The sequence below is a fragment of the Melospiza melodia genome, chromosome 4, assembly GCF_035770615.1.
Source record: "Melospiza melodia melodia isolate bMelMel2 chromosome 4, bMelMel2.pri, whole genome shotgun sequence".
Classification (NCBI taxonomy): Eukaryota; Metazoa; Chordata; class Aves; order Passeriformes; family Passerellidae; genus Melospiza; species Melospiza melodia.
This window is the reverse complement of record NC_086197.1, coordinates 20,314,674-20,603,031: the sequence shown is the minus strand read 5'-3', so window position 1 is coordinate 20,603,031 and position 288,358 is coordinate 20,314,674. Positions and strand designations below refer to the sequence as shown.

Below are 288,358 nucleotides of genomic sequence, written 5' to 3'. Positions count from 1 at the left end.
TCTTCTGTAGTTCTCTCCTTGAGGATCCATTGATGCCTGCAAGTGAAGGTTGGGCTTAGCTCCACATGCTGGCCCTGGGGTCAGGATGCAGGACTGGGCCAAGCAGCAAGAGGCAGTGAATTCTGCCATGCTGTGTCTCTGGACTCAGAGCACCAATAGGCAGTCAGAGTCAAATGCTCAATATTGAACCTTTCATGGCACAGGGGAAGAGCCAAAGGCTGCTCTTCTCCTTTTCAGCAATCTAAAATTGTTATACTCCTGCGGCTTGTTTGGCTTGTGTCAAGCATCCATGTAGACTCTGAAACAAAACTATTTTCCAGGTTTTTTTTTTAAAGTAGCACATGCAAGGGAAGGTAGAGGGGCTGGTGGGAAATCTTGACTGCATGTGGTCTTAATGTTTAACTCCTAAAACATGTAGACCAAGCATTGGAAACAGCAGGAGTCAACTTGGGTCAAGTATGTAACTGCCTGTATTAAAAGGCCAGGACTGACTTAATCCTAAATTTGCTTGCCAAAAAGTTAAGAACCAAGTTGTTCTTAGATGGGTGTTTGTCTTCCTCCTGTAACCAATGCTGCTGGAACAACCTATTCTAACTTAAAATTCCTGGAGCTTTCTTTATCTTTTTATTAGTCATTGGAATGATAAATGTGCAAGTCATTTCACAGACACCTGTTGTAGTGTAAGAAAATAATTTCATTCTCTGTGGGTTTTTCCCTTTGTCTGTAGCGGGTGCTTAAATGCTCAGAGAGTTCAAGGAGATGTTTGTCCTTGGAGTCTGTAGTCTGGTGAGGATATCCTCTGGAGGAGGTAGCTGAGGATGTTGTCCTCCTTGTTTGGATGCATAAAATGCTTAAAGTGAGGCTGTGCAAAACCTGCCTTCTGTTTAAAAGTGGGTTAAAACCCTAATGAATGTAATTTAAAGGATACCTTTTATCTTGGTCCAGACAAGATCAAAGCCAAATTACATTAGTATTTGTGGAACAAATGAGGTTATGTTTGTTTCTTTGGAGGCAATAATGGAACTGAAAAACAGCTTTTGAGCCTATTGGACTAAAATTTTCTGCTCAGGGTATTGAGTCCCACACGAATAGTGCTGTGCTGCACATGTTGGAATTTTGTAGAGTAAGGTAGAAATAAAGAGGGTGATCATTAAACATCTTTATTTTAAACTAAGATCTGTCTGGCAACCCAGAAAAATGTGGTCAGGTAAATGGCAAAAGGATGGTAACAATTTCCTTGACCTTGGTGTAAGCTTACTGCACCTGTTTGTTAAATAATAAAAAAATCCTCCTTCATCAAAAATGCCTGAAGTACTCCCAGTACCTAAAAATGTTTGTGTGCTTTTTAAAAAATGCATTTTCAATAGTAATGTGATGTTTGCACAGTCATAGGGTTTTGGCTGCCTGTGTTTACAAGCACAGCCCTTTAGCAGTGAGGCTTCACTCTCAGTTCAGGACAAGCTGCACCCTGGATCCCATCAAGCCTGATGTCATTGTGCTTGTTGCATAGCTGGGAAGTGGGACCTCCACTACTGAGAAATGTTAAATGTTCCAACTAGAGTAGGTCAGAGGGCAGGAGAACAATCTGAGCTCCCTCCATCCTGAGGGTGATGCTGAGGCACACCTGTTTCCTGAGTTTTTGCTAGCAACCCCAGAAATAACAGGCAGATCTCTGCTGCTCAGCTTGGATGGAGCAGTAGCTTATTAAAAGACAGATGTGCTCATCAAAGGGTCATGTGGAGGCTATTGAGAAAAGTATCAAGACAAAGGACTAATTTCCACTAGTTTTCTGTGTGGGGCCTTCAACTTAAGGGATGAATGTTCAGAGAACTGTGATACCAGTAGTGTTTGCAAATTTGTGTGCTTGGTGTTTTCAAGGATGGCTCTGCTCTCCTTTGGTAGGGAATATTTTGTTTTCCTGTAAGTAGAGCAGTACTTTGTCTCAGGAGCTGCTGTTTGATTGAACAAACATGGAATGGTTTGGGTTGGAAGGAACCCTAAAGATCATCCAGATCCAACCCCCTGCCATGGGCAGGAATACCTTCCACTATCCCAGCTTGCTCAGAGCCCGGTCTGGCCTTGGACACTGCCAGGGATCCAGGGATAGACACAGCTGCTCTGGGCACCCTGTGCCAGGGCCTCACTGCCCTCACAGGGAACAATTTCTTCCTAATATCCAATCTAAACCTACCCTGTGTTGCTTTGAGCTATTCCCACTCGTCCTGTCACTCCAGGCCCTTGTCAAGAGTCTCTCTCCATCTTTCCTGTGGGCTCCCTTCAGGCACTGCAAGGTCACAGTGAGGTCACCCCAAAGGCTTCTCTTCTCCAGGCTGAACAATCCCAATTCTCTCAGTTCCCAGTTCTCTCTTCTTCCCCATCTTTCCTCACAATAGAGGTGTATGAAGAACAGATACAGAAGCAGTTTCTTGTGGAAGGACAGCAAACTCTCAATTTCAAAGACCTTCAAACTCAGACTTGGAAAAATATCTGCCTGGTAAACACTGTACCACTGTCAGAAACACCCCTCAGAGAGTTTGTGGTCAGACAGTGGCACCTCTGGGGTAATCTTTCCATTTGGAGGAGAAATTGGAGAAAACTTTATTCTTGCTCTGCAAATCTGCAAATTCCTGCTTCCAGGGGCAAGGAAAGGAAGTGGATCCTGAGAAATCCATCTGAGCCTTGTCCTGGAGCCTGTGGGTGTTGATGATTTTTGGCTCAGGAGATGAGGAGCCACCTCCCCAGGGGATGTTTGTTAGCACAGCAAAAAAAGAGCTGCGAGAAAGACACGGTGAGCAGGGAGAAGGGCTCTGGGGCTCTTAGGTAATGTCTGTTTAAGGCAAAATAAATAAGACTTGTAGGAGACTTGAAAAACTGCACTGACAAGTTTTTCCAGTGATTAGAGAATTTTTAGCTAAATTATACTGTGAAGAGTAAGTTCATAAAAAGAGGAAGTGAGATTTGCCCAGATACTCTCAAAAGTTAACTTTGAGTCTTCTGATTGCATCTTAACTTGATTCAGTAAGTGATATAACCCCATGCTTGAGATTCTCTGAAAATAATATTTTCAACTCTGAGAAGCAAGAGATTGCTAAAATAATTAAATCTAAATGATGTTTTAATGAATATATAATGGAATCAGGGAAAATAATTTTATGAAGCAGTGTTTAGAGCAGAACTGCCCAAACAATCCAGCAATGACTTAAAAAGCAAGGGTAAGAATGTTCTAAGTCAGCATAGCAGAAGTTAGACTATTTTTGAGTTAGGATAAAGACTGTTCTCATGGGTAAAGAATTGTGCTAGGTCAGAATACTGTGCAGTGTGTGGTGAAATACCCCAAAGATGCTCTGATATCACGGTGTGCTCCATCACCTGGGTCAGTTTTTGGCTAAAAATGTGTTGTAGGCATCACAGTAGGTGCATGTATCTTGATGTATGGCAAGCAAGCCCATCAGCTCTCTTGAATGAATTTCTTCTTCCTCTAGATTTTGCCTCTGGAGACAACCACATTTTATAAAGTTCTGGCAAAAACACAAGGCTTCTAAAACAAAAGACCATTTGATGGTTTAATGTAAATATTGAAATAATAACTTAGGTGTTTGTAGCTGGGAAAAGTTTGTGTTTTTTTTTTTAACTGGAGTTTCATCTCCTTTGTAGCTGGGGGATTTTTTTTAACACGCATTTCACCTCCTTACTTAATGAAGAAGCATGAAATCCCAGTAAAACTTCTGAAACGATTCTGACTCCGTAAAGTCGGGGAAATACAAAAGCAGCCTTTCTCAGGGTATCCTGTTACTCTAATCAGCCAGAAGAGGACTGGCTATTTCATGAGTAAAAGCAGGTTGTAAGACTTAAATCCCAGGCTGGTTTTGGATCTTTGTTTCTATTGTAGCTGAGCTCATTTGCCCTTACTAAATATAAGCTAATATAGGTGGTGCTAAAACTTTTCTGGGTGCATTTGTGACATTTTGAAGTTTATTTCCTCTTAAATCTGTATTTTGGAGACTGAAGTCAAACAGTCCTCACAATTGCCATAAACTTTCCTTTAGGACATGGACACTTGGTAGACCTTATCTGCACTGCTCTGGTGGGCTTGGTGTGTGTGAGATCTCCTTGCTGCTCTGCATTTTTTTCCCTGCCCTAGGTTTGGTTCTTGGTGGCAGACAGCCACAGTTGTTTTGTGGTCTGACAGCTCCATGTATGTGAGGAGTTGATGTCTGATGTGAATTTGTTTTGTGAATTGTCTGTGTACACTTTTACTCTTCTGTGGCACCATTCTGTGTGTGCATTTTTGCATCTTCGTGTAAAGCCTTTGTGAGCCCCATAGAGCAGCAGAGTCACCCTAGTGAGACCAAAGGTGCTGGCAGCTCCTGCAGGCTCTGCCAGAGGCACTTGCAGCGGATGGTTTGCATTTGGTGTGAATAGACCTGCACCAGGATGAGGATGGGGGACAAAGCAGGCTCACTGTTGCACCAGAGTTCCCAGGAGCAGAAGGAAAAAGCAGTAGCACCCCTAAGAGAAGCTCCTCTTCAGGAGTGCCCAGGGCTTTACCAAGGAATAATCTCTTCTTCTTCGAGGACTGTCCTGGAGATTTTAGCCAGGCAAGCCACTGGCAGGCAGTGCAGTCGCCATGGATCTGGTTTGTGAGCGCTGGGATGCTGTGGAATGCACAGAGGCAAGAATGGGTGCACAGCCATTGCTGATGGTTGTGTCATGGTAGTGTAGATTCAGTCAAGAAATGATTTGCAATTGCTTTGTTCCATTTGGCACACTGTAACTTGGGTGTTACCTCTTGGCTTTTCAAGGTAAGCTCCTACCCCACCTCATCTGACCTTTCCTGAATGCTGAACTGTCTCTGAAAATTATTACTAGTGTGCCGTAACTACATCAGGTTCTTAATTATTGTTATAGGCAGGATTTGCCCACCCCTTTGAACACTTGCAAGGGTGCTCTGGCCTCCTCCCTCTCCAGGGCTGTGATATTATATATTAATAATGACAAAGCAGGAGCAAGCCTCAGATGCAGATGTTCTCCTGTATCTTAGCAGGACTGCTTCCTGTACCTGCCACTCCAAATAAAGACCAGGCTCAAATGATGCTCTAGGAATGAGGCACAGCAGCAAGGAAACCTGCAGCATAAAACTCTGAGTAGCTGGCAGAACGAGTGAAATGCACAGCACATGTCCTGTGTGTCATGGGATGACAAATGCAATCCTCTTCAGGGCTAAACAAGAGGATGCATGTCATGGAAATGCAGTGGCTGTGTCTTGCTGTGGGTTTCTTTTCCAGAAGCAAAATGTTTTGCAATAACCCAGCAATTTAGCCTGAGTTACAAAAACTTTTTTTTTTTTTTTGGGTGCTGATTTGCTTCTAAGTTGTGCTTAGGAACTGAGTTCTTCTGCTGTGATTGCAGTGAGTGGTAGAAATGGGACATCACTGGTGTGAGATGCTGCAGTGTGCTAAGAAGCGATGAAGGAGAGACCTCACAGTAGAGTTTGGATTGCAGAGCAAGTCAATACATCCATCTGTGTTCATAGCAATTTTACTAGTGAGGAACTGAAAATTCCAGGGGCCTAACTTTACCTTGTGAAAATTTAGCAGCTTGATCTCTTTGTGGCTTGCATGTCTGTCTTACTGGCAGACACAAATGCTTGGATGGAATATTGGAACTACTCTGAATTAACAAGAAAATCTTTCAGGAAGGGATCAGACCACAGCCTCAGGAATACCATTTTTTTTCCTGTGTCTCTTTCCTCTGCAGGGGCTGTTGGTGTAGCCTTGATTTCCTTTATCTGCTACAGAGTTGAGCTAATTTGTTGCAGGTCAAGACCAATAAGTCTCTCTGTTTCTCTGCTCTTCTCTCTGTGGACAAGAGAGATGGGAGGACAGCTTGGGGGAAGCTTGGTTACACCCTGCTTCTTGATCAGGGCATGCGGTGAAAGTCTTTATGAAAGGAGGTAATGATTTTTATCTCTTTCGGAATGGATGGGAAAAAGAAGAAAGACAAATCACTGTGATTCTGCTAAGCCACGAGCAATAGACAAGGCAGGAGTTTCTTCCATTTGTCTTTTTGAGCAATGATATGAATAAAGCAAGAAGTCAGTAGCTTCTTCAGCAATGGTCTGCCCATCCCTGTTCACACTCCCCCACCTCTGCTGCCTAATATCACTTGTATTTCCCATACTTCTGCAGTGAGTGATGTCTCAAAGGCCTGCTCAGAGCTCAAGAGCTTAATTTTCAAATGCTCTGCTCCATGGGTGGTGTTCCTGTCTGGCTCTGCCAGCCCCCAGAATATGTGACACCCATTGCTGCAGCTGTGACCTTTTTCTTCAGTGGACCAGTGACACTATGATTGTTATTTCTGCCTGACTAAGGGATTTGGATTTTAAAATAATATCATGGGAGGAATCCCAGTTAGCTAAATGCATTTCATTGACACTGATTATCTGGGACTAGGTCTGTGGTGATAAATTTGCCATGGAAGTTGCTCCTGGGTTAGTGGAGCCCATGAGACATTGCTGTGTGCAGGCTCCCAGCACTTCATGTTCCTTTTCTGTATTGGAGGGCAAATTTTAGGGGAGGTGCAAAGAGTGATGAGACCTGCCAAGAATTTTTTAATAAAGTTTTTTGGCAAAAGATGGGGTCCTGCCAAGATATGTTTTTTGTTTGCAGCACATTACTTTGAGGCTGCTGACAGCATTTCCACTTCCAGAACTGATGGAGAGTGTTCAATTTAGAGAAAAATCTGATTTTCTGATGAATTAGAAGTGCCTGCCTGCATGTACATGCACATGCATGTTCTTGTGTGTAAAAGCTGCATTTCCCAGCTGTAATGAATGCAGTTCTTGTCTGTTTGGTTGTGTGGAATCCTTTTTAGTGATACCTGTACTCTCCCTCTTCTGTAATAAAATCTGTAGCTCTGAGAAGGGCACCTGAAGAAATACAGGTTTATATTTCTAGGATACTGCTCAAAATGCTCCTTCTAACAAAACTTCTGACTTCAAGTCATCTAGTGTATCTAGATTTGGAAAGACAGGTCTGCTAAAGAAGGCAGGAGCCTCCCCTGAAATGGCAAATGTAAACCCTCTCCCTCCCAACTGCCATAAATTTGAAATTAAGGGGGGCTCTCAGGCAAAAATATGGGAGCAGGAATAACAGATCTTTATTAGGGAAGAAAATGAAATAAATGATGCAGTAAACTAAAACAACACTGACAGAGTCAGAACACAACCTGACACCCTGTGGGTCAGGGTGTTGGTAGCAGTCCAGCTGGAATTGTGGCTACAGCCCTCCTAGAGTATCAGATATGGTTCTGTTGGAGCAGGGATCCTGTAGAAGGGTGGAATCTTCCTCTGAAACTCCAGTGGAACAGGCAGCTGCTCCTCTGGGAAATCCAGTGGAGAAGCTGTACTGGTGTTCCAGAATCTCAAGATTATATCCAGTTGGGAATGCTTGGCTCTTCCCTCTGGGTGGAGCATCTCACAATGGGATGCTGTAGTTCTTACCAGTCATGCAGTGACATTCAAAAGCCTGTTATCAGCAGGTGTCTCTCCAGAGGGAGAAGTGGTTGTGGAAGAGATAAGGAAAACTGCCCACTTAACAGAAGACAACTGCCATACGGATTGCAAATAGAATACAATTTGCTTGGCAATCCAGGACACAGTGGCAGTGCTTGTTGCTGAGAAAGATGACCTCAGATAAGAGAGGGGAGATAAACATGAGTTGAAAAGCAATATTTGTGATACTGTTGGGAAGTTTGTAATATGATTTCTGAATTCAGTGGCTGCCAAATATTTTAAAGTGCCTTTCATTAATTTATAAAGCATTACTTTCTACTCTGAAGAACTGAACAAGTAAGAAGTCAGGGACTTCAAATCAGAGACTTCTGCTTGGAAGGGAAATATTTACCTGGAATTGGAATGATTGTGGCTACTACAGTCCTGGGATTTGTTAGCTGTGGTGTGCTCCAGCCCCTTTGGAATATGCTGTTCTCACCTTTATTTGTGCTGAGTAAGGTGGTTTAATCTCAGCAAGGTTTGCTGCTGCAGACCTTGCATGACAATTACAGAATTAAGCTCCCTCTCTAGCATGCACATACTCAAGGATATTCTTCTGCCTTTGGGTTGAATAATTGCTCACTTTAAATGTTATATATGCATTTGTGGTGAGTGTGTACATATGGGGGTGGGAGGGAAGAATGGGCAGGCAAAAGATGTAATTATTCAACTGAAGACTTAGCCTTGCATTATAAATATGGATCATGACTTAAGGAGCCTGAGGACATAATGTATTCATCTTCTGCTTGAATATCTACTTTTAATCATAAATTTGCCTGAAAGTCCTCATGAAAGATGTGCACTGACATTTAAGATCCTTGTGACGTGTGCTGTCCATGTGCAGAGGCAGTGGGCTCTTGCAGCAAAGGGGCTGTGAGAGGAGCAGGGGATGCGGAGTTGGAACAAGGCCAGTCTCCCTTTTCCAAAGAGGAAAACTTTGTGTACCAGAAAATGCCTACAGGTAAGGCAAGCACATTTTTAGCATAAATGTCAAATCATCCCATTGAAAGGAGGCAATTTCTGGAGGCATCAGTGTGAGCACTGGGGAGTGGGCTGGGGGATTGTGTCCACATCCCCAGCCTTGGGTGGAATATTTAACCTCTTCCCACCCAGCTCCTCTGCTGCCTGCCAGCCTCGGGAGCTCCCCCAAAGAGCAGCTGTGGAAGGCAGGAGAAATGCAGGGGGTTCAGCAGCCCTGAGCCTCCTACGCGGCAATGAAGTAGGTGTGAACTACGTGTGAAGAAGAGGCATTCAAATGGCCTCCTGTCCCCATTGCTGCAGAGGCAGAACTCCCGGAACACAGCCTGTGATTATCCAGAGTCTGCATAGTAAGGATTTGATATTAGCCTTAAGGCTGTCCTATAATTAAAGCTGAGTGCTGGGCAAAATTAATCAACTGTTTTGCAGATCATACACCTCTCTGTTGCATCCTTGTGATAGGCAACCACAGGAGTCTTACTCTGCTTTAAAAAAAAGTTATTTTCTCCTATTTATGGTTTTGAATTTAATGGTAAAGAGATTTCTGCAATACAATGCCTGCAAAATACCAGAGATAACTTGCTGTGATATCTAATTAGACATTGTGCTACATGTTGTAGCTTGATGCCTTGTACACAGTTATTCCCATAGCTCAACACTTGAGTAATTTTACTATTTAGCCCAGCTTGTGGTGCTGCATTGAAGTGGAGCACCTGAGTGTGGCTATTTGTGGAATGAGTGCTTATCTTTGCTCTGTGAGTGCTGGGCTCTTTGCTGACATGAGGCTCTGGCAGAGATGTGCAGGAACTCCAAATTCTCTCTCTCTGGAAAGACATAAAGGATGGTGAGGGGTGTGCTGTTGTGGTTGCTCAGCTCATGAGTAAACCTCTTTTCTCTTTTGGTTTGGTTGCAGCCACTGTGGAGTAGGTGAGTGCAGGTGGTGATGTGTCAGGGAGAAGAGCAAGTTATGGAGCCAGAGGCCCAATAAATAAAATCAACAATTTGATATCAAGAGATTTTGTCTGTAAATGATGAGTTTTGTTAACCAATATATCATCCAAACCTTTCCCTGTGCTGTGAGAGAAACATGACAAGTGCCAGTAGTGTCATTGCACATGTGTTGTCTTCAGTCTTTCTGGTGTTTGTCATACATTTCAATGGCAAGTGATGCATGATAAGGGTTTCTTATTGTTTGGGTTACTCAGGATTTCTTCAGAGCAAACTAGAGACTGTCCCCTGAAGAAGCTCCTAAAATTTATAGCATAATTACTCAGTAATGTTGCAGAAGCCAAAGCTTGAAATGATCGAGGAACAATTAGAAATTTCCTTGCGGCAGCAGGCATACTATTAAGGCATGAAATTTGATGAGACAACTGACCTTTACTTGTTCCCAAGAAAAGAATGAGATTTTATTTTATTCCCTCCCCCTTTCCCCCTGGCCCCCCATAGCTTGTGGGGTCAGGCAACACAGCTACAAATGTGAGTGTGATACATTTAGTAAATTATTGCTTCAACACTTCACTTCTAGAAGATGCAACAGTGCAAGGCTCTGTTTGGAAATACAAGGAGCCTCCTGAAGGAGCCCTTTTCAAGGAGCTCCATGCTGGGATGTCCTGCTGCTGACAAACTCCTGGCCAGCCTGGAGGGCTGCCATGAGCATGTTACCTGTGTTCAGCCTCCTGACAGGATGGGAGGGCAGTGCCAAGCCTGCTGCCTTCCAGCAGCACCTGCAAGCTGTCCTGCCAGCCAACAGAACCCAGGGGACCAAGAGGCCAGAGCATTTTTGGCTTTATTTCAGTACTCCTTGAAAGTTCTGTGCCAAGTCCTGTAGGCAAGGAGAACCAGCATAGCTTGTGCAGAAACACATGCATGTGGTTCTCTCCTACAAAAAGAAATTACAGTTCCAGCAGGAGGGATAACTGTGTGCTTTGTTCATTCAGTTCTGTTTGAAACCTCACCTTTTGTCCTACTTTAATGGATTTAAATAAGGAGCATTAAACCAGTTGATCTGAAAGGGAGAACAAAAGCCAGAGGTACAGGTTTTATCTTCTTGAGGGTTTTAGCACTGGAAAGAATTCTCTTCCTGCCTTGTAAAGCAGATGCTGAAGCAGTGACTAAAATGCAGACAACTTTTGCCCTGCTATGGACAGAGTCCTGCTTTCTTAGCAAAGTTTCTTCTGCAGCATGCAAGCCTTTCTGTGTTGTGTGTCTTGATAGCTCAGGATTAGTTTGGAGACAGTTCCTCCATGAGCTTGTCTGTCCTGAGCATCTGTAGAACAGAGATAAAGAAGAGACACGTGTAAGCAAAACACAGGGCCAAGGGGAAGGTGCCAAATTTGGGGTTTTTTCCTTTGGTAGAGCCTCTATACACACACTAATAAATGTTCCTGTGCCTACCTTCAGTAAGTGAGAGATGAAGAGGATGGTGATGTCTGGTTGTTGGATGAGAGTTGGGATGTCTGAGGTATAATCTCAGGCATTCCCCTGGCCTGTGCCTCAGTAACTGTGTCTGGGATAGCTCAGTAACTGGGAAGGTTTTGTGCACTTTGGGATCTACAGGTGCCTCATCATACAGGAAAATGGTGCTGCTGAATGTCGCTAGGAGTTTGGGAATGTGCCAACTGATCCACTAAAACAAACACCTCTTCCTGCAGGCACACTGGCAGCTGAGGGTGTGCTTGGTGTTCCAGGTGTGCCCTTTATTGAGGGATAGGAAGCTCCTGGACACAGCTGTACTGTACTAACTGTCCGTGTGGTGACTGACCCCTTGGCCCAAAGCAAGGTGATGGGCACTGCGGAGTGCCAGGAGGGGCTGATGAGTGGTTTGGAGGATGAGTGTTTTGGAGGCTTTCCTGTGAGTCTGGCTGGACAGTGTGCAGTGGACAGGTCCTAAAATGTATTGTGGCCCCAAAGCTGCTGACATGTCTGGTCATGCTGGGGTTTTTCCTGTTGTGGCCAGGTGCTGGTATGTGAGGAAGCAAGTCAGCACTGTGCTGCAAGCAGTCATCTGCTGTTGGCTTGTGGAATGGAGAGTTGCTGTCAGAGGGGTTATCCAAAATAGCATCAAGAGTTTGATAGGAAATGGGACTGGCTTTTATCCTGAGCTATGTTAATCCCAGCAGCATTTCTCTATGCCTTCTGTTAGTATCCAGGCTACTGTCCACACAGTTGTGTGTTGTTTGTGCAGCACCATGGGGATGCCTTTGATAAGGACTGAGCCCAGAGCAGCCCACGGGCTCCAGTGTCACAGGGAATTTTCCACAGATTATTTTGGTGGAGCTTTCTTCAAGCTCTCGATCAGTGTTCCTGTACCAGTGCTACAGAACCTTGTCAGGAGACTGTGAGAGAAAACTGCACTCAGAATTAGAGTCGGAGAATGATTTGGATTGGAAGAGACCTTAAAGATTATCCAGTTTCAACTGTTCTCTATTCATTGTGTAATACAGATGTGTGTATCATGAATTCATGAATGAAAAGTTTATGGATACCCAGAGACCAATTCCTACATTTTGATGGGTAAAAACCAGTTCTTGGGCAGGTATCTGTGGGTGAGGTAGTTGCTGAGTTAGTATGGAATGGAAAAAGTGTCCATTGGGCCAGGCGGGGAAAGGTTGGCGAGCTTAAGGCTGGCACTGGCTTCTGAATTTTAACATTGAGCCAGAAAGGTGTGAGTAGTCCCACTAAGCAGTCAGTGGTTTGTGTGTGACACCAGTTGTAATTTGTCACCTTGCCTGATGATCAGTTTTGTAGAGCAGTGTGTCTGCAGCACTGGAGTTCTCATTCTGAGCTCTCTGCTGCTTCTCTCAAAATCAAATGTGTGTCAGGAGCTGACTGAGTTTCAGAGACTCCACATAACTCTACTATGCACATAATGGGAAAAGAGAATATCTTCAAGTTCAGAACAAAATACTTCTGCGCTTAAATCTGCTAAATTGAAAAGGTATTCCCTTTATATCCATATTCCCTTTTTCCTCCCCTCTTGCCAGATGTCACGAAAGTACAACCTCAAAGTGATGTTTTGTGGGACAGCAAATATGTTTTCTAATTGGACTTTGAAACATGAAATCCAAGCCCTCTCAGCACTGGGTAGAGTGGAAGGTTCAGGTTTGGATCTAACTTTGAAATCCAGACCTGGTATTAATGAAATAATTCTAATCCTTTCAAGGTTTTAGCTCAATTTTTGCTCTCAACTCTTGTTCAAATGAGGGATTTTCATATTGCCAAAGGCTGTGAGGTATTCCTGCCAACTCCTTCTGTGACACAGACAATAAACAGCTTCCTGGCATGTGGGCAAGGTGCACAGAATGCTCAAGTGTGGGAGTGAGGCATCTCTGGAGATACTCATGGTCTCTTATCTTCCTGTGACATGCTGTTATCAGCAGCCTCTGCTGCTCTGTACCTGAGCTCTCAGCTTGTCACAAGTGGTTTCCTAGGATTCTGCACTCCAGTGAAGCACTGGGATGAGTATTATAGGAGCTTTCTGCCTTTCCTAATTTCCACTAGAAGGTTAAATACATACACAGCTAGGGAGATTGCACTTGGGTATAAACTGCTGAGCAATCTGTTGTCCTTTTTGCCTGCCAGTTACTGATGAGATCCCACAAGAACATCCTAGGTTTCCAGCCTAGTTCCCAGTTGGTTTGTGCTGATGCTGTATCACAGGGTGGCTGTTTCCTCCTCATCCTCTTTGGCCCTCCTGAAATCCCTCTGGATTTGTTTTAATGCAACTCCATCATAACAGATAGCTTATATTTTTATTATTTATTATAACAATAGATACTTTACTATTTATTTACTATTTATTATAATAATAGATAGGTATTATAATAATAGATAATTTATTATAGTATTAGATAGCTCTTTTTTATTATTTATTATAAGGGATAAGGTGGAAAAAAAGGATTTTTTTTTCCAGGTGGGTGACTCTGCTCTGGCACTTCTTGCCACTACTGTAGGGCAAAAAAAAAATCTACACTTTAATTCTCATAGACTTAAACTGCAGAGAACTTGTGTATTTTGTAACTTTTCTGTTTTACGTGTTATTCTTTAGCTCTGAGAGGAACTAAAAATGAAGTGATCACAGAATAGACTGAGCTGGGAAGGGACCCACAAAGATCATTCATGTCCAGCTGCTGAGGATATTTCCTTTGCATGCAAGCACCCATTATATAGATGTGCATTACAATAATGTGGTTTCTTTGAGAATATATGATTTATAAAACAGCATTGCATACCTGGTGCTGTCCCTGACATATTTCAGTAAACTATAGGAGAAACAGACACTTCAAGGATGACTGTGCTGCTTTCCCTTTCCACCTACATTGCAGCCTACTCATTCCTACTCTTTCTTTTCACTGCTTCTATATTTAGCTACAGATCTATCTTGGATCATGCTGCTGAAACTGATGTAGGAATTTGGCCACTTAGGTGGCAGCTATGCCTATATTTAGAAAATACTTCTGATGACTCCAGTGCCCCACTGAATTCTACTTTCTTTACAGTGATGCTTATTTAAAGAGTGGAATATTAATGAGCACCAGGATTTGATATCCATACCTCAATTAAAATAATTGATTAATTAAGAGGATAATTTAATGCTTACTAACAACACTTGCTGTGCAAAATAAGACTTATTTTCACCTCACTGGTGTAGGCCTAGGCCCAGGCTCTGCACCTGAATATGTGCTAAGTATCAAATTCTCTTTTTTTTTTCTAAAAGTTATTATCAAGAAAACTAAGGGCCAAAAAGTTTGTGAGCCATATGCCAGCTGTTTGCCATGGTTGTGTATAGTAACCAAACAAATTCTTCCAGCCTTTACTAACTTTATATTCTTATTTAAAATGAGACAAGAAGTAATGACGAATGAGCTGAGCATTATCTTCACTAATGCCTTGGAACTGGATCTGCTGCATGTTGCTCTAGAAGAATTTAGCAGTGACACATTTTTTAATAAATTATGAAAGGAGACTTTCATAATTGTGAAATGGACTTTTTCATCTTTCTCTATATGGAAGTTTCTTAGCTGCATGTTCTCTTTGAGATAATAAAATAGAACACCATGTTGTTCTTCTAAACAGATCTGGATTTTATTTTTCCTGTCTCCAGCAGATTTTTTATCATTGCATGATATTTTGCCCTGTTTAGTCATGTGCTATAATCTCCTTTATTGCCACATAGGTGAAAATTACTGGGGAGCATAGTTTGCTGGCTTGCTTAGAATGTAAGAATTGACATCACATGAGGTGTTTTAGCTTTCCACTACCAAAGGATGTTTCATTCTTTGTCTTTCTCTGAGGCTGTGGTGACTCTGCCAGTCCAAATCATTATCTTGAAGGTGACCTTTCCCTTGGTGTCTGTCCCTCCTTTCTCATTAAGCTATTTTTACCTATTATCTTTGGGGAATTGCATAAACATATTAGGACTTCCTCTTTATGAAGAGGTAGTGCTGTAATTTTCTGCAAGTTTCTGTAATTTTATTCTAACATCACAAGTCCACAACAGATGAAGGATGTAAGTAGTGATTTTTGATAACCTATTGTTCCAAAAGAGCCTCTAAAAATGAAGTTATTCTCTATTAAGCATAAGGATGCAGGTGCCTGTATGTAGATTGCATGTATGGCAGCTTTTGGGATTGTTTTCAGTTCTGTTCTGGGCATCCCCTTGAAGAGTGAGGGGATGAGTGTTTAAGGAGACATGGTGAAAATGTCAGAATTAGGTTTGATCACTCAGTAGGTGGAAGCTCTGCCTGAAGCTGGCACTGAACCAGTGCAACCACATGATTTTGGCCAAGGTCTGGCTTTTTAAAGCTACCTCTGTTTGCTTGGATTAACTTAATAGGGACTCACATGGGTGCAGAGATCGTTTATATGGCCCATCTTTAGCTGACCTTCAAGGAACCCCCTCATCAAGGCCACCCTTATCACACACTTGATTAGCTACACTTAACTGTGAAACTGTACAAGTGCACAATCCTATTTTTAAAATGAATATGGAAGGAGAGGAGGGATGAAATTAATGGTAAGGAGAAGAAAGACACAACCAAAGAACTCCCTAAATCAGACATTTTCCCCCAGTGCATTTTGTCCTTGAAGGAAAAACAAGGATTCAAACCCAAGGGGGATTTGACTTTGCAGTGCCTGAGGCAGAGTAGGAGTCAGAGTGACCCTCTGTCATGGCTCAGGAGTAGTTATTCTCCAATTCAGTGCTTCCATCCTTCACAGCAAGCTGCTGCAACTTGAGGAGCAGCCTGGTAAGTGTCCAGAGAGCCCATGGAAAGGGTTAATATGGATGGATGCGAGGAAAACCTCCTGGGCTCAGCTTGCCTGGGCAAGTACCAAAACACTGGTCCATCCCTTTGCCCCCATCTCATTCTTGTGGCTCCTGCATATCTGTGTCCTTACTTACTGCCTCCTCAGTGATCCCTCAGCTTTCTTTGTAATTTGGATGTCACGCCTTGGCTACTTTCTCCTGGATGGAAAAGTGCTGAGCAGCGTGGCTGCTTTGTTATAAATCCCCTTTTGGTTTTGTAACTCTGACTTCCAACTTCAAAAACAATTTCCCCTCATTGACTTGAGCAAATATAATAAATACAAGCAGTTGAGTCATCCTGAAAGGGCATTTGCTGGGATTTTTTTTGATGAATCATTTTAATTGGCTTCTTTGAAAACTGCGATTTTTTGAGTATTAAAAATTAATTAAGCGAGAGGAGAGAACACTTATGAGCAGTGTGTCTTTATGAGATTAACTGATATTTGAGAAGCAGAATTAAATATCATATGGAGCCAGGTAAAATGCTTCCTTCATAAAAATATTCTCAAGTGGAGAGTATAAAGAGACTAGATCAGAAACTTTGATTGATTAAAGAGCTTATAACGTGGCACAAAGCTTCTCTAAATGTACAACTGTGTTCTGGGTAGAGAAGTATGAAAATCTGAACCCTGAGTGGCATAAATAAGCCCACATCTACCGAAGTCTAGAAGCTGTTTTCTATGGAGGCAGGGGAAAGATGAAAATCTGCAATGTATAGTGTATATCCCCGTGTAGTGCTTTTCAGTTTTTCCAGAAATGTGAATAAACATGTGTAGACCAAGCAACTCCAAAAGCTGAAGAGAGTGGGTGACCTTAGTCTTCAAATATCCCCCAGTGGCCTGAAGCTCCTTCAGTCAAAGACTTGCTTTAAATTTCGTTCTTTGAGTTTGCAATGTTTCCAACGCCTGCCTGTGTTTACAAGAAGTGGATTAAATGAAAACCCTTCCCAAGCATTTGTTGTGATTTGACAGCCTGCTGAGTAATGCTCATTGCACAAGTTTTTATTTTGTGGCACAGCTCTTCCCCACAGGTTTGTGCACTTTTCTGGACAGAGACTGAACTGTGAGGCAGCTGGTCTGATTATAGACCAACTCTGTTAGTTCATCTGCAGGAGAAGCAGGCTGTACTTGGAGCTGTAGAATTACATATGGTTTAGTTCAGTGTTAGAGGAGGAAATATGTGAGGTTTTACACAATCCTGGCTGGCTAATATTTAACAAGGCTTATTATGGAGTGCCTGAAGGCAGAGCTGCTTCTGCATTGTGATTTGGGAGAGTTGTTCCCTTTGGTGGGAGCTCTGGAATTCTGTGCAGGTTTTACCTCTAAGAGATGAAACATTGTTTAAGCTTGCAGGTGGGGGGATTAAGACAGTGATGTCTGTCCAAAAGGAAATTTAATTAGTCTCATTTAATTCAGATAACTGTGGCTCAGCTTTTGTTTGCTAGGATTAAATGGGGGGGATGTATCATCATCCCTCCCAACAAAAATATTCATAAGGGTTTTTAAATTTTTATTTTCATTAGAAGCCAGCTGGACTTCTAAAAACTCTTCCACACACACCAAGCTTCTTATTTTTATAATATTTTCCTTTTCCCACCACTCAATTTTTTGCTGGTTCAGTTTGAGAAATGCAAGGGGGAAAAAAAGCCTTTAGGAGAGGGAAATGAAGAAATCCAGGGTTTATTTTCTGCTTAAGCTGATAGTACTTCAAAACTTTATATGAAATTGTATCAGACAAGCACTTCATGCAGCACTCTGCTTTGGACTGGCTTTAAATATAATGTATGAGTACAAATTGCCCTTTGAAGGGATGTGACAGGAGTTTTGGGGTGGCTCTTAGAAGCAAGTCTGACACTTCTTACCTCTGGGAAACAGACACCAAGGAGTGAACATCTTGGGCTACTTTGGGTGCCAAATATTTCTCTTTTCCCCACTGCTTGATAATCTTTCTTGTGATCAAAAAACAAAAAAGAGTTAATTTCAATATAGGTTAAAATATTACATTTGTGGCTATCAGATTAACTTGATATAAAAAATGAGAGGGAGGGAAAGAGAGTGCAGTTTTAAAGCATCCTTCAATTTTTCTGACTCTTTCTGGTTGGCCAGGGCTGACTTGCTCCTTGGTGCAACTTGAGAAAGGAACTCTCTGGGATGAGGATGCAGTGTCAGAATTGGCTGGTTGGAGGGGAAAATTTCTAATAACTAATCCTTTTAAAAATATATATTTAGCCATAGAGAGCAGAATCTGATTTTTTTTTCAAAATATAAATTATGCATTGTTATTAAACAGTAATCAAATGACTCAAATGTGATTTAATTTTTAAATTAAATAATTTAAAACATGTTTTTTTACAGCACTGGGCCTCAATGAAATGCTGCTTTCTGCTGCTCTTTCATCAAGAACTTTATTCACAATGCTGAATATTTTATGGTGCCAGGGGACATTGCATTATCTCTTCTGATATTGCCAAGATGATAAAATAATAAAGAAAAAATCTCTGCTGTAATTTCTTTACTCATTGTGATGAGAAGCTATCTGGTAATTCATTAAATAGGGATGTATTGCTTTGAAAATGCAAAGGAATAAAGTAACACTGGCATTAAAAAATAGCAGCCAAGGAATTATCTGATCTCATAAATGATTTGCACCTAATTCAATCATTTAGGAATCTTGTTTCCTTACTGGTGGATTGGAATCTGTGCTCTGGGGGCTGATGAGTGCTGTGGCACTGGGCTCCAGCAGGGCTGGCACCCCCAGATTGGCCCTGGGGGTCTCAGTTTAGCTGCTGAAGGGGTTGGGCTGTTTGTGGTGGTGAATATTGCCCTCAGTGAAATCCTTTGTGGCTGTGAGTAGGGAACCCCAAACTAGGTGCTGTGCCTCAGGCAGTGCCCATCTGTGTGTATGAGCAGGGTCAGGGGTTTTAGGGAAGCTCTGCAAGGGTGGTTGCAGCAGGGACCACCTCAGTAAAGCCACACAGGGGTCTGTGGTGCTGTCTGACCCAGCTGTAGAACCCTGGAATGGTTTGGGTTGGAAGGGACTTTAAAGCCCATCCAGTTCCTTGAGCAGGGACACCTTCCACTGTCCCAGGTTGCTCCAGGCCCTGCCAAACCTGGCCTTGGACACTGCCAGGGATGGGGCAGCCACAGCTTCTCTGGGCAGCCTGTGCCGGGGCCTCACCACCCTCATAGTCAAGAATTTTTCCTAATATCCAACCTAAGCCTGCTCTCTGTCTGTGTGAAGTCATTTCTCACTGTCCCATCACTCCAGGTGCTTTCCAGCTGTCTCTCTCCATCTTTCTTGGAGTCTCCCTTCTTTTTTTGCCTTACTTTGGAGCTATTAGCAGAGCTAGGTCTTCCCTTACTGCAATGTTTCTGGGTGAGGTGGCACATGCCTGCTTCAGGATGGGGACACAGTCCCATTTAATGTGAGAATCCTTTGGGAGCAGGCAGCTCCCTGCAGGCTGAGGCAGGATGCAACCAGGATCCAGGCAAGGCTGATCTGTGCAGCCATTCTTTGTATTTTTTAGCCCAGTGCAGCCATGAGGTAATAAAAGAACACTCGTGCCATGTGAGCAGCTGGAATATAAAGCTGGGAGGAGGAAATAACAGGCACGAAATTCTGCTTAGGTTGCAGCAGCAGCAGCTTATTGCTGCAGTAGTTCTCAGGTAGCCTCAGGGAAGGGAGGAAGATGTTTGCTTTCTGGCTCTGCTGGTCCCGGTGCTTTTCTTCAGGGGATAAGTCTTTGGGAAAATGTAAACTAATAGCATGATCCATGATCATCTAGTCCTCTTAAAAATTAAGTCTGTGGTTGACACCTTTTATATGGAGATTGCTGTGGAAGGGCTGAGTGTTGGCAGTGAGCATTTTAAGTCCATAAACTCTGACATTACATCCTCATTTCCCAACACTTTATAAAGGTTGCTACCTCAGATGCTGTTGTTGCCAATTTCCTGATGCTTGCTGTTTCCAGCCGCTCACATCTTCATCTTGTCATCTGCTTTTGGTTGCTTGGGCACCTTCTTATTCAATATTACAAAATAAATAGCTGATGTTGCTGCCAGCAGCACTGAGATTTTTGTTCAGGTCTTGCCTTATTTCAGAGGACATGGAAATTTCCCTTACTGATTGCATGTCCTGGTTCTCTCTGGGCACAAAGAAATAGCCAGCCTAATATAAATTCTGTGAGTAATAATCACTTAATAGTTAATTCCATCCCTGCCAGCCCAGTGGTTCTGTGACAATGACAGTTTTTGTATTTCAGACTTATCCCAAGATACTTCTCTTTTAATGTGTCTTTCTTGTTGAACAAGCTACACTTTCTAGGGAATCCAGGCTACACATTTCAGAATTGTTACGAATACTTCTGATTATGGGTCCAGCCCAACAGTGATTTTTTTTTCCTTAGGTGGGGATGGAAGAATTGATTAATAGGCAAAAAAAAAATCATTGAAGGATTTTTAAAAGTGAAACATTTTTGTGTGAAAAAACCCACACTTTTTTTTAAATTGAAACTGGGCAAAAAGTTTTGAGAACATGAAACTGAAATGCAACTTCTGGTTTCAGACTGAAACAAAAGTTTTTAGCCAACAAGGAAGCCCCCCCAAACACACTTTATTGATTCTGCTATTGAGACATTCTTTCCCCCATCCTTCCCATTGCCTCTCTCTCCTCCAATCTGAATTTTGTTTCTCCCTTAAAACAAAGTGATGATAAAGTAGACCCAGTGTATTTCTGGATGGTCAGTGTAACTCATTAATATATTTTGCATTTTGTTACACCATTTGGACAATGTGAAACAGCTACTGCATTGAATCTGGTCCATGCAACTGAATTGGAAATCCTTCCAGGCCATAACGGTCAGAAAACCCCAATATTTTCTGAGGATGTAACAGAGAAAAACCCAAATCCTGTATGGAATTGCTCCTTTTGAGCATTTGTGGGTATTGCTTTTTCCTTGGCACTCCTGAGAGGCAGAGTGTGAGATTTTTCAGATAAAGCCTCGCAGAGATAAATATTCCATTTTTGCCTGACTGGCATCTGCTGCACAGGGAACAGATCAATGAGATGTGGGAGCAGCAGCAGGGCAAAAGGTGCTTAGAGACCAGCAAAAGCTTCCTTCAGCTCCCTTCCATGTTGGAGGATGCTGAAAAGGGGGAATCTCCCAGTGAACAGTAAAGAAGAAAAGGGAGAGTGTACCCCTGCAGCTGCATTTTTGGTTTGTTTTTCTTCCCCCTAGTAAACTCTTCTTTTTGTGCTTTCGTTGAGGACTTCCATCACTCTTTTCCCACTTACAAACATAGGTCAGAAACTTAGGGTGCTTGGGTTAGAAAATGGACTTTGTGATACCATCAAATGCTTCAATCCCTTTAGCATCAACTTGGTTTGTAGAGTACCTGATTTACAAGGAAGGGACTGCCCATAACATTTTCCCCAGGAGCAGCAGCATCTCTCTGATTCATCTCCTGGCAGTTCAGCTTCAGACAGTTTTTCAATTTAACTACTTCCATGTAGAATAACTTGTCTCTCTCCTGATCCCAGAGCTGACCAATATGTTGAAAATGACAGTAAAATTATGTTTTAGAGAAGGTGAGGGGAAAACATGGCTGTAAATCCCAGAGTGTGTTTAAAGTGCTGAGGGCATCGCCCCACTGTTGAAAATAAAATAAAATTAAGATGACAATAAGTGTAATGAAAATTAGCATGGTCATCATTAAACAAGGTAAGTATGACAACAATTGGGTTTACTTTAAAAAAAGTATAAATTAGTTTAAAGAAGTAATATTAGGCACTATTTTTGTTGCTGCTTTATCAGCAGGAAGGAAACCAACAGCTTCAAATAGTTAATTTGGGGTAAGGATCTAATATATATGATAAAAATCCAACTGTCTCTATGGCCTAGAAATGAGGCTGTATCAGACACTGATAGCCAGGAGTGCAAACCTCTTCCACCAGAGGAGAGGACACAGGAATAGAAACCAAACGGTTTTGAGCATTGACTTGAGCCCTGTTACTTGGTGAAGCTTCTGAATGGTTTTTATATGTGTCAAGTCATTTGTTTTAATGATTATATCCTTTTACATTAATATGTCTCTTATTTCCCTTTCCTCCTTGTGTTGTGGTGGGTATTGCTTTATTTTTCCTAGGATTTTCTTTTATTTTTAGGAAATTCAGAGATTAAATTCAGTGGTGTTATGGTTTGAAAGACAGGTGTCTGCTAAGGAAGGCAGGAGCTTCTTTTGGAACTGAAAATGTAAACCCACTCATTCTGAATTATTTTAATTTTGAAATTAAGGTGCTCTCAGGCAAAGACTATTATAGGAATAACAGTTCTTTATTCGGAAAAATAAAATAAAAAATGCAGTAATACAAAACAACACTGACAGAGTCAGAATAAAACCTGACACCCTGTGGGTCAGGGTATTGGTATTAGTCCCATTAAATAGTGGTTGCAGTGCTCCTGGAGTGATAGATGTGGTTCTGTTGGAGCAGGGATCCTGTAGAAGGGTGTTGTTTTCCTCTGAAGGTCCAATGGTGGTGTAGATGGGCCTGGTCTTCCTCTGAAAATCCAGTGGAAAAAAAATCTGCTTCTCTGGGAAGCCAGTGGAAAAGGCTGGCTGTTGTGTTCTAAGTCAGATTATATCCAGTTAGGAATGCTTGGCTCCTCCCTCTGGGTGGAGCATCTCCCAATGGGATGCTGTAGTTCTTACCAGTCGTGCAGTGACACTCAATGGCCCATTAACAGAAGATATCTCCCTGGAGGGAGGATGGGTTGTGGAAGAGATAAAGAAAAACTGCCCCACCTGGTTTTAGCAGGTGGCCCAACTAACAGCAGATAACTGCCTCACTTCTAGCAGATGCCAATAGAATGCACACCCCCAGCCACATCCTGCATTTGCAACCTAAGACAAGTAATAATCACTCATGTGATCTGGGAAACAATGTAATGTATATTTTGTTGCTAGAGAAGTCAGAGAAGTAGCAATCACAGCAAAATTCAGTGTAATGTCTCAGCAAGCTTAACATGCACTGAAAGTGTGCCTGAGTTTTTGGGAAGTTTTCCCTTTGCCTGCCTAGAAGCTTTTCTACCTGAAGGCATCTATGCGGAGACCTCCTGGCTAACCAGAGGCCTTAGTCTTGGTTTAGGGTTGCCCTTATGCCTCCCCTTTACACCACTGTTGCTTTTGTGACTAATTTCTGAAAGTTGTTTGTATAGATAGAATTGTCTCCAGAGAACCTCTTCACTTTTCCTGGGATGACATGGTCACAAGGAAAAGTTGGAGTGAGGCTTCAGCTCCTTGCTTTCAGGTTTTGTTTGCTTAGAAGTGCCCAGAGGAGATGGGAGGGCTCATGGCTGTGTGTTGAAAACTCCTTTTCTCCATACAGTGAGATCTCCTTGGTCCCCTACTTACAACATTTCTCCAAGATGCTGACTCCTTGAGTTGTAAAAAGGGTGGCACATGAGAGGGAGAAAGGCTGATGGAATGCTGAAATATGTGCATTGTGGATTCCAATGAAGAATTTCTTTCCTTAAACAACACCTATTTTAAATAGCAGTAACATTGCCATACTGTTTTGTAGCTGTGATGCATGAGTAATACAATGGTTGACTCTCACAATTAAAAGGCAAATATCATGTATATAAGTTAAGAGGAGTTTTATAGATTTTTAGCTATGTTTTACCCCCTTGTGTTATCAGGGGCTGACCTGGGTAGTCAGGACATTTGGGAGGACTGGCTTGTAACTCTGGCAGCACCTGACCTCTAGTCAGGATGCAAGGAAGTAAACTCCACCGCTGGACAGTGAAGAGGGACTCGATGGACAGAACTTTGGAAGGGGCTAAAGGGTTAAAAGGTGAAACCTCTATTGTGTGGATGAGCACAAGCACTTTGCTCTGGTGCTGTTATATTTTCTCTATTCAGTTTTCTGTTGTTGACTTTCGATAAGGTTTTAATAAACCTTTTAAATGTTTGAAGTGAGCATAATTTCTCACATATCTAACACTTCCTCAGCGTGTCTCTGCACCTGTGAGTTCCACCCAAAAGTACCTGTCCCTTGTAGGGGCCCCAGTCACCAGGTGGTGGGACAATTATTAAATCTTGTGCTGACATCAGGAGGTGAACCTGTAGGAAGAGCTTGCAGCAAGCTGCTGAAACCTGATGCCATGGAGTGTGGCTGTAGGAAGGAATTTGTGTCATCAGTTGGATTTCCTTCCTGTATACACTGCCAATATGATGCTGGTTCAGCAAAATCCCAGTGGTGAAACTGAGAGGAGTTTAATCCCTCACACAGTTCATAGGCAGCCCAAGTGGGAGGTGTCACAGTGCTGAGGAACACCCCCAGTATCCTGAGAGGAGCTCACCTCTGGCTGCAGCGGGATACAAGTCCTGGATGGGATCCTTGTGCACTGCAGAATGCACTGTACAGCAACTTCCAGGATGGTGGGGAGGTAACTTGGTGTGAATGAGCCCTTCATTTCAAAATGAAGCACAGACAGCATAAAAGGTGCTTTGCAAAGCCCTGTTCTGTTCCTGTCCAAGTGCACGGGCAGAAATACAGATGAATTTAGCCACTGGGCGAATTTTCAAGGCTTTGGCTGTGATGGTTGGAGTAAGTGATTATCCTGTCTCCTTTAGTGCAGAGCACTTCAATGTGAAGCGCAGGACATGTGATTTTCCTGTTCACAGAGCACAAAGCAGACACCTCACTTGCAGAAAAGTGTTTAGTCTGGGTGAGAACTGCTCTTTGTGCGCACGCATGTGATTTATTTATAATGGATAATTCCCCCCAGCCAGATGATTTCTCCCAGCTCCCTTTCAGCCAGAGCCAGGGCAGTCTTTGTCAGTTATGTAAGGTCTGGTAAGTGTGGTGCATAAGCAGTAGCCTTTAATTTTCATCCCCATTGGAAACTGAGATGAGCTATCCCACTTACCCCAAGAAATAATAGGGCTATGTTTGGAAAGGCTGCTGCCCAGCTGGGAGGACAAAGCACTGCACACCCTGTGAGGGTGGAAGTGTGAGGGAAATCGTGGTGCTTGAGCAGAGCCATCTACAAAAGACACAGAGCCAAGCAGGTCCCAGAAAGGAGAGAGCTGCCCTTTCAAATTAGCTTTCCTCCCTTATGTGGTGTTCTGCCTTTGTGCTCATCTTCAAAGGCAGAATGGGCAGAAAATTCAGGAGGTTCTCCAGAAAAGGGGCAGTTTCCAGGCTATGGGAGGTAGATGTGCAGGGGCAGAGTCCCACCTAGGGGTGTTTGAATTCCAATTTACCTACTATATTTCAAGCATGTGCTTAGTAAAACGGTGTGTTTCTACAAATAGGATAGAATGGTAAATCTGACTCTAAAGGGCCTCTGAAAATTAGGATTGAAAATGAGATTCTAGCAGAGATTATGATACCATTTCTGCACTTTCCCAATGAAGACGGGCTGAGAAAATTGGGGCTGTTCACTTTTGAGAAGAAATGTTTTTGTGGAGACCTCATAGCAACCTTCTAGTATCTGAAGGGGCTCTTCATCAGGAAGTGGACTGAGGGGATGGGGAGTAATGGGCTCAAAGTGAAAGAGGGGAAATTTAGATTAGATATATGGAAGAATTTCTTCCCTGTGAGGGTGGTGGCACAGGGGCACAGAGCAGCTGTGGCTGCCCCTGGATCCCTGGCAGTGTCCAAGGCCAGGCTGGATGGGGCACTGAGCAGCCTGGGATAGTGGGAGATGTTCCTGCCCATGGCAGGGGGATGGAATGATCCTTAAGGTCCCTTAAACCCAACTGTTCTATGATTAAATAGCATAATTGCATAAAATCTTAACTTTTCTAAAAACTAGGCATTTGAAATTTATCTTCAATCTAAATTGAGGTTTTACCTCCTAAGGTCTGTATAGACATTTCTCTGTCAAAGAAATGGTAGCACTTTACTCCTTGTTTTTATTCATCCTGTCCATAGCAATTTAAGTGACAGATCCAAGCTGAGGAAGAGTTTGGAGTGGATCAGATTGGAGGGGAGGGTGTAGGTGGAGAACTTCTCTAGCACATTTTTCACAGTGGCCCTGAGGTACTGTGCCAATTGCTCATACTCTCCCTCAGGCAGGCAGCTGGAGCTGAGGGTAAATTACATAACCTTAAACCTGTGTTGTCTTTGCACAGGCATTTATGATTTACATCCTCTTGGCCATGTCTCATTTTTCAATGACTTGTGCATTTTGCAGCCTTTCATGTAAATTATTATTACCTGTATTCAGGACATTAGCAAGGAAGTCAAATAGTTATAATGATTCTTATCCTTTATGGCACTTGCTGTGTTTAGTTTGCAAAGGGCTGTAAAAGGAGGGTCTGTGTTACTTTCCTAAGGAGAGGTCAGAGGTGAGAAGAGGCTGAAGTGGTTTGGACTAAGGCTGGTACAGGGGCTTTCAACTGGCAACTTTTTCTTTAAACAGTTTACCATCCTTGCCCATGAATTGCGAACAGAGAGATGTTGTGCTGTAACAAATACAGCCTTGCATTCCCCTCAGATTTCAATAGGCTTTGTGCAGAATTAGCTGGAAATAAGGCAGATTTAGGAGACTGTGGAGCACATCTTGTCCCTGTGCTGTTGTGACAGAGCAAAGCAACTGCTCCCCACATGGCTCTGAGGCATGGCCCCTTCTCTGCTCTCCTGAGCTGCATCAAGCTTTGTTTAGACTTTACCAGAGAGGAGGATGTGTTTGGATGTTACAGCTGCAATCTTCAGTAAGCCTGTTTCATGTGAGATCATAAACTCCACAGCGTGGCTGCTCCAGCTGTGAGTCCTCTCTCTCCCCTGCCCCCAGTCAAGGGGAAAGGTTTTATGTAAGAAGAGAAGGAAGAAAAGAATATTTAAGTATAATCTGACTCTGGAAAGTCATGTTCTATTTAAAACTTCACTGCACCCAAAGAGCCCAGCCTGGCAAGCGGTGCAATCTGACAGCAGAACTGGTTCAGCACATGCTGAGCATCCCAGTGGCTTTTGCAGCTTCCACTGGACCCCAGAGACCCCTGGATCTGTCTCCACCTCCCTCTCTCCCATATCAAATTCTCCATCACCTCTGCAGGGTGATGTGCAGTGATGTGCTTATGAAGCATTTGATGAAAATGTTGGTGCTAGACTCGCTCACTCTGGTTTAAACATGGATTTGCTCTTGTTTTCTCTGGCTATTACATTAACTGTTTCCTTGAGTCTTCCCCTCTCACATTATTTTCTACTTTTTTTAAGCCAAAGATGATTGTCTGTTTGTCCTCTGTCTCCTAAAACACTCTCCTATGCTTTGTCTCCCTAACAAGTACTGAGTGAGGACCTTGACTGATCAGGATATTGGCTTGCACTTGATTTCCCCCACCCATGGAGCAGAAATTTAGTGAGAGAACTCTTTTTTTAGTTCCACTACAGCTGATACTGAGGGCTCCTATCCTGGTTTTCCTTTCCTGAAGGGAAGGTGGGGATAGTGAGGAGCAGGATTTGTGTTTCCATTTTCCATTGCAGAAATTCTTGAAGAAGATTGGGAAATTGGTCTGACTTCTGTTTTCCAGCCCTGTTCCCCAGCATTGCCACCTAGAAGCATCCACACTCAGCAGGCTGGTGGGAGGCAGCAGATTCTTGTGGAGCCCTGTGCTGTCCTAGGAGGGGATGTCATCTTTCCTGTCCCTTCAATCCCAAAATGCATTTTTTTCTGTGCAATTAGGAAAATAGTGACAGTAATGGACTTTCCCTGGGGATGTTTGTTTTATTTACAATTATAATTAGCAGCACTGATATGTTTACTCTTTCTGATAATGTATGGAAAGGCACTTTGATTTTGTGGATTTTCCTTTGTAAGTCTCTATACTGTCAGAACTGAAAAGCACTCACACTCTGTGCTGTCTCTTGTCACACCAGCTCCCCTTTGAAATGCAGCTTGCTCCATTTCTGTTGTCAGTGAATACCATGGCCCCTTTTTGTCCAAAGCCTGTTGTTCTGTCAGTCTAGGTCTTGTTCCTTTTTTCCCATTGTGAAGAGAAGTTGATGGTCAGGATCTCTATTGTAAATAAACAAAGGTGGATAAAAAACATAAGCTGTCTTTCACTGAAGCAGGCAAGAGACTGTTTCTGCAGAGACAGGTTTGGATTTACAAAGCAAGTACTGGAAAATGTCAGAATTGTTGGCAAGGAACAAATCTTGGTATTCCCCCCCATGCCAGATCCCAGCTGAGCCTCAGAGGGGCTGCCTGCCCTCAGGAGCATGCTGGACTTTGGGCTCTGGAGAGATTAAAAAGGTGGAGCCTTTGTTCTTGGACTCCAAAACTTGCTGGTGGTGCTGTACATGAGAGGTGTTCTCGTGCCCTCCTGCTGCTTCTTGGTACCTGTGCTCCTCCCTGGCCCTGAGCATCCCATGGCTCCTGCACTTTTGTCCCTCTGATGCTCACTAAGAGCTGACCATAGCCTCCATCAGGGTAAGACCAGCCTGTGTTGGCTCTGAATTCTTCCTCCAGTCCAGCCTCAGGCTTGGCATGTGCCAGAGTGTGCAGCTGCCTTTCACCTGGGCCAGAGCTCAATGTTTTTGGCAGTGGTTTCCATTTTTACCTGGGTCACAGTGACAATCCACAGGAACCCTTCCCACTTGTGCAAATATGGTAGATGCGTCCTGCAATTTGGTGGTGCTTTTTGTTTTGATTTCTTTTAGAGTAGTTATAAATCTCTCTTTCACTAACAAGTGGGTTTACTTGGTACATGAAGTCTCTCATGGTCTAATTTTCTTTCATTCTTCATCTATGAAAAATAAAGCTTTGTAAAGTTAATGCTATGGACTTAGAATTCAACATTTTTCTGTAGCCAAGTTTCTGCTCCAAGTGACTCCTTGAGAATGTCCCAATTACCTATTGATTTGTATCAGCCACGTTTCACCACTTCTCCTCTGAGAATGTTGATTTGCCAAGAACTAGAACCACAATGTGCCTGAAATGTCTCTGACAGTTACCTTTACCAACCTCTCTCAGCTTTTGGCACTCCCACCACATGCTGTTTGTCTTTAATGTGTGCAGATATATGCTGCTGGACCAGAGGTATGACTGAGCATGCAAAGCATCCATTATAAGCAGGTTCTGATTTTCTCTGTTCATGTGCTAGTTAAGCTATCACAGTTCCTACTGCCAGGAAATTTTCCCTTTTATGCTCCTTACATAAATACAGCAATTGCCCACATCTCTATACTTACATTAAAATGAGTTTTTTTTTTTTTTCCTTTGAGTAATATCAGTTCTACTGGGCCTAATCCTGGGATATGTCAAAGTCTCTAATCTTACACATTTTTCTGAAAACTGAGTGATTAACCTCTTGGCAAAGCTATTTGGAATATCAGGGGAGATTAAGCTGTTGAAATAGGGCTATGGACAGGCCTTTTGGGTCCTTGACTGGATCCCTAGCTGAGCCTTTTCCTACATGCCATGCTAAATGAACTCAGTATTGCTCATTGACTTGGCTTTTCTACAGAGGTTTGACAATCTGGTGGCACAGTGTGTCCTTTCCCAAAAATATGTGCTCAGACTCCACCCCCCATTTGTTCAAATGGCCTTTCCAGGTTACATTTCTCTTTCCAGAGGGTCAGACAAACCATATCCACAGGTCTGCCTGCAGTTAGTTATCCATGACTGGAGTACAGCTCAATAACTCTTTTTTCCTCCTTCTTTAACACTAGTTCATCCCCTTCCCCCCTACAGTAGGAAGTGGGGAAAAGAAAAATTCCCAGGGCTCAGAGCAAAGTTAATCCAATAATTGTGGTAATTTATGAGTTGATGGTTGATAGCAGAAGATGTAATTATTCTTTTCCAGCCTTAGCTAGCTCGGTGTGATCAAATATGATTATATGTTATTGTTCAATGAATCATATGCTGAGCACAATGCACTGACCTGATGGCTGATGGCACCGTGCTCCTTGGCAGCATTGCATTATGAATTAGATCAGTTCCTTATCTTGATTATCTGAGGCCCTAATCCCACAAATGCTTGTGAATATTTTAAAACTTACTGGCAGAATAAATCCATGTCTGATGTTTTGTGATGCAGCCCAAGATGAAAGGATTTGGGGAGTTTTCAGTCCCTACAGGTACTTGTGTTTGCTGGTTTCATCCTGGCTCGTGTTTATATTCGTCATCTTCGTACTTTGATTTTAGCCCAACTTTTTTCCAACCCAAACTGCCTTTAGACAAAGCCTGTGAGTGATGTGACCTTTGCTTGTCAGCACAGGAGAGGGTGTAAATTAATTCACAGGCTTATTTGGTACAGGAGGTTCTGGCCTAGGTGCTTTTATTGGAGCATCCTTAACGTCAATAGCTAAATAAGTCCAGGCTGGATGAATCCTCTGTGTCCTTGCACAACCCCTGTGCAATCCAGGCTACACAGAACCAATATTACACACTCACAATCAGCTTCTTGGCATCAGACCTGCTGCCTGATTTATACCCAGTGCATGTTTATTGGTGTGTGCATATTTACGCATCTGTATATCTTCATTTCAGGTTGGATGTCCCCTTAAATCAATATTTGATTCATGCTATTAGAACAAACCTAGAAAATGCAATGCCATGGGGAAAAACTCAACCAGGCAATTTCACCAGGGACCTAGTTACCTTTTGATGTGACTACAGTAAAAAAACACAATAGTAGAAGCAGTTCTAATTTGCCTTTGTAAGATCTGTCTTAAGGTTAATGGGAGAAACCAACCCAAAATCTGGCTGGGCCATAGAGCTTAGAAACCTGAGGAAAAGCATCCTCCAGCTTCAGGAAAAAGTGATATATGCATAAATCTGCCTGAATCTTCCCCACTGCCCACAGTCCTGTAAGGCAGGCTGCCAAGCAGAGGTGGTCTGGTTTTTAAGGCAGAGGTGGAAGAGCAAGAAGAGAGTGCTCTGGGAGTCATCCCAAGGAAAGGGAATGTGTCCCTTGGTGGGAAGAGACTGTGTGAATTGCCCACTGAGAGCCTGTGCAAGCAAGACCTACCAAGAAGGGAAAGGGAGAGAACAATCTGGGAAACAGGGAAAATGCAGGTGGTGCAGCAAGGACAACCTGTGGACTGGGAGACAAAGAGACATGAAGTTAACCCATTTCTGACCTCAGCCAGGTTCTGTTTCTGCTCTCAGCATCAGAGCTGATGCCAGCACCCACAGACTGCTCTCTGGAATATGTGCTGGTGTTGTGTCCTGCAGAGCTCTGCTTCAGTGACTGGCTGCACTGCCTAACACCTCCCAGAGTGGAGCAGATAAATTCACGATGCCTCCACTCAACTACGTGGTCGCTTGTGAAAAAACAAGTAGATGTGTTTTGACAATTTGCTCTGTGGTTGGGCTGATTTGCCTGCTTCCCCTCTGTCCCATGGAGAGCTTTTGTGTGTGTCTGTGCTCAGAAACACCACATCATTTGTTTGCTGTCAGCCAGAGTCCCTGCTGTGCTTCTGAAGTGCTGTTCTAGGTACAATTTCCTCTGCTAATGAATTGCTTAGGTTTTGATACATATTAGTGTGCAAGTCACTCAGAGAGAAGGAAGGGTCAAGCTGTTGGTTTGTAGGTGTTGATGTAGTGTCAAGTGTCTTCTTAATCCCAATATAACCCAAAGATTTGTTTGGGGGTTGCTGCAGTGTTCGGTTTCTCAGGGCAGCCCAGCAATGATCAAGTGTAGTCCTGTTTTCACCCCTCAGGCTTTTCTGCTCCAAGCCATGTGCTTCTAGATGCTGCTAGAGCAGTGATGCCTTAACTCTGCTTCTGATTGAAGGAGAATTAGTAATCCCCACCCTTTTCCTTCCAGATATCATGCAAAGCAAACCCCCAGCACAACAACACTGCTGCTGCTGCAGTGGCAGATGGACACGGGGTGATCTGGCCTCCACCCTTGCTGCTGCACTTCCCACAACACTCCTGCCACAGGTGGGGTGTGAGGAGTCTCCTTTCACCATGAGGCTTTTGGGCAGGGGTCAATGAGAAACCAGAGCCACAGTGAGATATTCAGGATGAATTTGAATCCAAGGGCATGGGTTAACTGGGCTCTGAGGAGCCATGCTGTGAGGTGTGGTGTGACCTGGGTTCTTCCCCTTCAGTCTGAACCAGGGTGTTTTAGAAAATGTAGAGTTACAGCTCAAGTTTTTAAAGACTGCACTGTGGGCTTGGGGAGATGGTTCTGCTGCCACTGTGGCAGAGGGTGACCTGTGCTCCCCAGGAGCAGCTCCCACCAGTCAGTTTGCTGTCCCTGAAAAAGGTGGTAAAAGTATTTTCTTGTCTCCACCATGACCAGGTGGTGTCTGAGTAGGGCAGCTGATGGGAGATAAGCTTGCACTTGCTCTTAGAAGCCTACTTCAAAGAGTATAAATGCTTGCAGAGCTAGGCCAAAGTCTTGGATGTGTAAGCAGGTGTTTTAGTGTATCCAGAGTGTTTTCCAACATTCCAGCCCCATCCCTATTGGGTCTTCCTGAGAGCTTCCTAAATGCTGTTCCAGCAGCAAAGGGCAGGGCCTGGAATCCCCAGTTGTGTTTGGCTTTCTGCACACATGGGCTGCTGCACACACAGCTCATGTGCCTCTGTGTGTGGGTATTAGAAATAAACCACTGCATTTTGTCAGTGTGTCTAAATCCTCCTGTTCTCTTTGTCTCACACCTTGGGAACAGAAGGGGAGCTTGAGGCTTCAGGGCTGATTTTTACATGGTCTGTAGGTCTGGTGAACTCATTCTACTCTGTGATGCCGGGGGATCTTGGTTCTGGTTTGGAAAGAATGCTCACAAGGGTTGCTTGGTTTACATAAATAGTTTGCCCTCTGTGCTGGCAAGGAGACACAGTTTAACCACTTGGGGTCCTGAAGAAGCTTCTGATGTTGGCACCTGTGCTGTAAAAACAGGTCCCAAACTACCTCCTGCTGTGGCTTTTGAGATACCTGGAGGTCACTTTGATGATGTCTAGATAAAGACATATTTTGATTAAGATAGCACTTTGCCTGTTATTAGGCTTTGATCTGTACAAAAATGCGTGGATTCCTCCAGTGTATTCTGTGCAAGTTATGTAGGAACTAACACAGCTCTGAGAATTGTGCTCTACTGCCTTCTCTTGTAGGCAGCAGGGTATGCTACTGTTGCATGTGACCTGTGTAAAGGAGAAGAGTATATTGATTGAAATATATAGATATTGATTATATTGTCATCTATTAACACAGCAGACACTTGCAAACACACCCCTGGCCAGGGCAGATTGCAGCATTGGGAGCTCATGCAGGAATCTGGGATGAATTTGCATCTGAACTTCTGTAGGATGCTGCTGGGAGTGTTTCCTTATTTTCACAGGCACTTAAAAACCGGGAAAAGTCCTTTCCATCTACCACTGTGGTTTATATTGCATTATTGAAATACAGTTAACTACAGTAAGCATAATAATTTATTCAGTGCTGGCACCTCAGCCAGGCCAGTTATTGATCAGTACATGTTCACACCAAAGGCTGTACGAGAAGCACACAGGGAGGGAAGTCTGCACAACTGTGCTCTTTCAAAAGCCTGTCATAAGTTCCCATCCAAACATCACATTGGAGACCAAATTGAATTGGCACAGCCAAATTAATTCAATTTATCCTATATATACTATATTTATTTTTTTATCACCAGCTTTCTTTAATTTGTGTAATGTGGTGTAATTTTAGTATTTGCTCATGAGAGAGGCAAATACCACCTGAACTCTTGAGTCTGCAAATGCCAAAGCATGTTTGGGTTTACCAGACAGTACCAAGTACCTTCCCAAGGAGCTCTCTTATTTTTGGGGAGTGTTTCTTCAGCCTCACTGTCCCAGTTATCTTCTTGAACACATAATTGTGTTTAAGTGGCTTTTGTTTAAGGCTGGCTTTCGTCAGGCACTTTTCTGTCAGCAGGAAGGGACAATCTGCTGATGCAGATAAGCAAAACTGGCTCAGCCTTTGCCACCTTATGCAAATAGCAGATTTGTGGAGTTGCCCCAAGGAAGATTATTTGTATTTAATTGCGCAGTCTCTAATGTCTGTATTCCAGAAAGATTTGACCTCAAACGCACTGAAGTTGGTGGAGGGACCTCCCTGTGTTTTGAAAAGTCAGATCCAGTCTCCAGTGGTGCTGATCTTGGATTTCTGGGAGCAAACACAGCTTTATGCTTTTGTCCTCCTCTAACCCCTTAATATTTTGTTCAACAATCCAATCCAGCCTGTGTGAGAGATCAAATAAAGCAAATATAGGAGCAGGATTTATACAGTTTCCACTTATGCTGGCAAAATGAATTCTCAGTTTTCTTATGTGTTTCTAAATACCAGTTTTCCCACTTCCCAAACAGTTTGACCTTGTCCAGTTAAGGAAAAAAACTCACCCAGTGGCAGCTTTAAGCAATCCCAACAAACAATGGAGTCATCCTAGTTCTGCGAATCAAACCCTCACATCACTTGTTTCACAAGAATCTACATCCCAAGATGTGTCTGAATTGGTAAAAATGGAAAAATAACTTCAAATAGTGACATTGAAATTTCTCACTGTGACCATTGAGTAGCTAAAACGAAATTTTGTATTTATTGACAAATATATTTGTTCTTACTGTGCAGGCAACAATCACAGCCTCTGATAATTTGTTTGTTCTGTTTATTTTACTGTGCTTAGAAGACAACAGCAATTTGCATTCATTTGCATCTCATTTTAAGGGACAGTGATAATAAGAAAAGTTGTGGGGGGATGTGTGCATATATGAGTTTTATATATACATATATAAACAAAATTCTTTGTTTTCCTATCACATTTTAGAGGAGATAATTGCTGCTGGGATTTTAGTTTTCACATTCTGCTGCTCTCCCTTGTACTCTTCTTTCTGTTTTGCATGCTTAAAGTTTCAGAACCCTGCACAGATCCTATTTATGTAGGACAAAAATAATTCTAAAGGGCAACAGACTATTAAAAAACCACTCAATGAAACGAATTGAGGCCAACATTTTAACACACACTGCTTATTGCACAGTTCTTTATCAGACCCGTTGAGCAGGCAAGCTCCTGGAAAAAAAGAATCCCCAGTTTTTGTTTTTTCCAATTAGACCAACATTTTTGGTTACTGTGTGGGGAAAAAAAAGGTACTTTTTTTAGACCAGGAGCAAAAAATAAAATGTTTTTTTAACAAAAAGTGGACTGGCGTGGGTTGATAGATGTCCTAAATGAGTGGATTTAACAAGTGATTTTATTTTATTAGACTTTTTCTGTAGTGTGTGTTTGGTTATTAATAGTCAATGGCACACATAAGCCAAAGACAAATAGGTTTGTGTGGACCAGTTTGTCTGAGTCAGAAATGTTGGCTTGCTCATGCAATATTCATGTTTAATTTATAGATGTTTAATTTACTTACCAAATGTATGAGTAAAAAGGATGGGTAGGCATACACAGCAGTCACCACTCTTGCTGATGCTTGCCAAGAGAGACTCTCCCTGTTTTGAGAGGCAGGGGAGTGGCTGAGCGGGGTGGTGTTTGCAGGGGTCCCAGGACGAGGGAAGAGATGAGAATCTTGACTCCATGTTTCAGAAGGCTGATTTATTATTTCATGATATATACTATATTAAAAGAAAATGATATAATAAAACTATACTGAAGAATAGAAGAAAGGATTTCATCAGAAGGCTAGAAAGGAAAGGAATGGAATGGTAATAAAATCTTGTGACTGCTCAGAGTCCCAACACAGCTGGACCTGTGATTGGTCATCAAGTAGAAACAACTCACATGGGCCAATCACAGATGCACCTGTTGCATTCCACAGCAGCAGATAATTATTGTTTTTCTTTTCCTCTGAGGCTTCTAAGTTTCTCAGGAGAAAAAATCCTGGCAAAAGGATTTTTTAGAAAATATGTCTGTGACAGCTGAGATACCCAGGATGCCACTCCATGATAGAAGAGAAAAGAGGAAAGCTCTCCTTTGAAGCAGTAAACTCTGCTGAGCAGCAATTTCAGCAATAAAATGTGTTTCTTAGGCTCCTAGGCCATATATTTGTATTAGGTTTTGATTTAGTGGTGTGGATCTGTGTGCTGACATTGGTTAAAACACTCAGCACAGGTGAGATGCTAAAACCACATCCAGGTGTGCACCCTGTATGTGGCTGTGACTGAGCATCAGGGCTGGGCTGGTCAATATGGAATATGGGCTGGTTGAGTGGTATAAACAGGGGTTTAGTATGGAATATGGGATGGGTGAGGGTATAAACAGGGGTAGGATAAGGCTGGCAGTCCAAGTACCACAGATTTGCTCCTTGTGAAATGATCCAAGTGACAAGGCCTGGGTAGTGTGTGGGATCAAGTTTGGCATCTGGCAGCACCCCCTTAGGTGCCCCTTTAGCTCCTCTCTGCACACAAAAAGAACATGAAACTGTTCTTTTTTGCTCTGACATAATGGCTGGGATAGGAAGTGTGAATGGCTGTTTGTTAATGATCCCTCTCTGGAAGGGCTCCGTGCCTCCCTGACCTGCTGTGAGCTGTTAGTCAGCTGTGACTCAGTTTTCTGAGCCCACTCACGCCAATATCCTCCTGGAAATCACCGTGACTCAGGCTCAGTTGAGTGTGTCCCAGTGAGGCCATGAAAGTGGGACGAATTTATTCACAGTATTTTTAGTGCTGTGAGTTTCTCTAGGCCTAAGAAAAGACTTGTACCCTGCAACAGTTCCAGTGTCTTCCCAGAAAAATTTCTTCAGGCTGTCATACAGCTGTTCCTAGGAATGTCATATCTGTATCACTAGGCCATCTCTTATGCCTCATTTCAGGAGGGGTTTATGTAGAAATCCTGTTTCTGAAAGATGTACTTGAGCTGAGTATTTAAGCTGCTTGAACAGATTTTATTGCAGCAGTAATTTTAAGTATTGAACGAACTATGGTGGCAAACAACCAGTACAAGCAGTGAAAAACACCATGATGCTTACAGGGGCTCATACAAAGTCACAGGGAGTTCAGGGTAGGCTGCCTTGGCCAGTGTTTTGCTTTGGAGCCAATTTTTTCATACTTTTATTGGAGTTTTCCTTCATAGTCCCATGGAGGGGAGGGACAGCCTTGTCCCTGAATGCATGGAGCATTAGATCTATCCCTGCAGCAGCACCCTGGGTGTTCCTGCTTGCTCAGAGGAGAAGCAGAAGGTCTGCAGAAGGTCTGTGGTATCTGCCAGCTTCTGTGTTACACCACCAGGTAGCTGCCTTTTGTCTGGGAGATTTATTTCTGTGCACATAACTGAATTTATAGACGCACATGTGTATCCCTTAGGGGAAGCATGCTTGCATTCCTATCCTCTGTGAGAACCAGCAGAGCACTGAGTCCTCCACAGCTAAACTGCTCATTCTCTGGGCCACTGCCTGTCCATCTTTCTGTGTTTCTACATACTTGCTTGGTGCATTTTGGCTAATAGAAAAAATTACTTTGATTTATGTACTTGTATTTTTGGAATATCCTGGAGCCTGGCTCATTAGGCAAGACACCGAGCTGAACAACACTTGAGTCTGTGCTGTGCCCCAAGGATCTCCTCATTTTAGCAGTTCAAATTATAGCATGGATTGATAGATGTAAATATAGTGGAAAATAACTCAGTTTGGTGGTATGAAAGGAGAGCAACACTGAAAAAAAAATATTTTCCCCACATTCAACAGGAATGAATCCCACAGCTCTCCGGACCCCTGATGTTATCTCTGAACATGGTCCAGCTGCAGCCAGCAAATTATGAGGTGTGTGCTTTTAGCAGAGACATTTCAGAAAAAAAATTCATCTGGGAGAAAAAAAAATTGTAATCCTGGCCCCTGTTTGCTCTGCTTCAAAGCTGTCCCACACAAGACCATTCCCCCACAGCCCCCTTTGGAAAGCAGCAGTCCCACAGCTTTCCAGGGATAAAAGAAAGAGAATTGCTCAGAGCTAACACTGATAAGGGGAGGTTGAGCTAATTACACAGAGCTCTGCAGCATTTACTGTTAGCACCTGAAAAGAAACAAACAAACCTAGGTGTGCATTAAGCCAAGTGTCAAATCCCCTCTTTGTCAGATGTTTGAATGTGTGAACCATTTTTTTGGTTTTATTAAGGGCACACCAGTCTTTGTCCCTGATTTGTGTATTAATTAGGAGAGGAAGATGTTGGAAAGTGGAAAAGTAAAAAGGGCTGATCTCTCTGCTTGGCATAATAAAAGCAATGCATTTGACAAGAAGCTAAGTTACTTTTATAAGTGTATTTAATAAAGTAAGAAAAGAATACTGGGGGAAAAGTTATATAAAGAAGGAAAAAGTTGGCCAATATCTGCAGCACTGTATTGTGTTTCTGCCTTCCCAAAAGGAATGATTCATGTTGTTTCTGGATAACCTACTGATTTACTGCCAGTCACAAAAGCTTGTGCATAAGTAATGGAGTAACACAGCAGGTTTATTCACGCTGATGGGGACAGGAGGTGACAGCACAAATGGGACTACACAGGAAATCCACTTGCACAAGGGAAAAATATAATAATGATAATCCAGTGTCTCTTTGCAAAGCCTCATCTGATCCTCTCTGCCTCACAGAGCTCTCTGCCCAAAGTGTAGATGCACACTACAAAAGAGAGGAAAACCTCAGGTCTGTTCCTGTGATTTTACCAACGGCAAAGTTGTCATGTGGTTCTGGTTCAGGGAAAGCATCTGGAGGAGTACCAACAACAGAAAATGCTGTGGGAGGATATTTTATAAAAGATACTTAAATCCTGTTTTGTTCTTAGGTTCCTCAAGTGTGTACCATGGGAGTAGTTTCCTATCTTTGGACAAAAAGGGATTTCTTTTCCCAAAAAGACTCCTCCCAAACACTTTAGAACTTCTAACATCATCATTAGCTTTTAAGGAAACACAAAGCTCCCAGTCAAGCATTCCTTGCACAGATGACTCAGGTCTCTGGAGAGGAGTTGGTTTCACTTTTGTTCTGTGTTTGGTGCTCATGAACCAGAGAATTTGATGTGACTTCCTGTGTGGAGCACTGACCTGGTCTGTGCTTATTTCAGTGTTGGGATTCCCCGTCCCACATACAGAACAAGTGTTACCTACAGAAGCTGTAGGTGTTGTGCTGGGAGAGAAGAGGAATGTTTGGGAATGTTACAAAAATTAAAACAACAACCCCAACCCACTCTGCTGCCTCTCTGATTTAAGAATTGAGCATCTGTACTTCAAAGAATAGAGTGCAACTTGTGTTTGTAAAGTCCAGGGCTACAAGAAATGAAACTTCCAAATTATATATCCAAGATTGGAGTTTCAATGTCATTTGTAAAACACTCAAAATGTCGAGCAGCCCCTGTGTGCCCAGCCAGGCTGTGACACTATCCTGGAATTCTTGCTGAAGAGAGGGGAAAGCTCAGTTAAAATATGAGCACAGCCTGAACTTCAGTGCTTTTGGATGTTGCTGTGCTTAGTCATGCAATCTAATGTTCTGAGGGAGCCTTTGTGGTTTTATTATTATTTTATAAGTCACTCTATGTACAAAGATATTGTGCATATTAATCTTCTATTGTAAAAAAAAAAAAAAAAAGAAAGAAAATAAGAATCTAAAGGTAATTCTCAAACAATGAATATAGAAGAATATTTTGATTTTAGCAATTTATGGATTAGACAATTTGAAAAATCCCAATCCCCATGTTTGGATTAGGGTTTCTTTTGAAGACTAAGTGAATTTCTGCTTCCATATAATGTCAAACTGTTACAGGAGGCAGAAGCCAATAATTTCTTCTTTTCTTTGGCTGCACCTGGTAAATGCTGCAGCTGAATATATCTGCAGCTATGAATTTCAGATAAAACTGCTCAGATATAATCAGCTTAAGAGGAACTATTTTCTGAAGTAAAATGTATGTAATTGATACAGTTTTAATGAGATAAAAATATAATCACTAATCTTTTGTTTATAGCTTTAAGCGTTCTTTAGAAAGTATTTAAACTATGTAATTTAGGATTTAGTTAAGGTTGTGAATATGTTTTGGGGTGCCTTTTTTTTTTGTTGTATGCTGGTGTTTTTCTTTTTTTTTCCCCCAGAAAAAGCCACAGCTCTCAAGCCTGGGCTCTTGTGCTTCCTCTCTCATATTTGAAAGCTTTAGGTCAGTGTAATTTTATATGATATCCCTTTGCCTTCCTCCTCCTCTCCCATTCAGATCCTTCTCAGAAGGTGGAATAGCTGTAAGATTGGTTTTGCTTTGATGTGAGACATCCCACACATTCCTGGCATCCTGGAGGTCGGCTGTGAGGCAGGAGATGGAGCTGGCAATTTCCTTTTGTTGTGTGACAACAATCTTTATTTCATTTGCTTGTGTTTAAACACTGGTAAAGGCACTTAGCCCAGGTAAAATATTCCCTGCCAGTTTGGGAATTGTGCATGGGGAATTTTCCTGGGGACACAGCTGCAAGGACATCTTCCCATCCATGCAGACTGAGGAGATGCTGGCAGCTCCTTTCTATTCTTCATGTGTCCTCTGCTTTGGGCACATCAGGTTGCTGGTGTTGGGACAACATTCAGGCCTGCACACACACATGGTTTGCTGGATTTGGTGTAAAATATCCATGGCAAGGAAGCCAGACTGTCAGAGCAGAGCTATACTCGGTTTTATTCTTTCCTGCCTCCATACTTTAGTATTTCTGAGGTGCTTTTAAGCATTGCAAGTGTTCCCAGCTGTTTTCAGGTCCTGACAAAGCAGCACAGCTGGAGTCCAGGTGTGCTGTCCCATTCAGTGCCTCCTCCTTCCTGGGAGCCCAGGGAAGGCACAGCAGGAGCACAGAGCTCCTCAGTGATGCAGGCAGGTTGGGCTGTGGGAAAACTGCCCCAGGAATATTTTTGGATGGAGAAAGGATTATAGCTGAACTTGAAATATTTTGTGAAATTATGCCAGTGGTGCAGAAAATCAGTTATAGAGGGAAAATCCTCTGCTTATCTCATCTTGATGTATTCTACTCACACATTTTCAGGATGAAATATTCCTCCTTCAAGAAAAAGTCTTTGAAAGTGTTTCTTTCTATCATCTGCAAACATCAGTCCATATAGGGTCAAGAAAAAATCTCTCAGGGGACCATGTCTCCCCCTTTCCAACTGAAACAATCTCATCTTTAATATCTCAAAATCTCCTTTCTGGGTGCAATTCCCAGCCTTTTCCCATCTCCTGGAGCTGTGAACACCCCTAGGGTGTGAACTCCAGGTACTGCAAGACAAATGTCGGTGACAATGGTGGAGTTTCATCTGCAAGAACACTTGCTAAATCAACAAATTTCAGCACTAATAAAACCTAGGTAATTTTAAGCTTCAGTATCTTTTTGCAGCAGGGTTTTGTATACAAGGTAAAACGTTTGTGATTGTTCATTTTGGGTTGGCAGGAGTTGCCCACTCTGTCTTGCACCTGTATTCACCAGGAACAAGACAGGGCAGCTGCATTTTTTTCCATGAGTGAGAATATTAATAAAGTCTCCATCCTTTACCTGACTGTTACTTTGGGGAAAATTATAAGCTTTTAGTTCATTTTTGGGACTTGTAATCCCCTTTCAGATGCACTTATTCTGAGTAAAAGCCTTAGAAGTTACTGGCAGCTAAGAGAGACTAAAACTGGGATTAATTTTAGTCCTACACTAGTTAAAAGTCATAGTTTTTGGTGGTTTTTTTTTTTTTTTTTTTAATCTCATCCATTATTTAGATTAGGTTTTGCATAAATGAATGCCGTGTTGAAGAGCTTTTCTATGTATTTTACATCAAGGCTGAAGGTGTAAAACACATCTATTCAAAAAGGAAAGGGAACACAAAAGAAAAAGTATCTTGAATGCTTCTGTTATTAGTGAGTCTCCAGGCAACTCCTGGCTGAGGGCAAAGCTAAATTAAATGATTGCAGTAGCAGACTGATACATATATAATACATATTTACACACACACCCCCCTCAGGAGCTATTTTTAACACATGTGCACCTACCATACCTTTCATCTGACAGCTTTATTTGAATCCAGGCTATTCATTGGGAATAAGCAGCTAATTAATTTATCACATGAATATCAAATATGCAATTAGTCCCAGAGCACTCAGTATTCCAGCCATGGCCACCGTGGTAGCCTCCACACTGCCAACAACGACTCCCAGGAACGAGTCCCATTCAGTGCCTGACCTGCTGTAGAAGGACATAAATGGGTTTGCCATATGCTGCTTGATATTGTACTTATAATTCTTCCTTTCTCCTTGTGTTCATGCATGTGTGCAGTCAGCTAATGGGTTCTCCTCAATCACAGCAGTGTGAAGGAAGGAAAGGAGTGTTTAGGAGATTAGAGGATGCTGTAGTCACAAAGCCCTGAGATGAAAATTTCTGCGTAAAGACAATTCTAAAGGAGCACACTTGAATGTGTTTCCCTTGGTAAGGCAACAGGGAACAGCTGAAACTGCAGACAGCAAGGTCAGAGTGAGGTGTTGGGTGGAAATTAAAGGGCTAATGAAGGTTATGACAAGGGGAGATGGCATTGCCCCTGTCACTTGCTGGGGAGTGAGGTGACCAGCACCTGGAGAACACTCAGGCACAGCTGACAGTGTCCTGGAGGGGACAATGGCAGCTCCAAACTCTCAGGCTCCTCTGGACCACCCTGTGACTGTGCTTCTTCAAAAGCCTCATCCCACTTGGCAGCAGCACTGCCTTCCTCAACAGCAGGCTCAGGGATCAGACAAGCTCCTAAGCTGATCAGATGGAGCTGAAGCATGTTTATTTACTGTAAAGTAAACATCATTACTGCTGCCCTTGAGATATTTTGTAATTAAGTACAATTTCCCATGCTGGCAAACCTAGTGCCATTTATAGAAATGCTAATTTCTGAAGGTTTAACCTTGGAGAAGATCCTGGGTGTTGAACAGTTTTAAAGATCAGTAAATGTTACTGTGCTTGTAGAAAAGCCTTGCAAGATGATGTCCAGCTCCATTCTTTGCAGCTCTTTGGCAGTATTTTACAGCATGGCAATTAGAAATGGTTTCTGTCAGAGTGGAACATTAGAGGACATTGTTATACAGCACTGGAGCATTTGGTCATAAATATTTCAATTTGTGGTAGAATCTAAACTAATAAAGCATTAAAAACAAGGCAAAGAAATTTCAGTACTTTTTCAAACGCTTCATCTTAGTCTAAGGACATGGTTTTACAGGGGTGATGTGAGGTTTAATGAGGAGTGGGGATCTATCAGTACTTTTGTTTTTATCAAGTTGTATTTTATTTCTTAATTTTGTTTAATGTCTGTGGCTTTTGATGGATATTTTATAAGTTGCTAAACTAATAGCTCATAAATAAAGCACAACATCCATTCTTTGGGTTTCAAAATGTAGGCCATTGTGTTCCCAGCATCAAGCTCCTAGTTTAAATGCTAGTATGGAAATCAGTCCTTTGGATTAATCACCAAATAAAGCAGAGGATGAAATAGTGGGGTTTGGCTGAATGAAAGTCTGTGATGGTTGTGGGGGAAGGAGTTTGTTAATAGCCAACATGAAATCCTTGTTTTATAAAAAGTGCCATGTGGACATGCTGTAGCATCCTGAAACAATGACTTTTGCATTCACTCATAGTGGACCTATCAGCCAGCCTCAATGGGAGTTTAACAGCAACTTTTTTGTAGCTGTAATAACAGACCTGAAAGCCAGCCCTAATCTCTTAGGGTGTTAGTTGTAAACAAATGCCATCCTCCATAAAAATGCCTTTCCTGTATATTTTTTTCTCCAAAGATTGAAGGAAATGCTTTATAAAAACAATTCCCCTCAAGCACTTAAGGGACACTAATTGCTTTTAATTTCAGTGTGCGATGGTCCTTATCCAAGGGAAGTATGCTGCATGGGCTATAAAGCATTTTTATATCATGTAGGGTTTAACAGAGCATGCCTGGAGTTAGCTGAGCTGCCTGCCTGGTTCCCTGCTCTCTATTATCCTTCACCATGATTAAACACACAGTGTTTCACTGCCTGATGGTGAAGGGCATCCAGCAAAGATCACTGAGCTCCTCTCTGCTGCCTGCCTCTGAGCAGAGATGTGTTTCTGTTTGCTCAGCCACCTCTGGGGCAGAGCACTGCTGTGTCACAGGGTGATCACAGCCATTGCAAAATTGACCCTCTGCTATTCTTTTCATGTCCCCACAGCAGAAAGATCAGCTCCAGCGACAGGCAGGGCCTGTGCCTCTGGAACTTTCTTTTTAAGTGCCTTATGAAGCTGATATGAAAGTCTTTCCTGCTCTCAGAAGCAGCAGAGGCAAATATCCTCTCTAGAAAGAGATGACAGTGATTGTTTCCCCACCATCCCTTTGGTCTTGGTTTGTGTGCAGCACTGGATTGACAGCAGTCTGTGCATCCACGTCCACCTTCCACAGAGCAGTGCTTGGGACTGTGCTGCCTTTGCTCAGAGCTTATCTCGTGTAATTCAAGGTCAGCCCAGTCATCTCAGCCCTGTCTGGAAGGCCAGTCCATGTCCGCATTCTTGCTCCCTTTGCTCCCTGTCCTGACTCTGCCTCATGGGCACCCCAAAGCAGCATCTCAGGATGCCCATCTCCGTGGGAAATGAGCAGGCAGGTGTCCACGGTTAGGTGAAAAACTGGCAGCAGGTTTATTCAAGCCTGAAATAAAACCAACTCTCAAACCCTTTTCTGTGTTGACATTGGAGCAGCCTCTCACAGTGCCTGCACTGCTAGAAAGCTGCTGCTGGCAGCTTTTCAACACTTGGCCACAGCATCCTTTCCATCTTCAGTGTTTCCTGTTCAGGCCACAGGCTGCTCCTCCTCCTCTGTTTGGAAATCTCTTAAGATACCAGATATTGCCAGAAATCAATAATTATGTTCTTGAGATACTTGCTAGGCACCTTTGGGGGTGTTGAAGTGCAATGCTCCTGGAGATGTTTTAAATCTGCTTGCAAGGGGCTTTGGAAACCAGCACAGGGTTTAATTGTGGAGCTCTAGGTGATGGCTTGTCCCTCCTGTCCTCAGGCAAACCTGCTGCTGGGAAAGCATCTCTCTAAAGCATCTGATTCCCTCTGTGGAAAGGATGGACCTGGTGCCTGATCCATCAGAAATCCACAAGGATAATTTTAAAGCTTCCAGGGCTAGTTCTGGTCCTGACCAGAAATCAGTAGACTGAAATACATATACACACTTGGCAGTTTTGTGTAGGAAAATGGATTGTTGATGTCTTTTTACAAATAGATGGAAAGTGTAAAGTGATTGTGCATTTATCTTAAACTGCATGAGATTTTTAACATCACTGAGCCATGACCCCATCCTGAAAACATAATTTTCTTTTTCCTCCAGTCTGATTTAAGTGGTTTAAATACCCTTTGTCTTCTCCTGTTACATAACCAACTTGACACATGTGATTACTATAATGAAAATACATTATCTACCCTGATAACATGTATATAGGTCTGAGGAAGGATAACCAGTTCTACTTGTGGCCAAGGATATGAATTCTGTTTTCCTTTACAATGTCTGTGATTAAATGATTACTATTTGAAAGAAAGATTTATATTCCATCAGTAGAATGACTTTTAAAAAACCAAACCTTTCCAAAATATATAGTAGAATTGACCCCTGCTATTCTTTTCAGTGAACTCCAATCTCATTCATAACCTCAGCACAAAATATTCTGTTAAAATTTGCAGAGACCCAAAGTATTTTTCTCACAGTAACATTTTCCAGTTGTGCTTCAGCCTGAGTAGGATCTGAAGCAGTGACCAGAAAGTCTCTCTGCCATTTTCAATGCCCTGAGCCATCTCACCATTTTCTACATTTACTTTTCAGAAATTAATTTTTAAAAAAGCAATCGTTTCTGCAAACAGCTCTTTGAATTCCATCCCATTGGCACTTTAGAGCATTATTGCAAATTATTCAATTTATATGCATAGTCAAGCCTACATCATTATCCCCATATTCTGCTAAGGCAGGAAGAGACCAAAAAAAAAAAACCCCAAACCCAACTCAAAACAACCAACACTCAGGAAAAAAAAAAGACAAGAAAAACAAAGGCAGAAAGCTGACCACTATTCCAGGAAAATATTTTTCACTAGGCTGGAAAAAATCCCTAAGCCCCCTTCATCAAGGTGATCTTTTTTAGAAAGTCAATGTAAGGAAAGATTCAAATGACTGCAGTAAAACTCTAAAGATATACTGTAATATGAGCACTAATTAATGCAAATATTAATGGTTTTGGCTTCAGATGAGATGATCCAGCATTCTTAAAAATTAATAAAAATTATTACAGAGACTTACTGTATATCTGAACATGTTCCAACTTAGCAGCTCATCATTATGCACAGAATAATTGTCTGCTCATTTGCATCCTGTGAATTTTAAGGCCTTTTAGCTGCACGTGTTACTTTCCCATACAAGTTTTTGTGCACTCCAAGCTTGTGTTGGGAAAGATGGAGGAACAAGGAATGGTTAGCCCTGGAGAGAGTGTGAGGAGTGGCACTATTCCTCCAGTTTGGTGGGTTCAGTGTCCACACACTGCTGGAAAAAACAAGTGAGAAGGTGATGGTAGAGCTGAGTCCCCAGCCTGCAAGGCCTGGAGACAAACACTCAAAACACAGGGCACACTTATCAGTGCCAACAGATGTGCAAGGATTAATGGCATCTTTTTTTCAAATGGAATCAATTAGAGAAACAAATGAGTTTTCTCCAGCCCTGTGCCAAATCCACTGTATGGACAAACTCCTTTGTAGAAGGGGAAGTTGGATGCTTTTGGCTTGAAGTATTTGAGCTTGCTGAGACCTGTGAAGAGACAGAACAAAAAACCACAGGACAGGAGGATTGGAGGAGGAGAAAATAATGGAATCATAGAATATCCTGATTTGGAAGGAACCTGCAGGGATTGTCAAGTCCAACTCCCTGAACTACAGAGCCCCAGGAGTCCCACCAGTCAATGCTTGTTGAATTCTGGCAGGTTTGGGGCAGTGACCTCTGTCCTGAGGAGATCCTCAGCCCTGCCCACAGAGAGTGATTTTAGCAAGGTGCTTCCTTTACAGCTTTCCTGTTTGCAGTGTGTCCATAAAGAGGGGCTTTCTCCTCAGGAAAGGGAACCCAGGAATGGATCTGCTCCTCTCAGCTGTAAAGGAAGGCAGAAGGGAAGGTTTCTGAGGTATCTGTGCTCCTGCCTGTGCTGGCTCTGCTCCTGGACAGTGAGTAAGAAAGGCCACACAATTCAGACTTTTGGAGGTGGAAGAGCTGCTAAATATTTGCATCTCCTCAGAATGGGTTGAGCCATTTCTGTGCAGGTTTTGTGGATGTCCTGTGGTCTGTGAAAGCCCAGCAGAAGGAGCAGGGATGGCGGCCTGGTGCTTACTCGTAGTCAAAGGGACCCAGCTGTAAATTGCTCTCTCTGCACCCTGCCCTGCTTTGCAGCTTAGGCTCTTTCCCAGGAGGCACTTCTGAATTGCTTTCTGTTGGCTTTCTGATTTGGTTTACTTAGAGAAGCTATTAATTACAAGTTGGTAAGGTCTCAAATGAGGTCTAGACCAGCTGCTCTGAAGACACAGATAAGCTGCTGGGTGATGATGGCTCTTGGCTGCTCCTGACCTGGCTTGCATTTGGGCAGCTGCTTTGTTCTGTAATGAGCAATCCCACAAGCTATCCAGTCTCCAAAAACAGGCTTTTTAAAAATTAGAGTGTACTTCTAAGACTTAGCTCACACTGTTTATAGAGCTGATTGCCCTCGAGTTCACCTTGGGCCTAATTGGCTTACTGGCTTAATTAACAAAGTGCTTATTAATGTCTAGTGGTAATTAATTTTCAAGGGATTATTTTCTATTAAGATCATGAGTACAGTATTAACACTGTACAGCTGTGATTCTGGAGAACCAACAAGTAGAGGGTTGTGGGAGGTTTTCTTTTATGTATTCAGCAAAATTTATTTATTTGGTCATATTGTGCTGATTTGCCCTGCAGTTATAATAATTAGCATCTGTATAAGACTGAGAGCTGCATACTGAGATTAGGGCTTGCTTGGAACAATGGAATGATAGTTTTTATTGGACTTAAAAAAATATATGATGGGTTGATGAGCAAACAAATTATGTTTGTCAGAGAACATGGTATTGGAATGGTGATGAGCCTGCATTTTGCAAATTCAAGTGAGCTGCTTGGTGTTTTAATATTTATAGGTGCATGAAAGCTGGAATATAGGCACCAGAGCCTGAGACCTAGCTATAACCCACGGGCTCATTTCATAACATGATATTTAATTAATGTGGGTTCTAATGGCACAGTCTTACTGCCATGTGAAGCTGGGAAAGGGTAAGGATCTCTCCTGCCCAGCATCAGTAATAGTTGCTTAGAGAAAACATGGAAACCCAGGGCATGTAAAGACAAACCACTCTGAGCACAATCTCATTGCTTTTGGCGGTCTCTGGCTTTTGGCATTTTCTGGAGAAGCAGAGCCTTTGATGGTTATTAGTCATTGACAGGCTTTTCTTTTGTGAGTCTGTCTTTTTGGAACCTGTTTATGCTGTTTGGTGTATCTGCATGTCCTGTGGCACTGAGTTCCCCAGTCTGTGCATGGCTTGAAAATTCACTGCCTTTCCTTTCTCATAAAACATGTATGTGCTGTTTTTTCAAGTGTTCCCTACTTCTTGCATTCTAAGAAACAGTGAGTGATTAATCATCCCTTGTTTATCTCCATCCTACCTGAGACTGTATAGACCTCTCTGCCAGCAGCCCACAGGGCAGTTTTTTTCTTTCTTACTTGAAGAATCCCTGTTGCTTCATCCTCACACTCTGCATACTTTTCTTCATCCTTGTTGCTTTCATTTTGGAGAAAAGGTGACTAGGATATATGATGAAGGTATGTAAAACTGAGGAGATGCAGATGAAAGTTTAGTTTAGAGAATCCCTACATCACACTTTGCCAGGACCTGAGAAGAAATGCACTAGTCCTTCTTTTAGCCTGTTTTTCACATTACCAAATACTGATCACTTGCAGACAGAACCCTCAGCTGGATTGTGGGATTGTGGACTGCTTCTAATGTACCAGTTTCATATTTTTCTCTATTTCTTCATCTAGTGGTTCTCTAGATTGCCTTTCACATTCCTTATTCCTAGTATGCTTGGAAATATTTATATCAGCTTTTGTGTCTTTATTCAATGGTTCTTTAAGATTATCTTTTTACCCAAAAGCCATACATATTATCATTGTATGACTTGCTTCTGTTCTCTTGTTTGTGCAAGACTTCTGTGTTTTCACATGTAATGTTTTACTACTGATACCTTCTTTATTCTGTGTTTTACTGTGACAGCTTTTATTGGGGGGGAGGTGTTTTAATGTTGTTTGGGTTTGGTTTTTTTCTGGTGTATACTTGGAGTGTGTTAATTCATGGTTTGCCAAAGATTTGAAAGATCTGTCTGACACTCAGCAAAGAGCAGGTTCTTCACCCCTGTTTTGCAAGAGTGAAAACCCCCAAATCTTCCTCTTCTCGTGCACTATCTGTGTGGCATTTTGGGAACAGAAATTAGAAGGTGAGAATTCACCCCTCCTCAGAGTCACCAGCACATTTGAGCTGTGTAAGACCCACTGGTGCTCTGCAGAGCTGGTGGGAGGGAGGCTGACACCCTGCTCAGGCTCTGTGCTGTCATTCTGCCACCAGGAGAGTTTCACCTGGGGTATCTCCTTTAAAAAATTCTGTGGCCAAGTCACAGGGTGTTGCTGTAGCTGTGTCTGCCTCCCCGTGGCACTTGTACCTGCAGCAAATAAAACTGAGGAACCATTCTTTATTCTATGTTCTGGCACTGAGGCATCCCCCAAAATAATAACAATAATATCATCAGCAATTACATGTCAGTGATAAAAAGTGGCACCTCTAAGTTAACATGAAGAATGTTCATCATCTCTCTAGAGCAGGCATTCACATTTAGTTTTGTTTTACAGTTTTGTAATAAAACCTTTGTTTTTTTCCCCTTGCCCCTATAACATGCTATAAAATGACCAAAAGCAATCAACCAAGTGTGAATGCAATAAAGAGCTCCATTCAGATTTATTATGCAAACATGAAAGGGAAAGTTTAATATACACTATAGTGAAATAAGACAAATGTATTCAGCCAACATGTAATTGTGTCTGAATTTTATAACCTGACTGGTATTGTGAGGTACACCCTGACACCAAGTCACTGAATTTTATATATCATCCAATTAATAACCTCTATTTCTCTAATGTCTGAGATCCCAATTGGTCTCAGGCATTTAACTAGCTGTTACATGAAGTCAGGCTCATGGATTTAGTCAGTTTGGAGAGGGAGCAGGGGATTACAATCAGAGGTACGGCATGTTAATTTTATGCTAATTGTCCTCGTTGCCTCTGCACACAGCTGAAAACCACAGCTCTCACGAGTGTCTGTGAGAAACACAGACGTGCACATGTTCAGAAAAGAAACTCGTGTTCCAGCAGTCCTGGTGGAAAACCATCTTGCTGCTGGGTGAATCCTTTTAAATGTTATTGGGGTTTTTTTACTGAGCAGAGTAAACACAAAAAGGACAGTCTGTTCCTGTAACACACTTTCATTTTAAGGTTGCAAAAGCAACACTCACCACTTAGTTCCTAGGAAATGAAATACGTGAGGCGTAATATCAGTACCTTGGCTTCCTTCTATTCAAGTGCCTGCATCCAGAAATGATGGCAAAGGGTGAAGACAAAATGTCATTTTTAGTGCTGAATTAAGGTCTCCAGGACACAGACTGCCCCTTATTTCTAGCACAGAGGGCCTCAGCAGGAAGAAGCTCTGGCTTCTGTTTCAACAGAAATAAATCAGAGTAACCATATGCTGAGTGCCAGCAGCACTGCAATGAGCATTCTGTACGTCTGTAAGGGCTGAGGCTGCTTTTCCTTGGCCTGCAGACAGAGCAGCACGTGTGTGCAAACCCCTGAAAGGCACGGGGATGTGGCTGCTGTCCCTGGCTGGGCTGTGAAACGTGTGACAGCTGAAAAGCCTTTTGTCTGCCTGTCACACAGCAGCGAGGCTTGGCAGCGTGCTGGGGGCTGCAGAGGATGCAGCTGATTACTCCATTCCATCCTCTTCTCTGGAGTGCTTTCCCTCTCTTTTTATTTCTCTCCTTTTGCCTTGCTCCTCTCAATGGAGGCCAGTGATTGAGTGTGCTTGGGAGAGTGGCAATGGGAGCTCTCACACCACCAGCCAGGCCAGGAGTCACTGCAGCCACCCTCCCCAGCCTCTGCACAGTCAGGTCCTGATCCTTTCAATGGATTTATCCCCAGGGATGTGAACTAAATGATTCAAAATATTTGGTTGCCTTATGTGCAAATGCAGCCTCTGTGAAATCCTGGGAATGTCCCTATTTTTTGTGTGGTGCATTAAAGGACAAGTCAGGCACAGGGATGCAGCACTCACAGCTGATGCTCTTGATGCCCTCTCTGAAATGCAGGTTATCTCCTGGGTTGGAAACAATGACACAAGCTTGGCTGGTCCCTGATGGAGTTGTTCTGAAACAGAATAAGTAAATTCTTATTTTGGGTAAAATTGCCTTAGTACAGTACAGGCAAAGAGGATGACTAACGTGGATGACATGTGCCATGCTAACTGGGTCCAAATCTGGCTAATTGGGTTCAAATCTGTGACCATGCCCACCAGGAGCTGCAGAAGATGTTCTGTAACTAGCTGTGCCTTTGGACCTGGCCTCTGCTACTGGAGAAACCAGGAGTGCTTTACAGAGCAGACACAACCATGGCCTGACCACAGCTGCAAATTATGTTACTGCCCTTGGCTGGAAGAGCAAACAGTACATGAGAGAGGATTTTCCAGAAGCAAAGCCATAGAACAGTTTTCCCTTCACAGGAAAAAGTCCTGGTGGGTCAGTGTCAGGGGGAACATTTTTGCAACTGGTTCCCTGGGCATGACTGGTTTTTCTCCATGGATGAGAGATCTTTAGCGACAGACGTGGAGGGAATGGAGAGAGTATAAACCCAAAGCCTGTGTTCGATGGGCCAGGTTCTAGAAACTTCATGGGATTTAAAGAAACTCATTCTGTACCTAAAACAATCTCTGGATTTAGTTTTGGTTTCCCTGTGGTGATAAACATTGAAAAACTTCAATGGCTTTTAGAGAAACTTTGTCCGCCATCTTGGTAAGGAGAATACATCAAAAAGGGCTTTGTGGTTCAGCCCTTCATCTTTTTGTTTTGTCCAGTCCACAGTATCAGCAGCAGCTGCTGCTTTCCCAAGTATTTCTGTAAATCTACCAGCTATAACCAGGGAATTCAGGGAAACATTACAGCATCAGGAGTGGTTTTGGTTTTTGGTTTTTTGTTTGCTTGTAGGCTTTTTGGTTGGTTTTGTTTTGTTTTTTTTTTTTTTTTTTGTTTGTTTGTTTTTTTTTTTACAAAGACTGTTTTGATCTCTTTCAAAAAGTTGCATTTCTTTTCCCACCTCTTCCCACCTGAAGTAAGTCTCTAGCTTGGTTTTTCATTTTAATTTGCATGATTGCTTTTACTTACACCAAAGAAATTTAACCACTCTGGCAGAGACAGCCAACTATTTTGGCTGGCAGAATAGATGTAGTACCCAAAGAAGCACTTCTTGCTGCATGAGGACGGAGAATATTTGACAAATGTTAAAACACTGTACTTTACAGTAACCAGGAGAGAAAGCAGATGTTCTTCACATTTTACAGAGCAGGAGCTGAAATTAATGGTCATAAGAATATGTCCTCTTAAGACTAATGGATTTTTGTCTCAGCAACACTGAGTTTCAGCAAGTAGCTGAGGGTCTTTAGACTTCACTTTTAGATTTTGGTCTTTACTGGAGCTGAACTTGTGGTTTTTAGGTATCATAGAGCTTTAATCTTGCAGGTGTTCTGGCCTCACTTGCATGGAACATTACAAATACGTATCTGAAGCTGTGCAGCTGGTGAGCAGATCTTGATATGAAATCCAGACCTTTTGTGTGAACCTCCATTTCTGCAAAATTCACTTTGTTCTTTCTACAAGCTTAGCAGAGTGTTGTGCCCTTTAATTATGGTGCTGATCTGTCAAGCCAGACTTGGAAAAGGAGTGGTTTTTACAAGGCTGATGGATCCCTTTGGTCTGTTCCCACTGTCTTTTTTGTTTGGATGGGACATGCCCCTCAAAGTAATGTCTCTCCCTTCCCAAGTGTTAAGGGGTGAGAAATATGTGTGAGAAAATGGGAATATGCTCTGAAATGCTCTTTTCTCCTCACCACCACACCCTACCCCATCCCATTTCCTTCTTCTGGGCAAATCTACCTGGCAGGTGTTCAGCAGTCCCTGCCAGCTCTGTTAAAGATGCTGCAAGACGCCAAGAATATAATTCTAAAAACATCTTTGCTGCTGTCAGTGCTGGGGTTCCTCTCCTGCTGATAAAAGCTCCTGCCTGATGAAGTGTTGACTTGAGAGCTGTCACAGTATCAGCAGTTTGAGTGTAGTGGGAAGGGTGGCTCTGGCCATCAGGATAGGAGAGGATGGGTCAGCCAGGGGCTTGTACAGCAAATTAAGCCAGCCCTGGGCAGTGGGAGATCAAAAGGAAGAGAGGTGCAAGGGTAAAGAGAGCCAGAGGTGAAATTCCCCAGAGCACCCGAGATCGTTTTGCATGCCCCCAGTGGAGCAGAGGTTCTAAAACAAATAAAACTGCACGTGTTACCGAAGTGAGCTGCCAACATTTCTGGTGTCCTAGGAAAAGTGCTTCCTCAGTGCACACTAAGGGCAGTGCTCAGCCTCCAAATGCTGAATATTTTATTTGGGATTCGATTTACTTCTTAAGGAAGCAGACTAGAAAAGCTCCCAGTGTGTTGCCTCTAGTTACTAATTTAAATTGAGATTAGAGCAGGAGCATATCCAGCCCCATCAGCCGGCCTTAAAACTTTCTGCACCTGGCAGTGTCTCCTGGCTGGGGCTCTCTTCAAGCTGAGAAGAATGCCTGGGTGATTTTCTACATCTGGCACAGGAGTGAGGGTGAAGGTAACATCTCTGAGGTTATGGGGAGCCATTTGCCTCTCCTCCCTCTCCACAGCAGTTACAATTCCATGGATATAGGAGGGGCTCTAGAGGACTCCAGGAAGCTGCCCCAAAAACAGGTAGAGGGAGGAGATTCTGCTCCTCTGCTCTCAGCTTTGCTGAATTAAAATCCATGCAGGGGAAGGCTTAGAGAAGCATGTAAAGAAACCCACAGCAAGGTCTGAAAGACAAACTGCAGTACAGCATCACTCTCCCTAACTGCACAAAGAAGTACATTATTGAAAAATTATGCATTTTTTATCAGAGAAAAAAATCTGAACATAGCAAGGCTGCAGGGTAGTGAGCCAAAACAGAGCTAAACAACTATACAGAATCAGAAATGGAAAGAAAATGGTTGATCCTCAGAAATAACAAATAGCCACCATGTAAAAGACATGAAGCTTTTAAAAGCTCAAAGAACCAGCAAGATTACCTGGCCTGACACTACAGGCATCTGGCACATGAATCTTAGAAAACCATCAAGGCTTAGGAACCTCAGCCAAGTTGTTCTGAGTCTGTCCAGAGCAATGTCCTGGCTCATTAACTCACAAGCCAGTGCATTAGCATGTGCTTCATAGGTTTTAAGTGTTTATCAATTAAATAAACCTTGTGGATGGGCTTGTCAAGAGATGAGAGATTTTAACTTTGCTATTTCTGCTCTGCTACTTGGATGACCTTGAACTTGTCTTCTATTTAGGGTCCCTGGTGTCCTACTGGCATTTGTGGCTTTCCACTGCAGATGTGAACACCAGCTCAGGCTCATTGACAGCTGCTTCGTGTACAGGACCAACATATTGTCCTCACTGGGAACAAACATTCCTGTCTCTGGATTCACATCCTCCACGACACAAACCCCATTTGGTAGCTGATTTTTCCTTCCATAATTAGAAACATAAAAGTCTAAAAGTTCTATTTCTCTGGCCACCTGATTATTTCACTCTGCCTTGTTCTTTCTGTCTCCTTTGCACCTACTGAGAGGTCAGGGTTTATATCCAAGGACTTGCAGAAGGGAAAAGATTCTATTAAAGGCTTCTGACAATTATTTTTTCTCTTATTGCATTTACTTCCTAAAGTGATTGCTGTCTTTTTTTAATAAGATTTTATTTATTTATTTTTTATTATGTACATCCCAATAGCATCTTGATTTTCACAGTCCCTCTGTACCATGTAAGTAATATGTGATTTGATGATAGAGCATTATCATCCATTTTCTGTTACTTTAAAGTAGCAGAATTTTTCTCTGAACACTTTGATGCTTTTTCTGTGTTTCAACCCAATTTTTGTTTTCCTCAGTCTGTCCAACAGTATTAATTTAATCTTTTCTGTTCACAGTTTACCATACGAGTAGCCTGATTCTAAATAAATTATACCATCATTTAAAAACATGTGCTCAAACTTTATGCTGTGATTTTGATGGGAAATCAAATAGTAAAACAAAGGAAGTGAAAGTACAGACTGGTTCTAGAGTGGTTGGTAGTAAAATATTTCTCAATCTAGACCAATTATATTTTAGTTATCATCCTCTTTTCCTTTACAGTCAATGGGACAATTTAGTGATTGATTAATCTGAATTTTATTTTATTTCCTTTTCCCCTCCATTTAAAAAGAGAAGAACTGGGATTAGTATCAGGCCAGATTTTTCACTATTGTCCATGAAGGGGAATATGAATAGCTTCTTTTAGGATAGTTGATCAAAGTTAGGACATGCTCTGTGCTATAACATAGTTACATCATTTTTCTTTTGGATAAATGAGATTTACTGGCAGGACCTGGATCCTTCTGCAGAAATTCTAGTGGGAGATAGATGTGTATTGACATTGCTTAGAGCACTCAGTGTTTGACTTCACCCACCCTTACTCCTTCCTCAATAACCCAAAAAAGGTGATGCAGCTTTCCCGAATGTGCTTTGATCCCATTTCCAGCCTTCATGCCCAAAGATCTCTTATCTGCAGCTGAAGAAGTCAGAGCTTTCTTCAGTTCTGTCCTAAATTGCTTCCTCTATTGCCACTCTTGTCACCCAGGATTTTAATTTTTGTTCATCCTGGGGAGCACACTTCTCCCAGCCTCCTTGCTGCCCAAGTGGCCCTACAGCATGAGAGGGATGATCCTGCAGCAGTCCCAAAGCCCCAGGGGGAGAAATGGCCACAGGAGAGGGAGCCAGGGGCACTCAGAGCACAGGGAGTCAGGGAAAACCCAGCTGCTGGCCTGAAAGTGCTGAACCTTCCTTGAGGGAGGCCTCAGCTCAGCCAGAATTAATTCAGAACCCGGGAATGTTTTACAGGGGTAGCAAAGGACAAGTCCTGCCCACTTGAACCCAGCCTTTCAAATTTAATCTGCTCACTGCAGAGTGTGAAGGCACTTGTATGCTGTGAAGAGCAGTTATGAGAGCTCTTTTAAAACTGACAGTATGTCTTCATAAAGCTGTATCAAAAACTTGTCACTGCTCATGCTTTCAAAAAATCATATCCTGAAGCATTTTGGTGCTTCAGCACTTCCAGGTGATTGGCAAGGGCTGGGAGCACACAGCCTCACTGCTGGTCTTCTGAGGTGCCTTTCTGTCTGACTGGTTCTGTGTTTCTCTGAAAATGCTAAAATGTCTAGAATTCAAGACCAGCAAAACTGCAGAATGGATGTCCCACTCCAAAAGTACAAAAAAAAAAAGTTTTGATTTTACCCCTGATTTCCATGGAAAACATCTGAGTCTTTCTCATTTTCCAGTCATACATCAGACTGAATTTTGGCCACTCTTTGCTGTGGGGTTGTTCATATCCAAACCAGTTGGGCTGATCATGGTGTGCTGGGCTGGCAGAATGCTGGCTGTGTTACCAGGGGTGTTACCAGGGTATGTTCCAGGAGAGTGTGCCATGCCTTAGAGGAGTATTAAAAGACCTTATAACAGGCATGAAAAGGTTAAAAAAACAATGTCACCATCTGCACCTAAACCAAAAATTTTCCAGTTGACTTCTCACTTTTCTATTTTCCTCTGAAAAATCTGAGAAGCCCAGCTGATTTCCTAGATGCTATGAAAAGAGATTCTTGATACAGCCATATAAGTCTGCACTTGAATTACAGCTTAAAAATAAAAAATGACAGCCTTATCAGCTTGTTTGATGTGGCATTCAAAGTGAAAGCTACAGCTTCCTCTTCAAATGTTGATAGTGAATTGTTGGAGGGGGAGAAATCTCTGCACTCAGAGGGAGAGAAACTCATGTCAGTCATGCCAGAGCATCAGGAAATGTTATGGGATCTGGAGGAAACCTGCCAAAAGCTGCACACTATTGCTTTTTAAATACTCAGCTATTCCTTAGTGGTGTGGTCTGGAGATCTTTAAATTCTGACTTAATTAGAAAGAAAAAAAAAGCATAAACAAATGGTCTCAATGTGGCCACATTTTAGCAGAAAGGGTTATTTTAGTTGTCATGAAACATTAATTCCCCTTTTGTGCATTTTTATATTAAAACGCTAATGAATTTGTATGCCAAAACAAACTGCCCTTAATTATTCATGATATATAATTCATTAGGCCCCAGAGGGAAATGGGAGGTCACGTGGCCAGTGTGTGTCTCATTAACATGTGTGAAATGATAATGAAATTAGCAACGGATGGACAACAAATTGGGAGCAAGTTTCTTGTAACTGGAGGGAAAGAATTGCTGGAATTTTTTGCTGCCTAACGTATTTTTTGCTGAGCTTTACGGGCAGGACAACTGCAGCAAGTGTGGCAGGCTCCACGCTGTCCCCAGACAGGGCTGCTGGGACAGGAAAGTGCCACATCTGTGTCTGTCCTGCTCTGTAGCTGAGGAAGTGGCTGTGGAGCAGGTGCACAGCTTTCATTATGCAGAGGCTGGGAATGGCCCGTGGGGCTTCTTCAGTGGCAGTCTCAGAACATCCAGATCATTTCAAAACCATCCAAACTTGGAGCACATCAGATTTCTGGTCAACCTGTAGCAGAGCGCTGCAAGAATCAGAAGCTGTAGGATGATTCTGAAACCAACTTTCTGCAAATGTGCTTTTTCTGGTGATTATTCAACCCTTCAACCCTGGAGAGGCACTGGAATATTTGCACAGAATGTACAGCCTCTGTGGCTGGAGCTGAGTGAGATTTTAGGGTATTTTGTGTGCTGATCAAGTTATTACTTGATGATAATGTGGCCACACTCATTCCACTCTCACTGCACTAATGTCTTCATCTTGAAACATGTCAAGCATGAATTTAGGACAGGAAACATAAGGGCTGAATAAGGCTGGGAGGCTTTCTTATAGGGATAAAAAAAAAAGAAAATAGAACTCAGGAAAAGCAAGCAAACACTTACAAAATACAGACTGAGATCACATTTTAGTCCTGTTGTTACTGTGTAAAAGCAGAGGAAATATTTGTATTGATCAGGGGAGACTTTGGAGTGTGCTTGAGGGTTTTTCTTGTGGGCTCTTGTGCATCCAAAGCAGCAAAGGTACCCAGTTTTGCAGCACTGGGATTGAGGCTTTCTCCTTTCCTGTCCATCATCCCAGCAGCTGTCAATCCAGAGTGTAGTGTGCTCTTTCTGGGAATTTTCAATTGGGAGAGTCAGTTAAGATCATAACAAGGCCTTGTGACTGTCAGTCTCCTTTGGAATGAGATGCTACCCCTGAGTGCTGCCTTGTTTTCCTCTTTTTTCCTCCTGGGGTTTTGAGTCCAGGGGAATGTGGATACAACAATTCTGTGTATGTGCTGTGTGTTCTGCTCCCTGCCTGGGGCTGGCTAACCTCCCCCAACAAAGCCATCTTCTGCAGGAGTGCAACTCAAATTATGATTCAAATTATGATTGTGAATGAGCTTTCTTAATGCACAAGAGGCAGATTGTGTATGTTTTTATTACAGATAATTTTTCAGTTATGATAAAAGGAGGATCAATCATAGTTATAAAGGGAATATCACATTACCACGGTGTAATCCTCCTTTTATAATAGCAGAGAAAATTCATCTCGTGAAAACAGAGTTAGCATCTGCCCAGTATTTCAAATAGTTGATATAATCAAAATATCACAAGTATTCTTCTCTGAATTTAAAATTCCATAGAGACACGTTAGTCTGCTTGGGTTCTTCTCCCAAAATATTCCATGGTGCTGCATATCTTGGGCTCTTTTTCTGAAGTGGAGTGATTTTTCACATCACTTGAGAAGGTAAGAAATAAAATAAAGAAAAGGTTTTCAGCCATTTTTCCTGCCTAGTGTTACCGGCAGAGAGGGAATAAATATTTTACACTTTTTTCTTTCCATTCTCTTTTGTTCTAAACATGTATGCGTTTTTGAACACTAATTCTTTCTGATGCAATTTATTCTTCTGGTTCTTCGTGATGGGATGTAGCTACCCATCACTTAGAGGCTGTGCTGAATATACTGGCTGATGGCTGAAGAGCTCAGGTCATGAACAAAGTTCTTTGATCTCTCTTCAAGGCAGAGGCTCTTTTGGAAAGCAGAACATGACTCTGCAGTCATAAAAAGGGGTTTTGTTAGGCTGGATGTTATCAATGGAGTAATATCAACAGTAATGTCATTAGGAGAGAGGGATATTTATCTTTTAATGAAACCAATTATCTAGTCAGTGAATTCTCAGCTTTTTATGCATGTATTATCCATTCTTCAGGGTTTCTATTTCATCTTAGGACCTCTTTCATTTTCCTTAGAAGCTTCTAAATGTATATCTTTGGCATGATTTGCATCCCAGGTGTGACCAGGACTTGCCTGCGGGAGCTGGGAGGTGGAGAGCCAGGAAGATGGAGATGCTGATAATTCAGATGTGGTGGCCTAGGAAGGCTGATTTTTTTTTCTGACCACTTAAAATGTATTAATATTATAACTTTCTGCATTTTTCTTTATATTGAAAAGTGAGTGTTAAGATAAAACATTTTTTAAATGAATGGCGATATTTTTTTCCCAAATGTGTTTTAGAGGTAGCAGATTAGCCTGGGAGAATACAGGGTTTCACTCCTTGCTCCAGCATTGGGCAGCAGGACCAAGGCATCAAGTGCTGCAGAGATTGTGAGAGCATTTATCACACTCAATACGCTCCTCTAGCAGACCTGGTTTATCATTTATGGTTTATTATTTTCCACTACCCAATGAGCTCGTGCTTCCTGTAGACCAGAGGGTTTTACCTATAAGAGCCGAAATGAGAGATGCAGGATTCCAGGGGCTCTCCAAAATGCAGTTTATTCCATCCAAGATGTTCCAGCACTCCAGGGCCGTGGGCAACAGAGCCTGTGCCTACAGCTGTCAGCTCCCGCTGCAGGCAGGCTGGGAGACCCTTTGGTTTTGGTCACATTATATACTTTTCTTTGCTGAGCATCTTAATACAGTAGAACCAATCTATCCTTTAACTTTTACCTATAGCCTATCATAACTACTATAATTACCATATTCATATTACTATTCTCCAATCACTGAAAGTTAGTACATTACAGTTTAAGCTAGAAGTTGTTATTCAGTTTTCTTGCAGTGGAAAATTCTGAGACCTTTTTTCTACTTGCAACTTTGCTGACTTGTTGATATAATCAACAAGTGCTATATAATCAACCAATTGCCTCTGCTATCTTTCTGCTTGGTAAAAACATCTTGCTTGAGGTGGGTTTAGCCTTTGCTCTAAGCCATAAAAACCCTTCTAATTAACAAACCCTTTGCCTTCTTGGTTATCCAGTAAGACTGGCTCAGCAATTCTAAAACCCTTCTAATTAACAGACCCTTTGCCTTCTTGGTTATCCAGTAAGACTGGCTCAGCAATTCTTTTCTTCTATATCAAAACTTGCTTCCATCTCTATCCCTTCATCAGACTCTACATTTAAAAATCTTTCTGCTATGCATACAGATCTGTAAGACTTTCTTGTCAAACTTTCATCCTTCCCAACATTTATCTCTGGTACTCTCCAAGCCAGTCCCTTCCCTCTGGTCAAATTGTCTTTCTGAGATGCATCCAAGGTAACTCCTTCCTAGGACAAGTGTCCCACTGTTCCGTTCAGCTTACAGATATGTCATTTTCCACATGGGAAGGGGTTGGGATGGGTTGATTTTGCAGTCCTTGTGGAAAACTCTGCTGCACTACACTGTGTTTATAGTGTCCAGCCACACCTTTCTCTCCAGCTGAGTGAATGGATTTGGAGGGGAACTGAGCTGATTTTTAGGAAGTTTGTGAATTTGTACATGACCGTTTCTCAGGGTCTTGTAGCAAAACACCACAGACAGGTGGGCCCTCTTTTGTTTCATATTACTTGGGATACTATCCTATCATTTGGATTGTGTGTGCTGTGGAATCCTCTTGCATCCAGTGAGGGCCCTTTGCTCAGATGTAAACTTTACTATCCAAGCAGTTCTAAATTCACTTTAGAGGAATAGAAATGCCTTCCTGACCTACTATGAAGCACTAGGAAACCAGGGCTAGTGACGCCTTTGTCAATATTTTCATTTATTACAGGCAATTGACTAGACACCAGGTGGTAACTCCATAAAGATGTATCTAACAGCTCCACATAAGCTGTAGATCATGCTGGAACCTGAGATCCAGCAGAGTCCAATAAAGTGGATACTACAGAACTAAACCCTACTGCCTCACATGGAGCTCTAGATATGCATCCTACTCTGTTTTAGAGCTGTCAGCTTACAACACATCCTCTAATTTAAATTGAGCTACTTTTCCAGTCAGTCTCTCCTGTGTTTCCAAGGATGATAGCAGAAATTCGTGTCAGTTTTGTCTGTCTCCTGTCATTCTCTCACCACTCTTACTACACTTCCCACTTCTTTTACCTTCCAGAGAGCAGGAAGTCCTGGGGGAGAAAACAAAAAAAGGCATCACCAAAGAATAAAAGCCCCCACAAATCTAACTTACAAGCTCAGTTAAAAATACTCTGCCCCGATCTATGACTTTCCTTTGCAAGGATTGTACCTGCAACATCTCCTGCTTTTTAGAAGCGTTGAGCACAGCATCCCTTAGTGCTGTCCCTGCCTTTTTTACAGCATTATCTTTCCACTGAGCTGGCACTGGACATCACCCTCTCCTGGGTGTTTCCTGACCTCTCTGCCTCCAGACAGGCTGGAGATTAGTTTCTTGTCCTGATGGTTCCCATATCACCTGTCCAAACTTTACTCCTATCAGTAATTGAATACCTTAAACAGATCAGGAAGGTGGTTTTATACTGAGCTTTCTGATAATTCCTTTTCCAGCTGGTCAAGTCCTCATTTTGCCAGACAAGCATAAAACTGTGGGTGAAATATTTTTGAAGCTGTTATAAATAAAAACCCAAGTTATGTTTTGTAAATTATGTTGTTGTCTCAGTGGGCAAGGATTTTATCACACTGAGCTCAAATTAAATTCAGTGAAAAATTCAAGAGTGCAGCTATAAATCACAGCTTCTTTTCAGGGAAGGGACTGTTGTCTTTGCACAAGAATGCAGGTGCTTCAGCAAAGGGGATAATTTTACCCACAGAAGTTTTTTGGAGCTGCTGCTTCCTTGAAGGGAAAGGCTGGAAACAAAGGTGTCAGACCATGAGTACCTGTGATCATCCTCATCCTTAAGGCAGAAAATTGTGCTGCTTCCCATAAATCCTTGAGCCAGCTTTGCTTCTTCTGCATGTCCACAGATGATGAGGTGAGAGTGGCAGCTCCTGCTTCTTAATCTTTTATCCTTTTCCTTTCTCACAGGGCTTTCCTATACAAAGGTATACACAGTGGTACAGGGTACAGGGAAGTGAGAGAGGAGCAAAAAGGGGCTGCTCTCATGGGCAGTGGGCTCTGTGTGGAGACACAGGCAGAAATCCCCTCTGACAGAGGGAGTGAGAGGTGGACTGAGAGGTTTTTGGGTGAGAGAGGGAGAGATGGAAGTGAAGAGTGTGCACTTCTGGTATATCATCACCTGCCTGGAGATTTCTGTGAGAGGCAATCACAGCTACCATGTGAGAGAGGGAAGGCAGATAACACATTCAGAAATAATTGCAGAGTGTTTCATTAGCAGTTATTCAAATTATGTTATCTTAGCCTTTGTGCTTAATTATCTGACAGCTTCTGAACAATACCCAGAGAGCTGAGGGGGGAGATGCAGGGCCAGCTATGGGAGTAATTTACCATCTTACATTTAATTGGAGTGCTCTGTAGGTTTGTCCCTGAGAGGAGGGGAGCATTTCCCTTTCCCAGAGATCTGCAGGGGCTGTGACCTGAGCCAGCCTCAGACACCTCCCTGCCCTGCCAGATGTGCTTTGGGTGTGAGGATTTCCCTCTCCAGAGGGCTTTGAAGTGTAGGATGGCAGGGAAAACAGTGGCACAGCCAGATTGTCCCCCCTGGCTGGAGGGAATGAGGAAATCTGCGGTGCCTGAAGGCCACCCTGGCCCTTCTCTTCCCTGGGAAATCTCCTGGAGCCTGGCAGCTCTCTGTGGTGGTGAGTCTCAGCTGGCTTGTGGCTCTCCTGAAGGTACAGCTCAGCTTAACTCCACCTCTGGGAGGGGAGCAGCTGATCTGGCTCCCAGAGGCAGCAGGGACAGAGCCAGAGCCTGAATCTGGGTGCTGGGTGTTCTTTTTGGTCAGTACTGCCAGGGCTTTGCACAAACCCAATTGCAGCTTGGTGTAGCACAAGCCCTGCCAGTGCTGCCTGCAGAGGGTTGTTCTCACTGCTGTGAGTCTCCCAGACCCTGCCCAGCTGCTCTAAGTGAGTTTTTCTCTCTTGCCATTGATATCCTTGCTCTGAAAGTGATGCTTTGCTATATATTGGCCTAAAATGAAGGTTAGTATCTGCGACAACTCACCCTTAAGGGGAAGGAACCACCATGTTAATACGTGGGGAAAAACCCTCAAGATTTAAAACAAAAAAATGAAATCCTGACCCCACTGTAAACAGCAGGAGGTTCTACTACTGGCTCCAGAGCTTCTTGACTTTTACCTATTGCCCAAAACAATATCAGCTCACCTTTGCTCTTCCTTTCTGCAGACAGTTTCCATCTGAGCCTCCACACTCCTCCAGGCACAGTCTAGCCCCAAGTACACACCTTTCCTTTTAATTACTGATCTGCTCAGCTCTCCCCTGGTTTGGGGTTGTGGATTGCTTCAATAAATAGGATGAAAATATTTGGCAAGAGTGGAATTAATTCAAAGCACAAACCAAAGCAAAACCAAATGCAATTTAACTAAAATCCTTGTGGAGAAAGTGGTGTAAAACTACATGATTGCTGCTCTCTTTTGTTAATGCTGGTGAACTCTTGTGCTCTTCAGTATTTTTCTTTCTCCTACTTAAAGCTTTTCTTCAGTGTTTGCTTTCAGTTCCCTACCTATTCGGTATTTGTTTCCAGTATTTTTGGTGGTTTCCATTTGAGAATCAGATGTCAGGGAAACAAGATGCCTCAGATATGGCAACCACAGTGTGTTTCAGCAGCACCGTTCCCTCTCACTCTTGCACTGACAGTCACTACATCACCTCAGACCCTCCCCCAGAGCCACCCTCTTCTTCCTCAGGGAATAGAAACCAGCTGCTCATGGTCCCAGACTTTTTCTTGATCCTTCTCTTATTCTGCACCTCCTTTTGTGCAGGAAAAGTCTGCTTGCTTGGATTTAATCACCAAATTGAGGAGACATGACTCCCTGATATGTTCCTCTGGTGTGTCTTTCTGATTTCTCCTGCAGTACCTCAGTCACATGCAGCTAAAAATAAGCATATTTTCCTTCTCCTCAGCCCTTTCCACTCAACCTGAACTGTGCTGAGGAGATGAGAGAGCAGGGAAAGTTACCTTGGTTTCTGAAAGCACTGAATCGTATTTCAAATTAATATATGATTTTAAAGTTTCATAGGCAGGTTTAGACAGGACAGCAGAATTCTGGTGCAGCCTGAGAGCTCCAATCAACCTCATGAATGTCTCAGAAAAAATCCTAGAGCACTCACTGCTGCTGGTTAAATCTCACACAGACACCAATCTTTGAATGGACAGCCATGGTCATTCTCAGCAACCTTTTCCTGAACATCTATGAAAAAAACCAGAACTGTCAAAAATAAAATACATCACAAAACCCCCACTCTCTGAGCACAGCAACAAACCCTCTTTTCTGAACAAGTGAAAAACCTCCTGAATTTTCAGCATTGAATGGATATTTGTGTAGAGCATGTAAGTAAAAAGAAGGACAGGGAAAGGGGAAGGGAAAGGGAAGAAGCCTGGACATTTGAGCAGTATTTTTCTGTTTGGTCAACCGTGCATATGTTTTCAAGATCACATTACCTTTTTTATAATTATTATTATTATTACCTAAAAAAGGATTGCTTCAAAAATTACAGTAATTCTACTGTAATTTTGGAAGCATAATGTATCCTGCAAGTCAGAGTAGGGAAAGAGAGTTTAGATATTTTATGTCTCTGCTGTCTATTAGTCTTTTCAACTCCTGTGCCCTAAGACAACCTGGCAGATCCTTAACTGTGGAGTCTTTCTGGCCTTGTCTACATGGACAAATACATAAATTCAGCCTCTTTCCTCCATATCCTGAGGGGACAGATTCCCCAGTGCTGCCTGGAAGCCTCTGCTGCCCTAGAGGCACTTTGCTGCACCCCTTGTTTTTCTTGTTTCATGTTGGAATCTGAAATGCAGGGAGCTCTCAGAACTTAGGGCCTGTAAGGCCAAGCTCAGAATTAAACACAGGATTTGATTTGAGACCTTGGAAAAGGCTTCCAAACAGGTGCTGGAAACAAGAATGTGGATTTACAGTTTAAAGCAGAGACACATTAAGTTAAGAAGAAGAAAGTTTAGAGTTTCAGAGTTTAAGATAAAAATATAAAAGGAGTTATGAAGGTAAACAAGGAGTTTAGAATGCAGTGCTGGAGGTTTGTGTGTTGTAACATGATTGGCTAAGAAAGCTGACACTGTAGCATGAGTCTAAAAGACAAAATACTTAAGGATTGGGTCAAAAACATAAAAATCCTTGTTGGCAGTGTTTTATTGGTCAATAAATCCTTAACAGGTCTTGTAACTAGGGGTCTTGTGACCTTCTGAACCCTGCAGTAAAGATGTGAGCTGAACTCACCCTTCCTGCCTATCTAGAAGATAAGAAAATCAACTGCATCATCAAAAACACTACAGAGGTCCCATCTCTAACTTATTCAAAATTCCTTCCAAAATCCCCATTGTTTCAGGCATGTGCTAGGTTGCAAATGTCCCATTTGAGTTACACTCAGTGCTTTCCACACCAGTCACAAACCTCTGCTGCCATTTTGTTTTAGGTTTCCCCCTCACCAATGAGGCAGAGTGAGGGGAGAAGAGGGAACAAGGAGAAAAGTGAAGGCATCAGCAAAGCTCTGTGGTGTTTGACACTGATTTGTTTGGTGGGCCCTTGTTTTGCACCCCCTGCCTGTGCAGCAGTGCACTTGGGTGAGTGAGGAGGACTTGCACTGGGCCCTTCTGTGCATGAATGTCAGTTCCTTTTCCAGCACCTTACCATGGCATCCAACCCCAGGTCATTTAATTAGGGAGGAGAGGATGTAAAGGGGATGAGTTTGTAGTCTATTCACCCCTTCAGGAGAGCAATGTGAAAGGAAAAGAGAAGGAGGTGATCACTGTGTTGGATTCTTGGTTCTTCCATTGCTGTTTTTGAGACGGCAAATGAAGTGTCTCTTCCTAGGTACCATAATAATACTATCACCACAGGGAGCCAGGCCCTCTGCCCCTTGAAAGATGGCAAGTGAAGTTCTGAGCTCAGGAAATGTGAGGCAGCTGGGCTTTACATCACACTAATGCCTTCATCCTGTAGATTAACTGGGTGTTTTTATTTTTAAAAGTTACTTCTTTGCATCATTCTCTCTAAAACAATGCCCCTTGTCTTCCCAGAGAATCTGCTTCTGTCTGTGATTGCCAAAGGCAGTCACATTTCTACAGCAGCCTGGTTTACAGGAGGTTTAGCTTGAACTGCCTGCTGGCCTTACGTAAGGGAGGCAACAATTGAATCTCCATAGTTGGGTTGAACTAGGAAGGTACTTAAAATAGCAGTAAAATCTCTCAGTGTGCACTTTAATTATTAAATTTTGTCCCTCTGCAGAGCAGAGTAATTTCTTTTTGGGATAATTGCCTTTTCGAAGCAATTTTTGCATTAAAGATTCAATGGCTTTTCAGAAGATGCTTCTAAATGCTCCTTATTAAAAATTTAACTTGAGTCTTGTCTTTCCTCATTCTACTTTTTACTTTTTCTTGCCCACAAAACAGTAGCCTTCATTCTCTTCTAGCCTGATCTGTGTTGCACACATTTGCACATTAAAGCAAAAAATAATGCATACCTGTTCTTCAGCATTGGTGTCCTATAAAGGTGTCCTGCAAAAAATAATGCTTACCTATTCTTCAGCATTGGTGTCCTGTAAATCCAGGGAGCTTCAGGGATAGCTCAGTTTGTGTGACCTGCTACCTCTCAGCCCAAACTCCCACCCTGCAAGGCTTCTCTTCTAAATCACCTGTGCTGAATTCACTGTATCCCTTTTTTGTTTCACAGAAAAAAAGAAATATTATGGAAGGGCTCTGATTAAATCTCCTAGTTTCTGCTTGAATGTGAATCAGCAGCTCAATCTTTTCAGAATCTAGAGATGGATTTGCCATCTCTTGAACTAAGTCTTGGTGTGTCTTTGCCACCCTTCATTGATTGCTGCTGATCTCACCAATGAATTTTTGCACTTCCCAAAGGAAGGTGGAGGAGTTTCGTGCAGGAATTTCACAGAGACCACCAACACACTGGAAACAAAGCTGCTCTCCATATCCACTGAGGAACTCCCTTAAAATAATCCTGATGATTCCCTGTAAGTAACTCCTCAGCAGGGCCTTTCTGATGGCCCATGTCTGAGCCAGAGATTTTAGGGGGGAGAGTTCAGTCAGAAGAGCTTTTTGTCCTGGCTCACATCTGCTAAAAGAGATGAGAATTAGTATTTCTTTGTGCATCAGTAAGTAATGCCACATTCAGGACACCTGAAGGTTTCTTCCTATCCCTCTATCTAAGTAATTCAGAATTAATGGAATTTTAATAGCCAGAATTTGTCTTAAAGGAAAACATAAAGATGACATTGAATTAAGGGAACTTGAATTTATCTTCCATCTGATAACTCCTTTTGGCAGCTTGTCCTGGTGCTACTCCTTTGATTTAAAGGGAGTTACTCCAGATTGTTAATAATACAAAGTAGATGGAAATCATCTGATTGATAAACCTCATAAGTTTAGATTTTTTCCCCCCATTTCCTCACCAGCCCCTCCAGTTAAGTGAGGCCTTCAGAAAAAAGCCAAGCTTTCAAGGGGAGGGTCTTGGACAGGGAGTTTAGACTAGGAGATAATGTTAAAATTCAGTTGCAACACGCAGCCAAGTTCAAGATATGGATTCAGTTTTGATTTTGCTGAACCTTCATATGTTTGTACTCATGTGGTCAGCTAAAATTGGAAAAAAAAAATACTGAGACAAACTGATCTTGTGAAATTCTCCCTGCCCTTTCCAGACTGAAAATAAGAGTTTAAAAAATTAGTCTGCATCTCACTGAGCCCGATCTGAAGCCCAGCTGCAGATCTGAGTTTTAGGTGATGATCTCCCACCCCAGAAAGAGAAGAAGGCAGGTTCTGTGGAGCTGTGGTTCAGGTCTGTCTCTCCCTGCAGTGGGCTGCATTCTGTGCTCTGCACAGTCTGCCCTGCCCAGAACAGCTGTGGCTGTCATCCACGAGCACAGTGTTAAAATGAAGACTAATTGTCTTTCCATCCGTGCAGTTAGCTGCTGTCAGTCTCACATGTGGCAAGCAATTGGTGCAGAGTTTTTGTCCTGGAGTTAGCTGGTTTAACCTTGAATTAAGTGAGTAAATATATAAAACAGCAACTGGAGTTTGGTAGCAACCAAGCAATGTTATCTGCAAAACTCGGTCTCAGCTTCCAGCTGGCACCTCTCGAGGGGCAGCAGCACAATTGAGATTGGCAGGAAGTGAATTTCATGGGCTGAATTCTAGCACAGGAGCCAACTACCTGCACACTGTGTGAGTTATGAACCTTGCCTTTCTCAGTAGCAAAGAGCTTTCTTTTCACACTTATCTCTGGTACTTGTCAGCTTTGGAGCTGATTGCAGTCTCTTTTTAGAAGGGTATGGCCTTTTGTAGTCATAGCAGAACTTTATAAACTAAGCAGGAATCTTCTCTTGTGACTGCCTTGGATTGCTCAGACATCTTCACCTCCTTTGCACCTTGCTGAGTTTTGCCCGAGCCTCCATGATCATTTTCCCAGCCTTTTTTGTCTGCAGCTCATGGCAAAAGAACAGGAAGACACAGAAGGAAGCTGTTGTTGTGACATTTAGGTAGCTGCAGGAGTGAACAAACACCAGGTTCAGGCACTCCTGGAGACATCAGCCTTTCACCTTTTGGCTTCCAGCTCTGTGGTTTGTGATGGCTTCTGCAAACAACTTGGCATTAAAACCGTCTTATTTAGTGCTTCTCTGTGAGGAAAGCTTCGGGCCTGTTGTCAACACATGGCTTTTCTTCCCCTTGGGGGAAGGGAGGAGTGATTTTCATAAGTAGAGTTCTGGCAGTGTCATTTCTTGTGCTGCCCTTGTCCCAGAGCAACTTTGTGAGCCTGGGCCTGCTCTGGTCACCGTGTGAGTCCCCAGCTTTGGCTGAGACTGTGCTGCTCCCTCAGAGCTCCAGCATCCACTGGCACAAGTGGGGCCATGGGAGCAATGGGACACTGTGGGAAAGCAGCACACCCCAAGGTTATTCCAGAGCCCAGGCTGTTCACTTAATGGGAAACACAACAGCCTGAGCCCATGCAGCAGCTCTTGGCCTGCTGGGGACAAACCCCCAGCCTTTGGTGCTGTTGTTTGTTAATTCTTTGGCTGTGGTACCTGGAGGAGGCCGCGTGCTCCCTTGGGCCTGTCTGTATCTGGCAGTTTTCGCTCTGTCGCACTCCGTGGATGCTCTGAGGTGACAAGGACCCAAGCGTGCTTTCAGCTCTGCTGCACTGGCTGCCAGCACACGCTGCAGCCCTGCCAGTGATTCCCTGTCCAAGAGTGTGCAGCGTGGTTTAATTGCTAATAGAGCAGGTCTGGTAACACACAGCACACAGCTACGTGGCTTTAAGACGTGGGAGAAAGGGGCTAGAAGCAGAGTAAAAATAGGCTCTCTGAAGAGGTTTCATAATCTAATGCATCTGGACAGTGTACATTAGAGTGTCTGGAGTAAAGATTCATCCAACATTGGTTTTTTTTTAATGTTTTCCTTTGTATTTTTTAGAGGCTCATACTTTTCTGTTCCTGTCATCAGGACTTTGTTGTGCTCCATTTGCTGTCTTGCATTTAAGTTCATTTGCATTCTAAGGGTTTCCAAGTACTTTAAAAATGGTCATTAAGTATATCTTGGCACATCTTTGAAAAGTATTATTATTAATTGTACGCTTCAAATTTTACATATCTCCATGGGATATCTTCACCACACAATACTGGGCTTGGAGACTTTCCTTCCATTCTCTTTTCCTCCTTCAGATTTGCAGATCCAGACTCCTCGAGTCTATTGTACTGTAAGCCTGAATTGTTCTCTTTATCCCTAGGATGCTTGAAAGAAGCTGACAGATGAGTTATAACTTAAAATTTAGGTCTGGCTTTAAAAAGATGTACTAAACCCACCAGTGTATTCATAGTGGGATCGCTATATGCTGTGGGATCACTTCAAGAGCTCCTTTTATTGCCAGAATGAGTGAGTCCTTTCTGGTCTCTGTACACTGGGAATCAGAGATAGTAGAAATAATAAACAGTTGCCAGTGATAAAAATAAAGGAAAATATGAACCATTTTGTGGTGGACCAGGACTCAGTAAGAGACAGTCTTTTGAAATCTGTATGCATCAATTCTGTGCTTGAAGTAAGCAGTGAAAAATGAAAATCATGATGTTAGTGTCTTTCATAGGGCACTGTGAAATAAATCAAGCAAAATAGAGGGGGAAAAATAATTTGGAATTAATAGAATTGACATTCTAATTGGCTGAGGAGCCAACTACATGATGAAGGAAAAACAGTCAAGCTGTGTGGTAATATTTGCTCATTTTGTATTTATTTGATGACTTTATGCTGAAGAGACAAAAATAAAATGTTCCCAAAATTAGTTGTGATAGGTGTTTGAACAAAAGATGCAGATCCTGAGTCAGGGACATGGACACTGTGGTGCACTGGAAGGAAAAATACCAAACTTTGCAGCCATTTGGCTCTGCAGCAACTCAGAGACGCTGAGCTAGGCTGAGCCTAAAGAAGCAGCCACAAACTGGAGGTTTAAAGCTCACCTGGGGACCAAAGGGAAGAACCTACAGTTCCCCTGAAAGGGGGCCAAGCTGAAGGACATTTCTCCCATTTACTTTCCCCCAGCTAATACCCCATTTCCTGTCAGTTCTGTGCCAGAGCTCACTTTGCTGACTGCAGCGAGACGGTCAAGATTCAGATTTCCATTTCCCAACGTTTTGCCTGCTTTGGAGGAAAGCACAGACATAATCCATCATTAGTCCAGGGATTCAGCTGGTCCTAATAGCCCTGTGTATGAGCACTCCAGGAGAGCTGAATGTTGGTTTCCAACCCCGAGGGAGCCTCCTGAGTCTGTCCTTCAAATACTGCTATTTATACACTGATTTCAGTTTATGGTAGGAGGTGAGGATGTGAACAGGTCACCGAGCTCCCACATCACCTCCCACATGGCCTGTGGTTTGTGAGCCATAGACCAGGACTCAGTAAAACCTGGGCAGGATTCAGTTTTGAAAAAGCACAGGGAAGGGGATCAAGAGGGCTCTCCAATTCGCCAGCATAACCCTTCCCATGTCTCTCAAGAAAACAGGGTTTCTGAGCATAGTGACAAGCAGAGTTTGGGATGTGCTGGGGTCTTTGCTGCTGTAACTCATTTCCTTGCTGCTTTCCAAGGCTGCAGCCCCCTGCTGTTCCCCAGGCTGGGATCTGTGCCCAGGGATGGGAGGTGATGGGGCAGGCTCTCTGTTCTCAGCTTTCCTGAGGACAGATCCAGCTGCATTTTGTTTCTGCTGTCAGTGTTTCAAAAAGCAAACTCTCAGAGCATCCATGGGATCCTGGACGCTGTGCTCCACTGTGTAACACTCCTCTCCTGTACCTAGTGTGGGGAGCCAAGGTTTGCCCCCAAACAGGTCTTGCTGGGACTGCATTTAGCAGAAATACTCAGTGATTTGTGGGCAAATTCTCTAAGTGGGCTATGAGGAAGGGACTTTTCTCTAAGGAGAGGTTTGCACATATTGAATGGTCAGAGGGTAAAACTCACTGCCAGATCACCCCTGAGCTGGGGCAGCTCTTCATCCCTGCAGCTGAGGAATGCTGGCACAACCTGCTGGCTGGCCAGGGAGTCTTTTGGGATCACAAGGAGCTACAAGATGCTTTGCTTTCTGCTACACCTGTGTTCACAGCATTAGTTTGGGCTCTAAAAGTGGAAGTGCTGCCAGAGGAAAGCTTGCTGTCTTTCATTTATCCATAGAACTTAGACATTCCCCCAAAGCAGAGAGCCATGAATTTATTGTGTGTGTACATAAGAATTATGTAATTGCTTTTGGTTTAGTGCAAAACTTATTTTGACTTTGGAGTTTCAAGTGAAGAAGTTTTACATGTTAAATATTACAGTCTAAAATTGTTCAATAATGAAAAAGCCCTGCCTGGGGCGAGATTACTTCTACCTGGTGCTCAGCAGAGCTGCAGTCAGTGGAGCTCTGCTGCTGAGGTCACCCCAGATGTGCCACTTGAAACAGGTGAAATATTGGTGTACTTCTGAAAAGTGTCTTTGGAATTGGGGAGCAGGAGGTTCCTATCACCTTGTCCTTGGTTTAGCCTCATTTTGAGCCCTGCAGTTTGTTTGTCTGCAATGAAATCTATTTTAGTTTCATTTGTTGAAACACTTGCATTCATATTTTTTAAATCAAAACATGTATTTAGCTGCCAGTGTTTAATAAAAGGCAAACCATATGACCACACCTGAGATTCTGGAAGCCCTGTCAGTGTGTGCTGGCTTTGCTGCTGTTGTGTCCTGCTCTTAATTCCCTGACTTGCTACTCTTGTTTCAGAGCAATGCCTGGGGAGGTGGGGGGTGTCCTGTGTCCATCAGCAGCACCAAGGCTGAAAAGGCACTTTTGGGAGCCTGCTGTCTGCCTGCTGATCCCTCTGGGAAAGGGGATCTGCTGGGCAAGTGAGCCCAAAAGAGACCAAGCTCACAGTGTTTCTGCTGTACCTGTTAGTGTGCTAAACTGCAGACTGGGACAGGCCTTTACTCAAATGCATCAGCCAGGTTAAACATTCTCTTGAAAGATTCTTTTTTTGTTTCATCACTCATGCTCAGAAAACTGCTCAAATGACTGTTATCCCCAAGCCATCCCCGCTCAGTTTGTTATCATTTCCATTATTAAACATTTATGTAAACACTGTAACATTTTATAGTGTTTGACAGAGATTTCCAAGTCTGCTAATTAGCATGGTCCCTGGCACATGGAATATACTTTTATTATTACCCATTCATGGCCTTGTTATTCAGAAGAGGTTCTCTTGTGAATGGAAACGTGCATTACTGCACTTCAGGCTAATAAGTGTGACATAAAATATGACACACAAAATTAACTGCTGTTCTGCAGGATCCAGCAACTGGGGGTGGTGTGCATATGGTCATACTGAGGTTCTGTTCGTTTGCATCATTGCTTTTCTGCCTTATTAAAAGTCTGAGAGAGGAGAATATTGGGAGAAGAAGGAGGGGGAGAAGAAATGAACAAATCTGTCTTGGCATAAATAGGTTTGGCTCAGCAATACAACACTTGTCAGCAGCCTTCTCCACAAGCCTGTTACCCTCTGTGAGGAGAGCACAAAAAAGTGATTGAAAAGCCAGTTTGTGGGCTTGCAGCATTCTTGGAAAGAATCTGAAAAAAAAAAAAAAAACCCCAAACAAACCAAAACCAACCCCTGAAATAAAAAATTTATGCTTGCAAAATGAAGTGTGCTTTATCCATGTCCAGTGTCAGAGCAGAGCTTGCCAAGCAGAGGTGCAGCCCTGTGTCCACCCTGTTCCTCTCTTTTTTTCTCTTCCCTCTGCCCGTTCCTTCTTTGATTTTTTTTTTTCCCAGTTGAGACAGAGTAAGTGACTCTTGGAGCCTATTTCAATGAGGAAAAAAACCAACTTATTTGCCTTCATCATTAGCACCTTCACATACAACCATGAGGACTGTGCAAACCATTTGAGTGGATGCACTTGAAATAGTTTCTGTTGCAATGATCCTGGAGAAATAAAAGGAGGATCCTGGTGGATGAAGAGAAAAGGTTAAACAGAGTCTGGCTGCAGTCTGGCAAAGGGAGTTGCTTGTCTGTCCAAGGCCAGCTCTTTTTTTATCCTATTTATGCCTTGTAGAAAAGAGCTATGGAAAACAAAATTCCTAAACTTCCAGAGAAATTGTCAGTGAAGTTAATTCCTACATCTAAGTCAGGGTTTACTCATGTGCAACTACACTTGCTCAAAGAGCAACAATAAAGTGAAATTTGTGGGCGTGGGTGTTCATACATGCATTTATATGTGTGTGATACATGTGTTAATGGCTGTGGGAAATGACTGGGAGCATTTGACACGTTTTGCTATTACTGTGTGACATGTAATAAAATATGATTTACTTCAGGTTTATTCTGATAAAGACTCGAAGTGAGCATCCAGTGCATGTGGGTGTGTTTGCAGTTCTGCAGAGGTAGTTTGAAACGCCTGAAACGCTTTGTTAGATGTACCTATTTTAAAACTGAGGGAAGGACTGCTTCCATTTAAATGCAGTATCCCACGGTTTCCCAGGGCCTCCCACACCAGTGTAGCTAGCCACAAGCCTGCCCCAGGCTGTAAAACCATTGAGAGTAATTAAATACTTACAGTGCTGGACTCCGGCTCGCTCCTGAGAGCAGCAAGACACTTTACAGCCCACGAATATTCCTGTGGAAAATTGCCCGTGGCTGCAGAGAATCTGCTGGCAAGAGGCTCCCCCAAATGCTAATTAATCACAGGATCACAGAACATGCTGAGCTGCAAGGGACCCGCCAGAATCATCAGTGCTGAAAGGAACACCTGGCTTGGAACCCCAGCCTGGGAGATGTCCTGAGCGCAGCAACATCCAAAAGGCATCAGGTGCCATGTGAGGCTGTTCTATTTGTGACTCAAGGACCTGCTGCAGCAGTGCAGCCCCAGTGAGAGTAGGACACAGCAGCACAGGTGCCCAAAGGAGTGGAAGAAATGATGGAACAGCAGAGGGGATGGACATCTGTCCCCTCCTCATGCTATGTGCAATGCTCGTGTCACTGGTGCACTGCAGCAGCGAGGGCCCTGCAGTACCTGCTGCAGCTTTTGCAGAGCTTTTCTGTGGTGAAACTGTGCCCTTGCAGCCCCTGAGGAGAAAGGAGTTCTGCTCCCAGAACTCCCCCCTGAAGCAGTTACAGAGTAAAATTTTGGACAAAGATGTGCATCCGGCACTTCTTAGAAACATTTCCTTAATTTTCCCTTATCGTATGTTGGGTGTTTCCAAGTTTTTGGTGGTGATCTCTGCTCCCAAATGTATGATTGCAGGAAATGAAAGTAGATGGAAGTTTGGGAGCTGAAATAGATCCATTCCTGCTTCCTGAACATCAATAAAGATCATATCATGAAACGTAAAAACATGTAATCTTTGCAGTGTTTGTTGTTCATAGGAAAAGGATAAAAAGAAAGAATGTCCTAAGTGAAGTACAGAAATGAGAAATGAAAATCTGCTTTATTTTTCCAAAAATATTCCAGTCCATAGTATTTGTTTTCACACCAGTCAGGTACTGCTGGTAAACTAGTCTGTCTGCTCCACGGTAAAACTGTGATACAAAAAAATCCAGATCTGCAGAGCACAAATACCACTCCTAATGAGAAGGCTTAAAATAGATTGATTTTAGCTAGCACAATTCAGAAACCCTTTTTGGAAAGGCTTAGGTAGTTTTCAGCTCAGATGGGTACTGTCTGAGCACATCTACTTACTCAGAATTGAAATGTAAATAGACACAAAAACACTATGTAGTTTGGGAAAAGGGAAGAGATGTTTTGGAGCATGCAGTGCCTTGCACATCATGAGCATATTTTTATATAACAGATTGTGGAGATGATGTGAAATAAAACAGATCTATATAAAATAAAGATTAGGGTCTGGTTTGGATCTTCAGCAACTAGACTTCCACTTTAGCTCCCAGGTATTCCCACTCATTTTCCAACAATATCTCCTTGAGATATGTTTCCCACTGCCAGAATTTTATTTTATTATGTTCTGAGAAGGTGATGGCCTGACTTTCTGAAACCATGACTATCAAACCTTATTGCAGAAGTCCATGGACAGCAGCAACTCTACCAATTGTATTACAGGTCCAATTTAGTTTTGCTTTTTTCATGTTGTTCCATGTGTTCCATGTTGATAGCAGGGTAGCAGGATATTTCATTCTTCTGCAAAGAACATTAATGAAAAGATTTCTGACTATGACTGCATTCCTCTCAATTCTACTCTTGCTGTATTTGATATCAGTGTCCAGCTTGGGGATAAAACCAGCTTGGGGATAAAAACCAGAAGGATGTGATGGTTCAGACTGAAAACAGATTCTTACCTGACCCTTGTCTAGAAATGGAAACTGAAACTAAAGCTCTGAGGTGTTTCTTGTGCACTAGCGTGTGTGTGTGTGCTTATGTATTTTGCAGCTTTAAACACACAGGGCAGGAAAAACATTTATTACTGGGTTATGTGGGTAGGTGACATTCTTGTTTTTGTGGCAAACTAAATTTTTGGCAGAGCATGTACATTCAACAATGGACTGCATTTGGATTCCTTTGGTTTGAGTTGGGAGAAGGATGCTCTGCATAGCATCCTTGTTTTGTATTATCAATTGCATTGAAACTAGAAAGTAGGAGCAGCACAACTAAGCCATTTCCCCCTGTCTGGGGTTTTTTGCATCCCTTTCCTTTTTGAGGTGTGTACAAATTTCAGAGATGCTGGGCTACTGTAAGAAGATCTCTTTTTGAAGTGGCTGCTCAAATTTTAGGACCAAAAGAAGAGATTGGTTTCTAACTGTGGATTGGAGCCCTGTGACTTCCCCTGATCTGCCATGATCATAGGCTGAATTTTAGGCTTTTCTCATTCTTCATGCCAGGCCCTGGTTCACACCAAGTGCTCACAACCTTGCTTATAAAAGGGCAAAATTTTACACTGGTAACAAACCCAGCATTATACACATCTGTCTCAGCTGGAATTTTCAACTCTTAGATCATAACTTGAATCCCCCTGGAAAATCTGTTTCACTTGAGAACAATTATGATTATGTACCATTAAATTACATATATTATCAAGTAAATGGTAGGAACTGAAAGCAGAGTTTATGATCTTGGCACTGCAGTGCTGAAAAAGCAGAAAATTCTGCAGCAGAACAGCACCCACAAAGGTCTGATCTGCTCTTTGTGCCTGGTAAAATTGCTGGGTAAGAGGCTCTTCAGGAAAACTTTTGGTTTCTGGAAAGCCTAAGGCAGACAGTGAAAGCTGTGTGGCTCAGCACTGAAAGACTTTTGTGGACTCCCAGATGTAGTCCTTAACTTGCCAGTCCAAATCTGCAAGTCTGTCACTGGTACATTATTCTCAAGCTAAAAAATAATGCTCATGTTTTAGTAGGGCTGAATCTTAAACATAACTTAAAAGCAAGAAATGGCCTCTGGAAAGTGTTCAAAGACCTTCTAAAATATCCTTAGGAATAAAATGAGGTATTAAAAGTGAATGTGTACTAAAACCCAATGACACCAAGAATCCTGGGAGCCAGCAAAAAGCCTCCTTTTATTGTTTTGCTTTGAGGCATATCTGTGTTTCTTACATTATTATCCTGCCCCAGGCAGGGCTGAACATTGTAACACATGTAACATGATGACCCTGGAAAACATGCTGCAATTTCAGGATAATTCCTGATGAGAATTTATGGCTACATAAGCATAGTATAAGTAAACCAACCAGTTTTCCAAGCCACAAAATGCTGCACTGCTCTGTATTACTGCAAGGACCACTCAGTGCAAAAGGCTGCTTTGCTCCAGCACAATGAATAGGACCTCTGTTATTCAAAGGTAACAGGCAGGCTGAAATCATGATATGAGAGGAACCAACTTTCTGGTTTTGCTGGTTTTGCAGGGTTTTTTTTGCTGGTTTGGAAGTTTTGTGCTGCCACCTATTAACTTTCTGTTGCTGTCAGTTGGAGCCTGGAGCAGGCCCTTTCCTTCCCCTCCTCTCTCTGAACAAGAGGGTGATTATATTCCTCTGTCATAGTGCCCCAGCAGCTCGGGGCACCTTACTGCAGTGAAAAAAAAAATGTTTGGAGTTTTTGTTTCATATAATGCAATGCTTTTCAGTGGAGGGGAATCTAGGGGGATGGCTGTGTTCAAGTAGCTGCAATCTCAATGGAGCTGAGCAAATGGAAAAACTGAGGGACAGAAAAAGAGGGATTTCTAACCCCTGGGGAAAAGGAATGATGGCATACACCCTGTTGTTGTTCCTTTACACTTTTGTGTTTCTATTGCAGATCAAGGCTTCACTTAGCAAAGGTGTTTTTCAGGCAAAATTAATATTGTCATTCAACCATTTCCAGATGCTTATAACTTTGGCCTGAGGGTGAAACATTGGATTGTTTCCTCAATAGGTGACAAAGAAAATCTGGCTGAGATCAAACACCATAACAAGATTCTGAATGGGAAGTCATAAAGAATGGTAGCCTAGTGTGGAAGTTCTGTACGTTCCTTTACAAGGCTGACTAAAGGCTGAAATGTTGGGAGTGCACAGCATAATTTAGAAACTAACTCATGGATACAATGTTATTTTTGTATTTTTGCACTGAGCATGTATTCCATGGCCACAACATGAGACTACAACAGCAGTTATTCAGTGGTGCACCTAGTCCCAGCTAGCCCGTGCTGCTTGTTTTAAAGCAAAACGCTCATTTCCCAAACTGTGTTAATTCCTGTCAGTTCCTCTGGGCAGCTTCTGTTCTTATTCAGATTTGGGATATGTATTTTTTCATATCAGAAACTTTCTGCCTGTATTTAAAGTGCGCATCTACTGGATGCAGTGGTCAGAGGGATGTGATTGAAACATCCCTGCAGAGCTCTGTGAAGTGTCAAAGGGTGATGTCTGATTTCCATAGGCTCTGCTTGCTCAAAGCCCTCCTTTTGTCTCCTGACAGAGCTGTATTCTGATTTCAGAATGTCAATTATCCATACCTCTCTATTTCCCCTGCTCCTTATGTGTCAGCCCACCTAGAAGCTTTCTATTAATTTATCAAATTGTCATTGGGCTCACTTTGTTGCACTGCAGTCATTAGCTTGTCCATTTGCTTAATTGGCCCATTTCCCCTTTATTATTCAGTCCCTGAATCACCATTTGAATAATTTTTAGCTAACTATTAATTGAATACCATTTCTAACATGATTACATTGTCTACATTCTCATTTTTACACTATCACTAAGAGAAAGGGATTTTTATTATGATGCATATGAGAGTCTCGTTAATCAGTGGTTGGAAAATGGGAAGAGAGTGATGGCTCTGTCCAGTAATTACAGAATCAAAGAGTCCATGATTCTTTAAGTGGTTGAACATGAGATTGAGGTTTCTGCTTCTGTTTCTGCAGCTGATGGACTTTTAGCCAGAGCCCTTTGCACCAGTGCAGCAGGCTCTGGGATCTGTGGGGAATTTGTGGGAAATGACTGTCATGCAAACAGCTTTTATCCTGGGCTGTTTGTGAGGCTGTTGGTCAGGCAGCAGTGTGCAGGTGTCACGGACTTCTGCTCTCCTAAGGTCTCCAGATTTCACAGCAGGCACCAGTTCTCCACATGTCTTGTCTACACAAGGTGCAGCAGGGGATAAAAGCTGGGATAGAGGCTCATCATCCAGCAGCATTGCATTCAGTTCTGGGCAGGATGGCAGTACCCTCTAGCTGGCATCCCAGCCACTTCTCCGGGATCATTTTGGACATAGTGATTGCAACATCCAGGGCATGAACACTGCACAATTAAGGGCAACAACCTATTCTTGCTGTTCATTCTTAACCAACACCCTTCGTGTGTCAGCGTGGTGCCTGTGGGGGAAGCTGATCCTTGGGAGAGGCCTGAACCTCCCTGGCTGCTCTGTGCCAGTCCAACAGCTCAAGGTTTGCACAGTGGCTGCCAATCACAGCCTGTGATTTATGAGGAACCTTGGAAGAAAACCGAATCACAGAATCATGGAATGACTTGGGTTGGAAGAAGACTGTGGCAGCACTCTGCAGCCATGGGGGGGAGGTTTGATGGCTAGCACACCCTTAGGGGCCGGAGGGCACACACAAGAGTGGCTGCTCCCTGATCCCTGCCGAGACCATCTAGGGTGGCGGTGACTGCTGTGGTGTGGGTGACACAGCAGGGGCTCAGCACGAGGAGACCCGAGGCAAAGGAAACAGGGAAAGATCGCTTGCCTGTGTTTCCAAGGAAGACCTATTCCTGAAAGCTATCAAGAGCAAATGACAGAGAAAATGGGTCTGGCAACCATTTTTACAGAGGGAATGGTACAAAGGGTGGATGCAACTCATCATATGAGGGGGATCTTAGGAAGGGTTACATAATTTAACCAATAGGGAGTACTCAGGGGAGGGAAGAAGCCTTACAAACCAATCAACCATCAAAGCAGGGTTAACTGACACCAAACATTCCAGAACACAAGGGGAGTGACAACAGTGACTGACAGGAGCAAGGGGTAGGGTAACTGGGATTGACAAGGACACATAAGGGAATGAGGGAACGGGAGACTGACACAGTGATGGGCAGACAAGTGGCGGGAAAACTTTGTGGTAAACAACTTAGGACTGAACCATTTGAGGAACAGAGTGGGGTACATGGCAAAAACCATCGTAACTGACTAACATAAAAGGTCTAACTTTTTATATTAAAACAACTGTAAAACACCAACTACCACAAGAGGCCTTAAAGATCACTTCTATCCAACCCCCCTGCCATGGGCAGGGACACCTCCCACTATTCCAGGTTGCTCAGAGCTCCGTCCAGCCTGGCCTTGCCAGCATGAGGGAACCACAGTTTCTCTGGGCAACCTCTGCCAGGGCCTCACCACCCTCACAGGAAACAATTTTTGACTAATATCCGATCCAAATCTGCTCTTCTTCAGTTTGAAGCCATTCCCCCGGCCCTGTGGTAGAAGTGTTAATAATGGAAAATATTATGAACTTTGTGGGAGAAAATTTAAGCTACAGAGAGCTCTGGGGCTGCACAGTGACACACAGAATCTCCTGTAGGTTTGCTCAGCAACATCTGAGATTTGTCTGAGTTCACTTTTGTGAGGGCAGGGCTTGTGCTCGCAGAGGACTGGTGTGAGTACTAACCCAGATTTCAAGTCCTGGCTTTCTTCCTAGCTGGGCCTGGGCCTGGGAACATCTGGGCTATTGATTCAGATGGAATTTTGGGTTTGTAGTCATCAAAGCCAGATTTTGGAGGAGCATTTTCGTTCTCAGTCATGGTGTGATTCCCAGAAATGATTGCCCTTGTGTTAGGTAAGCCCAGAGTTTGGGCTGTGGGCATAAAGGGTGCTGGGCTCTCCCTCAGGCAGGGAGGTCTTCTGGAGAGTATTGTCTTTGTAGAACCAGATCTCTAAAATAAGAGAGAGGCATAGAGATGCCTCAGTGCTGACATCAGGCAGGTTGAGAGTCTGTGTTCACCTTGGTGTTTTTGCATTCCCAGCTTGGTTCTGGTTACTGTAAATATCTACAGAAAGACTCAACAGTCCTGTGGTGCTGACACAATAGGCAGCATCCAGGCTTAGATGTTCTTGACCAAATAATTCAGAAAGAAAGCTTACAGGTTTAGCCAAATGCAGAATTACTCTTTTGGAAGGCAATAAAAGTGCAGGGCTGCAAATCATCGAAATAGTCCCCCAGATGGCCAAGGAAAGAGCACAACCACAAACAAAAGCAGCTCTCAACTTGGAGTAACCTCCAAACTCTCTGCCATTCCAGAGGAGTTGCTAATCACAGATGTGTGTTAGTCTTTGAAAAATACATTGGGAAGCAATGGATTTCTAAGCTGCAGCAGTGTGAAGATAATTTTATTTACACTTTCTCTGCATTGGGTGCAGAGTGGCTCATTTTCCACTCCTAAATTTAAACAGGATGATATTACATCCCCTGAGCAAAAGGATAATGGAGCCAGTTAAACATTGGCTGGGAGGAGATGCACGTCCCTGCTGAGCTGAGCACCACCCAGACTGAATTTTGGGAGGTTCCTTAACCTTTGCTCCCGAGGTTGTTGTGCTGACAGTGCTGAAACTCTTTTCCCTAAACAATGTGGGTAGGTTTGGAGCATTCCCTTACGCTTGGCTACCTCCAGCTCTGCGAGGGCCCCCGGCCTCAAGTGCTTCCCCTGCCACCAAAGAGAGCGGGCCAGGTCAGTCCAGAATGCAAACAATGATGTCAGCATTGTAAAAGAAATGAAAAGCTCTGTGGGAATCCAGGAGACGAACCCCAAATTAAAGATCTTTTGGCTAAATAAGAGCACTAAGGAAAGCTTGCAAAGATCAGAATAGTGTTGCATGCCAATGTGGCATTTGATGTCCAAGATAAAAGGGGGACTTATTTCAGAAGTGAGACAGTTTGAGCAAGAGAAAGAAATCTTGGTGTCTGTGTTGGAATGCATAAAAACACATGTTTCCGATGTGGGTTTCTCATATGCTAAATGAACAGGACATCTGGTTGTGTTTTTAGAAATTAAATTGACTGACACTAAATCAGTGCTTTACAAAGCAAAAGGTAGTAAACCAAGAACATCTAATAAGGTAACAATGAAATATTTGGCAGGACTTCAGAGTATTGGAAACTCACACAACCGAAAGGAGCTGAAATATTGTGATATATATGAGGCCTTAACTTCTCATTTATCTGTGCTATTTCTTACTGCACTTCACAGTAATATGTTGCATTCCCATTGGTATAGATTTCTATATGTTAGTGCCAAAACTCCAGATGTTTTCTAGGTAAATCTCTGGAGACTATTTTATTGTGTTTCATTTCTCCTTATTTACAATTCACTTGCCTTGAACTCCAGCCATTGGTAATAAAAATCCATAGAGCCTGCAGCTGAGCCAAGTGGACACCATTGTCCTGTTTTTTCAAGTTGGGATGGGTTGATCCAAGCCTTGAACAGAATCCAAACCACTGGAGTTTTCCAAAAGTTCATCTCTCTTCTCTTTATTTTTTAACCCTTCATGCACCAGAGAATAGAGTCAAGTGCATTGTCTTTCCTTTTTCCCCTCCACTCTGTCATGAAAGGTCCAACCCCTCTTCACCACAACAGCCTATCCACAGTTGCTGTCATTTAGCTCCTCTGCAAAGTCCTGTCACTTAGAGCCCTGACCTGAGCAGTTCTCCAGGGTTCTGTATCCCTCCTCCAGGCTACCTTCACCCCTAATCTGCCAGCTTCCTCGGTGTTCCTCTGGAGTTAAAGAAAAAACAATGTGGAGGTTTGGTTTTTCCTCATCCCTGAGCCACTTTATGCTTCTTAACATCTTCCCTTTCTGCCTTGCAGGCACAGCACCGTGCTCCAACTGGGCCCTTCCAAACCCAAGCTCCCCTTTGCCTTCCAGTTTGTTTTTTGGTTTTGTTTATTTTTTTAAGCTTTTTTTAATTAATTAAGATATAATTCATTCATATATATGCTGTCCCCTCCCCTTCTCGGTTTGCTGTCTGTTTAGGCTGTAAATACCTTCAGGTTCTCTGGTACATCGGAGAGATTGTGGTGCCCATCTTGCACTGAAATCAGTCTGTGGTTACTGGGGAATTCAGGTCTCTGCATGCTGACAAAACCCCTGCTTAATGACACAGAAATAATCAGCCACTTTGCTGTAGTGGGACTTCAGTTAATTTTAAAGAGCAGCAAAGTTCCGTTTCAGAGTTGCTGCAATCAGTGGTTACGTTTTACAACCCATCACAGGCACGTTTGATCAACCACACAGATTTTTTATGTGAACATACCCACCCACCAGATGTGTATAAACATAAATCATTCCACAGCATAACCTGATCATGTTTTCTTAGTGATTCTGGGCTTGACTGATCCTCCAGGAGAAAGTGGTGCTGCTCAGAGAACTCCAAACCAGGAGCGAGCCCTGCTCGGATCTTACAAGCGCTGCTCTGCTGTCTTTCCTTGGCAGGGAGAAGGATGAATGAAAGGAAGTTGTTGCAGCTCTGAAAAGGGTGTTTCTCTCTCCCCACATGCCCAGGTAGATGTGGCTGGCTCTGAGTGCAGCCTCTTGCCTGGCCTGTGTTTCCTGTGCTGGCTTTCAGGGGCTGTGCAGTGCTGGAGGACTAGAGCTGCAATGCAGTAACTGGTAACTCCCGCTCCCTGCAAGGCTGGAGGGAATTCTTTCCTGCTCTAGTAAGCAGCTGGAGTGGTAAGTGCCAGCGTCCCAGGTTTTTGAACAATTCCTGTTTTTCTGTGTTTTCTTGTAGCTAAAATACACTTAGATAAGGCAGGTAATATCCTTTATGCTTTGTGCTATTGCTTGTGAATGATGTATTTATTTTAAAAATAGTACAAGTTATTTATATGCTGTGAAGTTTAAAATTCTTGTACCAGTAGATATGAGTGTGTTGACCAGCATCCTAATTACCTGAAGAGCTGAACATTTACTGTTAATCAGTAAATATTTCAAAATGAAGCAATTATAAATGGGCCAAATCTAAAATTCCAGACAGGAGCATTCTCACAGTGGATCCAGGAATGACACTTAACAATTTCCAGGTTCCAAACTTGAGTTACCAAATTGCATCACAAAGGAAGGTACTGCTGTCATTAATTTTAGTTTCACATGTTGAAATAGAGGTTCTAAAAGACAAAATAATTTTCTTTACAGTTCCACTATACTGCTACCAGTTGATCTTGAGTCCCAGGTAGTGTCATAAAAACCTTGGATATATTTTGTCCTGAATTTCAGAGAAAACTGCCTTCAAATTCCCTGCCTCGAGCTCATCTCTAGAAATATTTAATGAGCAAAGTGTTAATTCAAATTTCATGAAAATAATTAACAGAGACAGCATCAAAGCACAGTCTCTTCCCAAGTTAGTGGTATTATAAAAAATTTTAAGCTCTAGAAAAGCAGAGAAAGCATTATGCTGATCTACCATCTTCACTGGAGAGAAATGAATAGAAGGCAAACATTAGGAACCAGGAATGATGGCTGCTATTTTCTTTTCATTTGGAAGCAAGTTCTGTGTTTGCATCTCCCAGCTTTATTTGTGATCAGTGAGGCTTCAACCTGGATTGAAGCCACAGGGGTCACAGATTGCTCATCTGTGGATCTTGTCATGGTGTCCTTTGGGTGCATTACATAAAGGTCACTGTTTTTGTTACTTCCCCCCTCTTTCTCCATTTTTTAACTTGTTTTCTCTCTACTGATGCTCTACTGAGGACCAGCTAAAGAAACAAAAACATTTTAAAATCTTCAGTGGGAAGCTGGGTACACACAGAGTACTCAGCATTTATATAGTGTCTGTCCTTAAAGTGTCAATGTTTGCCAACAAGCAATTCTATTTATTGGCATCTCAGCCCTCTGAATTCAACGGAAAGGACTCAAAGGCTTTCAGTGATTTCAGTGTATTTTTGATTGTGTCATTATTCCCCTGCAGTGAGAAGGGAGAAAACAAATCACTGTGGTGTCTAAAATGCTGTGTGCATCTTTTTGCAAATGCAGTAATCTCACAGGCGCCTATTTTTTCCAGTGTGATGCTGCCTCAGTCAATTCTTTGTGCCAGAGAGGGAAAACTGTGATAGGTTCCCAAATTCCAATAGTCAGTATAATAACCTGTTCCCTCTGCCCTCCCTGTCCCTGAAAAATGCAGAGTTTGAGAGGGTTTTTTAAACATTGCTTAGAATGAAAAGAATGACTCTCAACTCTCATGAAAAAACACATATATTTCTTCCATCATAATTGTCAACAGTACTTGAACTTTCAGTATTAAATAGTTGCAATAAATTGTATAAGATCAATCTTGTGAAGTAATAACATTTCAGGAGAGGGAAAAATTTTAATTTGAAATGACAGATTTGAAGATCCTTGCCTGGACACAAAGAGAGGATAACTCCTGAGAAGTCTTTCCGGAAAAAAAGGAGAGTGACTGAATTAATTGAATAAGTTATGAGTGTTAAATTATTAATTCAGCTCTGAGTCAGCTTTGAACTACTTATTAGCAATTAATTGATACAGATATTTTATAAAATGAACAAGTAATTTTAATAAATACTACTGAGCATTTTTTTTTTACTGGATCTGAAATGATGGGCACATGAAAATGTATGCTCAGTCTTAGTCTGCATCACTATAATGTATGGGATAATCAGATTAACAGCAGTCCTGGGAAAAGGGAGACTCAGTGGGGAAAGAACAAAGCTGGAGAGGCACTTCCTGTGCTGGTTTCTGGGGAGGACCAACAACCACCTCTTTCAGCACACAGAAAATTGGGTCTTCTTGTGTGTTTTTGGTTGTGACCATCCAGCAAAGCAGGGTTCTGGCTGTTCAACCATCTGGGATCCATGCTGTGAATTAAGCAGGAGGAGACTGCTATAAACACAGAGAGGCTGCTGTAACAGGAGAGGGAACTTCCTGTGTGCAGTGTGGGGGAAGCAGCAGAAGAGGACACTGGCCCTCCACAGCAAAGCTGTCCCATCCTTTATGGCTCTGAAAAGCCACAGCCATGAAGGAGAGAGTTGAAGAACAGCAAATTTTTGCAGCCTGATCTTTTGCACTGACTGTCAGGGTTCTTTTAGATCTCTCATATTTACAGGACAGTGTAATCTGTGATTTAAACTTTATTTCATGAGCTCATTATTGAACAAAGATGACAAACAAGGGCTCAATCACCTTTTGGTGACTTGCCTGTCACATTAATTCCCTCAGTCACCATTCAAGTTGTATGATTTTCTAACTTATAGCCCCTGACTCTTAATATCATCACCTATGAACAAAAATTAGAATTAGCTCCCTGTTCAGTGCTGAGAGTGCTCATCCTTCCTGCTCCATCCTGGTGTGAGCATCCCACCAGAACACACAAAAGCATCAGCAGTCCAGCTGCTCTTGGATCTGCTTCAAGAACTTTTGGGGTAAGCTGAAGTTTTATATCTTCCAGCTTGGGGCTTTGGACTTTGCCATTTCCAGAAGTTAGTGGACTCTGAGGAAAATGCCAGAAAAAAGGTAAACCTGCAGTTTTCAGGTGATAGTGACTGCAGAGTGGCCCCTCCTGGGCACCTGTCCTGCCTGCCTGGTGCCCTGGCTTGGATGGGATGGTGCTGCTCCCAGCTGACATCATGGGCTGGGTTAGCCAAAACCTGAGCAGGAGTGGAGTGAACTCTCCTGCCTGACCCTCACATCCTTCTCCAGGGCAGCTGCTTCTTGGCACAAGAGCCTGCTGGGGGATGTTTCCAGTGTTCTGCAGGTGTTCCAGGTCAGCATTCAGAGGAAGAGGTGTCTGGCCACCCATGAAATCTTGTGGACATCCCATTCTTTTCTGTAATATGCTTTTGAGCTCGTTCTCACTCCAGGACAGCAGCAACTTATGCTCTTTGATGACAAAGAATGTACTTATTCTGGTCTTCTCCACATGCTCCTTTTATTTTCATCACCAAATTTAAACTCTGATTCATTCTTTGAGGAAAAATATTTCCTATTCTGTCAAGTTCTCTCCCTATCTTTCTATTCTGAGCAGTTTTCACAGGGTTAGTGAAAACTGCATTTACACACCAAGTGAGGAGTATGTCTTTAAGCCATGCAAAAATATCTCATAAATTGTTATTTTTTTAATGTTGAGGAAGAGTCCGGTTGAAATTGTACTTTGCCATCCATAAAAATGCACCAGGATGGTTGTTGAAACATTCACACCCTTGTGCACAGGCACGTGGACTCACTGGAGACAGATGCATCTCTCTGAAAACTGCCTCTGATTTTCTGGGTCAGGCTTGCACTTATAAAATACTTCTGTGCACTGTTTCTTGCTTTACAGCAAAGTGCAAAGGTGTTGCTGCCTGTTTAGAGCTGGGATTTTTGGACACAGGGATATGAGAATTCCTCAGGAACTGTGAGTTCCTGCAAGTGGGGAACCCACATCCCACTGACCTCCAGTAAAGTTTGCTAAATTGTGAAAGCAGATTCTTGCTTAGGTGAATATCACACTGTTAATATTGCCAAACAGCTTCATTCAAATCATCACCAAGCCTGTTGGTGTGCATGGAGGACTAAAGTTTGCCCCCAACATTTTGGGCTTTACTGAGAACTTGGTTTGCACCTGGAAAGAGGAATGAACCAGGAGCACTGAAACACAGATTTGCAGAGAGACACATGACTTCTCCTCATGCAGATTTATTTAATGCATGCTCTTTCTCTTCATCCTTCCACCAGTACCTGCACTGGAGCCTCTGAAGATTTTTTCACCCTTTGATGGCCAAATAATCCTGATGTTTCAGTGGTACAGATCTGTACCTTCTGTGCTGTTTGATGTAACCTGAAAGGCCCAATAAATGTCTTCTGTGGAGAAGTTACCAGAAGTAATACAAGATACAAAGCAGAAGCAGAGATGATGCACAGTTTAGAGGATGAGGACTTCAGGTGAGGCAGGAGATGTGATTTTATCCCTACAGAGATGATGCCTTGGGGAAGTTACATTAGTTTCTGTGTCTGCCTTTGCTTCATGTGCTAGGATGGGAAAGAAGTCTGTTACAAATCTCATATTGTGGATTTCAAAAGTGCCTAGTACAATCCTGGTGGGGCTTCTAGGGATAAATGTAACAGAAATCATAACAGCAATGGTTGTCTTCAGAGCTATAATGCACTGAAAGCCTCTTATCTTTTAAATCCTGCTTGTCCTGCTTGCTGTGGTGTAACCAAGCACAAAGCAAACGCTCTAACAGCTTTCTACAGCACTATAATGAGTATTTTTATTCCATCAGAGAAATACCTAATAAAATATAAGCAGTATATAACACCAGACGGAATAATATGTTTTAGGAGAGGGCATTTCAATGAACTCATGACATATCCCTGGAAACCATTGTGGGAATCAGGTAGGAATGGGAGGCAGGGGTGTACTTGGATAGTGTCAGGTGTCCTGGAAAGTGTGAGTTCTTGCCATGTGTTTGTATTTACAGGAGACCAGAGGAGTTCCCACTCTCTGTCTTTGTGAACGTGTGTTTGTGAGTGGTGGTTTGGAATTTCTGGTCAGAAATTTGGGTCAGGATAATAATTTCTTCACTTACTGCTGCTCATAGAAATAGCAGCAGCAATGACAACATTTTCTCAACACCTTGGTAATTTTTTGAGTGGCTTGAGTAAAGACAAGGCAGAGTCATGGTACAATCTACAGCTTTCCCATTTAATTTACTTCTGTATGTTCATACTTCATTAACTGCTTTATGTAATGGCTTTATCTGCATATCACCTTTTAACAGGAGTTATTGATTTTTACACCATTTTTATCATTTGAGTGGCTTCAATTTGAAAGAGAGAAGGGTTAGGTTAGGTGTTAGGAAGAAATTCTTCCCTGTATGGATAGTGAGGCCCTGGCACAGGTTGCCTGGAGAAGCTGTGGCTTCCCCTGGATCCCTGGCAGTGTCCAAAACCAAGTTGGACAGGGCTTGGAGCAACCTGAGATAGTGGGAGGTGTCCCTGCCCATGGCAGAATGTGGAATGAGATGATCTGTAAGGTCCCTTCCAATGCATTTATGATTCTATCAATGCTTGTGCACACACGTCCTGCCAATCTGACAATTGAAAATTTAATTTTTACACCCTGGAAATGGTGTCTTCAGTCTGAATGCTGGCATTACAGGTTTTAGATCCATAACTGTTGTTTTCATTTGTGAATGCCTGTGGGCAGCTGAAAGCAAAACAGATCAGGCAGTGCATGGTGAAAAACACAGAAGTCAAAAAAAAAAATGTGAGTGGTAGAAAATGGTCATGCTCATCTACACCTGAGCAGTGTTGTTCATGATCCTCTGGCCCATGATTATTGTATCCCCCAGCCTGGCTTGCTGAATTCATCCTGGGGCTGGCTCTTTGTAACTGCCTGAAACTGAACTGGAATAAAAGTGAATCAAATCTTTTTTCTCCCAAGAGGCGCTTCTAGGACTGCAAATCCCAAGCCATCACCTGCCCAAAGTGTGTTTGCTGAGGATGGTGGCTCAGAGCAGCTCTGCCTTGCATTAATTGTGCTGAGTGCCATTCTCACAGACTCCTCCTGGGCTGCTTTTGGCACTCAATGGGCTCAGGTAGTGCTCCAGGAGTAGCCATAGCAACGTGGTGCTCAACAGCACCTGCACATCCCCTGGAGGGATGGATAAATACAGAAACTGCATTTCAAATGTGCTCTCAAAGCTGCTGCTGCTTCCACCTGCACACTGGACTCTGAAGGTACAGCAGCACTCACCCAATGGGAAGTACCACAGGAATTAGAAGGAAAAATAAATTAGTATGTTCTATTATTTCCAAATACTTTCCCCCAGTCAGGCCTGCCACGTCCCTCTCCTTGGTCTTAAGTCCTCAGCTTAGCAAAGCTGTGCTGGAAGAATTTCACAGGTCTAAATGATGGCATCTGGAAATGGGACAAAATACAGGCATGCTACAGCCTCTCTCTGAGCATACCAGAACCAGTGGAAAGCTTTAAAATCCCTGATTCTTGGCCAAAATTCTGAAGCAGGAGCCTTGACCAGAGCTGATCTCCATGGGTGCAGGGGCTCTCATCCATCTCCATCAGCTGGGAGCTCAGGCAAAGCCCTGTCTGAGCATGGGATACATGTTAGCTAAGATGAGGTGCCCCTAAATTATCTCAGAATGACAAGAAATCAATCAATATCTTGCTTTTGACCTCCTGTTGGATTCATGGAGCTGGTTGGGCTGTGCAGGTTCTAGCAGCACCTTCACAGGGAGCCCTACCATTGTTACAAGTTATGATTAAGCAGACAGGAACAGCTTTCTTCTTCCCATGCTTGTTATCACAGAAGATGCTAAAGTTTCTACTTGTGAGCTCTCTCAAATAGCTCCTTCTTGTTAGTAAGACCACATATGCCCTCTGCTGTCCCTTCAAATTGTGTGAAGATCTATTAGCAGAACATTATTGGTGTTGTTGTTACTGGTATTAATTTAATGACTCTGAAAGCTAAGAAATATTTTGAGAGTTGCAGGGAGGGGTTCAGGGAGTTCCAGCTCTGAGTGTGCAGGTGGGGTCTCTGGGCTTACACCAGGTGCAGGATAACACAAGGCAGCCTCTTGGGAAAGCCCCACAGAAATTCTGCTTTTCACATTTTGAGTTTTCTGCTTTCTAAGCACATATTCTCTGTGATGTGCTTCCTAGTTCTCCAGAGTCATCTGGAATAAGGTCAGATCTGCAAAATTCTATGCCTTTAAAAGTAGATCTGGAACAAAACTGTAGGTAAATCTCTAAATATAGAGGACGGTACATTTTTTCAGTAAGCAAGCTGCTTGCTGTTTTTACATGCTGGATTTCCTTGATTTGTCAGAAATGGTTAGTGTTAAGAATCCAATTTCTTGGCAGCAAACAAACCTTTAACAACCTTGGGTAAACTTTATATGTTGCTTAATTTGCACTAGCAGCACATAATGCAAACAAAGTGTTGACTGGAATGTGCTTTCCCAAATTAATTTCCATCTTCCAACAACAGATACTTTTCTTGACAAAGATAAGTTTCCCAACTCTATCCAGCTTGCTCCCTGCTGTTTGTGCAAATTGTACACAGGGTGTTACTTTAATCTTTAATGGCAGCAGAGTCACTCCTTGGATACCCTGCTTTTAAATTTTTGTGTTAAATCTTGTTGGCTCCTAATAACTCTCATTTTGGATAACACATGGAGAGCATGGGGGACATGGTGGGGTTCTAACAGAACCTTATTTTGGTAAGTGGGAGAGGCCAACTGTTCATGGATGGATGCTAGCTTGGCACAGAACTGGGCTGGTAAATTTTGTTTGAAACACTGTGATTTCTTGTAGAGGCCCATTTGTGCTCTCTGCTCCAGCTCTTGGACAGACCCTAAGTTAATTGCTGTCTCCCAGGTTTTGTAGGATCATGGGACCACACGTGGTGCCTTCATGCAGATTATTTCCACTAATCCTCTAATTCAAGTGCTTCCTAAAATATTGTGCCCATCCTGGAAATGCACACTTAATGCTCAGCCAAAATTATACGTTAGGGTGCAATTAGCTGTGAGCAGAGCACTGAAACCTGGAATATTTTTGACTAAGAGGTCAATTAGTGTGATTGGGAGGCAAAGGATGCAGCCAGCCATAGTGTGGTCAGAGGGAGCAATCAAGAGAATTGAGCAGTCAGCTGATTAGGAAACAACTAGTGAGAGCAAGATGAATTTTCACCGTAGAAGTGATGAATGTAGATCTGTCTGGAGCATTCAGCCAAACTGAACACTCAATCAGCATTTGATTAACCTGAGCTGCCCCCCATGTACATAGGATTTAGATATATATTTATATATGACAGTCTCATCATGTGTACTGCTCCCAGGAGCTGTTCTATGTGTGTTTAAGTATCAGCAAAATTAGTAAATAATAACTCAAACATCCTGGGTAATAGTGATATAACTGTGCATTCAAGCAAAATATTTTAGTGGCAAACTGATTGTTCTTCATCTCACAACTCATCTGTCCCTAAATTACATTTGTGTTTCAAATCCAAATATCATAAATTTTTCTATTGTGTAGTAATAAGTCTAAAAGTAGAGCAAGGCAAGGCTTTGGGGTTAATTAAAGTTCACTGGAAATGTACTTTTTATTATCAGACCTATGCCTCTGTAATTAACATTTGAAATGTGGGGTTAATTATTATTGTCCCCTTTGTTAGTTTGCAATGTAGAATGAAGACATCAAAAGCTTCAGGTTTGATTTTGAGGGAAACTTTTAATAGCAGGGAAATTTCCCTGACCCCTGAATACCTCTGTGGAGTTCCCAGTCTGGGTTTGGAGGAGGAAGGAGAGGAATTTGGCCTGGTGGCAGCACCACTCACCTGGGTCTGAGCAGATGTGCTGGCTTTAGTTGGCAGAAGGAGCATCAGGGAAACCTCTGGGCAGGGAAAAACCATTGTCAGGCTGGCTCTCCTAAAGGCTACTCCAGTTAACTTCTTTTGGTTTATCTCCATGACTCAGAAAAACTTATGAACTAAAGTTGGGTTTTTTTTGTTTTAATGAGATCATAAATGGCGTTGTGCCAATCCGAGTCAAGGCAATGCTTTCTTTACATTAGCCAGCTCATCTTTCCTCAAAGTGGAACTGATGACTCCCTACATTTATTTTTTGTCCCTGTTTATATGTGAGGTAACCTTTGTTTAGTGTTTGGGATATGTCTTTAACCCAGACTGGTTGTGTTTATAAGTGTATTGTGGCACTGTCGGTTTCACATGGCAAAATTTCCTGTTAGTTCCTCGACCCAGACTGAAGTTATATTATTTTAGCATTGAGATAGTTGTTCTTTTCTCAAAATATTTATACTGCAAAACCCAGGCTCCCAAATTTAGTGTGGTGTAGGAGCCACAAGTTCACTTGTGACACGCACTGATTTGGCAGCACCCAAACCACAGAGACGTCTTTAGCCCTATTCATTTATTCTGGGGAAGGATGAGATCTCCAGGGGCTCTACAAACAAGTCTGATTTAAGATTTGTTTTCTAGAAATGTTTCAGCTGCCGTGTTCTGTGTGTACATAATTTATAGGGCATCTCTTCATCTCTGAAACCATAGCTTATGGTTACTGATTGCACAAATCATCCGGGATGCAGCTATAATCAAATTCTGGACGTTTTTGTCATGGTGAAAGAAAAATGATGGCACTGGAAGTGTGATGCTCAGCAGTGGGGCACTGACCTATTGTACTCAAGCTAAGAAGTAGCTCAATTTGCTTGCAGATTACAAAATATTGCCTCCTGTACATGGCCTGATGAAGGTCAAAGCCCTCAGTGAGCAAGTTGATCCCACATGTCAAACAGTACTCAGGGCTAATGGTTCTTGTGGCTTCCAGGATCCTGTCCGTGGCAAAGCTGAATTATTTTTGGACTGGCACCCCTTGCCTACTCTGCCAGCTGACCCTGAGGTGTCTTGGCTCTTCCTGAGGAGGAACAGACAGCTTCCCACCCTGCAGTGTGCCAGGAGGCTTCTGTACTGCCTGTGGTTGGTATTTGTGATCTTAAGAGTCATTTCCAGCCTAATTGATTCTAAATTCTCTGTGCTGTCCCACGCTGTTCTCCCTGCTCAGGAGAGCAGAACAGCAATTTCCCAGGAGCCCCAGGAACCTCTTTCCCCAGTGCATTTGCACGTGCCTGGATTTACCTTGCTACCCACTCTGGGCAGCTGTGACAGCCTTCTTCAGCCAGTGCATGGGAGATTTCTGCACATTTCCACAGGAGGTTTGTCCAGCTGCTCACAGCCACACACCAGGAATGTTTGGGGATGCTGTACCTGGCTCACACTGTCCCACAGGGAGCATCTTCCAGCAGAGTGACATAACTGGTTTGTGTGCACAAGTATCAGTTCTCCCAGCTTTTTCCTGGATAAGAGTTCAGAGGCCACTTAATGTTGGTGGGATTTGGGGCTGCTGCTTTTCTGTTTTGCCTTTAAAGTGCACACCACTGTATGGTTATTTTAGGAACTCTTTTTTTGTGTGTATGTACATAAGACAGAAATTCCAACCTGGTACAATCAAGATGACTCAAAATTTTAGCACCATTTGTCTTCTTTGCACTCTTTAACTACTGCCACTATTGATTATAAATGATTTTCCCTTTACTTAAATGGCAAATACAGACACACACTTATCTGAGAAACTAATGACAACTGGCTGTATTTTGAGATTTAATGGATATTGGACCATTTTTGTTCCTATTTTTCCCCCCCATAGGGACACCATCCTGTTTGGCTCAAAAAATCAGAATTATAGGTAACCAAATTTATAAGACATTTGAAGTTCCTTTACCTCAATGATCAAAATATGAGTGAAATTTTTGTTTTTCATATCCAAATTTTTGTTTTTCATATCCAAATTTTTCACCCATGTTATGTAGGTAGATGTGATCCCTTTTCTCTCTGATTTCAGATGATTCTGTGATTGGGAGGTGCAAGACCTTCTTGCCAAGAAAGAAGCACTGAATGAAGTCCAGAATTACTCCTTCCTGGAAAGTGCAATCAGGTCACCCAGAGATGTGCCTGGAGGAAAAACAGGTGGGAGAGTTAAATGAACAATTAAATCTCTGTTTAATTTATTTCCTGTTTTGCTGTACATCACTCTAAAAAATATATTCAAGTGGTCATAACTCAGATTTTTTGAGTTTGAAAACAGATAAAGAAAGGTCTGTGTCACCAGCCCTCACAACTAGTCTGTTACCAAGGAAGAATGTCAGGCAGTCCCTGGAGTCCTGAACTCAAGAAAAAATGTCAGGCAGTCCCTGTAAGAGTATGACAGAGCAGTTTTTATGTTGTTGTCATGTGGTGCTAGACACAATTTTGCCTCCTGAGTTCCTGCCAGCTCTTCCTTTCTGAACTGCTCCCTCCTCACTCCCTCCACCCTCTCAGAGCAGAGCTTGGTGCTCACATTCTCTCCATGTTTATTTTGGAAGTACTCCTGAGCCTGCATGGTCAGAGCTTGCATGACATCTCAGTTTTCTCAGGCTTCCCACTTGCCCAAGGCCAGTAAGTTTAATTCCTATACTTTGTGTGCTCTTACTCTTAGCTGTTCTCTGTTGCCCTTCCCCTTGGTGGACCTGTTTTAATATCGGTTCCCTTTGGGGGAAGAAGATTGGTAAATCCCAGACAGTCCCAGTCAGCTCCCTCAGCTTCTTCTTTGTGTTCTTCCAAGCCAACTTTCAGTGCCTTGCATGCTGAATTTCCATAAATCCTTTGTTTGGGAGGCGCAGAGACTTGCCCAAGACAAAGCAGCCTATGCAGACTTGCCAACCCAAGCTCACCTCATTCATTTCTGAGCTGCTCCCAACTGAACTTGAGGAGCCCTTTGCTTCTCCAAGTAGATCCTGAGAGTGGGAACCACCACCTGGAACTTCTGAAATATCACTTGAGTTTGTTTCCACCACAAGAAAACGGCTTCCTTCTATTTGATCAAAGCAAGAAGCCACAAGCACCTGCTGGAAGGGCTGTGTCTGGAAAAGGCAGAGGAAGAACAATTGTGTGAGGAATTGCTGAAATGACCATGCTTATTTTCATTCTTCTTTCTCTACCCACTTAGCAAGAAGTGCATGCTCAGGTTCCACTGAGCACTCAATATCTGAGCTGTGCTGCAGGTTCCTGGAGCAGCCAGGAATTTCAGTGGCACAGTTCTCCTCCTGCTACTGCCTGCAGTTCAAACCTGCACGTGCTAGAGATCTGCAAACTAAAGTGAGAGGAAGAGGGCTCACTTACCAGCTGTAGTGCCAAAACCCACAAAATTAAAGGAAGGGAAACATAAGGGCTGCACATACATCAGTAAACACAGGCACTTCTGATCTCTACTGATGAGAAAGTCTGGAGGAGCAAAGAGCAGATTTTCAAATACAACACCTGCTTCAGTGTCCCTGAGACAAGGAGTGTGTTTTGCACTGATAAACCTTGTTGATTTAAGGGCTTGATGGGTCCTGCTCACCATTCATTTGTTCACAGACATATATCTATATAGGTATCTGTATGTGTACATGTATATAATAATAAAATAGATAATATGATGTAATGTAGCATAGCATGATAACACAACATAAATATAATTTAGGTATTATATCAAGCAAGCCATATACCTTGTGCTTTCCCCCCTGCTGGAGCCATTTGTTAGTTGATAAACTAAAGAGCTCCCCAGTCATTTTCATCAACACAGGCCTATCTTTTGCCTTTATGATTAGGAACAGCAGAGGTTTATGTGGAAAACAAATCTGCATGGTTTCTGATTGTCATGTGTCATTCCCAGGCTACTTTTGTCCTTACCTTCCTCCTCTAATGCAGGGAGGCTGTGGTTCATTACTCTGTTTAATTCCAATATGTAGTGTAGGCACTGAGCTTGGAACTCCAAAGGGTGGCAGGGTGGGCTGTGTGGTGTTTGTGAGGTCCCCAGGATGAGGTGAGAGATGAGAATTTGACTCCATGTTCTCAGAAGGCTGAATTATTATATTATATTATATTATATTATATTATATTATATTATATTATATTATATTATATTATATTATATTATATTATATTATATTATATTATATTATATTATATTATATTATATTATATTATATTATAACTATAATAATGAAAGAGAAAGGATACATCAGAAGGCTTAGGAAGAATGAAAATGAAAGCTCATGACTGACTCCTCAGAGTCCAACACAACTGATGGTGATTGGTCACTAATTAAAAACAATTCACGTTTGGATAAACAATCTCCAGACCACATTCCAGAGCAGCAAAACACAGAGAAGCTGAAGCTTCCCAGATTCCCAGGAGAAGAAATCCTGGTGAAGGGATTTTTCAGAAAATACCACGGTGACAGGGGTGGATGTTTAAACATCTTTTTCTCTCCAGCATGATGCTTGAAACAAATTTATCTGTGTTTAAGGTTTCCATAATGTATTTTAATGCCCAGTGGCATCCATTGCACAAGCAGGGGTTTTGTGATGCATTGGATTCCACTCTCTGTGAATTTTTTCTGTGTGAATCTTTTCTCTGGGCTCAGCTGTGCTCTCACTAACACCTGTATAAACCCACCAGTCATTTCACTAAGTTACTGAAATCTCTCTGCACTTGTAGCACTGTAGGTGGAAGCAGAAGCTAATTAAGTTAATTTGTGAATTTTTTAACCTACAGCAGACACTCAGCCCTGCCTGCCCACACAGGCAGAGAGGCTCAGGCACAGAGGTGCAGGTGGGGTTCATAAAATAAACGGCCTGACTGAATGTGTCTGCCCAGATGAAAGCCAGATGTTTGGGAAGGAAACTCCTTTTCTGCCAAGGTTGTGTATGGTCAGCCTCAGCTCTGTGGCCAAAATAGCATTCTCAGGAATATTTACCAGGATTAACACAAACACACCTTTTCTTCCTTGGAGGTTTCAACAGGTGCCACCAGGCTTTGGTTTTCCATTTGGAAAGTGCCCTGCTTGTGCCAGTATTGTATGAACTGTGGCACTTTTTCTGTTCTCCAGTTTCACAGCAAGGATCCAGGGAATCCCTGGGAGTGCTGGATGCTCTGTGTGTGCAGGGAGTGCCTCTGTATTTACAGGCATGTTTTGTGGGATCTCACACACTCTTAAAAAGTGCATCAGTTAAACTGCTTGGCTCTGAGAGGTAAATAATATGCTTACCTTCTCCATGGCTTCACAGGGCTCATGAACATGGGAACAGCTCTTGCTGGGGTGGCATACTGTCCTCACAGGACGTGCAGCTCCCACCCTTTTAGGCTCTTGGGAGGGCCCCCACCTCCTGCCCCAAGAGGTGAAGCTGAGGGACTCCACCCAGCTCCATCTCCTGAACCTCTCTTGCTGTCCTGACTCTGCAGCAGTGTCACAATAAGGATTTCTGCAAGGTCCCCTGAATGGCATAAAAGGAACCACGTAATTACTGAACTGCAACACAAGGACAAATACTTTTTTGGAAGAACTTAGTATGGAGAACTCAGCAATTCCTGTAAGATCATGGCTGAAGATGTTTGAAAATCTTTTTGCCCTGTGCTGGCAAATTATCAGGAACCTCTTGAATCACTGCCTGGTCATCCTTCTAAGGGAGAAATCCACACAGCTGACACCTCAAAATATGTAGATTATAAAAGAGGAGCAGGTTGCAATGTCATTCTCCAGGTTTACACTGATATGAGTTGCTCCCATATAAGATCCTGTTTTCACTTATTTATTTAGTAGAAAAAGAGGTCAGTGTATGCTTTGATCTTGTTTTCAAAATCATTTTCTGGAAAAATTACTGAAGGGTCATTTTTTTCATCCAGAACAGAGCTGAGATAGAATCATAGACATCCTTCCAGCAGCCTTCTGAGTTATTGGTCTAGATTCCATCACTCCAAGGTCCACAGCAGATGGATCAATGTGTTCTTCAGACTTGTAGGTTTATCTCATCCTGCCTTTGTCATAGGGACCACAGAGATGCCCACAGTGCCACAGTTATGACCAGAGTGAGCAATTGATATTTTGACATTTGATTCACATAGTGGTAAAAAAAGGAAATGTGCCATTTTGGGAGAAACAAAGAAAAATTGGATATTTTTATTCGTAGCTACCAGTCCTTGTGCATATACACTCATTTTTTTAAGCTTAATAACTTTGAAATACATGGTCCAGTTTTTTCCATTCCAGGTTGTCATGGGATAGTGTCCTCAGGGATGCAGTCCTAGAGATTTTTTGAAAATTGACAGTCAGGCATGAGAGATAGTTTTAGTGCTCCTCTTAAAGCAAAGGTTGATTTGTCCTTCCCTCCTTTCCTCCTTCCCATTTATTAGTTATTAAGGAACCAAAATCATGCCAGGGCAGGGGGATGGGAAAACAGAATGAAGGGAAAAAAGTCATTAGAAACCAGGCTTCATTAATTCAGCTGCTCGGGGAGCAGCGTGTTTGGAAAGGTCGGGATGTTTCATTTGACCTAAACAAAATGCTTGGCCATTCTTCAGTTCAAATGTTTCATTCCTGCTTATTGAACCAAATCAAAACACTTCAGTGGAGGGATGTAATGAAGGGCTGGGCAGGGAGCCCCTGCAGCTTATTCCAGCAGCACATTTTTGCCACAGAACTGGGAGAGGTTGACACCCTTTTTCCAAAAGTGCAGCACTGATCATCTCCAAAGTATTGATGTATTAATGTGAATTTCACCCCAGGAATTTAGAAATCAAAGAAAGACCCAATCTGCCTGAAAGTAGTATATATCCCCCTGCCCTGAACAGCTATTAAAGGAAAAAAGAAGTTATAAAAATGTTTTAATCATAGAATGGTCAGGGTTGGAAGGGACTTTAAAGATCATGCAGTTCCAAACCCATGCCTTGGGCAGGGAGACCTTCCACTATACCAGGTTATTCCAGCACTAGCCTCAAGTCCTTCCCTCCTGTTCCCAAATGTGTGTGTTGGTGAACACTGAAGCATAGTAGACAGTGGGATTTGTTGACAGACCCTGTCCCCTCCACACCATTGCCTCGGAGCTAGTCCAATCCCCTAAGAGGAAATCTGGAATTAAAATCATTGCCCTGATCTGGATGTGATGTGCTTGAACTCAGAGCTTCCTCTCTCTCAGGAGAAATTTCTAAGGCAACTTAATGACTGATGAAGATGGGATTTCCCAGAGTTCAGGGTGGCACAGGAGAAGGGGACATTGCCCAAGAGATGCTTTCCTGGAGGCTTCTCCTGCAGCTTTTCCCCCTGTTTTTTGTGGAGCACTATCACACTTCAGACAGCAGTTACCACAGGAGTCATTTGATCCCGAGGAATTTCAGCAGTGCCAGGGCCCCTCCCCTTAAGCCCCTTTTGAGGATGCCAGATCCTAGCAACAGCAAAAGCAACAATTGGTCTGAGCTGGGGAACAGACTGGCTTGTTGACACTTCAATGAAAAGCTGCTCCAATACAGTCTGTTCGCCCTGCGGCTGCCAGCTCCCAGTGTTTGATCTAGCAAAGGCTCCGGCCCAGAAAAACACAGCCCAGCCTTTCTAGTTCCTGCCTTAGGGAGCTCTCTGCCCTTTGTGTTGTTTCCCTGCTACCAAAGGCCCAAAGGTCATTATTTAATGTTTCCTAGTTTGGTTCATCCTCAACTTGGGTTGCACTCCATCGAGCTGAACTCCAGCTGTAGCCTTATCTTTAGGCCACTTGTGCTGTAATGTTTCACCTCCTTATTGCCCCTGTGTTAATGCACTTTTTTGTCCCTGTCTATAGTTTAACCCAGGCAGATAGAACAGCACCACTGTCCCAGGGGAATGGTCACAAATGTTGCTGGAAGAGTGTCTGGTGCAGAGCCATCACCACACAGTGAGGAAATGCACAACGAGAAGGAATGGCAGAGTTTCTAACACCCTGGTTCTTCTGACTAAAAAACTCAGATGGAGAAAACTAACACTGTCAACAACACTCCCAGGGAGCTGGTGAGGCTGATCTGCATTGCAGGGATGCTGCCTGACCCAGACACTCATCCGAGCGAAGCTGATTTCTGCTCCAGTCACTTCAGTGCTAAGATGAGCTGAGGGATCCATTTCCCCCCAAAATTTACCCTGCCCCACCACATCTAGTTAGAGATAGAATGCCTGGGAGGGGGTGAGGGGGATGAGTCTCATACAATTCACTACACAAAATACAGAAGGAAGTCTCAGTTGTAAAGTCTGAGGAACTGGCACTGGAAAGGGTTTTGATTGTTGGAAGATGTGGGTGAGCTAAGTTTGTGTGGTGAAAAGCAGATTAACTGGGCATGTTCCTTCCCTCTGGTTCTCCCAGCCCTGGCCAGGATGGGGGGCTCTTCTTGAACATTTCTATTTGAAAATGGCAATAAAAAGGAGATTAGGAGATGTTACCACTTGCATTTTGAAATTGAAAGGAAGCCTTGATATATTTGATATTCACTCACAGCTGATGCAATGCTGACTAATAGCACTGAAGTTGCAGGGTGACAATTGTACTGCTGATGGCATAATTTATTGGTTTTGTTGTTACCCAAGGTATTTCCAGTGAGGTCATAAATCAATGTGCCAGTAAGAAATACTCAGCTTGCCAGCTGTGCTCTATTTTATAGCCATAGATTTTAATGCTTTGAGAGAAATGTTTCAAAATCATCACTTTGCAATTAGAGGCAAAGAGGAAATTAAATGTTCCATTTTTGTTACCCAAAAAAAAGAAAAAAAAAGAAAAAAAGATTTGTTTCTCATAATTTGTCTTTCTGTTAATATTGCATAACTCCATGTCTTTGCCTTTTGCTTGCTCATCAGCTCAGCCCAGAGATGATATTGAACTGCCAAACTGGACAATGCCAGAACCACCTTTGTTTGCTGACTGGAGGAACATTGCCCAGAGCCTGGGATGCCTGTAGAATCCTGGAAGGAATCTGCTGAGGAGGATTACCAAAAGTCTGTGTCGAGGTACAGGCACGTTTGGGACTTTTCTTCTGGTTATTTTTGTAGGAAGAGAAGGTGTTTGCTGCAGTATCTTGTTTACATGAACTGTGAAACACAAGCAAACAAACTCTTGATAGGGATTGAGTAATTATCCAGAAGGATGTTGGAGAACATCAAAGGCATAAATGTCTCTTTCATTGCTTCAGGGGCAACTTCCCCCACCTTGGACTTCACTCTCAGAAAGGACAAATCACCTGCTTTCACCATGTCCCCTTCAGTGGCTGTTAATACAAATTCAGAGATATCTCCTTGTGAAGGCAGTCCTCAAAAGGAGACTACACAGACTTCATGGCTGATTTGGCCTTGTCTTCAACTGATCCCACCTAATTTTGAAACCAAGAACAGAACTGATATTGCAGGGGATTCAGAGGGTCCCACCATTGTGGGCTGCATGAAGTATTTGAGACAGTAACAGGCAGCCAAAAGAGTGAACTGGGCTCTAGGTGGTTTACACCCACCTAGAAATCCCATTAAAAATCAAGAATTGTCTTCTGGGGAAGCTAGTTGTCCCAAAAAAGGCATTTGCCATCTTTAATTTAGTGCCACATGTATTAAGGCTGGAAGAGAGCTAGAAACACAGATCCTCAGCTGGTTTCAATTATCCTGGATCTGTCTCTTCCAGGGAGAGGACAACAGTTGACAACTCCAGTTTTAAGGTTTATCCTATGTGGACACTGCCTGCTGCAGACTTCTCTACTGCACTGTTCATTGGATAGGCCTGCTGATGCTGTTGCTGAGGTCGCTTCCACAGTGCTCAACCTGAATTTCTCCTTTTACAGGGATACTTTGTTGGTGATAGTTCAGCTGCACAAGGGCTTTGCCTTTTTGAGGCTTCCCATCCCTTTTTGAGATTTCCCACCTACCTGCTACACCCATACTGTGATCCCTGTGATTATCTATTGAAGACATGCATTCAGCTCTTTTATCCCTCCACACATAATAACCCTTGGATCCCTTGCTCTTCATAATTCCTTATTAATTGTCAGTAATTTTCTGTTGATAAAATGTCCTGAAACGAACACAGTACATTTTATTTTGGTCTCATGTCAGCCTAAATCTAGAGTTTCTGGCAGTGTAGGAGTTAAACCAGAACAAAGTGCCAAGGATGAGTTCTTATATTTGGTGGCTTAGGATAAGATGTGAGAGGTGTGTGAACACTGTGCTGCCTGGGTTAGAAGTGAGATAATTATATTTACCTGCCTCTGCTCCTAGGAGGAGTTTTCTCAAAGTGAAGGCTGGTCACACCAGGCACTGGTGAACATCAGGATCACTATTCCCCATTTTCCTTCTCTGTAGCTGCACAAAGGGAATCTTCCACTTGGTGCTCACTGCTCCACAAGGACAATGCCATAAAGCCCTAACAGCCTTTTCTGTTCTCTCAAACTGCAAATGCATCATTGCTTTCCTCCTCTCCTTCTTTCAGTATTATTGCTCTCCATACTTTTCCCTCCAGTGAATGCCATTTCTCCCCTGATAAATTAGTGCACCAATTTCCAAGAGCTGCATCTCACTTATTTCCTGCCCATATTTCTAAGCTCTCCAGGGCTCTTGGTATTATTTCTCTTGCTCTCATTTGTGTTTCTCTACCCTCTCCTCTCAGCTTAATGTTATCTACATATTTTATTAACCAGCTGTTTTATTCCATCTTGCACATCACAAGTAGAGATGCTCCATGAAATGAGAGCTACCCCTTGTCTCTATAGGAAACATATGCGACACAACCCTCTTGTCTATTATTATTCCATGTTTGCAGTCCTTCAGACAGTTCCTGTGACAGTATTTATGTCTGAGCCAATGGGAAATAATATTTTGAGAGGCACTCTATCAAACGCTTTCCTGACTCCCAGCTCTTTGATGCCTGCTGCTCTCCCTGTTCTCATTCATTTTGTAATTCTGTCGACTTTATATGCATTTTTCTCATGGACTTAGTCTTTGTAAACCCATGGTGCTCCTTGCATATGTTTCTGTAAAGAGATCTGTGTAATTCTCAGGATATTATAGGGAGAGCCATAAAAAGATCCCTTTGAAGGCCAGCATGAAAGCTCCAGTTGTGTTCTGAGCTCCAAAGCAGTTTCCAAATAATGAGATACACCATAGTGTCTGACTGGGCTTGGGGAGAATAACTCCAGATAAACACCAGGAGATAAAAGGGATCACCTTCCCCTTTGTGCATTTCCTTGTATTGTGTGAACTCTTCTCCGGTGGGGATTGGATCACATCTTGTCTCATACAGAAAGCAAAAGGAGTCATTAGCTCTGCTAATTGTTGCAGATAAAGAGTAAAAGGCAATGACAGTTTGCTTTGTGTGTGGTTAAGCTTGTTAAAGGCATAAATCAAACAATTCTTTCAATTCTCACTTGTTCATTACTGTTATGACATCCCACAATGGCAGCGCTTTCATTTTTTCACTCCACTCAGTTTGAATTTCAACTCTACTTTTCTTGTTATACCTTTTAAATAAATACAGTTATGGTGTAGTACACAATACCCAATGCTTTAATTTGGTCCTGCATTATCCAACATGCTTGGGGTGTCTCAGTGTGAACACATAATTTAATAACACTTCTAGAGAGCATTGATGACTGCTGTGACTAGAGGTCATTTGCCATGAAGCCACAAGACAAATATACACAAACTCACTAGAAATTCATGGGTTTGGCCAAAAAGGATATTTTGGGTTTATTGTTTGTAATTGAGTTTCATTTACATCATTTGCTTTTGAGAATATATGAACATGCTTAAAGCACCTTGAAGGTTATGTGGTTAATTAGATTGTTGACCCATGTCATCCTTAGACACGGATGGGAGTTGAGCCATCAGGACTTTCAGCAGCATCAGGATCCACTGGTTTAGGATTTTCAGCTTACAACTTTGTGCAAGGAGGTGATAGCATTGCCACATATGCCTGGCACCTGACACTGGTGCTTAGAGACACTCAGAGTGTCTGTGGAATGTGAATGTCACCCCAGTCCTTTCCCTGACTTCCAGACCTAAGCACAGTTAAATCTGCTCTGGTTTTGGGGTGTCTGTTTTCACAGAGTTGTGATGGCTGGAAGAGACCTCTGGAGATTATTGGGACCCCTACCACGGCAGGGTCACCCACTGCAGGTGACATGGGAACAAGTCCAGGTGGGGTTGGAATGTCCTCAGAGAGGGAGACTCCACAATCTCCCTGGGCAGCTGTTCCAGGGCTCAGCCACCTTCAATGCAAAGATATTCTTCCTCATGCTGAGGTGAAACTTGTCATGTTCTCTCTTGTGGCCATTGCTGAGAGCACTGACATGTTTCCCCCTCTGCAATGTCATGGAAAACTTCGGATTCTGTTCCACCAGAGAACAGCAGCACACAGCAGAAGAAACTGCAGTGTCACCAACAGTTCCCCACACACTTTAGCACTTCAGTCTCACAGGAGCTGCTCCACTGTTTTGGAGAGTAAAGCAACTTGCTAAAAAAGCTTTGAAGCCTTTAGTGAACATCTCCTTAGAGAAGTTACTCCCTCATTTAAACTCACAGAAGTCTGTTGACATCCAGCATTTTCCTGGCTATGTGACTTCCTAGAGAAACCCCCAGGTCTCACTTTCCCCACCACCTCCCTTCCTCCTGTAGGGCTTTGGATGGAGCTGAGAGCTGCATGGACACTTAGTGCAAAACCCAGATTGGTTTGGGAAAATTAGTTCTAAAGGTGCTTATGCATTTGGGATTTTTTAAGGTCAAATGTAGGAAGTGCTACAGGCTAAGGTCCAAATTCCCAGTGAGACGTACACATAGATTGTGATATTAATAAATTGAGAGTCTTGGTTGCCAAGAAATAATATACCAGAACACAAAGGTGAAAACATGCATATTTTATTTTAGGATTCTTTAAAAACTGTTGCTGGTAAAACAGAATTTCCAGTTCAAAGAAAGAATCTTATCTTTAGTCAGTCTTTGTTAATTCGGCCAGTGCTTTGTTAGCTTAGTCACTCTGGATTTTATCAAAGAAAAGCTATATCCCCAGGAATTCTCTGGCAAAGAAGTCCCTCAAAATTTGAAAGATTAGCCAGTTTGAGTGTAAAGAAACATACAACAAAGATGACTAACTAAAGAATGAAGTCTCAGTGGAAAAGAAGGAAGGAACCTGAGGAAGTGTGTGAGAGAGCTCCACTTTCTCTTATAAGTGAGAAGAATTTTACCTGCTCTAAAGTTTTGTGGTGAGTGGAGTCATAGTCCTTGGTGTTGGATGTTGTGGCCTGTTCTCCTTCCTTTCTGCACTTCTTCCACTTCTCTCTCTTTTGCTATGTGCAGACCCCATGCCTGTATGAAAAACTGACATTGACTTTTAAGGAACTTGGGGTTTTTTCTTAGATTTTCACATGTTAACAAGAAAGGGACTCTTGACTTAGCAGCTCTGTTTGAGATAAACAGGCAGAGAATAAAGTTTGCCGCTCATCCCTGCCCAGTCCTCTTTGGACCATTTTAGGAGGCATCTTTCCCATCTGTTTCTTTCTGTCCTCCACCTAGAAACATACTGGCACCTAAAACTTTCCTTGCACAGATAGAGGGAAATGTAAGATCAGGAAGATCTTTGCCTTCACTATGGTTTAAAAACTTTCTCTTATTGACTAAACTGTGTCTAGACCATTCCTAAGGGTAAAAGTGTCAGGTTTTCTCTTTGTTGCTGGTGTCATTCTCTTTTCAGAACCCCAGGCTCCTGCTATAGAGATGTATGTACAAACCAGCTGTGGGTCTGAGTTGCAGCATTCCCAAAGTTTTGAGCCACAGCTGCCCATCCCTACAGCTGCAGCAATGCAGAAGAGTGCAGAGACAGCCAAAAATCATCAGGTTAAAGTAATGTCCCTCCCAAAACTTTTTGTGCTGAGTTATTCCAGTGGCCAGCTTAGAGTGTGGTCCTGCAGGCAGTGGGGAAGGAGAAATGTGCCAGGCTGTGGCTGCCAGATGAAAGTCAGAAGAGGGGGAGAGCCACCTCCAGTCTCCCTGTGCTGACACCAAGCACAAATAGAGCAGGACTGAGAGGGAGCAGAGACCTCCTGGGTTCCCAAAGTTTGCAGGAAGGCAGAGGAGAGGCAGCCGAGTGTTACATTTGCTGCGCACATCTCCTGGACGTGGAGGGGGCAGCTCCCTGAGGCTCTGCTTCCAAATCCATCAATGCCAGAGGCAGCCTGGAGGCAGCCTGGCTGTCCTGAGCAAGTGTGACTCACTGCTACACCACTCAGCAGAGTTATCTGGGGTGGGTGGGTGGTATTTGTCACACTGTGGATGAGGATTTGGCTATTTTAAGCAAGCACATAGGCACTCTGGGATGTTGGGACAGAGTTGTCCCAACACATTGAGTTCTGACTTAAACTTATTGGAACAAGATGAATGTGGCAAGGGCAAAAGCATTACATGCACAGAAGACAGGCAAGGCAGTGCATCTGTACTAAATAATGAAATTTATTGCAGTGGATGCCACGACGAAAGCTGAACATTTTTTAGACTTCATTCACAACCTGTCTGTTAAGAGCTATGATGAGCATTGCAGTCTGGGAATGAGTGTTTGAAAGGGCTCCCTTGACATGTGCACTACTTAAAGGAACACTCGAGTGATAAATTTGTTTTCCTGTGCTTAAGGGGGATTGAGTGTTCCCCAGCTCACACAAGAAGTCCCTGATCTTAGTGCAGATGCAAAACAGACCCTGCTTTGTTGGGATTCTGAAACAAGGGAGGGCTGAAATCTCTGAAGCCTTTGAGCATGGACTCTCTGAGTTAATGCTGAAGTGTTAATAATGAAGATTTGTCTTTCTCCAGGAAGGAAAAAATCATGACAGACAGGAGGAATTGTCTGAACTTTAGAAGAGAATCAGCTACAGAACTCCCACTAATCATAGGAAGTTAATAGTCAAGGCAGCCTTAGAGGCTGTAACCTATATAAATTTAGACAAACCCAAATTCAAACAGTAGACTGATGACTTTGTGCCCCACAAAGAGTCTTTTAATTTCTGATGGTAATGGATGCCACCTAAAAGTGAAAGAGAAACAGACTTTAGTAATTTTAATGCAAATGGATTTTTTCAGATGAAAGGCACTGCATAAAAAGTCGAGTGGCAGTGCTGTAAATATTCTGCCTCTGATACATTTACTTACCAGTAATTACTGACATCTAAGCTAGCTGCTATATGGAAATACATGGGTTTTGTTTTTCTTTTCAATTAAGCAATGCTTTTACACTTTCAAACCACTTCTGCACTTTCACTGCTACTGGAAATATGAAAGTTGGTGAAGTTGATCCTGGCAGTCATTTTGGAAAGACCCTGAACTGTTCCCCTGAAGCAGAGGAAAGCATTGGGAATTATCTGTTGAACCAGGATGTCAAAGTGGCTGGATTTTGCTTTTCCCCTGATGTGGGGGGGTTTGAGTGCCTTTTCTCAGCTGCCAGACCAGGGTTCACTCTCAGCCTTGTGCTACAGAGTCAAATTTAAATCTGTGTTGTAAGAAAGGCTCACACACAAATAATGGTGAGTTCAGAAAAAGATGCAAATGTCCATCATCAGTACAAGCTTGGCATTTGCATGACAGCTCCAGCATCTTATGTTGTTCATCATTTCATGTGGCCCAGCAAAGGGAGGCCATCCTGGAGATTCCTTTTTGTTATGTTTCTTTTTCCAGCCATAGCTCATATGAAATGCTCCCTGTACTGTCAGAATGTTGAGCTGTGCCAGTGTTTGCCAGCAGAGGTGTGAACCTTGGATCAGAAACCCACAAATCAGGGAATTGGAAAGGAAATGAGTTTTATGTGTTGCTACTGAAGGAATTATTATGGGCTTCTGTATAGATTGAGGTGTCACTAGAGTAGGATCTCATCTGAAAATAAAAAGAAAAATTATATTTCTTTCCAGAGTGTGTCCACTATCTGAGGACAGCTGCTAGCCAGCGCAGAAAGCCATAAACAAGAGTTCTGGCAATGGGACTCTATTCCTAGCTTTGCCTTGGATGACTTTAGGCAAGATGATGATGATACTCTGTGCCTTACTTTCCTGTTCTGGAAAAGGAAGATAATGATGTGCTCTGCTTTGATGTTGTGCCAGAACTAGATGTTAAAAATTCAGTGCATGGGCTGCTGCTCTTCAGAGATTACTTCCCCTCCAGCTAGTTCAGATGTATCTTTTTGCCTGTTTGAATAAGAGTTAGAGAGGTAGGTAGGAGCTAAGAGGAGAAGTCAGATGGTTCCATTGCAAGCCAGAAAAGCTTTAAATAGAAAACAACAAATATGTGCATCTAACATCCATGGTGATAAGAAAAGCCTGAACACGTGAATTAAATGTTGCTGTTAATATTATAATTAAAAGGTGGCTCTGGGATGAGCAATTAACTGAGTGTCTGCAACAGTTTCTGTTTCATGGAATCACAGAATGGTTTGGGTTGGAAGGAACCTTAAAGATCATTTATTTCCATCCCCTGCCACAGGCAGGGACACCTTCCACTATCCCAGGTTGCTCAGAGCCCCATCCAGCCTGGCCTTGGACACTGCCAGGGTTGGAGCAGCCACAGCTTCTCTGGGCACCCTGTGCCAGGGCCTCACCACCCTCACAGGGAACAATTTCTTCCTCATCTCCAACCTAAATTTCCTCTCTTTCAGTCTGAACCCAGCATAGGCAAGCAGAAAACCTCTACTGGTTTATTAATTTCCAGGGGTCACATTCAGGCTGCCAACCATTGCATCTAAAATGGTAGCACAATAATGTCTGTGTCAGCCAGGGAGCCCTTCCAGCTCCCTGAGAGAGCAGCAGCTGAACCAAGGCAAAGTGCTCCTCTTAGATGCTAGAGTAGATGGCTGGAATGTGGCCTGAGGCCCCTCTTACCTCCAGTGCTGGTTCCTTTTTCTGAGATGAAAATTGAGGTTTGGCAGAATAAAAGGAGGACACATCTGTTCATCACCCAGCTCCGTGCCCTCGTGCTGTGTGAGCCCTCCCATAAGAGAGCTGAAAATGCAATATTGGGGGGCTCAGAAGAGCCACACTCAGTGATGTCTTCTGGTGGATGTGTGAAAAAACCACAAACAGGCCTTGACAGAGTATGGTAAGCACTTTTGGAGGGGAGCATTTTATTTATTTCAGGATCTTTCTCCTTTAAAACTGAGTGAGAATTGCTTTGGCTCACAGGAAATGGTTGCAGCTATTTTACCACAGATAGCAAATGCCAAATCCTTTAGGATTTTTTTTTCCTTTTGCATTTGAAAACGTGTCGTGGTTGTCTCAGGTGAGAGAAATGTTTTCATAATGGGTCCTTTTGCTCCTGTGTTAGTGATAAAGGTCACAGGTAATTGCATTCACATTTTAAAGCACAAAATTGTTAAATCTTTTGTATAAGGATAAAAGTACAAAAAATGTCCAGTCTCCAGTAGAGACAGCTTTTCCCTGAACAGGGGGAATCCAGAATCAAGCAGAGACTGGAATTTTAAAGCTGGTATCACAGATCTCTTCCAATGCCCCTGGTAATTTATAAATTAAATAATAAAAAAACTGCCTATTTTTAATCTTATTCTCAGCAAGCCAGACTAAAAAGCCCAGGATTTACTATCACACCTTGGAAAAAATGTGCCTTTGCTAATCTCCATTAATCCACAGGAAAGGTACTTGAAAATAATCACTAAAACTAAGCTGGAAGTTCTTTAAGCTTTGATACCACAGATCAAACAGTGGCCAGTGTTACACAAATCAAAGAGAAAAGGGAAGACCTGATGTTTTTCTGAGTTCTTATATTGTATATGTAAAACCTGATGGTTTACTGAGTTCTTATATTGTATAATCATCCAGGAGCCATTTTGTCTTTAATCTTTGCAGGTTTGAGCAGCAGGTGCTTCAAACCTCCCTCAGATTTTCTTTGGGAGGATCTGGTGAGATGTAGGACAAATCATTGCCTATGAGCCCCAGTGGTCAAGTGGGAGCACAATCACCACTTTTGTCCAGTGGTAGCTCTGTCACTGGGCTTCCTTCAGAGATTTGGGACCGTGCTGTGAACAGTCCTCATTGAATCAAGCACAAGAAATCTTGTGATCTCTCTGTCAGCCCTGCTTCAGTGTGGATGTTGATTTTTAGGACCTGGAGGAAACCAGGAAATTGCTGAGAGCAGCCCCCAGTCCTTGCCCCTGTTTCAGCCATGAGCAATCCAGTCCAGGCTGCCCTGTTGGGAGCTGCCATTGGCTTGGAAGCCCTGCCAACTATTTTTAGACAAAGTTCTGTTAATTGGGGGATTAGAGAAAGCCCAAGATAATTTTTTACCCCAGAGAAGCACAATGGTAAATGTGTGCTTGGTCATTTTTAGCTAGACAAACTTGAGCTAATGAGAACATGGAAAAGATCTGTGATTTTCATAAACAGTGTAAATTATACAGTTTCCCCAAGGCACCATACTTCACCCCTTATAAACTGCTGAGTGAATGATGACTTTTAGTCTCACCTTTTCACATTTACTTCCCTCCTAACTCAGTTTGGCCATACTTGTTCCTTTTTTCTCTCCTTTAACCTCTTTACTTACTTGGAACCATGGAATTTTAAGTCTGTTAGATGATGAATTTATCCTAAATATATTTAAAAACTGGAAATAGATTTTGAAGACTGATGTAAAGAAGCTGGAATTTGGTGGTGATAAGTATTTATCTTTCAAATGTTAAATTACTTAGAGACACATTGAAATGCCTCCCCTTTCAGCCCTCCCTGTTGATCTACAAAAAACCAATTATCTTGATGAAAAGATGTAGAATATAAATAGGCTATGAAATGTTGGTTGGTTGTTTTTTTTTTTCAGTCTGTGGCTTGGTACACCCCTCTCTACTGCAACAGAAGACAAGGATGTGTGTTGAAAGAGGAAAAAAACAATTTGAGAACGTTGTCTTACAACTTTCTCAAAAATAGAGCAAAAAGAGGGATGACAAAATGAACAGCAATTTATATCAAATGATGCAGAGTGGAAAAGGCTGACCCATGACAAGCCCAAGAAAAGACAAATCTTCATTAAAAGGTGTGTGTGACATTCATTATGTGCACTCTGCAATTGCAGCATTGTGCCAGACTGGCTCTGTGAGTGAATGTTTTTAAATTAATGTCTTGGTAAGCAATTCTAGAGCAACTCTGCATTCTGAAAATACAAATTAACCTTAAGCTTCAAACAGGAATAGAGTCCAAATCTCCTTATAGCAGTGTACTCACTGTCAGTCAAGACTTAGTGGAAAGTAAAATCCAAGTAAAATTTTTCTTCAAATGGGACTTTATTGTTACATATTATCCTCTCAACCCCATTCAGAGATCACAATTGGGAAAGTCAAGATTTGAGCCAGATTCACAAAAGTGAAAGATGTTTTTAAAAAATAAAGGATTGGCCAGTCTGGATATATTTTCATCAAAAAAAACAAAAAAAAGAAAAAGTGTGTGACTTTGGGGAAATTGCTCTTCTCTAAATTTCTTCTTCTGATTGTGGCTGGAGATGTTCATAGGACGAACAGTTTTCAGCATAGGTTACACTGGCTGTTTTTCCCTAGTTTTGTTCTCCAAAAAATGGCTAAATCACTCTTACTCAAACTCTCCAAAGAAAGTAACTCAGAAACAGGGCAAAATTATGTAAAAATTCAGTGCAAAGAGTTCAAAAATCTGGCAGAATTATAACTGAAGGCAAATGGTAAATTATAATGTGATATGTCAAACAATTTGAAGTTGCAGTTCTACCTACATCTAAATGCAGAATGTGTCAAATATATGTGTGCTGTTTGTTAGGTATATCGCATAAATTTAATGTATGTGTGTAGGAAGCTCAGTAAATCTATGCAAAAGATACTAATAAATATGCTAATGCAATACAAAAAATAATGCAGTAATATACAAAATGCACATCTTTTTTATACCCTGTGCACATACATGCCTGTGCAAAATATGTGGAAAACACAACAGCAGACTTTAGACTTAAAGTATGTGCTGGTTACCACCTCTTCCTTCTGTTGCAGTGATCTCCAAAAGTTTGCAATTATGCACCTGTATCAGTAAAAGTCCTTGAAAACACACACACACACACTCACACTCACACACACACACACACACACACACACACACACACACACACTCTCACTGTCCCTTCCACAATATATACACTTATTTGTGAATTATATATATTTACTACAACAAGTATATATTATGTACATTGTAAAACATGCACATGAACAGACATTTAAAAGGAAGAGATAAATACAAAAAGACATTGAGGTATTTTAAAATGTGATTTCTAGGAATGCCAGCCTATGAGAAGCCTTACAGCTTGAAACAGGGGAGTGTTTATGCAAGTGCTTAGCTTTACACACCCAAACAGTAATCCTGCAGCCAGGGAGGACTGTAAGGAAGATCCTTCTCCTCAACTGTTAAATCCAGGCAAAGCAGACAGCAGGAAAAGGACCTTTTTATAGGGGCAGGTAGTAGCAGGACAAGGGGGAATGTATTCACACTGGCAGAGAGGTGGTTTAGATTTATTATTAGTAAGAAATTGTTCCCTGTGAGGGTGGTGAGGCCCTGGCACAAGGTGCCCAGAGAAGCTGTGGCTGCCCCATCCCTGGGATTGTCCCAGGCCAGGCTGGATGGGGGTCTGAGCAATCTGGGATGGTGGGAGGTGTCCCTGCCCATGGCAGGGGTTTGGAAAGAGATGATCTTTAAGGTCCCTTCCAGCCCAAACCATTCTGTGATTCCATGATTAAAATCTGATGGAGTCAGTTGTAATAGACCAGATTTTGTGATTTGTTTCCTGCTCTGTCTTAATCATTGGTAGCATCAGCTACTGGGTGTCTATTTTGTGTAGTCCTAGTTTGTCCCATTTGCCAAAACTTCATTTTCTTTTGTTGGGTATCACTCTGGTCTTCAGCAGAGATGGTTCTCCATGTGTGTTCTTCTGGTTTCCTGCACAGGGGAAGGCTGGGGACAGAGTGGGATTTGGCCCCTGGGGGTGCTGGTGGCATCAGAGGTTGTGTTCACAGGAGCAGACACTGGGAGCTAACAGGACCAGGCCTGTAGAACAAAGCCCTGGTTGCTGCAGAGCTGGCATCCACCCTGCACACATTTTAAGGACAATTTACTTTGTCCCAGCCAGGGCCAGGAGGTCCCTTCTCCTCTGCATGGCACAGCTCCTTTCTGGGTGTGAACCTTCCAAAGGGAGCTGCCAGCATGGTGTGGATAATCTGTGTGCATCCCTTTGCTGTGTTCCCATCTCCTGTCCCATCTCCTCACGTGGAGTGCAGTGCTCTTGCCACTCTCTACATTTGGGTTCAAGATTAATTTTTGTTTTCCCCCTTGCAATTGTTGAGAATAAAACCATTTTCAATAGCTAGGAAATCAAACCAAAGCACCTGGGACTGCAATGCAGTCACATTGTTCTGGGACACAGGGCTGCAGGCAGAGGCAGAGGGATGCCTGCAGATTTATTCCTGAGCATGGGGACTCAGAGAGAAGTGGTCTGTCACATATTAAATATATCTGATTTCTGTAGGTTTTCACATGCAACCTGCATACCCTCAGCCTCTGAGATCTTTGCAAAAGATAATTCAGCTCTATTTACTTATGGTTCATTTGCAGTTCTTTTCACTACTGAATTATGAAATTATTCCTCTTAATACTGCCAGGAGAGTTAATAATATCCAAAATCTCAGTTTAAAAATTAAGTAAGGGTATCATCATTTTTTTATTCTTATAAATATTCATGTATAGTACATATTACTGCTGGATTTTTCCAGAACTGAATACTTAGAGGTGTAAGCATCATTCTTATTTTATTACAATGCAAAATTTACAAATGCTTTAGGCAGATTTGTACAAGTATGCCACCAGACATTATTTCTGATGGTGATGGAATAGTATCTTCAAACATACATTAGTATTATGATTTTGAACTGTATAAATATGGGGGGGGGGGTTATCTTTTGATTTTTCTTTACTGTTTGTCCACTTTGCTTTCTGAGTACCTCTTGAAGCTCTTTGGTGCTAACAGCAAAAGACTTCACAAGTTATCTACAAATGTTTTCATTTAAGTCCTCACTCCCTTTAATTTATAGTCTTTTTAATTAATTGTTGAAGTCTCTGTTTGGTTTCCTCTTCACCCAAGTAGCCCCAATTTCTTCTCTAGATTGAGGGAGAAAAGGCAAAAAACTGCTGCTGCTATAGATCACAAAGTTTGAGCCGAGATCCTACCTCCCATTTTCCTCAGAAATGCATCACTCTGGGGACGTTTCTTTTCTGTTGTTGTTGATGAATTTCACTCTGAATGGAAATGCTCAGCTGTGAATTTGGGGAGTTTAAAAATAACCATGAAGTGAGCACTTTGAAGGCTCAGCCAAAACTGGCGGCTTTTGTCAATCAGGATGTTTCCCTGTTGCTAAGGAAGACTAATTAAGCTTTCAGGGCCAAATTGAACCTGCAGACGAGGAACACATTTAGCACAAATTTTCAGTGAGAAAGAGCCAATTCCCACCACTGAGAGCTTTCTGTTCTTACCACTGGTTCTGGGGGGTTTCATCCCAGAAATGAAGTTGCACTCATATCATGATGCATTTCCTCTCTTGACTTGTCCCAAGGACCTCCATAGCTCATGGAACTGCCCATTAATTTCCAGTTAGCTGTGAGGAATGTTTGCAGATTCCTCTCTTCTGCCTTAGGGTGTTGACATTTTACAGGCAAGACTAAGCAATAAAATTGGTCATTTTAAATGATGTTTTACAAACACACAGATGCTGTTTCTTAGTAGCAAGAGGTCAAACAAGACACAACAAGGTACCCCACGGTAAGAAACCAAGTCAGCTGCTTCCTCCAGCAAATCAATTGACCAGAGTGGGTCAATGAAGTGTTTCTATTGACACAAAGTGAAGCCCCTCAGCTATAATATCTTACAACCTGACACTGCCTTTCCCTATCTGCCAGGCATATTTAAAAAAATCAGAATTATTTCCTTATCTTTTTGTTGTTTACCACTTAAAAACTAATGGTCCAATGTGCATTTGTGTACTTTTGGTGCTCCAGGAAACAAAATCAAGAGGTTATTCTGACATAGAATCTTGGTGAAGGGGAAAAAACAGGGCAAATAAAGGGATAAATAATAGTTCTCTGTGGCCACATATGGAAATTTTGAAAGGAATCCAAGATTATTGCAAACATCTTCAAACAGCATAAACAAGAAAACGACTTACCTCCTTCCATCATGGCCAAGTAAATCATATTATGGATTCTTTGGTTCTACAGAAAACAAATCAGAGATTTAACCATCATTGTGTTGAGTGAGAGAGAGATGGCTTTTGATAGGAGGCTGTCTAAAGACTTTAGGAAACCAACTCCTCTCCCATTTTTGATGTGAGTGACCATGATGAGGTGTGCTGACACATTTGGCACTTGCAAACTCTGGTTGTGGCTGAGAGGAAAATCTGGAAAGCTGCCTTTGAGATGGGGATACTTTCACAAGCACAAGTCACCTGGAAATACCACCAGGACTGCCTGGATGAAAAGTTCATTTATTGCCCTTTGCTTCTCTTGCAAGCTGATGGCTCTGAGGAAACTGTGGTTGCAATTGTCAGGTTGGCCTATGACAAAGCAATTCCGTCCTAGATAATTTTGGCAGAACAGCCTGACCTTCAAGAAGCCATGACTAAGGGTGGCCCTTTATCTTCTTGTCACCCACTGCAGCTCACAGTCCACGGCTGAGTCATGTAATGGAGTGGTAAAATGGAGTCCAGAGATCTGCTCTTGGAAATTGCTGTCATGTCATAACAGCCCCCAGCACCTAGGACATGTCCAAGTGAGCTTGCTTAGAGGTGCTGCTCACATCAATACTAATGTGGAGTAATTTAAAAGATGATTTTATGGTAAAAGTATGTCCAGGGCTGAGATTAGGTTTGAACACAGCTCTAAGAACTGACAGAACTCCAGAGTGAGGGAGTGAAAAGGCTTGTTTCCTCCCTGCCAGGAATTTGTGAAGGTCTGCAGGAAGTGAAAAGAGGGAGCCAAACATGTGATGGCTTTTGCAGTGAGACTTTTGGGATGGTGTGAGGCAGAGTCTGGGAGCACCAAGTAGAGGGAAAGAGACAGAGGGAAGAAAATGAGGTAATCTCCATTCAGAGGCTGATAAAGGTTTGGAGAGGTACATGTTGTCCATGAGCAGCCAGAGCAGCTGTGATTTTGGCCAACCGATGCTTGCTGAAACCCAATTTAACCAAAAGGCTGAAAGAGAGAGTTTGATCCTTTAAAGTAAAGGTATCTTAGTGACAGCTAGTGACCTTGCATGTGACTGTGTATTTATCCCAATGTGGCTTTTATTTGGAATGTTCTTCCATAAAGTCAGACAAAACAGAGTATTTTTGTTGTAGCATGTTTGACTCCTAAATTGACTTTCTTTTCAAAGCAGGTATGTGGAAATAATGAGTGTTGTCATCAACATGAAGGAAGTAGCCAGAAAAATATCCTTCAGCTCCCAGCTGGCTGAGTAGGAAAGGTGGAAGGCAGTGAATCAACAAGGGGTGAGTAGAGTTGGAACAAAACCGTTTTCAAAACAAACAAACAAACAAAACAAAGAAAAAAAATTAGAGTTTAAAAAAATCCTGCATTTCAGAATACAAGAATTTCTTTATTTTGTTGAAAATCCTTTTAGTCTTCTTTCTGTGAGGAAGACCTATGCCAGACCACAAATGGAAAGCATCTGGATTCAGGCATTGCAACTTGATCACAGCCACACACATCTAATTCTAGAGAGCTCCATGTTTGCATCTTAGGTTTGATTTCATTTGGAAACTATTTACAGAGTTCCTTCCAGGGAAAATAAAGGTTCAAGTGCACACCCAGATACAATTTTTTAATCTTTTTGAAGATTCTGTTGCATGCACTGTCCTTTCTAAAGGCCCAGAATCTGGAGTCAGTCATGAAACCTCCACATGTAAATACACAGACTTGAGCTGCTGCAAGTTCTTCTTTCCAAACTTGATTTCCTGACTCTTCCCTAGGAGCTGGATGTTTGATTTACGTAATATCAATTGCATGATTCATTGTAATTCAGAATATTTTACCTATGGCTGTGCTACAAAATATAATTGAATATTCAGCTGTTGGGAAAGCATTGCAACATGTTCAATACCATTCCAAAATCCTATTTTACTTCTTAGATTCTGTTGCAAAAGGTACAGGAATTGTGGGGTTTGTCCATGAAACTAGTGATATATACAATTTTCTATTTTTATTGCCATAATTATTAAATTGTACAATATGAATTGATGTTGCAATACTTAGTGCTCTCCAAAGTCCTTGTCCTTTATGCATTTTCATAAATATATAAATGTATATGTATGAGTATATATATGTAGATAACATGAATAAATAGACCTATATACACATGAATATATAGAAGAACAAGAATAATGAGCCTAGAAAAATCAGGTAGAAATAAAGAAGAAAAAAAGGACCTGGAGCACTGTTGCTTGTGCCTGTCTGCTCACTTTGCCCAGGTACAGGCTTACACATCAGTGCTACAGATTTGCCCTATATAAAATGATAGTATTAACACTACTCTGCTAGGGGCAGTGTGAGTCAGCAGTGTTTGTAAAAACCTTTTCTATCTTTAGCTGAGAGGCACTTCAGAAGTGCAATGAATTGCTGTTTTTCTCAGTGACACTAGATTAAATGATTTTTGATTAAGAATTCCACAGTTCCTGAGGAAGTTGCTGAATTAAAATGACCTCAGAAAACCATGACCAAGTAATTTGCTTTCTAATCTCTAGGTTTGTTACCTGATAGTCAGGGTTTAGTGGAAGGATTGCAATAGCCAAGACAACTATGTGACATTTTACTGCTTTATAGGGAGGGGGCCCTTAGAACTGTGGGCTTGATGCTGGTTCACACTGGATATTTCAGAGCTCAAAAACAAACTCATCCTGAGATCTGTAATGTTATCTGCAGTAACTAACTCTGTACACAGTTCTCTCACAGCAAATGAAAACAAGAATTTTCTTTTTGTTTTCATCAAAAGAGATTTAAAAGTACACTTCAGATTATAGGGTGTTAAAAATTCAACTTGACACTGACCTAGCTGTCCTGTAGCAACTCATTAAATTCTGGTGTCACAGCTGTGCTGCACAGCCCTAAAAATACATCTGCTTCTCAGCCAAGTGAGACTTACATTCAGCTATTCCTTAAAAAATCCTTTTACTTGGTAGCATTCTGCTCTCAGTCAAGCCAGACTGTCAAGAGCACTGCCTTGAGTCCCAAGAGAAGCTCTCACAAGGTCTGGCCACTTGCCCTCTTTGCCATGAAGAGTGGTCCAGAGTAACTGGGATGGATCTGGAGAGGGTCAGAAATAACAGAGCAGCTGATTTTATTGTGCTGAAGCTGAGAGGGACTGTGGGATGTGCTGCTGAAAGTGAGGTGGGCACAGCCCCTACGAGGACACAGAACTCAGGTGGGCCTTTGCTCTTGTGCCCAAGCAAATCCACTTGCTATTTGCCTTATAGACTAAAAACAATATTTTATATTTTACTGCTGGTGATGGTTATAGGGCATTTTTAATGATTTTCCGAAACTCTGTGTGCATCTGGAGTTCTCTAACAGTGATGACCATTAAGACAACATTTGTGTGTATGGTCTTTTGGCTCACTGTGGTTTTATACAAACAATCAGAATGTTTGTGTAGTCCTAAATTCTGTCCTAAAAGCACATAGTAGATAGGAGATTCTGAGAGACACTAGAAACTCAGAAGCACAAAAGGTTTGATCCTGTATCAAGGTAGTTTCAGTGTGGGAAACAGGAATAGGTAAAATTCAATCACTGGATGCAGGCTATAGGGATAGTCTTATTCCCAATTAGCACTTCCTTTTCCTGGCTTAATCTGTTTCACTTTCAGAATTCTATAAACTAAACCAGAAAAAAATCCAAGAAAGCAAAACTCCCAACTCTTATTTTGAATGGAATATCTATAAGGGCAGTCCAGTCCCTGTGAACTCAGTGGTAAAATTATAAAAGCAAGTTTTCCCATACAGATCACCTTAATAAATACCTTCACTAAGTATAGATACCATGTTCTTTCCTGTATGGTAATGGTAGGGGGATACCTGTGAGTATGCACTGAGATCAGATGACTTAATAATGGCTTCTTGAGGGATTTCTGTTTTTCTTGGATTGGGTTTTTCACAGCATTTAATGTAAGGAAAATCTCTTTACAATAATCAAGAGGCTTTACCCTTGAAGCCATTTGGCCTAAGAGTGGCTTTATTTCTAGGTGGAAAATGGACCTTTCTTGTACTAAACAGACACCAGGAAAGCTTAGAATATGTGAAAAGTGACATTTGATTCCATGACAGGACCAGATCAGAAGTGTTGCTGTCCATCCCAGGGCAAGGCTCTGTTTTGTGGTGAGGGAAAGCAGGATAGAGAGGACAAGGCTGGCTGCCTCCCAAACTCTTCTGTGGGCCTTCATGGGAACTGCAGGATGGGAGAAGGGATTGACTTATCTGTTCTTTCTCATGAAGAGTCCCCCATTTAAAACACAAGGATGTAGAAATTCAAAATGCAGATTTCAAATCAGCAAGGTCCTGTGGTTGGTGAGCCATATTTCTTCCACTCAGTTTGGTTCTTCTGCAGCGGCTGTTGTTGTTCCCAAGGTATTTTTTCTTAAACAATGAATCAGAAGCAGTACAAACAAGCTTTGTGCAGGCACACAGTCAGTTGTCAGAATAACAGTGCAGAATTCATGTTGTTATCCTCCTCACTGCATTTCAGGTCATTGGGAATAGCTCAGGAACAAGTGACACTCTGGATTACTGTTGGAGGAGAGATGGAGCAGGCAGCCTCTCCTGGTAGGTACCCTTTTGTTCTCTCATCCTCTTCCACTGCTCTGAGTCACTTTGCAGTGAGGTTTTGCTGAGCCTGAGCAGTGGGATGCTAAAGGCAGGGATTCAGTTCCAAAGGCTCTCTCACCTGTGTCAGCATTGTGGGTTATTATGTCCCAGCTGCTGTCTCAAGCAGATGGCAGCTGTGTGGGACATGTCTGGAGGTGTCAGCTGAGCCTCTGGCAGAGAAGCCCCCGCTTTGTGTGCTGCTGGGAGCAATCCCAACAGAGAAGGCAGAGACTGCACAGGCAGAGAGGAGAAGCAAAGCTGGGGGGACAGTTTTAACACAAAATAGATGGATAGCATAAAAACACAGTTTCTACTGCTTACCCTGTGTTGTGGACTTATGAATTTATGACATTTACTCTCCCGGGCTAGCTGTATGGCTTCTTTTACGAGCTAAGCCAGAGTCAAGCACCCACAACAGATCCAGATGTTTCTAGAGGTCTGTGGAGACGGGCTGGGTGTAACTTTATCCCATTCAGTTCTTCACACACACCTGAGGCTGCTTTGGACACTGTAGGACAAAGCAGGGTATTTCAAAAGAAGGAAATTAAATCAGCACCTTATCTCCGATTCCTGTATTCCCTACAGTTTACAGTTTTGTGATATGGGAGCCCTCTATCCAGACTTACCCCATTTAAGTAATATGTGATGAGCCCATTCTTTATCCTGTATTATTCTTTTATCACAGAATCATGGAATGGTTTGGGTTGGAAGGGACCTTAAAGATCATCCAGTTCCCACCACCTGCCATGGGCAGGGACAGCTTCCACTATTGCAGGTTGCTCCAAACCTCGTCCAGCTTGGCCTTGGACACTGCCAGGGATGGGGCAGCCACAGCTTCTCTGGACAACCTGTGCCGGGGCCTCACCAGCCCTCATAGGGAGCAATTTCTTCTTCATGTCCAATCTAAACCTGCTCTCTGTCAGTGTGAAGCCATCCCCCCTTGTCCTGTCACTCCAGGCCCTTGTCCAGAGTCTCTCTCCATCTTTCCTGTGGGCTCCCTTCAGGCACTGGAGGGGCACAATGAGGTCACCCCAAAGCCTTCTCCTCTCCAGGCTGAACAATCCCAATTCCCTCAGCCTTTCCTCCCAGCAGAGCTGCTCCATCCTCTGATCCCCTTGGTGGCCCCCTGAGGACTCACTCCAACATCTCCATGTCCTTCCTCACACACATCAGCCACATTTGCCCACAGGTTTGGGCCCTCAACACTTCATTTTTGCAGGAGTATCTGGTACAAGTTCCACACAATTGAAGGACATCCATGACTCCATTCTGGAATGATTGCACAACCACGAGGCAATGCACAATTTTTGGAGAGTGCCCCATTTTCTTTCAGCCTGCCTCTTCCCTGTTAAACAAAACACTTGGTGAATCACAATTTTGCTGCCTGCTCCACCCAGGAGACACTGTAACACAGAGTGAACTCCCCCGGGCTGGAGATGAATGTTAAAAATTTATTGTCCAATCTGTAGGCTGATGTGACTGTGTGTAATCCCAGGGAGTTGGGACATGTCCCTGTGTCACTGCACATCTTCTTTAGATGCAGCTCTGAAGGCAGACTGGAATCACTTGCTATTTTTATCACAGCTATTAGAAAGACAGAGGATGTAATAGAGCTTAGGAAGACAACAGGGGCTCCTGTGAATTTCAGGGTGTTGTAGAAGCCTGGTTTGCAACCTTGCTGAGAGAAAATGCATTCCTAAAACCTCACGAGAGGTCTCTGCTTTTGACAGGTTCCCTTTTCTTCTCCACAGTGCTGAGAGAAACTTTCATAACAAAACTTAGAGCCAAAAGTAATAAGTCACTGTGCACATCTTTGCAGTTTCAAAGATCAAGTTATCCTGCCAAAGTGATGTCCACACGTGTTTTGTGCCTTCACCTGTTCAGCTCAGGGCCCATTTTTAGTTTTCAGTGGCAGTTTCAAGTGGATGTAACTAATGGAGGAAACAAGGATTCTGTTTTAAGTTTTATTGCTGAAATATCCCAATGCATTCTACCAGTCAAGCCCAGCCCCTGACAGTGTTAGAATGGAAGGTTACTTAGGACAGTGAGGTACAGGTGCACAAAACTTCTTGTGAAAGAGCTTTAAATGAAAATATATTCTCTGAGTTCAGTAGGGGTAAATTACACTTCACTCCTCACTTAAATGAAAAATGACTGTGTACAGAAAAAGCAACAGCAAGAGATTGTTCATGATGCAAAACTCTGTGAGTAAAAACTGACAAAAGCCAGAATTAGGATGTCCTGTACAACCTCAGTTTAGATCCCTGAGGAATTAGAGCTCTGCCCTCCACCCAGTCTCATTCAACTCTCCATGTGTGTGGGTCATGCCTGGACCAAGCTTTGCTGGCAAGCTCCAGTGTCCTCCAAGTGTTTTCCAGTATTTTTACCCAGGGATTTCCTACCTCTGCTAGCTGAATCCTGTACTACATTCCCCAGCTAGCTCCCCTGCCTTGTTCCTTACCAAATCTTTACCCAGATACTTGATCCTTCCATCTTCCTGTGGGAAATTACTGACTCCATCCAAAGTGTGTGGATCTCAGTCTCTTCCAGCCCTGGGTTGCCATCTCTGCCTCCAAAATATTTTGATTTTGATTTGCATCACATTTCTCACCAGAATGTGACTTGGAAATGGTTTATGGAGGGGTGTGTAAGGCTGGTGCCTGTGTGCACACTGGAAATCCCATGGGTGGAAGTTTCAGTGCAACCCCCTTGTCAGGTCACTGCTGGCTAGTGATAAAGATAGAGGAGCCCTCTGAAATCATTGATCCACTCTATATTTACGGTGGTTGAGTGAATAAATGGCAAAAAACTTTGTTAGTTTATTTTTCATACTCTCTTGAAGGGAATCAATATGACTCGAACAACAGAAAGTTGGTTCATTTTCTTTTCCATGCCTCTTTTGACTTTCAAAATGTAGGATTTGAGTCCCTTTGCTCTTTGGCTGTGTCCTTTTCTGTCTTACTTGGGCATGCATTTGCAATAGGATGACATTGGTGCCTTCTTCCACCATAAAGAAACTTTATTTTTGGTGTCCCTTTATCCTGAAGGAACTGAACAGCAGCCTGTGGAAGAGCAGGCAGGCAAACACAGCACGTAAATGGCTCTGATTCCTTTGCTGCCATTGGGGTTTCAGGGTGCTGTGTTGTCCTTGCCTTCCCTTCTGCTGTTGTTGTGTGTGCTGAGCACAAGCATCAGATGGCTACAGGGTAGAAACCAGACAGAAAGGAGGTTTTTTCCATTGCTCTGATTATGAAATACACTTTGGAAAGGTGGGCTTAGTCTATCTTGACTTTGGAAAGAGTTCTTTCTGAGTTGTACAAGATTGCCACATTTGAAACTACAACCATGCAGCCCTGCCCTAGTGACCATGGGGAGGGGATTGTGCTGGCTCATGGTGATCAAAGACATAAAGATCTGCTGTTTCCTCAGTCTGTGGAATCACAAGAACAACAGTGAGAGGTGCTGGCTGCAAACCAGCAGCCTGGCATGACACAAGGCAGGAGGTGTGAAGGCTGTGGGATGTTCTCTACACACACAGGAACAGAGCCTGAGAGCCAGGATTGGAAATAATTGATTTATTTCCTCTTATTGACAACAATTAATTTTGTCTTCTTTAACTTCTCTCACTTAAAAGTTTTTTTGTTTTATTGTCTTACAATCTCTAAACAGAGTTCATCTGGCAGCAAGAAAAATCTTGATTGTTCTCAGTTAGCTGTGCTGCAGACCCAATGATTTCCCCTGAAAGGCAGTCAGTACTGTGATCCCATGTCCTGTCATTTCATTGTTTTCACAACACCCTGCTGCACAGGATTTAATGGCCCTCTGTGAAGTGTTAGTACAAATCACAGAATCACAGAATTTTTGGGTTGGAAGGGACCTCTGGAGATCACCCAGCCCAACGCCCTGCCCAGGCAGGTGGCACAGGAACGTGTCCAGGTGGGGTTGGAATGTCCCCAGAGAAGGAGACTCCAGGCCCTCCCTGGGCAGCTGTTCCAGGGCTCTGCCACCCTCAGTGTAAAAAGTTCTTCCTTATGTTGAGGTGGAACTTCTCATATTTTAGTTTATGGCCATATGCATAAACCAAAACTTAAAATTCAAAGTAAATGATGCTGTGATACCATCAACTGTTTTAATCATGGGGCTTTGCCTTTCTAGTTTGCAAAATCATTTAAACTTCAGTATGTGTGAAACCTGTGGCTCCTCAGTTGCAGATCTTCCTCAAGACTCTGCTTTTCTCCACAAATCAAAGGGAAGCCTGAGAAGTGGCAGGATGAGTTTCCTCTGAAAACTGATGATGATACTTGAGTCTCTGTGCCCTTTCATTTGTAAGTGCCTCTGCAGAGAGTGTCCAGAGAGATAACAAATAATACCAGCTGTGTAGTAATTCTACTCAGGATAAACAATGTCTCAGTGAGGGTGGGGTGAAGGGCAGCTAATTCACAGAGGCCACCAAATGAGCAGGTTACATCACATTTCCATAGCACTGGGTGAGTTGTTTGTTTTGGGTGAATTATCCAGTAAACTTTGGCCCTGGCTGATTTTTATACTGGCCTGAATTTCCATAAATATGTCAGTCACACAGATGAGTTTGAATGTTTGTTATCAAGAGAATATTGTAAATGCACTCAGTACAAATGCACTGGTATGATTCACAGATAGCTTGTGGGTTTGCCCTTTTATTCTTTATCCTAGAGGATAGAGAGAGAAGGGATCCAGAGTGCTCCTATGAAGATTGAACTTTTAACAAAAACTGGTGAGCAGTGATGAAGCTCTGGGGAACCTGGGCAGTATTTCAGTCTGTAGGGCAGCCAGTCAAACTTGGGGTAGCTTAGATAGATTCCCTGACCCTGACTTGTCCCAGTCCCCCATAAACCATGGCTGGGGCTTTTCCAGTCTCCCAGTCAGTGCTGATTTGAGGTGTTACAAGGGCTGGAAGAGACAACATAGAGTGCTGAGGACTGGCCAGCAGCAGAGGTGGTAAGTTGTGCATGATCTGAGTTCTGGTCTGGAGGGTTGTGGGGAGCATGAGAAGATGCCCTCACCTCATCTTCCACTCCTCACTTCTGTGGTTGTAAATGTTGTAAATCCTGTGTCGCTTGGTCCAGGTGACCCTGCCTGGGCAGGGTGTTGGACAGGAGCAGCTCCAGGGGTCCCTTCCAACCCAAAAAATTTCGTGGTTCTGTGATTTGTACTAACACTTCATAGAGGGTCATTAAATCTTGTGACCATCTCCAGAGGTCTCTCCCAGTCCAAGCCATTCTGTGATTCTGTGGTGCAGCTGCCAAAGCAGGCAAGAAGGAAGAAAAGCCCAGAGCAAAGGCGCCAGCAGTGCAACAGAAACAGTGTAGCTTCACTGTCGTTCAGTCCAAATCTGATTTTTCACACCTGCAGCCACCTCCAGCTGATCAGGCAGCAGCAGGTACAGCTCATGCCACAACCTCACCAATCAACCCTTTCCTGATCCATCCTGTGAGTGAGAGGTGCTCCATCAGACACAGCAGAAGGAGCCTTTCCATGTGGTGTGTGCCATCACCTTAACCTCATGTCTCCTGATCCTCATTTTGTGCCTTTCCTGCAGAGCCTGGGCAAAAGGCAGGAGTATGTATCTACTGAACACATTCCCTCTAAGGAAAATACCTTGATCTCAGGCTGGATTGCTGAAACTTTGGAGAATAATTGGGTAAATCTTGGTTGTGGATGGTGGAACATTTGAAAGCAGCTAAGAAAATCTGCTGCTTTCCATTCTTTCTCTTCATAGTCCCAAGCAATTGCCAGGGTGACCACCCAGATAGACAACACAATGCCTTCCCTTGCCATGTGATGTTTTCCAGTCCTTCCTCATGGGCAGGGGATTTCAGACAGTGGCTGTGTGGCTCTAAAGCAGCTCTGAGTACTACAAAGCAGCAGTTTGTACACAAAAGTGTAAATTCAAACCCAGTGTAATGAGATCTTATCCTCTTGTGATGTCCTGCTGGCTTCAGAGGACAGATGCTGTTTCACCTTGCTTGAGGAGTAGGCAAGAGACCAGAATAGTAGGTTTTGAAGATTTGTAATTTATAGCCTAAGAAAATAAAATAGTACTTGCATAGGAACTGCTAAACTCTTTTTAAAAATCTCGTCATTGAACAAAAATATATATTTATTGTTATAAAAAGAAATATTTCCTTTTAAGTTGGTAGGAGAGTGAGAGAGAATAATTCTAAATGAGTATTGTATTTGATTTGTGTTCTTTTATACATACCATCTTTTCAAATATGGAGTGCACCTCATTTCCTAATTACTACTTTCTCTTTCCTCTGACAGTTTGTTTTTAAAAAGGGGAAGGACACCTGAATGATCTCCCAACATTTCCTTGCTCCCTTTAATAGATATTATTTACCTTTGCTCCCCCTATTCTTTCAAGGTGTGCCTGGGATAACCTGTCACTAATTGCACTTGAGAAATATCTGCACAAGACAGGGATTAGGCCCTAATCCAGGCTTTATTTAAGACAAGGTGAGACTTCAGCAGAATGTGTATCAGGTCCTAAACATCCCTTGCACAAAGCTTCTCCACAGCTGGGAAAGCACTTATTTAAAGTGTGCCCCTGAGATTTTAAATCTTTGTTTTCCCTTCCCCCTGTGTGTGCGTGGTGGGGGACACAGGGCTCAAGGTGCAGAGTCAAGGAGGGCAGGGTGCCAGAGGTTGATGAGGGTAAAGATGGGCAGAGGTGTCACGGGACAGTGGGGAACCCTGGGTCACGGCAGACGAGGGGAACAGGTAACCCCAGGCAGGAGAGATGTGGGTAAAGCAGGGCAAGGGCAGCTGAGGGCAAGCTCAGCCTCTCACAGAAATTATTTATCTGTCCATTTGCCTCAGTTTACCCATTTGAATCCAGGGAATAAGGCCTTTGTGAAGTTTAAATGATGCTTGTTTTTAAAGCACCTGAAGCAAAGGAAATTAAGTAATACAAAAAAAATTTTGTTTAGAAATATAAATAAAATTCCACAGCATTTTCATACATCTGAGGAGGAACAAAAAGGGGTTTTCTAAACACAAGCTTAATGCCAACCTTGAAAATGTCTTTTTACTCTTTGTTTGGGATCTCATAACAAACACTCTAGGTTCATCATTTCAAGGAAATTAGGTAACGAATGAGGATCTTACCCCTACTCTAATCATGCTTCATGGTACATAAATCAAGTAGATTACCTATTAGGCTCATATCTCCCCAGAAGAGCAGATGCAGTCTCACTCTAAATGCCTTGCCACACACATCCTTTTGGGTCAGAACATCGTGTCCTCAGTCAGAGCCTGAGCCTATAAAATCCCCACTGCGAATGGGGAAGTGCAGCACTGAGAAACATCGAGCCATGCTCATCCTGCAAAACCAGGGATTGCTGCAGGACCCTGCAGACATGCAGTGATTTGGTTCAGCAGCAGGACACCCTGTGCAGGGGAGCCTGAGAGCACAAGAAGAGAGGTGATTGCTTCAGCCCTCACTTGTAACATTTCACTAAGTCAAGTGCAGTGTGGTTTGCTCTGGTGGAAGCACAGGGAATTGACTTTGTCTCCATGATTTCTCTGGTTTGGTCATACCCAGACCCTTTGGCTTTGCTGCAGGTTTCACCCAAAGCTGAGCTGGATACACCACAGAACATTCCTGCAAATGTTTATTCCCGAATTTACAGCATTTCTGTCGAGGGCAAACTCTCCTGTGAATGCACCTTGGGCAGCTCCCTCCTGCCCCTCCCAAGTGGTGGCATTGGACTCCAGGTCACCTAGAACTGAAACAAGACATGCTTTGGTGGCAGTCACAGGGCAGCCCTTCCAGCTGCAGGTTCAAATGTGCTTGTGGCTGATGGTGTGGCTGAAGGTGATGCTCAGGCTGTTGTGTCATCTTGATAACTACAGCTGAAGGACATGATAAAGGTACCACCCTGTGAGATGAGCTGGCAGGAGGAGGCAAAGGCCAGAAAACATCCCTAGAGTTGGCCCAATTTAGATGGCATGGGATGGAGAAAATCTGAGGTCAAAACACCCAGTGCTTGTTGTGGGCTTCTCTGCATCACAGTGAGTGTCTGATCTTTCATTCCTCCTCTCCTTCCCTCCCCTTGTCCAGTTTTTCAGTTTGATGCCTCTTTAGGACATTGCATGTGCTCAGGGGGCCAGAAAAGACACTCTCAAATTGTTATTTCAGTGGGCATGGGCAGTCTCAGAACTCTAGCTGGTCAGAGTGACCCCGAGATACATTAGAAAGTCTCTTTTCCCAGCCCAGCAGTCAAAGAAGGAGTCAGAGTTCTTCAGTTCTCAGTGTCAAGGTTGTTTATTGTATCTTATCTATAAAATTCTCTCTCCTGTCCCGACGAGGTCTGCTCAGCAAGACAGTCTGAGGCACTCTGCCCGCCCTGGGGTGGTGTTATCGTTTTATACTAAAAACTACATGTACAATGTTTACAATTACTTTCCAATACTTATCACCTATGTTAGACAGTGACCTTCTACTCTAAACCAATCTAAAAGTGCCAACATCACAACAGAAGATGGAGGCCAAGAAGGAGAAAGGCTGGTCATGCCCAGATTCCTCCATCTTGCCCCCTGAACCCCCATTCTAAAAACCCCAAAATCTATTTTTCAACCCATGATAAATTTGCTATCATTCTACTTAAACTTTTGTGGCTGGTAATTCTTCATATAAGGTTGGTAATTGTTTTTTCCAAGGGCTAAATCAAAGGCACAGGGCTCTTAGGCTCTGTGCCAAGGTCTCTGAACCCCCTGAGCAGGGGTTCGAGTCCTCCAGGGCAGCCAGAGGAATTTCCTGGGTTCTGACAGGGCAGAATGTCCCAGTGCTTGAAAGCCCTTATAAAATAATATTGCCCATCTGCAGGGCTGCAGTGTTTTCTCAAGGCAGCTGGTTCTTCTCTATCTGGGATGTGGAGAAGGAACCAATAGACTGCTTGAGGTTATAGAAATGCAGTAGGTTGTAGTGGGAAGCACTTTAGAAAGATACCTGAGTGGTGCAGGAGGGAGTCTGCTCAGATTGCCCAGAATAACAGAAGCATTCAGGTTGGAAAAGACCTCCAAGATCACCAAGTCCAACCTGTGACTGATCCCTACCTTGTGACACAGCCCAGAGCACTGAGTGCCACCTCCAGTCTTTCCTTAAACACCTCCAGAGGTTGTGATTCCACCACCTCCTTGGGCAGCTCCTTCCAATGAAGAAATGAAGAAATGAAGAAGAAGAAATTCTTCCTGAGAATCCATGAGCTCTGCCAGCCTCAGGAGGGCTTTTCCCTGAGTATTCCAGCACCTGCATCCTGCCCTCTTCCACTGGGTACTTAAGGCAGAGCACCCACACCAACACTGAGTGCTGCCAGCTCAGGTTTGTGGAGACAAAACTGCTCAGTCTCAGCTCTTGGCACAGCTGTTTCTTCCAGATAAACCAGTGTAGCTTCATCCAGCACAGAGGACTGTGCTCTGCAGTGTCCCAGAAAGTGCTTGGGTTTAGGGGATCCATGGCACAGCCTGTGCCATGTGAGGCTGCCCCCAGGAAAGGGAGAGGTGACTGTCCTGCTGTCCCTGCTGGCAGCCGTGACACAGTCTCATTGCAAGGATGGGGCTACATTGCCTTCTCTTAATTAGTTCTGTTCTGTGGGAGAACAAGGGAATTTCAGTTTCAAATGCTCTTTTTCCAGCATGTTTTAATAGTGCTGAGATTGTTCCTAAATGCTGGAGGGATGGGCTGAGGTGCAGTGAAATGTGATTTGTTCCAGGCAGCTGTGGCTTCACTAGCTGGATTAGTTTCCATGTCATCCAACTGCACTGTTTCCATAAATTAGAGCATTTTCCTGGCTGGATTGAGCACTGTGGTGCATAGTCCAACCAGAGATAATTCCACATATATCTTCTGCCAAGCAGGTAGCAAGCAAAAGCAATGAGTATCTACAGCCAGCTTGAATACTCTGTGTCCCCATTGCAATCTGTGAGCAAAATAGCATGATTTATTTTATCCTAATGATATGGAGTATATTTGGCTCTTCTGAGTGTCCTCTGGGATTTTGCATCCATACATGCATATCCTCCCCCACACTGAGATGCTCCCCCTTTCCATGGTGTTATACAGGTGTGTGAAGCACATAATTCCTCCCAATCCAAGGATCTCCTGCCAGAAGGAAATCCTTGGCTAGAAACAAGCCTGTATATGGTGGTTTTTCAAAGTAGCAGAGTACAGGTTCCAATTAGATAAATAAATCAGAGGCCAGATTTTTATTTGATCGTCCTCTGTTTGCAAATTTAATGTAAAATAAGCAGGAGAGTCACTGTACAGTGATTTTCTCTTTTTCTCCTAGAATTTAGCAGTCTCCTTAAGCATCTGGAAGAATTGGGTAGACATTGTCTCTAATCTGCTCTAAATTTCAGAGCTGCTTTAATTTCAGAGAAAAATCATCTATCTTTAGTCTTCCTGAGTCTCATGGTAAGTATTATTAAATACTGAGTTGTTACCATGGGCACCTATTTTCTACTAACTCATTGCTCTGTATTTTTGTGTAATTATTGCTGAATCAACAAGATCTGCCCATTTTTGCTTCAAAAGTAACAAAAATGTTCAAGTGACACAACTTCTCCCCAGTTATGGAGAAGCTAATGAGAGTAAAGGCTCCCCAAAGATTCCCATCTCTGTACCACCAGTGGGACTGGACTCTGTTGGGAAGGGAGGAAATTGGGATTGATTTCTCTCCTGCCTCTCTGTCAGGAGCAGAAAGCTGCAGCTGCACAACCTGTTAATATCATTATTTTTTGGAAGTTCAGTATTCATTTGGGAAACAAAGGCAGGATGAAACTTTCAGTTGGTGTAAACCAGCACACACCTCTGCTGTCAGAAATGAACCCTGCCAGATCACTCCATCAAAAAAATTGACCCAAAGTCATGGGAATTTGCTACTGGAATATAAGTTGAATTTTTTTTTTAGTCCTTCTCTTGAAAACTCACTTTAAGCTTGGGGATAGTTCAGAGGCACTTGCAAAGACTGGTTTTTTAATTAGTCTGAGATCAGGTAGGCAGAAAAAAGATGACGGGATGGCGAGAGGGGAGGGGAGGGGAGGGGAGGGGAGGGGAGGGGAGGGGAGGGGAGGGGAGGAGAGGAGAGGAGAGGAGAGGAGAGGAGAGGAGAGGAGAGGAGAGGAGAGGAGAGGAGAGGAGAGGAGAGGAGAGGAGAGGAGAGGAGAGGAGAGGAGAGGAGAGGAGAGGAGAGGAGAGGAGAGGAGAGGAGATTGCTGCTCCACTTAACTTCCCTTTACTTGCCAGAAAGAGAGGGCAGGTGGTTGTGAAATGAATGATTGGAGCCAAGGTCTTTGTTCCATTTCTGAGGGGTTTTAGTCGTTGGCACTACTCCTTTTGTGAAGCAACACAAGGTTTTAAGGCAGCCCCTCCAAGGCAGAGGGAGGCAGAGGGAGTCTGCAGACCTGGAGACAGAAATCCAGCCTCACCCACAGCTGGGAGTTACATGCAGCTGTGCTCCTGCCAAGAAGGGTGCAGCAGTCTTGGAAAGTTCCTGAGATCTGGCTCAAGACACGTGAGTTGGGTGTGCTGATTGCCTAAGCCAGCAGGGATCAGTGCTTGGGCTCTCCTTTTCCCCTCCCCTCAGGTGATGCCTGTTCTGGCTGCACTGTCCATGCAGAACAGAGCCTTCTGCCCAGGGTGTGCTCACTTATTTAAAAGCTGTGTGCACTGATTTTACTCCCCACACCTTTTTGGGATGCTCAACTCAAAGCTGACAAATAATTTTGGAAAAACAATTCTTTTTTTTTGCATAAGGCAGCAAATCAGAGGGGAGCTCACAGCACTGATTTATTGACTCAAGATCCTGAAGGGGCACCAAAAAGTTATTCAAATGTGACATATTAAGAACTTTATCTTGTATGCAAAGATCATCTTTGTTTACTATACTACATACCAAGCCAGAGGAATAGGAAGGAAATGCAGGAGGTAGACTCAGAGCTTTTACTGTGTTTGCAAGGAGGGAGTGAGAGCACAGCACCAACATCTGTCTTCCTTTACTGAGGTTTAAGATTGGCATCTAGTTTTCCTGAGCAGGCCCTAGGCCTTGATAATCCCTACTTTTTAGCTGACATTTCTAGAATACATTACACTTCCCATTTAATTATCAGGATCATTACCATTGTCTCTGTTTGATTGTGTGACAAATTGTTTGGTTTACTCCATGAAGATTTAACAATAAATTGTTTGGATTGAAACATAATGATACTGTGATTTAGAGTAAGACTTCCTTCATTTTACATCAGGCATAAAAAAAAATCAGTTTTAGTCTCAGTCTGAGCTCTTTTGGTAGCCAGTGAAAAGAGAGGGGTTTCTGGAAGATGATTCATCCTGCCTAAAAACAGGTGCCTAGGGCTGACTGGATGATCTTTCCAGTGGAGTTATCATTCTCCATGCAGCCAGGGAAAATCTGTATGACCAGCTTGGATGGGATATCTGCCTTTTAGCTGGTTACATATTTGTGAGAAAGGTGTGCTGAAAGCTATTTGGCTACAGCCCTTTGGGGCTTCTCTGTTTCAGTGGAGGCTTTGAACCTACCTGGAGATTGAGTAAGGTCACAGCAAAGGGGTCAGAAGCCAATAGTAAAGATAATTTTATTCCCAAGGTAAAAAAACGGTCTATGAAAGACCTGGTCTTGCACTGAGTGATGTGTGTGTGGATGAAAGGGAGCAGGAGGGCCCTGATGCAGACACAAATCCCCCTCTCCTCTTGAGTTGCTGAATGTTTTGTGGGAGCTGGGCTATCAGACAGCATGACTCTGGATCTTGTGGGAGCCTCTGAGATGACAAATTATAACTGTAAATTGTTATCTTCCACATCCAACTTATTAGACCGACTTGTTGACATCTGGAGGTTCATTAAAATATCCTAATTTCTCCCTTTTTATCAGTAATTAAAAACTCAAGTGGAACAAGCCGCCTTCTAAATGTGCTGCTGAGTAATTACCCCTGTAGGAATCCCTTTGCTGTCATTAGCAGAGGGATGGGCCTTTGCTGGGCCTGCAGAGTGATGAAGCTGATCCATCTATTAGGCTGATGTTTGCATCCTTCCAATTCATCCCTGTTCCTGTACCTTCAAGTGGCCATCAGCCAGGCCACCAGGACCACGTGGCCACTTCCCTTGGGTGACCACCCAACCCCTCTGCTGACACCAGCAGCAAGAATGGGGCAAATGACAGAGAAACTGATGATGGGGAAATCAGTCATGCACATGGGAACCCCTCCAAAATGAAGCACTGGCATCCTTCTAGATGAGGGATCTTTTCTGACTTGGTGGAGTTTCACTGCAGCTGTGGGAGCTGCCTGCCTGGGGACACTCAGCTGCTGCAGGGACTCACTGTGCTGCAGATACTCCCAGAGTCTCATGGGATCCACTGCCTCTGCTGCATTTGCCAGAGGAGGGGAAGCATCTGTACATTTTTCATTTTAATCATAAGCACATCAGCCTTCCTCCCCCTCAGAATCACAGTTCCAGCAGGGCGGTGATTTTACCCCAGGCTAATCACTGCAGCTTTAGAGATGCCCTCGTTATTCCAGAGCCAAAGCAGCAGCCCAGAGGGTTGTTCTGGGCAGTGTCCCACGCAGGACAGCTCTGTGTCACATGGGGCTGCCCTGGTCACAGAGAACCCGAGCTGAAACCAGCCTGGATGAACATCAAGTGTCCTTTTGCTGCCCTCTTTCTTCTGCTTGCAAACTTCTCTCCTGCGTGCGCTAGTTGGGTCACTTCCACTTTCACCCAAGGGACTCAGCACTTAATGAATTGACTTGCTTGAAATCAGATTATTTCAGAAAGATTCACTGTAGTCAAAGCCTCTTGAATTTACAGCCATACTAAACACCAGAGAACAGCAGTTTGGGTTTTGGGGCTTTTTTTGCAGACAGCTTTGAAAGGTGGTTTCATGAATGTACAGAAATGATCTGTTTGAAATATCAGTCCCAGCAGATTTATTCCTAGAATAGATCTCCTGCTTTAACAGGCAAAGATAATTGTGTTTTCCCTCGTTGTACACAATGGAATTTATTTTCCATCGAAATCCAGTTATTCTTCCCAGGTACGTCCTTAAGATTTCTATTCAAATAAAGAAAAAATAACTGAACAGTTTGGATGGGCACATTGTGCTGAAATACAGAGATCAGAAATATCAGCAGGCTGTCTTTATGTTCCAAAATATTGTCATTTTAAGGTCTAATGCAATTTGGCATTAAGAGCATAAGGAGAATAGACAATATTAACATAAGATGAGAATCATCAGAGACAACTTTTCATGCAGCATTTTTTTTTTCAAAGCACTTTTTATTTAATCTCACAGCACCAATATCTGAGACTTCTTTATCAGGTTCCTTGTAAGCACCTTAAGCAGAAGTCAAATTACTACTCAGTCTTAGAAATTAGATAAGACAGAGAAAATAATGTGTGAGAAAATTAGACATTTTCACTTTGGCAAAAGATTAGAAGCAGGTGTCTTAATGATCCACATTGTCAGATGTATTCTTTGCTGCTTTTATTAATGGTCTGGAAAACTGAGTGAGCAGCAAAGTCAGAACTTTTGGAGATTACAGAAAGTGGTTGAAGGTCTCTGAGGACTAGGGATGGTTGTCAAAACTTTTAGAAGTCTCTAGGAAAGCAAGATGAGATAGAAATATGAGAGCAAGCAGAATCTTCTGATTGGAATAAACACAAAATAATCAGAGTTTAGCAGGGATAAAAAAGAAGCAACACTGAAAGTCAGCTATTCATAAAAGCTGAAAATCAGTCAGGAAAAAGAAAAAAGAGTGGGCTATCATTGGTGACAGTGAAAATCCTTCCTTAAAATGCAGAGACATCTAAGAACCAATTTCTGTGAGTACTGCACAGCCCAGATTGCAAAACAGCCTCTGCAAGTACAACACTCCTTGTAAACCAAGCTTATTGGCACATCTGAAATACTGTATTAATTCTTGGTTATCTTTTTAATTGAAAGCATTTGGCAGAAATAGAAAAGGTCTAGAAATGGGACCTTGAAATTACCAGATAAAAGTGTTCATGGGAAGTGAAGCTCTGAGGATTGGAGCTGTCATTTAGTGATGAATACAAGGAAAAGCACTGGAGAGAAGGTAACTCTTTTAGTTAAGCTTATTCTTGCTTCTCAAGAAGAATAAAAGGAATTTAATTAAACTGAGCATTTAGAACAGATCAAAGAGGCCTCTCCTCCACAGTGTACAGTTAATGATGAGATTTTCTCACTGCAAGGTATAATTTTGGCCAGGAGTTACCCTGTGGCTGCTCCATCCACTCCCACTTCTGCCCCTGTTTCCTCTTCTCCGGGAGCTTTTGGTGCTGTCCACTCTCCATGGCTGGCAACTTGCACAGCTCTTCTCCTAAATTCCACAGCAGCTCCTCATGCCACAGCCTGGGAAATCTCTGAATTATCCTGAGGGCTCATTTACAGCCAAAAATATCTGCACCCAGCAGGGAACTGTCACAGGCCAGCTGCAGGGCACCTGCCAACACGTCCTTCTTAAATCACTCTGTGTATCTGATCCTGAACATAATCAGCTAGAGGGCCCAAATTATTGACATAATACTGATTTTCACCTCCCTTGTCTGGATTTGAAACTTCAAGGCTGTGATTAATTAGGCCTCTCTACTACCCCTGTGTCTGAGGTATTATTGGCCTGATGCCTTGTGTAAGCTTTTGAAGGTGACAGTGCAAAGAGCTGCCGGGGATAAACCTCTCAGTCTCTCTTGAAAACCACACTGCTCCTTTAGCCCACATCCTTCCACAGCAAAGGTTCTTTCTTAGACTTCTATGAATTCCCAGGTAGGGCACTGCACTTGCTGCAAGCATCCAAAAAAACCCACCAAACTTCTTGTAATCTCACATCATTTTTGGCATTCCAGTGACTCTTGGCCAAGACATTTTGACAAATTTGTTAACCCAGCTGTGTCTTACACCTTTTCTTGTGACTAAATGGACAATTCCAGCTGGGTTGAATGAGGTTTTGGAGGGACAGCTGGGATCAGAGTGATTTAACATTGTTTTCAACCTTACAAGGCCTTATGGAAGCTGAATTAGAAAGCGAACACAGCATTCTCCTTTTTAAGCAGGAGCATTGCTAAGGTGCAAAAGCCCATGGGAAGCAGTGAAAAGTTGTGTTGGCCTTGACCACTCCAAAGTTTCGATTGTCCCTTTTGAGTACTTTAGCAGTAATTGCATCACTGAATTGTCTCCTCAGTGGTTCACGAATTACATTTTTGCTTCCTTGGTGCTTCTTCATGCAGCCATCTAAAATTCCTGTTATGGAATCACAGAATGGCCTGGGCTGGAAGGGACTTTAAACATCACTTCATTTCCATCTCCTGCCATGTACAGGGACACCTTCCACTATCCCAGGTTGCTCAGAGCCCCATCCAGCCTGGCCTTGGACACTGCCAGGGATGAGACAGCCACAGCTTCTCTGGGCACCCTGTGCCAGGGCCTCAGCACCCTCACAGTGAAGGCTTTCTCTCATATCTCCTGGTTTCAGCCTTTTGCACACTACCAGAAACACAGTTAAAGACTGCAATGTAATGAAAATATCAATTTTTTGGCACACCTCCTTGGGTGCAGTGGCTAAATTTTGGACACACTTTATTTCTTTATTCCTACTGCAGAGAGGGAAATGTAGAGTCTTGAACTTCAGAATGTTACCTGAATGCCATTTTTTAACAGTTTAGTCCTTTCTGCGTAGAAAGAGACCAGTGATGTACAATGCCTTGGTCTTCTGCCCAGGGCAGCTGTGGCTGCCCCATCCCTGGCAGTGTCCAAGGTCAGGCTGGATGGGGCTCTGAGCTACCTGGGATAGTGGGAGGTGTCCCTGCCCATGGCAGGGGGTGAGACTGGATGAACTTAAGGTCCCTTCCAACCCAAACCATTTTATGATTTAGGTGATCACCTTGAGTAACCATCGATTTTACTAAAAGTGGTTGAATGTTTGTCCTCAGTGAAAACCAGGCCCCATTGCAGTAATACCATCTTCATTCTCCAAGGTTAGCAACACACTTGGAAAATCTCAATTTCTCTTTTTGCTTCTTGTCTTTTGCTCTGATGAAATTCCAGAAAAGAGGGCAGGGACAATATGGGTCATAGAACAGGAAAAGACAGTGATGTTTATGCTACCAGAGTCCTCACTTGACTGTTTTTTTCAATAGAATTTATTGGTAATGATAAATTTACAGCTTGAAGAGTTAAATACAAAATCCTGTGCAGACCACTGCCCAGTAAATGAATGCAAATAGAAATAACACCATGATCTTCTCTAACACCAGTTAGCCTCCCATAGAAGTCTGAGGACAAGGACCCAGACACAGAGGGGACATCTGCTGGACCCTTGGTGCCAGGGTCTGGGCAGCAGGAGTGGGATATTTCTGGGATATTTCTGTTGTTGCTAGACCTGCCAAATACTGAACAAATAATCAGAGGCATTGGTGAGCAGTTAGATTACTAAGAGGAAAAGAAAAGCTAAACTAAGTCAGCAGGGATCAAGATAAAAAATATTGGTTGTGTGCACTGCCAGTACTTACAAGAGATCTTGGGTTTTTTTTTTTTTCTTCCAGTGTAGTTTTGGTAATTTTTGTAGGGTCTCACCCCATCTGTCACTGCTCTGCTGTGTCACTCCATCTTACATCTCCATGCTGCAAATCCTCACTTGTTCTAGCTTCCAGAACCACTTTCCTGAACAGGAAAAGATTATCTGGGCTTGGGTTTTTGACTTTTTTTTTTTAATCCTTTGCAAAACAATAATTTCTTCAAGAAAGGAAGAAATTTGGCTCTGTGGCAGCCAAATTTCTGAGACTGTCAAACTTATCAGCACAGACTGTTAAGTGTGTTTTAATAATAAAGTTTATTTTAATTGTTCTCATCACAAGCATTGCTCAGTAATTCCACATTTGCATTGATGCACACTGAAGTCTGTTTAATTTATACTTTTCTATGTACACATGCCTGTATGCAATGTTTAAAAGAAAAGAAACAATTGCTACATAGGTCAGTGATTTTCCCTTGAGAGTTCTTCAGAAGCAACATCCATTTTGCATGAGGAAGGAAGGGATTTTGAAAAGATTTTGCAGGGTGCTTTCCCTCTCTCAATTTGCTTTCTTCTTTGGTTTTATAAGCCCCTGGCAAGTTACCTGCTGGAGTGGGAGCTGCTGGGATATTCCAAGGGTCAGCAGAGCTGGTCAGATAGGGTGACCTCAAGGCCAGCAGGAGGTAATGATCAGATTAGCTGAGTCAGAAAGGCCAACCACAGCTCTATTTATACCATGGCTCCCCTTCAGAGGAGCTCACCTAATCAGATCTGTCCCCAGGAATATGTTTATCCTGTCTAGAGCCTGGCTTTCAAAGCAATTTTTTTTAGATCCCAGCTCCCTGTAAACCCAGGAGTGCTGAGATCCCAAAGGCCCTTTTGATTTCCCTCATTATGAGAGTGTTATGAAATTTAAATCCAGACTCTAAATGCCTAGTTTTAATCCAGATATGGAAAGCTGTGCTTCTGCCTCAACCCTGCTGTCAGCAAGAAAACCTTGCTCCAGTTCTTTCTGCAGAAACTGTTTTTTTCCACAGACTTGAACAATTTAGTCCCTCAGCTTTGAGCATCTTCCCTGGATGGAGGATTGCTGCCCTGCAGGAGGCCAGGGAGGAGTGTGATTTCTGCCACCAGGGGAGATGCCTGTGCTTCCCCTCGGCGCTGAAGGATGCAGGCAGCATTCCTGCCCTTCCCCAGAGGTGAGGTATTGACCTCTCTGATTTTTACATTCTACTGAACCACCCAGATGGCACCAACAAAGCCCAAGCAGCTCAAAGCTTTCAATGACCCAAAAATCTGAGGAGAAAGTCCACTGAAGTCATGTATGAAGAGACAAAACAGTTCCCATCTCCTGCCTCTGAGGTGCCGCTTTCTCCCAGGCTGATTACATTTGAATCTTTCCCCAAAATTAACCCATTCTGGTGACCTGATTTGATGCTGTAAGGCATTATGTGCAGAAATATTAATGGATAGGTGTTTCTGGAGTTGTTCCTCCAAAATCTGTTTGTGGGTCACACCAGCACATCAGATGAGTTCTCTCCTCCTTTCCTGTCCATCCCAGTTCTGCAGGTGATGCTTTTTACAGAGAATATCACAGTGCAGCAGTGTCAGGCTAATGACAACTTCTCTTTGCTGTGTCTTTGCCAAAAACAAAATCAACATTTTTGTTTGCATTTTGAGCAGTGCCTTTAAATCCTGGGTCTATCACATAAGGAAGCCAAAAGACCTGGGAAGGGTGAGATATTACCCCAAAACTTCTGGAGTTATTCAAAGCACAGCTTTGGAAACAACTTTAATTGATAAGCCAAAAATCTGTGCTGCACTTCAGCAGCACAGAGGGAGCTGCACAGTTGCTATAAAGCAGGAAGGAAAAGTGCATCTCTCATCAGTAAAGCTGTTGGCTGTGCTTTGTTTTGCACTGCATTTGTATCCCTGCATTTGTCAGCTTTTCTTGCCTTTTGTTTTGCCAGGCTGTTACTGCAGCAGAGAAGTCAATAAACACAAGTTTCAAGTACTTTCAGATTGTGGTTATGATACAATGCTGCCATTAAATCCTTTTTTTCCCATATGCTGCCTCATCCAGAGGGATCTTTTAGCTTCTGTTACGCTCAATTTTTACAGTGAGCCACTAAAAAGAGCAAGGACCAAGAAGCCCAGTTCCCAGAGGTGGTGATGGTACCTGAAGGGAATGGACAGCAGGTGGAAGATGGTTAAATCCTTGAGACAGCCCTGATGTCATTTTGTCTTCATTCTTTGTCCAAAAGATGATGGGTAAGTAGTAATATGTGGCTCCAACTCTGGCTGGAAATTATTATGCAGGCGGGACTGAAAACAAGTTTCTGTGTTATCCCTGTGTCAGTCACCCCCTCCTTTTCTGATATGCACAGTATCAACACAAGGTGGGGAAAAGGAATTGTTTAGGGTGGGACGAGGTGTAACCAGGGGCAATGGGAGGAAACGCAGCAAAGCAATGTCTAGGCTGACTATCAAGAAAAACATCCCAACACTGAAGCCTGAAAGGGCTGCTAAATATCTCCCAAAGGAAGCAGTGGGAACCTTTATCAATGAGTCATTTCAAACTCTGAAGGACAAAGCCCAAGTGTGGGGAATGGTTCTGTGCTGGCAGGGCTTGAAGGGTCTTTCCCTTTCCCCCTCACTGACTCTCTGCCCTCGCCCTCCTGAGAGAAACAGAGCCTGAAAACACAGTCAGACTGGTGGTTTCCTAACACAGGCACACAGAGAGAAAAACAACATCCTTTGAGATTGGGAGCCTGGGAAGTGTTTTTTAAATTAGCTTCAATAACATGACAGATGATAACAAGTTTTTGAGTAATTTTCTTTCTTTTTTTTTTTTTTTTTTTTTTTTTTCAGCCACGTGTGTCTGGCCTGGCAGGAGCTTTCTTGTGAATTAATGAAACATCAAGGCTGCACTGCCAGCCAGATTGGAGTGGTGTGTTTCCAAGAGAGAGCCTGAGCTGGCAGACCCTCAGCTGCTACAAATCAATTAAGTCCCTCTGATTCCAGCAGAGAGGGCCACTGACTACAGCTGCAGGATCTGGCCCATTCCACGCTGGAACAGAAAGACTGCATTCATTTTGCCGAGAGCTGGACTAGTTAAAATTTAAATGCTGTTAAATTTTAAAATCACAATTTAATTTAAAATTCCCTTTGCAGTTTCTTTTAGTGACAGCATTCCTCATTTCTGCTGAGAAGCTGAGACCTAACCTTTGGCTGAGACTGCCACATCAGAGTTTCACTGTCCTGTGGCCAGCAGGTGTGATGTGTCTTGCCCTCAATTTTTTTTATGAGCCCAGTTTCTTGCTTCTCTTGGTCAAATAACTGTAATAAGAATAATCATGGAATCACGGAATCACAGAATCAAAAGCGGGTTGGGTTGGAGGCACCTTAAAGATTCTCCAGTTCCAACCCTGTGCTACAGGCAGGGACAGCTTCCCCTGGACCAGGCTGCTCACAGCTCCATCCAGCCTGGCCTAAATAGCATCAAAGGTCAGCCAGAACTCCCCAAATTGCCTGAATCCCTGGAAAGCAGCAGCATGCCTTGGTGCTGGCAGAAGAGGAAGCACAACAGAGAAGGAGCCCCTTGTCTATGGCACAGCCCTGGTGCCCAGGCAGGCTGCAAAGACATAAAGTGCTTCTAACCAGCATGGCCCAGCCCTACATACACTGTGTGTGCACTGAAGGCTTCAGTTTTGGGAACAGAGGATTCTCCCAGCTCCCTGGACAGACTTTCGGACATGTTGCAGGGCTGTTGCAATGCTTGCATTTGTGGGGAGTGAGTTTGACTGCAGTGTGAAGAGAAGCCCGATGTCTGAGTTGGCCATGTTTCCTTATGTCTCAGATTGACAGGTGAGTGTTTTGCCTTATTAAAAGTTATCTTGTGGCATTTGGTCCCCAGTGAGGAAGAAAATCCTCTTTTCCCTCAGGTCACGGCTGTGAGGGAAGGGACTGTCCTGGAGAGCTGTAGAAAAAAGCAATAGAGAAGAGTTGGGAGGAGGGAAGGAGGCCAGGGGTTAAAGCAAGAGGAACATTAAAGGGAGTTTGGAGGGGCTAAGGAGACATTGTTAGACCTGGGAGAGCTGTGCCTGTGCCCACAGGCAGAGCTGCACCCTAGAAGGCAGCACCACATCCCAGGCTGATGGGAGACATCTCTTCAGTTCACCCCTTGCTTTTTGTAAAGACGTGAGATTTTGAGCTTCCAACCAGCAACTGGGTTTGTAATTTGGCAAAGAAACTTGATAAAAACCAGGCCAACAACCCAAAGCATGTCATCACAAAGTGTTACAGCCCATGCATTTAGCACCTCGCTGCAAAGCCCAGCTGAGAGCCAACTTTCCAGTGTAATTTTCCTGCACATCTGCCAAGCAGCGTGTGGAAAGAGCCATCTGTGTGTCCTACCAGGGCATTTCCCAGTCACAGCTTCTAAAGGGTAACTAAAAAACTGCCTGCTGTACATGCCATTGCTCCGAAGGGCTTGAGTTTTCACAAAAATATGAGTTAAAGCTGAGAGAACAACTGATGACTCCTGCTGTTTAGTCTGCTCTGTCTGGATGTGGAGCTAATCAGACCACTCAGCAAAATTAACGTCTCCTAAGTACTTCATAATCCAATTTATATTTTAAAAATTTTGCTTTAAAGAATTAATAGCATGTTCATCAGGCACTGTTCATTCAACATTTTTGGGTCAAGTGATGCCTTGGATGATCAAGATCCTGATGATGCTTACACTGAAATCTCCAAATGAGTGATTGCCCACAGGAACTAGTGATTTAGGGAAATGGTGCATTGCCCATCCCTGGGAACATTGGTCCATCCTGAGCTTCTTTTTGGGATGCAGGCTTTTGCCAGGCACATCTTGTGCAGCTCAGAAGAATGTCTGGAGGAAAGTCCATATGCAAGAGGCCAGACTACATGATCTAATGGTCCCTTTGGCCTCAGAAGCTTGAATCACTGAATTGGAATCTGTGAAAAAAGTGTCCCCAGCTGTGGGAATGAACTGGCTCAATTGCAAATAGGTCAATTAAACTCAAACCAACAACCCTCTGGGGTCATCATAAAATCCACAAATTGGACTGAAAGGCATGTAAGTATAATTAAACTTCTGTAGTTTCAAGCTAATACAAAATTTCTCACTTCCTGTCCAGCACTCCTGTGTGATGTTCCTGTACTTGCCTAAAAATCTGATACATTACTATCATGTCTCTCCACAAAGGTCTCTATTGGGATGCAGTGTGAGTGAGGCTGGAGCTGGACTGGCCAAGTGTAAGGTCCATCCTGCTCTGGGCAGCCACAGATGTCCCCTCCAGGTGTTAAGCCAGGTAATTCTCATGGTGAGCAAAGGAGGGACCCTGTCACCTTCCTTCCTTTGCTTTCCTCTCCTCTCCCAAATCTAGCCCCTGTGTTCTCATCTGCTCCTTCTCATAGCTTCTCATTCCCTCTCCCCCTCATCCCTCTCCTGTTTCTCCCTGTCTCCTAATTCACTTTAAAACACAAAGCTTCTCCAAAACCTTAGGAATTGGATTTTAGAGGAATCAAACACTGCCTGAGCCAAGTCAGGCTCTGATGTACTCTTTTTCTGGGACAAAGACAATCAGCTATGGAAATGCTGTATAAAGCTGGGTGCCACAGCAGGGTGGGCTGTGAGCTCAGCCCTCTGGAGCTGAGCAGGGCCAGACCCGGGCAGGAGCAGAGACTGGCTGCAATGTTCACAGTGCCATCTTTTGGATAAGGTGGAAAACTGTTCTCAGAGCCATCCAAAAACTCTCCAGACAACCCTCCCAGAGAAAAAGATGCTTTTTATCCTGGCTGTTGCCAAAACCACTGCCTTGATTCCCCTTGGAGTTTTTATTGGGAGGAGTTATTCTTCCCTTCAAATTTAGAGCTGCTCTGTGGTGTGTCTGCAGTGCATCCAGCTCTCTCCAGTCAGCTGCATTTCAGCAGTGCAGCACAGGGAAAACCACTTTGGAAAGGATTTTTCTGCAGGAACTCGGGTGTCCGATGGAAGCCTCTGCAGCTCCTGATGCTGGAAAGCCTGACCACAGGCAGGAGCAGCATGGATGCAGAGGGGCAGCAGTTCTGGGATTTGTCTGGGCTGATTCAGCTTTAGGGCTGAAATAAGGAAAAACTAAAACCCCAGTGTACCCTGGATGTAATCCTATACCTCCCCATGCAACACCCCAGTGATGTTGTGGTGGAAATGAACGCTGCACCTCCACTGGGCTTTTGAAATTCCATGAAAAAACCCAATTCCTGAAGGGGCCTTAACTGAGAATACACTCATCCTCAGTAGTCATGCTAATGCTAACTGTGTCTGAGCCAAGATTCTGTAAATCCAAGTCAGCTCTGTCTCTTGTGCCTAATAATATGAAGCAAGAAATAGCCTAGCCTTAGAAAAGCTGTGGGGCTTGGCCTCAGCCCATATCGATTATCTAGCTCAGAAATGGAGCCCAAACTTCTGTTCTTGCCCAAACAGCAATCATTTTGGAACTTCCTGCCTACAAATCAGACTGGCAGATACTGGGTGTGCTGAGTTTGTTCAGACTCACATCTTCCAGTTTTAGCTGAGCTCCCTTTTGTTTACAGATACTTTTCTTGAGCAAAGTCTTTTTCTGGTTGCATGCTCTTCATGGAATCAAAATACTCAAAGACTTGTAGAGATTTTCTTCAGTCAAAACCTACAGCCATGAAATTAATGGCAAGGTGCTGCTGATTTTATTGTAATCAACTTTTCCCCACGGGGAAACTCTCATCCTTGCAGTAGCTGCTAGAAAGCAGTGCTGTGTAACACCAGAACTAACTAAGCAATGTGATGAAGCAGAGGGTGTTCAGCCAAACCATCCCATAAATGGGAGCTTAGCAGAGATATCTGAGCTACTTCTATCAGCTCAGTGAGGAGAAATTGTAACCCTCTGGTCACCCCTGTGTGCCAGACTCTGTCATCGACCTGCAGCATCTATTGCTCCAGTCCCTGATTGTTCCCATCAAAATCAGGATAAATAAAGCTGGCAGAACACAGCCTGGAGTGCTCTCACCCTGAGCAGAAGGTTAGGACACCTTCCCCATGTTTGTATTGCTGAAAATTACCATCACCAAATTGCCATCGCCAATTTTAATGGATTGGGGTGTTCGTCACACCTTTGGCATTCCATACTGTCCCACAAGTCAAGCAATCATTGAGAGAACACATCACACTCTGAAATCCACCCAGCTGAGTGTCCCTCTCCTATCTGGCATCTGCTGTCATTTGCTGAATGTTAATGAGAGGATTTTGGCTACACAGGTGTGTGAAGTCTGCCAAGAGAAGCTGTGGCTGCCCCATCCTGGATGTGTCCAAGAAGCTGGACGGAACTGTGAGCAATCTGGGATGTGGAAGGTGTCCCTGCCCGTGGCAGGTGGTGGAACTGGATGATCTTTAAGGTCCCTTCCAACCCAGACTGCTCTGTGGCACTGTGATGCTGTGACAGCAGGGCCTCTGTCAGCCCCCCTGTGCCAGCAGAACAGCCCTGTCTGGAGGGCTGCTTCACCTTCTCATCCCTATTTCCCTGCCACATTGAAATTGAGATGGGGGCTAGGGGGTGGAAACACCTTCATTTGACATGGTGGCATGGAATGGAAAGCTCTTGAACACAGCTGCTTTCCATGCAGATGGAAAGCCCTTGGATTTGGAGAAGGCTGCTGCTCAGGCTGGATTAGTTTTCTCAGGACTGAATGCCAGGGAAAGGACAAAGTGTTCCTCACCCAGTGAGGAATCAGTCTGTGGAGGGTACAGGGACCTTTGGGAAAAAATGAGGTTTCTACTGCAGGCCAAGCTTGGCCAGCTGGGCATGGACTTGTCCCAGGGCACTGAGAACTTCTGCTCTGTCTGGACAACTGAGACACCCAAAAAACCCTTGAGAATAAAGGAGTACACTGAGCTCTTTAGTGGGCTTTGAGGGAAGCCCTCAGACAGGTGGGGACATGCCTGTGCTGTTCTGTGTGCACAGTTACCCTCTCTCAGCTGTTTCCTTGGTGTGCTGGCTCAAGTGCTCTTTGCTCCCTTGGGAAAATGTGTGCATCTCTCCAGCTTCACAGAGCCCTGCAGATGTGGGTTAGACACCGGGACACTAGAGATGATGTTCTGAAGGCATGTCACATGAGCAGGTGAGAGAAAAAACCCTCCTGGGTTTCACAAGGATGATTTTGTTGGGAAGCACCAGGTCCTGAGTATGGATGCTGTTTGTGTACAGCAAATGTGGCCAGGAAAAGCAACCCTAGAGACCTGCTCAGATGAAGGGAAGCCTTAGAGAAAACCAGTCCAGCAAAAGGAGTTTTATTAGGTCTCTGTGGCAGATGGATTGAATTATTGGAGCTTAAGCTAAAACAAACTTTCCATGTCAGACACTGAGTTTCACTTCATGAGGACTGAAGAGTTTTGGGCAGTGTCTCTTTAACGTGCAGCTGAAGTTTGCACATGCAGATACACGTATTTGGGGCTGCTAAAATAATCCTGTGTGTGAGGGAAACTGTGAGCAACTGAGGGAGAAAATGACACTTTTGAAAGCTAAAATATGCTTCCAAATCTGATGCATGCTTTGAAAAACAAAAATGTTTTATCACTGAAGATTCCTGGCTTTTGACCAGGTGCCAATCTGAATCCAGTTTTGCAATTTCCACTCTGCCATCTCAACTCTTGCTCTCAGAGGGATTTTTGCTTGAGTGGGAGCAGGAGAGCTGGGCCCTTGGACAGCAGAGCTGTTCCTCCCCCAGGGACAGCCTGAAGGGCAGGGTACAGCAGTGATTTCTCCTGCAAATGTAACAGTACAAACATCCACATCCATGTAGGAAATCAGCTCACCCTGGCAAAGCACCCCATGCATTTTTGGCCCTGTCTCTTCAACAGTCCTGCTTAACTTTACTCTTACTCCTTGAAACAAAGGTTTGCACATGCTTGTGTAGTTTGCAGGACAAGGAGCATCACTTTTTATCACCCAGAACCCAAATAACAACATTTTGCTCTGTAAGTCTCTGTGCTCTTGAGCTAAATGCTATCAATTCAGCTGATGGAGTTAACAGCAAAAATGTAGAAGGAAACAGAGCTGGTGAAATAGCTTGTGATTATTATCTGAGGGCTGGGTGGAGTAGCTATTGGAGAGGCAGCAGCTGGGAGCTGGCTCTCCAGAATAGAGAAGCTGACATTACAGAACTTCTTTCCTTCTCAAATGCTTTGGTTTTCTCTGAACTTTCCAACTTCCCGGGAGGGGTGGCAGCTATGTGACCTGCAAACCCCGGGGAGACTGATCCCAGCTTTTAGATCAAGGAACTCAAAGTGACAGTGGGAACAGAGAGGAAAAACAAATGCTTCTTTTAAGGAATGCTTTTTGAATTATTTATCTGTGTGTTACTGAAGTCTGTTTTGTTCCTCACTGTACTAGCTATGAGGCAGTCTAATTACAAGTATTTAAGACACAAATAAATTACCTTGCCAGCCATGATAAATGCTGCTTGTAAAGCCCAGAAGAACTGTTTCTGCAACTGCAGCCAAGAAACCTTAATAGACCACCTGTTAGGTGAGATGCAAAATTATCACTAGCATGTTATGAATAATCTGAATTCCAGGGAAAATAGGTGGTGCTTCTTTTGTGTCCTGGAAGCTTGTAGCCATCCTTATCTGTTTGCTGCATACCTAGTGCCAGCTCCTGAGGGATGCAGCAGGGCTCATCTTTAACTGGATGCTTTGAGAACCAGCAAGGTACCATGAGGACAATCTGGCTTTGGGTGGGTGTCCAAAGCTTTCCTGCTCAAATGCCATGAGAGCTTTGTACCTGTTTTTTCCTAGCTCCCCAACCCTTCATTCTTTCTTTCCAGCCTTCAGAAGGCATTTTGTGACATCCCCACTGATACACAGTGGTTGTGCTGGGGAAAATGGCAACATAGAACATAAGCACCGACACAAAGCAACTCCATGGGTAGAGCTGATGCTGATAGAGGCAGACTTCTGAAAATACCTGACAGACTTCAAATGTCAGGTTGCTTTTTGAGCCCTAAGTAAACCTGCTTAGACTGCTGCTTTTGTTTTTTCATAGCTGCAAATTTAACTCCTTGCAAAGGCATCCTGTGATCTTTCAGCTCAAAGCTGTGTTTGTGTTTTAGACACAGGCTGTCTTCCAAAAGCATCAAAATGGCCTGGAGCAAAGGTCTGTGGTGGCTGAGGAAAAAGCACAGTCACAATGGGATGCCAAAAAATATCTCCCTGAGGCTGCAATTGGATGCAGAGCCATCAGCCCAGGCTGCAGCCAGGAGCTCTCTGGCCGTGAGCAGCTGGGAGGAAACACCACTCAGATGCAGCCAGAGCCACAGGTCTTACATCTAAAATTGCCTCTCTCTGGGAGGAGAAACATTTTCAGCCTACACAGACTCCTGCCTGGTCATACAAAGAAATGCTCTAGGCTTCAAACTAGGCTTACACAGGGCAAGAATGGAGCCTAGACTTGGTGTGAGATATAGGAAAGGACTGGACCTGTGTAGAGTGCCAAGGGATGGCCACCTGCTCCCTGGAGAGATAACTCAATCCCCTGAGACAAAGCCTTGAGCATGGGCTGAAGGAGGAGCCCAGGCCAGCACGGGGTGTGTTAATCATCCTCTGTTTGCACTGGGACCTCAGGGACGTGGGCAGGGCTGTCCCTCCATCATCCATGAGCAGGAATTTGCACTGTAAAGCATTAAGCTGAGCTTTCACAGAAGTTTCTGAGGACTTTTTTCTGGGGCACACTGTGCTGCCTCAGCAGTTTTGGGAGAGATGCCGGCGAGCTGACAGTGCTGAGCAGCCGCAGGCACTGCTTGCAAGCTCTGCTCTGCATTAGCACTTCATGGGGAGAGGCTGCAGGAGAGGTTTACCTGCTGCAGCTCCCTGGGCCCAGCACCAGCTCCATCTCTCTCATCTGCCTGTCTGCAGCTCCATACCTTGCCTTCAGAAGCCACTTCACACACCAGCACAACGAGGGCTTTCTGAGGATGCAGTGATGTCCTGTGGAAGCATCTGTGTAGAGCATTTGCCAAAGCAGAGGTCAGGGGTGTTCTGCTTCCTGCAGAAAACCTGCAAATTGAGTGGCAGCCCCTGAGATCAGCTCAGCACTCGAAAGGATGGCATCAGACTGTTAACTCTTGTGGCACATGGCACCACTGCTCTCGTTTCCTGAGCAAATAGTCCCTTCATGTTGGCAGCAGTGAGCAATTGGCCAGGGCCTTTCCTTGCCCTGAGGTCAGGCAAGCATGCCCAGAGCCCAGCTCACGTCCTCAGGGCTGACCTCATTTTCTCCCCAGCACAGGGTGAGCTCACCCATTCTGCGGTCAGGACCAGCCCCAGGGCTGCCAGCTGGGACATCCCAGGGCACCGTGGGCCAAAACGGAGGCAGGGAATGTGTAGCACTTAAAAACCACATAGGGCTCTCTGTTGCTGCTGGAGGCTGTGCCTGGACTCTGGTGCAGATATCATCACTGGAAATAAGAGGAGAGATTGAAGTGATGCTCTGCTCAGTTATAAATGAGGTAAAAGCTGAAATTATTGCCCCTTTCCCCAGGAAACTACACAGGCTGCCCAGGGAGAGCCTTCTGTGCTACAGGGATGCGTGGTCTCTCCTCCCTGCCTGATCACAAATTGATGGGAAATGTGGCAGAGGCATGGGGCATGGCAAGACTCATCTCTCCAAGCCCAGAAAAGATGGCAAATTCACAGCTGTGCCCTGTTCCCAGAGGAGCTGGCAGTGGAGCTGTGTGGTGTGGCTGAAGGCAGCCCCTCCAGTGGGCTGCCTCTCCATAATCCTGCCGGGCAGGCAGAGGTCAGAGCCTGGCGGAGCTGCTTCCCTGGGATGACAGCAGCGTGACTCAGGGACAGCTCGGGGTAACCTACTTATTTATAAACTCTGTGTACAAAGACGATTTTTTTCCCCTCCTTGGCTGCTGCAGACGCTTGCAGCAGGGAGAAGCCTCTTTGCTCTGAGATCAAAACGAGTTCCCCAGTGCTGAGGAGGCCTCGCTTCTCTTTCCCTTTGCAGGATCCCCTCGGACATTTGCAGCCCTGGCAGTGAGGCACACACCTCCAGCTGTGGGCAGGACCCTGTTCCAGGTGGGTGTCACCTCAGGCATGACCTAGAGGGAACCAAAACCCTCAAGCCCCAAGCTGTGACCCCTCCAAAAGGCCACACCCTTCCAGTTTCCACCCAACTCATCATTCCTTCTTCACATTGTTTTTTTCTGAGCACTGCACCAGTGTGATCTGTGTAGCCCAGGAGGCCAAGTCTCCCCTGCCTTGCACAGGTACCGGAGTGACAGCACAGGGCAGGGTTTCAGACGTGCCAAGGCAACATTCATTTGCCTGAATGGAGTCATGCAGTGCTATTTTAAGCAGGTTTGTTTACCCTGCCCAGCCTCTGACTGGCTGGTTTGTACATCCCACAGTGCCCCACACACCTGTATGGGCCTGGCATGTCTGACACGCAGCCCCTGAGAGTCCCATGCCCTTCTGGACTGGCAGGGAAGGGCTGGGCATGACACACACACACACATGACTAAAATAGCACAAGACACCTCTGCTTCAAGCAGCTAAATCCTTGCCACCACCAGCTTCAGTGTTTCCCTGGCTGGCCTGCACAGTCCCACTGGCCCTGCTGCTGAAGTCTTGCTATCAGGGGCTAATTTTCCACGTCAGTGCAATTTTAATTTTCCAGAGTTGTGCCTAGTTAGGACTGGTTATTTATTGTTCCAGCAAGAGAAGGACTTGATGAAATGTTCAAATCCATATATAATAAAGTTCAGGATAACCTGGCACTCACAAGAGCATTGAAGAGTGTAGAAGTGCCAGAAGCAATATAGGATTTGATAGGACTTGGCTGGCTGGATGGTGTGAATACTTATAGATCACAAATCTGAGTCTTTATGGCACTGCCTCTTGTGTGGTCATTTATTATGCCTTAAAATGGGTGAGCAGTCAGCCTTTGAAGTACTTCATAGCAACTTTGCAGTGGAATGAGTGACTGTAAAATGTGTTATCATTTTGTACTTTAAATCTATCAATGTAACAAGACCTTCCTACTCTAATGCTTGCATTTTCTCATGACCAGGTTCTGGTTCTATTTGCCTTTTGGAGGAAAACTGGCATCTCTGGAAGTGCATGAAGGCACAGGCAAAGTGATAAGCCTGCCTTGCTGTGGCACCACGTAAGTAGGTTTTGATTACAACACAGGAAGTGTTTCATTACACAAACCAACTGCTCTTGTGGTAGCAAGAGCAAACAGAGCTGTGGTCTGGGTAGGTTTCAGCTGGTGAGGCAGTGCATCTCCACGGGTACCATGGTGGTGCAGCTCCAAAAGGCTTCAACTTCTGGAGCTCTTTGACATCAGCAGGAAGCGAAGCAGGGAAAGGGCAGCTACACAAGAGTTGCTCCCCATTCTCTACCTGCCCTGCTCAGACAGATTGGCTTTTACTACTAGGATGGAGAGTCAGTGCTCAAGATGCAAAAATGCACCTCCTTGTTACACCCAGGGAGCACTGGGACACAGGATTCAAATCCAGCCACAGCACCACCACCCTCAGGCATGTGGGACATCTCTGAGGTCAAGGAGACTCGAGGGTCAGTGCAAGCAGCCAGCTGGCCCTTGGCAGTGGGACTTTGTGGGGCAGCAGGGTGGGAAGGCCCTGTGCTGGAGCAGATTTTGCCATCCACCCTCCCTCAGAGCTGTACCTGTTGGGAGCTACTCAGTCTTTGGCATAAGGAGCAAAGTTTGGTGATTTGGAAGCAGAGATAGAGGGGTAGTGGGGGTGAGTCTGACAGAGGTTATGGCACATTGCCAGAGCAGGGGAAGGTCTGGCCTTCAGCCCTTTACCAGGTCTGGTCTGCAGAGGTGTCTGTCTGAGTGCCTTACGAATCAATGTCATTTCTTGCGGATGGAGATCAGAAATGGCTCATTTTTGCAAGAAAAAAAAATAAATTAAAAGTCTGGACTCTTTGGCAGCTGAAATGGGAAAATCAGGAGAGAGGGAGAAACACAAACTGCCCATTTTAACTGTTATTTACACGGAACCCAGCTACACAATGGTCTGTGAATGTATTCCCTGCTTTTCTCCGGCACACAAATGCAACAAAGCCGTGAAACATGAGTTAACATGACAACTGAGACCTGCAGCCTGTGGGTCTCAGCATTTTCACTCTGTTTTCCCTTCCCTTGCCCTCAGCACACAAGCCCTGTGAGTGCCCATCAGGCTCTGACAAGTCCCTGGGGCTGCAGCAGAAGCAGAACCCGCAGGTTCCACCAGCAGCACCAGTGGTGCAGGAGCAGCTGCCATTCACTCTCATTTATGGCCCAGCTCTTCTTGTGAATGGCAGAGTCTTCTCACTGAAGGCCAAATACCAAGGGAGCTCTGGATGTGTTTAAACAAAGCTAAGCTTAATTAGAGCTGCTCAGAAATTAAATGCAGGAGCAGAGTGTATTTATGTTTGCACTCAGGAATATGTAAGGCTCTCGGGCAGATCTAGGTCACCTCAGCTCAAGCAGAATTACTGAGGAGCTCAGCGTGTGGGCAAACATTGTTCTGCCTGTTCAGTGGGAAAGGGGTAACTCCTACAAGAGCTGCAATTCCCCCACTCACAGCTCTGGCCTTCAGAGCTGGATGAGGCACAGCCAATGCCAAGAACTCAGGAACCTCGAGCTATTGTTCATATAACAGATTCTGGCTCCTTTTGCCTTTTGGCTTGTCTTCTCTCTCTCTCTCTCTCTCTCTCCCCTTATGTGTGTCTCCTTTACAGCTACCACAATGCATCTTCCTGCACAGTCATGAGATGCAGAAACTCTTTCTTTTCTCTCATTAAAGCTGGGAGTCTGTTATAATCATATGACTCATAGTGCCATAGGTCTAAGAAAAACACCCCACACAGGAGCCTTGAAATCAATCCTCATGTATTTCCACCTCCAAGCTGTGCTGCTGAGCTGTTACCAAACAAAAAGGGTATTTTATATCTGAAGGAATACTCAGGCCTTTGATTTTGTCCGCTGCCTTTCAAGCAGCAGTCTGCAGGTCTGGGCTCTGCTGCTTGCCCCTGAGTCACTGTTTGTGTGGATCCCCTTGTTTAGGTGAGCCTGGGATGTGCTGTGGTGGGTGCAGCACCAGTCTGGAGGCACAGCAGCAATCTCAAGGCCCTTCAGATCAAAGGTTTGGGAAAGGTCAAGTATTTAGTATGGATGGGCTTTGGGGTCAGCTGGGCTTGAGGTAAGGCCCTGTGACTGCTGCAGGGCATGGGAAATCTCTCTCCTGTTTGCCTAAGAGATTCCTCCTCCTGCAGGCAAAGCAGAGAAGGTCTGTGTCTTGCTGAAGAATCAGGGCAACTCTGTAAATTCCAGGAGCTGTCAAAATTCTGGATTTTCATGCCAAGAAATATGAATATTTTCTAATATTATTTCAGGGTGAGTCAGCAAAAACTCAACAGCAGTCCTCATTCTTAATTTGGCCTCATTTGGAATAAGATATTCAGCTTGCAGCAATGATAACAGACCTAAAGGAGGTCTCTGAACAGCCCCTTGGGATATGAGAAAGCAAAATCTTGCTCCCACAAAGAATCTTACTTTTTTTTCTTTTACCTGGCAGCTCTTTTTCAAAGGGGAGCTATGTTCTCAGAAATTTTTGGGCAATTCCAGTGAATACACAACACTCGATTCTAGAAAGTGCAGCTCTGCAAGAAGCAGACACTCGGGGCATCCTGCTTTCCTATTTTTTTAATCACAGACTGGTTTGGGCTGGAAGGGACCATAAAGATCATCTCATTCCAACCCCTGCTATGGGCAGGGACACCTCCCACTATCCCAGGTTGTCCAGAGCCCCATCCAGCCTGGCCTGGCTCTGTGTGCTCCAGTGCCTTGTGCCCAGCTATGGTTTGCATGATCATCACCGACTGTGGTGTGACACACCCTTGACACCCCCAGTTCCAAGGGTCTTATTTGTCCTTCCCACCCCTCCTAATTCCAGAAACACATCACCAGGACGTGCTGCTTGTGGGCCAGATCTGAATCCTCTCCAAGGCAGGGGGACAGCACCGTGCTGAGCATCAGCATCAGAGTGGGGAGGTAAGATCTTAGAATTTATCCTCCATTTTGGTACAGATACCCACAGATTTAGTCTCCTTTCCCACATCTATTTTTCAGCACATAAAACCAGGGTCCATTTCCATCACACTCTTTTATGACCTGCAACTGAAATGGAGACAACATTTTCTAGCCAGCAGGGTAGAGGCTTTGCTTGTCAAAAGTAGCAACTCCAATTCCCGTGCTGAGGCTCACATTTTTACAGTAAACCCTTCATACCCTTTTTTATACCCTTCATACCCTTTTTTATACCCTTCGTACCCTTTTTCTCCTTGCTAAATGGTTCGGTGCATTTATTATGATTATCATCCAATACATGGAATGTATTTCAACAGCACTTTGGGGTGAAGAATCAAAACACAAGATACCAATTTACAATGAGTAATTTGCATGCAATTTGCATGGACCTAGATCCTGTGAGGTGGGGGGCACTGCTTGAACTTTAGAGCCTTCTCATTCAGTTTTCATTAATAACTTTTCTGAGGCACTGAGGGTGGCCTCGGGAACAAGGACACAGACCAAGGGGTGGAGAGTAGTGCAAGGCACGGCAGGATAAGGCACGGCCAGGCTGGGGATGGTCTGGGATGGGGTGATTGGGGGATCAAGGGATAGGGGATCAAAGGATGGGGGATCAGGGGATCAAGTGATGGGGATCAAGAGATGGGAGATCGGGGGATCAAGGAATGGGGGGATAGGGGGATCAAGGGATAGGGGATCGGGGAATCAAGGGGTGGGGGGATAGGGGGATCAAGGAATGGGGGGAATGAGGGATCAAGGGATGAGGAATCAGGGGTTCAGGGATCGGGGGATCAAGTGATGGGCGATCAAGGGATGGGGGATCGGGGGATCAAGGGATGGGGGATCGGGGGATCAAGGGACGGGGGATCGGGGGTCGCGGTGCGCTCCCTCTCTGGCCGCTAGGGGGCGCTGCGGCCCTGCCGGGCAAACCACGCCACTCGCCCCGCCTCGCGCCATTAGGCCACGCCCTCTTATGCAAATCTGGAGAGCAGCTCAGCCAATGGGAGCTCGCCGCCGGCGTTGTATTTATAGCCGCTATTTAAGGAGCCGCGCAAGCCGCTCCCGGCGGGAGCCGTGTCCCGGCCCCCATTCCCATCCGCGATCCGCATTCCCATCCGCGATCCGCATTCCCATCCGCATTCCCGGCCCCGATCCGCATTCCCGGCCCCGATCCGCATTCCCGGCCCCGATCCGCATTCCCATCCCCGATCCCCCATCCCTTGGGGTTGGCGCTGAGACCGCTCCGGCCTCCCGGTGCCGGCCTCCAGTTCACAGAGCGCTGGTGAAGCCTCCCCCAGCCGCTCTGAGGGCGCCGCGGGTTTCGCTTTCACCCCGTTTCACGGCCATTCCCTCCGGAGCACAGCTCAGCGCTGTGCCGAGGCTTTTTGCCCGCCCCGCCTGATAAAGGTTCGGCAGTGAGGTTGGAAGGGAGACTCGGTGATGCCCCAGGGCTGGCGGACGTGTCCCGACGTCTGTAGCTGTGTCAGATGGCAGAATCCCGGCGCTGCCAGGGCAGCAGGATTTTGTAGCTCTGGTGATCAAAGCCCGACTCGCCAGCTCACTCTCAGCCCTCCACAGAACAGGCACGCAGGGGTTTTCTGTCAGGAACAGCTGCTTTGTGTCTCCATAAGCTACACTTGTCATTTGTCATACAGCTTGCAGCGCTACTGAAATCAGCAGCGTTCCCCTTCATTTGGAAACCCAGCCTGCTGTTTCTGGGTGTATTGTGTGTTTTCGTATTCAGCTTTTCATCTCGTTGGTACCTGTGCTTGTCTCTCCTTCCCACAGCACAGCTGAGCGCTGATTCTGTGAATAAGACTTGCAAACATCTTTACTCTTGTTTTAAAGAAAAACATCACAGAATGTGCAGAGCTGTAAGGGACACACTGGGATCATCCAGTCCGACCCCTGGCCCTGCACAGGACACCCCACAAATCTCTCCCTGTGAGTGTTGTCCAAATGCTCCTGGAGCTCTGGCAGCCTTGGGGCCGTGACCATTCCCTGGGGAGCCTGTTCAGTGCCCCAGCACCCTCTGAGGGAAAGAACCTTTTCCTTATAACCAACCTAAACCTCCCTAAGCTGTTGGCAAGGCAGCCTGGATACTTTGCTAAGGTATCACAGAATAGCCTGGGTTGGAAAGGACTTTAAAGGCCATCTTTTTCCAACCCCACAGCCTGGATTGATCCCAGGAGCTATCCTGACCCAGGTGTAGCACCTGCACTTGGTTCTGTTAAACCCTGTGAGATTCCATGGCCCAGAGCTCAACCTTGCCTAGGTTTCTCTGGATGCCCTCCCATCCTTCAGGTGTGGCAGCCCACCACCCTGCACATAATTAGGAGAAGGATGTGGATGTGGATGGGGCCAGGAACTGCTCCAGCTCTTACAGCTTGGCACAGCAGAGGCAGACTGACAAGTTTTCCCCCGGCTTTTATTAAGATTTCCTTCAAACCAAGAAAAGAAGAAAACTCCACAGCATCCCCAAAGCCTACCTGTGTGCTGAGAGCTGGCTGCCAGCAGGGCTTTGGGTAGCCTCCTGTCCCTGCTGCCACTTTCTTGCCAGCACTCTGCCTTGATGGTGCTGCAAGGGTACAGATTGACTTGACCCCTGCTCTATTAGAGCAGGACAGTGGTTTCCAGGATAAAACTGTAGTGGATCTGGGAAAGGGTGAGATCTTGGAAGTAAATAATTTAAAAAGGCAACAAATGACTCATTCTTGTTGAGCATTTAAAATTACAACCAATGCCCATTCAATCAATGCAGACTTATTAGAAGAGTAATTTAAAGATCATGTGGGTCAGGCCCTTGAAGGAACTGTGTGCTAAAGTATTGTGATGGGTAAGTGCATTTTACAAGGGCTTTCTGGAATTCTTAAGCTGCCACAGTGGGAGAGAGGGAGAAATGTATTTCATAGCTGGAATGTGCTTCAAGTGACCTGGTTTTGTTTAGTTGGGGTTTTTCTCTGTTTTTCTAAATGTGCTTTTATAGACATCTGCTTGAGAATTGACTGCAATGTTCACGTGCAATTTTAAAGGTTTTGCTACCTTTAACCTGTGGTTAAATCAACAGAGAATCCCTGAATATAGGCAAGTTTACATAGCAATGTGTGACCAGTGCATGGAATAGATGCCAGTAATTCTGTACTTTTTTCATGCTCTGGATTGTATTCCATAATAAATGAAAGCACAAACCAACCAGATCCACAAAGAGTGGAGTCAGGCTGGGTGTGAAGCATCACCAGCAAACACCATCTGCATGCTCACATTGGTCAGGAATATAAAGGACTCCCAAATCCCCGCCCCTCTACTCAGTGTGTACAAAGAAGGGGACTGCTTTCAAATTGAAAACGAGCAGATATCAGCAGGGAGCGAAGCAGGGAAGGAGGCTCATGCCCATCCCAGCCGCAATGGGATGGAGCTGGGCAGCAAGGCGTGCACAGCTGTCCCCCGTGGCCGCTGAGCAGGAGGCTTTTGTTCTGCAGGGCAGGATCAGGTGGAGAGGCAGGGCCCGGGCTGGCACAGGGAAATTGAGCTCCATCTGTGACCGAGCAGCCTGTGAGGGTGACTGCCTTTCTGCAAGGCTTGCACTGAAATTCAGCAGCCCCTGGTGTGTCCTGCAGGGACTCGTGCTTGATGGTGAGCTGCCTGAATCCAGTGATGCTGAGGCCCCCCTGTCCCTCTCCCAGGCACTCACCTGAGTGTGTTTGCCTGCCTGTTGTCCTACTAAAGTCTCATTCTAGTTATAACCTCTGATACACTTGTGGTTGGTTTGTTTGTTTGTTTGTTTTTAATCACTACCCCGATGAAAATTGAATAGCTTAGAGAATGCCTCAGGCTGCTGATGGCTTTGGGAGCAGCACAACCTTGCTTCCCATAATTGTGTCCACACTGGGACTTGTGCCAATAACGATCGTTTACTAAAGATATTGACTAGTAATCAATGTAGTTATACCAGTATAGAGGTGTATATACAGAGAAGTATGTGTGTAAATAAACATATATAAAGGGAATAATCCTTTGGGTTTTGCTTCTTTAAACACGTTCCACAAAGGTTGGAATTTGGGACTGTCTGAAGACAGCAGAAGTTGTCTGGTTTGAGCAGTGTTGGTAGGATTAAGCGCTCTGGGGCTGTGGCAGGGATACTGTTACATTGATGTTTCCAATTAATGTCGATTCCCTTGGATCACAACAAAGTAAATGCAGTTCTCTGGAGTTTGTAGCTATCTGCTGGGGACTGTGCAGGTCTGAGGGCTTGCTGGCCGCAGAAGGGAGGTGATCTGCTCCCAGTCATCCACCCCTATGAGGGCTCCAGGATGGGTGCTACCAGTGTGTCCCACACAGTCACTGTCCCTGCTGGCTGCCAGTCCACAGGTAGAGCTGGCTGAAGTCACACAGCACAAGACTTCAAATGCTGAGGCAAATCACTGAAAAAGTCACTCCTTCTGTGCTTGGTTAATGAGCTGAATTAATCCCCACGTGGTTTTGGTGAGCAATAAAGGCAGTGCAAGACCATGCAGGGCACCCTGGGGAGGGAAAAGGGGACACACTGCCTGGTTTGGGGGATGCAAGCATCTGGCTAAGGTGCAGGATCACAGAATCACAGAATGGCCTGCATTGGAAGGGATCTTAAAGACTATTTATTCCACACCCTGCCATGGGCACAGACACCTTCCACTATCCCAGGTTGTTCAAAGCCCCATCCAACCCGTCCTTGGACATTTCCAGGGATGGGGATGAGGCTGGGCAGCACAAGTAAGACATTGCCAGAATTTGGCCCAGAATTGCCACATTTGCTTTCCCAAACTGCTTATTTCAACAAGGCTGTAGGAAGATGCCACTTTTCACATGCAGCTTTCTGGCTGTCTGTAATTGTCTCCTGGCTGAAAGCTGCCACTCCCAGCAAGCTGCCGGTCTGTGGGAGCACATCCTAATTCTTTTCAGGCAAAAATCAGGCAGGCTGGTTTGAATAGCTGCAATAGTCAGTCTGAGCTCATCTGAAGGGAAAGGAGGAGTGCTCACTGGAACTGCTCCACAGGCAGTTGGAAGAGGCCAACATCCAGCAGAGGGGCTTGGGGTGGTAACAGATTTTACCAGCAGAGCCAGATTCAGAAGATGACATAAGTTCACAGCCAAAAGAAAAAAAAAATCACCTCTAGATCCAAAATGCCTCATACCCTTACAAAAAGCAGTATTCAAGCCTTTTTTGGGTTTTTGGGTTGTTTTGGTGTTTCTTTTTTTTGGGTTTTTTTTTTTTTTTTGAGTAGCACTCAGGCTACTTTATGTACACTTTGCTGAATTTTTTCCTCCTGTAAATTGCACTAATCTTTGGATCCTTCCAGCAGCTTGAGTTCCTGCATATCAGTACAAGAATATTAAAGCCTGTGAGCTGGAGTCAGAGTACAAAACCTGGACTTTGTGTGGTGGAGTTTGGCTTGCCATCTGCCTGACAGTGCCAAGGAAGCACAGCAGTGAGGCCATGGTGAGTAGGATCCCAGAGGAAACACAAACCATGGGGAGTTGCTGAGGAAGGTGGTTGCCTTTTTCACACAGGCTGGGAACCCAAACAGAGAGGCGTCGCACTCAGTGGACAGTTCTCCACAGCAACATTGTGAGAGTGGCTTTGGGCCTCATCTGGAGATGTGGCTCTCAATGAGTTCATTCTTCTCTCTTCTTTTTTTTTCATGTCCTTCTGTCTGTCTTGTTAATTATTAATTCAGTGTGTTGAGAGCCACATTCTTCCGAGCGGCTCCTCCCATGTTTCCAACCTGGGCAACTTGTCTTGCCTTATTAGTCTGTGGACTAAAATTGCTCCTTCATAAAGGTCTGTACTCTGGAAAGGAACCCAGGTGTCAGAGTGTACAGAAGGTGTGTCATCCCAGCCCTGTGGTGTGTTATGAGAGCTGCCTGCCTTGGCCACTCTGCAGCTTTTTTACATGACCTCAGCAGCGTTCGGGAAAGCAGCCTCAGGTTGTCGGGGGCTCTGCGGTCTTCTCAGCACATGCAATTAATCAGGAGGGGAAAATAAATCTAGCATCAGAATGAGCATTTTACTGGAACAGAGTCGCAATTTCTGTGCATAATTTAACACTTTGGGGAGGGAGCGTTCTCCGCTCGCCTGAAATAATTTAGAGGCGGTTTTGAAATAGAACACGTTTGTGTAAATATGTCTTGGGATTAAAGAGCTCACATTTAGTTCCTGCAGCATTACATCTCTGGCTATAGAATATGCCATGCAGTAATCTCTAAACCCTGTTCTGCAAACTGTTTCTTGTATGAAGAGACTCAAAATAGTTCTTCTGGCATAGCTTCATTTTTCCCCTCCTAAATATGGGTCTGTAGCATAAAACCCAGTGCAAGGTAACTGCAACTCTGTGCCTGTTTTATACATGGGAAAACTGAGGGGAGGGCTGGCTGAAAGTGGCCTCAAGCTAGTGGTTCATATTTTTCAGTACTTACCAAGGAAAGGAGCTGTTTTGACATGTGGGTTTCCCCAAATTGCAGCCCTCAGAGTTACAGCTTGCTTTTTAAAGCTGTCCCAAAGTTACCTGATTAATCTTTTTTAGACCCCAGTGTATAGTTCAGAGGCCACATCTGTAGTTCATCCTGTGCCCTGTATTAGTAACACAGACCAATTTATGGACTCTTAGCAAGAAATCCAGCAGTGGATAATACTTTTTTTACCAAAAAGTGGATAATACTTTTTTGTACGGAATTTGGAAATATGTTGGGGCCCACTGTCATGTCCTATTTACAAACACCTTTGCACCACCCTTCTTTCTCATTTCCTCTGAGAGTGGGGAGCTTGTTTGGGATCAGATGGTGTTGGCCTTACTCTTTGAAAAGCTCACCAATTGTGTGTTCAAGGCCTAAAGGATCTCTGGGCATGTGCCAGCACAGCAGGACCAGAGTCTCAGGCAGCAGGCCTTAGTGATGGCATTTAGAGATCCCTTTTTGCTGTGACAATGCTGTGACGTTTGCTCAGCTAAGAATAGGCACTTGTAATAAGTTTCCCATATGGTGCTTTCAATACCAGTAAACAAAAACTCTCTCAAGTAAGTGAGGAGCAGTGTTTTGGGTTGAAGCGTTTTTAAAGCCAGGGCTCATTTATTTTACAATTAACCAAAACCTGTTGGGTAGGTTGGGGTGTACGTTGCCACACTTCAGACTCCAGTCATTTGCACTCCTTAGCCAGTGGCCTCAGCCTTTTGCCTTCATGCATGTTATCTGTAGGAGGGCAGAAGATGTGAGATTCTCCAGGATGAGGAACCTCCCTGCTTAGTAAAAAAATGCATTTTCAGATATCTGGGTCAGGTCCCCCTGCAGGGGACTTGTGTTGGGAACTTGGAGCAATGCAAAGGGCAGAAAGGAAGAGCCAGGGAGTTCATTCTCCTGGTGAGACTGAGGGTTCTAGATGGTTTAAGGGCCACAACAGCATTTAAGTGAAACTGAAGGGTCACCTCAAAGTCCTTTGCTCAGCTGTCACTGAACTCCAGAGTTGTCCATGCTCATGTCACACTGCCCCGTTCTGCTGTGCCTCTTCTGGAGCTTCATTTTCTATGAGTTCCAATTTTTTTCACTCCAAGTTTCCTAATGTTCCTCTTGCAGACAGGTAATCAGCCCAGCTGTTGGGCTTGGCATTCCTTATCCCAATTCAAGAACAAGCCCCTGGAGATGAGGTGTGTGGGGCTTCCACTGAACCAGGCTCAGTGCTTTTTTCATTTGATGCATTGAAGCTGAATCCCTGCTGCTCCATGGAAAGCTGCAGCTCTGAACCTGAACCTGACCCTGACAGCTTCCTTGGGCTTTGTGCAGTCAGGTCCCTGCTGCATCACATAAGGCTCACCTCATTTTCCTATCCATCAGCTAAGCAAGAACTTTCAGTCTGCTCAGTTCAGGGTTTGGGATATTTGGGATTGCAGCAAGGCATGTTCCTGTCTGGGGCAGGACAAGGAATTCAGTTCTCCCCTGCTTGTCTCCCACTGATGTCCAAACCCACGAGGAGCTGCTTTGTTTTGTTCTTTTCCCCATTTTGTGCCTCTGTTGGAGGAACATCCAGACCTGGCTTGATTTCTGCCCCACCCTTGGTACAGCCCTGAATACATTAGTGGTTCCTGCAGAGCCCCAGAAGGGAACCACAGGATTGATTTTGGCTGCAAGTGATCAAAACAGGGATTTTTAAGCAGGTGTCAGAACTGCTACCAGTAACAGGATTTGCAGGGGGGTGATTGCATCATTGTAGAGCAAGTCAGAATTTTGCCAGGAATGAATTTGGCCAAGGGTTCTTACTAAAACTCACAGCCAACAGCAAAACCCCACCAGAGCAAACCCCAGTTTAGCCTGGTGAGCAGTTGTCAGTAGTCAGGGGAAAGGCAGATCTGCAGAGCAGACAAAAGCTGATTTAACCACCTGCATGCCCTGGCACACCAAGGATGAGGAGCAGGTTTTACATGGTTGGGAAGTGTTTTGCCCAAAACACTGCTCGATTTTTGTGATTGATTGAACCCCTTAAGTGCTCTTTCCTTGGCCTGGCTGGGCCGTGTGCTTGCATTTGGTCCATGGATTCTTGCACAAGCTAATCTGAAATTAATTTTCAGCAGAGGCTTATGTGTATGATGGAGTGCCCTGAATGTTTTTTGCCCAGGCACCTCCAATGCATGCAGAAACCTAGCACAGAAAAGCTGTGAAGAGTGACAAAAAGATTAACTGAACAAGCCGAGTGTGTTACAATAGATGTATTTTGCCCTCATCTCTCACTATGACAACACCTTGTAGCTGGCATTTGCATGAAGAATACACAGGCATGGGACACAGAAACAAAACTCAGCACTTCCAACTGCTTCAGTAAAGTGTTCACACATCCAAAAAGTGAAGGCTAACAATATGACAGGGACAGCTGCTGTTCTGTAATGTGTTATCCCTCATCAAACTGTGAAATAATGAGAAAATGACAGTTCCTATCATTATCTCCTAACCCGTGGGCTTTATTGCTGGGCTGGTGCAGCTTCACTGTGTTGTTTTGGGCAAGTGATTTGAGCCTGTGGTGCCTTGGTTTCCCCTGCTGCACAACGTGGAGAACACCCACTGCTCAGGGGAATGGCTTCACACTGACAGAGAGAAGATTTAGACTGGTATGGGGAAGAAATCCTTTATTGTGAGGGCATGGCACAGGGTGCCCAGAGAAGCTATGGCTGCCCCTGGATCCCTGGCAGTGTTCCAAGCCAGCCTGGACAGGGCTTGGAGCAGCCTGGGACAGTGGAAGGTGTCCCTGCCCACAGCAGCTGGAATGAGATGATCTTTAAGGTCCTTTCCAACCCAGGCCATTCCATGATCTGCCCCTGGGAAGCAGCTTGCAACAGCACCTCACCAGTCTTTGGAAGAGCCCACCTGTGAGGATGCAAAATGTTATTCCACAGGTGTTTTCCCAAGAGACTGCAACGAAAATCAGCCTCATTGAGTCTGGGCACCATCCCAAGGCGCTGGGCAGTGCCATTCTCCCTGTGAAGGGTGCATGAGAGAAGGAGGTGCTGCTGGAGACAGGTCTGATGTCCCACTTTCTGTCCATTAACATCTCGTTTATCAGCACAGAGGCTCCCACAGCTGCAGGATCAGACCCGGGTACTTCTGCTTGCTTGGCTTTGTATCACAGGAAAAGCCCAGCTGACTTTTCCTTCCTTCCTCTCTTCCTTCCTTCCTCCCTCCCTTCCATCCTTCCAACAAATTGGTGGGGGCAGGGCCCCATTTCTGAGCTCACTACAAAAAATTTCAACATATGTAAAAATTTAAATGTAAAAATTTAAGTGTTTCAAGTCAATTAGAAATGCTGCTTTTTGTTTCATGATGTACCAAAATAAAATAGTTGCTAGACTTAGCTAGACTTAGGACTCTGGAAGCAAAACCTCTTCTCCCTCTTTTTTATTTTCCTTTTTTTTTTTTTTCCTTTTTTTTTTTTTCTTTAATCAGACATTTCCTTGATCTCAAATGAAAGTTTAGGGTTTGAGGGTTTTTCCAAATCCATACAGAAGACAAATGAAAAAATCAAAAAGGTATGCTAATCATTATGAGGCTTTACAAAAAATGTACTTACACCCGTGGTAAGGGAAAACAGAGCCTGAAAATAAGAGTTAATTCAAACCAGAACCTGAGATCCAAACACTGAATGGTTTTGAGGACTTCTGAAATCCAAACATTGGTACTGCAGACTTTTAAAGAATAAGGCAGAACTATGTGAAATGTCAGAAGTTGAGATTGTTTTTTCACATTTGGCTCGCTGTTCTTCAACCTTTTGTTCTTTTCAGTCTAACTCTTTTTCAGTAGCTACAGTGGCCACTTGGGCAATCTTTTCTTTACAAAGAGATACTACAGAAGCACAAAAAAAAAAAAATATATATATATGGGGGAGGACTGTTCTGTCAGTAGGAAATTTCTCAAGGATATCAATCACATGGTGACAGTGCTACCCCAGTCAGCAGTCTTCATCATCTGCTGCATCACAGGGGGGTTGCATACTTATTATTTCAGAGTATTCCATATAATACCAAAAACACCCCACTATTTTAAATTATGGAAAACCTGCTGTATTTCTGAGGTTTTGGAGCATTGCAGGAATGACTTCTCATTTATTAAATGCTCTTTTGCTTATGATAGTATCCTGTGATTTTAAAGATAGCCCAATGTCATGGTTCAACCCCAGCTGGCAACTCCTTTTATTTTTGTCAGACCTTATCTACAGCTTTTCACAGGCTTCAGTTTTAAATGGAGACAAAGCAAAAGGAGGTTATGGCTTATCTTTCTTATGCTGCTGGTTTTTTAGAAGCATAATTTAGGCATGATAAGGGAGGGAACTTCACAGAAAAGTTCTCTCATGGGGCCTTCAAAGCCTTTCTAGCACCCTGTGGCATCCTCTTGTGTGGCTTATTTGGGGGTGAAGGTTGGGAAAATGCCTTTGGAGATTTTGTTATAGTTTGGAAGGCTAACAAGAGAATGGATGTTTGACTGCAGGGTGGAAATGAGAAACAAAGAGAGCAGTTCACCCTCCCCAGCCCTGTGACCCCTTGGAGGCTGTGCAGCTGTTCAAGGGGACATCACACAGCACAGCTGGCTCTCCTTGGGGTTTGTGCTGGAAGGGAAGGTACAGCAGCCTCTGGAACTTCTGTCTGGCTCCCAACATGGGCACATGCCAAGCCTGGGGAGGGCAGAGGTTTCCCTGAGAGGGTTTCCCCACTCCTTTGGACACAATCCTCCAGCTGCTTTAGTTTAGGCTGAACACAGGGCTGGTGCTGCAGAGAGCCAAACATGAGAGGCCACCGTGGTGGTCTAGAACAAGGGAGGTGCCTCGATGTAGGGTCTGATACAGGCCTGGAACAAATCATATGAAATCCTTTCAGCTCTTTGAACTTAATGTGAGGGTATTGAGGGTGAAACTGATGGCATTAAAACCCTTTCTGCTTCCTTAGTTGCAGAGCAGGCTGTTTACAGCAAAGATTATAGACCATGGAAAATCGATTCAGGGGGTGCTGAGCTGAAATCACACTGCAGTGCTCTGCTGAAATCATCCCAGGGCCATTAGAATGAGTGCTAAGTGCTCCTGTTGCCAGTGCTGCACAGGACCTGGGGGGACCCTGCCTGTCCAGAGGGAATTGCCCAGACAGGGCATTACAGAGCTGAATTTCCCTGAATTTGCAGAGCTGGTTTGTAGTCACACCCCTATTTCTGACAGACAGCTTAGTGCTTCCAAGTTACATAACAAACACCAGTGGATGTGTTCTCCTTTGGTGATGTAGCAGAAGGTGGTTTTCTCCCAGGGACAGCAGTGCTGGAAATAAGTGGTTTGTTCCCACATACCCACACAGGAACTCCTGCTCTCCTGTAACTCCACTGGCTTCATTTTTAATTGCAGTCCAGGACAAACACTTGGCACTTTCACAATTGGCAGCTGTGAACAGACATGATGCAAGGACTTCTACTCATTAAAGTTCTGGTTTATGCCTAATTTACATATACTGGCTGAGAAATTAAAAGAACTCATCCTTCCTAAAACCCATAAGGTAAATTTTATTTGGAATAAGAGTCTGAACCTCCTCAGTGAGACTCCAGCAGGACATGCCTGAGCCCTCAGAGTTTAGCACCAATGTTTCCCAGAGAGCTTGATGCAGTTGGAGGGGAAGGTTTCAGAGCTCAGGGATGCTCTGTGGTGACTCTCCTGTTCCATAGAGGAGTTCCCAAAGCTGTGGAGGTTCTGGTGTCACACTAATGGTGAGCTAGGCAAGCTCTGTGACCTTGACTTTGAGACAAACTCATGTCAGTTCTTTGGACATCCACAAGGTTGGATAAGTCTAATTGTATTTGAGTTCTTGCTGCTGTTACTCTTGCTTTGCAGAGATGATCTCAGCTGCTGGTCTAGATTTCAACTTCCCCAGTTTGTTTTTCTTTTTTAGTTGAGAGCCAGGTGCATTGTTCAGCCCATCACCACAATGGTGGAAGAGTAGAGAACAAAATGGGACAGTGTTTAAGCACTGAGGTGAAATACTTGATTCTTTGCCTGTGGAATGTTCCATGATAGGAGAAATCCTGCTGTTTGGCATGGAAGATAGTAGTAATGAAGGTGAGGGTGATAATCCAGATAAACTCCAAGTATTTAGCAGGACTCTGGAAACAGCAGTAGATGCAGGAGGGGACTGGGTGAAAACTAGCAAGGAGGGGGTTCTGTGAGACAACTGGATGAATGCACAAAGCTTTGGAAAGCAAGGCAGAGGGAAACAGGGAGCAGTCATTCTTGAGGAAGATCTCATTAGGAGATAGTAGGAAGGTGCCTCCTGCTCTGCCAAGGGCACACACAGTTCAGGTGGGGCTGGAACACAGGTGCTTGCTGTGAATCCTGCCCTGGATCCTTCCCATTTCCTTGGGAATCTGTCCCTGGCTGGGAGGTGCAGCCTTTGGCTCAGCTTAATAACGGGGAGTGCATGGCCATGAACTGTCCTGAGTGCAGTTTCACTTCATTCACCAGTGCCTTGTAGGTGTAGGAGGTTGCTAGCCTGCTTCTGATTGCAGGATCTGGGCTTTGCTGGCAGAAATTCTTCTGAATTGTTGCTCCTGGAATCTGTTATTTCTCAATCTTTCAAACATGCCAGAACTTGGCTGGCAATAAGCTGTTCTCACCAGGCAGGAGCATATAAAACCTTGATAGAAACCTCTGATCAAACTGATCACTTGATTAGATGGTCTCCCAGGGAACTGATGCAGAATAATCATCACAGTGAGAGGAAGTGGAACTGCATTGTTCTGCAGATCTGCTCCCTGGCAGAACTCTTGGATCCCTTTTGGGAAGTTACCTGGTGTGTAACCAGCTGGGAGTAGATATTGCCCTCTCAAGTGCATTTCTGATGAGGTAATGAAGAGGGACTGTGAGTCTGTGGTTTTGCTCTTGTCTTCTGAGTAATCATGGTGCTCTTCTGACACATTTAGAAAATCTAACCTCGGAAATTGTTTGTCTGTGAAATATCTGAAGTAACACACCCAGCAGAGAGAAACAAGAGGTTAGAGCAGTGACCTGGGTTCTAACTGCACCTCTAGCAGAGATGTTTATGTCCATTTAAGAAGTTTACACACAACTTCCTGTGCCTGATATTTCTATACAATGGGGATATTGTATTTCCTTTATTTAAAAATAGTGATTGATAATATTTGGACAATATGCTATATCAGAGTACTGTGCATGCACATTAGCTTATAAAGCTCCCTTGGGACTGGACATAAACCCTTCCCTGCATTTTGGATGGGCCAAAAGCCGAAAATCATGGAAAGACTGTTGAAATAACAGAAAAATCTCTTGAAAGGGACCTTAAAGCCCATCCAGTTCCAACCCCTCTTACCATGGGCAGGGACACCTCCCACTATCCCAGGTTGCTCAGAGCCCCATCCAACCTGGCCTTGGACATTGCCAGGGATGGGGCAGCCACAGCTGCTCTGGGCACCCTGTGCCAGGGCCTCAGCACCCTCACAGGGAACAATTTCTTCCTCATCTCCAATCTAAACCCACTCTCTGTTAGTTTGTCCTGTCATTGCCCCTTGTCCTGTCACTCCAGGCCCTTGTCAAGAGTCCCTCTCCATCTTTCCTGTGGGCTCCCTTCAGGCACTGCAAGGCCACAGTGAGGTCACCCCAAAGCCTTCTCCTCTCCAGGCTGAACAATCCCAATTCCCTCAGCCTTTCCTCCCAGCAGAGCTGCTCCATCCCTCTGCTCCCCTTGGTGTCCCTGCTCTGGCCTGGCTCCAGCAGCTCCCTGTCCTTGCTGTGCTGGGCCCAGGGCTGGATGCAGCCCTGCAGGTGGTCATTTAGTATCTGCCACCAAACTAGAGTCAGAAATTCCCAGTCCTTCACCAAAGTACGGTCAGATACTCCCAGTCCAGGATCCCCTTGGTGTGAAGGGCAGGAAATCAGCCCAGCAGGGGTTAATGCAGCCGTGACCTTTTTCCAGCTGGACTCCAGCTGCTGGTCCCAGCTGCCAGCTGCAGAGAAGGGAAAGGGGTGGAGAGAAGTGCTGCTAGTCCAAAGGTAGGAAAGGCCTCCTGTTGCAGAAATTAAAGCCCTCTCATTTTGCCATGTTCATTTGCCTCCTGAGAAGTCCATTCTACTTCATTTCCCTCCTTGCTCATTAGTGAAGGAAGAATCTTTTCCAAATTTGGGAGACCATCCTCAGTAATGAAAGCAAACAGAGCACACCCTGTGCACAAGTGCCTGAACATGAACTAACTTTCACATACTGGAGACTCATCTGTGCCTGACATAGCTTGGGATCAGCTCTGACTTCAATCTAAGCTAAAATGGGTGGTCTTTGTGCCTGTTCTCTTCCATTCACTTAAATGCAAATTTTTTTTTCCCTAAGGACAACTGAGAGACTTCCTCCATAAATGTGTATTTTTTTAGATGTGTTTCTGTAGTGGCTGCATAGAGAAGCTTAATTGATTTGTGTTAAGTCTAGGAGTCATAAACTCTAAAAAATGTTTCAGAAATTATATCATTATCCATTTTCACTGTCAAACCCTGTTACCTTAGAGACCAAGAGGGCTGACAGCCTCTCTTTAATGTGTCAATCAGTTTTCACATCTCTCCCCAAAGCTCTGAAAGCAGACTCTACCTTCCCTGCAATTATGAGTCAGCTTTTATACCGAGGTGACTCAAACAGCAGCCCTGGCACCTGTTCCCTGCCTGCCTGGGTCTGGGGAGAGCCGATGGTGGCACACGGAGCAAAGGTAAACAGGAGCTTCCCAGAAGCTGTTTGCCTTGGGTGATAAAGAACAAAAGCTGCTTCTTGAAGGTGCTTAGGACACTGAGCTGGAGGAGTGGGGCATTGTAGGGAGGTCTTGTGCCACTTGCCTGGCAGAGGGAGCGGCCTCAGGGGTGGATGCCAGGGCCTCTCACACTTCCTTTGGCACCTCATTTTGCCTGCCCTGTGCATGTTCAGGGGGAAGGAGGAGGGCAAATTAAGTTAGCTAATTGTATTAACACTACTGAGGCACCTCATGGATGAAAAGCACTATTCAAGTGTTTATTATTACTATTATTATTATTGTTATTATCATTATTATTACCATTACTATTATTGCTATTATTACTATTATTACTATTATTATTATCAAGGGGGAAAAAAAATCCCCAAGAGAGGAAACTGCTCTGCATCTTGCCTAGTCATGCCACTACAGACACATGAAGGGGGGGAAAAACAGGGCTCCACTTTAACAAGGAGGTACCAGGGTTAAATTTAGGTGCCTGACACTGGTTTTGATTTGTCCTTGCAAATTTACGATGTGCAGCTGCAAACAACATCTCCAAACCAAGAACTGGTTGCTCAGCTTTCCCATGTATGTCATTGTCTGAAGTAATTAATGACTGTCACGTGAGATCTCAGCCAGGATGCCTTTCAGCCAGGTATCTGCCTTCAGTGTGGTTGCCATGTGCATATTCCCATGGAAAATGAGTTCAGGGAAATGCTGCTCACCGAGTATTTGCACTTGGTCCTGTCAGGTAGAAAAGGTGTTTTACACCTCCTCAGAGACAGCTCTGACACATCAGGCCTGGCACAGGAATTGGTATTTCCAAAAAGAAGTTACAGTTTCGGGAGGTGAGGTTTGAAACCAGGAAGGACGGCCAAGTTGAGAGAAGCTGAGATGTGAATGTGAGCAATTCCCACACAAATTCCACACAAAGGTGAACCTACAGAGCTGGTGTGGTTCTACCAGCTGTAAATGTTGCCTGAAGGCAGGAGTGTGCACAGGGATCCAGTCTGACCATGTGGGTTAAGAGTGGATCTACATCTTATCAGCTTAGGGGGGAAGGAGGAGAGGAGGAGGATTTAAGGATTTCATCACATGATAAATGTTTTTTTTCTGTCCTCTTTGTCACCTCTGCCTTCATAAATCTCTACAAGATGTTATGGATTTGGGATTGCTTATATTTTGAGCTTATTTTGCTCTTATTTGCTTTTACCTCACCCTGGCTTATGCTAAAGGCAATGGCAAGGTAAGGGCCTCCCATGGAGATACACACTACCTGCAGGAGTGGAAGTGTCAAAATGAGGGTATGGAATGCTGTCACTGTGCCCAGCAGCTCCCAGGATAGCAGGAAGCTATGCAGGATAACTCCAGTGATCCACACGGGGCTGTTTACATCTCATCATTCAGGAGCCCTGGTACAAGTGTTTTCTGGTGGCTGCTGTTAATCATGACAGTCAGAGCAGTGCCAGCAGCCCAGAGCCACGGCAGGGATTTTCTGATTGCGGCAGGACTGCGTAGGATCCGTGCGTGTTTGCCAGGGAGCATGAATCACAGTCTATTCCTGATAAGTCCAGTGACAACCCTAGTGCTTCAGTGACAGGAAGGGAAAATTATAGTAGTTTCATTTTTCCTGTGTATTTTGGGTGTACACCTTTGCTAGCAGAAAATAGTCTCAGAAAGAAGCATTCTGCCAGGGCAAGGAAGGCAACAGCCTCCCCGCATGCATTAGGAGAGCTTTACCAGCAGGTTCAAAGGGGTGATCTTTCCTCTCTGTTCAGCACTGCTGACACACATTTGGAGTGCTGGATCCAGTCCTGGGGTCCCCCCAGCATTAAGGAGCCATGGAAATACAGAGGGAATCCAGCAAAGGACCAGTAAGGTAATTAAGGGATTGGTGTATCTGTCCCACAAGGAGAGGCTGAGAGGCTGGTGGATTTTATCCATGTGTATAGAGAAGTGGCAAGAGGATATAAAGATGGAGCCAGGCTTTTCCCAGGGACGTGACAAGGGCAAATATGGGAGAATCTACCATTTACTGTAACAGTGCCCATATTGGGGGATATTCAAAATCTAGCTGGGCATGGTCCTGAGCAGCCTGGTCCTGCCTTGAGCAGTTGATCTCTGGAGCTGCCTGGAGAGATGATTACCTGTAAGACCAGGTAGCCAAACCATGGTGTACCATGCTGGAATATGTGTGGGGTCAATAAACCATACTCTGAAAACTAGAAAGCTTTTCAGAGAGCCACTGATGGTGTGAGGAAAAGCCCAAATGAGCTCAGAGTGCTGCTGGTTGCACGTGACCATACAGAGGCTGCTGGGTCAGGTTCATCCCTGGTCGCTCAGCCACGACCTGGGACAGACAAAAACACCCTCAGCTCACCCAGCTGGTTGTGTGGCAAAAAGGGACTGGTGGCACAGCAGGCAAAATGGGAGGCTTGAGCTATTTTAGGTCAGGTGTGGGAAAAGCAGACATCCACCAGGAAGCCTCAGGTTCAGGTTTTGGGGAGGTGAGTGGAGCTGCAGCAACAGGGACAAGGTGCCAGACAGGCCGAGTGGGACAGGTTGCAACAGAGGCAAATTTACATCCAACATCCCAGGAGCAGCTCAGCTGTTGCATCACCTGTCTGTAGGGCACTGTGTTCCAAGGAACACTCCTGTGGGATAATACTTCCCACTTTTCCAAAGGCTGGGAGATGGCTCCACACCACCCGAGTTAACTCACAGTGAAAAGGAGCAGATTTGGCTTTTTCAAGCCCCTAAGTTCAGAATGGGCATTACTCCAGAGACAGTTCACCAGAAAATCTGAAGCTTCAAGAAGTAAAATGATGCCAGGGAGTATATGTTAAATTTCATATCTTTGTTGAGAAATTAGTTAATAACAAGAGAGCAATAAGAAATAATGCCTTTCATTTTTGCCTAAACAAGGGACAGAAAGGAAAGAAATCTAAGGTTATCTACTCTCTTCAAGGACGCATCTAGACAGAAAAAGCCCCTTGCTCTTTATCCTTTTCCAGCTGTGAAATTTCCTGATAAATGCCTCCAGACATTCAGTGCTAGAGTAGGCCCTATATCTTCAGATTGTGCTCAGAGAGTAAAAAATCTCAGTCTGGGAAGATATTCCAGCTTTCCTATTTCTCCTCACATTTATTTATGCCCACCATATTTACCTCCAGTTTATATTTAAGGCAGCCAAGGGGGTTGAATTCTTCCAAGGGGATTGAATTCTTCCATTTCCACCCATTCCCTCCCCTCCCAGTATTGATCTGTGAGCAATTTCATCATTTCCCATTGGTTCTCCAGGCTCAGTCACCTTCTGGGCTTGATCCCTGCTGGGCTGGTAACCCATGCAGGTTTAGGCTGTATTTCTCAGCAGTGTGCTGACCTCATTCTGAGGTGTGTCCTCCCTCAGAGTACAGATGTGTGAGCTGATGAGTACACATCGTGTACACTCATATCTGGGATCCAGGCAGCGAGCTCCTGATAGGAGCTGCATCCCAGGGCAGTCAGCCCTGTCTGGGTGACAGAGGGCGTGGGGTGAAGAATGTTCTGTTAGAGAGAGACTTCTCCAAACAAACAATTGGTGTTTGTGCCACGTGGGTGGGCTGCTCGGCCCTTTCAAAAGGCTTTCCAGAGCACAAAAGTGTTTCCAAAGCAGTGCTGTGGCTTTGCCTGGAAGCAGAAAGGAAGGGACAGAAAGTTCTTCATGTTGGGGAGACCCCATTAGCTAATTAACAGGAACGATGAGCTCCAGATCTCTGCCTTGACCACACCTTTGTCCTCTGGGCAAAACCTAGGGGACACAAGGGGACAGACACAAGGCAGCTCATTGAGCTGCACTGTGTGGACGTGGAAAACTGCCTCTGAAGTCATCTTTCCTTATGCTAAAATATTTGCAACTTACTGAGAGAAATTTAATTCTTCCCATGTACAAATCAACAAATAACTTGATCCCACCCACGAATATGCAAACAAATGCATAAGTTACGCCAAGTATTTCTCCCTCTCACTGCCAAGTAAGAAAGGGAGATTGTTACTGCGACTTCTGTTTCCAAATACTTGGGAGGTGCTCCAATTCTGCAGCGAGGGGGACTATATAATACCTAGGCTGGAGCTGAAAGAGCTCCAGCAGCAGCTCAAAGCCTGGCTGAAATAGCTGAGTGGTGAGATTCTCCCCCTAAATGATGTTAGCAGAGCCCTACCTTTAAGTGAAAGCACACATCCACCTCCTCCAGCACAGCTACCTTGCTAATTGCAAACAGGCTGCAAACATCCCAGCTGCTGCCCCACAGCTTTGTGGGGTGTGAAAGGGAGCCCAGCACAGCCCCAGCCTTGCCCAGCCACCCCCTCCTGGCTCCATTCTATTTTGGGCTGTGGCGAGGTGCTGGGGCCCGGGCGGTGGAAGAAAAGGCCGGTTGTTCGGCAGGGGAGGTGCGCCGGTGACACAGGGCTGCAGGAAGGATGTGTGCTTGGAAGATGTGCAGAAACCATCAGGAGGGTGTGTGCAGCCCGGAGGGGGGGACCCAGCCCCTGGAGGAAGGAGGCAGGGAAGGGAGAGCAAGGGAGGATGAGGGTGGAAGGAGCAGGGCTGGAGGGACAGACGCTGAGGTAGTAATTGGGACCACAGGAGTTACTGCTGGATGGAAAACATCTGGAGATAAACTCAAAGACCTCCTTTGGGCAGAGAATTGTTTTTAAATGTTGATTTGGTAACCTTAGAAGAACTAGATCTTCAGGCCCAAATGGGCTGAACTGAATACAGAACCTCTGGTGAGGGTAAAATCTCTCAAAGTGATCTTTCTGATCCCTCTTAACTTCACAGGTCTGGGATCAATTTGGCTCCAGAGTATTTAAAGCCGTAACTTCTCTAAAATGGTCTCACAGGCGTTGTTCCGTTGCAGGGGGTGCCTTAGGTTTGGCCCAGACAGTGTCCTAAAGAGTTCCTGGTCTGAGCTGGGAGCAGGTGAATGAATCATCTTTATACCAAATCTGGATTTCTCTCAGTGTCAACAACACAGCAGCTGCTCTTTCAGGACACCCCTTTGCCATACAGGGCCAGCACAAGGAGGTGAACCCTGGCAGCCAGAGCTGCATTTGGCCCACAATGTTAAAAGAAACCTAAATCACAGAAGGGAGACTGTGCAGCAAAACACACCCCAGAGAGGGTGTGAGTGGAAGGCCAGAAATGAACCCTCCTGTTTGCTCTGTGTGCTCCACACCTTCTCTGCCCCCCAGCTCAGCTGTGCCAGTGGCTCAGCCTGGAACCACTAACTCAAATCCTGGCAGGATTGACTCAGCCCCTCTGTAATTTTGAGGCTGAAGGAAACTGTGAAACTAAAGATTCTGTGGCGAGGTGTTTGCCCCTGAACACGTGGCCAAAATTATCCTGATGCTTTTTGTACGTGGCAAGCTGAGCTGACTGCTCTGCTCTCATTGGGCCTTCCTTCCTTCCAGTGCATTAATTACCTTAATTACTGCCTCAGTATTGCTGAATTAGTCACGTGTTTTGAGGGAGGGAGTGCAGTGCATATTTACCATCCTCATCTTCTGCGGGTGCTGGGTGATGTAGTGCTGTTGCCATTCCTGGAGTTACAATGATCTGCACAAGCTGAGGATCTGCTCATTAAACCCAGCCATTAAAATTCACAGTAGTCCCTTGATTTCAGCATTTTTTATGAGTTATTAGTTGAGATGAACTGTTTACTCTTGGATATGAAAAAAGCCTGTGGGCAGCTTTTAAAAGGATCAATCTGAAATGCCTTTTATTATCTGTCAGGCTGGAAGCATGTTGGATGGGGTTTTTGTTTCTTTTCTTTACGGGAAAATAAAACAAACATGGGTGTCAAAATGTGACCCAACCCATGCTTTTTAAAACTCTCCTTTTAACTTTCTAGACTTTAAAACAACTTTTTATGGTTTTCTTTTTTAAAAATAAAATATTGCTAAAAATATTCTCCTGAGCTGAAAGTTCTGACTGCCAATATTCAAGGATTCAATTATGCTTTTATAGCCAAGTTACAAATCTATGAAAAATAGATTTATCATCTAAGTAGAAATTAACTTGAACTAAGCCAAGATCCACATGATTCCTTTATGTTTCAGGATGAAATGTCTGTTGTTCTTCCTTTTCCCTCCCAACTCTTGTAAAGACTTGATATATGGACAAATGCTTTTAAAAATATGTCATAACTTAGGTTCTTAAAAGATAAAGCTCTCAACATAAAAACAACTCGAAGGACCTTATCACTCAGTTCTTTCTCTAAAGGTTTTCCATGCTCTAAATGAAATTATGAGAAGTAATTTAAGATGTTGCCAAACACGGTGATGAGTAAGTGGACTCCTGAGCAGTCACAGCAGCAGCAGCATTTAACTTGTTGCTCAGGAGTCCCTACAGTTTCTGAAAATACAATTCCAGTCCTGTTGGACAGAGATTTCACTCTTTTGGTCTGTGGATGGGAACATCAGCATCTTTTGGCATTCTTCTTGGAGGGGGTGTCCTGGGGGTCTCACAGCCTGAATCCCCTTGGATTGCAGTGGTTTTCCAGCACAAAAAGCTCTCCTCAGAGTGTCCCAGCCTAACTCACGTTCAGTTCTGAATTCAAAAGTCGTTCACAACCAGGTTTGTGGCTCACACAGCTCTGGGGCAGGCCCTGAACCCCTCAAGGCTCCCCAGGGGCTGCAGTAGCCAGGGTTGTCAGATCTGCTGCCAAAACCCTCTGAGTGCAAAGAGGCTCCACCAGCAGCAGGCACAGAGCTTTGAGCTCCTGCCTTCCTCACAGCAAGTGTGAGGATGAGGAAGGTGAAGGTAATTGATAGGGTCCCCCCTGTTGGACCCCAAGTGTAACTGGGAATGCCTGGGAAGGAGTGCATCCATGGTGAATCCAACTCTCTGAGAGCCCTAGAGATCCCAGCTCCCCCCACCTCATCTCAGAGCCCTCCTGCCCCTCCCAGCCACCAGTACTTCTGTTCTGGTTGCCTGACTCAAGGTTTGTCCCTGCTCTGCCCCTCCAGTGCCTTTCAGCCCTCCAGCTCCCCACTTCCCTTCTGCTCCCTTCTGCAGGGATTGTCTTTCCCCCAAAGCCCTTTTCCCTGCAGCACACTCCACTCCTTCCTGAGCCCAAAGCCCTTCCTCTGGTGGTGCCCCAGCAGCTCCAGGCTCTCAGGGACCATGCACTGCCCCTGTCCTGGCTCCTCCAGCTCTGCCTGATGAAATGCTGCTGCCTCACACCTTGGGTCTCCTTGCCTGCTACCTGCTCCTGCCACCCCACAGCTTCCAGGCTTGGCCTGAAGTGCCAAAACACCTGTAAGTTTTTGTCTTTTCATTTTCTCCATCATAATGGCTGAAGTTTAAAGCTGTTCATATTTTAAGTATTTCTATAGCAACATCTCATCAACATGATCTTTTCTTAAAAAGAGCTGTGTTTTATCTGTGGTATTCCAGTAAAATCTATAAAATATCACTCACTGAAGGCATTTCAGAATGCTTGTGAAAAAGGGAAATCAGGGAAGTTCTCATTTTACATAACTGGGTAGAGTTGCTTGCAGTTGGTAGCATAAAAGAGGTATTAGAAACAATTTTTTATGTAAAACTACTCAAGGTTTCAGTATGCAATTCCAGAGGGTAATTAGGGTGGGAATAACCATCCCTACATTGGAAGAATACAAGCTCCTACAAGCTATTGCAAGCTACTTTTCCATGTAGATATGTCTATGAGGTTTTAACACAGGCTCCTTTGGAACTGGATCAACTCAAACCACCAAAAAAAAAAAAAGAAAAAAGGCAGAATAAAAGTGTCCAGATGGGCAGCTCAAGCACAATAACTCCACTGACACCCTGGCAAGTGTCACAACAGCTTCCCCAAAGAGCAATGCGGAATTCCTGCGAGCTGCAGCCAGGCAGGGGCACTTGGAGGGCTCCCCTGATGGAGAGATGGCTGCTGTCACTTGGAGCTGAAAGAGCTCCAGGCAACGGAAGAGGAAATGACTCAGGCTAAGAGAGGAAAATCATCCCATGGCCCTGTTTGTTAAAGGAGGTGGAGGAAAACTCTCTGTAACATCATCAGCCCCGTGCAAAATATTTTCAAGGTATCAAATTGCTGGTATGAATGACATATCAGTAGATCAGAGGATTCTGTGCTTAGAATATAGATAGACAACAGCTGATTTTTTTTTTCCCCAGCCTCCCCTCCCTTTTCCTCTTTCCCCACCCACTCTTTTCCTTCTCTGTAAACTTTGGCGGTTCAGATGAACTGAAACATGGATCTTCCCTCGCTTCCCATTAGATGCAAAAGGAAATATCTGCAAGCAAGATGTTACAAAGCCAAGGCTTAGCCATGTGCATCCTTCCTTTACAGTATTCCTGTACAGTTCAACCTTCAGGTTATACATTCTTGGTGCCAGTAGGATGTGAAATTTGAAAATGAAAGTATAAACAGTTTAATTGTTATTTATTCATAGCCCGATTTGTAAATGCACGATGGTGGCATAACTGCTTACATTAGCCTGAGACAACAAGCCACCAGAAGAAATGCCTTTAAATGAACAAAAATAGGTTTATACATAATTTATAGAAATTCCTTCACACAAAGACAGTTCAGAGCCATCAGTGTGTGCCACGCACTGAGCAATTTTACCCCCTCACTTTTGTGGCTGTGTCAGAAGTAGGGCACATTTTGGCAAAGGCTTGATACATTTACATTGTAAAAACTTTATAAAACACAGCAATATGGAATCTGCAGCATGATTTTTTCCTACTGAAACTAAGTAGGAGAGCTAGGTAGACAGAGTGCATTTATTTGATGAAGTTTGTGCAGGGTTTTGAGGCTGAGATTACTCCTGCTAGGCTAGGAAAAGCTAGGAACAGGCTGGGAAGCAGGATTTGGGTAAAAGGTACAGCGATCTTTCTGTAGGAGCCAGCCTCCTCCATAAGGGACCAAAGGGCAATTAGGGAGTAAGCATTCACAAATAAAAGCTAAATCCAAGCTAAAAACCCTGTGTCTGGAAGTTCTCATGGACGGGAGCTCTTCACACTGGGTTCAGTCAATCTTTTTGAGGGAGAGCACCCACCTTCCTCAAACATCATTTAAAACTTGTTCATGAGACTTTGTGACTCTGCTTCTTTCCTCGAGTTCCTGAGCTATTTGCTTGCCACACAAATGGAATGTTTCATGTATTGAAAATTCTCTGTGCCTTTCACACTGGTTTTTATCATGAGTTTAGCAGTGAAGGAGTAGGCTTTGTAAAAGAGTGTTTGAAAAAGACAATAGCATCTTTTAAGGGCTGAGGAGGGAGTCTTGATGTGGCTTCACTAAATGCCGCACAAAATATTTCAAAAATTTGTGAGAACTTGAAATACTGCAAGAGAAAAGATGCATTCTTACCCTGCCCCCACACTGCTAAAATTGTGCTTTGCTAGGTTTAACCTTTGTAGCTCATGCCTTCAGTGTAGGATTTGAGTACCTCAGCTTACACTAAACCCCAGAAAATTCAAATAGTGAAAGTCCTTCTCCTCCTCATAGAACAGCTTGTTTGGATGAAAATACACATTGTTCTTCTCCATAAAAATACCTTTTTTCTAAATATAATCCTCTTTTTCTGCTCAAGATAGATCCTCCCTTATTCCCTGTTTCTGTCACAGTACAACTGTTAGGACACCAACCCATTCCAGGAGAGTGGCAGCAATTAAACACAGCAGGCATTGATTTCATTGCCAGGAGAAATGTGGGTTCCTTTTTCAGTACAGTCAGGGATGAAGTGCACCCTCAGCAAATTGCAGATGACACCAAGCTGAGTAGTTTGTTACCACACCTGGAGGATGGGATGGCATCCACAGGGACCTGGGCAAGCTCGAGCAGTGGCCCATGGACATTTCATGAGGTTCAGCAAGACCAAGTGATGCCCAGGATCAATCCAGGCTGGGGATGAGCAGAGGGAGCAGCCCTGGCAGAAGGACCTGGGGCTGCTGTGGGTGAGAGCTGGCCCTGCCCCAACCCAGAGCCCCCCTGTGCTGGGCTGCACCCAGAGCCCCAGGGCAGCAGGGCAGGGGGGATTCTGCCCCTGTGCCCCTCTCTGCTGAGCCCCCCTGCAGGGCTGCATCCAGCCCTGGGCCCAGCACAGCAAGGACAGGGAGCTGCTGGAGCCAGGCCAGAGCAGGGACACCAAGGGGAGCAGAGGGATGGAGCAGCTCTGCTGGGAGGAAAGGCTGAGGGAATTGGGATTGTTCAGCCTGGAGAAGAGAAGGCTTTGGGGTGACCTCACTGTGGCCTTGCAGTGCCTGAAGGGAGCCCACAGGAAAGATGGGGAGAGACTCTTGACAAGGGCCTGGAGTGACAGGACAAGGGGGAATGGCTTCACACTGACAGAGAGCAGGTTTAGATTGGGTATATGGAATAAATCGTTCCCTGTGAGGATGGTGAGGCCCTGGCACAGGTTGCCCAGAGAAGCTGTGACTATCCCTGGATCCCTGGAAGTGTCCAAGGCCAGGATAGACAAAATTTTGGGCACCCTGGATGAGTGGAAACTGTCCCTGCCCATGGCAGGAGGTTGGGGCTGGGTGATCTCTAAGGTCCCTCCCCACAAACCATTCTCTGAGGCCACGACCTCATGCACTGCTGCACCTATGAAGTGCCACTGCAAGACCTGCATCCCAGTTAAATGTGTGCATCTAGAAACACAGGCAGGACAGACATGTACACACATGTGCATATGGCATCTGCAATCAAGGGAAGTCCATGGAAAGACCAGCACTGACTTTATTATGCTTCATGTTAATATTCTGTTAAATTGATTCATTCTGCCTTTTGTCTTGATGCAGCAGCCAGGCAGGAGCTCTGTCTTTGCAGTGTCTTGCACAATAGGCCTTTTGAATCTGATTGCTGTATATTAATGTCTGTGATATGGGTTTATTACTCACCTAGCCAGCCTTTATCTTGTTTTGCCTTGAAACAAAGGAACTGCAGAGCAAGCTTAAAGAGAGTCGGTTGAGTTGATTTCTGTAATACTCTCTAATTGTACTGTTTGGCCACACACAACCCCCACTTCTGCCTGTGATGTCAGACAAGACTAATTTAATTTCTCTGCCTTCACTAAGTATTTTATTAATGAACACTTAAAGGAATGGTTGAGCACAAGCTGCAAAGTTCAGGTGCTAATATGAGTTTATGATTTCAAAAAGAAGTGTTAATTTTAGCCCCAACGAATTTTCCTTTTAAATTTAAAAAAAAAAATAATCTCAGAGCATTGACTTGAACATCATGAAAAAAAAAGAAATTTCAGGGTGATTCCTCTCACAAAGCTCAAGGGAACTTTGATTTGAACTTTTTCTACAGAGCATCTCTTTGTTAAAAGGAAAGCTTTGATAAAAATGGAAGAGTGAGGTAAGATGAAACTGGCCTGTAAGGTGCACAGGCTGTAGAAATATCTGTGAGACACGTGCAGACTAAAGAAGAAAATCAAAAGGCAAGCAAGCCAGAAATTGCTCTTTCATTTAAGACTGTATGTGCCAAGGAGGAATTTTCATCTCAACGTGAACTAATGAGGAAAATAGCAAGGTAAGCTCATTCCCTGCTGCCTTCTGTCAGTCTGACAACAGGCTCTCAAAACCAGCTTGAAATGGTAAGGTCTTCCAGTTTTATGATACAGCAAGAATCAAATGGAAGGATGGTAGGCAGAAGGGAATGTAGGGAAAAAGTCTTGCACAGCATGTGCTGTCAAAAAAGAGTGAGTTAAGTGAGCTAACTGGATAAGGTGAGGTTTGATTTGATTTTGTGATAGAAAATCTATCATAAAAGAGAAAAAAGCATAGAAAGCAGAGAAATTACTTCAGTGCCTTGATTATTGCCCATCCCCACCCCCCAGCCCCCAAATGGCTTTGTTCTATTTTTCACAACCACAAGCCCTAAATAAACACGAGCATTCTCACTAATTACGTATGACAAGGTGCTCTAAGAACTGCTCAAAGGTCAAATATATTCCATGGTGTCCTAAAAGCTGTGTTCCATGGTCATTCCCTCCCCATAATTGTAGGGTGAGGACAGGGGTAAGTCTTCAGGGTCTTATTTTTGGTGAACTACACCATTTGTACAATGACATCTTGCAGTCCTCTGTCATCTTCCCAAAGAGATTTCTGAGTTTTACCAGCAGTGCTGTTTGATGGGAATTTCAGAGACATTCCTCAAAATGTAGGTGACATTCCTTGTCACAGAATCACAGAATAGTTGGGGCTGGAAGGGACCTCTGGAGATCACCCAGTCCAACCTCCTGCCCAGGCACCTGCAGCAGGTGACACAGGGGCGTGTCCAGGTGGGTTTGGAATGTCTCCAGAGAGGGAGACTCCAGGCCCTCCCTGGGCAGCTGCTCCAGGGCTCTGCCACCCTCAGCGTACAGAAGTTTATCCTCATTTTGAGGTGGAACTTCTTGTGTTTATTTTATGTCCATTGCTCCTCATCCTGTCCCTGGGCACCACTGAAAAGAGCCTGGCACCGTCCCCTTGGCACCCTTTGAGATATTTATATGCATTCATGAGATCCCCTCTCAGTCTTCTCTCTTTGAAGCACATCAGTTTAGCAAACTGTGGTACAGAACTTTCCTCTGCAGGCACTGAGGAAGAAGGAAGACCATCTCCTCTGTTCTTCTGATCAGCTGCAACTGTATCCTCAATTTGCTTAACACACTCTCTGGTGGCTTGTCTTGTCTGGTTTTGAATTATTCATATAGTCAGATTTCAGCATCAGATAAAAGAGCAGCAATTTCCTGGGACAAAATTTTGGAAATATTTCCATATTAAACAGCAATTAGTGAGAATAAATGAGGAATCTATAAACTGATCAATTACTCGATCATATCCTTGCTTTACTTAGGAAGCAGTTCCTTGAGGCTTGGTTCTTTTCTCACTGCCAATTGTGTAATTATTGAGCAATTCCAACTGCAGTCACCCCAGAGTAAAGCTGACTTCCGTGAGAGCTGAAGGAAGCAAACTCTCCAAGAAAAGCAAGCAGCAGTCAGGCCTTAGCTCGAATATTTCTGCCCCTCAGCCAAGAGACAGCAAATTTTGGTGCCTTGTAGGTCAGGTTTCCTCTCTCACAGCAGGATACAGAGGTGCTGACTTGGGTGTTTCCTTAGGGTAATGTGTCTATTTAAAGAACATACAGACACTTGCTGATCACCACAAGGGTGGTTAGAAACAGCACACAGCCAATTCCCCTTTGCAGAAACACCGCGGCCTTGTCCCAGGGAGCAGATGCTTTGGTGTCCTTTTTCTTTGGGCCACTCACAAAACCGAGAGGCAGCTGTTTGGACACATCCAGCACCCCTTTCCCTCCCCCACTTCTGCCTCTGAATGGGGGAACCTTTGCCCAAGGCTCTGACCCCATGGTGTGGAAAAGCATCTGGATCAGTAAGCTTGGCTTTTATAAATCTGGGCTCAGTTTCACAACGGCTGCTCAGAAAGCTTATACAGAGGCAAGAGCTTCAAGCCTCGGAGTATCCTTAATGATTTTGTGTGTGTGGTTGCTGCTTGGGATTTTTAACTTTTCGATGAAGAATTTTATCATGGGTGTGATGCATCATGTGCAAACCATTAACTCCTCTCACCATAGCTGTGCATTTCCAAATACAAAGGGGCTCTTTATTAAAGCACTTAAAAATAGCGTTCTGGTGCCAAAGGTTATCCAGTTTTCTGCTGCAGAGCACGTCAGCAACTCTTTGACAGTTTGCAGTGCGTGGCAGTGATTTATTTGTGGAATTCCTAGAGAGCAGGGGCAAGCTGTGTAGAAGCCCTGATGCATCAAATTCAATGATGTGTGATAAAAGATGTAATAGCTGATAACGCAAACGTATTGAGGAGGTCACAAAGAACATGCTCTCAGTCTGCAGAGCTGGTGAGAGCTGGGACCTAAAGACAAGAGAATAATAATCGTTGCTGCAAAGCTCATGTGGTGGTTTAATGTGGTCAGGGATGGCCTAGACAGATTGGTGGGAGGAGGAAGATGCTGGCATGTAACACAGGACACGCTTATTGGCACAGAACAAGGGACAGGGACCCCTGCCTGTCTGCACAGCTCCACTCTGGGTCAGAGCTGGAGTTGATCCTAGCACAGAACCCTGGGCAGACCCTGATGCAGGATTCTGGTAGTGCCACCTGCTCAGGGCCTCAAGTCACCACTGCCCTATTGCTTTCTATTGGTATGGGCTGTGACCTGCTTCCAATAATTTTAACCTAGCCTCAGCTTTATACCAGCTGAAAACCTGGCTCCATGCAGGCTGTGAGGGAATTTCCTTGACTTTTCTCCCCTTTCCCTTTAGAAACAAATTACTGCTGCATGTTTTCCATTTTCCTATAGGTTTTCTATCCAGTGATCCAAACACTCCAAAGTAAACATGTACATTTCCTTCCCTGGTACTCTGTGTCAGGATCTATTTAGCTGCCTCTGCAGGAGCAAGCAATCCTGGTATTAAACAGAAGTTTCTTTTATTTTTAGAAACATCTAAAGGTGTTACAGCTCAACAATACTTCCTGCTGTGTTCACATGCCCCATCCCTGGCAGTGTTCCAGGCCAGGTTGGATGAGGCCCTGAGCAACCTGGTCTGGTGGAAGGTGTCTCTGCCCATGGCAGGGGGTGGAACTGGATGAGCCTTAAAGTCCCTTCCAACCCAAATCATTCTGTGATTTTAAGATTCTAGGATGATTCTTGCAGTGCTTCCAGATTTCTTGCCTAGGGCTGCACGCTGTTGTGGACTTATTAACCCCCATTAGACACATTTTGCTGTCATTTATTCTAATTCAAGTCTGGAGTAAAGGCAGCCACACCCAGAAAATTCTGCATGTGTAAGCTGCTGAGTGGACAGCAGAGTCTCCTGAAATGAAGCTGAGTGAAAATTGAATTACTGCACAGCAAAGCAGAACCTGCAACTTCGAGTATGGTGAGCTTTTCTTGACATGAAATTCTAGAGAGAGAGAGAGTGTGTGTGTGTGTGTGTGTGTGTGAGGAAGCAGGTAACCAAACTGCTGCTGCTGCAGACATTGTTTCTTCCTGTGTTTGTTTAGTTATTATGGTAGTAACAATCAAAGGCATAAACTAAGGACAAAAAAAATTTTTAGTTTGATATAAAATACATATTAACACATATAATTTATTTAGGCTGGCCCCAGGTGTAGAGTGAGGATAGCAGCCCAGGATGGGAAGAGGCAGGAGTAGTGTGGGCCCTTTTTTTTTCCCTCCACAGCTCTGGCAGCGTGCAGAAGCTGCTGTGCCAAGAAGAGCTTGGTTATTTGGGATACAGATGATTAATCTGGTTGGCACTGGCCATACCCAGAGGCAATCACTGTCCAATGCCTCCTTGTGCCTGGACAGCAACAGGAATGAACAGATCAGCTCACCAGAGGTTCTGTCCTCATTACACATCTCTGCTCCCACTGCAGGGATGCAAGGGTCCTCTCTGCCTCTGGCCACACATTTGAGTTCCAAAACTGAGTTCCAAATGTAACATTGTAAAGCCCAAAGCTGGCTGCAAGAGGATTCCTTTGTACCATTCTACTCATACTTCACTCCTTTATACTGGTGGAGGGTGTGGCTATGGGTAAATTGTCCCTGACAATTTACCACCTACCAGAAAGTGTTACCTGACCAAGAGGAATGAGTACAAAATTTGTATATTCAAGCTTAGTTTCAGTTCACAGAATGAGCTGCTCAGAGACCACGTGCTTGCCCCTCTCCCTGTGTAAAATCCCACTACTTCCATTTAGTGGCCTTGCATAAGTGCCCTGCCCACACAGATTCTGCCACTGGTGTGCATGAACACAGAAGTCACAGGGCACAGGGAATCCAGTCTTGCATGATTGTGACAGGCCAAAAATGCCACTCCATATTTTAGCTTTTGGGACAGCAGTGAATGAGAATCATTGACAGGTACCACAGCAAGAGATGTGTACATTTTCATGGAAGAGGCAGCACCCCATTTTCCATGGGAAAGGTCATGTAGGATGAGCCCAGCGTGCTCCTTGGCCTCTGCATTCAGGGCTCCCAGCAGGAATTAACACATCCCTGTGCTAACCAGCCTTCTGATGGCAAATAAGGGCATCCAGATGATGGCCCTGATGGAGAAACATGCATTTGCCACCTGGAATTTTCTGCGTGGAACTGGTGATTTCAATTTAAACTACTTGCTTGCTCCAAAGCCACCAGGCAGTTCCCTGAACTGCCAGCCTGCATGCCTTGGGTTTTCAGGCTCCAAGCTTTGAGAGGTCTGTGTATCACTGAGGTCAGAAGCTTCCAGCCTTCCCTAAGTCCTCAAATTGCCCAGCATCTCCAGAGAACGATTTTCCCAGTCTGGCTCATACTCCCCAAGCAGCTGACACCCAAGCACAGCAGTCAGTGAGAAGGGCTACCCTGGGATTCTGCTTCGAGTTTCCCAGGGGAGCTGGGGAAATACATCCTGTCCAAGAAAAACGTGAGCTGCTACTGCTGCTGGAACATTTTTTATTTCTTTGAAAAATATTAGCTCTCCATGCCTTGTCCTGAGCTGTAGCAACATACTCAGCTTAACAGGTCTAGGCAAAATAGGCAAAGGGCTGTTGAGGTGGAAAAAGGAACGTCGTTTCTAAAGTGCTGACAAGCATCTTCTTTCTTTCCCCCAAAGTAAAAATTCAGCAGTAAAAGTCTTGGAAAGAAAATATTTTTTTCCCCTCTTTATGAACCATTTTAATATTTTTCCATGTGTTTCTGATCAACTCAGGGCGATGTACAGTTTTTCCAAACTCCAGAGAGGTGAAGCTCTTGGTGAGGTAGAAATCAGCTCGATCCCAAAGATTTTAATATCACCAAGGGATGCCTGCAGAGGCCAGTGATGCTGAAGGGCAGACAGTGCCAATGTGGAAGGCACAAACAAGTGGCAGCAATGCCATTCACTGGGAGCAGGCCTGAGCTCTAGGCCATGCCAAAAGGCAAAACCAAACCAGTTTTACTTCGAGCTTGCCCTCAGGCTGGATCAGCCCCACACACGGATTCCTCTCACCCACGGACAGGGTGCTCTGAGGCAGGACAGACTTAGCTGGAGCCCAAGGGTTTGTTCAAGGCTCTGAGCCCTCCCTGCCTGAGAGCACACACTCTGCCAAGGCACCAGTTCTCCTCCACTGGAAGAAAGAGCCACAAAACTCACGAGGAGAGCATCAGGGGGCAGCTGATCCTGGTGTAACACAGCGGCCTGGGATGCAGGCAGGTTATGCTGCAGCCCCCCTGCTCTTCCACGCTGCCTCAGGCACCACAGATTTACTTAAGTCCTTCTTCCTTGTGTTCCTTTTAGGGAGCAGAGGGATAGGGGCTTCCACTGTGCCTAATGTCCTCTTTTCCTCCCACAGGAGGGTCCTCACTCCCCTGAGGGACCCACCAGCCCTGCACGCTCAGTTTTGGGTGCTGAGCTGCTGGTGCCAACATCAAATCACTTGGTTTAGAGAGGCAATTTGGACACCCCACTGATATTTTCCAAACATTTCTGGGCCCCACTGGGATGAAACCCATTAATTTCAGTGGGCTTTGGATGATTTCCTACGTACACAAAAGTTGAAAAATTGTGTTTTAAAAGAAATGCTGAAGTCAAATTGGGAAATTTTAATGATTCTCTTTGTATTTTAATTTGGTGGCTGTATGCTGACAATATAATTAGAGAGATGCTATGTTAATTAATGCCAGATGACATTAGTGGGATGGCAGAAGCATCCAGTTTTGTAAAGAATAGTTCACAGTTGAACTGTTCCTTTCTCCCCACCCCATTTTTAGTAGAGAACTATATTCAAAAAGTCAGAGACAGCTGAATTAAAACAAAAGTCAAACCATTCAGAAATACCATGTGTCTTAGCATGTTATTTTCAAGTCAAATCTAATGTTATTGGAGAAAAATACATTATCTATGTTTCCTTTAGTGCCTACATGTTTTAAAAAAGAAGGAAGGTTTGCAGGACCTTGTGCTATTCCTGAAGTGGGTACTGGCCAACCAAGTTGCCACTGAAGCAATGGAGCAGGACCTAGACTTGTGCTTTACATAGCTGAGGGTTTGAAATGTAATTTTTTGGTTTAGTGTTCATGGATTTCTTGGAGTCCATCCAATAATTTGAAAGAGATTTGCAATGATGGAGCAATACATGTTCACCTTCAGTGTGACCCCATACCTGTTGTATTCATATTCTGGGTGAGTTCAGCTTCTTTAGATTTCAATCTATACATGTAAAATTATTGGAGCTCCCCAGACCACTCCAGGAAATCTGACAGGGCACTAAAGTCACCATCTTGTGAGAAATATAGCCTATATTTTAATATAAACTCATATATTCCAAATAGCACATGTAGAGACATTTATCTATAGATGCAAATATTTATATATTTAAATTCACTGTATAAATGTCTTGTAGATCCTGTCTTGAGTAGAGTTAGTGAGTTAAAAGTCTTGGGGAATATAATTGTATCCTGCTGTGTCAGCAGACAAAAAACTGCAAGCACATTTGTACTGTTCTAAATAGAACTTAAAATGAAAAATCTTCTGCAGGTGATCTCAACAAGACAGCAGCAGAAGGAAGTTGGCAGGAATTCCTTAAAAGTCTTAATTTTCCTGGGGGGAGAGGAGGCAAAAGTAAAACCTGAAGGCTAGTAGATCCCAAATGGAGGTATCACTACCACCCTTGGCCTATCTAAAAATAAATTCCCTTTACTAATATTCCTAATTCACAGCAGGCAAACCTGAATTTGCACAAAACCCATTACCTTTCTGTGCTAACACTACACTGGCTTTGCATCTGCTTTGCATAGAGTTCAATGCCAGGAAAAGCCACAGGAAAATTAACTCTTGTCCCAGCTTGTCTGATGCTCTCTGCTAACAGGGAAAGCTGACTATTCATCCCCAGGCTGGAGCTGAATTTTACATGTCCTGCCCCCCCAGCCCACAGCTGCTGACAGGTGAGGAATGCTCTTGTATTCTCAGAGTGAAAATGTCACTGAATTCATTGTATCATGTTCAGGAACAGGCAAATCCGAGCACTGTAAATGTGGGATTGTACTTGGCCTAGTGCTGGCTATCATAAGGGAGGCATCTTGCTGGAGTAAGGAGCTGTGACTGGTGTTGCCCTCAATGTTCCATATCCATGGAGGATCCAGAAGACAGGGACTGGAATATTTTATTGCCATTGTGAAGAAATCATTGAATTAAAAATTTGCTTTAACTTAGCAGAAGTATGTAGCTGCAGCACACTGAAGGGTTCTGGGATCTGAGGGTGTGCATCCTCTTTGCACGTGTTCAGAATTCTTGGTGCAAATTACACCAAAGAAACAATCACTAAAATGAACATGGCAAGTCAGAGAAAAACACTGGCACAGAATCTAAGAGGTTTTCCATCACTTGTGCTTTCATATTAATGCAGTGAATGGGCTGGCACTTAATGTTCTTGATCAGCTCATTTATTTGATCTTGTTTTCAAACCACTCCACACATGAGCATGAGAAGATATTTCTAAATTAAATGCAAATACAGCAAAAAGCAATTTCATAATAGACATTTATAAACAAAATCTGTGTGCAAGAAAAGCAGCTTTGCATTCTGCTTTTTCCAGAATTCTAACAATTCATTTTCCCTCCACGTGACACACAAAAGGATTGTTTGCACATTTTGCTGAGATCCTATGGAGATAGGACAGCACAAGCTGTCATCAGGACCTGAAGTTTTCATGGAGAAGGTTCTGCCAACAGCAGCTGCTCTCCGGATACCCTTCTGATCCCAGCTGTGGCTGTGTGGGTTCAGGGTTTCCCACAGCCCTAGCTTGTGGTTTTACCACCAGGCTACTTGTTCTTTGAAAGCAACTCTGACTTTTGGGTTTTACATCTGCTCATGTGAGGCAGCCTAATTAATAACCCTGATTTGCGAGATGATCTCATGTTACTCTGTCACATGGATTTTTGTGAGGGTTTTTTTTTTTTTTATTGTGGCTGTTGGGAAACTACCTAATAACCTTTAAGGCAAAAATTGCCAGGTTACTGACACTAAATTTGTGGGAGAAGTGGAATGGGGATCATAAAAAGTTTCCTATCCCTTGAAGTGTCCAAGGCCAAGTTGGATGGGGCTTGGAGCAACCTGGGATAGTGGAAGGTGTCCCTGCCCATGGCAGGGGGTGGGACTGGATAATCTTTAAGGTCCCTTCCAACTCAGGCCATTCTATGATTCTATATTTCAGTTACAAGGAGTTATGGTTTTAGCCTTTTAATAAGAATATGCTTTAGTATACATCTGTTAACTTGTTTAAAAACCACAAACACTGTGTTTATTAACTTTTATTCAGAGGTAAAAATCAATCCTTGCATTTTGATTTGAAAGCTAAAAATCAAACCTTGCATTTTGTTTTTGAAGCTTTATTTGGTTGGTAAGTGGCGCAGCAGTTCCACAAAGCCTTTGCTGACATTTCCATGATGGATAAAATCTCTCTTTATCTGTAACCAGGCACTGCCTGTCCGGGCAGTCCCCATGTCCCCTCAGGATGAGCCTGTCCTGAGCCTTATGGTGGCTCTTGTGCCTCTTCCCCTCCAGCTCCCTATGGGCAGTGCGGGAAGGGGGAAACGGTGAGGAAATGCTGGAATTGTGCACATTTCCCTTCACGGCCCTCCAGCACGCCTTTCCCGGACAGATTCTTCCCAAATGTCTCCTCCAAGCCTCTCCCCGGCCCCAAAGCCGCATCCTGTGGCCCCATGGAATCCCACCATGGACGGGACCTCAGTGGGGCACCTGGTGCCACCTCCCTGCTCCAGCAGGGCCATCCCAGAGCACAGGGCACAGGATTGCGCCCAGATGGCTCTGGAATAGAAAATCCTTCCAGTGTAGGAAATTCCCAGCCTCTCTGGGCAATCTGTGGAAGTCGTTTTCACCTCCTGCCCTGGAGGTGAAACCTCCTGGCCTCAGTCCCTGCCCGTTCCTCTGGTGCCATTGCTGGGCCCTGGAGCAGAGCCTGGGCCCTGCTCGGAGCCCTCCCTGCACACAGGGACACCCAGGGCTGAGGGCCCCTCTCGAGGCTGGACAGCCCCAGCTCCCTCAGCCTTTCCAGTCCCTAAATCACCTCCGCAGCCTCCGCTCCAGGAGCTCCGCGTCTCCCTCACGCTGAGGATCCCAGGACTGCACACGGGAGTGGCCGGATGCGGTCTCGAACCCGCGGCTGCCGCTCTGCAGCGGGAGGGCGGTGCCGGCGCTGCCGCAAGGGGCGCCGGAGCGCCGAGCGCATCGATCGCGGCTGTCCATCCGTGCATCGGTGCTCGGCTCCCTGGGCAGCGCCCGCCCAGCCCTGCCCGTCCCCCGCCATTTCGCACCGGGACGGGAAGGGAAGGGAAGGGACCCGGAGCGGGAAGGGAAAGGAGAGCAGAGGAAGGGACGCGACGCGGGCACGGCGGGTGCCGGGAGCTCCCGCGGCACGGCCAGCCAGGTACCGCCTATCCCCACCCCGCCGAGCCGGGGCGACCCTCTTCGTTCCTTCCTTCCTTCCCCGCTTTCCCTCCGAGGTGGGGAGCGCAGCCGGCGCCCCCTTCCTCCGCCGTCGCCCCTCCCGTCCCCTTTTCCCCCTCCTATCCCGCTCCCCCGCCGCTCCCGCCGGCATCCCCCGGAGCCGCATTCCCGGTCCTTCCCGGCGGGAGGGGACAGGTGGCCAACGCCCTGCGGGACCCGGCGCTCTCCCGAGACATCCCCCACCCCTCCCTGAGCCCTCATGGATTGTTTTTTTTTCCCCTCACCCCCTCTCGTAAATCCTTAAACCCGGAAAGTTGGGGCGGCGCGGGCGCGGCGCTGGCGGGGGCAGAGGGAGCCGGGGCGGGGCGGGCGATGCCCCGGAGCCGCGGGGGTCCCGCAGGCACGGCTCGCCCGGCGATTTAAAATTAATAAAACCCACCCTAAACTGTGTCGGGGAAGCCGCCGGAGAAGCCGTGCTCGCCGTGTCGCCTGTCGGGGCACGGGAGGCTGTGAGCTTCATCCCGAGGGGAGCTGGGACGCTCCGGGAAACCCGGGCGGGCTCCGCCAGGCACCGGGAGGAAGCAGCGGGGAACTAAATCCCTGCACGGATTAATTCCCTGCACGAAATACTCATTTCGCTTTTCCCGGAATTCAGTGCCTTTTAAATTAATTTAGGGTGGGATTATTTTTTTTTTTTATATACTTATTTCGTGTTCTCTTAATCTCGGTGTGACCGCTGCCTGTCGGCCGAGTGCCCGCTCTACATTCCCTGTGTGTGTAATATTTGAGGAACAGCATTCCCTCATCCCTTTTTGTCTTGTCTTGCAGGGAGGGAGCTGCTTCCCGGTAATAGTAGAGGATCCTGACGCTGAATGAGAAGGCACCGGCAGCATCCTCGTTAGTGGGAGCCCAGCTCTGCTTAATGTTGGTTTCTTTGTCATCAGGTCTGCTAAAAAATGACAGAGTATAAACTTGTGGTGGTTGGAGCTGGTGGTGTAGGCAAGAGCGCCTTGACAATACAGCTAATCCAGAATCACTTTGTGGATGAATATGACCCCACAATAGAGGTAAACGCTTCTATCTCATACTTTTTGTGAGGGGAGATTATCAGTGAATAATGGTGCTTGTTTCCTTTTGATACTTACCACAAGGACAGGGCTTTATAGTAAAAAGAGCTCAGAGATGTTGTTCTGCACTGGAGACAGAATTGCTGTGCTTCCTGATCTGGCTGTGGAACAACAGCTGCAGTAACAAATTACCAGTTTTGATCAATTAAAAGCATGGTGTTAATTGCCATGTACCCTTGGGCAGTGTGGATGCGTGTTTAGGATCTCCATGACGAAGTATTTGCGAACTCACTTGAAAAAGCTTGGTGAAACCCTTCATAGCTTTGTGCAACCTCTTAAATGGGACGTTTTTCCTTAGATAAGAAGGAAAATTAGTGGTTGTGAAATGTGTGTGCCAGTCTTTCTCAGCTCCTGTCGCTGGGATCTGTTTCACACAGGGAGAAATGTGTCCTAGGATGTTGCAGTGAATGAAGCAAAAATTGGAGCCTGTTCTGTTTTGTTTTTTCTCTCTTTAAACACACCAGTACGTGTTTCTCCACCTAGAGAAGATGTTATAAGACAGCTTCTGGAATAGGCTCTTTGAAATACATGGCTCAGTACCTTAAAGTTTGAAATTGTATATAAGCTTTAAAAGTTGTGCTGTTTTAAAGGTTCATAATGAGCAGGCAAGCTCTGCCTTTTAAATACAAGAAAAATACTGGTGTTGTCTGAAATCTCCTGTGGATCGTTGCATTTAACAGCCTCAGACTCTATAAAAGGAGAAATGACACCATAACTTAGCCCAGGTTTTTATGTTCCCAGCACTGAAGCTCTGCATCTCGTGACTTCATTTATATGTTTATCCAGCAAGGCACTTCCAGGCTCACTTGAAGGAATCACAAGGGTTTAAATCTGGGCTTAAAATGGAGACTTGGGAAGTGTGTAGGTAGTGATTTTCAGGCAGACACAAGCAGGAGGAGCCAGTGCCCCGAGGTGGCACAGATTCAGTGGTGGCACAAACAGAGATGTGTTGACTTGAGGTTCTTTCCAGGTCTCTTGCATGGCCAAATGACATTTTGCTTGCAGAAGGTTTTTGACTAGACTTGTGCAGAGAAGTCTGTCTGACTTACACCAGCAGAGCAGCTCTTTCAATTACTAAGATCTGAAGTCTTAAAACAACAACCCCAAACACTCTCTAAAATCACACCAAACTTGCTGAGAGGAACAAGCCAAAAGGGATTTTACTTTTTTCTGCAAAAGTACCTCTGGAGGCTGTTGGCCTTTGATGCTTTTTCATGGTTACCTGGGTTTCTCTTAGGTTGGAGGTGTGTTTGAGCACTGCAGAAGGTGCTGTGTAGGTTCCATCTTCTGAGTTGTCACTGTGTAAACAGTTTAGGAACACAGAAACTTAAATGCCAGTATTCCTGGAGCACTTGAGGAATTTTGCTATTCCACCAGCTGAGTGATTTGAAGGACATTAAATACATTTAAAATATAAAATAATAAAATGGAAATATAGTTCCTTATAGAATGAACCTGAAAATCCCAGAACTGTCTTTTATTCATGGAGTCATAGGCTGGTTTGGGTGGGAGGAGACCTTAAAGACCATCTTGTTCCCATGGGCAGGGACACTTTCCACAAGACCAGGGTGCTCCAAGCCCTGTCCAACCTGGCCTTGGCCATTCCCAGGGATGGGGCAGCCTCAAATTCAGTGCTGTGTCCAGAATCCATGTGTCTTTAAGAATGACACCAAATTAACTGGTAATTAAGCAGCCCAATAGGTTTTGCCAGTGTTCACATCTTGTCACATGCAGCAGCATTCATTTCTGCTCCTTTTACAAGTTCTTGTCTACTAGATCCTGTTCTTATCTTGTAAATTCTGAGGCCTCAGGGATGGAAACTGTATTTTCCTCCTCCTGGTAACTGGCTCTGTGTGTGCTCACATGTGGGTAAGCAATATTTCAGTGCCAACAAGGGCAGGCTGTGATTTGGAGTGTCAAACAAATGAAAATTGGGTTTAAATGCTGAGGTTCATGCTGGGGCAGAATCCACTTGGTTGAGCAGGGTTGGTGATGGTGCTTCCTATGTAGGTGCAGTTGTGATGCTGATCAAAGAACAATGTAGAGTGGGTTTTAGGCAGTATGAGGAGATAAGGCTAAAATTGCCTTGACTGGTGAATAATTAGGATAGTTCAGTGGTGTCACTATTGTTGTTTGCCACTTAGCACTGTTTCTTTCATTGCAATACAGCAGAATATTTCTTTTCCCTGCAAATAATCATGCTGAATAATTTGGGGTAAGATAGAGAAGATAGTTTAGTGTTTGTTGTCCATGGTATATTTCATAACTACACAGTTACTGAATAATTCTAGGTATTTCCTGTGATTAACAGAATGAAACTCCACACTTGTAAAATTCTCCTGTTGTGAAGGCATAGTGTGGTGCAGCAGAGGAAAAAAACACACTAATTACTTAATCACAGGTGCCTTTACAGTGTTAATTTTGCTGCTGCTTTTTGGTGGAATAAACCTAATGATTCAACAAATAACCTGATTGGAAAACGTCAAATTTCAGGGCCTGCTTGAGTGCTTTATGACTTAAATCTGAGCAGAGCAGATGGCAGGGCAGGGGGAGGACTGAAAATGAGTGTTTGGGTGGCTGCAGTTGTTCAGACATCGATGCTTTATGTGTGTTTCACAGTCCAATGCTTTATTTGAAGATGTCCGAGCAAGGATTTATAGCCAAGTAATTTTAAGTGTTTTATTTTAAATTAAATGGGCAGCAACCGTTGTAAATCTGGCCTGAGCAGCTGGGGCAGTGCCCTCTACCGGCCGAGGCTGAGCAAATCTTACTTGTGCTCCCTTCTATTTCTTTCATTTTTAGCTTTTTTACGTTTTCAGGAGGTTTCAGCCCTAAATATGTGTCGTCTTTTAAACGTCCCAGAGTAAGAGCAGCTTTCCTAGCTGCTTGTCAGAGGTTTGGAAATTGGATTAGCCAAATCCCTCGGCTGATTTAGGAATACTGATATTTAAATCCGTGTTCTTAAATGACCTGTGCCCTTGTGAAACAAGCACCAATATTTAGTAATGGCTGAGTCTCAGGAGCTGTGATATTTTAGCATTAAATCTCTGGTATAATGGAGTTCTGTGGAGTAATAATTGCTTGCCTAGATGGGATTTATTAAGCACTGGCGATTTTTTTTAGCTAAATTCCGTATATAGTGTAAAGCTGAGATTTCATATCATATTTTCTTATCAGTGCTTGTGAGCAAATGGAATTATTACTCCTCTAGCATAATTCTTGCTGTTTTTTATGGCTTGTGAAAGACCAATAAAAGCAGGTTATGTGATCAATGAAATTTTTAAAAGTTACACACTGTATACTGAGGAAAAACTGAAATTTCACATTTGAAGCTGGGTAGGAATCAGGAATTAATCTTCTAGTTTGCATTTTGTTTTTACTTAATAGTCAAATGTGAATTTCATGTTTGATGTTTTGCAAGGAGGAGGGAAAAAAGGCCAAAAACAATTTATTATTTTTGTCTGTAAATCATAAGCTTCAGTTTTCTCTCCCACATCTTTCTTTTCTTTCTGCTTCAAATCCCCTCACTAGGTAGTCACTAAGATTTTCTCCTCAGAGGTGACAAAGCAACTAAGCACCCCAAAATAGTAATTTTTGTATCTGTGCTCTGCTTTATGCTGGTGCATCTTTGCTGCTACTGCTAACATGGTAGGCAGTTCTTAACAGTGATTTTCTTTTCTCTTAAAATGAAAATTACGTAAAGCTTTTGTTTAGCACTCAGTTGAGGGGAATTTCTTTGCCTTTGAAGTCCTTAAGATGGAAAGGAACAGTACAGGCTTTTCAAGAACTGCTTTTCCTATTTTTGAACTAGCAGTCAAATTGCAAGAAGAGAAAGTGCAAGCTTTGTAAATATGTCTGGTATAATGAAAGAAGTTCTAGAACTGTGGTAAAGGTGTCCTAGGACATGGGGGATCTGCTCGTGAATGGAAGTGTTGCAATGAAGATGCATCCTTAGGTTTGGGGGTTTTTGTAATTTTTTTTCCCTTTAAGCAGCAAGATAGAATATTAATTATATTTTAAAACACATTGGAGCTTGTGTGCTTCTCAGCTGTATCAATATTTAAACATGGCTTAAAAGTTTCTGAAGTAACTTCCCCACTTATTACCTGATCTCTGAATTTGCACTTCTGTGAAGTAAATAGTCTAAAAATCATGTTGGAAGCAAACTTCTGTCTTTAAGGTAAACTGTAAGAATTCTTTTATCTGATATTGTGAGCCTGGATGACATTTAACAGTAAATGTGAGGTTACAGAATTGGTTTGGTTTAAAATACTGTTTTTTTACAGTTATCTCCCGCTTGTTTCTTAGCATGAGCAGCAGGGGAGAAAAGAGTCTTTTATAAAATTACAAATGGCTAGAAATTGCCTAAGAGTAGGTGTACTGTGCCCTAAAATGGGTACAAAGGAAGGAAGGCTGTTCTGAATTCACCTTGCAGCTGGCTAGAACTGCAGTTTAAATTTTTTAATTCCCTTCCCTTAGCTTAGGCTCACTCCTGTATGGTGTCAGAACAGCAGCAGTGTTGTGTTAATCTCGAGCTGAAAGGTGGCAGCAGGAGCTGGTGTTCATACCTGCTATTTGTTACAAGAGCTGCTTACTGGGAATAATTCATGCTGCTGCTTGATGACACCTTTTCCAAGCTCATTGCTTTATTTCAAACACAGGGGTGTTTATAGAAATTACTGGGCATGTAATGCTCACCTTCTTACTGCTGAAGCTGTGTACTCACAGAGGCCTAGCACCTAAACAGGGCTGTAATAAAATCTGGCTGGTGGGACTTTGTACAGATTTTAGCCACTTGAGTCAGTGACCTGAAAGCTTTGATTTGATAGCATTGAAATAATTTGTTCTGACATCTCTGTGAACCAGCCCATCAGGGTTTTCATATGGCTCTGTTGATCTGTCCTGCCTGAAAAGCTTCAATTTCAAATATATCAGCTCAACTTTGATAACAGCAGATAGCATTATGCACACCTGCTCAGGCATACAAAACACATTTCCTGTCCCAAACACTGAAGGCTTTTTATTCTTCACTTCCTTTTCAGTGGCAAAGATTTTTGGAGTTGTCTTACTTGTGTATTCTTTCTGGTTTATTATTTTGTGCATTCTTGTAGCATAGAATGAGGGACAAATTGTGGTTGAAATAACAAAATTAGTAGATTTTATTGTATTCAAATTAAAATAAAATTTTATTTAAATTAGCAAGTTTAAGTACAGTCAAACCTTTTCAGTCACTCTTATTGCTGCTAAATAATTTGATTATCTCCAGATTTATTGATGTTCAAAACCTGACCTGTTTGTGATTAACCAGGGTGTATTTTTTCCCTAGGATTCCTACAGGAAGCAAGTAGTAATTGATGGAGAAACCTGTCTCTTGGATATTCTTGACACAGCAGGTCAAGAAGAGTACAGTGCAATGAGGGACCAATATATGAGAACAGGGGAAGGCTTCCTCTGTGTGTTTGCCATAAACAATACAAAGTCTTTTGAAGATATTCACCATTATAGGTGTGTATATGAAGAGATAATCCACCAGCTCTTGTTGTTAGGTGGGAAGGGGGCTTGTTCTTCCTCTGGATAATACAGCAATCTCTCATGAAATAGGGAAAATCTGAAAATTAACAATATTGCAGCTTATTTGTGCATCTGTTATCTGGAATTTTGGGTAATCTGAAAATCTGCCTTGCTCATAAATGAGGTGTAAATTATTGTGACTTGGTATTCTGAGTCAAGACTTACCCAAAGATAAATTCTGTCCATTCCATTGATAAAATTGTTTGCTAAGGTGGAAAAACTGAAGCTGTTGTAATTGTACAGACAGTAATGTCAGTTGCTGGTGTTGTTTGGGGCTGGAGGGGGAAATACCTGGGGGTGTTGTGAGAAGAATAACTTGTGTGAGCCCTGATGCCTGAGAAGGACAGACACACAAAACCAGAGCTCCATAATGACAGTAAAAACCAATTGTTACAAATTTCTTCATATTATCTTCTTTGAAGTAATTAGTTAAGAATTCCAACTCATGCTTTCTCTGTCAGCTACACTAATTTAGAAACAGAAGCAGTCTCTGGTGATTACCATAGCAGCTCATTTATAACTTAGTGCCTTACTGTTATCCTGAATTCTCCCTGGGTATTCTGTTAGAAGCCAATGCAATTCCCACCAAAGATCACTGAGTTCAGCAGCATCAGCCTAAGGTTAGTCCCAAACACATGTTAATCTATCCACAGTTAGGTAGTAATAATAATAATAATAGTAATATCACAGATGGGTTTCCTGTGGGTTTAGAGGAGGAAGGGAAAAAGGCAAGAAAGATATTGGTGTAAGGAGAAGGAGCATACAGGTTTTCATGAGGAATTTTTGTTTTTAAAGAGAGTTGCAGATTTGCACAAGAAGACCTTCACAGTTTATTTTAAAGAGTGTTGGGAGTTGAGTGCTGGAATTTCTTCTGGATATTGACAGACCTGTGGGTGACCTTCCAGGCTTGAAGCTGAACAATCATAAAGAGCTGGAAATAGTGTCTATTTTAATTAAGGAACACACTGCTAGATTATTTGGAAGGCAGAAGTAATGAAATTAATGATTTTTATTCAAGATTCCTCACAAGTACATCTAACATCTTTCAAGATCCTTTCTAACTAGTGCTTGTAAAAACTCTTATGAAATACCTCTCTGTAGAGAGCCAGACCAGTGGTCTTCAGAGTTTTAAAACCCCTAAGTGCAGAATTTTTAATGCTGTTTTTACTTAAAGAAAAAAATAAAGTCACAACCTCCCCCCAAATCCAAACCAAAATCAAGACAGCAGACACAGAGCTTTTGGCAATGTTTTGGCAAATTAATTGAGTATTGAGTGTTGAATGTGAGAGGTAAGTAGTAAGATTAATACCAGAGTTTGTTAAGCTTATTCTGATATTAGCTGCTAAAAAGCTAAAAAAAATATTTTTAAAAGAACAGTGTAATGGCATTAACCTCTCTAGTAGTTTGTAAAATGTCAAGCTTTTGGTTGGTTGATTGGTTTGTTTTTGTTTAGTAAGATGCTAAACTTGATGGTGACAGGATTGGTCAATTTATTTTTTAGTGGCTTCCAGTAGTGCATGTGCAGTAGATTAACATAAAGAATGATGTTCAACTCTGTTAATTTAATGTTTTAACTGTTTTAAAATCTACTATATAATACTTGCTAAATGCAGTCTTCTCTTTTTCTTTGTTTTTAGGGAACAAATAAAGAGAGTTAAAGACTCAGAAGATGTCCCAATGGTGCTAGTAGGAAACAAATGTGATTTGCCTTCCAGAACAGTAGACACAAAACAAGCTCAGGATTTAGCAAGAAGTTACGGAATTCCTTTCATTGAAACATCAGCAAAGACAAGACAGGTAAAGCTCAAAACTTCCCAGATGCAGAGCTCTCACCTGAATTACCATCATGTTAATTATTCCAGGCATTGACATTTGCTTAGTCATATCAATGGATGCATCTCTGCAGATTGGAAATCCTTGGGGTGTTTCTTCTTTCTGTCAACTTGCTTATAATTGGTAATTGTTTATTGATGAGTGATTGATTGGCTTCAAGTGGGCAGACTCAGAGTGAGACCTGGCCTGTTGTTGCTCTCTTCTGTCAGGTGATTGCAGCATTCTTGACCTTGTGAGAGGTTTTAATAGAATAAAGGCACTTCTGCTTAGAGGTGAAATGCTTTTTTTTCCTTAGCAAGAGGATTAAACAGACAAGCAGCTAATTATTTTATTCTGATTTAAGTGTTTTCATTAATAACAAAGGAATTTTTCCTTGAGGCATTGATTCTCTAATTAGGGGGACATGCTTGATACACCTAAGCAATCGACCTTAAGGCTATTTCTGAAGTTCCTGAGTTAGTTGCTTGTGTAAAATGATACTTTTCCTAAACTTTAGAGCTCACTCTTGATCTGTTGTAGCTCACTGATCCTTTCAGTGCCTCTCTTGGGCTGTGTGAGGACATCTGAGCTTTCAGGTGAAGAGAAACTTTATGGATAGAGGTGGAACTGGCTCAGTCCTTCTGGAGGAAAGCAATCTTGAAAAGTGCTGGTTGGTGGTTTCTCTTGTTTCTCTTTAAAGAGCAAAGATTTTACTGTCAGTACAAATTAGAACAGGCCTGAGTGACTCCTACTCTGCATAATCAGGAGTGTTATGTGCAGGTTGTGAATCAGAAATTCAGGAGGTAAATAGGGGCAGAATGCTGCAGTTGGAGTAACTGCTCAGAATTTCTGTAGAGATCCAGCTACATCACTTGGCAGAATTTCCTCATAGCTTGTAAGGCATTTTTTGAGCTGAGAAACTAATATTTTACTAGTGCAAATTTACTCCACCTAACCAAGGTTTTGACAAGTTGAAACCTGGGCTGATTAGTAAAACTTCACAGAGCAATGCTAACTTCTGGCAACAAACAAAGTCTGTTAGGTAGGATAAAAAAAACCAAAGCAGAATTACCAAACTTGAATGACTGAGAATAAATTAGGCCACACAATTGTCCTGAAGAAGGGGGGGCATACAAGTGGACTGAATGATGATACTGGCTTTGTTTGGAAGGTGGCTGTCATGGAGATAGGAGGGTGAAAAAATAACTCTGAAATTACATTTTAGGTTTGAAACAACAGAAGTGCTACACCAGCATCTAGGTTTGACTTTGTTCAGTGTGTCTCATACAGCATCAGGCTTTGTTGGGGAAATATTCCTTTTGCATAGCCACTTCTGTTAAAAAGGATATTTGAAAACAGATGCCCAGTAGACTGTTTAGAACCTGTTGGATTCAAAAAGTTGGCACCACTAGGGATGGCTGCTTATTCTTTCCCAGTGCTGTTCAGAGCTTGTTGTGCTATGAAATTCCTTCATAGGATGCCATGTAAATAAAATATTTTTGAGAAAAGAAAGAACTGGAATTTAGTTATAGCAAGAGGATCTAAATATTAGTGTATGTGCTTGTATATGCATGTGTGTGTGTATATGCATAGAATGATTTTTCAGTCACACTGTCATACATATAAATATGTGTATGTGTATATATGTCTCCATACACACACATACACACACACACCTTCTTCAAAAGTAATTTTAAATTAGGGGAGCCAAACCATTTTGGCAGCTGCAAATGGCCCATGGGCTGCAGTTTTATTCACTCTTTGTCTAAAGTCAATATATAAATAAAACTTTGGTTTTCTCTGTCCTCATGGAGACCTTCCAAGTATGAGCAGATGCAGCTGGTGGTCTTCTGGGGTCTGTGGAAACTCTGCCCTGAATCTTTCAAAGTGGGAACCTTCTTTTCCATTCCTGTCCTCATCTTCACCACATGGAAACATCGTCACTAATGCCCTGCTGAAAGGCACCATTTTCCTGGCTCTGCCCTTTCCTGTGCCCAGTTCTGCTGGAGCTCAGAGGGGATCAGAAATGTTTCTGCAAAAGGAAACTGGGAAGGTGGGAATAGGAGGAAGTTGTCAGAATAGACTGTTTTGATTGCCAAGACACTTTTTTAAAAGGATGGCATTGCATGCTCACACAGAATGATGTCTCAGCTAAGTTTTTAAGATTTTCACAAATTCACAGGCAAGGACAGAAAAGAGTATTGAAATGAAGTACAGAAATAAGCTGTTCCAGAAATTAGTGTGTTTGGGTTCTGACTGAGAATAAAGATGTGCACTTCAGCTCACAGCAAGAAGATTGTGTTTTAGGCCAAATCCCTCTGTGAATTTTCAAACAAATCATTGAATTAATCAGTGAAACCTTTCCTTAGTGGGCCCTACAACTTAGGTGTAAGGCTACAGATTATTAATATTTTCTATTGTACCACTGACTGAAATCAGTATAATGTAATTTATGAAAACTAGTGGTAGTCCTGTTTCTGAATGTAAGCAAGTGGCAGTACTGGTGGTTTTGTAAGGCCATGAGCATTTACTCATCCTTTCACAATCCTCATGGAGAAGGGGATGAATGGCTTAGGTTTATTTTGATTGCTGATTTTGCTTTTCTCTGTTTGACGTAAGCTTTATATTCAGGTTCTTCCCTGTCTACATGAGCATGTAGCTCCCAATATTATCAATAATATCAGTGAGAGATGAGGGACAAACTTGATTTATCTCCACCAAAGCTGCACCTGCCATTCTTTATTGGGCTTCTCCTTGCCTGGCAGTTACACAGGGCAAAGCTATAAGGCCAGACCACCTCAGTGTGGTTAGACTGTAGGGCTTTGTTTCCCTTGGAACATTTCAGCTTTCCTGCTGCTATTGGATTCACAGGGAAAGCAGATGAATGAGCATTATTGCAAGCACAGTAAAGGGTTTCCCAGAGTTTGGGGTCTCTTTATTTCAATACATGTTTAAACTCACTTTTGAAGTGTGTAATGAAGAAGTTGACCTAAATCACCAGAATGCTGTTAAAAAAGCATTTTGGTTATTTTAGCTGCCTGATGTACTGTGGGGTAGACCCCAGCCTTGTGATCAAACTAATTTAAGAACCTGTGCCTGGTCTGGTGAAGTAACTGGGGCAGTATTTACAGAAATTCATTCCTACACATCAGTTAAAATTCAGATATTTCAGTTTACTTGTACCATTTTTTAGGGGTTTGCCATATCTGTTTAATGATACTGTATCGCTCCAAGCCATTTTTAATCCAGTTCTTGTGTACAGATTTCATCTTAAAGCTTTGTTTTCAATGAGCTTTAGCTTGGTCAGACTTTTTACACTGGGGGTTGAGTTTTTCTTGTCACTTGCCTGTTGTAAGGCAGAACTTTTCTGGAAGAGCTTAGTCCTCCCCCAAGGACAAAGCTCCAAGGGTAGAAAGTTTTGGTTGCTTTTAGGAGATCAGCTGTGATCAAGTGTTTAAGGATGGGCACAGAACAGTTTTGAGTTGTCAGGGCTAACTTTCATTAGCTTCCTTTAAGCACTACAGAAGTGGAACTTGGGAAAATTGCTGTTTGGGATACTTTGGTCTGGGTTTGAAACAGTCTTTCTTTGCACATGGTCATGTTTTAAATGGAGTGTTTGGCTGTCATTCAGGAGGCAAAAGCACCTCAAAAACATTGCCTCAAGGTCCTGGGTTCCTTAGGCTGTTTAGATTTTGAAGTTTCAATAACTGCCAAGGGGTATCTTTGCTTCCTGCTCTGACAGCTAAAAGAACTGGTTACTCCCATTTTATTTATATAGCCATTGCTTATTGAAGGAAAAAAAATACTAGAAAGTCTTAAATTGGTATTAAAATTACTTAAGTTTGTAGGATTGGCATCTGGCTCTTTAAAATGTCTGTGCTAGTGCTATAGGCAAATATGTGTTTGTACAGATTTTCTTTCAGAATAATCTCTTTCAGCAGGGTTCATAAGTCTATTCTTGGTGGTGGCAGTAATAGCAATTTCTTTTTTCACTCTGTGTCTCTCCATCTCTCTGCATTGCTAAAGCAAATTACAGCTCCTGCTGGTGATGGGAAAGTTGGCAATAAATGTTGACTCAACAATTGTTACCTAATTTTTCATGTGAAAGCTCCATAATCAAATTACATCTTTCTACTCCAAAACAGATTTGCAAAAATGTTGATTTTTGTACAGCCTGTGCTTTGGCACATAGCAGCTGATCAATGTTTGCTGTTTCCACTTCAGAAGGAAACTTCCATTCCTTCCAGCAAAACATGGAAGTATGAGCTTTACTTGGATTTTGCCTGTTTTAGTGGTTTTCTTTACATTTTGCAACCTGACAGACCTGGAATGTAAGACTTGTCCATACTTGACTACGTCCTGACAGGGCACATTATGCAAATACAGGGCAATACAATCCAGGAGATAAATCTAATTAATTTAATCTTCAAATTGAAGAGGCAGTAGTTCAGAAGAACACTCAAAGAACCCTTAAAGTGTAAGGATTAAGCAGCAGTGTGTTAAAAAATAAGTGTTCAGTGTGATAACCTGTGGCAGAGATCGTGCAGAATGACCCAGTAATTGTGGCAGTAAATGCTGCCTGGCTGTTGTTCTTCAGTGCAGAATATGAAGATGAAATGGAGACAGAATTTATGGAAAATCTGCCAAATAAAAGCCCAGACTGCCCATTGGTAGTAATAAAGCTTTGGGGCTTAAGTGGTTGTGCTGCTTGCCATGATCATCAGTGTGTTGTGGTTTTATTTTCAAATGATGAGTTTGTATTAAAATAATAACCCTGTTAATCTGACTGGGGACACAAGCACTGAGATTGATAGTAAGGCAGAGGAGAGATTTGCTTTCCCCTTAAAAAACTACAGTGGAACATTCTTCATCTTGTTCTAATAAGAACATCCTCAGAGATTGATCTAAATTCTTACATTTATGCACAGATACACTAATTTTGAAATATTTTAACTTAGAGCTGGTGCTGTATCTCTTCATATTGTATTTGGTTAAAGATGTCTTTAACAGTCTCTGTACATTTATTTTTTTAATGCGTGTAATGTCATGTCCAAGTGGCCTAAATGCAGAGCTGCAGAAAAGTAAAGTGTGAGACCAGAGAAGTAAAACATGTAGCTCTGTGTCATCCCTGGAACACCTGAGGAGCATTTCTGCAGCAGATTAAAACCTGAGCAGCAGAATTTCAGATTGTTTGTGTTTAGTTGTTGTTAAGGCACCCTCGTGGTTGCTGGGTCTGGCCCAGAGGAACAGGTCAGGTGTGTCTTGCTGATGTTACAAAGCTCTTAAAGATTACAATAATGAACATTTGCTGCCATGCCTCAGATACCACTTTTTCTAAATTTAATAGCACAGTGCTTTCTTTATGAAGTTAGTAGCTTTAAAAACAGCACTGCCCCAAATTTAGTATTCTTAGAAAATTTTATTTCTTTATAACCACTTAGAAAATCACCTGGAGGGACTTTTTTTATTACTTTGTTAGCTTGATCCATGGATTTTTGCAAAGTTCTCCCTCTGACCTAAAGAACAGAACATGAAGGAGCTTGCTTTTCTTTGCCCAAACAGTAACATGTTCTCACTTTGGCTCAAAACTGCAAGTGGGTGGTTTAACTATGTGTGTTCATAAGTACTCCCTAGCTCACAGTCTAATAAGGTTTTGTGCCTCCTGCATACATCCATGCCCACAGAAATGTAGGAATATTCAGCAGCACAAGCAGTATCATTTTCAGCAGTGGAAGAAAAGAAGTCTTGCTCTTTTTTAGGCCCCGAAGAAAAGCAGGGCTTGAAGCACAGATATTCATAATAATTGGTAATCAAGAAATTAGGTTTTTATCAAGCAGCAGATGAGCAAGCCCAGCATTTTAAATGCATAAATGGAGCTCCATATACTTCTCTCAAGTAAAGCTCATAATTTCAGTGGTTTTGTTGTGTTTTTTCCCCTTCCATGGGTGTCCCAGTTTGTCTCAGTCATTAACAAAGCCATTTTTAAGGAGTTGTGTTTTACAATGCAGAGAGTGGAGGATGCTTTTTATACATTGGTGCGAGAGATCCGACAGTACAGAGTGAAAAAAATCAGCAAAGAAGAAAAGACTCCAGGGTGTGTGAAAATTAAAAAATGCCTTGTAATGTAACAGGGTAAGTTTGTAATGTACCAGGGTAAGTGTTGCAAATCACTTGCCAAATAAAACTGATTGAGGGTATCTTGCCAATCAGACTTTTTGTGGCTAATCAATGACATAATTTCAGATATAAAACCAATCACGTTTCAGTGTCCTCAATATGGATTTGCTTTGTTTTGTGGGGTTTTGATAAATGGATTAACAAGAAGTCTTTACTGCATATTCAATTTTCCAGCTGGGAAATGGAGGCACAGTTCTGAGTGGGAAGAAGTTAGGAGGGAGGAGTTTTATTAGGAATATATTGGAGATGCTGTTGAGGTGAATGTTGGTTGAAGCTTCAGGCTGATAAACTAAGGGGAGAAGATTATAACACAAGTCCTCCTCAGATACAGAAACAGGAGATTCCTAATCCAGCAAAACAGTATTTGACTGGTGTACAGGATTTTTTAATTCTCAGGCCCTTCTTTATGCCATGTTATTTTTATCTTGTTCTTCCCCAGCTTAAAAAAATTACCTTTACCACATCTAGGTTTTTTGTTTTTTTTTTGTTTTTTTTTTTTTTTGTGAACTATAATGCCATGAGTGATCCAGATTTACACAAAATAGGGTTTCACCTTTTTTTGAGAGCCTTTACAAGAGGTGGGGCTGAAGGAACACTGGAGGAGGAGAGGGGACTAAACAAATACCAACAAGAAAGCACCAAAAAAACCCAATATCCAAATTCTCACAAAATCTTTTTTTTAATCTATGTATTCTGCTGTAAGAAAAAAGGGAGGAGGTGAGGACAGAAGAAACTGGTATGGAAGAAGTGCTTGTCTAAATCACTTCCAGTGCTTTTTGAGTAAACTATCAGAGCAGCTCCTTGCAGATATTCCTATCCCATTAATTCTTTACCTCCTTCTGCAGAGAGTGAGTTGTTACTCCTTATATACTTATCCAGATGGGGGATGACCTGGAATTTCCCATTCTGTGAAAGAAAAGCTGTTCATTTTTCAAGGTTTGTGTTTGTACTTCAGAATGTGTGGCAGAGAAGTAGTAGCATTTGGGTTGTATCCTCCAGAGACTGTCACAGTGTGGGAATATTCTCCTCAGTAAGGGAGTTTTGTTTCTCTTTCTGGGGAAGAAGTTTTGATTCATATCAGTTTTTACTAGATCTGCTCAGGCTTGTTAGTCTCAGCTTTTAAGTGATGAATGACTGCTCAGAGGTAATTATTTAGATTTTTTTTTTTTTAATGGAGTCCATTTTCCTGGAGATGTTCAGGAAGTGACTGGATGTGGCACTTAATGCCATGACATAGTTGACAAGGTGCTGAGCAGTCAGAGGTTGGACTTGATGAGCTTGTAGGTCTTTTCCAACCTTAATGATACAATTCAGTCACTTTATGACACTCTTTGCATCACAGGTTTCCATTGCAGGAAATTGAAAACTTCAGTCATGAAGCTCCCTAGTATTGCATCCAAATATTACTAAAATTGATGCCATCAGTACACCTTGTTTTATCTTTTCCTGCTATCAAAAAAAAACAACAAAGAGAAGCTGGGCAAGATGACTTTTGATGAGAACAATAGAAATTAAGTTTCTCAAGCCCTGTAGCCTTCTGGAAGCCAACTTTGCAGTTACTTGGTGTGTTACTGATGGAACCATACCACAAAGTAGAGTTTATTTTTTTTATTCTGGGACTTGGAAGATGCTGAGTCCTGTCTGCTTTCCCTTCCTGTTGGGAGAATGGGAATAAGATGGTGAGAATTGTGGTTTTCAGTAGAAAAATTTTTGCAGAATGTAGGGTTCTTAATTATGTCTCAGAACATAAATGGCTTTCCTTCTGCCAGCTTCCTACTTTCTAGTGATGTCCAAGAGAAGTATTTTTGGGGGGTTTCACACCTTTTTTTTTTTTTTTTTTTTTTTTTTTTGTCCCTATGAGGGAAATCTGTCAGCAGTGTGTATTGTTGAGTTTTGGATATTTGTTGTTGTGTGTTCTTTTTTCCCTGCACACTGTTTAGAAAATGGTCTGGGATCTAAGGCTCTAGAACTTCAGGAATCTGCTTGGGGAAGAAATTGTTTGCCTTTATTCCCAAGTATATTCTGCATGGTATTGATGGGCATTTGCAGCAACTTTGTATTTAGGGAGTTGAGCTGGAGGAAGCATAGTCCAAAATTATTGTGGCACAGCTGTAGTTCAGTAGTGATTAGAGTGGAATGACAAGTCTGGTATTTAAACCAGCCTGGCTTGTATTACTTTCTAGTCAGTAAAAAAAATGAATTATTTCAGTCTGATATGTAGTAGGTGGCTAAGGAGAGCAGCACCTGGTGGTGTGAGCCTTACAGCTGGAATTTCAGACTTCAGAAATACTTATTGTAACACAGATTGCAATGATAGTATTCTGTGAATAATCAAGCTGGATGGTTCAGAGTGTTTTTCTCCCTCTTGGAATATTGTTTATCTTCTTACTGCTTGTGGATGCCTTCCTAAGTTCTGTTAGTCTTGCACAAGGAAACTGAAAACTTTGACTGCCCAGACTGCCATGAACTGCTGATGCTTTCCAAGAGTTTCATTCCTTTGGCTGTTACACAGTAAAGCAGAAAGGACAAAACCTTTTGCTCTATTTGTAATTTCCAGCTAGCAGGGAGAAATTTCCAAAACTCCATGTGAAATCCTCAAAAGAACTAATTCTGTGAAAGTGTCAGATTCTTTAAATAAAAAGCATGCTACAAGCAGACATCTAAATAATGTAATTCAGGTTGAGTGGAAAGTTTGAATTACAAAAGTTCTAGATTTGAATTTAAAAATGCCTAAATTCTTGATTCAAACTGCAATTTAATGGTTTCTCTCCATAGTACTACAGAAGTGTACAAATAACTTCTATTCCTTGTGACTGAGCATATGTGTATGTATATATGGATTATATTTTAAAAAATATGTAAGAAATAAGTCCTACAATTTAGAACCTGTTTAAGGATCATTTTTGGCACTGGTATTTTAAGGAATTCCAAATTCCTTATGATTTTTTGTTATTGCCAGCCAGGTTCGTTGCCTGGTCTAATGCATGCTTGTGGTGGTGCTGCCTCATCTCCAGCCTTCTCTGCAGGCATGGGACCCTGTGGGGCTCCAAAAGCAAACTTGTAGCCAGGAGCAGGCTGTTCCTGTGGGATCAGTCCTGCTGTTTCTGTTCCCCCTGCCCTTTGGAAGAACAAGGGCCAGGAGCAAGGCCTGTCAATGCACCTTGAGGGAGGCTCTGGGGATCAGTTCCGAGCCTGCACAGGGAATTGTGAGTTTCTAATCTGAGCCTGGATTTTGTGCTCTCATTCAGTACAACTTAGCTTCCCCAAAGGCTTGCACACAATAAGTGCATTGTCAGGGGGAGGAAGGTCAGCTGCCTGCAGTCCCTCCCCACTGAAAGAGCTGAGTGGAAAGGCTGGCAGCTTTTGATCTCACAGCATTGATGCCTTAGGGACCTTCTGGAGACACAGTATCCACTACTTACATTTAAAATTTAATGGGCAGGCTGAAAAGTGAAAGACCTCCCTTTACCTTGTGTTCTTCGCTTCTAACTCAGAAGTGATCTAGGCATAGTTTTGTTTTTCATGTTCTATTAATGACCTGAATTGAAGATGAATTGTGGCAGGACCAAACATAATCAATAATTAGTGAGGCTTGGTCTGCAGAGGTGTAAATGCAAGGATGAAAGCCAAGTCACTTCTGCAACCTGCTCTAGTGAAAAGTGTCCCTGCCCACAGCAGGGAATTGAAATGAGAGGATCTTTAGAACCCCTTCTAATACAAACCATTCTATGATTCTGTGTTGCAACATGTGCTGTATTTAACAGATCATCATCTTACGAGGTAGAAAAAATGTCAGCCTTGATTGGGAAGTTGTGTGTTTAAAGGTTCATGATAGCATCTGGGTATTACCTCGTACAAGTCATTTTCTCTGCATTTATTTTAAGACAAGTTTAATGAGGGAAGATGGCTTGTTTGAATACTTAAATTGCAATTGTAAGTGTGTCTCATTTGAAGGCACCAACTGAACGCCAATTCTGAAAGGTGGTTCTATAAGGGTTCATGTGAACTGTCATGAGCAGAGGTTGTTCTTATATGGTTCTTGTGTTTTAAGAATGAAACTTTGTTTGATCTGTTGTGATTCATTCTTAGTGCTGTGCTCCTCCTTAATGCTGAGACCTGCAGTGGAATCATGAACTGTTGCTACTTCTATAGCATTTTCTACTTAAACATGGCTAAATATTCTCTTTGTGCAATAATGCTGAAGCTGTAAGCAAAATACACTGCTTCTCTCTAAAGTAATACCAAGTGTCTTTAATTTTCCAAAAACGAATAAGTGACATGACCTTTTGCAGAAAGAAAGTTGTTCTCCCACTAGGCATGCTGCATCAATTTTATATTGGTCAATAATGCCTCAAAATGTAGAACAAGTTGTTTGCAAGGTCTTGTAATATGCAAAAGTGTGCTATTAATACTGGGAGATACACTGCCAAGGACTTTGAACATCAGTTGTGCATAAATGTTTTATGAACATGAAGATTTTAAATAAATTTAGATTGTGCTGAGTGCTGCTTTTCAAGTGAAGCTATTTCACACCTCCCTGTTGTTTGGACTTTTCATGGTAGGTTTCATCACCCCTTGGAGTTTGGCTGAAATAGTAATGAATAAGGTGATTTTTGGCTTTTTGTTTTTTCAGAGTTCACTTTCAGTTCTTTACTGAAGTAGGCATAGAGGAGGAAATGCATAGTGTTGGGGTTTTTTTTGGCAGCTTGAAGGCAAACTTGTGAGGCTGAATTTCTAGACCCAGTTCTATAGTGATGCATTTGGCTGCTGTGATAGAGTAGCATTTCTCAAAGATATAAGGAGTAAGGCAGCAAAGAATCAAGAAAATGTTTCTCTTAAGGATTATTAAATGTAAGACAAGACTGACTACATGAGTACTTTAGTGGGACTCAAAGCAACCTCAGAGCAAGGCCATAAATTGTTTCCCATAATTAAGTTGTAACAAAGTACATTGTACAACATTGTAATTGATAGTGGTCCATATCAGCCTTTTGGATATGCTGGTCTCTCTAGATCAGAGTTAATTTTAGTCAGCTGTAATTACCTCTGAAAGTAATGAGAAACTACTCAGTGTGAAGAAACTTCAGCTTTTGTGTCTGTAGCTCAAATCGTGGAGCCATGGAGAATTTAAGTGACTATCCAGCACCAGAGAGAATGTTTCAAGGGTCATTAACCTTCAAAGTGAATTGAATGATTTATCAAATAACTGATCGTTGGGACATGGGATTGATTTGATCGATTTGCATGTGTAAAGGTTTATAAAACTGTGGTGTGATTACTATACCAATGTGCCTGAGAAATGATCAGAATGTGTGGATTAACTATGTCCTCGGTATTGAATTATTGGTACAAACATTATAATTCATATTCCAGAGCTGTATATAGATTATTGAAGCATAAGTAAAGACTGTATATAGATTATTCCAGAGCTGTATATAGATTATTGAAGCATAAGTTAATGCTTCACAACTTCTCTGTGAGGGTGCTGAGGCCCTGGCACAGGTTGCCCAGAGAAGCTGTGGCTGCCCCATCCTTGGAAGTGCCCTAGGCCAGGTTGGATGGGGTTTGGAGCAACCTGGGACAGTGGGAGGTGGAACTGGAGGATCTTTGAGGGCCCTTCTAACCCAGGCCATTCTATGACTCTGTGATAATACATACTTATAATGTAATTGTGAGGTGTTATTATATAAATACACACTCTGTATATGATACTTTTCTAGCCTGAGGTGGGGCAAGGTGTGTTCTTGGTGATGGAGGTGAGGGCAGCACACACTTCATTGCCTTCCTTCCCACACCAGCAATGGAATTTCACCTGTGGGCACCTGTGAGTGACCTGCAGGATGCCCTGAGCCCAGTTTAGGAGCAGCTGAGCAATAGGGCAGCAGGTGTCAGCTCCTGCTGGCACCAGATCAGGTCCCTCAGGTGGTTGTGTCAGTGCTGCTCAGAATCCCTGAGAGGAACAGGATCAGTCCTGCAGCCAGGATTTGTGATTCATGGCAGGTGGGCAGCAAAATGTGCTGATGGAACCCCCCTCACATGGCCAGGGAGGAACACAGGCTGCACCTCAGCAGTGAGTCTGAACCTCATCCTGATTTGTATCTTCTGTGTCTTTTCAGGGTGTTGATGATGCCTTCTACACATTAGTTCGAGAAATCAGAAAACACAAAGAGAAGATGAGCAAAGATGGTAAAAAGAAGAAAAAGAAGACAAAGACAAAGTGTATAATTATGTAAATACAATTTATCCTTATTCTTAAGAAGTACTGAAGTAATTTTGTACATTACACTAAATTATTAGCATTTGTTTTAGCATTACTTTACTTTCTGCTTCATGATCCTGTTAGCTTTACCTGAATGCTTGTTTTAAATGACAGTGGAAACTTCATTCCTCTTAAAGTGCCAGTATTCTTTGACTGTTGGTTCTTGAACTAGCAATGCCTGTGAAAATAAAAAAAAAACAACAAAAACCCAAAACAAACAAAAAAATACCCACAAAAAACCTGAGAACTGTCTTAGGACTCTTTGGTGCATGCACAGTTGCTAACTTCCTATTTTTCTTACTGATTGTGAACTTCTGTTCTGTGTGCAAAGCAAACAAATGATGCTCTACACATTTTAACATCCCCTCTGAATTTTTGGGTTTATAAATTTGGTTGGGAAAAAGGACTAGTTAGCAAAAGAAACTTTCATTTCAGCCTTTCCTTTATTTTAGACTGATTGCAATAGAGAGAGACCAGAAGCCTTTATAGTCTTCCTGTAGATTTTGCTTCTAGGCATCTAGTCTTGTAGCATTTCAGATCAACTTTAATGAATGTAAAGAGAAAACTTTCAAAAAAAATTTCACTGCAATTTGTCACGGTCACTCCTTAAATACTCTATTTTTTCTATAAAAAAATCTAAAAAAAGAAAAAAAATCTAAAAATACAACAATGCACACCTGGCAATGGAAAAAGTAAAAGTTCTAATTAGGTTGATTTGCTATTGTTAATGCATTGCTTTAAGAGCTTCACTGACTTTTTGTGTCTGAAGAACAAGGTGAAATCTCCCTGTGTCAAAGCTTTGAGTAGCTTTGTTCAGTAGGGTCAGGATTTCACCCTGAGTGTCCCTAGAAAATACTAGAATGCCTTAACAGAGAAGTTGATTCAAATTCTTAGGTTAATTCATACATGGGCCCAGAATTTGCATAATAATTAAATCAAAATCAGTCCTAAATTACGTAGTGGAGTAAAACCATTCTTCCCCTGCCCCCCTCCCCCCCAAGAGTGGCATTAAATATTTCCAGATGCCCATTTTGTGTAAAATAGGGGAGAAATTCTAAATTCCAGCAACATCAGATGAGTGAATGAAAGAGATGAATTTAGCTGCTTCATGCAAATAATTTGGAAATCCACTATGCCATGGAAATGGTGTGGAATTTGCACAATCTGTCAGCATAGAACATGATTTCCAGAGTCAGTGTTGTTTGTGTGATGTCTGTGAAGTACTGATTCAATGGTTGGTGAGTGGCATTCCAGTGTCTAGACTGTCATGAAGCTACACCAAGAGTTTAATGTTTCTTTCTCTGTGATTAAGTTCTCTTGTGATTTTTGTTCTTCTCTCCCCCCACTTTTTTTTTTTTTTTTAATTGGAATTAATGCAGGATTTTTGCAGGAGCTTTCACTTTTTGGTAGTGCAGTAGCCTAGTTATCCACTGAAGAACAAGCCAGTAGTTGCAGTGTTTGCAGTTCCTGGTGTCTCCCTGTAAATGTGGAGTTGTTTCAGGAGAGCTTTGGTCCCTGAAGGTGCACTTCTCCACAGGAGCTAACTCAGCTGCAGAGTGACACTGGAAGGTGTGACTCTGGTGTGCCCAAAAAATAAACCACAAGACAGTTGAGGTAGTATAGTTCAGGACACTGGAAAATTTGGAACAGGGAATAGCAGCATTGCCATAAGCTGAGGTATTCCATGGAAATTTTACATATGTATGTAAAAATTGGACTGTGTAACTTGGACCATTTCTGTGAAAAGTATTATTTTGCTTCTACAGAAAAACCCCAGAGTGACTGTTGTAGGTGGGGACCTGCAAAGCTGGCAGGGAACAGAGAGTGTCTGGATTGCTCCATATTCTTTAATTCCGTTGTGTCTGGGAGAAATCAGGCCTTTTCCTGCCTGTGCCCCCTGTTCCCACCCTTCACCTAAATCCAGACCCCTCTGCTCCTCTCAGTTCCCATGTGAAATCTAAGTTATGAAATATTCTGAAAAACAGTAACAGGAGAACTTAACTTTATACTGTAAGGACCATTAAGGAGCAAGAACAGATTCTTAATGTCACAAAATATTTCAGAGCTTCCAAGGTTAAAATGTGTTGGAGACAGTTACTTGCACATTTTATACACTCTTGATAGTAGATGAAGAACGTAGCAAAAGTGGTTTGTAAGCCTTGAGCAAATGGAAGTAATCTTCAGGTTATTTTAATTTTGGTAACTGAGTCACACTGCATGTCAAATTAGGGCTGGTCTAAAATTCTGATGTTAATTTAACTTAAAGCTGTTAGGAGAATTTGTAGCTGTAATGTCTTATTCATGAAAAGTGGGTTTCTATAGCTCTGCTCTAAAGCTCTTTATGAACCAATGCTGGGGTTTTTCAGCAAAAGTGAGCTGTAGCTGCCAATCTAATTAAATTAGTACAAAATCCAGTTAGATTAGCCCTTATTTACTTGAAAAAAACCCAACCCAGCCCCATCCTTGCCACTGTTGTGCAGTTTTGTCTTCCTGTTTGTTGAGATTTGGTGAAGTACGTTGGATTGCAGCTTGCACAGGCTGCTCCATCATCACTGCCCTGTCCTGCCGTGTTTGATGCTTCCACAGAACATCCCTGGGTGCTGTGTCCTGAGCAGCTCCTGAGCAAGCCTGGGAGTCACTGCCCATGTCACCTTGTCAAACTGCCTTGTGTCAGGGAGTAACACCTTCTTACAGTAGCTTTATGTAACTCTGCTAAATACCTGGGTCCTTGGTTTGCTCCAAAAGGAATTATTCTGACCGGTTTCAGTGCCCTGAAATTTTTTGCTACTCTCTTGCTGTGTGGGCTTTGTTGAAGTAACAGGATAATGGGTAAATACTGACACACACAATCTTCTGCTCTTGTCTAGACTATAAAGCAATACAATTATTACCTTCAAAGACCATCAAACTGTAAAACAAATCATTGTGTCTCAAGTTTACATAAAGCTACATAGATGGTAAATCTTTCCTAACATTTCTTTATTCCACTGTCTTGTGTTTTCATGTTGAAAATACTTCTGCTTTTTCCTCTTGAGTGCCAACTTCTTACTAGAATGACTTCTTAATGTAATATGTTTACCTGGAATGTATTTTAACTATTTTTGTATAGTGTAAACTGAAACATGCACATTTTGTACATTGTGCTTTATTTGATGTGGAACATATGCAGTGTGATCCAGTTTTTCCATAATTTGGTTGTGTGACCTAGGAATGTTGGTCATGCCAGACATTAAGTTAAAAAAGGAAAAAAAAAAAGACCACTGTTTGTTTTAAAATTTTTAATGTTTTTAGGAGTATGTGCTGTGAGGTGATCTGGAATTTGTCATTTTTTTGTCAAACTGTACTGCTCCTATTTATTGTAATGTAATAAAAAATAGTTATTGTGAGTGTCTGTCCCAGTTTCCTTTTCCTCTGCAAGAATTTCAGGTAACAGAGCATCCCACGAGTTCCATGTGTTTGGCAGTTGTTCTCTAGTCTTCCTTGCACTTCTGCTGGTGCTGCCTGTCCCAGAGCTGCTGTCCTTGTCCCCCTTGGTGGCCCTGTCTCTGAGAGGGGTGGCTGCTCAGAGCAGGTGGAAGTGCAGAGGAGCTCAGTTGATGTGGAAGGAGTTGTTCACATCAGTGTGGTGGCAGAAACTGGAGCCTGTGCATTTCATCACAAGGTACTGTACTCTGCCATCACTTTGTAAATTCTGTCCTAGAATTCTGTGAGGATGGTGCTGCATCCCCCCTCCCTCCTCCTCAGGCCAGCTGTAATATCAGAAATGCTCACTCAGCACCTGGGCTGAGCTCCTCTGGAGCTCTTCAGGAACAGTTCCCAGGAATTGGTGCTGTCTGAAGAGCTCCTGCTTTGTAACCAACAGCCCTGGAAACTTATTTGCCTGGCTGAAAAACACCCCCAGTGGAACAACATTTTTGCTTTTGAAACTTCAAAGGAAGTCACTGACCTGGACTGTGCTGACTAAACCCACCTCACTTGTGACCCCATAAAGAGTGGGGCTGAGTGAGGCCCTTGGAGCTCTGCTGGACTGCAGTGGGCAGGGACCAAGTCTCCCTCAGAGCCAGTGAACCCCTGTTTGCTGTATTTGGAGAACCAACACTGACAGCAGAGCATGGAATGATGCCCCCCTTCCTTGAGGCTCAACCCTTCAGCCACTGACAAGAGGCAAAGGTATCCAAGGTAAGTGCTTCAGTGAATTCCAGGGGAATTTTATACCTTCTACATACTCCTTCAGGACTGTTTGTGAGTGTAGATATGCTATAGAAAATGTACCATGGGTAGTATTCTCAGAGATTCTAAGTAACTCAGGCCTATGAGTGAATTGCTGTTGTGCTTATAGGAAATTCTGTATGAATCTTTAGTTAAATTGTTCTCAGTTAAACTATGGACTAAGTGCTGTTAAGTTTAAGTGCTATTAAACCTTCAGTCATAAACTACTGGTCAGATCTGGGGTTCAGTTCAGCAAGGGGGGGTCCACTCTGAACTTAGTGACTCAATGGGAACATCTCCCTTAATCATTTTATCCTTACCCTTTTTGTATCCCCACCATCCTCAGAAATAAGTTTTGGTTGATTTTGATTTTAATTGATTGATTGTAGATTTTAGTTTGCTTTTTTCTCTGTGTGCTTTAACCACCTAGTAAATACTGGAGTGAACTTTGTTGAATGGACTTTGCCACACTTTCATTTTTATATTAAACCTGGTTTTGCTGATTCCTTTGCTGGCAATTCTTTGAGTGACCTTAAAACACTCCTTAGTGCCAGTGTGAAAGCTTGCCAACAGCTCTACTGCAGTGATTCCTTACCTGTTTTTAAAGATTATTTCTCCCTCCAGTGTCACTTAGTTGGCGGAAACACCAACCAACCCAGCAGAGTATCACTTCTGACAAAGTGTGAGTTGAGCCAAGGCCTACAGAGACAGCCTGGAGCAAACAGCCATGGCCAAACTCCTCTTCCAGGGCAAAGATCAAGTTTTCTATTCCTGCTGCAGCAGTTACACAACAGCAGAAATCAGCTGCTCTATGTGGAGAACCAGCAGTGACAAGAGAGCGTGGGAGGAGTTGCAGGAGTTGTCTTCAGGGCCCAAGTGCTTAAAGCACTGTTGTTCAAACACCCCTTTCCTGACCCCACAGCTGTCTCCCTGACACAGCAAGGTGGTGCCTCTGCAGGCTGAGCAGGTGAGGTTACAAACTGTAAGAATTTACTTTGACAGAATAGTCAGGGTTGGAAGGGACCTCTGCAGACCATTTAATCCAAGCCCCCTGCCCAGGCAGGGTCACCTGGAGCAGGTGACACAGGAACAAGTCCAGGTGAGTTTGGGATGTCCACAGAGAAGGAGACTCCACATCCTCCCTGGACAACTGTTCAGGGCTCTGCCACCCTCAGTGTACAGAAATTCTTCCTCATGAGGTGGAACTCCTTGCTTTATGTTTATGGCCATTGCTCCTTGTCCTGGACACCACTGAGGGGAGCCTGGCACCGTCCTCTTGGCACCCACCATTGAGATATTTGTATGCATTGAGATCCCCTCTGAGTCTTCTCTTCTCTGGACTAAACAGGCCCAGCTCCTGCAGTCCCTCCTCATAAGAGATGCTCCAGACCCCTCATGTTTATGGCCCCTGCTTGATCCTCTCCAGGAGCTCCTTGTCTTTCCTGCACTGTGGAGACCAGAACTGAACACAGCACTCCCTCTCCAGGGCTGGGAGCCTCACTTCTGAGAGGGTGCTCATTTCCAGCAGAATCAGATTGTTCAATGTGGAGGATTTTAAATCATCTTTCAGGTAACAAGCACAGCACCTTGAACTGACACCCAATCACACAGCTATGGGGTAAGAAGAGTTTCTGTTCAACACAAGCATTGAAGTGAAACAAAACAGGGCAGTACAACCACTCCTTCCTGCAAAATCCTTTCATACCTGAAGTTTCAGTTTGAGGAGGTCAAAAGCAGCACAGGAAAACCTATTACCCATAACCTGCACACCCAAACCCTTCAAGTGACCCCTGGCAGGGAAGCAGCTCCCTCATTCGTGCTGTAGAGGGGTTGGAAGGATTTACATGTCACATCTTTGCAGTTAGAGCTCTTTTATTGTTACCTTTCCTGGGTGTGTGTGGTTACAGGCACGGTCAGGGCTTGTCGTCGCTGTAGTAGCGCTGCTTCATGGCTCGGTATTTCCTCAGGAAGTACAAAGCCTCCAGCTCCTTTATAACAAACTCTCCCCGGGCAATCAGCTGCTTAATTTTTTCTGGGTCTGTCTCATCTTTGTTTTTTAGAAAAGCTGCTTTCAAACGGCTTCTGAAGTAGTCTGCTCCTTTGGGATACTCCCTTCCAAGGTACAGCAGCTTGGGGAGAAAAGAATAATAATGTGGTTTTAATTAACTGAGTGCACAGTGAAAGGGGGTTTGTTTTCTGGTTAAGGAAAGTGCTGGTGGCATTTGAGACACTTACATTTTTGTACAGTTTTATCACTTCACTTCTTAAAGAATTGGCCATTCTCACATTTCAGTGAACTGTGTCCTTGTGTGATTTTTTTTGTTTGTTTGGGTTTTGTTACCTGAAGGATAATCAATTTGAAATTAGCCTTCTCTGGGAGTCAGTGAACCGCCTCAGCCTTCCTGAAACTTCTGTATCCTACCAAGCCCCATTTGCTCTGATTCTGGTTCTACTCCATCTCTTCTTTCTTTTTCTTTCCTACTTTTTATTCTATTTAGCTTCTCATTGTCTTCTCCCCTCCCCCCTCAAACAGAAAACAAGAAACTTCTAATAACTTTCAACAACTGGGACACTTTGTGCTGTTCATTGGCTGCTTTCTCACACCCTTACAATTCTGCACCTGCTGGCCTGGCTGCTTCTGTGGTCTACTAAAAAACTGTATCTACATATTTTTATATATATATATATATACATATATATATATATATAAAGATATCTAAATAGAATCCATATTGATGTATTTTATATATTCACATAGTAATGTTTATAATAACATATTTTGATGTATTTATTTCTATCTCCACATATATTTATGTATCACATATTCCTATATTGTATATATAGATATATCCATTTTATAAATATACGTTTATATTCCTGCAACTGTCACATTCATAAATTTTACTTTTTTAAGGACTCTTCAAGTGCATTACAAATTGAGTCCAGTGTGCACCGGCAAAACGTAAGGACAAGTGACAAAGTAACTGATTCTTATTTCTGTATTCTGTGACTTTCAAAATCACAGGAAAGAACCTTAAAGATTATCTCGTCCCAACCCAGGGCTGTGGGCAGGGACACCTTCCACTGTCCCGGCTTGCTCAGAGTCCCGCCCAGCCTGGCCTCGGACGCTGCCAGGGACGGGGCAGCCAAAACCAAATCACAAGCGAATGGAATCCAGTCCAGCTCCCGCTGCGGGCCCCCTCGGGCCGCAGCCTCGCCCTGGCTCTGCCCGCCGCCCCGTTCCCCCCGGAGCCACGCCCGGTTCCCCGCGGATCCCGGCGAGGCCGGACCGGGATCTCACCCGCTGCTCCCGGAACCGCCGCCGTGCCGCTTTACGGCAGCGCCGGGAGCGCCCGGCCCGAGCTGCGCCTGCGCCGCCGCCGCCGGGGCAGCGGGCGGGGCCCGAGGGGGGCGGGAGCCTGAGGGAGGCGGGCACGGCCAAGGGCACCGGGAGTCTGAGGGACGCGGGCACCGCCACGGGCACCGCCAGGGGAACCGGGAGCCTGAGGGAGGCGGGCAGCCTGAGGGAGGCGGGCGCGGGCACCGCCGTCCTGAGGGACACGGGCTCCAGGAGCCTGAGGGAGGCGGGCACTGCCACGGGCACCGGCGTCCTCAGGGACACGGGCACCGCCACTTGCGGCGGGATCGCATCCTGAGGGACACGGGCACTGCCACCCTTGTCGGGATCGCATCCTGAGGAACGCGGGCACCGCCACCCGCGGCGGGATCGCGTCCTGAGGGACACGGGCACCACTACAGGCACCGCCACTTGCGGCAGGATCGCATCCTGAGGGACACGGGCACCGGCTTCCTCAGGGACACGGGCACTGCCACCTGCGGGAGGATCGCATCCTGAGGGACACGGGCACCGCCACCCGCGGCAGGCCATGGTGGGGCAGGGAAGGGGCCTGGGTACGGGTTACATGGTGGGATGGGGAAGGATGAGGTGTGGAGTAAAGCGGGGTGTTCTTGTGAGCTGCCGAAGTCCCGGGAGGTGGGAGAAAGGCTTTGAGGATGAAAGAAGCAGCCGAGGGCCGCATTATCTGTGGTGTGAGCCCCGGTGTGAGCCCTTGTGCCGTGGGTTGCTGCTGTGGCTGCTCCGTGTGGAGCCAGCCGGGAGGTGGCTCACACTTTGTTGCCAGAATGGCTCCGTAGTAAAAAAAAACTTCATTCCAGGAGTCATGTATTAGTGGTTAATTTTCTGCAGTATTGAAATTCTTGTCATTATAGTTTTTCAATAGATGATCACATCCAATTTTAACAGAGTAATACTGTTTTTCTAATTATTCCTTTCTAGCTCATACATTGTTTTCTGATGTTCTCTTTCCTTTTTTCCCCCTTCTGATCCTTTAGGCTCCAAAAAAAAAGGTAGGTGGGCAGAAATGTGCTTCAGTTCACTGTTGTGTTTATTTTTTTATCCGATTTTTTTGGTTTTTTTTCCTGAGGCAGCTGGCCAGGGTTAATGAATCTGAAGGGGGAAGAGGCGTCTCCAGGACACCGAGCTTTTGTGCCTTGAGCAGGGAAGCCAAATGTTCCTGCAGCGCTGCTGGAGGGAGCATGGCCAGCGCAGCCGCTGCTTGTTTGGCTTGGCAACGGGTGTCCAGGGAGAGACGAGAGGCGCTGTCCTGGCTCTGTCCCCGCCATGAGGTGGCAGCAGGATCAGGACAGTGACTGTCCCCCTGTCCCCTGGGCTCTGGTGGGGCCACACTTCCAGTGCTGTGTCAGTTCTGGGCCCCTCACTGCAAGATGGGCATGGAAGGGCTGGAGCGTGTCTAGAGAAGGGAAGGGGCTGGAGCACCAGGTACAGCTGTGAGGGTGAGCCTGGAGAAAAGGAGGCTCAGGAGGGACCTTCTGGCTCTGCACAACCCCCTGACAGGAGGGGGCAGCCAGGGGAATTCGGGCTCTGCTCCCAAGGAACAGGGGACAGGAGGTGAGGAATGGCCTCAAGCTGCGCCAGGGCAGGTCAGGTTGGACATCAGCAGGAATTTCATCATGAAAGGTTTGTCAGGCATTGGAAGGGGCTGCCCAGGGAAGTTTGGAGTTGCCATGCCTGGAGGTGTCCAAGGAAAACCTGGTCATGGCACTCAGTGCTCTGAGCTGGGGGACAATGTGGGGATTGGGCACAGCTTGGACTTTATGATCTTGGAGGCCTTTTCCAACCTGAATGCTTCTGGGATTCTGTTATTTGAGCCATAGGCTAGACACAGAATAAGGGGAGTGAAGGGAGAGCAGGCAGAAGTCCACGGGAAATTGAGTTGCATGAATTGGTCCTGTAGGTTATCCTTAATTCAGTGATAATGAATTTATCTACCCCTCCCCAGCTGTGCATCTCACTCTTCTCAGTGCTCTGTTAAGTCAGGAATGTGAAAAGAATTTGACTAAAATTTGATTTCAGGTAATTGAAACAGGCAGGTTTTCCGTTTTCAGTTTATTTATTTATTTATCTATTTATTTATTTTCCGAAATGAAAAGAACAAACTCTTCCCTGAAATCCTAATGGGTAGCAGTGTGACTTTTACTGACTCTATTTTGGGATAATTTTGCAAATGAATGCTTAGGTACTAAATGCAATAAGATGCACTCAGGCTCTGGTGACACTTAACTGTCACCATTGTATTTGTCCCAGCTTCATGGCAATCTCTGTACTCAAAGTTGCATTTATATATATATTTATGCCAATGTATTTATTGCCGTGCCAAGTAGTGTGATGTGAACAAGTAGTTATTTATATCTGAATGTGTGATAGTCGAAATCAAAGTGTGAAATAAGTGTGTGTGAAGAAGGAACAGTGGTCAAATACTTTCTGAGAACCTCAAATTTAAAATATAGTTACTCTAGGATATGCTGGAGGTGAACAGTGAACTGTCTGGAGTGAGATTTTATAACAGAAAAGAGATTTCTTTGCTTTTTTTTCTTGTAAATTAGTTGCTTCTAAATGCCAGGCTTGTCCCAAAATACATTTTCCAGAATTTCCTAGAATGTTTGAAGTTGTAGTATCTGCTTTCTTAGCAGATCTTCCTGCTATTCAATTTCTACATTAAACCAAAAGATTTTAATGCTCTTGTGTTGTGGCTGTGTTTGGGAATGCATTAATTATAAAATAAAAGCATAGAAAAATGCATTAATTTTAAGACCTTACCATAAAAAAGAGAAGAGAAAAAATTTAGTCCAGAATGTGCATTACTATTCTGGGGGCTTGGCTGTCTCGAGAGGGTAAAATCTTAATTGAGGGATCACATTGGAAGGGCAAAGTTATAGAGTTATAAAACTGCCAAAATGTCTTCAATAATACTGACATTTGTTTTCTTCTCCCTTACTGCAAACATGAAATTCAATGGCAAAAAGGGAAAGAAAGGAAAGGCAGCGAGGCTGAGAGGTACTGTGCACTTCATTTCAAGGGAATGTGATGGACAAACTGTTAATTTTAAATAAATGGACAGAAGGCCCTGAACTAGATGTGAATTGCTGTCTCTGTTTCACAAATGAAAATGTTCTTCCCTCTTTCCTGGTGTGACCAAACTCCCTGCTCCTTGATGCTGCCCCTCCCTTCCCTATCAGAGCAATACTCTCTTCTCTAGTTATTCCTACTGCAATTAGCAAGTTGGGAAGAATTAACTTGCCATTAATCCATCCTGGTGGGGGCTTGGGCATGCTGTGACTGCCAGGAAGTGACTGCCAATTACTGCTAAGCTTTTGTGGTGAGAGTGGAAGCTCAGGTGGGCACAGGCAGATTTGGGAGCTGCTGCTGCTCTTGCCTCAGTGCAGCACACACTTGACATGATTTACTTGGAGGTGATGACATCAAGTCACTGTTTGGGGACATCTGGATGGCACACAGGCTGTGCCATCTTAGGCTGAAGGTTTAGAGGTGGAATCAGTTCTAGTTTTCACATCCTCTCTAATTTTCTAGTCCCTATGGCAGCAGAGAGAAGCCAGGGCTGTGGAGTAGCCGATCCTGAAGTGGATTTCAGTGAACAGACAGCTGTAAAATTGAAATTGTAGGAAAGAAGAAGAGGAATTTGGGATTAAAGCACTGAGTTTCACTCAAGACTTTGGATTGAGAACCTGTGTCCATTGAAGCTGCTGATGGAGAGAGCACTTGCACACTGATGGGGCAGTGCCAGAGACAGTGTGTTTTTGTAGTATTCAAATAAATTTGGATCAATCTTCATATGGGAGATTTCTGTGCAGTGAAAGATAAACATTTATGTTGCTCATTTTATAGTGGTTTTCTCATGACAGCTGGTAACCAAATAATCTCTTAGATTGTATTTAGGAAAGCATAGTTATGCCCTTGATCTCTTTCCAATCCTCAGCTGAAGCCCTGTTGAGAGCTCAACAAGAAGAAGAAGCAAGACTTGAAAGGGAGAGACTGTATCGGGAGCTCGTGGAAAGGCTCGAGGCAAAGGTTGGTCTTTTACTCAATGAAAAAATCTAATCCTATTTCTGAACTTGAGACAAGGCCTGTAACACACCAGTGATTTATAGGAATTCATTTCCTTATGCACTTATTGCTGGGAGCAATATTGAGAGATTTTCCAGTTTTGATAAATTTAAATACATTACCTTTTGTCATATGTGTTTCTTAAGTTTGGTTAAATGCATTTTTTTTTATTTCCCATTTCCACTGTGCTTTTAACTGAATATATTTTTCATATTCCCCATGAGGATATTTGCTACAAATTCCTAATTGGTTCCCTGTTCAGGCAGATACAGTGATTTGTAGTTGTATTTATATATATGTGTGTGTATTAGACTATGTATATTTATTTTTCTGACCAGCCTGGCATTCAGAACAAAAACTGATTGGTAATAGATAAATATTTTTGTGTTTAAAAAGAAAAAAAAAAAAAAAAGAGATTTACAACAAACTAATTTTTTTTTGAAAGAGTCACTCTTGTCTACTCCTCTTGTACTTCACAGAATATTGTTTTCCTCCTAGGGAGAAGATGACCTTAAAATAATAGAAACTAAAAGGGAAAAAATAAAACAATCTTGCATGTTTTTTCCAAATTATCCTTACATATTGTAGCAGCTCCCATTAGAGCTGGCTCCAGGATGCTGATATGGAAACTGTTGAAGTGAGAGGTTGCAATCATATGTGACATTATGTTTATCATGTGGCTCAGCAGCTACTGTGATGACAATAACATATTTCAAACTACTGCAGTCTTCTCAAATGGATGTTTCATAAAAAAAACCCCAAGTTTTCAGTGTTTGGATTTGTTTAAATAACAACTCATTCAAATATCCCCAATTTGTTTCTTCTATGTGAAATAATTGTAAGAAATAAGGCAAATATTGAACTGCTCTGTTTGGTATGTGTATTTTTTTAACAGTATGAAGGAGAGAGGGAGTCTGAACTAGCCCAATATAATTCACTGGCACAGAAGTTTCTTTCTGCAAAGCAGTGGAAAATGGATTACAGAGAACAAGCCAAGGTAAGTTTTCTTGCCAAGATCTGCCCAGAGGTTTGGCAAGGAAGAGACTTCAGGAGCTTTCAGTTCTTGAATGTATGTGAGTGCTATGGCAGCATTTTGAATTTCATCTCAAAGCAGTGACAGGCCATGCTCACTCTCTTATCTTCTGTGCTTTGGAGCACACAGAAAGGAAATGTGGGCAAAGAGGAGCCTGTTTGGTGATCAAAGTATCAATGCCCCACACCTTACCCCAACAGTCGCAAGGAATTGTAATTTCAGATGTTCTGGTAGCTGTTCTTCATCTTTTATTTCTTTAATTCATTCTGCTTTTAACCATTTCACCAAAAAAGTTCTGTCAGGGCTTAAAAAGAAATTCTGTAGATTATTTGTTTCAGTGGCCTCTGGATATCACAGGTCATCATTCAGAGAGAGAGGTTTGCCAGATTGTTGAAGGATGTGGCACAAACCCAGGTCAGGGCTGGAAATGTCTGAAAATGCAGCTAAAAGTTGATGTCTGCAGTTTAGGGTGACATCCATGGTGGCTGTATCAGCTCCCAGTGGCATTTTGTACCTGTCAAGTTCAATTTGAAGTGGTAAGGTGTGGAAATAGAGCAGATTTCACTCTTGAGAATCCTGCAGACACATCACTCAGTAACAGTCTGATCGTGACATTTGGTCAGGTAAGGAACCAAAGGTTTAATATCCTACAGGCCTGTGGACACAAGGATTTTGTCTTTGTATTGTTATTGCCTAATCCTGTTAAAGTCTCTGCAGAGCAACTCCACAATCATGTTGGATAAATCATGTAGAGAGGACTTCTGAAATTCCTGCAGTTCAGCCTCCTGCACCAAGCAGGGCAAAGTCTGAAGTTAAATCAAGGTGCTCAGTTGGGTTTTGAAATGTTTAAAAGTTGGAGGTACCACAGCATCTTTGACAGCCTTACAACTCTCACTCTAACAATTTTTCTCTGAATGCAGTTGGCATTTCCCTGTTGCAGCTTGTGATCATTGCCAGCTGTTGTTTGTGGATGTTTTTGACAAACTAGAACTATTGATTTTAAAATAAGTCTGATAAAACACTGGTAGATTATGGGAAATACCAGAGTTTCTTTTAGTCTGTTGTTAAGATTATTTAGCATAAAATAAATATATAATACCAAATATTGAGTTTCCATATCTATTTCTGATTAATTTCAATTTAGATGAAGATATGCATTTACAACTTACCATGAAATTTACCCTTTTTCTCAAAAAAATGCTGTTACTTCTAAGAATGTGATGATAAAAGTGAAGCTCTCTTTTAAGTGCAAAGATGTACAAAAAAGAAATCAGATGTCTTACTACTGAAAATTGATCACTCTTCTATACAGGAGTTTGCAGTGCACTCAGCACTGCCCTATTGTTGCTTTGTTTGAAGTCAGTGGGAATGCTGCTGGAAGTGGTTGGGAATGCAATCCTATAAGTGCTTTGCTTTAAAAGACACATTTTCCTTTGCAATGCAATTTTCAGCAGCATGGGGTTATTAATCTTCACAGCAAACAGGGGGGCAATGTTTTCTTAATATCCTATTCTAGGGATGAAAAAATTCCATTATGGGTAGTAAATTGATCCCATGAGCCAATGTTAGGCTTATGTTTGCCATTAAGTGGGTTTAGTCTGCCACTGATTTTTTCCTTCCACCTCTTATAGGAATGACCAAGAATTGATTTGAAAATAAAATTATTTTTAAAAAGTCCTGATCTAGGATTTCACATTCCTACCAGAGGTTTCTGCAACAGGATAATTGATGCTGGTAAGGGAGAGGAAATCTCCTTCAGAGGCAGAGAAAGGAGGAGTAAATGTGTTGCAGTGGAGGCTCTTAATCAACTTTATTGCCAGTGTAGGAATTTTCAGTTTTCTTGGCAGAATCTGATCTGAGACCCACCTGCCTCTTCCACCTGCATCTTCCTCACTTCTGTTCTCTGTCATTTTATTCTTCCAGCCCCTCCCTTGTGGCAGGTACTGAATTCATTGTTTTTGTGGAGCAGAGCAGAACCCACTGATAAATAGCTATGAACAAGTGTGAGGTGGGCAGAAGCATCTTAACACATTAATATCAAAATAAACCTTTTTTTCCTGGCTTAGGGATAATAAACCAGGTGGTGTTAGAATCCTGTTTAGATGCAGGTGTGGATTTGTCACTATAATATATTTGTCTTTCAGAATCCTCCTTTTTCTTGTAATAGCAGTGTGCAGCACACCTGTATCCACTTTTCTGTGCACTCTCCTGCAGTGGGAGCACTACCTGAGCTGTGATGGGACTCCTGACCCCACTGTGCCTCAGGAAATCAACACTTTCATGAGCTTGTGGTGTGATGAGCAAGATCAGGATGTGCAGCTTGTGATGGAGAAGGGGGAAGTGGTGCTGCATGTAAGTGTTTAAATGTGTATTTCAGTTTAACATATCCTTAACAGCCCTCTCTAACTCTATTTTCCCATTTTTCAATTTTTCTATTTTTCCTAAATTAGAGCTCTATTGTTAACCCTGAAGAGGATGTGTATTGACTTTCAACATGCATTTAAGGGATTTTTGCTGTGTTTCTTACACTGAGGTCTAGCATTCCAACACCCATACTCCCTTCCATTTTAAACCAGAGCATAAAGCTCATGTCAGATATAAATGCTTTAGTGGACAACAGCCTCATTTTGTGACATTGAGCCAGTAAAATGTCATGTAAGAGCAAAAGTTCCCAGAATTGATTTTTACCAACAGAAGTCACCAGCCATTGATAGCATGTGAAGCAATTTTTAGCAATCTGTGCCTGCTCTGTAAATTCAGGATTTTATTTTCATTTATTCTGACTTTATGTTGTTTTTCAGAAAGTTAAATGGGGTCTTCTGCAAACTGGGGGGGAAAGTTGCATGTGTAATACAGGTTTCCTTGGGTTGGTTTGATTCTGAGTTAGATTTCTTATCCATCTATTAAAAAAAAAAAAGTTCCTTTTATGACCAAAATCTGTTTAGATGCAAAGGAAGTAGGTTTGCCTCATTTTTCATGACAGAACACACAATATGTTACAGATGGTGTCAAAACAAATACTTTTCCCATGTAAATGTTTTCTAGTTGATTGAGAAGTTGGAGTTTCTGCTGTTGGAGACAGCACCAGAAGACATCACAGACGAGAAACAAGAGCAGTACCTGCAAGTTATTCTGCAGCTGCAGGATCTGCTTCATCAGAAATACAATGATGCTACCCAGAGCCTGCTCAAAGTGAGTGAGGTTTTCTGCTTCAAAGCTGTGATTTGTGCACGTAAGTTAACACCAAGTGTCCTTCAATGATGCTTGGCTCTGTTTGGTCCTAAACTGGCACAGAGATGAGTCTGTGAGTTTCCAAATCATGATTCTAGCACTCACCAGACTTTGTAATCACTCAAAACCCCTGAAAATCTGAACTTTACAGTGGTAAATCTCGTCGTTAAGTCAGACAAGAATAAACTACTGGGAAATTTTGTGAGACTTGGGGATGATGATAAGAAGAGGTGCTGTGTGAAATTTGTTGACTGTGCCAAAAAATTGTAGATGTAAAAAGCAACTCATAAGGTTGCCTTGTACACATTTTTTTAATACAAGTTCATGTGAAAAGCAACTCATAAGGTTGCCTTGTACACGTTTTTTTATACAAGATCACGTAATTAAAATATTTTTGAAACTAAGATCTTGGGAAAGGTGAAGAGTACTCAAACAAAAAAATGAAATTGTGCTGGAGAGTCAGTTTTCTGAGCTGCATGTGTAGGTAGTGACCTTGCTATTTCAAGAATAATAATCATATATGTAAAGTATGTTTAGCAAAGGAATATGAGTGAAATAGTGAACCAGTTGTATGGGCACAGACAACCCCCCCTGCAAATTAAGAAATGTTAAATTCTCGTTTACTGAATTTAGGATTAAGCTCCCAATAGAATTAGTATTTCACAAGTTTGATGCTGCCTAAATGATAAAATAATCTGTACAGTGCATCTGGGGTAGGAGTCCATTATTGCTCAGTAAATCCTCTTTTTGTTTGTTTTTTATAATTTATCCTGAGATTAGAGAAATAATGGAAGAACCCATATTTGGCAGTACTTGGCTCACAGAATTTATGAAGTCAGAGAAAAAGAAGCAATGTAGTTCAAATTTTAAGCAACATATTTGAGTTTATAACTGTTGTGCTTTAATATATAAATACAACACAGCTGGGCTTGGTCTGGTGTCTTTTTATTCTTACATTTATTTATTTATTTATTCAAGTAAATGTAGGTAAATCACAGTGAAATAAATAACAAATTATTTCATTGGCTTTTTTCTTTGTAGATAGCTAGTATGTATGAAGATTCTGAAAGTGGGAATATGCACACAGTCCTAAAGGATAAAAATGTTACTTTCTGTCTTTGGGCCAATCTGAAGATGAAAGTAAGGTACAGCACACTGAAATTATTAATTTGAAATGTGGCCTGGCTTTGTTGAGTAAACACTAAGAATCAATTTCTCATAATCTTTTTGTTGTTGTTGAATAGCATCCATTCTGCAGGGTCTCAGTGCTGGCTGCTGCTAAGGAGGGCTTTAGAGATATAAAAATTTCTTTCTTAAAATGCAGCAAGCAGAACCCTGTCACTGACAACAAATTTGGAAGAAAAACAGTAAAGCTTATGCAGAAAATTGAAATTCCTCTGGAAGCAGTGTTTCTTGCTGATGCATTTAATATTTTCTAAGTTGTTGCAGTTGCTTGCAAAGCAGTGAATGATACTTTGTGCTCAGTTAGAGAAAATAATTTAGAGCCTGGGATGCACTATCATTTCTGAATCTAAGTTTTGTGTTTTTATTGGATTACCATATAAATGGTACATTGTCAAAATGAAATTTTGAGCAGACTTCCTACTCCCCCTCATAAACATAAGGACTAAGTTATTAAAAGCTTGGCTAAGGACCTGTTGTTGTGAGTTTTGTTAAGATGAGTAGAAAGGTGAGTGCTGAGCAGTGTCAGACTGACCTGCAGGAAGAACCCGTATGGGTTAAGTGTTAAAGCCTTGTGGGCAGCAGAAAGATTCATTTAAAGTATTCAACCAACAATTAAAAGCTAGGTGTTGCTTTACTGGAAGATTTTAGAACTTATGACTAGCTTATCTTATTCAAAAGTAAGTATTGTTTGAATTATTTTGAAAGAGAGAGTGATGTAACACAGACAGCTGTGCAGGAATTTTCCCAATAAATTAGTCGGTTTTACCAGGAATGTAGTTTCTAGAAGAGCTGCCATCTGATCCTGCCTCATTGTCATCCTGTCAAAACTTATTTTGGAAACTTCTGATCCCCTTGATGCAGCTGTGGCTTTGCTGCAGGGTCTCACAGAGAAATGCTGTGGGATGGCACTGGAGCAAATCCCAGCAGAGATGTGGCATTGTGAGGAATCCCAGCAGAGATGAGACATTGTGAGGAATCCCAGCAGAGATGAGACATTGTGAGGAATCCCAGCAGAGATGTGGCATTGTGAGGAGCAGCAGTGCAGTGCTGCTCTGTGACCGGGCCCTGTGCTGTGTCCCTGCCCTCGCAGGTACAAGGACCACGTGTTCCAGGAGGCGGGGCACGCCTTTGAGCTGCCCCTGTCCCTGGCTCTGAGCAGCGTGGCCGTTCGCGTGCTGTACACCCGCTACGACCACGTGTCCCCGCTGTGGGTGCAGTGCCAGGGGCTGCCGCGGCCGGAGGGCCCCGCCACCCTGGAGTCAGCTGAGCAGCCACAGGACACTGGGCAAGGATCGGCAGAGGAGGAGGAGGAAGGCACGGAAGAACCCAGCGTGCCTGCTGCAGAAAAAACGGGTTCTAAGGGCAGAAAGGTGGGTAAAAACCTCCTCAAAGGATACCCTACACTGCTCTTGTAAACTTCAGGCTCAGTCACAGTGTTCTGTGCAGGACAGCCAAATCCTTACATGTTTCATAGGAAAAGGCAGCTTGTGTCAACAGGGTCATAGATCTTCTCAAGGGAGTGCAAAGATGGGAAGTTTGGACAGGGTGTGCAATTGGCATTTGGTTGGTGGTTTAAGAGAAGGAACCAAGCATGAAGTGCCATTGCAAGATATTTCTGTAAATCTCTGGCATAAATACAGATTAATGGATTCTGCTTCTGCAAAACTGACAGCCCCACAAAAATCTCAGCAGGAATCCAATTTTAGGGAAATTTGCAGCATGCAGACTAAGATTCAGGGTTCAGCAGGTGTTGGCTGTGAAGTGCCTGGCTGCTCCATGTCTGTGTGCTGACCCTTTGCTGTTAGAGCCTTTTCAAATATGATTTCTGCCTGTCCTCTTCCTCAGCTCTCTTCCATGGAACATGTTGGCTCTAGGTGTGATGGAGGTTGCTTGGTTTTGTGTTGTCCATACTGCATTTGGGGTTTTCACTCTGTGTATTTATCTGTGACTTTCAGATAAATGCCCTGTGTTCTCTGCCTAAAATGATGCAGAAATAGCTGACAAAACATCAAGTTTTTGGCCTTCTTATATGTTTGGAGCAATTTCATGGGATAATATGAATGGAAGGGGACCCACAAGGATCCTTGAGTCCAACTCTTAAGTGAATAAATTCTGGGATCCACACAGGGATCAAACAGGGACTGAACCTTTGTCCATGATCATGGCTTTTCTCCTTTTCAGTCCCCAACACCTTTGTAATGAATCAGTGCTTGAAACCCTGCTTCTCTTGCTTCCTTTTTTCTTTTTTTATATGACACATCTTATCTTTTGGCACTTTTCACCTACATTTCTCAGACTTTCTTTAAGCTGCTTCATTTTATTCCCTCTCTTTTTCTTTCCCAGGTCTTGGCACTCGTTCTCTCAATCCATTTTGTGGATTTTCCTCTTCCCTCTGAAGGCTCCACTTCTCTCAGCTTCTGTCCTCTCACCTCCTGTCCTGTTTGAGGAGATTTGTGTTCTTCCCAATGCTGGCAGGCACAGAAGGTGCTGTGCCTCCAGAGGAGTGTGCTGTGACATGGATGAATCCCTGTCTGCGCTGGATATTTGTCTGGAAATCCAGGGGATGTACCTTGAGCTCCTTCACATTGCTGTGTGTAAACACAGTGAAATACAGTGTGAAAGGGAATAAATCTCCTGGGCCAGGCACTGGCCAAAGCTGCAGATGGGGTTCTGGCACAGTGTCAGTGTTGATTTGGATTCAGCCTCGACATGCATGTTACTGTGTGCCACTCTGCTGACTGTAGAATCAGCAAAAAGCACAAGTTTTGAGTGCACGCTCTGCTGAAAAAGTGTTGGGTGCTTGTTTGGTACTCAGGGAGCTCAAGATGGAATTTGCTGTGGAAATAAAGTAATTACTTTGTCTCTAAATCCAGTTCCAAATCAGAGAGTACCTTTAATCAAAATATTTCTGATAGCTAGATAGAAATTATTTCTCTTAAAACCTTGACCCTATAGCAAGATTGGTACAAATGTTTGTGTATCCCTTCTCCTTGGGCCTCCTTGGAGGAGGTGATACCTTGTTCTTCATTGTGTTTGTCTCTGACTGTTGGAAAAATGTCTCTTGCTTTTCGTCTAGAAGAGTTCTGCCTCATTGAAGGAGACCAGCAATAACACAGGTGATATAAAAGAGACACAGGAGGAAACTGAGAAGAATTCAGAAAATTTGGAGGAGCCATCACAAGGTATTTGGTTATTTTTTATGTGCAGCACACTTAGGCTAAGTATTTTATGTGTTAAAAATTCCCTGTGAGGGTGGTGAGGCCCTGGCACAGGTTGCCCAGAGAAGCTGGGGCTGCCCCATCCCTGGAAGTGTCCAAGACAGGATGGATGGGGCTTGGAACAACCTGGGGTAGGTGAAGGTGCCCAGGGGGCTGGAACTGGACTGAAAAGGTCCCTTCCAACCCAGGCCATTCCACGATCCATGGAAACACTGCAATATCTACATGTGAATGGAGCAAAGTTTATAAATACAGGGATGTTTTGATAACACTTGGGGTTTGTTGACATTTCTATTAATGATTGTTAAATCATGTCTGGAGATAACAGGACAGATAGGAAAATGGAGTTTGTCCCCATACATATTTTTATTCCTTTATTATTTATGCTTATGTTCATGTTTATCATGTTTAGATAGATATGTGTATTATTATACATGTGTTTATGGATGAGACACACAATCTTTATGAATCTGCCAGGCTCTGGGGAGATTTACTTCCTCAGAAAATGATGAGTCCAATGCATATTATGGTAGGTGTTGGTGTAGGGTGGGATGGTACTGAGTATTACCTGAATGGGTGCTTAAAGTGAGAGGGCATAGTTCTAGGAACTAAAACTGTTTGTCTGTCTCACAAAAGTTACAAATTTCTCCAGCGTTGTGGTGTTGTCCTTTGGTTTAATAAGAATGTGTTTTCTTGTGGTACTGACTTAAATAAAACAACTGCAAACAGCTATTAGCATAATTTAGCTCCACTTTACAGCCTTTTTCTTCTGGTAAAAAACAAACCCCACCCCACAACACTTTGGACTGAGCACAGTCCAGAGAACCATTTGTCAGACTAGACCCTAAAAGCAAGGTTTTCAAAAGAATATAAAGGACTTGGGCCTCATGTGGAGGAATTTGTATTTTATTTCTGTCAGGCTTTGAAAACCCCTACCACAGTATTAGATGACGTGGATGTGCACAGATGTGCACAATTATACCTGAGTGTTTTCCAGCTTTTTTATATGTTTTAATAAGGAAAGAAGGAAAAAAACTGCTTTTTCTGGCATGCTCATGGTTTGCAAACTCTTTCAATCACGTTTGAGAAGAGCAGTGAGAGGGTGCTCAGTTACCTTAAGTGGGAAACAAGGAGTCAGGTAAATGAGGGTTAAAAACCAGAAATGCAACAACAGAGAAGAGTGACAGTTTCTCTGGATTTACCCTTATTGTGCCTCTGTTAAGGAGATAAATTACCTTGGGACAATAAATAGTTTCTTTAGAAGATACTTATATATCTTTGTAATACTATTTTAAAAAGCAAGCTCAAGTGTAAGCTACCACTGTAAAATGCACTAAAATGTTTTTTGCTACTTAGTAAGTTTGCTGTTCAGAATAACTCTAAAAGCCATTATGGTGGTGTGTGATACAGTAGAGCAAAACCTCTGCAGAATGTAACTAAATCTGACATTAACACCATCTTCATTTTTTTTTTTAAGCTTGAAGACAATTTATAGAGAGCATTCTCATTTTTTGATATGGTCCTATTCTCTCAGAGCAAATTTCATAACAATTAAAGTAGCTGTTTTTACAGTATTGAACACCTTTTTCTTGATTCCTGTCAAAAATAACTCCTCTCCTCCATGTGATGTTTTATGTGAGCTGGTTTGTTTTTTTAAAGAAAATATTTATGGCAATTTTTTCCACAGTGTTTCTGCATTTTACTAACATTTTCCAACTAATTAAACCTTAAGTTCATACATTTGTTCTATATATGTAATTATGCATAGGAAAAAAAAAGGAATTATCTTTGTTATCTGAAAATTGTGTTTCATGTTAAATCCTCTTGCTCTTCCTAATTACCATGTCTTTCACCTTCAACACATGACTTCTTTTATTTTTATATATCTCTTTATCTGCTTCATTTCTTTTTGTATCAAAAGAATCTTACTAAACCTGCCTAGAATCTACTGTATTATTGTGCTTGTGAAATTCTTCTGTGGGTAACGATGGACTCATTCTGTCAGTAAAACCTTATTCCCACAGAAAGCATTTGGAACTGCAAATCCAAAAGCTCAGCCCCAGTCCCGAGTGCTTTTCCTTGCCCAGCTCCCGCCGTCCCGGTTCCAGGGATGCTGAGGAGCGCCAGCAGATGGGGCTGGAACGCTGCACAGGGAAGCGCTCCCGGCACGGAGGGAGCATCGGCACCGGGCAATGCCGGTGGGTCCGAGCACCGCTGAGCTCCCGCTGTCTGCTGCACTTCCAGAGGAGGAGGCCCCGCTGCAGGAGGCGCCGGGAGGCGGAGAAGAGGCCCCGCGAGTTGTGGATTTGGAGCAGCTGGTGCCCGTGGGGGGCGTGTTCCACATCTCTGTCCTGCGGCTGCCGCCCCAGGCCCAGGACGTCGGGGACTGGATCATGGTGGAGGTGAGGGAGGACAGGGAGCAGCCCCTGGGGTTTGTCACTGCTGTCACATGCACTGCACACGAGTTCTGAGAGCAAACTGACCAAGCAAGGTTTGCAAATCGTCAGTTTTTCACACGCGAAAGGTGGGAGCGCAGTGGTACCAAACCCCACTGCTGGTTCAGCTCCAGGCCCTGCAGGCTGGCTGAGGACTGCGGGCACGGGGTTCTGGTTTCCTCTAGCACCGACCTACCCCACAGAGGGCACTGTGGAGCTGGAAACCTTTAATAAGCACAATTCCCAAAAGGCCAAACCCAGAGGGCAGGGGAAGAGGCCCGGGATGTTCATTCCCAGCCCCTGTGGGACAGTGCAATCGCAGCTGCCTTTGCCTGCCCTGCTCCCGGTGCCTGGGGCTCTGTGAGGAATGGCCGAGCCCCGCTGGCCCTGCCCTGAGGGCGCTGCAGCAGCTCAGGAGGGGCCCAGGGCCTCCCAAGGCTGCTCCTCCACTGCCTCCAAAGCTGGGCTTGGACACCTGCAGGGTTAGCAAACCACTTTAAATGGGTGTTAAAAAGCTTTGCAGTGTTAGATGAACTCAAAGAAAAAAACCTGCGTTTTCTGATAAACCCCTTATCTGTCCTTTTCCTCTCTTGCCAAAGCTGCTGGATGTTGGACTGGAGGAGTATCCATATTCCCCAGGAAAGGCTGAAGATGGCACACAGGAAGCAGTACAGATCACCCTGAGGCTCCCTGATAATGTGATTTATTTTAAAGTGCCTGTGCTAGCCCGATGGGATCCTGCAGGTCTGAACTTCAGACATAAATTTATTTCAAATTTGAATAGTGGAATTTGTACCTGAGTTAGACTCTTGTTACAGTCCAGCTGTAAAGATAAGGGCCAGTTTGGAGCCCAGAAATAGTTTGGGGACTTGAATGTTAATTGATTTGGGGATTTTACATTTTCTTTTTATTACTACTTCTTTGGTTTATTTTACTTCAGCATTACTGCCAGAAGCCTTCCATGTACATCTTTCCATCCTCTTTGTCCAGGCCAATGGTGGAGAACTGATGGCATCAGCAAGATAACCTATGAAGCAGAAAAAAAGAGCATCACCTTCAGCATGGGTGGCTTTTCTACAGTAGCCCTTCTCCAGGATGCTCACCTGAACCTGCCCTATCAGGCCTGGGAATTGCACCCTACTGGTGTGGATGAAGGCCTCTTCACAATTACCGCAGTCTTTGCAACCATTCAGATACAAATTAAGGTACCGTCAATCATTTTTTAATCAAACATTTGCAGATAAAATCCCCCATAATTATTGTCCCTGATTAAGAATTTGGGATGCTTCTACGAGAGCAATTTGAATCTCTCTTCCTTTCCAAGCACTGCACTGGTTATTTAATGTCAGTTATTTACTATGAGAAATAGCACATTTCACATAGCAGAAACGTGCATTTGCTCTGGAAAGTTTCAGTCAGTGCTTTGCTGCTGGTTTTGCCTTGCTGCATTCAAGCCTGTTCCCCCTCTTAGAGAGCTGAAAAGTTCCTCTCTCCTCCAGCTCTACCAAGAGAAATACAGGGAGTTCTGGCAGCCCATTACCCATGCTCCTTGTTTCTTCCCAAAGTTCAAGCTACTCATGATTATCCATCTGTTCATTGGTGTATAAATCAGTACACCAGGGTCATTTCTGATTCCTACCAAGGCTGGCTTTCTTCAGGATCTGTAAATGAAAGGTCACAGCCCAGAGTAGCAGATGATGTGGGTAATACCCAGCATAGCAAAACTATCAGTATTTGAAGCCTAAGCCAGAAAGGAGCTTCCATGACCAGTAAGTTGCTTTCACTGGTTTGTACAACAGGATAATCAGTGTATGTTGTCTTCAGTAGTGGTGGAAGAGGAGGAGGTGCTTTCCCACATCACAGGGAAATGGATGAGTCCTCTTGCCCTCAGAGCAGCTTTGAAAAGAGCTGGAGTGAACATTTTCCCAGCAGAGCACTCTCCCAAGTATGTCCCTGTGCCCAGGAAGGTGAGTGCCAGAGGTTCCTGGTGGCTTTTCCCTGTTTTCACTCAGGTCAGCCTTTGCTGCCCTGGGAGCTGCTGTGCTGCCAGCTGAGGCAGGGCAGAGCAAAGCAGGCTCTGGCCCTGCTGGAGCACAGGGAGAGGAGAGAGATGTGTTTGTCTGGTTTGTGTTGTCCCTGCAGGGTCCCCTGGCAGAAGTGAGGGCCTATGAACAGATGGCTCTGCTGGCAGCTGCTTTTGCTTTTGCTCACAGCAAGTGGAACGGAGAAGCGGGGCCAGAGCAAGTCGTGTTCAAGGTTTGTGGAGCCCCAAAGTTCCAGGGCAGGCCAGCATTGAGCCCATCCCCAGCTAAAACAATCAACTCACCCTGGTGGCTTCAGCCCCTGCCCCAGTTCAGTGTCACAGGCTGCCCCTGAGAGCTCTCAGGGACACAAACCTCAGCAGCAAAGACACTTGCTAAGGAAAATGGAACTGAGAAGTCACCAAGGGAGGCTTTAGCCAGAGCTGGGGTGACAGAGCTTCATGCTCTCCAGAGGCCCCTTGAGAATCAGCTATCTGCTCTGCCAGCTTTGTAAAGAACTGCTGGGACTTTGTTCCTGCCTGTAGGGTTTCTTTTGCTCCTTGCTGCAGGGGAGGCAGTGAGCAACCTCTCTGTTGGTTTGTCTCCACCTGTGAACTAAAACACATGGTTAAAACTTCTGCCAGCCAGACAAACAGCCCCAGGTGTGGCTGGAGAAAGGCAGCACACCCCACTGTGAGAGCTGCAGTGGCTGTCTCACTCAGGTTAAATGCATGGGACACAAATATTGGAATTTGTGCTGTGACAGTGGCACAGGCTTCACCTCAGTGCATTTCTTCCTGCAATAGGTGAGTGAACATCTGACAGCAGGTTCTGCCAAAGGCAACCACTGGTCTCTTCTGATGTTCGATGGTGAGAAAGTGCAACACCTCAAGCTCACTGAAACCAGTGAAGCTTTTTCAGAAGAGGTGCAAGAAGAATCTGAATTTCACTCCACACTCTACCATATGGTCAAGGAGTCTGCCAGCAATGAAGCCATGGAAAAAGTGGAAAGAGCTGGCTGCATGTTCATTGATTCTGTGTATCAGCTGCTCCTTGCTACCAGAGTCTTAGCATTCTCTTAAATGCTGCATGCTTTCCTTCAAAAGTTTTCAATAAAGTTACATTTCAAGTCTTAAATCCTTTTCTAGTCAAAACATTCAAACAGGTTCTAAAATGCAAACATTTTATCTTTGTTCAAGCAAAATAAATTCTTTATTCAGTTGTGGCTAAACCACCTAGACATGTTTTATAGAAAAAAATTGAATGGTTGAAAGAGGGAAGTAAGGGAAGAACTGCAACAAAACACAATTGGTGACCAATGCCCAGTCTCCCTTAGAAGCTTGTCACAAAAGCATTTATACATACATATATATGTGTGTGTGTGTATATATATGTGTGTATATATATATATATATGTGTATATATATATATACACATACATATACATATATCTATGTATATATATGTGTATGTATATATACATATATATATACACATACATATATATACATATATACATGTGCACACACACACACACACACACACACACACACACATATATATATATATATATATATATATATATATATATAGTATTTTTCCATCTAGGACTGGTTTGCAACAATGCATCAAACCAGGACCCACTTACTGCAGTGTAGCTGATGTCACAAATTGTTACAAATGAGGAACCAGGAGAGGGGACAGAACTACACCTCTTAACCCTTCCCTGCCCTAATTGAAGTATCTGCACCCATCCTCAGATGTCTGAATATGCAGTCCAGACACTGGAGGAGCATCTCCTCTGCAGGTTTGGATGCTGTTTGTGTATCACAATCCCAAAAAGCTGATCTTAATCACTGATTATTTGTAATAAATTTATGTGTACAGTCAAATGAAGAATGCTTTGAAAGCCAAAAACTGCTACCTCTAATTAGGAAACTGCTACCTCTAATTAGGGAAAAGGAGAGCATGCCCTGAGCACTACACTTTATTTTTTACATTACCAAAATCATCTCTGTAGGGGGGAAAGGACATAGAGAAGCAAACATTTTATTGCAAAGCTGTACCATTAGGTAGAACAAATGCTCATCTTTGAACTCTCATAGAAAATAAAGGCAATTTTTTGATTAATAAATTTAATCAATAAATCTAAACTCAACAATCACAAGAATAGGTTATCAGAAGTGGGAATTAGATGAGGTAGGTAGAAATTAAATCCTAAATACAGCTACACTGTTAACTGTATGTAACACAGTATCTCAGTTCAGAAGTTTATTTTCCACCCCAACTGAAGTGTTTCAATTTATAAATCACTACAGCAATTTAATAAGAAAGCAAGTTTGACTACCTGAAACCAAAGGCTGATTTTACCAGACCACTGTATAGACAAAATACAGGTGACAGTGTTTAGAAAGCTGGATATTGATGGCCACACATAGAAACTGAATGTAAAACTGAGTTTATATCAATTGTTTTTATTAGATATCAGCAGTTTACAAATTTGAATTAAGAAAATTACAGAACAGAATTAACTTGAATTCATTCTTGGTTGAAAAGTTTCTTCTTTAAGGTCATAATCATTTTTCTGCAGGATGTCATCAGCAATAAATTCTAGACTGTCTAAAACACAGCCCTCTATTTCCTTATTCAATAATTGATAATTTATCAAAAATCTAAGGTTGTGCTAAACATTTTTAACAAGTATTTAATTAACTACTCTATTAGGCCCTTAGTATATTTCAAGTTTTTTTTTTCAATTTTTACACAATACAGAATTTTTAAAAGCACTTAAGGATTCTATATTGCAATTTTTTTGTAACTTTCAAAACTAGGAATAAATAGACTGTTCCCACAACAAGGTGAAATCCACTATTCAGCATTACACATTTTGACTTCTCCACATTTCACATCTAAGCACAGAACCTTCTAGCTGGAATACTGTATTAAACCACTAATTCCCCACCATTTTAATGCACATCAATTTATGACTTCAAGAGCTTTTGCTTCCTGGCAACACAGGTTTAAATTAAATGAATATTTTGCTACAGTCTACTGAACACCAGCACCTCCTTTCTCCTTCCTGCCTCACAGACAGAGCCAGTAATAAAATAAAGCTCCCAGCTTATCTAACAATAAGGCTGTTAAGAAATAAAGACTGGAAAGGAAGAAAAAAGAAAATGTATATGCAATGTAACAAGTTGCTGCAAGATTTCTGCTCTGTTAAGGTGAAACAGCACTAAGAGGCTGAGTCAGAAATCTGCACTAAGAAACGGGTAAAAACATCATCAGTCTTAAGGCAACCTTCATTTGAATCAGCAGAGTGATTACTCGTGTGCCTGAAGAGGAATCCTTTAGCTTCAGTTAGGAACCATATCGGTCCTAGAAAAGCAAAAACAAACACAAACCAGGTATGAGTGGGGTTTCCATGCAGAGAAATCAGTTTTACTTCCATTTGTGCCATAAATAGCAGCTGAATTCTTCAAGACTTTCAGAAAATTGACCAGTGCTTCCAAGAACTGGAGTTTAGGGTTGAATTCCAGGATAATCAGCCTGATTTTCAAACATCTGAGAGCTCCCAATGACCCCATACAGGAATTGCCAAGTGACTGGAGCACACAAAACATGCTGGACACTGAGGCCAGGATGGCTTATTTCATCCAAAAACATGGATCAGAGGTCAGCTAAAGAGCCAACACAAGATGGGCTGGATGCCCTCTGCAGATCCTTTCCACCCAAACTATTCCATTCTGAGTTAGGAACTGTGATGAGTTTAAAATAGAGTGACAACAAATAACTTTCATGATAGGATTTTTTAATTGTAAGGAAAAAGACATCCTAATGAAGGTGAGCTAGCAGACAGAGATTTATTTTCTAAATGATAAAGATTTATTGTCTGCTTTGAGAGGTCTACAGAGCTCAAAACCAAATGCATTCTGTTCTCCCCAAAGGTAATTCAGTGGCAGGATCCGTGGTACTAAATCCCTATAGAAAGGCTTCAACTGATGGTTAACAGATTGTGATATTTTTACTCACCTGTATAGATGTCATGACTCCATTAGCAAGGACAGAAAGTTTTCCAGCCACGGATTTCACTCCTTGTTTAAACTGAGTTATATCAGGAGCTGAAGACAAGACATTGCTAATATTGTAGCTTCCTAAAAGGAGACACACACACACACAGAAAAGTGAATTTTAAAATATTAAAATCAACCTTTTTTTTTTTTTTTCTCCCTGAAGTACAATGTATGACTAGGAGCACTAGGCAGAGATCTCAATGTCTTAAACGCACTTCCTTTGGATTGTTTTCAGGTTCTCATAATTCCACTCAAGAGTGCCATCCTCTACACTCTGCATTCCCAGGAAAGCAATTCATGTTTGGATAGCAGATGACTTATTGTGTACTTCCAGTCTATGACAATGGTGTTTTGTATCCTCAGCAGCTGTTATCCCCTTGCAATTTAAAGATGAGTGCACTTCAGAGGTGGCTGAAGTGATGAACCCTATTTGTGTGCATGCAGAGGGGTGATTTCCATGCCGTTTAAACACAAACATTTTGCCTTACTACATTTGAGGCTTGGAAAAATACATAGAAATTACAGTAAATGTAAATAAATTAGGTTTTATAACTCCAGAAAAATGCTGGCAATCCAGCCTTCCTTAAAATTTGTACAGAATTAGCTCAGCTGTTATTATGGAAAGTGCAGGTCTAAAGGTAACAGAAATCAAAGATAATTAATTAACTACTCTAACTGTATGCTAAGTATTAACATGCTAACAGTTACTGTCACCCACTCACTGGTGAAAATAATTACTGGCATGGTTTAGTGTCAAATATGGGATACTGTCAAAGGCACAAACCCAAGTAAACCAGAATCACAGAGAGTCAGCCCCAGAAAGGCCTGGGCTGGGAAGAACCTCAAAGATCATCTCATTCCAACCCCCTACCACGGGCAGGGACACCTGCCACTATCCCAGCTTGTTCCAAGCCCCATCCAACCTGGCCTTGGATACTGCCAGGGATCCAGGGACAGCCACAGCTTCTCAGTGCCAGGGCCACCCTACCTTCACAGGGAACAATTTTTTCCCAATATCCAATCTAAGCCTCCCCTCTGTTAGTTTAAATCCATTCCCCCTTGTCCTGTTACTCCAGGCCCTTGACAAGAGTCTCTCACCATCTTTCCTGTGGGATCCCTTCAGGTACTTGAAGGGCACAGTGAGGTCACCCCAAAAATCTTGGGAATAAATGGGGTTCCAGGGAGTAACCATCTCAAACCAGACCATTCTCCAAATGGAGACTCCTTTGAATCTTTCAAACAGGGGTGGAGGAGGAAGAGAGAGAAGGAAGATGGAACCTGTAGCTCCTCTGTCCTGGGAAGTTAAAGGCACCTGCCTCCTCAGCAGGCTGAGACAGACAATCCTGGAGATAACCTGTTTACCTAAGATAAGAGGATGGTTTGTAGCACAGATGTCTTGTCACATTAAGAGAACTTTGCACTCCAATCCTTCCACCCAGCACGGGTTTATAGGTATTTAGATGCTCTTTACAGATTATCTTCAAGAGTCCCCTCAGACAGCCCTATTTCTGAGCTGTAATCTGGACTTCCTTATGATCTCTTCCACTCATCAAATGGTTAAGGCATTTTTGTTACTAAAATCAGTCATAGAAATAAAATCTGCAGATATAAATAACCTGAGAAGCGCTAAACATTTCTCAGCCGCAAGAATTCCCTCATCATTTGCTGGCTCAGTTAAGTTCATGTAAACAAGGCAGGAAAGCATCTCCTTTTCTTGTGGTTTCCTTCCAAATCAGCACTTCCAAGTCAGCCACCTGGCTGACATCAGCATCAGCTTTGAAACAATGCAAAAAAGCTTTTTCTTGCAGCCCCCTCCTTGGTTAAAAACTTCCCTACAGCATTCTGTACAAAAGCAAGGAGCCCCCACTGACACCTCATCAGTGCTCATAAAAACAACCTCAGAGCAAAGGATGTTTTATCCTGGCAAGGTCTCCAGAACTACAGTGGTGTTTTTATTGACAGTGGCCTGATTACTTTATAGTTCCATAAAATAAACAGTGTCCTGTTTACTTTATGGAACTAATGATAGTCTGGGCATTCATTCCACACCAGACAAACTGTCAGTGCAGTAGCATTTCTCCAAGAAGGGCCACCCCTCAGTTTTTGGGGTGAGGGGGTGTAGCAGAGACATGCAGGAAAGGAAGTTTCAGTACTTGATATGGTGTGAATTTATGACACCATGTTGCAAATGCTCTTTCAAGTGCCTAAAGCAACTTACTGTGAGTTCTGCTTGATATCTTTTCCCTCATTAACTTTTTTTTTTTCACATTTCAAATTCTTAAACCCTGGCTTTATTTAAGCAACCAGTAACAGAAGTTATAAGTAACTATATAGTTATATAATACCTAAAACAAATATAATATATTATATTGCATATTTACATAATATATTATAGAAATATATTAACTATATAGTTAATATAAAATTCTGTTTCCTCCATGTGTGTGTGTTCTCTGCTAGTCAGTGTGTTCAAATTTGCTTTCAGGGGATCAAAACTAAACAGTCACATGTTTTTGGATTTTTCCCTCTTACTTTTCCAAAGTAAAATCAGATGCTGCACACTGTTTGTTTTTCCAGGCTGTTTGAATAATTACTCACAGATTCCAAGTTCTTCAGTAACTCTTCTTTTTCCAATTTCTTCAAAAGTTAAGGAATGAAACTCAACTGATTAAGCCTATAAAATGTTCCAGCATTTTGTGCCACCTTTTCCATTGCACATTATTGCACAATCCAAGAAGTGTTGGAAAGAAAACATGAGACATTTTCAATATCCTAAGGGGCTTCTTTTCACTCAATCTAATCTTTCTCCTTTCTGATTTGATGAACTACACTCTCCTATGTGAGGTGCTCCAACAAATCTTTGAAACAGACAAATGAAGATCTTCCTTAATAATTTTGCAAGGCCAGAGGTAGAAGCAAATATCCCACTGAATGGATATGCCATGCAACAGATTACATGGGAATTTCAAGTCCACTAACATTTATTTAATGATTTTTCCTAGATCCAGTATTATGACAGCTAATGAGCTACTTATGGTAACTGATCAAAAAAACTACCTGAGAGTCCATTTAGGTGTTAGCTCATTGGAAAATATTACAGTTTTCCTTTGATAGATGTTATCTACAAAACAGTCCCCAGTATAAAATACTGAACTTACAGAATCAAAAATAGAGAAATTGGAATTTAAGGGGTTAATTTTTAAACACTGACTCCACCTGCCATGGGTGTTTGAGCTATTAGCATTCTGCTTGCAGAACACAGAGATGACTGTGATCAGGAGCAGAGTCAGGGCCTGCATTCCCCACATTCTCACTCTGTTTGATTTGTACCTGCTGATTGTTTCCTCTGGTCTTCAAACAAGTCAGCTGAACTTATGGATGTGCTTCCAGAAAGCCTTTCTAGCCGAGCCCTTGCTTCATACTGGAAAAGAATTGAGAGCAAAAAGGATTTTATCACCTTGATGTCACCTTTTGAGGTCACGTCAGGCAATCTGAGAGACTCCAGACATTTAGAACTGAAGTTGTGCCCATTTCAGTTTTCACATCACTTACACTGAGTTTGCCACCATCTCATTTCTGAGTTACCCAAGAGTGACATTTATCATTACAACCCCAAAGGTCCCACCAGCTGTTGGTTACCCTACCCAGGTTTCCTACCCTGCTGGAAATCTGTGCAGCCATTAAAAACAACTAAAAAATGTGAAACCAAGGGGAAAGCACTGCAGTTAACATCCTGCTGACCCTTCCAACCACATTACACTTTTAACTCAACTTTTTCCAAGTTCCCTGCAAACAGTAATTATATTTTTAATTAGTACTTACACTGTTAGTTTTTCATTCAAAATCTGTATCTCACCTCCAAAATGCAGCACAATACTAATCTCTTTTTTCTAGGCTGATTCAACTCCATGCAATTCACTGAACAATTTCTTTATTTGGTTAGCTTTACAAAATTAATGATGTTTTCATGTAACAAATCCACAGCAGGAAGGTGTTTCAGCAGTGGTTTGTTGGTATCAGTTTGGGTATCCAGAACAAATTAAGCCTGATTCTATCAAAAATCAGGAGTGCTAAATCATAGTCTACCACTTCTATCATGAAAGAAGAATGATGGAGGTACAGTCCTGCATGCAACTGGAATTCCTTAAATTAAGTTATTAACAATCTGAAATTTGTACATTTCTAAAATAACTAATCAAGGGGACATAATTCTGTAAGCTCACAAATTCTACAAATTTTAACTATTTATTGCCTTCTTTCTAACTCACAAGAATACCATTTTTATAGTCAAAGAATATTATAACATTTAAAAATACTTATCACTGTTTCCTACTTACATCAGCCTGATCTTGCCTTCCAAAGTACATGTCTGATGAAATGGCTTTGACATTGCCAAATTTTTTCTGTGCCTCATCTGTGCTTGCAGAAGGTTCATGTTCAGGCTTACGCCGGGATGCAGGCCTAGAAGGAAACAAACTGCATCAGGGACAGAAACCTCATCCATATGAGAGTGAAAGGAATCAAACAAGAAGCACTCAAGTGCTCAAATTGTATAAGGAAATGAAAAATATGATTTAAACTAAAAAGAAAAGAGGCAGAAAACACCAAACAAGCACATATCCCCCCATTCTTACATCTTCTACTTGGTTGCAAAGATAGAAATTCAGCTGTCATAAAGAAAATATATTTTTTATCATCACAACCAGACCTGTTGTTTGTGTCTCTAGTACCTTCATCCTCAGAACTGAACACTCCAAATTTTCATTCATTTGTTAACAAGGCTTCCTTTGATTCATCACACAATAAACAAAGCAGGTATGTGCTCAGAACAGTGCAAATATTTGAGTTTCTCCCCACATCTTTTGTCCATTTCCTCTTTTGCTGGAAGTGTTTGGGAATTACCTCCACTACATGCACTGGACAACTCTGAGCACAACAGACAGTGCTTAAAATGTAAGGAAGAAATTCAGCTTACAAAAGAAATTTAGTCAGGAGATCCCTTGACTGCTGATGGAAGTTCTGGCCTAATTCTCCTTCTACAGACTGAAGAAAATCCCACTACTATGACCAGGACTCAAATCACATTAAAACTTGGGCTTTCTGGACAAAAATCAGTTTGGTTTTCTCGGTGTACCTGTCTGAAAATCCTGTGCTTTTTGAGGTTAACAATATATCAATGTCTTTACTATTATTTTCTTTCTTCCAAAAGGCATCTGAATTGTCATCCCATTTAGAGAAAGTGCTGCTCCTCAGATCTGAAGAATCAGAGTACCTAGAATAAAAGAAAGAAAAACATATTGAAAAGTCCGAACTTTGTTATTTATTGAGAAGTGGGAATATATTTATTTGTTAGATAATGACTGCTGTAAGTGTTCACTAGCAAGTAAGTTTTTACCAAAATTACAGTTGTCAGTAAATAATTTGGATTTCACAATACTGCTTTAGAAGCTTTGGACAGTTGAATCCAATGGCTCAAAACAGGCAGGAAAGCCTTTATTTCTGGTTCTGGTTTTGGTTTTTTGTTTTTTTTTTGTTTTGTTTTGTTTTTTTTCAGTTCTAATATTAAGAACTTCTGAGTTCTACCACACATTTGATTAAAATTAAATGCTAAGAACATATTTCTTGAAAGTGAGTCTGAATTTAATAAGGCAATCTTCTCTTGCACATGAAACCCATGGGGAAAACACAAAATAAAGAAAAGGGAAAAAAATGAAGCATGTTTGTGAATTCTGGTACATTATTTGATCTCTCCTCCTTTTGATTACCAACCCATACCTCAGCATATGTGGAAAATATAAAAAAAAAAAAAAAGAAACCACCAAAACCTATTAAAATGCCAAAGATTAAGATTTTGTGCTTGAAGAAATTTACCTGAAGTTTGGCTATGACCAGGATGGGGAGAAAGATGATCAAAACCATAGCGGGATAGGAGAATGGAACCATTCAGTAGAACAAGATAAGATATTAAAGTCTGCACCTGCATCTTGTGAAAAATACTCTTAAAAAAAATTCCCCATGTTTGCACTATGAATGGTCAGACCACTTGTTTTTGCAGTTCATGAGAAATGTAACATCTGCAGCAGCAAAGTCTCAGCACTGAGCATGGAAAATATGAGGGACAGATTTGGAATTAACCTCTACAAAAAGCAGGAGCCTCTCTCCTGACAGATAAAAAGAAACCACAGCAATTTTATAAATTCCATAGTAACAAACAATCAAAGTGTTTTTATGGATTTGAAGCTTTCCAGTTTCACAATGGCCACAAAACCATGGCATTGGGCAGGGGCTGCATGAGCTGATTTGGGTAAAAGTGTTTATTTTCTCTAACCTTTCCTCTCAGGTTTTTGCAGCTGTGAAAAATACTTCTTCAGTATTTGGGGTGGGAGAGAGAAAGAAAAACTGCATTTAACACAAAATTTAAAAAATTACATTGTGACATTAGTAAAGATTTTATTAACTGTAGCAAAAGAAAATATCAAAATTCAGGATTTTCAGAGGCTTCAATTTTATCTCTAAACCTTGAGACCTTTAGCTTGCTTAATTCACTTATCAACACCTTAATATCCAGTATGATTATTTTGCTTCTGGGCATATACTAAGATGATGCCAAAGCTACTTTGCCTCTATTTCAAAGTCACAGCTTGAAATAAAGGATAACAATACCCTTAAGAAGTCCAAATCTGACTGTTCTTCCTTTAAAGAGAATGAACTTGTGTACCAACTCCAATTAGATCCTCCCAGCTCGAAGCAGAACAAGAGCAGGGAACAGCCAGGTTACAATCTGTGCTCTAATCACTGAACCACAACACATGAAAAGCTCCTCCATAATTCATCCTTTGCCTGCTGGTAGCTGATGAATAATTTCAGAGCAGTAACATCTCTTTTCAGGCAAGCACTGAAATGCTATGCTTTATTTTACAAGACTGCTGCCACTTTCCTTGGACCCACATTTGTATTTCTGTTGCAGTGATTGCACTAGAAAACAGTGACACAAAAGCCTTTGTGCTTTTGTTGCCTGTCTACAAGCAATTAGGTACAATTTCTCATGTTGCTGTGGCATGGATCCAATAAAAGGCAGTTTATGAAAGCAACACCTGTTTACATCTCTCAGCCCAGAAACAGCTGGTTCATTGCAATTACTGCCTGTAAGATTTAATTATTTTCCTTCTCCCAAGAGCAATATTTTATAGTGTGCATTGCATTAATCCTCTGATAACAAATGTTTCAGTTGTTTTTTGCTCATATTTTACGTTCAGATATATAAAAGTCTCTGAAAAGGACTACAGACATCCACACAACACACCCAGCACAATACCTCAAGAAGACTGAGGTCTGTGCATTTGGCATGCAGAGAATGATGCAACATCTAATACCAGAATTCAATGCTTATTTAATTTCAAGACAACAGCATAAGAAAGAAAAAAGGAATGAACACAAGTCATTCTGACAAAAAATTCACTGGATTTGGAATACAGCAAATGAAAGTCTATATGGCAACTGCCCATGCAAGCAGAGACTAGACTCTGGACAAGATAAATCTACCAACAAATAGTTCAGACCACTTTTCCAACAAAGCTACCTCCCCTCCTTCACAAATCCATCTGTCACTGAGGCAAAACCAACTTTCCCATCACTTGTGATTCAATGTCCCCTGAAAGCGTGCTGGATGTGTCCACAGCTTCAAACTGCCTCCAACTCAGCTTTCAAAACCACTGTGCATATTTTTATGGAACCTGCACACACTTCTGGGCCCATCCAGAATCAAAAGCTTACAGAATACCTCGAGCTAGAAGAGAAGTAGGAATCTTCCACATCATCCATGTACTTCTTCTTTGGCTTTGCAATTGTAGGTGTTTCCTGCTCGATTGTCTGCATCTCCGAGGCGACTGAATGAGAAATGCCACTGGGGACAGGAAGAAAACAAGCATGTCAAGAGATGACAAAACTCATGCCCTTAAAGAAAAAAAGGAAATCAAAGCCCAAATCTAGTTTCTGAAGCTTGCTGAGAAAGCCCAAGCTATACAGACATTTAAAGAAAGAGGAATTAAAATAAAGGAAAGCCTTGGAAAATTGTAGTTCTCTCAAGCAGGGACAGGACTTCTCTGAACACAAAGCCCATTCTGACAGCTGGAAAACACAATCTAGGTTGACCTCTGTCTGGCAGGTTAGAACTTAAATCTATCAGAACTTTCCCTTGACAAAGAGAAGATATTTTGCTGATATTGCTCAAGTTTCCATAACATGCTCTAGTCCATTTCTTAATTTCCTGAGTAAAATGAGGGATAAGTGCATAAAACCACAGAGTATTTCAAATACAGTTTCCAGAACTTCACATACCTCCTACTGCTGCCCAATCCCATGCCAAGCCTCTCCAGTTCTGTTTTCTTCTTACCAGAGAGGTTTAAGGTTTCTTCTTTGGCTTTAATATCAAGATCTCTGTAGGCCAACCTTAAAGATGATACACTGGAAAAAAACAGTTATCAGAGAAATGTTCAATGCTACACTGAATCAGCTCAGGAATACTAGTAGACATTAACAATATTTATTTCAGCACTGTATTTTCTGATGTCTTCCCTTAAGGCACATCTGGGCTCAGCTAAGTCTCCATCCCTACCTCTAAACCATCTTAATATTTTCCAGTCACAGCAGTGCAGCAGAGACTAAGGTTTTTAATCTTGATTACAGAATTGCAGAAATACTGCTTAAATTTAATTTGTCAGGTCAAAAGGGATACAATTTTTATTGATTTTAATGAGCAATATTTTAATTCATCAGTCTCAACTGGCATGAAGTTCAAATGAACTTTCAGAAGAAAGGCAAATGAGATCTTGGATGCTGCTGGTAGATGTGGTGCAAAGCAGAAAGGAATAACTGGTAACATCTACCCAGCACTTCACGCAGGAAGATTAGTAGCCCTTCTCAGGAAATCTATTTTATGAATATCAAAATCTTATTTGCTGTTGATTAAAACAAATGGGAATACTGATCAAGTTTTTAGATGTAATTTCAGCTATCTATTCTTGTCAGCACACAGCAGAAAATAAGGAAATTCTGCAAGAATTTAAAATCACATTTAAGTCTCAGAACTCTTCCTCCTTCCAAAGTCTAAACTACAAACGAATCACTTCCACTCCTTGCCACATAAAGTCATATTGAATTAATTTAGTAAAGCTTAGTACTCAATCTTTTAAAATTAAAAACATCATACAAATTAGTTGGAAGCAAATGCAATTTTAGCAGAGTTCACCTTCCTTTCATTTTGGTATCTGCTGCCACCTAATTGATAATCTCAGGGAAACAAAGTTCTCTTGCCTCCACTGAGACTGGATCCATAAACTCGGTGCATGTGCATCCCTCATGCTTACAAGCATTTTTAGAGGGTTTCAGCTGCAGCAGAAAGGTTGCAGAACTTTTAATGAAAGTTGGCTTGGATCTTTGGATTTATACATTTCTGACATAAAACCCAAGACACTGCTTGGGACTTTCTTCCAAACTAAATTATACAGTCAAAGACAATATTGATAAAGAACAACAATACATGAACAATCTTTTTTTTTTATTATTCAGTTGTTACTTCAGAGTCTCTCCCCTGGTAGCTTTTGGCAAACACCAAGAACCATGATGTTGTGGTTAAAACAATTCAAATTATTCCCTTGGGATTGGCATTTTTAACACAATCAAAACATTCATTTCTGCAAGTACAACAGAAAAATGAGCAAAAGGAATGGGGAGGGTATTACAGACCAAAGACCTTGGTATCATGAGCAAAAAGTGATCCTGTAACTATGTAACAATTCAGAATACTTCTTATAAGGTTATAGGATGGATTCTCTAGCACCTGACAGGATGTTAAACTCTGTAACAGTAAAAGTGTACACTGACCAACTATTTAGTAGTATCATTTTGATGACAACCAATGGAATATTAAAAACCAAAAGCACTTAGCAGAGGAATCAGGAACAGCACCCTGTGAACTTTAGGGCTGAATATTTATTAATTAAGGTGCACCAACAGATTCAAGACCTCAGACAGAATTATTCAAAGGGTTTTGGTGAAAAGTGAAGGCAGTTCCAGTAGAAATCAGCTGACAACTTCATCAGGCAATTTGAGACATAGTTAAACTTCCTCTGCTCTTACCCAGCAAGCACAAGCTGAATATTCCCTATGCTCTTAGAAAGACTGCTTTCAATAGCATTGAGCTCACTACACCAAACCAAAATAAACCAGGTAACCAGCATGAGATGAAAAAAATTCAAGAGCTAAGTGTCTTCTTAATAATTAATTTTCTACAGTAATCAAGTGTATAAACATATATTTAATAGCCAAAAAAAGGCACTGGGGGAATTACTGCTTGGCTCATCTTAACCATGTCTGTTTGGGAATTTTTTTGAAGAACTGAAGTGTTATTTGCATATGCTAATTTATGGTAGTATTTAAAATGCTGTGAATTAGCTCATTAAATTAGGCTTCATGGTTTGCCATTGTGTAATTAATTCACACTTACAGTGGCTCTTCCTTCTCAGTCTTCTTACTACTGTGAAGATCTTGTTCCTTCATTTTATCTACAGCTTGTGCTTGTTTTTCAATCTCATTGAAGCTTTGGCTGCTCACTTTTTGGGCTCCCAAACCACCTTTTTTGGCACCAAGCTGGAATTATAGAAAAAACCAAGAGGCCCAAAATTACAACTGAGACAACCACCTCAGCTGACTCAACAGCCAGATGTGAAAGCAACAGCAAACACTACATCCTGTCTGGGAGCAGTTCTTGCAACAGCAAGGACAATTTGGAGCACAGAAAATACTTCTTTCCATATTTTGGACTTCAAAATTCTGCTTCTGCTAATTGTTCTTACAAATTTAGTTAGCTTTGCAATGAAGTCTCACAGAAAAATTGAAGTATTCAGGTTTTAATTGTTCAGATATTGGCAGGCTCAAACAAATATAACACATAGAACAACTTTGGTTTCTTTTGTTGTAGAGGAATAATATAATAAATTTTGTTGCAATGGAACCATTATTTATAAAACACTTAATACTGCAGATATGGATACAATGGTGCTGACTCAAATGGTGGCACAGCCCTCAAACTGCTACTCTTAGTCTGCTCTGTGTTTAATTCCTCACCTGCAACACTGCAGCAACAGTAAAATTCACAATGCATTTATCTTCAGCTTTTATTGCTTTAAAGCCCTCATGTACAAGGTCCAGGCCATGCACACACAGATCACAAACTGTACCTGCACTGTTCAACCCAGTTCTGTTGTTCTCACTGGAAGGGAACAGATCTGCACAAACCACTCAGAATAAAAAGTTCCTCTTAGCTATAAGGGTCTTCTGGTGGGAGTACAAAATAATGGGATTTAATCTAAATTATCTGCTCCAATAAACCCTCAAAATCTTCTGTCCTACAGTGGCCCAGACTTAAAAGAAGTGAGTCCCTGTAAGAAGCTGTCACCCTGACAGCCCATGTTCAGGGTGGCATTGGGGTGACTTTTAGGGCTGTTTCTTCAGTTGAAACAGCCACACATTCAAAACTTGAGCTGCCTTCCTCAGTTTTCCTGTGCCTTGAACAGGAATTCAGAGACACTAAACTCTCTTCCTGCCTCTTTACAGAGACCAGATGCTAATAAAGTGCTAAAGACTCCATGCAGAAGCAAGTCTGTAAACGATCTTTAAACTATCTTAAAATAAATGACCTATAATACAGTTAAAAATATTCATTGTTTACATACACTTACCCCCTTCTTAGCTTGATTTGGCTTCTTTTTTATGAAGGTGGTGTTCTCTGCAAGGATTAAATGTACATTAGTTAACATACAACTTTTATTAATTCCAGAACTGCAGAAGAAAATTTCTGTAACATCAACCTCAAAATAGTTTTTGCCATTTATTTTCATGTCTTTCTACACTGAGGGGCTGAGATACTAAACTGAGCTATGTAATAGAGCTGTGGATATCTCCAAGAAAATGTGGGGAGCTACCTTTGACTGGAATCTCTTGGAAATATGCAATAGGAATGAAATTACAGCTCAGTTGTCTCTTGCAGGTTCCTGCTAGTTAACAGAACAGGAAAGCAGGACTTGCTCTTCTGAATTAGACCTGAGGTCCACCTGACCTCATATCACTCCCAAGATGAGTTTCTTCCTGTCTTGAAAGGCATTGGCTGTGTTCAAACCCACCAGTGACACACATAGAACATACCTGCATCACTAAAACATCACAAGCATGACAAACAGCTCCTATATTACCAACTGCTCCTACAGCATCCTACAGGATGCCTGTGCACACAGAAAAAATACTCTGAGCTGAAATTTGCATGGAAAGGGGCATACACAGAACAGAGATTGCTCCCTTTAGACAGAACCTGTGATGTTCAAACCAACCAAGAAAAGCACTTGTCTTAGGAGAACATGTTAAAGGAACAAATGAGAAAAGCAGGAAGTGCATCCAGTGAAGTTTTGTGTAGTCTCCAGCTCTAAAATAACCAAACCCAAATAAAAACAGTGATGAAGATCATACCTGCCTAAAGAACTGAAACAGGTCCAGACAGCCCTTACTCTGTGCTGCTGAAAATGAACACTTTGTTCTCAGAAGCCTGGTCCTGCAGGACAAGCCTCACAGTGACAAATCACTGAAGTATTTTACTCTATTCTATCTCCATCAGCTTTTTTTCCTTACTCACAGCATGACAAACTGCTCAGTGTTAAGTATAAAAGCCTGGTCACTGAAGGTATTGCATTATCAACACAGGATCTTTCCAGTCCAAGTTCTTCTGTTCAGATTTCTGAAAAGGGAGCAAAATCTATTTCCACAGCTCTTCCTAGGCAGACATTCTCTTTCAAAAGGGATATTTGGGTTCCCTACACTGGCTGCTCTCCTCTGCTGCTTGCACTCCTTACCTAATGCAGGCTGTGGGGATGTGCTAAGGCCATCAACACTTGGTCCATGTTCTGACCCTAAAAGATAAGGAATAACAAGGGTAAAAATATCAGAAGGCTCTTTAAAATGCATGAAGTACCAAAACACATCTCCCTGTACACAGGGTAGTGCCTGGTAGAGACACCATAATGTGGTATTTCCATCATAGCTTTCCCAGTCACTAAAAGGGCAGCAGGCACCCCAAATTCTTGTGTCATTAAGCATGGTTAGGATATTTAACTGTTAAAGCAAGGTAAAAAGAGACTAAACTAAGAGAATATCAGAAAAATGCAAGTTATTGTTAACAAAGAATCAGTCATACCTTCAGAGGATTCTGGAATGTTTTCTGAAGTTTTCTGCTGGAGAGAAACTGGTTCTGGTAACATCCACTCTGCATCCTTTGCCTTGGAAAAAACCAGAAAGAATCAAAAGTGCACAGAAAACGGAATACATCAAATAAATATGAGCAGTTAGCTAAAGACTGCCTAAGCATCACTGGTTTATAATTATTGAATTCTTATGATTACAGCTTTTAGGATTAAAACCTGTACTCATAAGGGCAGCTATTAAAATTACACGAAATGCCTACCTTTACTAAAAACAAGATGGTTTCAACCTACTCCTAAGCACTTTTATTTTTCCTCTCAGGAATTCTGTTTACTATATATTCACCATCAAAAACAGTAAAATGCATTTTAACTGTGCTTTAGATTTATTTATTGTATGATGGATGATTTATTTACATATAATCACCACACCTTCTCCCCACTAGAAGCTCTTGCACTTCCTGTTTTTTACACATTTTTGATTGTGAGCAACATTCCTGCTGCATCCTCCCACTCCCTTCACACACATCCCCCTCAAAAGGCAGGTTTGTGACCAGCTCCCAACAAATGCTGTAAGAACTGTTACACTTCGCTGATTAAAACTCAAGGTACCACACAGTACATTTATATCAGAGCACTTCCAAGCAAAAAATCCTGGCTCCAAGTGGAACTGTTGTGTCTACAAAAAAATAGACTTTCATTCCATATTTAGCTACTATTTGGGTCATTCAAAATGATCCTCTTAGGAAGTGGTTCACATCCAGGAAGAATTCTGAGACTCACAGAAGGAAGAGTAGGTAAATATTAACTCCCTGACCTATCTTTTCTCTCCAAAGTTTTCTTTCAGGGTTTAATCTTCACCATAGAGCTCACAGTCAATCAAAGTGTTTAGAAAGCAAACAAGAATTTGAGAGGTAATTTGTACCTTGGTAGAAACATGGGATGCAAAAAAATCTTCCTCCTCTTTGTTCTGAGGTGATGCTGGTGGTGCTCCACACCCATCTGTCCACAGCTGAAATTAAGGGCCAGAATTTTACAGGTTAATTGCACTAATGTATTTTTTATTTTTCAATGCATTAATCTTAAAACAACTCTGGTTTGTTTTCAGGTTAAAAAATTATTGATATTTTTTCTTGTCCACATTTTTTCCTTACAAATTTATTCAGTGTTCAGTAGATGTCATTCCTTTTTTTATTGAATTCATACATATTTCATGTGCTCCTGGTGGATCAGCCAAAGCCAGATCTCAGGGCTGGGGTGCCCAGAGTGCCACAGGACTGCAGGATGGGACCACAACCTGTGACCTGCACTTCAAGATCACCCACAGGCAAATCTTTTCTCACAGCTCTTCCTACTCCATGCAGGAATAATGAGCTCTGTCAGAAAGGACAGTGAAGGTGCAACAAGCTCACCTCACCATTCAGCAATCAGCTCTACCACTAAGTCAGAAAAGGAATTTTTTAACATGTGTCAGGGGAGGCAATGGTGGGTACTAAATGCAATCATCTGAATAATTTACTTCAGTAATTTAAATAGCACATAATCACTTTAGTTTGCAGTGCACAGCTAAAAATATTTACTAAATATTTAGTGATTTTTTCAAGTATTTAATATCAAACTATTGGATGGAACCTGTAATTGAAGCAAGATAATCACAGTTCCTCAAAGAGTCATTTGGGGAACTTGCCATAAACTTAGATACACCCAGTATATTGCACTTACTTGAACATATTTTATATCTTAAGCTGTTCACTAAGTCAAAAGAAATATTCTCTGAACTTTGTGATGTGAATTCTATTGTCCATAGTATGAATAATTAAGATTATAATTATCTATTAAATTTCATGCTGTTTGATGCACAGATAAGAGAAAAAAACAATCAAGCCTTCTTGCTTTTAATTTCCACTCATCTGATCAACTTTAAATGAACCAGTCACAAAATTCAACAACCTGAACTAAACAATCAAAAGATGTTTTTTGTGTATGAAGAAGGGACCTGTTGTCAAACTTATATAACACTTCAGAAATAAATTCTGGATACTTTGCTTAACTCCTGTCAGCAACCTAACAATGTTTTGACAGCTTGCATGAACTGCCTCAGCATTTCTGATGGAGAACAGCAAGTTCTACACAACTTGCTAATTTCCCAAATATTATTTTTGCAAGGGAAAAAACAAAAAAATACATTATTTACCTGATCAAAACAAACCCCACTTAAATCACACACAGTCTGTAGTTAATTCCACTACAATTTTTCATGCTGTAGTCCTCTAAACATTCAATTTCAGATAAGCAAAAATAAAACCACTACATGGTTCATGGAAAAATGACCACGTTATCTGAAGATTGATTATCTTTTGTATTACTGATTAGAAATCTAAAGTGACTTTAGAGGGAAAGAAGGTGAAGTTTTTCAGGAATCTCCAGGCCTCAGGACACACACTACTCACATCAGTGCCATGCTTTCTGGTGGCCTGTGTTGCAAGAGATTTGATCTTCTCCTTGTAGAGCTGAGCAGCACGACTGTTGTACTTGGCATTGGTGTCATTGGTTGTGCACCCATGTTGGTGGAAAAAAGCAGACTGGGAAGCAGAGCACAGAAAATGCTGTGAGGAACAGGATTAAAAGCTAATGACATTTGACACAAAAATATATTGCAATGCAGCAAACTACTCTGCTCCTCTGCCTAAATCTAATCTTTTAAATTATGGAGTCTAAGTAATCTGCAAAGTACAAAGGAAACTCGACTCTGGTGACTTCTTTACATATAAATAAAACAAAAAACCCCAATACATCACCGTGATTCTTTAACAGCATATACAAATGCAAGCTTCCATTACATACAAAAAATCCTTGTTCTGGAATTAAGTGATTAAGAGGAAGGAAGAGGTAAAATTAATTGCCAGTAGCTGTGCTCCAGAGAGGACATTTCTAATGCTTTAAAAGGCACTGCTTGGATTCATCTCTGTCAGGAGAGATCAGTGCATGCTCAATAGTATCAAAATGAGCATACAAAAATGGTCTTCATTGAAATGAAAGAGATCTAGGCACATATCTATGTGCCCAGATATGTTTATAGGCTTGTGTATTATATAAAATTAATAAATGAAGACTGTGCATTTCTGCATGCAAATATATACCCCTATTAACTTGGTACTCAGAGGGGCTTCTTAGAAACCCTAATTCCAATTACCATAGAGATTTGGTCTGAAAGCACAAGGAACTAAGGATGCTTTGGATTGTCCAGGTATCTGAAACACAGCAGGAAGTTCAGGACTGCTGTTATCCAGGATTCAGCATCATCAAGCAATTACAGAACACAAATGACTGATATTAATCTAGTAAGGCTTCTAGCCAATAGTTTGTAAAACTCAAATTTGGTATTTAACTGGAACCAAAAGGGAATGGTTTTTTAGTGCCATTAAAAGAAAAGTGTTAATTTTACTTCAAATGTCCAGACAATTTACCAATCTGTTTTTTCAAGTTTCAAGTATTAATCTGCTGAAGCAATCCAAAGCAGGCCATTGAGAATTTAAGGTATTTGGGGAGTTGCTGAGGGTATTCTGCACCTCTTGGTACAATGTATGATAGGAAACAGTGACATCCAAGAAGGAAGACAAAACCCCACAAAATTAAACAATTATGGTTTATTGTTATTCTTCTCCTAACAGGCTAAGACTAACAGAAGTCTTTTTCAGACGTTGCCATCTCTTCTTTCCAACTGCCTCAAACCCTTTACACAGAAGAATTGATATCATTTAATCAAGGCTTTTAAGCATTTGGCTCAAAAAGGAACTATTCTTAACATGATTAAGAATATGATGATTATTCTTAACATGAAATCCCCCTCTTCTCATTAGTCAAAGCTGTGATTTTTTTGTACTAATGACATAACAGAAACTGGATGAGGACATTTATATAACAGCAGTACTAACATGGAAAGGAATAACTTAGCAAGGACAGGCAGAAGAAAAAGAGGGAGAAGACACCATGTAACTGCTCAGATCTGTAAGCCTGAGATAGTGACTTGCTGCATGCCAAATTCAAAGAAAAATATCTGACCGGAAAATACAGAAATGGAAGATAAGTAACAATGACCCTGAACTCAGCATTTTTGTATGTAAATAGGAAAAAAAATTAGAAAAACCCTAAAGACTGATGATGGCTAAAATTGTCAAGGAAAACACAGTGGAAAGCAAGCTTGGGTGAAGCTTCCTAAAGAAACAGCATTAAGGACCAAGCACAAATGAAAAAATACAAGGGATAAGCATTCAGCAGAAATTGCTTTTGGAAGTTGCATCTTCCCACGCTGGGTGGGCCAACTTAAGGAAGAACTCTCAGTTATTTGTGGAAAAAGGTGGGGAAAAATTGCCAATGAGCTTACAAAAAACAAAAAGGGAGACTGAGAACAAGACATCTGTCAACAGAACTTCAATTTACAAACATGCTGTGTAAGTACATAAAAAATCAAGTTGAAAGTAACAGCCAATGTGAATTGGCCCAAACCATGACACTGCTAGTCCCCCTCCAACAATGCAGCATGTCTTATCTGCAGTGCTAACTCAGGTAAGTCAGATCTTTACTCCAGGGTGACTTTTGGCAGTTCTGTGGGTTTTGGCATGGTTTTTCATGAGCCATGGAAGGAATGATGGTCACAGGAAGGGGCCATAAGCTTGCTTTACAAGCCATCTTTGAGCAGCTGTCTAAATAAGATGTGTACTGACAAGGAACCTGATCTGGCCTTTCCAGTGATTTTCATCACTGACTTATAAGAAAAAAACAAAACCACTTTTAGACTATACCAAAATGGTGAAGGTGCAAGAATGGAGGATGAAATCAGCATCAAGAGGAATTCTTGAAAGACAGGGAGGTGGGACAGGGAGAATGCTGTATTAAAGAAAAAGGACTGGAAAAATAAAAGTAATCCCAGGAAGAGAGACAGTAAGGACAGACAACATTTTCCAAGCCTACCAAGCTTCGATGTGCAAAGCAAATACTTGGGAGTACGTACAGCATTTGCATTTCCTCCAACCTGCATGCATCTCAGCTGGAACCAGGACCAATTGGAATCCAGTTCTGTTGACCTAAACACAAAGAAATGGTTTTAGTGTCACCACCAAAGCCATTTAAAATCACTTTGTTTCTGGCTTTTTGCCAAGTGTTTCTCTTCCTACCTTTTTTTTGTAATCTGTAGTTATTTAGTTATTTATCAGCCCCCAAAAGGCCCTGAGTCAGCAGCTGGGACACTCATCAGGAACAGAACCAGCTCAGGGTGCAGCTTTACTGCACCAGCTGCCTGCCTGAGCACTACCCAAGTACCAGAATAGTTGTGTATGTATGTACAAAACCACAGAATAGTTTAGCTTGGAAGGGTAGAACTCAGATGCCACCACAATGAGCTGCTTCAGGAAGCAAAGCTGGCAAACTGAACACAATTACCAAGAAGCTATCAGATACAGCAAAGCCAACACAATCAGAAGCTGAAGGAAGAATGGGTTTTCCTCTCTGAGCAGGTCTGTGAACAAACAAAACCATTAAAAGATGAATTTTGCTGTCCAAACTCAGCAACACTTACCGAATGAAGCTCAAGTGAACGCCAAGGGACCGGTGGGTGCCTGAGCAATCAATACAGAGGAACACTCCATAGGTGATGCTTGCCCAGCTGGGGTTCTTTGCTCCACAGTCAAAACACACCTGAAAGCAAGGAAACAAACATCAGTAACAGGACTTGAGCATAACCAGGCCTTAGAGTTGTATTACAGGTCAATGTAACACTCCTGCAGTGATCCAACTTTGTTAACTCATTCTTACAGCGTTTGTTGACAACTCCATGTATCCTAATTTTGGACATCTAAAGAGCAGTTACACAATCTGCCCACACAACTACAGCCTCCCCATTTCCAAAAATAACCACTGTACACAGGTTGAGAAACCAGGTCAGAGAACCCACATCAGCCTAGTTCAAACACACGTTTAACACAGCACTTCCAGCACTGCTGGAACAGGAAAGCGGTTAAGAAACATTTCCCCGAAGGCAGCCTCTCCTCATGTGGCACTTTTGAGTCCCCAGAAGGTAATCAGCAGGACTAATGCCCTCATTATCTACTTTCCTATACTGAAACCTTGACCTTCAGGGCAAGCCATGGTAATGCAGCTGTGTGAAGAAGGCCTCTGAGCACGGCTTATCCAGACAGCCTCTGCAGATATTCGCATGATTCATCACACACCAATTGCCACATCAGCCTTTCCACTGTCTGTGCCACGCTGGTTAAAAAGAAACCAGGTCCACAATTACTGCATGGGCAAACCCAGGAATTTCCACCATGATGGACCTCTAACACTCAGCCAAAACAGCAAGAGCTGTGTCTGTGTGTGTCTCATACACTCTGCAGGTCAGCAGACCACAATTTTCAAGTCCTTTTTCAGCTATTCTGAGTTTTGTGCTTCTTTGACCAAGGAAAGCAAGAACCAGAAAAAAATATCTGATACAAATCAATTATCAAATGCTAGGAATACAATAACTTTACACAGAAACAGCTATTCTGACTTAATTCCATGTGTACACATCTATTCCTGTATGACAGGATTTATCTGATCAATGCTTTTTCAGAGGTATCTGCAAAGATTGCAGAGCAGTATTTTTACAATAAAAGCATCCACCCAGGGGCACCTAATAAGAAACAACTCCACAGAGACAAGCTTTTACATGCAAATTGACAGCATTCCAATTTGCAACTTTATCCTTTAATGCCCTCCTATAAACTGAATGCATCCTCAGATAGCAATGGAAGTTCTAGCTATATGCAGATATAAAAAATAAAGTTTATTCCAAGACAGGTGGGACCATATGGAACATCACAAACAGGCCACAGAGCTTCCAGCACCTCCTTGCCAAGCTGAACAACAAAATAAAAATAAAATTAAGAAGTCTTCTTGCCAGAAACTCCCTCTGTAAACCTGGACAGAGATTTTTGTCTCTATTTTTTTGTACATATATAGTCAAACAAGCCCCAACTACATGCCCAAAGCAGTTTGAGGCTGAACTCCTCAGTTTAATGTGGGTCTATTTAGCCTGGGCAGTCCAAATTTATCAGGCACAAGCACAGCTCACCAGCAGATCCAGCATTAACCCTTCCAACACCTGCACACTCCAAGGGAGAGCTGCAGTCAGGCAATGACTGGTAACACACACACAGATCATGGAGATCACAGCTCCTGCAGGTGCCACTCCTGCCTCTCCCTCTCAACAGGCACCTAACACTTACTGAAGTTACTTACATATCCCACTCCTGCATGTGGAAATGGGGCATTCACTGCCATACAGCAGCAATGAGAGCAACACAGAATGGGGGACAACAGGAGGGGTTAGAGGGAGCTCCTGAAACAAGCTCAGGTGGAAGAATGGCACAGAAGGGGTGGGGGAAAAAGGATGAGTAAGACTTCATGTATGCCATATTCTAAGAAAATACACAGCCTAAGTAGCCAGAAGTTGTTATTTATTTTTTCAAATTCTGTGAAGCAGCTCCTTAAAACACAGGAGATTCATTTTCATTTTAAATTGACTATTTTCAGGCTTTTTCTTGTAAGGCCAAAGGAGGATGGGTCAACAAAAAAGGAGAAGATTCTGATTGACACCAAAGCCAAGAGAGCAACCCTGGTCTCACTTCTGATACAGGAGAGCAAAGCTGACTTACAGATGGAAGTCTTGTGGAAATTCCCTGGAGTACAAATGGGAAACGAGAATCTGGAGTGGGTGGTTAAAAAAAATTTCCATGTTTTTAAAAGTTCAGTTATAAACATACCTGAAGATCCTTCTCCTTTCCCCTTCCTTCCTTCCAATTATGAGCACTTTGAAATTTCAACATCTCAAAGTCAATTGCATCACCTTGGAGTTGGCTGCAACAGCTCAGTGTCTTCACTCTCACAGGAGTCTCTACCAGACACCCGTGGAGATTATTCCCAGGCATAAAAATGCACCTTTCAGGACTGAGACACAAGCAGGAACATCCAATTTTCTTCTGAAAGCAAAGGAGGAACTGCTATTTCCATCAATGCTATGCAACAGAAATAGATGCACATTTCACTAACATTTAGACTAATTTTTCTTAGTTTTCTCAATTTTTAAAGTGCTTCTCACCACATAAATTTTAAGAAGAATCAGGGGGAAGAAATTAAAAGCAATTTCAGAGTCACCCTAAGAAATTGTTTCCATTTAAAAAATAAATTGTATTTCCCGTACAGATTTAGGTGCAATCAAAATATTAAAGTATTGATTGAAAATAAATTTGAAGGATACGCTTAAATAACCTAGTGCTTTCAAAATACACTTGCATGCTTTTTGTTTACTTTGTGTTGAAACACTTCACAGTGTAGATTCAGTAAGAGTCACTTAGGAGAAAAACCAGCCAAAGATGTAACTGAGATGTTTGCACAAGAGCAAACACAGAGATTTGGGTAGGATCCACAGCAAGCAGTCAATAAATCACAAATCATCCACCTTGCGCAAAGCACCTACATTACCAAAAAAATAAATTAAATATTGACCTTGGCTGTGGAAATGCAGTAATAAATAGCTGACAGAAATGCTATTTTTGGCACAAGCAGAAGAGGTGAGTAGGTTCAGGAAGAGCACTTATCCCTGAGGTCAGGGTTACACAGAGACTTTCAGCCTCTCCATTTTGAACCTCCCCCAGAACGGGGCTCCAGCCCCAGGGCAGATCCACACCTTGCCATTCCCGGGCCGTGGATCCAGCTGCCTGAGCACCAACCCAGCTGGAACTCAGCAGGCAGTGCCACACTCAGCCAAGGGCATCTTGTGCCACTATTGCTATGTCAACACTGACCCAGGCAGCCCCTCTTAGTCACCAGCCACTGTCCCCAGATATGCTTGCCTCCTTCTCCGGCATCAGCATTACTAATCCCGCTGCTGATCCCGCTGGGAAGCAGCTCCGCACGGGCACCTGGACCCAGAGCAAAGGTAGGGCCAACTCACAGCACCGCCACCTGGCCGGGAATGCCACCCTAAGGGAGGGAGCTGCAGGGCTGGCCACGGGAAGGCAAGGGGACTGCCTGCCTTGGAAGCGCCATCAGCTCAAAATGACTTAAGGGACACAAGATAGTAGAGTCCATGCTGGGGCAAAACCCAACACAAACACAAACCATACCCAAATAACACTGTAATAACAAAACTCAGCTACTGATAAACCACCAGCAATGCACACACACTGGGAGTCCAAGCAGAGACAGGATGAAAGACAGAAATGAAAAAAACATTTTCAGAGGAACAGATCTAAAAGGTCTGACAGAATCAAAGAGACTTTCAGCACAGCCTGAGAGGGCAAGTCTTCAAAGGGGTTGAGCTGTACAACTCAAACACTCGAGTTAACAATATCAAGTAGCTTAAGGACTATGAACATATTTATGGGTACAAAATACATCCTACTTTGTAGCATGTTTGTTAAGTCATCAGGCGGCTGATCAACAGCCTGCTGTCATCAGGCAGCTCTACATTATGCAACATCCAAAGACACCAAGAACTCAAAAGCTCATCACAAAGGGAACTAACATCAAATTACAGATGTTAATTTCAAGACAATTATTAAAACATCACTTTCAACACACTCTAACCCACATATTAAACTGTACATTTATTTAAATGAGAATTATGTTCCTAAGCTCACATGCACTAAGAACTACTGCAGAGCACCCAGAACAGTGTAAATGCACATGCCTGCCTAGAATAGGCAGTTCTTCCCAAACTCTATCCACAAACTGCACAGCTAAGGCAAATTACTAAGCTTTTAATCCAGAACCCTTTTCAATATTTCCACTTTCCCATGTCTTTCCTCCCCCCCAAAAACGATTTGCAAATAAAAGGGGCAGACAGACTGCTTAGGAAGAGCACAACTAAAGGAAACAGAAAGGAAACAAACATGAGATGAGAAACTGATGGAAGAAACAACTTTTACTTCAGAAAAACAGTCAGACAGGCAGGAGTGGTAGATTTGTGAGATCTAAGCTGCTGTTTTTCACTCTCCCTCTCTGCCTTCTTAGGTCAGCCAGACCGGGCACCACTGCATTGTTGTCGAGTTCTCTGTGCCTGGGCCACTTCTGTGCCACTGGCCCACGGTGAGTGGCAGCACACATTGTGCCACTACTGCTATGTCAACACTGAATGTCTGTATGACATCTGACATGGGGAGACAGATGTCTCCCCATACACCTGAGCAACCACAGGTGCCACATCCACCTGATTACACAGGAACAAGGAGTCCAGCACAGGGGAACCGCTCCAGCTTGCCAGCCAGGGGCAGTACTCACTAGTCCTCCTGTGATCTCAATACAAACAAAAGCACCACAATTGCCATAAACTACTCAATTTTCAGGCAGAATGCCAGTGAATTTCAGGAGCTTGTAAGAGATCTCTCACCGTCGTTGTTGGGACTAGGACCTTTCCTTGATAAACTTTTTACTCCGTTGCAAAGGCAAGTTTTGAGAATACTTTTGTTAGAAACTGAGTGCTCACCTCTGAGCTCTGCTTTGAGAAACCAGACCTGCATAGTCTCAATGAATTGTGTTCAAAGAGTGGAAGTCAGTTTCGGACAGAGAGAGACATCCGGATTCCTATTCCCAGAAAACAAACCCAACGTGTTCCTTCACCGCGCTAATCCGAAGTTTCCTGGTGGGTGTATATTTCACATATGTTCTCAGCCTACATCGCAAAGCCAACACAAACAAGCGGCACAGAGCAGCCGAAGGCACTTGTGCCGCGTCACCTTTCCCAGCCCAAGGGGCACTGCAGGAACACCTCCACACCCGGGAAACCCACCCGGGCACGGGACAAGCCCAACGGGATCCAAAAACAACAAACTTTTAGCACTGCACAGGTGGCTTTGCCACTTCGCTGGATAATAAAAACAGGGAACAAAAATAAAATAAACACACGCTCAACACTACGTTGCAGCTGGTCGGGAGCTTGCTTTTATGTTCAGCGGAGCTGACCCTCGCAGCGGACCTGAGGCAACCGGTGGGCGCCGCGCCTCCCTCCCCAAGGGCTCATCCCTTCGGGATGCGGGATGCCGGCCGGAGGGACGAGGGGCAGGCAGGGCAGAGCTCCCCCGCCCCCGGGACAGCCATCCCGAGGACCCACTGGGCCTTTCCCTGCTGTCCCGGGCCGGACGTGCCCAGCTGCGGGCCCCGCGCCTCCCCCGCCCCGCCGGCTGTGCGACGTGTCACCGCGGCGGAGCGCTGCCCGCCGGCCCGGCGCGGCCCTTACCTTGTTGGTGGGCACGGAGCGGAGCCGCTTGAAGATGGCGGCGATGTCCTGCTTGCTGGGCTCGCACATGGCGCCGGGAGAGCCGGCAGGGCCGCCGGGGGAACCGTGAGGGAGAAGGGCCGGGGCTGCCGGGGCTGCCCGCGCCGCCGCTCCCGGGACGCTCCGCCCGCCGCGGCCCGGCCAGCCCCACGCCTGGCGCCGAGGGCGGTGCGGCCCCGCCCGGCCCGCCCGGTTGCCCGGAGACGGGAGCGGAGCGAGGCGGCCCCGGCGTGCGCGGTGCGAGGGGGTGCTGGCCGCGGTGGGAAACCCGCACGCAGCGGCTGCGCCCTGCGCAGGGACACGGCAGCTTTCGGCCTGGAAAGGATTCGGAGATGAGCGAGCCCAGCCTTTGAACGCTCGGCGCCGCGTCAGCCGCACCGCGGCACTGAGCGCCACGTGCAGCTTTCCTACAGCTCCGTGAACGGGGATTCCGCCGCCTCCCTGGGCAGCTCGTTCCGATATATAATCACCCTTTCCATGAAATAAATCCACCTTATACCCAAACTAAACCTTCCCTGGCACAGCCTAAGACTGTGTCCCCTCATCCTGCCCCTTGTTCCCTGGGAGCAGAGCCTGGCCCCCAGCTGGCTGCACTCTCCTGTCAGGGAGGTGTGAAGAGCAATAGAGCTCCCCTGAGCCTCCTTTTCCTCCAGGTTAAACCCCTCCAGCTCCCTCAGCCGCTCCTCATCAGACTTGTGCTCCAACCCCTTGCCCAGTTCCGTTCCCCCCTCTGGACACTCTCCGGCCCCTCAGTGTCCATCCTGCAGTGCCAGGCCCAGCACTGGACACAGCCCTTGGGGTGAGGCCTCCCCAGTGCCCACATGTGGCAGGGGCACAGTCACTGCCCTGCTCCTGCTGGCCACACCATTGCTGGCCCGGCCCAGCAGCCATTGGCCTTCTCGCACACCCGGGCACGCACTGTGGGCCAGCAGGGCCAGGCCCTTTCCTGCTGGGCTCTTCCCAGCCCCTCTGCCCCAGCCTGGAGCTGCTGGAGGTTCCTGTGACCCAGGCACAGGACCAGCACTTGGCCTTGTTGAACCTCATCCCTTTGGTCTCAGCCTATTTACCCAACCTGTGCAGATCCCACATCATGGGATGTGGCAATGGAAATCAGCCCCTCTCAGACCTCCAAGAAATTCTTTTGACTAAACTAGGAGGCCTGACATGAAACTTTTAATATTTTTAGGATGATGAAAAGGCCAGAAACAATAAAAACCATTTTTCCTGTCTCTTCTTATACTTCACGAAGGCTACAAAGCCAATATCCAAGAAATTATCATACAATCAATTAAATGATCCTTCTTTTCTCTACAGGTCATCACACACTGAAATCTGAGGGCTGTATGACCCAGGGTACTTGTGAGGCTGTTCGCTGACGACATTTGCAAGCAGAAAAGTAAAAGAAATGGACCCCCCTGGAATACCAGTCATGTAACCTTCCTCTGAGACAGACTTGTATTCAACTATTAAAATTATAAGATTATTAAAAGTAATATTGGTACATTTGGTTTTGACACCTCACTGATTGCCTTGTGTTACCCTCATCTTGCACTATCTTCTACCACCCATCTAGTATTTCTAATATTCTAATATTACCAAATGTTCAGTCTCCTGATTTTGCCTGTGTCTTGGGTCTAATTTCTGGCTTTTTGGGTTTTATGTGCTACATTTTTATCTTAAAGAGGGGAGGGCAAGGGTAAGTCTTAAATTAAAAAAAAAAACAAAAAAAAAACAAAAACAAACAGGTAAGTAGCGAGATCTATAAAATAGCTGTGCTATAAATGGGCTACCCCACAAAAACTGACACTCATACAAATACCTAATGTTGTTTTTCCTCCAGTATGACTAACAGAAGACTGGAGGAAACCAAACCAACCAACCAAACAAACACCAGCAAAAGTTCTTTACTGAATCCCTTTATTGACTTCTGTGCATATTATGTACTATAAAGATAGGGTACATTACCAACAGCAGCAACAGCTAAAGTACAGGTAAGATTAGATACAAGAAATATTCTAGAAATATTTGCTGTATAGACTCCTCCTAGTCAGAGTCTGCAAATCCTCTGCAGCCTGCCACAAAGAAGTTAAAATGGATAAGATCCAGAAATAATATAAAAACAGACAATAAAGTCTTAATTACAAACTAATATCTAATCCCCCTTTATTTGAACTTCAGTGCCTCAGTTCCAGTGGAGGACTCAGTTTTAACTGAAGCTATGACATGTGGGGAAAAACCAAACCCAAACAAATACAAAAATCAATTACTGCCCCAAGACAGAAACAATATATTGTGAGATGCTCTTCTGGACAAGTGGAACAGAACAATTTAATTCAAGCCAATGAGAAGGTGAAACTGAGACTTCTCTACTAACAACATTTAGTTTCTTGAACATTCAATATCCTTTTCATACAAATCCAACTAAAGGCTGTCAGAAGAAGAAAAATCAAGTCCAAGCCCAGGCTTTATAAAAAAATCTCATTGCAACCTTTCACATTCCCTGTTTTGTCTGTGAGTTTTTGAACTTGCATGCAATCCAAAAGCTTTTCTGTGTTGCACATCAGTGCAGATCAAGTCAGATGTGAATTAAAAGTATGTCTCCATCTGGTCATTTTTGTTGTCTAAACAAGGCCCAAATCCACCTTTTGATGCAAGAGCTTGAGCCCATGTCTTGATACATGCACTGATATAGCTGGATGGTTGCTGGTATTACAGGACTAAGAAAATTCCAAATAAAATTAATATATGTCTTGTCCACATATGGAGAGGTTAGAAGCTTTACAGAGGTCTGGGATGACATAACTGGAGAGTGATCAGATCGATGGCATGTCTTCATTTTGTCTCTTCAGCCAAAATAATGTAAAATAAAACAGCCACTGTGTCCTGTTCCATAGAAGAATCAGAACCTTCCTGTGCTGACTTATCTGGAAATGAAAGAGACAAAAGCTGCTAGTATTAGAGAACATCACTGCAGCTCAGCCTGCTGTGTTACCGTGGCTGCCTAAAAACACCAGCCTGTGGTTTGGGAGCTTCCTTGCACCTCCTGAGCTCAATGCCGAGGAAATCCAGCAGGGCTGGCAAGGGCTTACCCGCTTTGGCAGCAGGGTCAGCGGCTGTAGCATTTCACCGCCAGCAGGATGACCGTGATGAGCAGAACCGCCGAGCAGAAGAGCAGGGCAAAGACAAGGTAGAACCAGAGGGAGTTCTCCGAGCAGGGCACTGCCAAAGGGACAAGGGACAGGGGTGTCACCGCAGGCAGAAGCAAGGAAACTTCTGTTCTGAGCTATGGAGCATGAAAAATCATTGTCCCTCCTGCTATAGATCCAGAACTTGTGTGTGTGTGTGTGTGTGTGTGTGTGTGTGTATAAAAAATATGTATAATATATATTATATAATATCTAATGTCTAATATATAATATGTAATATATTATATATTATATGTTATATATTATATATTATATATTATATATTACATATTATATCTTTTATATTATATATTATATATTATATACTATATAATGTAGATAATATATAATATATATACAATATCTTATATCTTATATCTTATATGATCTTATGTATGATATATGATATATTATTTATTATATATAATTTATTATATATATGTTATATATACACACTATATATACTATATAAATATATGTATGTATATATATACTATATATATACACTATGTATATATATATACTCATAGATATACTATATGTATATATATACTATATATATGTATATAAACCTGTGTGTAACTATTAAAATCACACTTCTAGGATCACAAGAAACCTTTTCTTGACCAGTCCTAGATTTTATCATCACAGCTGCTGAGAAGAAACCTAAAAATACAACCTCTTGCCTTTAGTGGCAGAGCACAGCTTTGCCAGCACTGCTGTGCTAGTTTTGCCACATGCACACACAGCACTGCAGTGCTTCCCACTCTGAAACATGCCCTGCCTTTTCCTTGGAAAATGGCTTGCAGTGGTTGTGCTGTCCTGTGGTAATTGTCTGAGGTTGCACAACTGAAGACCCACAAGGAAAGCTTGAAGGTCCCATTAAAAAAAAAAAAAAAGTTATAGATAATTTGAAATTCTAGAGATTCTTCCCAGATTAACATAATTTTTAAACACAACAAAGACACACTTGTTTAATTGGTCTCTAAATCCCTGCCTCCATCATTTTCTCCTCCAACTTTAATCCTGGCAGGATCACAGTGTTCATTTGATCCCCATTCCTCAATACTTTCCATTTAAACTGCTCCCCAATCCAAACAAGAATCAGAACATTCAACTTCTGTGGTTTTAAAGAGGTTCTAGGTAAGAATGTGAAGGGACAGAGCTCTCCTAGTAGCATTTATCCATATGTAGAGCATATATGGATTTTGATAGTCCTTGAAGAAAATTCTAAAAACCTGGACCATGTAGCCAGAATCAGAGAAAGGAAGGGAGGGATTGAGGACTGGGATAGAAAAAGGGGCCAAAAAACTGACAGGTCAATGGCCCTATATCAAAATTGCATTTCTGACAACAATTGCCATGCTGCATTCCAAGCCTGGATCCACTGGGATAGAATCATTGGGCATTTCAGTGAAGCCAGTTAATTAGTTTTGTCTTTGTAACAGGGTCTCCACCTGGCCCACTCCCTTGTCTGCCTGACTGCCACTTTTATTCAGAAAACACATCTGAAGCTTTCAGTTTCCTTTTCCTTATTGTGAGACCAAATTAAACCCCAGTGGAAATGTTTGTTTGCACTAGCATTTCCCACAGCTAACATTATTTTCATGGATGTGTTAATTGCTCTTATGCATCATATGAATGCAATATTCTCTTCGTAATTTTCACCTCATACACAAGAGTCAAAACTCATGTCCAATATATTATTTCACTTTGCAGAACAAAATTTTCTTTCAGGGCTGGTTACGTGGTTTGAAATAGTTTAACTACCTTAAAATTTTAACTTAAGAAAAGACAGACAGATTTTTTCTGGAATTGTCAAAAAGCTGTTCAGAATTTTTGCTTTTTAGCTATTACTTTTCAAAAGTAGCTCAGTTTTGCTTTAAATAATATTGTTGGCCTGTTAATTCACACAGAATTCATTCAGAAGAGAAAAGCAGTACATGGAAATTGTTGCTAAAATGAACAGAAGAGTTTTCAAGTGCCTCTACTGCAAAATGAATTTTAAGCATGTTCTGAGCATCCTTCAGGAGCAAGGAGCAGGGAAAAATGGATTGAAATCACCTGCAGCAAAGAGAAAAAGCAACTCCCTCCCATACTCTGGAAAAATATGATATTTGGCTGCTGAAATATAATGAGAAAACGTGAAGTGTCCTGAGGTGTTGCCATACCTGAACGTGTAATTTTGGGTGTGCTGTCAGGGCTGTCAGATGTCCATTTCATGTTCACCTCAGCATATGTGACTGCATCACCTGGAGGGACAAAAAGGGCTGAAGGTACAAGAAGAGTTCCTGCAACAATGGTTCTTCAGTGCGGCATTCCAAGTAAATAAATAAATACATAAATAATATTAATTTATTAAATATTAGACAATTTTACTAATCTTTCTAGGTGACTCTCAGTTACCATACACTGAACTACTCTATTATGAATTCTATTTTTTCCTTGTCATTCCATATCTTACATACCCATTTATATATTCTTTAAGCAGAAGTTAATCACTGGCAACTTTCCTTGGCTAGATTAATTTTTTTTTCCATTTACTTCTTAATAAACCACAAGTGGGCTATGACACTCATGGTCACCAGCATTATACAAAGTACTTCATCCTGTGCTACAAGACTTTTGCAACAACAGAGAGCATAAGAAGTGTTGTCAGGGTGGGCTTCCCCAAAGGTGTGGGAGGTGTCACTGACCCCAGCAGTTTTTGGTAGGTGTGGCAGCAGAAGGAAGGGAGGAAGGAAGGAAGGAGCTGTATTTTTATACCAGATGCAGTGCACCACAACCTCCAGGGTTGCCTGCTTTGCATGTTTTGCCTCATTCCCCAAGAGCTACTTTGCTAATTTGCTCACTGATAGTGTATGAAATAAGATTTTTTTTCTTGCCTGAAGAAAAGCAACCTCCTAAAGGTGCCAGAGCTGCTGAGATCAACCTTAGATTTACAAAAAATATTGAACCCAACTCATTTTCAGAACTAAGCATCTTTCACAGGCAACAGCAGAGTGGTCAGAACAATTTACCAGCATCTGGCAGAAGATGAGGACTCGGTTTCCTGCACTTGTGCTCTCAAGTTTGAAAGCAATGGAACACACAAAGAAATTGAAGACTGTAAGAATGTATAGATATGATTTTATATCTATAAGAGCCTGAAAAAATGTTAATTATACAGATAGGTGATTTTTTTTCTGCTATATCTCACTAGGACACATTGGTGCTGTTAATAGGTGCCAAGTTCAAAATTGATTTCAAGTATTTCTTCGTGCAAGATATTACAATCAGCCTGTGGAAGTGCTTACTTTGGGATGCTATTTAAGTAAAGCATTTATTGGGACTCCAACAGGAATGCAAGCTGCCCAGAAGTGACAAGAATATAGATATTGCAATTAAAAATATTTTTAAAAAATATCATGACAGGCTAAACACCAAGGTGGCATTCTCTAAAACATAAGAAAAGCATTTTGTGTGAAATTTTGGTTACTTAATTAGCCTCTTAATTGGCCATTAGAATTTTTTAGGTTCTGAATTTCCAAGCACCTTATTCTGGCAAATTTCAGAAGTATGATCTTGGCTTAGGGGGCTCTCAGAATTTATACAGCAATTTTTAAGCATGATTGACTGAAGTGAATTAAAAGTTGTGTGAAAGCACTTAAAACTATAACATATAACTGGAAATTTAGGGGACAAGTGAGGAAAAAAATAAAAAGAGATGGAACAGACTTTTACACTCTCCAAGTCTGAGACACAGTGAGTTGTGCTGGGCATGAGGGTGCATCTCCAATAAATCCTTAAGGACAGTTTTACACTGGAGTCCCAAGGATTGTCCTGGCTGTGTAGCTCTTCTGCAGAGAACTGGTCATGTAATTTAAGGGACAAGCTGAGTTAACAATGAAAGACAAGGATTTCATACCTGTACAGGTTGTTTTTGTACTCTGTTCCAATGAGTGAATATACATATTTAGTTTTTAAGAATAAATATTGCTTTATTGGTATACTCAGGACATATTATTCTTTCCTATTGGAACCTCTGAATATTATAATTTAAAATAAATTTTCCATGCTCAATTTTATTACAACAAGAAAATAGCTATTTTTTAATCAGAATTGAAAAAGTAAGACTTGATACTTTTCTTTTAAAACTATGAATTATTTCCTACTTAAATCCATTAATGGCAATATTTTGCACATTATTTTTTGAAAATAATTTTTAAGCAATGCAGTTTTATAGTTGAAGGCATCAGTAGGTTATGCACAAAGTGAAGTACTAACAGTTTTCAAAATTCTAGAAAGTTCTATTAAATCTTGATTTGTATTTTTCTCAACACAGAACTTTTAGAAGAGAAAGAAAAGGGGACCGAGACAGAGAAAGAGAGAAAGAAAGAAAAAAGAAAGAGAAAGAAACAAGAAAATAGAAACAGACCTATCACTTTAGAATTTAAAAATATTTCCGGTGACTAAGAAACTGAATAAAATTAAAATACAAAATGTAAGTGGATTGCATTATCCAGGAAAGAGCAGGAAAGAGGAGTCCATCCAGTGAACTTCAGTAGTCAATGAATTTCAATAATCTGTCTAAAGCTCTTCAATGTCTGAAGATTAATGTGTTTAAGATCCTGTTTCAGCCATCTTACTGAAAGCCAGAATGGGATTTTAAAGGTCAATCTTCACTTTTGCTAGAATTCAGCATCCATTCTATCAATAGACATGAATTTGCCATGCCAATAGATATATATAATAAACAGAGTTGGGTATTAATAGTTTTTAAAGGCTTTCCACATGACTTCAGCTGCTTGTGAATGATTTAAGAAAGACTGAAAGTTTTAAGAATGCATCAGTGAGCAAAGAAAAATAAGTAATGTTAAGATGAATATATTTTTTACCTGTATCTGAAGCTTCTGAAACAAAATTCACTCTTTCCTTGGGTGACACCACGGCATAGAGCACCTCACTTGCCATTTTGAAAATTTGCTTTCAGCTCTCAGGTCTGCCATCAAAATGGACTCGCTGAGGAAAACACAGCCCCATTTCTGATCTCCTCCCATCACACCACATTGGGTCAAAATAACTGCTTAGAGGTCTGCAAACGGAAGGAAATCAGAATCTGTTTTTTCCAAATATAAATTCTCACCTAGTAGCTTTCGATAAACAATTCTTAATTCTTACTCCCTTCTCTTGTATGTTCTATTAAAAACAGATTTTGACCAATTTTTGCATAAACTGTGACTTTCAGCCGACACATAATTTTCATTTAGAACCTGAGCTGGCAACATGCTGAGTGTGTTCATATTCTCCTCAAACCAACTGGACATTAAAATTTGTTTCAACAGAAAACTCAGTTCATGATCATTAGATTGTTCATTTTGTGATTATTAGATTGCTTTGCTTTGTGATTATCAGATCACTTCCTCCTAAACTTCCATAGTTCAGGGTTGAAATGAGAAAGCAATTATATGGGGAGGAACAGAAAGAATATCTGATATTGCTGAAAAAAACCCTAAATATTTTTAAAATTATATTTTTCTGATTTTTAAAAAAACATATTTCATGCAGAATAAAATTATTTCTAAAAGTTGGGTTTAAAAATATTTCTATAAGGCCCACTTCCTTTTTTAGTTGGATTTTCCTCCCCATAGAAATTTCTAAATTTTGGGGGTTTTTTTCTAAATTTTTGGGGGTTTTGGTAACTTAGAATGATACCCAAACTTTGAATTCTTCTCACAGAGGAACTTCTGCTCTTCAACCAGCTCTATACAACCTGCTAATGCTCATATCCCTGGGGCATTACTGAGCTCAGAATTAAACCAGGGCTGAGTCTGACCTGTGCTTCCTTTGCATGTTGATTTTCAAATTTTCTCAATAAAGGCAGAAAATGGGGTTCTTTGCAGTTATCATGGTGGTAAGTCAAGGAGTGCAATATTTTACCCTCTTGGGACCAGCCATAGAAGAAGGATGAACACTTTGGCATTTTCAGCTTATATCACTGAGGTATTTGAAAATGGGCTTTCACAATCCTGGGAAGTAAAAGGTTTTGCATTAATCATGGAATGATTAGAATAGACTTTAAAGTCTGGATTAGAATAGACTTTGGATTAGAATAGACTTTAAAGATGATGTAGTCCCAACCCGTCTGCCATGGGCAGAAACACCTTCCACCAGACCAAGCTGCTCCAAATCCCATCCAGCCTGGCCTCAGGGGATAGGGCAGCCACAGCTTCTCTGGAAAACCTGTGCCAGGGCCTCACCACCCTCACAGGGAGAATTTCTTCCTCATATCCAATCTAACCCATTCTTGTCACTTTGGAGCCATTGCCCCTTGTCCTGTCACTCCAGGCCCTTGTCAAGAGTCTCTCTCCATCTTTCTGTGGGCTCCCTTCAGGCACTGCAAGGCCACAGTGAGGTCACCCCAAAGCCTTCTCTTCTCCAGGCTGAACAATCCCAATTCCCTCAGCCTTTCCTCCCAGCAGAGCTGCTCCATCCCTCTGCTCCCCTTGGTGTCCCTGCTCTGGCCTGGCTCCAGCAGCTCCCTGTCCTTGCTGTGCTGGGCCCAGGGCTGGATGCAGCCCTGCAGGGGGACTCAGCAGACTGGAGAAGAACCACAATGTCCCCTTCTGTCATGGAAAGGAGGACAGCAGAGAGAGAAAGTGATACTCTGCCATACTCTGGGAAAATGTGCTCTTTGGCTGCTGAAATAAAATGAGAAAATATGTCCCAGAGTGCTGCAGCACCTGACTGACCTTTTAGGTGGAAGTGGAGGACTGTGGAGGTACCAGCTGGAAAGCAGAAGTTTGTAAACAGCTGAGATTTAGGCCTCTAGGTGGGTGAGCAGAAGATTGCAGGGTTGAGGCTTTTCTGTCCAAGGCAGCATGGAATCAATCCCAGGATGATTTGGGTTGGAAGAGCCCTTAAAGACCATCCAATTCCAGCCCACTTCCAGTTCTAACATCCTTCCTCTTCTAATTCCAACATCCTTCCCCTTCTAATTCCAACATCCTTCCTCTTCTAATTCCAGCACCTTCCCCTTCCCTTGGCAGGCAGGTGATGGTTCAGTAGAAAAAGACATTTTTTGCTTGAGATTGTGGCCAAGTTGCTCTGAAGAAGATTCTTTAACAAAGTAACGTGAGTTAGTAACTGTGTTAGTACTTAGGCACTAAACTGTCCTCAGGGCCAGTAATGATGCCAGACTAATGCCTAATGTCTAAATTCTTTTATATATAAAGATGTACCTATTGTTAGAAGGATACTCAAGAATTTAGAAGGTTTTTTTTCCCCTCCTACATTAATCCTTTGCATTTGAATCACCCCAAATAGTCACTAGATGTCTCTACTTCACCATAAAATGTATCAGAATTTCTATTCCGTTTAAACTGATGGAAATTTGAAGTGCTTATGTAGCCTTTTTCCAGAAGTATGAGTTACACAATGCTGACCTGTTTGATTCCTGGAGTTCTGCAGATAAACCTGCTCTGTCCCAGCACCTAAAGCTCTGCTGTAGTTAAAGGAAATCCTCTGGCTTAGGCTGAAAAACCCAGCATTTTCCCTCCTGAAATAGATAATAGCAGGTTGTTATTCCTGCACTGGGCAGAGTAGGAAAGGGGAAAACCTTTCTTTACTTCATGGTTTTGAACTCTTCACTTTGGAGGATAAATTCATATCATTCATATCCAAAACAAGCACATTTATGGATAGAAATCTCCATGGATATAGGCGACTGTTTAAGTTTACAGCTTTTGAGTATAAACTGAGGAGCTGACTAAAGCTGAACAAGCAGAATAAAAGTCACTGAGAATAGTATTGAAAAAGTATTTTCTTTCCCCACCCCTTTTTAATTTTTTCCCCTTGTAAGCAATTTTTAGGAGTTGCAGATGCAAACTTAGTATACTTGGATAATAAATCCTGTATTTTCAGGAGGGGGAGGCTTTCCCATCTGATAATTAACAACCTTTTCCTTTGTATGTTTTCCTAGAAGGGGTATAGAAAAAAAATCTTCAAATTCAAGAGTACTGGGTGCTGTACCTTCAAAATTTCCTCTGATAACCTTATTTCAAATATTTGAAGATCTTCCTGAGTGTGAGCAGATCAATCTACAATGTATATCATAAAGGACACTGACAACAAGGATGTGATACTGGTTGAAATTAATAATCATCTGCCTTCTGCCAAAAAGTAATGCAGTATTTTATGCACAATATTCAAAAACCCTTGATCTTAAAGATTTTATGATGCAATAAGATAAACTCTGAATGGTTGTGAAATCCTACTGGAAGCATTGATACTTCAGGCCTACTTCCTGTAAAAATAGGTTAATGAAATTTTGGAAGTTCTAATACTGCAGGAAACAAGATATGCTTGCAGGAAACATGATAGCAGTTTGTTTTTATTATTATTCAATCTGTCCTAGTTTGAATATGGGCTTAAAAAGCTAAACTACTGAATTCTGATCCATTCTTTGCACAGCTGACCTAAACTGCCATTTATAAGTTAATTTTTGATTGCATAATTGCATGATTTTTGAGCTAGCATTATTTGCATAGTAAGGAATGAAAAGAGATATAAATTGTAACTCTACAATTAATGAAGTCACATATTTTTTCCAGAGTTTTTCTATTTCAATTGTCTCCTATAACTCACAGGAAAGCACTCAGATGAGGGTGGTGGGTGTTCCACTGGTGACAAGAAACACTGGAGATGGACCTGCTGAGAAAGCCCTGAAGGTCCCACTGATGCCAGCTTCACACCCAGGAATTTCCACAGTCAACTGCCCGGAGGTTATCCCTGCTTTCCTCTGGTGCAGCTGAAATCAGAGCTCATGCTCTGCATTTCAGGAGCTGTGCAGGTGATTTATGACATGTAAATAATTAATTTTGATGCAAGCAGAACTGTAAGAGGAATGCAGTGAGTCTCAAACTTACAATGTGGAAAGCTCCCTCCCTGAGTTCCTGGGAAGAGGGTCTTTGAGAGAGGAGAAGTTCTGAGGCAGTTTGGGGATTTTAGCTGGTGCACCTTGGATGTTCCCTCTAGGATTCTGTCAGAAAAAGACAGTAAAAAACTGTCTTGAGTAAACTGCACTTAAGTACAACTACAGATTTTGGTGTGTGTTTGTCTGGGCCAAACTGAGCTATCTTCTGTTACCAAAGACAGCCCCCATGCTGGCTTTTTTCAGGGACCATTGTTATTGTTACCAGAAAGGTTTCACTTGAGCTCAGCAGCTTTCAGGCAGCACAAGCTGCTGTTTGGCCATCAGTGATATTTGCAAACACTGTCCATCTGCTTGAAATTGCTGCTCAGGATCAGGTGCTGAGGACACAGAATACTGTGCACAGAAAGCTGCAAGGGAGGGAATTATGCAAGAGGGACTGATAATGCAGCAGCAGTGCTAAATATCAGTATTAATATTCCCTTGTTAAATATCAAACATTTCAGTAACTGATTGAAACATTTCTAAAGGGAGATGGGAAGGTCTAAGTGCCTGGCCATGCATGATTCCTTGAAGTCCAGCAGAATTGTCATTTTTCTTATAAGTTACATAAGAACTCATCAAACAGATCCTTTTCTTGCAAACACCCCATTTCAGCTATTTTCCAGCCATGCAAGGTAAACCTAAAAAATAGAGCACACTTTTCAAAGATAGCAATCTCAAAGCCCACGGCCATTCAAATTAAGTCTTTAGTTGCCAATTATTTCTATTCAGAGGTTAGTTGACATAATCCTGTTCCTGCTGGCACTAAAACTCTCTAAAAGCTTGGTTATAGGGATCTGTTTTGTCCAGAGGCTTTAGGGTGCACAAACTGCAGTGACTGTTGTGTCCATCAATGCTGCCCACAGCCTCTGAGGTTTTGGTGTTCTCAAACCCAAAAGGGCGACCCTCACAGCCCTCCTGACCCTCCCCAGGACTCCCAGCCCCTCTCATTCTCAGAGGGGAAGGAAGAGGAGCTGGTGAAGCAGAAGCTGTCTCAAGGGTATCACCACAGCAGCCAGGCTGCTGGGCTGCCCCATGGCAGGACTCACTGATGTGGCTGCTAGGGCAGGGCTCTGATAAAAGCAGCAGCAGCTTTTTTTCCCTTTGTCAGGGCTATTTGCACCCACAGACACCTTCCTTCCTTCCCTTGTTAACCCCAACACCCCTGAGGGTGATCCTGGAGGATGCCCTGGCAATCCAGGGTGGGGGGACATGTAACATTTAGTGCAGGAACAAATACCTGTGAGAACTGTGCCCGAGGTCTCACATTCCAGCTTCCTATCCCATTTGTAAGGATTCCTCCTGCAAAGAGCAGAGCACCAGCTGGACATAAATGGCAAGTTACAGAACTTGTGCTGACTGGCACAGAAGGTGCTGCAAATGGAAAGTGTGATTACAGAGAAGAGGTGGGTATTTGTCAAGACTAGAGACACTTTCAGCTCAAGGCTTCACCTCTGACTTGGTACCAATGGATCCATCCAGCCTTGGTACAGCTGGAAGGTCATGGATGAGACAGGCAGGGCTCACCTCAGCCCTGGCAAGGAGAGAAGAGAAGCTGCCCATGTGTAGAAATTATCACCACTTCCTGCAGCAACCATTTTCATATTACTCAGAGGATTAAAGGTTGCTTAAACTACATTACTATGTTCTAGTGGCTCAAATCAGGTTGTCCAAGAGCTTCCTCACACTCTATTTGCATTTTTTTTTCTACAAATCATCCACAAATTAGAGGTGGCAGAATGGGAACCTATTTCCCAGTAAGAAAGCTTTAGAAGGAGGGGCTAGGAATGAGCCTGTGTGCAGCCTGTGTGGGGATCTGCACAGGACAGGGACCTGTTGGGATGGGTCTGAAGGAGGTCACAGAGATGCTCTGAAGACTGGAGCATCTCTCCTACAAGGACAGGCTGAGACAACTGGGGCTGTCAGCCTGGAGACCAGAAAGTGTGGAGACCTCAGAGCTGGACACCTTCCAGTGCCTGAAGAAGGTCTGTAAGAGAGCTGTAAGAAAGCTGGAGAGGGGAAGTTAGTGACAGGACAAGGGAGAATGGCTTTAAACTGAAAGGGAATTGATTTAGATTGGATATCAGGAGGAAATTGTTCCCTGTGAGGGTGGTGAGGCCCTGGCACAGGGTGCCCAGAGAAGCTGTGGCTGCCCCTGGATCCCTGGCAGTGTCCAAGGCCAGGCTGGATGGGGGCTAGTGGAAGGTGTCCCTGCCATGGCAGAGGGATGGAACAAGGTGATCTTGAAGGTCCCTTCCAACACAAACTATTCCATGATTCTGCAACACAACACATTGCTCCAGGCTGCTCGGCAGAAGGCAAAATTGAGCTGGAAGCTGCAGAAGAAATCCAAAGCCAGAATACAGGATGGAAAAAGAGGATGCCAGCTTTGTGACCACAGTGCTGCCAGAAAAGAATGGTTTTGAACCTGTGAACATCAGTTGCCTGATAAGAGCTCCCATGGGCACTAGTAAAGTGAAAGCCTTGCAAAATTTACTTCCTCTTATTTTTGTTCTGACTGTGTGAGAGCATCTACCTTCTATTAAAGCACCTTTAGTGTCCTTTGATCTGTATCATAAAACCTCTAGGCAGCTTCCTGCTTATTTAGATGGTGCCAAAGCCACTTACAGGAATTTTGGTCTTCATTTACATGAAACTTGTTTTGAAGGGGAATTTTGAGAAGTGGGGTTTTTATTACATGTTGCACTGTAAGGACGTTCACGAAAGTAAATGTTACTACATCAGACTTAAACAGGTTGATTTTATCCACGTATCTGAGTAATAATGAACCACTGAGACCTGCCAAAACCGTGATTGCTTTCAGGCATGTAAAGAGATTTCTCAGACATAAAGCCCAAACATTGCAAAAAGTCTTCACCAGTTGTGTGACCAGAAACTCTGAGTTCTTGTGGTTCAGGATTTTCATAGCATTTTTATATTTTATGGGCAACATCACTGACCCAACAGAATATTGTAGCATTTAGGAACGGGATGCTTCCTAGCTAGAAGAACAAAATAGGATGCTAAAAGGAACAATGCATTTACATATTGTGCTAACTGTTGCCAGTTTAGGATCATCTGCAAACTTACTTAATACCCCTTCCAGTCCTGTGTCCAGGTCATTTACAAAGATGTGGAAGAGAGCAGGGCCAAGGATGGAGCCCTGTGGAACCCCACCAGTGACAGGTTGCCAGCCTGATAAAAATTAGAGTTCTCTCATTTTGCTTCCTTTCAGCATCTGCCTTTTTGTAGGCTGGCTTCTTGCTGTCCTTGCCTGGTTGCTTATCTCTGCCATTATTCCTGGATCTATCATCTCAGTAAAAGGAATATGAATATCCTTCTGAAGTAAAGGAAAAATCCCAATGTTTTTGCCTTGCATTCACAACACCACGTTGCCAAGACAGGATTTACATTTCTCAGAATTGCTCTTTGTTTATTCAGTTAAAGCATGTGCTGGACTTCACAAAAGAAAAGGAAGTGATAAAGCATTTTATATATGTGAGTGGCTTTGAAGTTTTTTTTCTGGTGAAATAAAATCTGAAGCGTGAAGCGTGTTTGAGTAACAAGAAGAGGATGAAAAACGAAGCCAGTTCTCTGAATGTGCAGAAGGGGAACAAGGTTTGTGGTCTCTAAAAACACTGCACATCATCTGCAGGTACACACCTACACAGAAAATTCCAGAGGAACATCATGTTTAAATGCAAACATGCCTGTGTTTTCCTGGATTCCTTCCCTTGGGGACCCCCATCCTTCTGTTGAGACAGTGCTCTGGATTTTCAGGGCTTGGCACTGTCTCTGACCTTCATCCTTGCAATGTTGGTATCAATGTCTGCTGCCCACCTGTGAATAGCCCTGAGTTTAACTTGGATGGAGATGAGAGGGGTATTACTCTTGTCAGGCTAAGAGACTGGGTTTCCTTTCCCTGGGTGGGCTTTCTGCCATCTTCGTGTGTCATTACATGAAAATATTTTCAATTCTACTCCAAACTTTCAAAAACTAATTTGAAAATGTAAAGGGGATTTAGTGCAAGTGAAACAAAAGACTAAAATAATTGAGCAGCTCATTTAGCAGGTGCCTGACTTTTAAAACTAGTTTGTTACTGTTCGGGAGGATAATTCACTTGGGACTCGATTTCTGTCAATATTCCCATGGGTGGTCTCTTGCTAATATTTTTAAGAGCTTCTTGAGATAACCACAGGATCCACTGCCTTTGTTTTACTAGAACTTTACATAGCTTAGTAAATATATATAAGAAAAAAGGAAATTGTAAAGTAATATAGGCTCGTGAGATGGTTGTGATGGATTGACCTTAGCTGGCAGTCAGACACCCATCCAACCTCCCTCTCATTCCTGCTCTTCAACAAGACAGGGGAGAAAATAAGAGGAAAAAGATCATGGGTCATGATAAAAGCAGATAAATGACTTATGAATTACCATCCTGCACAAAACAGACTTGACTTAGGGAAAGTGAGTTACTTTTACAAATTAAAATAGATTTGGAAAGTGAGAAATGCAGACAAAAAGATTTAAGCAGCACCTTGTTCCTACTCCTTCTTCCCTCAATCTCACTGCTTTATTCCTGGCTTCAGTCCCCTCCTCACCCAGCACCCAGGGGCACAGGGGGATGGGGCAATGGGGTCAGTCCACAACAGCTCCTCTCTGTTTCCCCTTCACCCCACACTGCTCCCCCAGTCCAGGGCTGATCCTCCCTGGACTGCACTCCCTTGATTTATCACCATTAGACACTCTGTTGACACATTAAAGGTAAAGCCAGGATGTAATCCTGACCACCCAAAAAATCTGGTAGAACCTTGCTGAATCTCACACCAGACAGAAATCACTATAACCATTTCAGAAGGGAAAAAACCCCAAACTTTCCACTGAACTCTCAGTTTCCAGAAAGAAATATTCCAGACAAAGCACTTAAAAGATCACCAAGGGCTTGCTAGAATGCCCACTTCACTTTTGTGGAAGAGACCTTGCCTGTGAGTTTCAAAGTTATCGAATCCTTGCTGTTACAAATAGCCCAGGCTTGTCCTTTTGAAGTGCTACAGAAATACTGCAAACTGTATAAACTATATTTCAACAGAGCTGCTTCTGTAGCTCCAAGCCTCACAAGTCTCCATTAATAATGGCATTGAGCTGCTCAAATGTACCTAAAGTTCCTCAAGTGGGCAGGAACAAAGCAGAACTAAGGATCAATACATATATTTAATTGTCCTTTCCAGCTATTTAATGAGACCTATGCACACCATCTTCTTTTGGTAAAGTAAGAAGCAATTCCCAGCATTGGAAAAAACCCCCCAGAAGTTAAGACAGCTGATTTTAATGTAAGATAAATGAAATTAAATCCACCAATCCAGTAAAAGGGGCCTGAATCTGTTCTCCCTGCAGGAAGGAGTGTGTGTGCATTGGTTTTGAGGACTGTGAGATTGAAGTGCAGTGTTAAAACTACCTGCTAGAAGGGTCTGGAGTTTGTCAGAGAAGGGCAGAGGAAGAGAAAAGGGACAGAGAAAGAGTTCACTTGTCTGTGTAATTCACACTGCACAGTTTCTTTCCTAGCCCTGCTACTGCCTGGCTTCAGTTCAAAGCACAGTGGCCACCTGCAGCTCCCTTCTCCTTCAGCACACTCAGAATCACACCTAGAGACCATCTTGGGTTTGGTGGTGGTTTTTATAGGTTTTGGGGGATTTTCTCTGTGTGTGTCCGTGTGTTGTTGTTTGGTTTTGCTTTTTGTTTGATTGGTTTGTTTCACTTTGGTTCATTTGCAGGAACAACATCTGAGGAATATTTAGATTTTGGTGGCTTTTATAGGTTTTGGGGAATTTTCTCTGTGTGCATCTGTGTGTTGTTGTTTGGTTTTGCTTTTTGTCTGTATCACCTTGGTTCGTTTGCAGGAACATCTAAGGAATATTTAGGAATAACTGTAATTGTTACTGTAACTTACTGTCCCCTAAGCTCTTTTCAACAACTTTTGGGGATTTTGCCAAAAGCACCAGGAACAGCAAGGAAAAAAGTACAAAGATTTGTGGTAGAAGGCTTTCAAGCTTCTCTTGCTAATCTGTATTTCTTTGAAGTGTCCCAGGGAAGATCCTCTCAGATAATAAAACCCCAACCCTCAGAGAACTTAGACATCCAGTTTCCAAACAGTTAATTAGCTCTGATGTTCAGTTCATGAGCAATACTAGCTGGATGTTTATATCAGAACAATTTGTAACAGAAGAGAAATCAAGAGCCAGCATCAATTTCTCAGCATAGCAGGATAAATTGTGTACAGTGTTAGTGATGTCAATTGTTCCAGTTTGTCCATTATTGTAACTGCACTGAGAGCTCCTGGATTGGGGCCAGTGGAGCTGCAGAGATGATTCAGGGCCTGGAGCATCTGTGGCAGGGAAAGGCTGAGGGAGCTGGGGCTGTCCAGCCTGGAGAGGAGCCCCAGCTGAGAGGGGCCCTCAGCCCTGGGTGTCCCTGTGTGCAGGGAGGGCTCCGAGCAGGGCCCAGGCTCTGCTCCAGGGCCCAGCAATGGCACCAGAGGAACGGGCAGGGACTGAGGCCAGGAGGTTCCACCTGGGCAGGAGGCAGAACTGTCCTGGGCAGTGACTGAGCACTGAAACAGAGACCAGAGAGGCTGTGGAGTCTCCCTCACAGGGGATATTCCAGTCTGGACACAATCCTGTGCCCTAGGATGGCCCTGTTGGAGCAGGGAGGTGGGAGCAGCTGACCCACTGTGGTCCCTTTCAGCCTGACCCATCCTGGGATTCTTTACTGAAATCATTTAGTGATGAGAAACTTAGAACTGAAAAGGATTGCTTGTTCTTCTTTCTACTTCCTTGTTTTTCCACATTCAAGATCCACACAACACTGGGCACTCCTGTTAGCACCCTGCTTCACACTTAGCCTCCTACTCCAGTTCCACTGCTGCAGTTCACTGGTAGCAAATATTACAGGCTGGACTAATTCCAATTGTGTTAATTCCATCCAAGCAATATATGATCTTACTGCTCACTCTTTGTTGCTCAAGCTGGATTCTTATACATCAAAATTCTCCTAAGTTGAACCCCCTCCTCCAATGCAAACATCATAATTTAGGGGCTGTATCATCTGCATTGTTATACTAATCTGTCCTGAGGCCAGTGTGATAAGAGTTTTTGAATCTTGAAACAATCAAGAAAAAATTCATTCATTGTTGTATTTCTGCCTCCTGGGGAAAAAAAATTAAAGGTGTCACATACTTGTAGAGAAATAAGGCCAGAGAGCGCTGGAAATTTGGTGGAAGGGAGTGCTCTTTGTTCTTCATTCCTGCCATTAGGTATTAATTCCAATACCTTCTGGAAGAATTGTAAGCTGTGTGTTCTTACAAGCACTATTTGTCCATTCAATCTACAGAATTTATAGATGGTCTTGCTTTTATAACAGTTTTGCCTCCAATTTCAAAAGCAGACAGAAATTTTTTACCCAAAAGCACTTTCACATGAAATAAATGCATTAATGGCTAAAGGATTTCTAACTCTATATGGGCATGTATTTCCAGAAAGAGCTCTGGAATACATGGAAAGAAGGGAACTGATGAATCTGAATTCAGGTTTTTCAGTTTTTGAAGCAACAACCCACAAATGCATGAGGTATCAGCAATCAGCCTGGCCTGCTGCCATGGTTAACCCATCAGCAGCTCAGAAACACTCTATCCCTCACACCTGGGGGATGGGGAGGAAAACAAGAAGAGTAAAAGTGTGAAAGCTTTTGGGCTGAGATAACACTCTAATAGATAAAGCAAAAGCTGCACACACAAGGCAAAGCCAAAAGAAGGATTTAACTCACAGCTCCCCATAGGCAGCAAGGTGCTCAGCCATCTCCAGGAGAGCAGGGCTCCATCACACATACCTGTGACTTGGGAAACACCTAAAACATTCCCCCTGTGCCCTCTTCCCCCAGCTTTAAATGCTGATCATGATGCCATGTGGGAAATCCCTGTGGTCAGCAGTCCCAGCTGTGTCCCCTCACAGCTCCTGTGCAGCCTCCTGGCTGCTGGGGGGTGAGAAGCAGAGAGGATGCTGTGCAATCAGTGCTCAGCCACAGCTCAACCACCCCTATGTTACTGAGAGCTGTCACCCACACTGCTCCCAGCACAAATCCATGGTGAATGAAATGGGCTCTGGCCCAGCCAGAAAAGGGGGCTGTGCTGAGGGACAGAAGTGCTGAGCAGCTTCTGGCCCTTCCCCTGGCCTGCTGATCGGCTCAGGCAAGTCCTTCTATTTTTGTTCTTCCAGCTGCCTCCTGGAATTGATGTCCTTCTTTCCCAAGGGCTCTCAAACCTACAGGTTAAAGTGATACCCAAACCCATACTTTCTCAGCCAGGGTAAGAGACAGAAGCTCTACTAGACCTGAAGCAAGGCAGGCCCTGTCTGTATGGCAGAAGAGAGCACAGCAGGGAAGGACTAACAAAACAGATAAATAAATTTCAGCCTGTGAGTTTAAAAGTTTAAATGACATCTTTTTTTCCTGCTGCAGTGTGGGATAACCATGCACAGACCTCCCTTTATGGCAGCAGGTGTCTGTGTTTCAGCCCTAGCTCTGACCATGCCTGCTGGGTGCTGCTTTTGCACCTTGCCATACAAACAGGCTCTGCTGTGATGTGGCATTTTCAGGGTCCCCAGGACGAAGGAGGAATTGAGAATCTGACTCCATGTTCTTAGAAGGCTAATTTATTCTTTTATGATATTATATTTAAAAATGCTATACTAAAACTATACTAAAGAATAGAGAAAGGATACAAAAGAATGATGATGAAAACTCGTGACTGCTTCCAGAGTCCTGACACAGCCTGACCCTGATTGGTCATTAAGTAAAAACAATTCCCATGAAACCAATCAAACAACCACCTGTTGGATAAACAATCTCCAGACCACATTCCAAAGCAGCAAAACAGGGAGAAGCAATCAGATAATTATTGTTTTCATTCTTCTTTGAGGCTTCTCAGCTTCCCAGGAGAAGAAATCCTGGCAAAGGGATTTTTCAGAAAATATGACAGTGACACTGTGACAGAGCAGAGGCTAAGAATTGATACCTAAACTGGACATTTACTCATGGGACTCCCTCGGTTTAGCCTGGAAGCCTCTGTGCTGCAGCTCAGCCTTTGGGAAGTGCATTTTATTGTCAGACTGGCAGCTCAAATTCTTTCAAATGTGCATTATGAGGCAGCTGGAGTCCTGGGCTGAGCTACCTGTTCCGTGGCAGGAGGGGCTGGATTTTGCTTTGCTGGGTTCTGCTTTGCAGCCCACATTGCTGTTTTCAGTCTGCCTTTGCCTCCACACGCAGTGACAGTGATGCTGTCACACCCACAAGAAGAGGTGGCATCTGCAGTTGTCACCACGTTTGCTCTGTGCGTAGCTGGAGCTGGTAACTGTGCTGCCACCAGAACATCCCTCAGTGACATCACCCAGGCTTGGCAGTTGGCAGGGGGGAGTCAGTGTGCACTCAGGAGCCTGTCAGGATGGGGAATGACATGAGCTCACGTCCCTTTGCCTCACCCCACAGAGCCCCTGAAGCTCCAGGCTGTCAAGCACAGAGAAATCCCACACAAAAATCCCACTATCCTTCCTTGCAGGTGCTGCAAGAGAGTCTGGACCCTCAGATATCTCCATGTTCTGCCAAAACCCCTGAAAATCCAAGGCTAAAACACCACTCCCCCCTCCCCTGACATATGGATGTTTGATACACCACCCCTGGTATTTTAGGGGCCTCACAGGGTTCTGTAAGGTCTGCATATTAATCCAGATTCATTTCCTGGGAGGAAAGAAGGAAAGGCTCTACCTGGAGAACCCAAAAGGCACAAGGTGAAGGTGGATCATGCAATAAATTAAACTCAACCCAGATTACAGCTTGTGAAGAGGCAGCTGAGGGAGCTGAGGGGCTCAGCCTGGAGGAAAAGAGGCTCAGGAGGGACCTTCTGGGTGTGCACAACTGCCTGACAGGAGGGGGCAGCCAGGGGATGTCAGGCTCTGCTCCCAGGGAACAAGGGACAGGACTAGAGGGAAGAGCTTCAAGACTGTACATGGTTACCTCTGGATGGTTGTGACTGGTTTAGGAGGAAATAATGTGAGAAGAGACTGCTAAGTGTGTAAGCAGTGATGGAAAGAGATTGAGAATTCAAACAACCCACCTTCTAAATCTCCTTTATGGGCTAAAGTTTCAGAAAAACCCCAAATAAGGAAATGGTGTTTAGTTCAGGGTTGGGTTTTGGTTATCATTTTTTTCCATTTCAGAGCCCAACTATCCTACTATAAGGATGCTGAGAAGTTCAGGGGAAAACTGATTCAGAGGACAAAGTTCTGTTGCATGTGAGGCCTGCTGGTATGGCTGCTCTGTAGGTGTGTGTGAAACAAACCTTATCAGGCTGCAGCTCACGGTATCGATTTATTGTTCATTATCAGATAATGAACCCCTCATGATTGAGATACATTGCTTATAAATCATACTCAGGCAGCACTTCTGACTAATCTGTTCCATGACTATCAAAGGTTCTTCTTTTTTTTCTCCCCCAACACCTTTTTGTTTGTGCACTTAACACCATTACCAGCGTTGAACATCATAAGGGAAAAGTCAGTAATAGGAGTTC

The 288,358-nt window shown here is 43.1% G+C and overlaps 4 protein-coding genes and 2 long non-coding RNA genes across 11 annotated transcripts; 4 read left to right on the top strand and 2 right to left on the bottom strand.

Annotated features, from left to right (window-relative positions):
• Window positions 1–94,963: 94,963 nt before the first annotated feature.
• Window positions 94,964–141,942, top strand: LOC134417980 (uncharacterized). 2 transcript variants are annotated; one of them, XR_010027660.1, is made up of 5 exons: window positions 94,964–95,053; window positions 101,754–101,903; window positions 117,333–117,444; window positions 140,509–140,658; window positions 141,259–141,942. It is a non-coding gene; the product is annotated as an uncharacterized LOC134417980 (long non-coding RNA). The 2 variants fall into 2 exon arrangements; XR_010027659.1 differs by having other exon boundaries at window positions 117,330–117,444.
• Window positions 141,943–142,061: 119 nt separating this feature from the next.
• LOC134417213 (uncharacterized) lies at window positions 142,062–190,952 on the top strand. The gene is made up of 6 exons (XR_010027534.1): window positions 142,062–142,254; window positions 143,618–143,723; window positions 150,435–150,505; window positions 151,500–151,595; window positions 154,396–154,493; window positions 190,881–190,952. It is a non-coding gene; the product is annotated as an uncharacterized LOC134417213 (long non-coding RNA).
• A 154-nt stretch (window positions 190,953–191,106) lies between these two features.
• On the top strand, window positions 191,107–215,584 carry KRAS (KRAS proto-oncogene, GTPase). The gene is made up of 5 exons (XM_063154171.1): window positions 191,107–191,232; window positions 192,081–192,319; window positions 197,706–197,884; window positions 199,588–199,747; window positions 212,056–215,584. Exons 2-5 carry the CDS (start codon window positions 192,209–192,211, stop codon window positions 212,170–212,172), a joined length of 567 nt encoding a protein of 188 aa, XP_063010241.1. The 5' UTR covers window positions 191,107–191,232; window positions 192,081–192,208; the 3' UTR covers window positions 212,173–215,584.
• A 2,677-nt stretch (window positions 215,585–218,261) lies between these two features.
• ETFRF1 (electron transfer flavoprotein regulatory factor 1) lies at window positions 218,262–219,777 on the bottom strand. Its single transcript, XM_063154172.1, has 3 exons — window positions 219,709–219,777; window positions 218,643–218,748; window positions 218,262–218,536 (listed from the first exon to the last, which is right to left on the bottom strand). The coding sequence occupies exons 2-3, from the start codon at window positions 218,685–218,687 to the stop codon at window positions 218,321–218,323; spliced, it is 261 nt and encodes an 86-aa protein (XP_063010242.1). The 5' UTR covers window positions 218,688–218,748; window positions 219,709–219,777; the 3' UTR covers window positions 218,262–218,320.
• An 85-nt stretch (window positions 219,778–219,862) lies between these two features.
• Window positions 219,863–238,111, top strand: LOC134417210 (dynein axonemal intermediate chain 7-like). 5 transcript variants are annotated; one of them, XM_063154167.1, is made up of 16 exons: window positions 219,863–220,297; window positions 220,761–220,775; window positions 222,753–222,783; window positions 223,724–223,815; window positions 224,747–224,848; window positions 227,099–227,236; window positions 227,930–228,076; window positions 229,157–229,260; window positions 230,391–230,670; window positions 232,377–232,482; window positions 234,763–234,920; window positions 235,553–235,697; window positions 235,944–236,158; window positions 236,753–236,920; window positions 237,096–237,209; window positions 237,781–238,111. In XM_063154167.1, exons 1-16 carry the CDS (start codon window positions 220,295–220,297, stop codon window positions 238,054–238,056), a joined length of 2,094 nt encoding a protein of 697 aa, XP_063010237.1. In that variant the 5' UTR covers window positions 219,863–220,294; the 3' UTR covers window positions 238,057–238,111. The 5 variants fall into 5 exon arrangements, with proteins under 5 accessions (XP_063010237.1, XP_063010236.1, XP_063010235.1 ...); XM_063154166.1 differs by lacking the exons at window positions 219,863–220,297; window positions 220,761–220,775 and having other exon boundaries at window positions 220,789–222,783; window positions 232,380–232,482; XM_063154165.1 differs by lacking the exons at window positions 219,863–220,297; window positions 220,761–220,775 and having other exon boundaries at window positions 220,789–222,783.
• A 1,317-nt stretch (window positions 238,112–239,428) lies between these two features.
• On the bottom strand, window positions 239,429–265,705 carry ARFGAP3 (ADP ribosylation factor GTPase activating protein 3). Its single transcript, XM_063154164.1, has 16 exons — window positions 265,567–265,705; window positions 259,867–259,985; window positions 259,303–259,375; window positions 256,742–256,873; window positions 255,217–255,303; window positions 254,288–254,369; window positions 253,947–254,003; window positions 252,786–252,832; window positions 251,552–251,694; window positions 249,385–249,510; window positions 248,828–248,950; window positions 246,182–246,319; window positions 245,385–245,508; window positions 244,378–244,468; window positions 241,007–241,128; window positions 239,429–240,352 (listed from the first exon to the last, which is right to left on the bottom strand). Exons 1-16 carry the CDS (start codon window positions 265,633–265,635, stop codon window positions 240,335–240,337), a joined length of 1,551 nt encoding a protein of 516 aa, XP_063010234.1. The 5' UTR covers window positions 265,636–265,705; the 3' UTR covers window positions 239,429–240,334.
• Window positions 265,706–288,358: the final 22,653 nt, after the last annotated feature.

Bases quoted from the DNA above. Each gene is read 5' to 3' on its own strand.
- KRAS (XM_063154171.1), top strand. From the start codon at position 192,209: ATGACAGAGTATAAACTTGTGGTGGTTGGAGCTGGTGGTGTAGGCAAG. The intron at 192,320-197,705 runs GTAAACGCTTCT...TTTTTTCCCTAG, and splicing joins AATATGACCCCACAATAGAG to GATTCCTACAGGAAGCAAGT. The intron at 197,885-199,587 runs GTGTGTATATGA...CTTTGTTTTTAG, and splicing joins GAAGATATTCACCATTATAG to GGAACAAATAAAGAGAGTTA.
- ETFRF1 (XM_063154172.1), bottom strand. From the start codon at position 218,687: ATGGCCAATTCTTTAAGAAGTGAAGTGATAAAACTGTACAAAAAT. The intron at 218,537-218,642 runs GTAAGTGTCTCA...TTTCTCCCCAAG, and splicing joins TGATAAAACTGTACAAAAAT to CTGCTGTACCTTGGAAGGGA.
- LOC134417210 (XM_063154165.1), top strand. From the start codon at position 222,684: ATGTCTTCAATAATACTGACATTTGTTTTCTTCTCCCTTACTGCAAAC. The intron at 235,698-235,943 runs GTCTGAACTTCA...CTCTTTGTCCAG, and splicing joins AGCCCGATGGGATCCTGCAG to GCCAATGGTGGAGAACTGAT. The intron at 236,921-237,095 runs GTGAGTGCCAGA...TTGTCCCTGCAG, and splicing joins ATGTCCCTGTGCCCAGGAAG to GGTCCCCTGGCAGAAGTGAG.
- ARFGAP3 (XM_063154164.1), bottom strand. From the start codon at position 265,635: ATGTGCGAGCCCAGCAAGCAGGACATCGCCGCCATCTTCAAGCGGCTC. The intron at 256,874-259,302 runs GTACGTACTCCC...TCTGCTTCCCAG, and splicing joins TTGGAGGAAATGCAAATGCT to TCTGCTTTTTTCCACCAACA. The intron at 245,509-246,181 runs GTACACCGAGAA...GTTTCCTTCTAG, and splicing joins AGCACAGGATTTTCAGACAG to GCCTGCATCCCGGCGTAAGC.